General features: G+C 38.7%; 1 protein-coding gene across 1 annotated transcript; it reads left to right on the top strand.

Moving 5' to 3' along the window:
* Positions 1-69,902: 69,902 nt before the first annotated feature.
* On the top strand, positions 69,903-242,794 carry slco3a1.S (solute carrier organic anion transporter family member 3A1 S homeolog). The gene is made up of 10 exons (XM_018255309.2): positions 69,903-70,745; positions 100,461-100,926; positions 193,740-193,838; positions 194,135-194,398; positions 206,701-206,865; positions 209,080-209,278; positions 210,814-210,952; positions 218,766-218,941; positions 229,321-229,385; positions 237,147-242,794. Exons 1-10 carry the CDS (start codon positions 70,575-70,577, stop codon positions 237,524-237,526), a joined length of 2,124 nt encoding a protein of 707 aa, XP_018110798.1. The 5' UTR covers positions 69,903-70,574; the 3' UTR covers positions 237,527-242,794.
* The last annotated feature ends 45,564 nt before the right edge of the window (positions 242,795-288,358 follow it).

Genomic DNA, 288,358 nt, shown 5'->3' with positions numbered 1-288,358 from the left:
CAGAGTCTTCCCTCTAATAGTGCTTAAGAGGGGAATATCCATCTACCCAAAGTTTCTCCTATTTCCTCTGGGGACACTTCTTATGGGATACCCAGGGGGAATCTATCTAAGTCCCTATTGCCCTGTCTCTATTTCCTGACCAAGCTAAAATGCCTTGGGATCTAATACCTTCTATCATTCTATGCATTTTTTTCTGTTTAAAAAAATTATTACATTTTCTCAATACTTTTGTTATTGTCTATGCTGAAAAGACAATCAACAAACTTCTGTGTTATCACAGACTCTACTCTGCTTCTTTATGCTAAATACATCCCCCCATATAGTGTACTCTGCAGCCCTGCATTGATACTATATGAGAATAAAGATTTATTATCAGCTAGACAATTTTGCTTATTTGAGACTTTAATTCCCTGCAGGGATAATGCTGTCTCAGTGTGATTTGATAAATAATCGTTCTTGGTGCTCAATGGCCCTTTTTGTTGTTCTAATGTAAATGATTTGTGACAAAGCTTATCGTTTTATTGGCATTCGGCCATTGAATATTACATTAATTCAGTGGAAGTTTCTCAGTTTACTACCAAATAAGGTTTCGATGGAAAGAACCTCCTTAATTTCTGGATATTTAGTTTTATCTGTTGTATTTGGAAAGCACACGAAAAGATTTGAACAGAAAATAAAGACCCTTCATAATCAGCCACACAAACAGCATTACATCCTTTTATCGAGATATGTAGCTGGTCAAGAACTTTTATGATTAGGAGGTCCTGCTTGTCCCAACTTCAGAAAGGATAAATTCATACTATAAGGGACACAACATAATTTACTTATTTATTTCTTGGTACTGTATTTATATAACCCTGACACATTTCCACAGCACTTAACAGAGATTATACATTATTCACATGAGTCCCTGCCTCAATGGAGTTTACAGTCAGCAGGTGACATTTAATGGTCATCTGTTTAAAGCACACATTGTATTGGTTACTATGGGTAATGGGCAAACTTAGTGACTTTTATTACATATGAGCCTATGGTCCCTGTCACATTCATACACTATGGTCTATTTAGTTATGAAGCCAGTTAATATGTCTGTACGATTATGGAGCCAGAGGAAACCCCAGAATACATGGAGAGAACATACACACCCCTTGTAGATACTACCCAAGCCAGAATCATATTCAGGACCCCAGCGCTGCAAGGCAGAAGTGCCATCCACTGAGATGAAAACTCTTTTTTGCATGTGACTCTGCCATTCACCCTAGTGAGTTCCATTGCTTTTGCCATATCAAGAATTGTTTTAACTAGATAAATAACGGTATATGCTCTCTGACTGGCCTTTGCATAGCTGGAGGAGCAAACAGGATCATTACTACACAACTAGTTGCACATAAAACATAAAAAATAGTGACTTTCTATATTATATTATTTAAATAATGGTGGTGTTGAAAAATGTCTATATTATTTTTATTGCACTATAATGGTACTATAATATTATTAAAGGAGAAATAAGTTTAGCCAAAGAAATAGCTAGAAATGTTGTACATTATAAAATATAAAAAATAGTGACTTTCTATATTATATTATTTAAATAATGGTGGTGTTGAAAAATTTCTATATTATTTTTATTGCACTATAATGGTACTATAATATTATTAAAGGACAAATAAGTTTAGCCAAAGAAATAGCTAGAAATGTTATACATTACAATTTGGACTTCTGTACCAGCCCAAGGCAACCACAGCCCTTTAGCAGTAAAGATCTGTGTCTCCAAAGATGCCCCAGTAGCTCCCCATATTCTTTTTCTGCTGATTCACTGCTCATGCTCTGTGCTGCTGTCATTTACTGAGCTTAGGGACCAACTCCCACTACACTATATACACAGAATATAAATGTCACAATATAAGGCTGATAATAATTAAATGCACTACAAACTTATAATCATATAGTCCAAAAGTACCCGCACACCCTGGCCTTCACCGGAAACGATCCCCTGGTGCACAGCAAATGAAGGAAACGGCAACCTCTCTTTCCAATGGCAACACAAAATCACCGGCACACATGTAATGCTAGCAGGTTATACCTTGCTTAAGGTTTATTGCAGCATGCAACGTTTCGGGGTTACCCCCTTTATCAAGCATACAGTAACAAAATGCACAAAGCAATTTATAGCTTAAGCAGGTCACATGGTATGATGTGTAGGCGTGATAGTAGTCAATTGAATAATTGACAATTAATTAGGAAAATGTTAACATGGGCATTAGCCGATAAAGAAGAAAAAAGAAAAGAGCAAAATCCAACTTAAGTGTAAAAAAAAAGTGCTTGACGTGAATAAATAGAAAAAATGAAAAACAATGTCCATAGGGATCAATGTGCATTCACAGATAATCTGTCCTGTAAAAGACAATTGACCCGCCCTAGTGCCATCCATATATATTTCTTTGGAGCGTGGGTTTAATTCAGGCTTTACATACAAACACAATTCTCCACCTTTTTTAATCCCTCTGTCCCTCCTAAAAAGGGTGTAACCGTTTAAATTCACATCCAGGTCACATGTTTTATCCCACCAGGTCTCAGTGATACTAATTAGATCATAATTTTAAGAGCATGCAATTAACTCTCTCTCTCCCATTTTACCTGAAAAATTAATTTGCCAGCATACAGCAGAGGTTACTACTTTTTGTCTTTTGAAACTTACATTTCTTAATGGAGAATTAGATCTTAAGTTAGTATCAACATGCTGTCCTTGTAACATTGGGATTTCCTTAGGTGGTAAACACACTCACTCCTCCACCATGACCCCAAACTAATTCCACTCCCCAGTCTACACTAGCTTCCCCATAATTCTTTAGCTCACCCCCAACCTTGCCTAGTTTAAACACTCCTCCAACCTCTTAGCCATTCTTTCCTCTAGCAGAATGGCCCCCCTTCCATTGAGGTGCAATCCATCATGAATATATTGGTTGTACCCCAAAGAAAAATCATCCCAGATTTCTAGGAACCCAAGCCCTTCTTTCCTACGCCAAGACTTTACCCATGCATTTAGCTACCTAAGCTCTCGCTGTCTTCCAAAAAATGGATAGGAATACCTTTACTAAATCTTAGAGCCTAGCTCCCTGAACTCACTCTTTAAGGTCCTCCATCTACCATTAATTTTGTATTTGTACCAATATGTACTAAGACAGCTGGGTTATCCCAGTTACTGATCAAAATAAAAAACAGGAACAGTAATATATATCGTAAAGTTTTTATTGTGTTTGAACCTCTTTTAATTTGAATCTCCTGTGTTTGTAACTCCACTTACAGAGCACTCACTAACACCTGTGTTTTTAACTCGACTTACAGAGCACTCACTTAAAGAGCAATCACTTAAAGAGCATCTAACCACTAGAGCAGTGGTCCCCAACCAGTAGCTCGCGAGCAACATGTTGCTCACCAACCCCTTGGATGTTGCTCCCAGTGGCCTCAAAGCAGGTGCTTATTTTTGAATTCCAGGCTTGGAGGCAAGTTTTGGTTGTATAAAAACCAGGTGCACTGCCAAACAGAGCCTCCTGTAGGCTACCAGTGCATATAGGGGCTACCAAACAGCCAATCAAAGCTCTTATTTGACATCCTCATGGATTTTTTCATGCTTGTGTTGCTCTCCAACTCTTTTTACATTTAAATGTGGCTCACGAGTAAAAAAGGTTGGGGACCCTGCACTAGAGCAAGCTCCACTGGAGTCCCAGGGGTTCTAATTATACAGTCTGTTCAGATGTACTAATAAAACCCTGCTCACCTCAAAATGAGGGAAATTTAACTGCAAAGTAAAGCAGCTTCTGGCAAACTTACTGCAAACACAATAGCACACCTTTCTTATTTATCACCTAAGACTGAAACGCGTTTAAGAAAATAAAACACAGTAGTTAAACCTTTATCCAAAATAGTTATCCTTTTTTTATGTCGATTTGATTGCTCAGTTATTTTTACCAGTCACTAGCCTGTTAGTAAGCAGTGTAACTTTCTTTATTTGTGAATGTGTGTTTGTTCATGGCTTGGAGCAGAAGCAGGACAGTAAATGCAACGGGAAATTTTAGCAAGTTGCGTGCAGAGGTCACATTTTTCATATAATAATTATATTTCAATAATTGATAATGAACAGGGGTCTTACAATAATGTAACAAAACATCCAGGCTATAATTCTGTTATGCATGGCACTGGTAAGAATCAGGGAAGTCCTTGACTCTTGGCAGTGTAATGCATAACATAATTGTAGCCCAGATGCTTTGTTACATTATTGTACGACCCCTGTTCATTATCAATTATTGCAAAGTGCCGTGTAACTTCATAAATGAATGATTATGAGGGTGGCATACTAATAAGTAACAGGCATACAATTACAGCTCAGATTCACTGAAATAAAAAGCACACAGGGCAGCAGACGCCAAGACAGGAAGACTATGGAAAAAAATCATAAGCATAATTGCTTTGGTTTATCCCTGGAGACATGTTGCTTTCACAGATATATATACGCACATTTCAATGTTTTGCTTTTTACCAGTTATATCACTGATTGTCGTCATACAATTTGCTTACAATTTACTTTATTAAGGACCATTTTACTGGGATTCTTTGATTGAGGACCAGTTGTGCCAAGGGAGTCTTTAACTGGGCTAAGAGTTTAACAATTTCTATCCTGTGATTGCCAGTGTTAGGTCCAGTGGAAACATCAGTCTAAATATGTCAGAATAGTCTATACAGTGTGCTTCTGGATTTCCTTATAAAGCAAGTTTGGTGAATTCTAGTAAGGATATAGTTGTTTCCATAGAAGTATTTCTTTGTTTTTAAATACAACTATTGTCAGAAATTATTATGTACGCAAAGCAAATCTTTCAATTTAACACCTAATTTTTATGACTTTGCTTGAAACGTATCAGCACAAGATAATATAAAAATTACAGGTACATTTTACACTACCATTAATACATATAGAATCTATGATATCATAGTAACAGCTTATATGAGTGTATATAAGTATGCTACCAAAATTGGGCAGGTAATAAGTTTGGATAACTGACACTCACAAGCTCAAAGTCTAAATTGATTAAGAAATGTTTTTGCAAAATTGAGTTAGGAAAGCCCCTCAGGGCTCTCTCAGTTCCGCTACACATTGGACCACTTTAAGTGAATTATTCTGTTTATACAATAGAGGAAATTCATTAAAACATAACTTTTATTCAAGAGTTACATTTAAAACAAAATTAGCTCAATTTAAAACACCATTCAGACCACAAGTCTGGATCAGGGACACCCCCTGTATGCCACTGCTTGCCAGTGATGCTGCTGCCATGAGGTGAGTTGAGAAACTCGACCTCAGTCAGCAGTAGGCCGCAAGTTATCAGGGACGGCAAAAAAAATGCTACTGGTAACTTTAAGAGACAAAATTTTTAAAATTGGAGTTTCCGCTCTGCTAGTGCAGAGAGCACGATTGCTCTCTCCACACTAGAGAAGCGCACCCCCTAGACCAATTCTGGTGATTGGAAATGCAAGCACTGGGGTCGAGCGTCATCAGAAAGGCTGCCTCAGGGTGGCAAGGACCCTCAAAATGCTGCTGTTGCTTGCTCATACATTTAACCAACCATTCATTAGCAGTTCTTATTAAAGGAAAACTATACCCCCGAAATTAATACTTAAGCAACAGATAGTTTATATCAATTTAAGTGGTATAGTAAAGAATCTTACCAAACTGAAATATATATTTAAGTAAATATTGGCCTTTTACATCTCTTGCCTTGAACCGCCATTTTGTGTTGGTCTCTGTGCTGTCTCAGAGATCACCTGACCAGAAATACTTCAACTCTAACTGTAACAGGAAGTATGGAAGCAAAAGACAACTCTGTCTGTTAATTGGCTCATGTGACCTAACAAGTATGGTTTGTTTGGTTTGTTTGTGAGTACAGTGAATCATATGATCCCAGGGGGCGGCCCTTATTTTTTAAAACAGCAATTTTCTATTTATGATTACCCAATGGCAAATACTACTAAAAAAGTATATTATTATGAAAAAGGTTTATTTACATGATGCAGGGTTTTACATATGTATGTTTTATGAAATATATTTTTATAGAGACCTACATTGTTTGGGGGGTATAGTTTTCCTTTAATAGCCTATTTTAGCTCCTGATTCCCATTATTTCAAAACTATGGCAAACCTTCTTACCTTCAAACCCACAAGCTACAGTCCACCATGTCCCCTTTTATTTCCATTAATTTCACCAGAGGCCCCAAGAAAGGAATTCATGGAATAAAGTACTTAAAGGGGTGGTTCACCTTTGAGGTAAACTTTAGTATGTTATAGAATGCCCAATTTCTAGCAACCTTGCAATGGGTCTTCATTATTTACCTTTTTCTTCTGACCCTTTCAAATGGGGGTCACTGACCACATCTAGAAAAACACTCTGTAAGGCTACAAATGTATCGTTATTGCTACTTTTTATTACTCATCTTTCTATTCAAACTCTCTCCTATTAACATTCCAGTCTCTTATTCAAATCAATGCATGGTTGCTAGTGTAATTTGGACCCTAGCAACCAGATTGCTGACATTGCAAACTGGAGATCTGCCGTACAAAAAGCTTAAAAACCATACATAATGAAAAATGAAAACCAATTGCAAATTATCTTAGAATATCACTCTCTATATCATACTAACAGTTAATTTAAAGGTGACCAACCCTTTTAAGAACATAGATATTAAAGTGCAGACCACATTTATTGAATACTTTTTATTTCTTGGCACCCACCTTTCAGGGAGAGCAAATTTCAAATTATTTTATATAGAAATATATACATACATTTATATTCATATAAGTACTGCAGGATACACAAGAAACTGCATAGCCTGTATCACCTTTTACCCTATAAGATAAGGGCTGTATATTTGTCCCTTTTCCATGGCCTTGTAACTGGACCAAGCCTTTTTAGTTTTATTATTACTGACCTGCTGCACATCAAACATTTTCAGTATTATTTAATTACTTGCTAATCAGCCAGGGAATACATTCACTCACAAACTCTAATATGTATTAAATAATATGTTCAGAGTAATTTAATAATGATGATTACTGCTCTGTGCTTTATTACTGTATCTGTCCTTGTTTCTATTAAAACACAATGTTGGCAGAAAGACACAGATAAACATTATGTTAATTTCAAAAGTTTTTAATGCGTGATGGTTATATATCCTGCATGAAAGAGCATTCAGCATGTTTCAGTAATTTAACAAACTCTTATCATTGCATTTCATGTGCACTTTAAATGCCTTTTAGAGCCAAATTGTTACTGTAAAACTACCAAAGCCATATGCAGTCCATTAAGTGAATGTTATGCACACAGAGATGTAGCCTTGATTAAAGCATCACCGACGATGTGTTTCAGCGGCAGAACCAAAAGAGAATGTTCACAAACACCAGTATCATCACCGATAGAGTATATCCTTCTGGGTTATTCTTATGGCCAGATCAAGTTCAAAAGGGTTAACTCTTCAGCTGAATTTAATGTCACATCAAATAAGTTACCTTCAAGACCCCAGTCTTAGCTCTTCCAACAGAAGGTAATAATTCTTGGTGTCAGCTAAAAACTACATTTCATTTTAGGTTGCATTGCTTTTAGTTTGTGGGGGCATTGTTTATTCCAGAAAAGGACAACATCTATGTCTGCATCAAATAAATAATACCTATGTAATATTTTTGCCTTGGTGATTGACATTATATTATAACCAGATTTATTGATCCATTATATTTAGTATTCCTACCCATGTAAAGCTTCAGTACATGATCTTTGACAAAGAAGAAGACCTTTTGGGATTAAAAGCAAACTGCCGTTTCACTTATCCGGAAATCCTCATCCATGTAGATGAAGATTTCCCAATAAATATGGAGAATTAAAAAAAAAAAAAAAAGTTATAAGCAGAGAAAAAGTTAACAAAACTGTTAGACAGCCAATAGGGGGAGTTCCCCTTTTGTGAGCTTGTTGTTTGACAATAAATATATTTGCAGCTGAATGTGAAGTTGCTGTTTGCTATGTTATTAAACAATATACCCAGCTATTTGTTAAAGGAGGTCAAAGAATGATGGAAGTCAAAGTTCAGAAAGAGATCAATGGTCTATTTATCACCCAGAGAAACCCCATAAAGGTACCACTGCCACCAGCATAAAAGAAAAAGAGCATAACATTATTCCAAGCAAGGAAGAGCTCCCCTCTTCTTCTGTAGTCTTCTTAGCATTATAAAAATAACAGCCTACTAGGTTGTTCTTTTGGAAATGTTCATGTGATTTGATAAAAGGTTAACATCAATCTTCTTATTCAATAGATTGTATTGACTAATGATGGGCGGATTTATTCGCCAGGTGCGAATTCGTGGCAAATTTGTGTGATTCGCCACCAGCAAATCAATTCGCAAAACGGCCACGAAAATTCGCCGGCGTCAAAAAACCGGGCTCCGGCATCAAAAACGGATGCCGGCGTAAAAAAAAAACGGATGCCGGCGTAAAAAAAAAAACGGATAAAAAAAAAAACTAGTGTTTTGTAAGATGAGTGATTTTCCCCTCTCAAACCCTTTTCTCTTTATAAGAAAGCTCCTAGAATCACACATTATTTTGTTTCACTAAAAGACAAACTAGAGCAGATACAAAACAAAGGCATTGCAGCATTTGTAACCATAATTGCGTACAATATTTACACATTATCAGTCTGCCTGGCATTACATGTAGTCCTTATAGTATTGGCAATATGGAACTTTTTTATTCAAGTAATCTACAGAAACAGTTGTTTAATGGCAAGTGGCACGTGTGGTTGGAATATAAAAGACACAGAGATACAAACAATGAATACACTCACTATATAACCATTATCTTAACAAATATCAGTTCTATTTTGGCCCATTATCTCTTTTAGGGTATGGTCACACTGAGCGTTTCGGGGAGATTTAGTCACCTGGCGAATAATCGCCTCGTCTTTGGGGCGACCAATCTCCCCAAATGGCTTCCCTCACTCTGTGCTGGCTAAAATGAAAAATCGCCGGCGCTAATCACACGAGGTGATTCGTTTTCCGAACCCGCCCGTAGTTGCCTCACGAGGAAACCCAGGCGACTAAATATCCCCAAAACGCTCAGGGGTAGATTTATCAAAGAGTGAAGTTCCGCCACTAGAGTGAAATTCCGCAGCTCTCAATTCATTTCTATGGGATTTTGAAAGGCTTATTTATCAATGGGTGAAAGTGAAAGTTCACCCTTTGATAAATACGCCTATAAAAATCCCATATAAATGAATGGAGAGTGGCGGAGTTTCATTCTAGTGGCGGAACTTCACTATTTACTTCACTCTTTGATAAATATACCCCTTGGTGTGACCTTACCCTAAAGCTACCCATCTGTATAAAGCTACTTTTTAATGAGCTTTTGCAGCAATATAAATAAATAGAAGCAAATAGGTCTTCATTCTAAAAACATCCACTGTAATAGTTCCTTCAGTTATAAATCTGAACTGCCTGTTGTACTCACTAAAACTAAACATGAGATATTTGCATTTTAGCAGCTTTCCCATCAAACACTATCAATAAAATCACATTGAGAGGTAAATGAAGTTCATGCATTTGAAATTTTCTAAAGTACTTTGCATCTCTGTTTCAAATAATTCCCCATCAAGGACGTATGTTGTCTGCCCATCATGGTGTGACAAACTGCTGTAATTAGAACCCTATTATTATTAATTTAATGTGACCTAATAATGTCATTATCCAGGCATGCCACATTAATCACTGAGCCTGGCCATCCCAGGGTTGCTGAAGAACAAACCTGCAATCCTGAAGATTGTACTTGCAACTTGCTGAAGGCATCTGGCACTAGTCTGAGGGAGACTATTCATCATTCTGTGTTTTACTGCTTTTTATTGGGAGAATTCTGAATATCTAAAAGTTCTTCTTTATATATCCCTACTGCTAGAATTGATTTTAGGATTTATAGTAGTTAAAAAAAAATACTGTCACCAGAATAAATTGTTTTACCTGAAAACAATGCATAATATGTAATGGATGGGGGCATTATACTCTTGCATGGGGACTTCATTTGCGGGGTTTCCTTTGACTATTTCTATTTCCTTTCTGTGACACAGTAGCCCTGTCATATGTTATAGCCGGAATTTGGCATATACTCATTTATCAGAATCACTATCCCACAATGAAAGCAGGATCAATTATACTGGCTAACATGGTACACAATCCTATTTTTGAACTTTACACTTTATCTGAATGCTCGTTAACCTTTACTAAATCGCTGGTTAGAGAAATAAGAAATCTTAGTGGCGAGTACAGTAAACTCACTAATCATATAATGTATGGATGCCAAAAAATCCAAAGTTATTAAAGGAACAGTAACACCAAAAAATGTAAGTGTTTTAAAGTAATGAAAATATCATGTAGTGTTGCCCTGCACTGGTAAAACTGATCTGTTTGCTTCAGAAACACTTCTATAGTTCATATTAACAAGCTGCTGTGGAGCAATGGCGGAAATTGAAAAACGGCTATATGGCACAGGTTAACTAATGGATAACTGATAACACCATTAGACAGACAGAGCTTATTTGCTATATGCTGTGTAACCTGAGCCTTTTCTCCTTTGAATGGCTGCCCCCATTGCTACACAGCAGCTTATTTATATAAACAATAGTAGTGTTTCTGAAGCAAACACAGCAGTTTTACCAGTCCAGGACAACACTTCATTATATTTTCATTACTTTAAAACACTTTTATTTTTTGACGTTAAGGTTCCTTTAACTCAGAATATAACAAAATGAAATATCCTAAATGGGAGTATTTTTATGACAGTATCTGACAAATTTGTCTAGTGTGGCTTGCATTACCTTACACTCCATGTTTATTACTAGTTGGCTTTTTGAAATGTAATATTTGCCCAAATTGATAAAATATGATGGGGAACTTATCAAAGCATGTACAGACATTTCACTACAGTTGATTACAGTTTTCCAAATATACCCCATTGTGTATTACATATGCTTCTTTGCCTATGACTGCTGCAGACCCTGTTCTTTATCATAGATCCAATCACTTCACTAAAACTAAGATATTTGGAACTCAACTGGAGGAAGGGATAGGGCAGTGAAGGTACAGGTACTCACTGCTTGCATTTCCATCTTAATTACTTATCTCTTTTACTTGGTATAGGCTAGATCAGCAGTCGCCTTGACTTGATGGACCTCTAAACAGCAGCAGGAGATAAAAGAACATAAGAATGATTGGCTCGACTACAAGATTACACTTTACTAATGAAACTGGTGACACAAAAATACATTCACATTCACTGCATTGCTCATTTCTCTGAAATTGGAAGAAACCTCAGATTAGTTTCTTTGTCTTCACATAATCTATAAAGAGAGTGCTTTAAAAAATCTTCCGTTTACAAACATTGATTCCCCAAGTAACATTTCTTTGTTGTTCCATAATCCTCAATTTGGCTACCACACTATCCAGGCTTCCATTCCTAAACCTTAATTCATTTTTAATACCACAGCAGTTGCCATGGAAATGATCTAATAATAATATAATAATAATAATAATAATATAGACCTCTAGGCAGGTGAGTATATTGAGGATCTTGGCCTATATAAATCAGCGAATATTTTTAATTTTACTTTTCAAAATATGGAACACAACTACAAACGGAGAGATTAAAAAATAATGCAGTTTAAATACACAGAAGTGAAAATGTTTCTACTTTTCGCCGGTGTGAAAACAAAGTTCACAATGTATTATTATTAATATTATTATTATATTATTACTGTTGCTAACAGAATCAAAACTGACCCCTAAGGCTACTTGTTGCTGTTTTATGAACAAGTTGCTCTACATTACTATCCTTCTGCCTCAGTCTAGTGTTTCATATGTATTTGCCATTGATGTTACAGTTTCAAATTATAAGCTACTAAATCAACTATTAAAAAAATAGCATAAATAAGGATAGAAATTCACAATTCTCAAGTTAATATTATTCATTAGACAATTAAAGCATTGATTAATTCATTAAACACAAGTATAATTGCACATAGCACATTTTAAAAGACCTGAGTAAAGTAATTAAAGCTTCAGGATGACTTATCTATAAAAGCAAATGCAAGTACAAAATGGACCCAAAACTTTACATGCGTTGACACTATGCACACACTAGGGGGCTTATTTACTAAACCTCGAATTTATCTGGTTGGACTGTTTGGAGCAAAAACTTTAGATTTTGATTTATTATTCCCCAATGCTGCAAAAAGCCAGAATCTGAAAATCCACCATCTCCGACCTGTCAAGGTCCTGCATAAGTCAATGGCAGAGGCACCTCAATTTGAAGATATGGTTTGCGCTGAGTTTAGCCTGAAAATCCAAAAAAAAAATCTGGATTTTCAGGCAAAAGCCTGAAAAAAATTAAGAAATTCGAGGAAAATGTCAGAAAAAATCCTAAAATTCGGGTTTTCGCTGAGTTTTGTTGTGTTTTTTCCCGAACTGATTGATTCAATTTTTTTTTATCAGTAAATAAGGTCAAATCGGGCATGGGAGTTTAGTTGTGTTTTTTTTTTTTTTTTTATAAAAAAGCTTGGTAAATAACCCCTAGTACTTGCTCCGATATACGTTCCAGATACTGACACCTAAAAATTCTCTCCCAAGTATTTATGTACATTCAAAGTTATCTTTGAATCCTGTTTTTCGCTGACAGGTCTGCTTTTGAAAATAATGTGTTACTTGAAGTTCCTAAACCTGATCGTTTTGCCAACCTGGCTGTCCCTGATCCTAACAGATTAAAAATATGGCAGCCCCATCATAGAGGAAGTTGGAGGATCAGATAGGTAATGTAAAAGTATCAGACAATTATAAATAGCATACAAAGACAATGTTATGATGAATGTAAAAAAAGATAACTTTTCTGGCAGTGTCTCTTTTACATCTTGCAGCAAGACCCAAACAAACCCAAACCCCAGGAGGAGTGACTAGAGTCTTGACCTGGGCAGCCCAGTTTTTGAGGAAACCCGGACAGGACCATTTCCCATTGATTGACGTGGTGATTGGCCAATTGCTGATTGACACATTGTAGCCCTGCTCCTGGTGTCACTAGCCCCACCTCTGACATCTGTGTCCACACCCCCGACGTCAGCATTCCTGTCCCATGATGTCACCGCACTGCTCCCCTGGCCCAGAGTGCTCCAAAAAGAAAGGTGGGAACCCTACATAGAACTATGTGACAAGCTAAAATCAGGAAAAAAAAATTTTTTTTATACCAGACCAGAATAACTTCATATACAGAATTTGTACCATGAGTTCTGCAAGGTCACATAAAGTAATGGAGAATAGTAATAACCAGCTAAAAACCAAGGTTTACGATGCAAGGAATAGTGAATTTGCGATGAATTTCCGTGTTTTTCCTGAAGCTAATACATTTGTTAAAATTCAGTGACGAAAAATTTGGGTGTTCGTCAGAAAAGTCACGCACATAAACATTACCACATGTCAAAAGTATTCGGACGTCTATTGACTTTAATGCATTTGGCCAAAATAGGCACACGTCATGGGCGGCAAAATTTACGCACGTTAAAATAATTTTGACGCCATTTGACTTCAAAGCGTTTCGTCCCCAACACTAGCAAGGAAGTAGAGACAGAGGTATCAGAGGCAATTGGCTCAGGCATTAAAAGATACAACACATTCCGGCATAGGAGACATGGGCATTAACCTTTGGCTCAGGATTCAGTGGAATGGCATCTGAGCATCTGGTATAAGATTCAGGCCAAATACCAAGGGTTCTGGTATAAGAGCCAATGCATCAAACTGAGCAGATGTTATTTTCTGCATTAGTTTGACATTCATTCATTTCTGTGTAATTTATATGACAACCTTTCTTACACCTTTTTTTATGCTTATACACATTTATAAATATGCTAAAGTCTTGCACACACACACACAGAGGAAAACACAAGCAAAAGAAGCTCCAGTATACAATGTTTTTCCAGTTATCAATAAATTAGAGAGTTTGCCTCTATTTCGTTTTGAAAGTTTTATGCTTCGCTTTGCTACTTGATGTATTCTCTACATTTGCTGCTCCACTGCATTCTACACATTTATCATCTTTTACTAATGCTCTTTCAAAAAAAGTTTAACAGGGGATAACTTTAAAAAAAGAAAGTCTGTGAGTTATATTTTCTTTTTTTTTTTTCAGACTATGCTGCACTGATATTGGTGCTGAAGTACAAAAAAAAGAACATGTTCAGCAGTACTTAATGGCCACTGTGTCTAGTAGATAAACAATCTCATGCCAAGAATGGGGATTATAAAGGGGCATATCTTTCTGTATCCCTGGTTCTGATTATTATACAGCTGCACTGCATTACCAAGTAGGTACATTATACAACCCAACAAAAGCTGCCTACATGATGTAAATCTCAGGTCTGAATTTCCCTTGTCCATTACATATATATATTTATTAGCTGCTGACTGCATTAATTGTTGCTAAATTATTGTTCCAGATCCACTGAAACTCTGGCCTCTTATACCGTGGTCCAGGCTCCCAGGCTTGTGATCCATGTTGCTTTGCCAGAATGCTAGTCTGTTATTATGGTATCCCTGATGGTGGCTCTACTAGAATCCTAGTCTCTTTTTTTTAGGTATCCACAAAACCAAGCTCTGCCAGCACTGTTCTAGAGCCCTTTGATCCTTTTTGGGATTCAGTGTTTTGGTAATTTGTGGTGCAGTTTTCACAGATTGGGGAACGAAAGACTGCAGTTTAGCCCAATTTGTACTGTACTTTCTGTGTTCTACCTGCAGCCTGGTCCACTTTGTCTTCCCCACACTTTTGTTTCACCTTTTTCACATCAAGGGTCGAATTGAAAAAACTGACATTCGAATTCAAAAAGACCAACCGAAATTAAGGGGCAGATTTATCAAAGGTCGAGGTAAATTTTCAAATAAAAAAAATTAGAATTTCAAGTTATTTTTGTGTAAATCGACTAGAGAATAGTCCAAATTCGATTTAATTTTGCAAAAAAATCAAAAATTCAAATTTTGAAATTTATCATGTACTGTCTCTTTAAAAATTCAAATTTGACCATTCGCCATCTAAAACCTGTTTTATCCTATGGGGGACCTCCTAGAACCTACTTGGAGTCAATTGGTGGAAAAATAGAAGTTTTTTTGGGGAATAACTTTGAATCGAATTTGATCAAATGCGATATTAAATTAATTCGATTTGTATGATTCGAATTCGGCCGAATACGGACCTATTCGATCAAAAACGGAAAAAAGTCCACCAATTAACTCCAAATAGGTTCTAGGAGGTCCCCCATAGGCTAAAACAGCAATTCGCAGGTTTTAGATGGTGAATGGTCGAAGTCAAATTTTTAAAGAGACAGTATATGATAAATTTCGATATTTGAATTTTTAAATTTTTTTCAAATTCAAATCGAATTTGGACTATTCCCTAGTCGAAGTACACAAAAAATTGCTTGAAATTCAATTTTTTTTTCATTTGGAAATTCACCTTGACCTTTCATAAATCTGTCCCATAATGTTGTGATACCAAGATCTACAAACCTTTTAGCCAAAACTATCAAAAAAAACACCAGTGGAAAAGTTCTCATGGATGAAAGAACAATTTGTGTCAACTTATCCAACAGATACAACCGTTAAAACAACATTCTGTGTATTTTCTTCCTAATTGAGATATAGAATACTCTTTGCACAGGATTAATGTATGAGTTAGAATGTAGATCTCATCCACAATTCTATAGCTCATGAGGAGTATTTGTCTGACCTCCTGTTCTGCTGTCACTGGGCATTGGCACTGAGTATTCCTGATAAATAACTACCTATAGCTGACCATACTACAGTGAACATGTGCCACTGACACCAGACTGAGAATACATTTAGAGAAATATGATACTATGGAGGACAAATGTTGAAAAATGTTCACAGTGATAGAGCTGCCATTTTATACATTGTAAAGGTATGGGATCTCTCATCTAAAAAAAAAACAATATCCAGAAAGCTCTGAATTTTCAGAGTCCATTTAGCACAAATAATTTAAAACAGTGCTTTATATGTGGTCCTTATTAAACTAGTATAAATCCATAGTGGTGGTAAAACAATTCAGTTGGGTTGTTTTTTAGTAGACTTAAAGGGGATTGTTCACCTTCCAAACACTTTTTTCAGTTCAGTTGTTTTCAGATTGTTCACCATAAACAAAGACTTTTTTCAATTGCTTTCCACATTTTCATTTTACCATTTTACCCAAATTGAAGATTAAAGTCGAATTTTCCTGTCTCTGGTGTTTCAGTCTGGCAGCTCAGTGATCCAGAAGCATCAGAACTGTTACAATTTGCTACAATTAGTTGATACATTTCTCAGCAGTATCTGTGGAATATCAGCAACTATTGTATCAATTCTAACAGCTGCCTTTTAGTGATATGCGAGTTGGTACCCGACCTGAACCCGCCCTCCCTCCACCCGCACCAAAGTCTGGGTTCCTTTTATAGACTTGTACCACTCCGCCAATGATGTCACAAAAGGGGCGGGGTGAGCAGGGGCGCAGCTATAAAACTAGAAACTGGAAGACGGCAGTGTAAGGTGCCCGTCCGACACCCGCAAATATGTGTGCGAATTCAGCCACAACCCTACCGACCCGAGGGCATCGGGCCGGCCCGCACATCACTACTGCCTTTAATGGAACTCCGAGATTCTGCTCTGCAGGGCTAAAAATAACAAAGGTATCGACTGAATGTATACATTTAAACAACTAAAGAGTCCATGGCCCCCCTCCCAGAGCTGGTTAAGAAGGTGAAAAATGAAACTTTACACTTCAATATTAGAAAGACAGTCACAAATAGAAAATAGAAAGTAATTGGAAAAAGTCTTTATTTCTGGTGATCTATCTGAAGCAAACTTAAGTGAAAAAAGTGTGAAGGTGAACAACCCCATTAACAAATGGTAATTCAAATTACAGAGTAACCCCTTATCCGGCAAACCCCAGGTCCCCCAAATCCTTTTTTAAAGAAGTACAGTAGTCACTCAGATCACTGCATTTTGTGAATCTGTAATATATTCATTCAAAATATTCTTGGCATAAAAAGTTTTTTTCATAGGTAAGTGCTGAATAAATGGCCTTATCTTCAAGTGGTTGATATATGCAACAAGAAATAAAGAAAATTTGCATAGAAATTACTTGTGCATAGACCTTTACGCCCAACTGCATATTCATTAGCTGATTAGGTATTATTTTATACTCCTCGGTGAGACTGCAAATGGCTTATTAAAGTCTCATAGTGCTGTTGAATCAACCTTTAGTGCCTAGACTTAGAATTCAGCTATTGCATCACCATATTATTGATTTTTACTGATCTTGGAGAATTCTTACTGTCAATATTACCATTATTAAGGTTATAATATTGTGACAGTTTACTGAGAAAATGTGCTTATTACAAGTTTATGCCTAGGATAGCATATAGTTATGGTATTTGTTTACACAGGTTATGAGAAAACCTAAAGTGTTGTCTCGGAGGTCAAGACCCCTTTCTGGCTTCTAGTAATGAGGGGTTTCCAGGCCATGTAAAAAATCCAGGACACTTTTTTTCAAATTCAGTCAGGGCTGCATGAATTTATCATATGTATTCAACTAGCGTTTATTAGAAGTGACTTCATTAGAAGTCATTTCAGATGTTCTGGTAACTTTATTCTAAAGCGTATTCACACAATGTGAGATGATATGGAATCATGTTAATACTTACATTTACAGCTTTACAGTAGCTTGGCGGAAAAATGAATCTAATGAATAATACACATTCATCACTTAATATTTCCATTGTATTGAACAAAAATAATGGACCTGAAGTGGTTTATATTTGAATGACTTTTCTACAGACAGCACTGAACAACTGTCTGCAACTGCAACTCACCATTTACCACTTTTCTGCAAATGCAAATTAACTTTGCATATAGACCCTGTATACTTAAAGTATATGATCTTTATAAATGAGGAGCAGAAATTAGTTGATTGGGTGCTCAAGGCAACATTCTAATTTGTGCATTATGGATTCAAACGTTATGTTCCAATGAGCCTTTTTTCCCCAAGGGACACATTTCTCTACCTCCTCATGTGAGGTTTGGTGATGGAGTAATGAAGGCTATATATTGCAAAGCTCTAGGGAACCCAAACATTGATGCTTGCCTGGCATCAAGGTCAGTTAGACAGAAATATAAGTTGAACAGTTGCTAGATATTCACTGAACTTTGAAATTTTCATATATCTGAAGCCTTGTTATAAGTTAAGGTGTGCCCAAGCAAATGATGGACACTGAACAGAGCAAATAGTCTAGCCAGGGACATCTCTATTCACTAGTGGTCTCAGGTGGGTTCCTGCTTATAAAAAGGAGGGGATTCTAGTTCCACTTTAAACCTCCCTAACTGTAGGAGAAAGGATAGTGTAAGGAGGTGAATAGTCTGCAGTAAAGAAGTGGCCTGATAAAAACACCTTGGAAAGGATGCAGTAACTAAGGAATTGCTAGTATGAAGGCTCACTCTGGTAGTCAGGTTTAAGGTAGCTAGTAAGGTAGCCAAAGGCTCCAATGAAAAGAGCAGAAACTTCAGCATCTCCCCCCCTGTAAGAAAATAGACCCTGAGAGAGACAGGTCCACATGGAACTTCTTGTGAGGGCCTTGTACTCCTGAGGCTTGAAATTGCTGACTGAGTGTACCACGTGAGTCGGCTGAACTGATGACCTGAGAAACAAAGTGGTGTCCAGTCCAGGTCAACAGACTATGGCAGTGTTATGCAGGAGACTAATTGCTAATCTGTGTGCTTATACAGTGTGGGAATTCACACAAATGGCAGAATACTTTATCTTTTTCAGAGGTGACGTTAGTGGTGCCTAAGGTAACTTAAAACTAAAATTTGTCTGTTTTATTCATCGCTGTGTCTTTTTGCAGAATAGATTTGTACACCACATAACATTTGCAACAAAAAATTCATATTTCATTCCCGAACCGACAGATTCACTGGCAGTCTGCCCATAGAGGACTTGCTCTTCAATGGGGTTTCAGGCACTATTAGGGCAATTGACTCCATGCAAATGATGGATATTGTATTCACACTTTCAGCTCTCTCTATGAGCAACAACACTTCCTGCTTCCAACTTCCAACTTCCTAGCAGGGACTCAACCTCAAAGCCACTCCCCTTTTCCCCATATTGCCATGGTTACTGGCAAACAAATTCTTTTTCAGATTAATCACTTTAGCCATTCTGAGCGAATTAAAGAATTTAAACAGTACAAACCAGCTTTTGTTGTGTTCCTGTGTAATAAGTTAAATATTTCAAATCCTATGTTTTCACATTAGTCAAGCAAAATGAACTTTATTTACACTATATAAATTATTTGAATCTTGTTTCCTTAAGTCTGGGAATTCATAATTAAAGCAAGCAGGCAGGAGCCATTTTGAGGACACTGTTATTAAGACAAGCCTTATATCATCTCAGAATCTTGTTTGTGCACCAGAATGGGGGACCTGATGTCCATCCCCATGCCCTGGCTACACAATTAAATGGTGAAGATAGAGGGGGATTGTGTGGAGAGCAGTGACATCTAGGAAGTGCTGAATGGAAAATGAAAGTAATTGTCCTTTCAGCAGCTCCTGATTTTGTATTTAAAAACTACTGATGAAAGCTGAACCTTTAAAGGGGACCCGTCACCCAAGAAAAATATTTCAAATCCTATGTTTTCACATTAGTCAAGCAAAACGAACTTTATTTACACTATATAAATTATTTGAATCTTGTTTCCTTAAGTCTGGGAATTCATAATTAAAGCAAGCAGGCAGGAGCCATTTTGAGGACACTGTTATTAAGACAAGCCTTATATCATCTCAGAATCTTGTTTGTGCACCAGAATGGGGGACCTGATGTCCATCCCCATGCCCTGGCTACACAATTAAATGGTGAAGATAGAGGGGGATTGTGTGGAGAGCAGTGACATCTGCCCCGCCTCTATGCCTAAGGCATAGAGGAGGGGCAGCCAATATTTGATTGACAGCTGAGATTTTTAAATGAGCATAAACAGCTATGAATGCTTTAATAAAAAATAGAAATTGAATTTCATGTTTAATTATTAATTATTACAGCTTTTTGTGTCTAGGTGACAGGGTCACTTTAAACATGTAGGAACTTCTTTACTTCAATATCTAACTCTTGATGGAGGAGCTGGCTGTCATTGATATCTAACCAAACCTTTCATCTTTGTCACTGTGCACAGCATTTTATTTAAAATGCAATTATTTATTCGGTCTTGGAATCCTGTCAGCTATAAATGAGTTTAAATGCCTGAGCTGTCTCTGAAATTAAACTCTCCATACAGTTGCAGGGGAGAATATAATTAACCTCCCCCCATAGTTGCCAGTGGCCTTAAACAGAGGGCAATTCTGTGTTCACCTTTGAGTTAACTTTTATTATGATGTAGAGGGTGATATTCTGAGACAATTTGCAATTGGTTTTCATTTTTTATTATTTAAGGTTTTTGAGTTATTTAGCTTTGTATTCAGCAGCTCTTCAATTTGCATTATAAAAAAATCTGGTAGCTAGGGTCCTAGTTAATCTAACAACCATGCATTGATTTGAATAAGAGACTGGAATATGAATAGGAGAGGACCTTACTAGAAAGTTGAGCAATATAAAGTAGCAGTAATAATAAGTGTGTAGACAGAGCATTTAGTTTTAAATGGGGTCAGCATGAGTGAGAAGGAGGTTTAGCCCTGTCCAGGTATAGGGATGTCCTATAGATACTTAAACTGGCTAGAGGGATGGAAGACAAATTATGAGGGTAGACTGTCAAGGTTGGGGTTGTTTTCTCTGAAAAGAAGATGCTTACAAGAGGACATGATTACTCTTTACAAGTATGTTAAAGGACATTATAGACAAATAGCAGGGGACATTTTTACCAATAAAGAGAATTAACCCACCAGAGGCCACCCCTTCAGACTAGAGGAAAAGAACTTTCATTTGAAGCAACGTAGGGGGTTCTTCACAGTGAGGACAGTGAGGTTGTGGAATGTACTGCCGGGTGATGTTGTGATGGCTAATTCAGTTAATGCCTTTAAGAATGGCTTGGATGATTTCTTGGACAGACATAATATCAAAGGCTATTGTGATACTAAACTCTATAGTTAGTATAGATATGGGTATATAGAATTTATGTGAAAGTAGGGAGGGTTGTGTGTATGGATGCTGGGTTTTCATTTGGAGGGGTTGAACTTGATGAACTTTGGTCTTTTTTCAATCCGATCTAACTATGTAATTATGTAACTATGTAAATTTTATTATTATTATTATTAACATGTATTTATATAGCTTTGGGAAAACAGATCTTTGCCCAGTACCCACCGTAACCTTCCTAAGTCTGAACAATTGGCGCTAACAGCCTTGGGAAAGGACCAAAATGTGGTCATAAAAAGGGCAGACAAGGGAGGTGCTACGGTGGTTATGGACAAAGAAATGTATGTGCAAGAAGCAATTAATCAGCTTAATAATGAAGAACACTACCTATTATTAACAGAAGACCCTACTAGTAAATTTAAGATAGAAATTGATAGTCTCCTATATGAGGCAGAACTAGAAGGGATAATAACACCTGAAATTAAAATAGCATTGACAGTAACACATCCAAGAGTTCCCATTTTTTATTTGCTGCCCAAAATCCACAAACATCCACCAAAGCCCCCAGGGAGACCAATAGTCTCAGGGAATGATTCACTGTTGCAACCGCTAGCAGTCTTTATAGACAGCTACTTGAACTCCATTGTGCAGAAATTACCCACGTGTCTTAGAGACACAACAGATTTTCTAAACAAAATTGCTCACATTAAGTTACGTGAAGATGAGCGGGTATTTTTATGCACAATGGACGTATCAAGTTTATATACCTGTATTCCACACATTGAAGGGGTAGAAGCGGTAAGAAAACATTTACACAGAGAATATGTCCAGGATTCGCCCTTAGTACAATTGATATGCTCCTTGTTAGAGATCGTCCTCACAAGGAATTATTTTCGGTTTGGCACACAATATTACTTACAAAAACAAGGTACCAGTATGGGTGCTAATATGGCACCGAATTACGCCAAAATATTTATGTATGATCTAGAGGAGCCAATCATCCTACAGAACACATTGTTCTCTGAATCCATATTTTGGTACAGCCGTTTTGTGGACGACATTTTCTTTGTGTGGAAAGGCTCAAGAGATAAATTGTTACAATTTGGAGAATATATTAATCGGACGCATAATACTATTAAATTTGTACTACATTTTGATGAGACACAGATTGAGTTCCTGGATGTTCAGGTTAGGAAGGTGAAAGATAAACTGTCTACTAACTTATATAGAAAGTCAGTTGACAAAAATAGTATGTTAAGATTTGACAGCTTTCACCCTCCTAACACGATGTCAGGTCTCCCGAAGAGCCAATTGATGCGATGTAAGCGTATCACCTCAACCACTGAAAATTATCAGGAAAGTAAAGAAAAAATGTTAACTGTGTTCAGAAAAAAGGGATACCCCAAGTCAATCTTACCGAAGGCAGAAATTGAGGTAGATAAGCTTACAAGAGAAACACTGCTAGACACAAAGAAAAAAGAGGAAAGGGCCCAAAGGATACCTTTTGTGTCCACTTATGACACACACTCAAAACGAGTTAAAAAAGTGGTCAGAAAATACTGGCCCATTTTGATGAATGACCCTACAACCTCAAGGTCTTTCAGTGAATTACCCTTGTTTGCTTACAAAAGAGGAAAAAATGTGGGTGACTATGTGGTACATACGGATATGCAACCCCCAGTAACAGCTAAGCAGAGATTTCTGGGTAAACCAGTAATTGGAACGTTTCCTTGTCTCTCATGCCAGAACTGTAATAGCATTATAAAGGGGGATACTGTTTCACATCCCACACAAGGAACATCAATTAAATTACGGGGGTACCACAAATAGTCACAATGCTTTAGGTGATATCCTTGCAGCGTTTGTATCAATTCGTATCAGCTCTCAGACAGGGTGCCTGACTCCGCCAAGTCAGGAAATCTCATAGATCAATGAATAAAGCTTACCCTGGAGAACCTTCAAACAATAGTATTGTTTATTTCGATATACACAACATGTTTCGAGTCCAAGGACTCTTCATCAGGTGCTTATTACACAGTGAAAAAGAACAAGAGAATAAATACACCCCCAAACCCCATCATGTGATGTCAGCTCCACCCTCTGGCCAGACCATAATAATATCAAATACATCTTAAAGAGTACTGCCATCTTGTGGCCTACTCCAAAATACACCTTTTTACCATATTCGTGTAAAATTATACATAGTAGTAATAGTCTTGATACAGTATATACATTGTTTCAAAAGGAAGTAGTGGTTTCCTACCCTTTGTAGATATTTAGTATCTTTAACTGTCGTAAATACAATGTTGCAGTTCAATTCTGCAGAAAAAGGACAAGTTTATATTAGTGACATATTCATATTACAAAAAACATTTAATACTGAAGGCATCGTTCAATCCCCATGGTTCCATTGCATTAAGAGTATCTATCCACTTGGCTTCAGTTTGTAACAATAACATTTTTCTATCACCACCCCGTTTCGGTATTTTCACCTCCTCAAGTACTTGCCACCTTAGGCTGGCACTGTTATGTCTATAGTCATGGAAATGTTTACCCACTGGGGTGTGAGTTTTAACATCAGTGGGGTTGTAATTCGTAATGGAGCGTTTATGTTCTCCAATTCTAACTCGCACTTTCCTCTTAGTCTGACCAACATACATTTTGCCACAGGGGCATTTAAGTCCATATACTACAGACTCTGTATTGCATGTGCTGTAATGTTTAATAGCAATTTTATTACCTTTTAAGGGATGTGTTACAAAAGGACCCTTTATGATTGAATTGCAGTTACTGCAGTTAAGGCAAGGGAATGTCCCATACTTTGGTGGACCAAGGAACCTTGTGTCTGATTTAGATTTTAATATATCGGATTTCACTAATTTGTCTGCAATGTTTATACCTCTTTTATACGAAAAAATAGGTTGATCCTTACAAATTTCATGTAATGTTCGATCTCTCCGTAATATCTGTTAGAAATTGAGAGAGAGACACTACTGAGACCTAAACAAACTACTTCTACTAAACAACAAAAAAATGAGCGGATACCACTAGTATCGACTTATGGCCCAACAAGCAAAAGTATACAACGTGTGGTAAATAAATATTGGCCTATATTACGGAGAGATCGAACATTACATGAAATTTGTAAGGATCAACCTATTTTTTCGTATAAAAGAGGTATAAACATTGCAGACAAATTAGTGAAATCCGATATATTAAAATCTAAATCAGACACAAGGTTCCTTGGTCCATCAAAGTATGGGACATTCCCTTGCCTTAACTGCAGTAACTGCAATTCAATCATAAAGGGTCCTTTTGTAACACATCCCTTAAAAGGTAATAAAATTGCTATTAAACATTACAGCACATGCAATACAGAGTCTGTAGTATATGGACTTAAATGCCCCTGTGGCAAAATGTATGTTGGTCAGACTAAGAGGAAAGTGCGAGTTAGAATTGGAGAACATAAACGCTCCATTACGAATTACAACCCCACTGATGTTAAAACTCACACCCCAGTGGGTAAACATTTCCATGACTATAGACATAACAGTGCCAGCCTAAGGTGGCAAGTACTTGAGGAGGTGAAAATACCGAAACGGGGTGGTGATAGAAAAATGTTATTGTTACAAACTGAAGCCAAGTGGATAGATACTCTTAATGCAATGGAACCATGGGGATTGAACGATGCCTTCAGTATTAAATGTTTTTTGTAATATGAATATGTCACTAATATAAACTTGTCCTTTTTCTGCAGAATTGAACTGCAACATTGTATTTACGACAGTTAAAGATACTAAATATCTACAAAGGGTAGGAAACCACTACTTCCTTTTGAAACAATGTATATACTGTATCAAGACTATTACTACTATGTATAATTTTACACGAATATGGTAAAAAGGTGTATTTTGGAGTAGGCCACAAGATGGCAGTACTCTTTAAGATGTATTTGATATTATTATGGTCTGGCCAGAGGGTGGAGCTGACATCACATGATGGGGTTTGGGGGTGTATTTATTCTCTTGTTCTTTTTCACTGTGTAATAAGCACCTGATGAAGAGTCCTTGGACTCGAAACATGTTGTGTATATCGAAATAAACAATACTATTGTTTGAAGGTTCTCCAGGGTAAGCTTTATTCATTGATCTACGGGGGTACCACACCTGTTTATCCAAAAATGTAATCTACTACTTAAAATGCCCTTGTGGAATGGGGTATGTAGGGAAGACAAATAGACCAGTGAGACTACGCCTAAATGAACACCGAAGTTCCATTCGAAATGCACACACAAAAGCCACCTCGGTTGGGCAACATTGGTCAGATCACAGACACGGTGTTGCGCAATTGAGATGGCAAGTGCTAGAAGAAGTCAGTCCCAGGCAAACTAATTCTGATAAAAAACTATTGCAGCGGGAATGTTTTTGGATATGGAAGCTGGGAACCCTAGCCCCTAAGGGGCTGAACGAGAGTAGGGGACTTAATTGTTTTCTTTAAGCCTACACCAAAGCGTTATTGAAGTTAATGTGTCTGTGCCATTATTAATTTGTACATATTTTCTTACAGCATTAAAATAAGGAACATCTTCAATAAGAAGTGAGATGTATGCATCTTCCAGCTAATTGTACTATAGTCAGTGAGTAACAAATATCAGTATGTTTATCAAACTATGTTGTGTAAAGTGTAAATAGTGTTTTTTGTAAGCATGGAGTATATCACTCAGGTTGAGTAATAATGGGTTAATGTTACCAATCGTTAAATAGAGAATAATAATTCATGATTCACATGATAAAGGAGTGTTTTAGTAATTTTAATACATTCATATGTATTTATAATGATAGTCACATTGTGAAACAGGTTGTGAAAGTGAAATGGATACACTGTGATGCTTTTAACATTGTTGCACTGTTATTTAATTATTTTAAAGTATTTTGTATCGACCACCATAAGAGGTCGCTGTTGAAATGTCTATAAATATGTACACGCTCTATGGTTGGGTATCACTGAGGAAGGGCCATGCGGTCCCGAAACGTTTGATCCATTGTAAAGTGTCTGGAAGCACCTTGAATAAAAGTGGGAGCACCCCGTTGAAAGCAAACACAGGTATTGGCAATACTTTCATTCATGTATTTATATAGCCAACATATTGCGTAGCACTGTAAAGTAAATGTGATTATACAACTACATCACATGAATTACATATATAGAATATATGGAGTAACAAACATCACAATCAATACAGGTACAAAAAGGTGAGGAAGGCCCTATGCATAGGCATACAGTCTAAAGGGAAGGGAGTAATACACAAGGTGTGGGAGTGGGCAAGATCGAAGTAAGTGGGTGAGAAATGTGGTGTTGTATGTGGTGTTGGGTTTGGTAGTTAAGCAGAGTGAGAGTAGGCTTCTCGAAAGAAGTGCGTTTTCAGAGATTTTTTGAAAGCAGAAAGGTTGGGAGAAAGTCGGACAGACTGTGGGAGAGCGTTCCAGAGGAGGGGTGCAGCCCTTCCAAAGTCTTGAATGCGAGCATGTGAGGAGGTAATGAGAGAAGAGTTGAGTAGCAGGTCAGTAGAGGAGTGTAGTAGGCGAGTGGGTGAGTATATAGAGATGAGTTCAGAGATGTAGGGTGGAGCAGAGTTGTGAAGTGCTTTGAAAGTCAGTGTCATTAATTTGAATTTGATTCTGAAAGGTAACGGAAGCCAGTGCAGGGATTGACAGAATGGCGAGGCAGAGGAGGAGCGGTTGCTGAGGTGTACGAGCCCCGCAGCAGTGTTCATTATGGACTGGAGAGGTGACAGTCTCTGGAGGGGGAGGCCAGTTAAAAGAGAGTTACAGTAGTCTAGACGCGATATGATGAGCGAGTGAATAAGAATTTTGGCAGCGTCTTGGGTGATAAATGATCGTATTTTGGATATGTTCCTTAGGTGGAAGTGACATGATTTAATAAGTGACTGGATATGAGGAGTGAATGACAGGGCAGAATCTAGGATAACCCCAAGGCACCGGGCCTGGGGAGAGGGGGTGATAGTGGAATTGTTAACTATGATGGATACTTCGGGGATGCTACTGGTGTTACTTGGAGGAAAGAGAACCATTTCAGTTTTAGAGAGGTTTAATTTAAGGTAGCGTTGCGACATCCAGGTAGAGATAGCGGACAGGCAGGAGGAGACGCGAGTTAGGAGTTCTGGGTTGAGATCAGGAGATGAGAGATAGATCTGAGTGTCGTCAGCATAGAGGTGGTAGTGGAAACCATATGAATTTATTAATTTGCCAAGGGAGGAAGTATAGAGGGAGAATAGTAATGGTCCCAGGACAGAGCCTTGAGGAACTCCAACAGAAAGAGGTAGGGGAGAAGATGATACTCCATGGTAGGAGACACTGAAGGAACGATTGGTGATGTAAGAAGAGAACCAGGACAGGGCTGTGTCACGAAGGCCAAGCGACTAGAGGAGGAGAGGGTGATCTACAGTGTCAAATGCGGCTGAGAGGTCAAGCAGTATTAGTAGTGAGAAATGATTGTTGGCTTTAGCGGTTAAAAGGTCATTAGTTATTCGAGTCAGGGCAGTTTCCGTGGAGTGTTGTGGCTTAAAACCAGATTGTTGGGGGTCCAGCAGGTTATTGTCAGAGAGGAATGAGGTAAGTCGGTTGTAGACTAGGCGCTCAAGTAGTTTAGAGATGAAAGGTAGCAGAGAGATAGGTCAGAGGTTGTTAAGATTGGAGGGATCAAGAGAGGGTTTTTCCAGAATGGGTGTGACAAGAGCATGTTTTAGTTGAGAAGGAAACAGTCCAGTTGAGAGCGAAAGATTAAATAGGTGAGTTAAGGCTTTGATTAGACAAGGATTGGTATTACGGAGAAGTTTTGAGGGAATTGGATCAAGTGGGCAGGTGGTAAGGTGAGAAGAGGCCAGAAGCTTTGAGACTTCCTCATCAGTGACAGGGGTGAAGGAGCACAGGAGAGATTGGGCAGTGTGGAGGGAGGGTGGTGGAAGTCTAGGGGGATTGAGTAGTGTAATGTCCCTTCTGATAGTGTCAATTTTGTTTTTGAAGTGCTCAGCAATATCTTGAGCAGAGACAGATGTGCATGGAGGGGGTGGAGAAGGGGAAAGGAGAGTGTTAAAGGTGGAGAAAAGTTGTGCTGGTTTTTTAGAAAGGGAGTTAATGAGTGAAGTCAAGTATGTTTGTTTGGCTTGGAAGAGGCTGGTGTTAAAGGAGCAGATTTGTAGCTCCAAAAGTCTGATTCTGAACGGGATTTGCGCCAGCGACGCTCAAGTGCACGTGAGTGTCTTTGGAGCGCTTTTGTATGAGCAGTATGCCAAGGTTGAAAAAAATTGATTGTGTGCCAGGTTATAATAAACAAGCCTTAACATTCACATGTTTCACTGTGCAGAACATGGTGGTTTATAGAGGAAAACATGCACTGCTTCCAATGCAGTAATTCTTAGAAACCAATGAGATTGAGTTAATTAGTAAAGTTTGAGTAGTTTCCAACCAAATATCTGGTTTCTTAATTGTTACAGTACTTGAGCAAACGTTTCTGTTTTACTACATACACATGTACAAATGGTTTGCACTATATATATTTTAATTATTGTTGTGTAGTGGAAGGAACAGATACCAGAGTATTTGGGGAATGTCCAAGTAGAAGTGACTTCCCTGGGCCCTGCACATAGTGGGGTTGCACAGAGGATTACTTGTATACTGTATATAACATAGATGTAAGGAAGCCACTTGTATGCAGTGTCTCTAGTAGAAGGGAGGAGACATGCTTCTCAGAAATTACTACTACTGTCGATTAGTGAGTATATTATGGCAATTTTGCATCTTTAAAGCAATGCAGGAACAGTGATGCCATACACATTTGTTGTCCAACCTACAGCCTTTTAGATTAGTGCTGATGTAACTTCTCCTAAAAGTTGGAGTCTATAATTCTACAGCTACAAAATGGCATTGGATGTTGACTGCTCTACTTAAAGCAAAAGGCTCTCACACAATCCACTTTACAAGGGGAGTAACTACAGAGGAAGCAGATCCTGAAGCTGCAGGGGGGTCCAAGAGGTATAGGGGGCCCCACGAGGCCCTAATTAATGAGCAATATCAATATTATATATATATATATATATATATATATATATATATATATATATATATATATATATATATATATAAATAAATATAAAAGGACAATATTTGTAAAAAAAAAAAAAAAAAAGGACAACCTCTGGAGTAAACTCGAGTTCTGCCATTGTGCTTTACCCTGGTCCTGCTACAATTAAAGTGAGCCTAACCTTTACAGCACTCAACTTCTTCTGCTAAAGTTAATTTCCAGAAAGGTTTATCTGTAGAACCAATAAGAAGAAATGATGTGGAATCTGCCTGAAACTATTAATGATGAAGTTAATTAGCTGCAAATATAAAATGCTTCAATCGTGCCTTGAGCTCATCATACTGTATTTCCCAGTAGCATTACAAGGAGCTAAAAATTAATTACTGGATAGTTTGGGTTATACAGAGAAAAGTATTCACTTCCTTTTTTGCTGCAACAAAATTGTTCATAAATAAATATTAATGAATGTGTTAGATCTAACATTGCAGGTTGTGTAAGGATAACTAAATTTCATTATGTAGATCATTTAAAATTTCTAGCTTCTGGAGTTGGAACTTTCAAATAATCAGATAGACTATACTGGTGTCTTTTAAACAGAAGTTGCTTAAGAAAAGAAGAAAAATCCATGTAGCCATGTATTAATTAGCAACTTGAAAGGATCTGTAGAACTGTTCTTAGCAGGGCTGGAACTAGGGAGAAGAGGCACATGCCTAGGCCACAACAATAGGGGGATGCTGGGCAGGTACCTATTAAAGTGTCTTCTGTTTACCTCTAGTCCGAGTTTTTTGCTCTCTGTCGCTCTCCCCTCCCTGTTACTCTCCTATCCCTCCCCTCAGCTACTGTGCATGCGAGCAAATGTTGCAACGGGGGGGGGAATTATTTATAAATGTATGTTAATGGTCATTGGATTTATTTTATTAAAATTTAAATGATTTTCTAGTAGAAGACACTTAGGGGCAGATTTACTAAGTTCGAGTGAATTTTTCAATGCAAAAAAGATCGAATTTCGAAGTAAATTTTTGGATACTTCGACCATCGAATAGGATACTACACCTTCGAATTTACTTCGCCTTCAATTCGAAGTAAAAATCGTTTGAATATTCGACCATTCGATAATCGAAGTACTGTCTCTTTAAAAAAAAAACAAAAAAACTTCGACTTCAATACTTCGCCAAATTAAACCTGCCGAATTGCTATGTTAGCCTATGGGGACCATCTACAAAATTTTTCGAAGTCTTTACACATCGAATAAAAATCGTTCGATCGAACGATTAAATCGTTCGAAATGTTCAATCGACTTATTTTTATTCGATTGTAGGATTGCCAAATTTGGCGAATTTTTTTTCTCAAAATCAAAGTTTTTCTATTTGATGGTCGAATTTCGAAGTTTTTGTACTTCGAAATTCAACCCATGATAAATCTGCCCCTTAAAGTGTGGAGAGCCAAATTACAGAAATATCAATTATCTGGAAAACCCCAGGTCCCCAGCATTCTGGATAACAAGTCCCATACCTGTACAGTTTTTGGTATATGTATGTTTGGTGGGCAATCTTGATTTTTCCATGGATTTTGGTTGAATAGTACATCTTTGAAAATGTCATCCACCATGGATCATCTTGGCCAGTGCATGATCTTAATGTTTGGCCCACAATCTGATCAGTCTCTAAACAATAAGGGCTAGTCCACACGAGGAGATTCAGGGAGATTTTGTCGCCTGGTGACTAATCGCCTCGTCTTTTGAGCAACTATCTCCCTGAACTGTCTCAGCGTTTTTCCCCATAGGCTACAAAGAAAAGTCGCCTGCGCTAATGCACACGCAGCGATGCGTTTTCAATAGTTGCCCAAAGTTGCCTCAGTGAGGCAATTTCAGGCAACTATTGAAAACGCATCACCGTGTGCATTGACGCAGGCAACTTTTCTTTGTAGCCTATGGGGAAAAACGCTGAGGCAGTTCAGGGAGATAGTTGCTCAAAAGACGAGGCGATTAGTCACCAGGCGACAAAATCTCCCTGAATCTACTCGTGTGGCCTTACCCTAAGAATGGGCTGGTGTGTAACCACATTTAGGCTATTAAAACCCAGAAGGAAGGTGTAATGGAATCCGAGAACAGTTCCCAAAATGGTGGCCAAGATGGCGTCCAAGATGGTGGCTCCCTGGTTCCTCACGGACGCAGCCGGATGATGCCTGCCTCTTCCCGCACTCTGATTGGTCGCCGGCGACGGAACGGACGTCGGCGTCAATAATGTGCGCCGGCGTCGGTCGCTGACGCCAGCGCGTCGGTCGCTGACGTCAGCGCGTCCGCGCACACCTCATGACGCCGATGCATCCAAAATTGGCGCCAAATCTAGGCCTATATTAAGGAGCTCTGGAAATTCATCAGTGCCCAATTATAGGTTTTAGCTTGCTACTCCTGGGTGTGATCTTGTGAAACTTTGCTATTGTGTACCGACCTTTTGCCTGAATTCCTCGACCTTGAACCTCTTCTGCCTGGACTGATCTTGTTGCCTGTTTGACCATTCTCTCATCTCATCCTAATCTGTACTGCGAACTTGGACATTGCTACCTCCTCCTCTGGTCCTCACTACTCCTGAAGCCTTCAGGCCTTACAGAAGGCCAGCATAGGTGATAAGGAAGGCAGAAGCCAGTTGACAATAACATTTTAAGTAAGAATACGTGGGTGGTTTTGATTTGTTAGTAGCTGAAGTAGCTAAATATTTTCATTTATTCACTTCTTAACATAGTAGGTAAGGTTGAAATAAAGACTCACATTCTTCAAGTTCAAACTTTGTTTTGTAAAAGAGCTTGTCTAGTTGATCCAGAGAAAGGTGAAAAAACCTAATTTGAAGCCTCTCCATTTTGCCTCAGAGGTAGAAAAAACCCTCTGAGAAAAAAATCCTCCAATCCCTGGATTGCTAAACAGGTATCCAGTCCTAGATTTAATGAATCTGCTAGTCAGTAGAGTTTCTGGGGCTGCTGCTGCTGCCCCAATGTTGGCTCAGTGCTTACCTCTTTGTTGTTAGGGTTGGTCAAGTAGGATAGTATTGCTAGTATTATAGTAGTATTGTGCTTTTTGCACTAGAAGAGCTGCTTTTCATCTTGCTTCAAGGAGTGGACCTGCTGCTAGTATAACAACTTCAGGAAGAGAATCCAAAAACTTCAGTCTCACTCTGAAAAAAAGTTCTCTTCTCAAATAAATCACCTTTTGAATTCATAATGCCCATGAATATGATTTTCTACCATGATGTTCATTAATATTAAAAAATGTGTGTGTGTATATATATATATATATATATATATATATATATATATATATATATATCTATATATATATATATATATATATATATATCTATATATATATATCTATATTATATATATATATATATATATATATATATATATATATATCTATATATATATATATGTCTATATATATATCTATATATAGAGTATATACTTTCTCTATATATAAAATAATTTTATGTATGTGAAATTGACTTTTTGATATATTTTTAGAGAGATCTGCAGGGGCATTATCCAACTCTTAGTAAACCATGTGATATTATTCCATGTTAAAAAGAGAATCCACAAGACAGAATCCTTTTGTATCAAAGATGAGAGCCAGATGAGAAAATAATTGATAACTTAATTTCACTGATGTATAAATCCATGCATTTCAGATACAAATAGTGGCCTAAACAAAAAATATGTTTGGTATACTGTAATTTTTCCATTACTGTATATTCTCGCTCTTATGTTTATTATAGCATATTGTTAAAAGATCATGTTGTTTAACTTCAGCCACCTTTAGATTATAGCTTGCCTTATTTAATTGATATTTTTGTTACTGTAGCATATAATATGTAATAGACAGTACAATTTAATAACTAGTTAAAACGGAATATCAGTGTAATGAATGCTTTTAGATTGTGACTGTTTCCATGACTGCAATGAAAATATCCATCTGCCATTTTCAGCCTTTTAATTCTTGTTTGTATGGAATGTATGGATGGATAAATAGTTTATATATGCAGTATAAAAAATCATTAATAGCACAGGATTATAGTGGAGCAAAGTATCCATATCCAGTTTTGACTCACTGCTGACTCAACTTTTGTCTTAACTGCTCCTTATCATCAAAAGCCATGCCTCCTTCCTGACCATGTGGTAATTCCTAATATTTTGACATATTTTACACTGTAGTGATGGCAGAAGTCTTGTAAATAACATTATTTATAATTCATGTAATTTATAATTAATGTGTATTAAATATAAATTACATTGTATGAATTAATATAATTAAATGTTAATTACCGGTATAAATGTACAATTTATAATAGAGTTATTTATTGGAGCAACTATTTGGTGGTTGATCTTTTAATTTTTCATATAATGATACAATGATTTCTGTGTTACCAATTAGATAATATCTTTGCTACACTGACACCAGTCTGGCAAGGTTTTATGTGGAGGTGACATCATTCAAAATATCTAAATACTTGAAAGATCACAATTAGTGATGAGGTTTTCAACACAAAAAAAGCCAGTGGACTATAAAATATTGGGGGCTGAAAAAGTCACTGCAAAAAATAGCTGCGAAAAAAACTGATCTCAATGTAGGACAGTAACTAATCACATTTCTTCACCTGATCATCAGAGGTAATCATATCTTAAACTTTTTGAGCAAATTCTGTTAATCAATGTGGCATAATGAGTAAAAGGCAAATGAGGAGATGATGCAATGGGCAGAATAACACAACATACCAATCTGCTAGAAAAAGTGAATCATATTGTAGCTTTGTCTGCTGACAAATGACTCTTGAAATATAAAAATATAATTACGAAAATGTATTTCAATTTTCATTAGTTTATGAATAGGAACTTAATTACCGCTGACATATTAAGGGTTGGAGTCAATGGAATGCCACAATGGAAGAGTAAAGGAAAAGGATGATGAGAGTGGCCTAAGGGCCAAAAATAGAAAACCTGCTTGTGAGTTCAGCAGAATAAAATGATTTCAGACATGACAAAACAATTATGATGAGGTGCTAAGGAGGCAGGCCTTGGCTAAGCTTACATGACATGCCGGCATGTAGAGGTAAATTACATTTTCAATGAAGATTGAGTAAAGTAAATGAAAGGGAAATCATTTTGAGTTGTGAGTGAAGTGTAATTGGATGTGGGGCAGGAAATAGGATCCAGGGATGAGACATCAAATGAGAAGATGGTAATATGGCAACTTTGTATAAACAGAAGTGTAGAAAACTGTGTTATAGGGAATCCCAATAGATTGCAATGGATATAAGAGGAGCAGATAAGGGTACACTGGCATTGCACATAAATTACTATTACTATTATGAAAGCAAAATAATATGTATTGCCCTTAACCTGAATATTTTCAGAATATGCATTATTTGCCTAACAAGAGCAAATACACAGATGAATAGCTTTTCTTAGGCTATGTGTTTTTTTGTGAAAATCAAACTAAGTCAATCTTAAGTGTTTTTTGCTTTTCATTTGTTTAGGCAGAAATGATATGTCTATGTAGTTTATCCATTCGGTATAGGAGATCTCTTTAAACAGTCTGTATCCCTTTTGGCTTTCTACTTTTAGTAACTGCACTTGACATTAGAGTGTGTGCTTGGTCACTAGATTGAGCACTGAAATCTGGTTGATTATAACGTATGGCTTAGACTGACATGAAGGGGTTTTTTTTATCAAAGTCCAAATTTATCTCAATATTTTCTGCTACAAACTCCAATCAAATCCGCTAGAGGTTTTTTACGCTTATTTATTATTATATTTTCCCGAAAATCTGCTTTGTGGGAAATATTCGATTTTCATGATTTTTTGGCTTTTTCCATCTGATTTCTTTTTTTGGAAAACTCGGAAAACTTCAGCATATTATACGAAACCCAGCGCACATCAAAAAATCATTGGGACTTCTCCCATTGACTTATATGCAACCTCGACAGCTCTGAGATGCCGGATTTTCAAATTTTGACTTTTCCATCTACGGGACTTAATAAACGCCAAAAAATTTGTGTTTGTTTAAAAGTCTGATTTTATAAAGAAAAAATCAAAAATTTTTCGTGATTTTTGCATTCAGAGCTTAGTAAATAACCCCTGAAGGCTTTGGGAGATCATAAAAGAAAAGGTAAAACAGATATGGGACAAAGATAGAAACCCTGGGTCTCTAAGAACAACTGTTATCTTTTGTAACAGTACGGGGCATATTTACTTAGCTGAGTGAATGAATAGGAGAAAAAATACTTCGAATTTTGAACGTTTTTTTTAGCTACTTCGACCATCGAATTGGCTACTTCGACCTTTGACTTCAAATCAAACTAAAAAAACGTTCAACTATTCGACCATTCGATAGTCGAAGTACTGTCTCTTTAAAAAAAACTTCGACCCCCTACTTTGCCAAGTAACACCTACCAAACATCAATGTTGGCCTATGGGGAAGGTCCCCATAGGCTTTCTAACAAATTTCTGATCGAAGGAAAATCGTTCGATCGATGGATTAAAATCCTTCGAATCGTTCGATTCGAAGGATTTAATCGTTCGATCAAACGACTTTTCCTTCAATCGTTCGAACGAATTGCGGTAAATCCTTCGAATTCGATATTCGAAGTCAAAGGATTTAACTTTGACAGTCGAATATCGAGGGTTAAAACAATGGATAGTAGAAGGCACCAAGAAAGCATTGCCCCCAATCAGCCTCATTTTGTAATATGGTAGAATGCTTGCATGATGTTAATGTAACATAGTAGTATGCTTTAGTTCTAATTTACAAAGAACATACAGTATTACAGGTATGGGACCTGTTATCCATAATTTGGCTCACCATACCTTAAATTTACTTAAAAATAATTTAAACATTAATGGAACCCATCAGGCTGATTTTGCTTCTAATAAGGATTAATTATATCTTAGTTGGGATCAAGTACAAGATACAGTTTAATTACAATACAAGGTTCATAGTGATGTAGACACTTTGCCCAACCAATTTCCTTAACCACATTGTATTCCCTTGCTGTTTTGGAATCTCTCTGTGACACTCTTAGGGGGTTATTTCTCTCTACATATTTCATACTTTTTTTTTCTGTTCACATGGGGGTAGACTTATTAAAAAGCAATGTGGCCGAAATCCAATCCACAGGGAGATCTGCAATTTACTAACAGGCATAGAGGACAATTCGCTTGCGTTAGAGTACAATGCTAACAAAGTTTTGTGCAATTTCCTATTTGGAAACAGTTTTTTTATGCTTAAGGGGATTCGGGATGTACCGTACATTACAATTTGTTGGTGGAAACATTCAATCATTAGTTGTAAAAAAGTTTACTTCTATTGAAGCTTGCAGGTTTTAGCTGCCAAAGTTTTACATTTTTAGATTTATTTTTTTTACATGAAAGCTGAAGTTTGAAAAAAATCAAAGCCCAAAATATTTTTTTTTTTTTTTTTAATTTTGAATTCAACTTTTCATAAATTTGCAGTTATTCGAAATAATATTTCGTTTTATTTCATAATGAAAACTGCAAAGCTTATGACAAGGATTATTACCTTCCTGCCTGGCTCTTTAAAGGAACAGTTCAGTGTGAAAATAAAAACTGGGTAAAAAAAACCAGGAAGTAGTGTTCTGGCTATTATGTTAGACATCCAGTCACGCCAGCCTTTATACATTACATTTTTGGCTAACTAACTATAGAAGAAACATTTTTTATATTGCACAGTCTATCTATTTACCCAGTTTTTATTTTTACACTGACAAATTCCTTTAAATACATCTGAATACATTTTCAAAATTTTTAAACTATATTACTATAAATATTACTGAGATTATGTTAGCTGACCATGAAAATGTAGTCTGATAAAATTGTAAGGTGTTTATTTACTAAAATCCAAACATTTCTCACTATTTTCTTAAAACCACTTCAACCAAACTCCCATCCACAAAAACATTTTGATGTGCTACAAGTGGCTGATGGTTTTGTCCCTCTTTACATGTTTCAGATGTTGGGAGGTATGGCTAAATACACATGGGTGTGGTATAAGCCATTGTTGGTGCAATCAGCAATGTCTTGCCTCCAAATGGAGTCTTCCTGGACCTTTATTGGATGATTGTATAAAAGTACTTCACTCCACTAATCTATATACTGAGATCAATGCCTAAAGTAAGTAACACAATTGTTCTCTCAGTAAAACCCTGAAAATAGGATTGCATGCATATTTGTTAACTATATAAATACAATTAAATGATGACCTAACATGTCTTCCTATGAAAATTCTTCTTTCTAGTTTCCTAACATAGCACTTTGAAAACCTGCAAGATAGCAATGATCTTATCACCAAACCCATGTCTTTATTATTATCAGTATAGGAAGGGAAGTATATGATCGCTAGATACTATTATTATTATGATTTACTCCATTTCTTTTAGCAAAGTAAATACAAACTAGAACAGCATGCGACTAAAAGCCAGATCAATCTAAGTTTCAATATTCAGCGCTGTTTTTCCTTATACTGAATTTCTATTGCTTATGTTTTTGCTCCATAGGCTACTAAAATCTTACAGTCACTGATTTTACAGTTTCTTCCAAAAGTTATATAATTAAAGTCAGATAATTCATTATTTATTGTACATTTCTTGTGCTGCATAATACATGCACATATGTACTGGTGATTTACAGTAAATTAATATACCTTACACTCTTGTTTGCTTTTCCCCTTACATATTGGTTAATCAGTTATCTATGTTCCACAATTACTTTATAATAGTGAACTTTTTTTTACTTTGAATTTAGCCTTTTTTTACCATCTTTCTGCAATTGTAGCCTAAGCACATGTGCCACAAATCACCAGTCTATAGTTTGGCATCAATGTGTTTTTTCCTTTAGTGGATTTCAGATATTAATCTGATTTCAGATTAAACAGTATATTAATTGTAACACAAAGAATCTATTTAATAACTTGTTCTAAATGTCACAAAGTGTCGGACTGGCACACCAGGGGCCCACCCAAAAACATTTGACTAGGGGCCCAAAAATTTAATCTTAGACCAGGGGCCCACTCTAAGTAGTATTATTCCTCTCCTCACTCAACCTCTATTCTCCTAGTCTCTTTTCTTTACATACTATAAGGGTAAGGCCACACTAAGCGATAGCGCGGCGATTTGACTCGCCGCGACTATTCGCCGCGACTTTTAATCCTCAATCGCTGGCGAAACTTTGGCGCTGGCGTCTATGGGAAATCGCGCAAAATCGCCAGCGTAAAAACACACGCGGCGATCTTTTTTCTATTGTCGCTCGAAATCGCCTAGCGAGGCGATTTCGAGCGACAATAGAAAAAAGATCGCCGCGTGTGTTTTTACGCAGCGATTCCCCATAGACGCCAGCGCCAAAGTTTCGCCAGCGATTGAGGATTAAAAGTCGCGGCGAATAGTCGCGGCGAGTCAAATCGCCGCGCTATCGCTTAGTGTGGCCTTACCCTAATACCATAATTCCATCTCTTTAGCCACTTTGTTCTCATAGAAATAGGGAATGGCCATTAAATAGGCCACATGTCTAGCAGCATAAGGGCCCACTGACACCTTGGCCCATCTGGACTTTTCCAGGTATTCCGTTGGGCCAGTCCAACACTGATGTCACATACAATATGTGGGACAAATGCCACGTCAACTGAAGGAACACATACAGTAACGCCTGTCGGACATCAATGCATGATAAAGGACCAATGTCTCAAGACACTTCCTTACATGCGTGTCAGGGGATCGGAGTTATTTAAAGGTCCAAGGGATAGAAAGAGTTGTTTTGGATATCAGGGGTTATTTATGTAAGCATAAGTGTTCTGCATTTTTACTATATACAAGAATACCTACAGGAATGAATTCAGAATTTGACTTTCTTGTTTGTACTGATTTTGTAGGACCATTTTACCGTCGATATTTCACTCCCTTTTGAACTGTAAAATTCTGATAATCATTTATAGACAAATCACATGCCAGTTTCTCTTTATAGTATGTTTGTATGAATTTGTTATGATTTTGTGAACCCTTGTGTTACATTTCCATGTTTTTATATCTTTATGTGAATGGTTCTTTAAGACAAGTTTTTTGGGGGTTTTTTCATGTCTTTTTCTATTGGTTGTAAGATCTTTAAATACCCTCCTCCTCCTGCATAGTGTCCATAGGACACAAAACACAGAGTGGAAGGAGAAGATGCTTTTTTAATGCAACTTTGAATAAAATACTTTGTTTACTTTTTGTGACCGTATGTGGAATCCTTTGGAGTGCCCATCTGCCCATTTTGCTGTAGACTATGGTAAACCAATACACAGCACTATTTAGAAACTGTTATTTTACGCTTAAGGGGATTTGGGATGTACTGTACATTCCAATTTCTTGGTGGAAACATTAAATCATTCCCATGTTTCCTAGTTATAGTTTGATGTTTTACAGCTCTGGGACTGCAAAAGACCGCTAGAAGCAAATACATGAAGGCAAAAGAACGACAGAATTCATTCCTTTTAGAGCAGAGCTAAGAAATACTCCAGTGTGCATGATTTGTTAGGGACGTGTCTTTTGCTTTCTACATCTCTGCTCAACTTCCATTTTTAGCAACATATTGTCAAAAGGCTTGTTGTGGGGTTGTCTACAAAGATGTCTCTGTCTAGAGAGCTCAGAGATGGTAGGTAAACAGCATTTCAACTTGTTCAGTACAAGGAAGTGAGATGAGTCAGCGGTCGGTGAGTGTAAAAGATTTGCATTTTTACATTTTCATTTGTAAGGTTTTTCCCCTTAGACAGTAAAGCAGCCTTTTATGTATAAAGTCAAGTGCAGATAAATACTGCATCACAAATTATATTTATTTAAGCATACTGTACCTTTTCTTTTCTGCTTCAAGAGGTGCCTTTTGCTCCAGCATACTGTACATGCAATTGTATTTGTTGTGATGCACCAGGCACAGTTAGGCGCATACAACTCATTATAACCATAAATACACTGGAATTAATAGAAAAAAACATGGCAATTTGCATATGAAACTGAAATTTGCACACTGATCTTGCTTAAATGAGCCCTCTTATCTGATAGGACTGGCACCTGACAAATATTTTACTTTATGACAATGTTATTAGTAGGTAGGAAAGATTAACAATGGTAGAAAGGTCAGTAGTAGAATCCTACATTTACAGGCTAAAAAACAACTACATTTTCTAAAAAGTAAACTAAAAAGAAGGGTGAGCTGCCCTAATGTAGTATGCTTTAAAAGATTTGTTATGTAAGTAAAATTGTTTTTACCAGATAAAAGTCATTATTTCACTTATCGGTCAATAAGCCCAACACATTTCATTGATTCATAAGCGACATAATGACTTTTTATTTATGTAGTAAAAACTATGGGAGTGCACCCTTGTTTTTGATTTATTTTTTAAATAATGTACAGGTATGGGACCTGTTATCCAGAATGCTCGGACCTGGGTTTTCCGGATAACGGATCTTTCCGTAATTTGGGTCTTCATGCCTTAAGTCTACTAGAAATTAATTTAAACATTAAATAAACCCAATAGACTGGTTTTGCTTCCAATAAGGATTAATTATATCTTAGTTGGGATCAAGTACAAGCTACTGTTTAATTATTACAGAGAAAAAGGAATTCATTTTTTAAAATTTGTATTATTTGGATAAAATGGAGTCTATGGGAGACAGCCATTCCGTGTATCGGGTTTCCGGATAAGGGATCCTCTACCTGTAGATGTTTTTTAACCTGTAAAATTAGGACTTAATTGAGAAAATACTTCTTTTTGATTTACTTTTTAGACATAATAATATAATAATATAATCTGGCTTGACCAACCATTCGAAGTGGCAATGCTCAATGAAAAACAAGGACCTACAATACAGTTGGGATATTGTTTTGATTGAATTTGTGATCATCTGTTTCTTTAGATTATATTTAGAGATGAGTGAATTTTTTCACAGAGTTTCGATGCGGAAATGACACCCATAGATTCCAATAAGAAAAAAAACGCATGTCAAAAAAGATTTGGCGCGCATCAATAAAAAATTGACGCCCATAGACTTTAATGCATTTAGGTTGAATTTTTGGCAGTGGCAAATTTTTGAGAAAGCTAAATAGGCCGAATTCACAAACGGGCGCCGGCGTCAAAAACGGGCGCCGGCGTCAAAAACGGGCGCCGGCGTCACAAACGGGCGCCGGCGTCAAAAACGAGACGCCGGCGTCAAAAACGAGACGCCGGCGTCAAAAACGAGACGCCGGCGCCGTTTCGCGAATTTTTCGCCGTTTCGCGAATTTCGCGCGAAAATCGCGAATTTTTCGGCGAAGCGAAACGGCGCAAATTCGCCCATCACTAATCCCTAATTATATTTCAACTGCTTAATGCGCAATCACCCCCATACTACTGTTAGAAACTACATTTTCTAGCTTGGCCCTAAAAGCAGATTTATTACTGGTAATTTTCTATTATGGTAACATCAGATTCTGCTTGTAAAAATATAATGATGGGCTCTGATATACTAATCACTTTCCAAAGTACTACTAGTTCATAGTAAGGGTGAGATAAACATTACATTAAAATTAATAAAAATATTTAAAGCAGTCGAAACTGTTTATAAAAAACAAAATGGATTTGATTAATTTGCCAATTAGTTAAAAACTTCTTTTAGTTTAAATTTTATTCTGTCCCACAGTTTCCTCATATACATGTACGCTTGATTTTGGCATTTTTAGCATGAACTAGCGACTACAACATATGTGCTGATTTGTATGAACTCTTTTTATAACCATCAAAATGGGCCGCTTTGGGGGATTGCAGTGGTGTCTTGGCAGGGGCTCATACTGAATGGCTATTTACTCTCCTAGAGGCCGGTTAAGGTGAGAATTGAGGAGAAAAGCTACAGTATTTGTACTAGATAGACCCGAAAATATAACTTTAAGATCAATTAGTATGATATTTGGGATGACTATGTATTTGCTGTCCTAGATGTCTTGAAACTGTTACTGGATACACAAACTTTTCCCTGTATCATGTGCTAAAGGGGGGCCTGACCAAAGGTTTAACCTTCAAAATGGGCCTGGACACTGTATGACAGCTCATCACACCAGTATACACTTAGGTTGAGGTCAGGGATCTGTAAAGTTCAAGTTCTCCAATACTACTTCAGAAAACCAATTTTGGACTTCACTTTGTACAAGGAGGCATTTTCATGCTGAAACAGGAAGGAGCCAAACTGTTGCCACAAAGTACCATGTAGATGTTAGCCATGTGGGCAGTTGCTGATCCATTTAAGTTTCTAATAAATAGCAATTGATCTCACATTTCCAGAGACTGTTTATTTAGTGATAGGCATGCAACTTTTTTCTCTCACTTCAAATGCATTGAATTCAATGGTTTTTTTTTCTTGCAGCGACTTTCTCATCTTGGCAAATCCATGCCTGGCGAAAAAATTTGCTCATCACCTCAGCGATGGGTTTTTCAACTAATAACTTTCAATTTGTATGCACTGCACACTTTAGTATTCACTAATCACTTTCTGTGAGTTTTAGGTTAATTGAAATAGTTTTGCTTCACAGTCACTTCACTTACAGTTGACTTGGGCGGTTCTAGCAGGGAGGACAACTGCCAAATTTTCTTTGGAAAAGTGGTATCCTAAGATAGTAGCATGTTGAACTTTGCTGAGCTCTTCAGTGCAACCCATTCTCCTGCCAACATTGGTTGCTGTGTGTTTAATTATAAACATGTGTCAGTAGTGTGGCTTAAACAACCAATTCCACTAAGTTAATTAGAAGAGACGACTGAATACTTTTTTACCATATAGGAATGCAATTATGTTACCTTAGTTTTAGAGGACACAAAATCCGATTATTTTATTAAAAAAAAGTCTGACCAAACTAGAAACCATGATTTGACCTTATTTATTATTAAAAAAGCACGATTGAATTGGATCGGGGATAAAATCAAGCGAAAATCCAAATTGTACAATGTTTTCTGATTTTTTTCCCTAATTACTCTATTTTTTCAGGGTTTTCCCTGAAAAGTCAGAATTTTTCAGATTTTTGCCAGAAAAGCCAGAAATAGTTTGATTTTCGGGCTAATTCCAGACCACAGCAACTTTAAATAGGATATAGAACTCTCCCGTTGATTTATATACAACCTCAGCAGGTCTGAGATGCCGGATTTTTGGATTCAGACGTTTTACAACATTGGGCTTTAATAAATCCCGAAAAATTCACATTCCATTATGGGTATTTATACCTTGCAGGTATCAAAATGCAAATGTAAATGCTTGCTTTTACATATACTTGTTTTCATTGGAAGTTAAATGTCCAATGTGCCACAGCTTGCAAGCATTGTATTAATTAACAAGTTAATTTAAATGAATTAAGTTTAGCAATATCATTTCTACATCAAGAAAAGCAGATTAAGTCACCAGAAGCAACTTGCCAAGTAAAAGCTGGTTTTACAGAAGTCAGAGGAAATATTCTCTAGTAACTATTTATTTTCAGCAACATTTTAAAAATGAAGGGGACAATGAGATTCTCTCAAGCGTCATTTTCCATAAAAAAAATGTGCAGGTGAATATTTTTCTGGCTTAAATAATCTAGCATTTGAGAAAACAGTTGCAGAAGTTTTGGCATTTTTTTCTCGTATTTTGATATATGTGTCCCTAAATGAATAAGAGGATACACATCAGAGGATTCAGGATTGATGACTTTTTTATCTAAACTATTCTCAAGACATTTCTCTGTGTAAGGCTATACATAATTCAACAAATATAATGAGACACTAGAATGTAGCTTCCAGCTATTCCACTCCAAATTACCCATGGATTGAAGAAACAAAGGCATTTATCCTGATGAAAGGGTCCTCTTAAATGTTTACAAGGAACCAGAATATTTCCTTGCTCTGTACAATATACTGTATGCATTAGCAGATGATGTCATTGTTTCTCCTGGGCCAGATATTCAGCACTTGACTTATAACTACCTTGGGAGCTCTTTACTTACTGCAGAATGAGACTGGCACTCTACTAGCTCTACATAAATCATCTTCACTGCCAACCTGTAGTATTTTCTTTCCTCTGCATCATTCCATTTCATAGAACAGTTGTTAACACAGAAGAAGATGGGTTTATTAATAGTATAATATTTCTGGAATCACTGCATTGTTTGAGATTCCCAAAATCTGCAATGTGATGGTAAAGGTCGTATTGTAGTATTGAAGAAGGCAGCCTGTCCAAACTGAAATGACTTTATCAATACAGACACTTCACACCAGAAGAAGCTTTTCCTGCTATTTTACTGGTTTATTTGCCTGGATGGGCCAATTGCATATCTTGATGATGAGCACATTTGATACTGTGATTGGAAATCTCTTATGGACTACAGGAAGAGAAAATGACTGCCATTAAGACCTAAGAGTAACTGATGGCCAATAAATGTGTCCCAAACCCCCGAACTAACTCCAAGGTCCAAGTCTCGGCTCACTCTTCTGCCTATAGCAGCCACCTTTGGCTTCAGGAGGAGCCCTCGGCTACAGAACTTAACGTGACAGAACCAGGGAGAGAATTCTGGGCAAGCAAGGGAACCGAACATATAAGGAAGGCACGGGGGAGCAGACAGTGTAGTCATGGAACAAGTCGGCTCAAACCAACAGACATTGCAGTTCAAAACAAAAGGCAGGAGTGTAGTCAAGGTCACAGCCAAGACAGGTATGACTTGAGCAAAATGTATCGTTGAATTGTTTTTAATGACGATAAAAAATCTTTTTAAGATGTATTTTATTGAAGGGGTAATTATTATGTATCCTTTTACAGCAAAACTTTTGCACATCTAAAATATTGGACACTTTAAGGAACACTGGACTATATGCACGAAGGTATAGAGATACACGTTTTTTGGTTTTATGTAAACTGATACAATTGTGGCGATTTGCAAATGTGAAACATTGGAATTATGGAAAAATGTCACTAGGGGTCACTGTGACACATTGTATAAGTAACAGAGCACAGGTGCTGTCTGAGTGGCTTGAGGAAAAGACCGAGAATGGTCTGAAACGTTGCCGGATGTTTGGGGTCAGAGCCTATGTCCCAATAAAGGCATTTTAAGAAAATAAATCACTGACTTGTGCCGCCAATTACTAAATGAGGTCACAGCCAAGGTCAAACAGCAAACAGTAGCGCTGTACAAAATCAGGATCCGAAGAATGGTCATTAACAGGCAGTAGTCAGTACAGGCAGCAGATAATGAATTTAGGGACAGGCAAGGGTCAAGAACAAGGATCAGGCAATCTAGAATGCACCCAGGAACTATGGAAAAGAATCTTCACGTTGGGCAATTGGAATAGGTCATTTGCAACTTTAATTATTTGAATTTCGCACAAAAAAAGTATGTGTTTTACAGCAATGACAATATAATGTAATGTTGCCATGCACTGGTAAAACTGGAAAACTGGTGTATTTGCTTTAGAAGCACAACTATAGTTTATATAAACAAGCTGCTGTGTAGCCATGTGGGCAGCCATTCAAGGTAAGTAATTCCACCAGCACACAGGTCTTAGTTGTAAGCAGGGACAACCCTTGCTGTATTTTATTTGCGTGATGACCTGTGTGCCGGTGGAATTACTTACTCTGAAGTTTGTGGGTTTCCGAAGCCTTCTCGGCCGGGCACCGGGCAATATACGATTTGGAGAGCCAGAGAGTGCAAGCTGGTAACTATACCTGTTTCTATAACTTTTTTTGGCAGCCATTCAAGCACACGATTCACAGTAGATAACTACATTATATTGTCATTCCTTTAAAACAATTTCATTTTATGCTATTACTGTTCCTTTAAGGTGGGAGAATTCGGGTTTTTTGATGCAAGCAGTTTCCCTCTCTTCCCCTTGTAACAGGCATGGACTGTAATGTGAACCCCTATGGAACTTGTTTCTATGTAACACATTCAGAAATCACTACTGATCTATGCTACTTAATCACCAAATCTTTAAAAGAGGTCCCTCTCCTATAATGCGACTGCAGTAAAACCAATACAAGCCCCCTGTACTTTACTGCCCACAAGCAGCCACTGGTTCTGCTATTTAATTATTATACATTCAATGTTTCTCTGCAGCATATTCCTTGGAAGCTGTGCCCAATTGCAGCTGCCAACCCCTTTTATTGTCTGTCCTTTCCTTTTGTGTCTGCAGAGAAAGATAATCAGGACCTTTAATAATGAGAAGATTATGCCTACCCTGAGATTGAGTACACAATATTAAGAGTATGAATAGAATTAAACTCAAAATGGGTTGTGGTGAAAAGTGTCAGGAATGAAAAATAAGTAGTTTAGCTATAAACTGTAATCAGTGAGATGTTAATTACATTGCTTAAGACTTCTGTGTCTGAACCTGACAGCAAGAATTATTATGGTGTTTCAGGAGGTAATAGAAAACAATACTCAGCTTTTATTTTACCCCGCAAAGTCTATTTACAAAATGGGAACCTGACAAAGCCAAAGCCTTCTAAAATACAGTGCCGTCTCAGCGGATTCTGTGCAGATTTTACTGCTTCATTATTCATGGTCACAGTGGATTTCCCGTTGTCCTGTTGTACTATTCCACTGAGTTTATCATCTGTTGAATAGAAAGGCAGAAATCATGGGCTTAGCGTATCCGGCTCGTTTCCTTAGATATTTTTCCTAGACATTTGCCTCTTTAATAAAAAGATATTTATACATACTTTTATACCGAGTACTGTATGTTTTTCTGAATGGTACAATGGGATTGGTTATACAGAGGGTACTGTTTAGCAGCCATAAGTCCTGCCAATGCCTCTTCAAGAATGCATCAAAACTTCCCATCACACACTGCACAAATGCAGAGCTTATCTGTCATTTTCAAGACTTGGCTGCCCTCACTACAGAGTATATCATCTATTAGGGTGGCACAATGCCAGGCTCTCTGCTACCGCTGCACTTGATTTTTTGCTCACTATATTTTATGATTTGTTAATTTCCACATTTAGATCAGTTGCCAATTTTTAGCCAGCGCAAATGCATCTATGTTTCTCCTGCTACATTTCCCCTAAATGTACATCAATTAAACCAACTAATGCCCATTTTTATTTCAGTTTTCAATTAAATAACGCACCCGGTGCAATTATAGGACATTAAATTAGGTGCACGGGTTACACATAGAAGACACTGGAGGCTCACGTGAAGTCATTGCTCTCAAGTGCCAAAGTGTTATATTTATGCGAAGAATGTATCTACTAAATTAAGAAAAAATGCATATACCTTTTTTATACACTAGTTGGAAGTATTGGAAGTACTGGGGCTGACAGTTTTTGATTTGACTACTCTGAGGTGGTTATTCGGGCTAATTCCAGCACAAACCACAGAAACTTCCAAATAGGATTGGTACCTCTGCTATTGATTTATATAAAACCTCAGCAGGTCTGAGATGTTGTATTTTCAGATTCAGAGTTTTTGCCACATCAGACTTAATAATAATTAATAAATCCCACCTAAAATACAGAATTTTCTGAGTTTTTTCTATTCAGACTTTAATAAATATCAGTTTGTGGGCCATTTATGGGACCAAAGCAAAGGCCTCTCCCACTGATATTACCAAGATATCTATTGCACAGTTTTTAAAAAAAAATAAATTCTGATGAGGAACCTATGTAGGCACTGGTGGGTCCTCTGATGTGGGTTTGCATAGGCCCTTATTATGAACTGACCATTCACTCTCTCACTTACGTGGCCAAACCAGCTAGCTTAAAACTGGCCATAGTTAATGGATGTTCATGTTACATGAAAACTGCAAGTGCCCTACAGAAAATGGCCCCTATATATTAGGTATAGGGATGGGTGAATTTTTTCGCCTTGTTTCGCCGCAAAAATGACGCCCATATACTTGTATGGCATTGTGCGTCAAAAAAAAAAAAAGACGTGCATCAAAAAAATTTTGGGCGTAAGCAAACATCTAACACAAGGACAGTACCTCATCACTTCTGCCTTTGAATGGCCATCGTGTGGAAGAGAAACTATTTTGACAACCTAATATCAAGAGACATTATGATCATGTTGATTCTTCCTCTACAATTTGCAAGAAAAGGGTCTTTACTCACAGTTTATAATGTGCCGGCGTGTGCTACAGCCAGAAGTCTTAACATTACATTAACATCACATTTTAAACAAGGCTGCTGAGTGTTATTTTCCATGTCCATTTCCATGTTGAGTAGAGTATAGTTTTAGTTTGGGTTATAAAATCGTACATGACAACATTTTATATAAATATAAGAGCTCTCTGGAACTTCAGGGCATTCCAGTAAGATTTTAATAGCTTTGAATCCATAGAAACCCCTTAAAATCATAATCCACCAGGTAGATATTTTTTTGAAACTGGCTCTATTTCATACCATCTGAAAAAAAAATGAGTCCAGAGATTTGGGTTTTGAGGTCTACCAAGTAAAATCCTTCAATTATTTTCTATTAGCAGGCATAAAACTGATTTGTTTTACAATAGCTTGCAAACCAACTATAATCTTGCAGTCTTAGGGTCTAAGTGTATAAGAAGTCCAGAGAAGCACATATTTTGTGTTAAAGACAAAATGAGATTCATTTTCTGTATTATTCAGTACTGCCTTAGCTTTTCTTTGTGTTTGATTGACTATATTCAATTAATTCCTTATGTTGCTTCTACTTAATAGGTCCACTATCTTCTTGAATGCTCTACTAAATTTGATAATTGAATTTATGAAAGTAGAGAATTCTCAGACTTTTATAAGCAATGTCTGTCATGTCTATTGAGTAAGCCAAGGTATTAGCATAGGCTTTTTCTAAACACATACAGACAGGGCCGGACTGGGAGTAAAAAGCAGCCCGGGCAAACAAATCAAAGCAGCCCACATGTAAACACTCAATGGACTTTTTATTCAGCAGTTCTCCATTTGCAGTTTTAGCAATCTGGTTGCTATGGTCTACATTACCCTAGCAACCATACACTGTTTTGAATAAGAGTCTGGAATATGAATAGGAGAGGAGCAGAATAGAACAATATAAGGCATAGGCAAGACAACAAATAGCCAGAATAAAAAACATAAGGCATAAAACAAAAAATTTTATAAAATAAAAACTGTAACTAATTATTGTGCAATAACAGGTGGAGGTGTGAGGGAAGTACCAGACCAGAAAATATCATCAGACAATTAACATGCTATGCTGTATATTATCCATGAATTATGAATGATTCATGGATATTACAGCAGTAGAAAGTCATGTTACAGGGGGTGAGGTAAGGAGAGGAGTCTCTGACTGAGTCTTTGACCCTAACTTACTACTGGAAGATATTATGGAGGCCCAGAGCTGGAAGGAGGCTTGGGTGCAGCAGGTGCTGACTGGAGAAAAAGAGGAGTCGACCGAATGCCGAATAGCCTATCCAAAGACATGGTGGTGGATGCTGCAGCCAGGCAGGCTAGGATGAGACAGTGGCAGTTCGACCGGCGAGCAGCTGGTGCCTGATGGTGCGGTACACTTTCTTTGACCGGTCCTTCCTGACTGAGCGCGCCTGGGGGAGGCTGGTACTGGTAACGCATGGGGCCTGCGTCGCATCATCACGGGTCAAATCCTGCGCACGTGTGCGCAGCACAAGCACGTATATATGAGAATGGACTGTTCCATGTGAAAAATTAAAGAGGGGGACACTGCTTCGAGCAAGTAGGTGGAGGATTATTATTGCAGGGCAGCGCTGCAGTCTGGTGCGGGGCCCCCAGTGGCATGAGTTTCTTATGATCAGGAGCGGCCCACATGAACACAATATAGATGCGGCCCCTCGGGCATTTGCCCGAACGGACAGGTTACCAGTCCGGGCCTGCATACAGAGAATGAGATAAAATATTGATATAAATAAAGAAGCCATAAAACAGTGCTTTTCAGCAATTTTTGGGTTATGTCTGCCTATTCCGGTTTCAAACATAGCAACTAATTATTGAAACCCTTGCCAGTATAACTTTTAGACATTATTAGACATTAATCAATCTATTGGCTGATGTTAAAAAAGCATCTTACATCTGATCAACCCCCAGGCCTCCAGCATTATTTCAACCATTCAAAGCAATTCCACTCTGTTCTTTTTATCTTGCAGTTTCAACAAACTTTTTTTTTATGTGGAAATTGATTTTTTTTCTACTGGCTATTGTCCACTGAAAAACTCAATTTCCCTGGCCACTGAGAAATCTGAAGATACTAGAATGGTCCATAAGGACAATGTTAGTATGGCCACATGAAATATTTAATCATCTTTCTGTACTATCTTATAACATTATACAGTAATTCAGTTGCAGCTATTGTATATTATGAATTCTTTAAGAAATGACAGAGAACCTATTCATGAAAAGGTGGAACAGTCAAAAAAATACTGTACATGCGGTCTCTGCTTCTTCACTTACTGAATTTATTGTGGACTGTTGTATATCACTAGTATAACCCTATTTTGGCTTAAAAAGGCAAATACCAACTAGTGAGGTAGAGCATGGACTACAATGGACCCTCTTTCAACAGGATGGGCTAAGTGGAAAGAGCACGTGAGGATGTTATTGAACTACACTTATATACTGCCAAAAGTTTTAAATAATAGAAAAGCAGACGCCAGGAGTTCTTTGAAAACAAAACAACAACAGGCTTTAGGGCTGCAATAGTCAAAGCACATGAGGTAGATCAATTAATGGCAGGTACAATCACAGGTGTAGCAGATAAAGACAATGGCAGGAAGGAATTGCAGGAGAAGTTTATGTATTCACCTTCCAAGTTGTCAGTACCTCATGTGGTTCAGATCCCTACTGTAGATGTCCTCTTCTCTTCAGGCAAGCAGAGCCTGGGGGGGGGGGGAGCTACTCCCATCTATCCTCCTTGGTGGAGCTCAAAGATGCTCTTGATCACTAACTCATTCTACCTAGAGAGTACTATAACAGTGACCTGACCATCCTGCACACTAGCTAACCTTGTTCATAGGGTCCCTGCTCCACAACTTCTCTAAAGGGGTTTTCCCATTAAGGTCTAATACTTGTGGGGCCTTGTTGACTCCAAGCTCAATGGACATCCCCCAGATCACCTGCTTCAGGCCAAAGAGGAAGGGCCACCCCTTGCAAAGCACTATGTAACAGTTAATCAGGAAATGGTTATCAAACTACTGGCAAATGAACTGGGTATACAAAATAAGTAGAAATGGTTACATGGGCAACAAGGAAATGAGGCACTAGTAGGGGGCTGAAGCCATAGGGGCCATTGGTCCTATGGGTCCCTACACTAGTATCATCATAGCACCATTATCCTAGTGAAAAGTAATCTATTACAAAATCAGTTATGTAACCGTACAGGTTATAAAGTTCTGTCAATGCAGGCTATCAAATGTTACGTGATGACAGCAGACATGCATTTTATATTCTATGTGATGTAATAATTTGTCATGTTATTTTAAGAACAAAGTGCTTAGAAAAGCCCCTTGGGGTAGTTAAGACATGTTTCTAGGCAGCTCTTAGTTTAACAAAGCTTACTGTATATTAAGGATAACCGATTTCTCAGCAGTTATACTGAAATCTATTATCTACAGTATTAGCCTATTTATATGCTGAAAGTTCAACCAGCACATTTCCCTTATCTTTTTTTCCTGTATACAGTTGTCCCTAAGAAATGGTGTTTACTATAAATTTTCTGTATAAATAATCCGACCAAGGTACTTCTGTTTCTATGAGATTATGGTCACTTTTCTAGAGAAGGAATAATTAACTGTACGCAATTGATCTTTCCGCAAAATCTTTACTAGAGATTAATATGACTATGCTATCAAAATAGCAAACAATCAAATTACCGGCATTTTAATGTAACCTGTTAATTAACACACTCGAGTCAACAAGCAGGTTCGTGTGTGTGTGTTCGTGTGTGTGTTCGTGTGTGTGTGTGTTCGTGTGTATATATATTCCAACAAAAAGATCCATATGCCTAGGTACAGAACCAATGAATTAGTCCACTTCAATCACAAAAAGATGCGCACTCACAGGTCTTAAAAATGATGACAAATTTATTGTTGAGTCCTCAACTCAACAATAAATATTTCATAATTTTTAAGACCTGTGAGTGCGGATCTCTTTGTGATATATATTATATATTAGTTAAAGCAAAGTGGAGGATTATTGTGTCCTTTGGGGAAATATCGATTAGCAGATATCAGCCACTGAAGCCTGTTTAAATTATTGTGTCCTACATTTCAGTTCCACACAGGAACCTTCATCAGGGAAAGTGTTCCAGATTACAGAGGAACGCGTAAGTGTGCAATTTGGATGTGGTCTATCTAGCTTGGTGCCCGTGTGGTCTGGCTTACGTGGGAAAGACATCCACTACATACAGGGAAAGGATGAATAATCATAGGTGTGCCATCAGGGCAGCATTAGCCACAAGAAAAGCCGACCAACCGGTAGCCAAACACTGGCTCAAACATGGACACTCGCTGCCCCAATTCAGGCACATGATTATTGATCACGTACCCATCCAGAGAAGAGGGGGGGATAGGGACCTCGTATTGACTCAAAAAGAATCTATGTGGATTTATAAGCTTGAGGTCCTAGCCCCCAATGGGCTGAATGAGACTCTTCCTATGTCTCCTTTCATTTGAACAGTCTTCGGAATTCAGATGTAAAATACTACAGACTGAGAGACAACAATGACAATGAAACAATTTGTTTATTTGTGTATTTACTTTCAAATATTCTGTCATTTGGTTTTCAACTACCCTGGGACTATTGATTGTATAGAACACACAGTGGATAGAGTCAATGTGTCAAATAAGTATCAAAAGGTTGCAACAAGTGCTGTGTAAGCCTGGGAAGGTGTTACATAACACTAACCTTCCCTTTGATTATATATAGAGTTGTGCAGCGTTATAGTTACATACAATAACATGGTATTTTTTCCCCAAAAAATGCCATTTTTAAACCATTCTTCAGTTTTTTTCGTTCTGTGCTCTAGGTGACGATGGGAATCCTCCTCACAGTGGGACTTAGGCCCCTGGTAGGGTTCGGATGGTGTGCGATACGACCTGTCAGAAAATGTGAATGCAAAGTTTTGAATCAATGGATATGCCTGTTTCGGGTTAATCATTTGAAGCACCAGCAGACCAGCAACTTACAATCGTATGGGGACTCCAGAGAAGGGGCAGTGTATACTTCACCCCAGGAGTGATGACCCCGATCGCCATGTGGAAAGATGGCCCCTACTGCTATGTAAGGAGATACAGAAGCGCTATAGGCGCGCAGGAATCACCCAGGAAGGGTTAATGTACGGCTGTGTGGGACCGACTGAGGAGGGGCTTGCCCGACGGTGGATTTCTCCAGTATTGGATCCAGTAAGGGTCAGCAAGGGAGGCTGTGTGACATGGAAAAGATGAATGGGCGCTAAGACCAGTACGAGGTCGCAGGGGCGCATGGGACCCACCGGAGGACGGAAAGATCAAGGATTACTGACAGGTCGGCTCGCGATCATACACCGTACCGTACTTACTGGCGGGGCGACAGCGGAACAGGTAAATGGGTGGGGTTCCCCTTGCCACATAGAGTTCAGTCCGTGATGGCTGCACACACCGACGATCGGTGCGAGTGGCGTCCACGGAGTGCTTTTGATAAGCTAGTAGAGCAAAGTCCGTGACAGCTACGATCACCCAAGGAGAGGGTGAGTAGCGTACACGGATATATTTAAACAGATGTACACATGGCAGGTGGCACTACACTAGGGTGGGTTTGTCACTGAGATCCACATTATTGGTTTAACATGTTAATTTTAATTTTATGAAGTGAGCTATACACTAATTATGAGACAAAGGAAGTGGAATGATGTCATCAGAGGGGGTCACGCAAGTTGTTACACGTCACGGATCATTTGGCGGGTGTTTAGGGTATTTTATCACTGTATGTTTGTATGCACAATTTATCCTGAAGACGGCTCGAGACACAGAGCCGAAACGTTGATAATAAATTTTTCTCTTTATTGAACATTGGAAGTCCTGGATGGTGCGGTTCTTTGAGTTGAAGTTATATATATATATATCTCTCTATCAAGGGAAAGTTGTGTTCACCTCTAATTTTTAAAACCATTAGGCGGGGGTGCAAAGAGGCTGTAATCACAAAATACATATAGACAAATACAAGAGTCCTCTGCACTCAACCCATTATCAATATACTTAAGACAGAGACATTTTGTGCATACTGCTACTGAAAATGCCTTTAAACAAAACAGGGATTGTTTGTCCATATATTGTAATATATTTAAGCTGGCTAACTACGTCAAAGTCATCCCATATCTGGCCAGTCCTATGCTCAATTTTCATCTGATTCATTAAGAATTCTATTGCTTCATTATACATTTTACAAAGGGACTAAGTTTTACCTGCAACTTACTAGCTGCTTTCAAGTACTTTGAAAGCAGCTGGTAAGTTGCAGGAAAAACTTAGTCCCTTTGTAAAATGTATAATGAACCCTTTTACAAGGGTTCCTTTCATATATGTCAGAGTAATATTTATGCATTAATTCATAAATAGTGATGTTAGATACATTTTTTTCATAGGCTATAAGTTCTGTGGGGGCAGGGATCTCCTTGCCACTGTCTATTTTACTCCTGTGTGTATTGATATTTATATTTATTATGTTACTTGTCCTCCCTGTGTGTCCTTGTATATATTGTACGATTGTGCTGTGTTTCTTTCCAGTGCTTTATAAATAAAGTTTGTACCTATATATATATATATATATATACATACATAAATACACACTAGAATGCTTGTTTTGATGGCATAAAGGCCATTGTGTGTTCCTATATTAGCAATGCACACAGAAACCATATGGGTATCACTCATTTTAAACCCATTGTGCCCCTGGCATCTCTTTACCCCAATTCCTGTGTCCCCTGCTGGAATCACTACTACCTTGGTCTCTGCTCATTGAAGCCTGTTGGGTTTTTTTATCTGGATCACAGATCAAGATTTTACTTTGGGAATGGAGTTCTTCTTATTATATATTAATATAGAGTTCATTTGGAAGAGGCTAAACATCACTAAATCTACATTATTGTCTGCCTATATTTTAAGCTAAATTCATTAGAAACACATGCATCTGTTCTGCTCTTTCTTCAGTTTTTTTTTTAACAATCATGTCAACAGGCAACTCCACATACCGCTGATCCCCACACGTAACCCTGTGACCCAATTCATTATTAACTTTTAAAAATCACATGTATTTTTAAATCATCCAATAATTTATCATTACACAATTCTCATTTGTTCCTTCAACACATAAATAATAGATGAAGCATAAAACTCCCTGGTATAAATGCCAAAAAAAAGGTACTCATCATAAGGACGCCAATTAAACCACACCTGCTCTTAAATCATGCAAAGGTTAATAAATCTAGGTCTAGATTTAACTCTTCTGGTTCATAATTCCAAAAATAGGCACTGAAAATGTTTAGTGTTTTTGGCAATGTTTTATTCAACTTTTTCTCAAGGTGTGAAACCAATATAAAAGGCTCACTAAACGGAGAACTAAACCCTAAAAATTATTATGGCTTAAAATGCCATATTTTATATATTGAAATTATTGCACCGGCCTAAAGTTTCAGATACTCAATAGCAGCAATGATCCAGGACTTCAAACTTGTCACAGGGGGTCACCATCTTGGAAAGTGTCTGTGACACGCACATGCTCAGTGGGCTCTAAGCAGCTGTTGAGAAGCTAAATTTAGGGGTCCACAACTTACTACAAATGAGGTTTGTAAAATAATCTGATGCTACAGGGCTGGTTATTAAATTCTGTTGCTAGTTGCACTGGTTTCTGTGTGGCCATGTGTATTATATCCATAAACTCAGTAAGTGACAGCAGCACAGAGCATGTGCAGTGAATCAGCAGAAAAGAAGATGGGGAGCTACTGGGACATCCACGAAAAGTTACTGTGCACCAGCACATCATTAGTGATATGCGAATTTATTCGCCAGGCGCAAATTCGCAGCGAATAAAATTCGCGAAACGCCAGCGAAAATTTGCCCGAAAAAATTCGCCGCCATCAAAAAAATTTTTCACCGGCGTCGAAAAAAAAACGGACGCCAGCGTCAAAAACTGGTACCGGCGTCAAAAAACGGGCGCCGGCGTCAAAAACGAAATTCGAGAATTTTTCGGCAAAGCGAAACGGCGCAAATTCGCCCATCACTACACATCATTAAAACAGACACTTAAGGTATGCAAATCCGAGGTTTCATAAAGAATATCATTACAGCAATGTATAATTACAAAGTTATTAAAACATATCATTTAGTACTAGTGATGGGCTAATTTGTCCCATTTCGCTTCGCAGTGAATTTCGCGAATTTCCTGTGAAAACATTTGCAAACCTCAGATTTTGACGCTAGCGACAATTCACCTGCGTCAAAATTGGTGCCAGCGTCGGAAACCTTCGCCAGTGACGAAAAAACGCGCAAGTTAGCTGTGAATTCGCACCTGGCGAATAAATTCGCCCATCACTATTTAGTACGTATCAGTGTCCCACAGTGTCCCAAAAAACAGCAGTATTCAGGCTTGCAAGGCAGTTAACTTGGTGTGTGGGAGAATACCCCAACATTGGGGATACCAAGTCCTTTGTCAAGGGGATTTTACAAAGCTACTGGGGCATCTTTAGAGGCACAGATCTAAAGGGCTAAAGGGCTGTGATTCCCTTGGGCTGGTACAGAAGCCCAAAACATAATGTACAACATTTCTAGCTACTTCTTTGGTTAAGCTTTAGTTCTCCTTTAAAAATATAGTGAGACCTAAGTGAATTCCTTCCTACTGTACCCATACATGTTAGAAATTGCTGCTATAATTAAAAATAATAGAATAATTTTAAAAAATATTTCATCCTTGCATTTGTTACTAATGAAAAACTGTATATAGCAGTAATGTGTTTTCAGAGACCTCTAGATTCGTAATTTTGGACATGAAGTTTCATGTCAAAAATGTCCTATTATGAATGATGAGCATGGGAGGCCAGGTGGACAAAACACTGAGAAATAAAAACCACGGTTGTTAGCAACCAGCCTCTGTTCTAATTAGAAATACATTCTTTATTCTAAATTAGTGATAGGCCATTAAGGTCCTGATTATGCTTCTTTTTACAGTTTCTTCTGGTACAGCGTGTACAGTGGGGGGGGGGGGGTTAAGATGTTATAACTTCTGCAGTAACTTACTATTGGAAACTTGTAATCTCCCCAATATTCATAGAAGTGGCCAAGAGAATCAACAGCAACAAGGAATTTGCTTCCAGAATAGCACAATTACAAGACAAGACCCCCCAATTTATAGGACTATGAGCCATGTGGGAACTCAAGGGCTTACAATTATCCACATGAAGCCCTCTATACCACCTGTCCACGAAACAGTTTACCCAATCAATTTAGTCCCCTCTCCCTTCAGCATGACCCACACCCACTCACAGGGCCCTCCACCCAAATGATTGTCCTGACACTAAACCCATGCATAGTTGTGTCTGGTACCCTATGGCCCATGCTTTGGGACCTTTGGGGCCCACTATATATCATTATGTGAACCCACTAATGACACAGAATTTGAATACTTCAAATTTTTACTCTATTTCAAATTTGAAAAACTTGCATTGAAAAAACACATTAAATATACAGCTCCCATTGACGTCTTTGTGAACCCACCAGCTTTTAGATGCCAACGTTTTATATTTGAGTTTTCCAAATGGTTTGTGCTTAATCAATATTGATTCATGAAAGCTGTAGGATATATATAAGGAACATAGAAAACATTTGGATGTGAATCGTTAATTACATGCAGCCATCGTAATAACAATTAGTTACAAAATATTGAGGTTATTTAGATTTAGATTATATATTTTATATAATATTTTATATAATATATATATTAATTATTATTATTAATTATATATATATATATATATATATATATACACTGTATATAATATTATATATAATATATATATATATATATATATATATATATAATATATAATATATAATATATAATATATAATATTATATATTTTAGATATTTAGATTAGTATGTGACCGAGATTCTGGGTTAGGGCCCTGATAGGAAAGTATTACAAAGACAGGAGTAGGAAATCAAGGTTTTGTGATGCATTGTTATCCTTCATTTCAAACAGAATTGCCTAGACAGGTTCAGTTGGATGCGAGAAGTTGCAGTTCAGCTTCAACTGGAAATCGCTGCCACAGTTCTAGACATTATTCTAAATTTAGTAAAACTCAGCTTGAAAAATGTATTACCCATGTAAAAGGCACAATAGCACTTTAATACGCCTTCTATGAAAGGTTATGTTATGACATTCAGATATACACAGTATGTTCTGCATTCGTTTCCCTTAAATTGCCTAATCCTAATGACTTCCTTTTCCCTTCTTCTGGTGATCTTTCCAAACTCAGTGATATATTTCAGAGAAGCAGAGGACACATATTTCATCTTTACTCTGGCCTTCCTAAATCTTCGCATGGCTGTTGTAGTATCAGGCCAAGATTGGCTGATTTAGATTCCTGTTGTTTTGAGTCGATTTCTTCACATAAATCTTAACTGATGCCTCTCAGTAGAACCTAAGTACACCTACAGGGACAAATACAAACATTAGGACTGACAGTCAGCTGTTTATCTTCATTTTTGTCCCTGTCAAACAGCTAAAAGGGCATCTCAGCAATTATAAGAGCCACAGAAAATCCCTTAAAGTAACAAGGATGAAGCTTTCCATTTCAACACAACTCTTTTAGATTACATTCAAGATTATCTTGTTATTAGATTTTTTCTTATCATTTCAGTAATAATAACATATGTGAGTCAGGTGGCACAGTACATATAAACCTGATTTCAGTTTGTGTAGGGAAAAATCAGGGCACACTCCAATTATAACAAGCAAGTCCATCTTGCTGTCTGTTTGGATTACCCATTGAGACACATTTTTTTGCAAGCCTGCATTCTCCAGCACAGCAATGTAACCTTTATCTGACTTCTACAACAGCTTTCCATATTCTGCAGCCTTCGTGTTTGTATTTATAAAAGCTGCAAAACAAATCAGTATTACCTATACTGCCCTATGCTCCCCCAAAAGACTAAAGGGTAAACGTTAAAAAAGTCATAGAAACTAATTGCATACATTTCACAACATTTTGTATTGTATTTAATATAGTAATAATATAGTAATTAATATGACATTTAGAGGCCTGTTTATCAATATTCTTAAGTCATAGAAACTAATTGCATACATTTCACAAAATGTTGTATTGTATTTAATATAGTAATTAATATGACATTTCGAGGCCTGTTTATCAATATTATTAAAATGGTTTTTGAAACTACAAAAAAAAAAAAATGAATTTTCTCTCTAAAAAAATTTCCTTGAATTGTTTGTGCAATTGCTAGAGATAGCCCCCCCCCCAAAAAAAACAAAAAACCACTAGGGGGCAGATTTATCAGGTGTCGAAATTCGAATAAAAAAAGACCAACCGAAATTTATTAAAAAATTCAAAGTTATTTTTCAGGGGAATAGGCCGTTTTTGTTCAATTTGAAAAAAAAAAAAAAACTTTGATTCTTCAAAGTCTAGCAATTGACTCCAAATAGGTTCTAGGAGGTCCCCCGTAGGCTAAAACAGCAATTCGGCAGGTTTGAGATGGCGAATGGTCGAAGTTGAATTTTTAAAGAGACACTACATGATCAATTTTGATTTTCGAATTTTGGATTTTTTTTCAAATTCGAATCGAATTTGGACTATTACCTAGTTGAAGTACACATAAAATAGCTCGAAATTCGAATTTTGTTCATTTGAATTTTTACTTCGACCCTTGATTAATCTGCCCCCTTAAAGTCTGAAAGAAAAATGCACCGCTCCCATTGTATTTACAGCTTTTAGATGGCAAACTTTTGTATTTTTTCATGATTTTTTGTTATTTTAATGCGTAACAAATCAGTTTTTGTGGTTTATATTTATGATTTAAAACCTAAAATGGTAAAAAAAAAATACAATTCAGTAAAGTGAAAAAAAATATATGAACATGAGTAAATGGTCCCCTTAGTGCAAGTTTTTATTGTTATATTTATTATATTTATTTTCAGTAAAGTGTATTATTACACACACTGTGGTACAAACTCTCAAATTCTCAGTCTTTCTGCCATAGATGTGTTACGACAAAATGGGTAAAAATTGTTCGGCTAAAGCACTCATTTTTCATATTGAGCTGATTTGGCTGATTATTGACTTATTACGTTTGATTTGTAGAACAGTTTAATCATCATTCCTTCTCAATGAATCAAATGAATCATAATTCTTCTACAGTTATTTGTAGTCTATGTTGGGAACATTTTTGGATTGTTTATCAGCATGGATTTTGCCTGTGGGACACAACATATTTTAAAAAATGAGTTAAAAAATTACATTTTACGCCCACAATGAAAGAAAAACATCCCTTATTTCATTTTTTCCCAAATCTATGGCTTATAGCATTTTAATAATTGTTCTCCCATTTAGCAATTAAAGAAAGCCAAACTCTTCATTCTAAAAATTGTTAGCAAGCATCCGGTTTTTCTGTTGCTAAGGCAACTACCACTTTAATGTATCATTTTCATTAAATATCTACTATTCTGTAATGATAATTGCTTCTCATAAAACTAAGTTATGGTTCATTCTTTTGTTTTATTTGCATTAGTAAAGATGTTTATACTAAAAGCAGAGGTGTGTAAAATCTAATCTACTGTATCTATCGTCATATACAAAAAATAAGTAAAATGAGTCAAAACAGCATTTACTGCCTTCTTTTCAATGTTACCTCCAGGGGGATTAATGTGGATACATTATTTGCAGATGGTGGGTGTATGCAATAATAGATGAAATAACGATCCCACTAAGAAGTAATTCTTTGGAGCAAGGGTATATTATGCAATGACTTGCAAGATCTTTCCACCTCTAAAAAAGAATTAAGTGGCAGATACGTAGAGAAAATTACATTTTAGGATTCCAAACAAAAGCAAAAGTGGAATGTTTCAAAAGGATTATTTGTGTAAAATTAATTTTCAATATATTTCATATGAAGGAAAAAAACACCCCTTAAAAAAACCATTGGGTGGGGTAATTTAAAAGGGAATTGTGCATTTTGTGTGACTCTTTTACATTTTTTAGATTTTTTTTCTCACCAGTGAATGAATTAGGTCTTTGCCCCACAGGCCTAGACGAGGGCCATGTGGCAATTAGGCTCAGGCACTACTTGAAAATGTCTCTAGTGAAATCCAGAGGGAAGTTTCAACCAAACCCAGGGAAAAAAACCCTCACTAGCTGTGAGGAGCAGGAAGGTCTAAAGATCCCTGGGCCTTTGTGTCTTTTAGTTGGAAGGGTCAAGGATAAAAGGTCCCTCCCTAGTTTTGGTGAAGAAGGATCCATTTTGAAGATATTATAGAGCCATCTGGCCATAGGACTTGGAAGTGAGATGGAGAGTTCTTTTTGATTAAATTCCTGTCACTTTTAAACTTTTGAAAATAAGATTTAGCAAATTAATAGCAGGGGTTGTCAGCAAGCTCCAGCTTGCCTCTATTGCATGAGCTTATGTTAACCTAAAAACTTTGTCCATCCCCCACTGCCGCCTGGTTTTCTATGCTGGACTCACAGTCCTTAATTAGCTTTAAGGTGGCCATAGACGCACAGATAATCATCATTTTCGTATGATATTCGATTCGTGTATGGTGGGAAAAGAGCCGACCAATATTGGCAGAAGACTTGGACATCGGTCGGCTCGTCGATTGAGCTGGACGGAAAATTTTGAAGGCACCAGAACATTGGCCATTGTTAAGTGCTGAATCATCAGAAACAAGTAGAATTCTATTGTTTCTACCTGTATATCTGATGATTCAGCTCTACACATGTAAAGAAAGATCGTATTCGCCAAGTCTATGGCCACCATTAGAGTCAAGTTTATACCCAATGTCTTAGTCTCCTTAACCTGTTTATGAAATAAACATTCTAGTGGCAGGGCAGTTGACTGGGAGAATTTCTATGATTCACAATCATTTGGGATCAGACATAATTGCTTAGCACATCATATAAACATCGTTTTATTGCTTAAGACTTGAGAAAAAAATGTAAATCTTGAGAGCTTGTCTATTGAAATTGATTGTTAGTGCAATAAAAAATGGAATCATCACATACTGCAATACAAATTGACTCCACGTCAATAAACTTCTTTAATATTTATGTCTTAACACTTCTTCAGTTAGACCTTATTTTGCATTTCAATCTAATTGCAGCTCTAGGACTTTACCTTCAAGGAGATGTCTTGGAATTAAACACTTTATTTTGGCTTAGAACATTCGCTAATGAAATCCTAAACTATTACTGGTGGTATCTCTTCTTTACACACTATGACAGATTATTTATTAAATATAATTTTAAAAACTAGGGATGAGTGATGAAGCTGTGCCGTTTCACTTTGCTGAAAAATTTACAAAACTGACATTTTGGAAAAATGCACTGGCATTAGTGATGGGCGAATTTGCGTAGTTTCGCCGAAAAATTCACGAATTGTATATATGAATGTGTATATACACAGTCGTGAGTATTATTTGAGTGGTATTATAATTAGTGATGGGCGAATTTGTCCCGTTTCGCCTCGACGAAAAATTTATCGAAAACCGTGAAAGATTTGCAATACACATTGAAGTCAATGGGCATCAACATTATTTTGACGCGCTACAATTTTTATATGCTCAGCTATTTTGTCCAAAAAGTCAATGGGTATCCGAATAATTTTGACGTGCGTCAGACGCATGCGCAAATATTTTTGACGTGCCAGATTTTTTAATAGTCATGAGCCCATGACTAAGTGCGAAATGCGTAGGGCGGATGGAGATTCAGATATAAATTTTTTAAATTTGTATAAATAAAAATATTCTTTTAACTTCTTCTCTCTGGTCCTGTGGATCCGTTTAAGTGCCGGTCGCCCTGCTTTTTCTTTACCATGGCAGATTTTTCTCCACGAATTTATTCGCTGGCGGAGAAACCTGGAAATTTGCCATGAATTCGCGCCTGGCGAATTTATTCGGCCATCACTAATTATAATTTTATAATATCTTGTATTTTCCCACTTTTCTCCCTTTACTAAAGCCTCAATATATTCCAATGGTACCCCAGAGCAGCAATGCTAGCAATGGGCTACTAGACAGGGAGTAAACTATGCATCTTACTACATTGCTCAAAAATATGTTGCTTACACTGTATGCATGTACACTACACAAAGATAATTTAGAGTCCATACTGTGTATTCATATAGTGTAGTGATCCCCAACCAGTAGCTCGTGAGCAACATGTTGCTCTCCAACCCCTTCGATGTTGCTCTCAGGGTCCTCAAAGCAGGGGCTTATTTTTGAATTCCAAGCATAAAAGCAAGTTTTAATTGCATAAAAACTAAGTAAAGTGTCAAATAGAGCCTACTGTAGGCTGCCAGTCCACATGGGGCTACCAAATAGCCAATCACAGCCAATAGTTTGCATCCCAAGGGACATTTTCATGTTTGTGTTGCTTCCCACATCTTTTTACATTTGGATGTGGCTCACTGGTAAAAAAGGTTGGGGACCCCTGTGTATAGACAACGTTCACTTTGTGTAATTTTGGGGACCTGGGCCCCCACCTGTGATTTTGCATAGAAAGGAAGCAAACCCCAGCATGGGGCTTGGCAGGGCCGGATTTACATAGCGTACACCCCTAGGCCCACTGCCATTCGTCACCCCTGTACCCTCGACTTCATTTGCACACATGCGCAAATTCTCATCATTGAGTCCGAAGCACTGGGTATTGGAGCATGGGAAATGTATAAATCTATAGTATAGTATCCAGTGCTTTCCAAACAACGTGGATGTGGCTGGGCAGCATGCCGTCCCCTAAAATCCTGCCGCCCTAGTCCAGGGCCTTTGTGGCCTTTCCACAAATCTGAGCCTGGGGCTTGGGGTCTGCTTCCTCTATAGTTATGCCACAGCAATGTGTGTATACGGTATGGTCTTGACATTTAAAACAACTCAGCATTATTTAAGTCTTTGGCTTATTTGAAAAATAATATTATATAAATAAACAAGAATAAAGTAAATTATCATATTAAGAAATAGGATGTGAAGCTGCAATAAAATCTAAGCTTGTACTCCTCCAGCCTTTTTATATGAATCTCAGTTACATAACTATTGGCTTCCCAAATGTGGTTCCCGCATAGCTTTATGGCTAAGAATTACCTGCAAGTCTGTCAATTGTAATAAATCTTCTGGATTCCTCTTCCTTGGAGCAATGACAATTACTGCTCCAAACAATTTATAGACATTGCTTTAATTGGAGCGTCTGTCAATATATTACTTGAAGGACTTCTTTGCTCAACTTCACATGGGGAAAAAAAGAAAAAGTGCAGACTGCAAAGCCCCTCCTCTTATAATTACTTTTATTATTACTCACTCTGCACACACACAAGTGTATCTACATTTGAAGCTGGAGAGGTATTACAGCATTACACTAGCTGCAAGTCTCACCTTCCATATATATGCCTACAATTTTAAAATTGAAATGAAAATGGACATATCCATACATAAAACAGCACATATTGACTGAACCATTAAAACATTAGATGAACTTTTTGCAAGTAGAAAAATATTGTGCAAAAGTCAGTCTTATGCAATTCATTTTTAAAAGCATTGCTGTATATTGAAGGTATAGGTATGGGATCAGTTATCCGAACACGGCCGGATTTTTATAGTGGGCTCCCCTAGGCCCACAACCGTTTGTTGCCCCTGTCCCCTCCAGGTGGACAGGAGCAATGGGGATTGGTGCATGGGAAATGAAAAAAAAAATATTGTATCTCCAGCACATCCCCAGTGTTTTTGAACAAATGTGGGTGTGGTTGGGAAGCATGCCGCCCCCTTAAAATCCTGCCGCCCTAGGCCCGGGCCTAGGTGGCCTTTCCACAAATCCGGGCCTGTATCCGAATTACGGAAAGGCCTTCTATAACTGCAAAAGAACTATGATGCTTGCTGCACTAGAAAGGCAAACTTTAAGTCAGTTGCAGATGTGTAGGCACAGCATTTAAACTGAACCACACAGGCCTAACAATCTTACCATACACTGTGTGTCTTCTTTCCACCACAGGTCTCACCTATTTGTTTAAGCTGCTTCTGAATCTGATTCAGAACTGACTTTAAAGGGGTCAGTTAAATTTATAAGATAAATCTGTCATGGGCCTCCTACAGCAGAGCCCAAAAAAGACCAGCTGTAGGCAGGAATACAAAGGGCAGCAAGGGAATATGAAAATAGTACTGCTTCATGTCCAGGTAGAAATGCAACTCCCAGAACTCACTAACTGCTGAAAACATGTATAGTTCAACAGCAGAATGGCCATAGAATGGACTTTGCTACTGTGTATAAATAAAGTTAAGAAATTGAGCCCTCAAATCGGTTTTAGTTTAGTCTCCACCACCAATATAAATGGCCTTGGTCTGATTATTCTGAGAGGGGCCGTGAAAGTTAGATTCATTGGTTGGCACTAGGGATGGGCGAATTTTTTTTGCCTTGTTTCACCGCAAAAATGACGCCCATAGACTTGTATGGCTTTGTGCGTCAAAAAAAAAATACGCCCCCTAGTTGGCACTGGATTCCTATTCTGATACTGTACTTTACAATATTGTGGTGTTTATAAAAATGGCCTGTGAGTGCCACTGTGCATACACAGGACTTTCTGTACAGCGTGAAAGTTACTGTTGTATAATGCCCGCATGACTCTGCTAATAAAGCACTGTTATACTCTACTCATCCTCAGCTACCCAAAACATAAAAAATGGCGACATTTTGACAACAGGGCAGCCATTGGAGGACAAGCAGGATTCAGGGGCCCAGTCTATGCAGGCGACCTCTGCAGCAGCCTGCAGCTTTTCTTCCAACCCCTGGTTAAGTCTACCATACCTGGGATTTGTATGTTTGAAAATTACATTATTGCTCCTGAAACCGGAAATTCGTCTCTTCTAGTTCAGAGATCACAAATATGCTCTCTGCACTAGTGTCCTGACCCTCTCTGCTTCCCTCGTGGACCCCGACCCCCTCTAGCGCAAAAAGGTAAATACACAGGGGGGGGTGGCAGCAACTGCAAGCTGCCTCAGGTGACGGAGGGGCCAGGATCACCCCTGCCAGGCTCCCCTGCATAGACTGGGCCCCTGAATCCTGCTTGTCCTCCAATGGCTGCCCTGTTGTCATGTGCGTTAAGCTGGTCATAGACGAAAAGATAAATTTGTATGAATTGAAGATTTTTTGTACCATGTGGGGATTGTCCAGACATTTTTCAGACCATGGCGATTGGTCATTTAGTTGATCTGCATAGAAAATAACCACACTAGCACGCGAGACTTGTGCACTTGTGCACCACCGCAGTAAAACTCTTGCAAGGGCTTGCCCTGCAGACACAAGTCTCGCTTGCTAGTGTAGTTATTTTCTATGCAGTTCACTGGGAGGTTGCCGTATCCTCCAATCACTGTGCACCGAGTGAACCCTAATATTTACACAACGGGTGTGCGAGTGTCCTCTTTAATTGAAGCATTTAGTTGATCTGACAGGTTAAGAGATTGATGTCGGCTAATAATAATACTGAATCTCTGCCTGTATTGCCTATCTGACAATATCAATGGGTGACTATTTATCAGACATGACTGTCATACGATTGCTGTCACGGCCAGAACATCATCTGATTTGTTCTTTAACTACTTTATTAAATCTGAATAGTTAGTGGCAGGTCAGTAGATTGCGTCGTTAATCGGATTCAAGGCTAAAATATGCATATCTATGGCCAGCTTTACAGCTGGTAGTAATCCATCTGTTTAAACCACATCAGCAGATACCATTTACTGTTCACCTTTTTCCAAGCAAACTTGCCAACTATTTGATATCCGATAGATAGGTGTAATGGATAAGATTTATATGAAATTTCCTTTGATTTATCCAGTGCCTCTCAAACATGAAAGCAAATAATGTGACTGTTACAGGTACCTGATATTAAACAAAGTATAACAATGTAACGACATAGGCTAGGAAGTGATATATCAGGGTTAGAAGGATAACAGAGATACAGTAATTGTAGAAAAAGCCTTTTCTTAGCCTAATGTTACAAATGATTGCCTGATACAGTTATATAATCAGTTCCTATTTCACTTCAAAAGAAGCTAACTGTGCATAACATTTTAAAACATACCCTTTAAAATGCCCACCAGCCACTGCAGATTGCTTGCCATTGACATAAAGTGAAAGCATTTTCAGGGGATCATCGACTTTGCAGTGGAGCATTAGCTTTTCTTATCAGTGAGGTACCCACTGCAGCAAGTAGCAGACATAACAGAAGCAATGCATTTTTTTCAATTGAAGCCCAAGCTGTACTTCATACCCAGTGCAAAAAAAAAAAAAAATCAAAAACAAAGCGCAACACAAAGGATGCAATGGATTTGTTTCAAATATGTGTGCCCAAATCGGGGGAGAGGTTTAAGGGAAGAATGGTCACACATTTCCCAAATAGATTCTAAAAAGTGCTAAAAAAAGGAATTGAAAGTGCCAAGATGAACCCCATAGAATGAATAAAGAAATAAAATCCTATTAAAAGATGCTGTGTGCAGTCCCAGGCTATCAGAGGGAATATAAAAAGTTGTCTTACCACTGTTACCAAAAAGCTGGGGTAAAAGAGCTTAGTGTTGCCAGCAATGGTGCAATCCTGTCAACTCACCCCAGTGGTGCAAAGCCTCAGCTCAGGCTTCAATGCAAAGCAACTCAACCCCTGACATGATCAAGTGATGCTCTGTTCCATCAGTGGGGTTGGCCCCTTCCTCGATAATAAACGGATAAGAACATGTACTGCACTTGATCTTAGCTAAAAGATCAAGAAGCAATGTGCCATAGCCATAAATGAAGCAAAAGAAACCAACACACTGAACTTTTCAAATAGATAAATATATGAAATCTGGAGAAAAAAAAACCCCACATTGTTGCAAATTACTGTAAAAAAAATGATAATTTTAAAATGCCTATTGTCTAATGTCAGCATCCCTTTTTGCTTTAAATGCAATACCATAGAGGTAAATAGGAATGTGACTGCCCACAAAACTGCAATTTGAAACAATTAAGGTAAAGTGCAACTCACTTGTGGAGCACAGACTCATAGGACAGTCGTAGAGAAAGATATACAGAGCTGGCATCAAAATCTGTACTGTTAAAGTGCAAGTTACCACTCACAGTGCACTAGAGTCAGGCCAAAGAACCTTGCCTCAGGCAGCAGCGAGCGGCCAGTTACAAGGGGTGGCAAAAAGCTGCGTCTTGTAACTTTAAGAGACGAATTTCAATTTTTTAAAGCTCCACTAGTGGAAAGAGCGCGATTGCGCTCAATGCGCTAGCGATGCTGCCCCCCTTTTGACCCGCTCCAACACTGATTTTTAAGCGTGGAGCGGGGGAGGGGGGCGGCTTCTGGGCTGCCTCCTCAGGCGGTAGCAGCCCCAGAATTGGCGCTGCCCTTGCCATTTGAAAGTATGATCAGTTTCCCTGCAGAGCAGTTAGGGACCGTCTGAAGTTTCCTATGCGCAGCAGTCATACAATCAGGGTTTTTATAAAAACTGTACACATTTTTTAATTGAAGTATATTGGAGATAGATAGGATTTTATTTTTTTGCCTTTACAGCCCCTTTAAAGGAGAACTAAACCCTAAAAATGATTATGGTTAAACATGCCATATATTATATATGAACTAATTGCACCAGCCTACATTTTCAGCTTCTCAATAGCAGCAATGATCCAGGACTTCAAACTTGTCACAGGGGGTCACCATTTTGGAAAGTGTCTGTGACACTCACATGCTCAGTGGGCTCTGAGCAGCTGTTGAGAAGCTAAGCTTAGGGGTCGTCACAAATTATCCATCAGAAAATGAGGTTGGTCTGTAATATAAGCTGATGCTACAAGGCTGATTATTAAATTCTGATGTTAGTTGCACTGGTTTCTTTGCTGCCGTGTAGTAATTATCTGTATTAATTACTAATCAGCCTTGTATTGTGACATTTATATTCAATGTGTACTGTATATTGTGAGTGGGTCCCTAAGCTCAGTAAGTAGGGTTGCCACCTATTTTAAAAAAAATTACCGGCCAGTGATGGGAGGCGGTAACGCCGTGATGAAAAAAAGGGGTGGGTCATGGGTAAATGGGCGGGGTGTGACGTAAAAAGGGGTGGAGCCACATGCAGCGTGACGCGAAAGGGGACGGGCCCCATCGCAGAAGACGAAGGAGGGGTAAATTTCTGCCTGAGGGCCAAGGGCTTTTGTTATAGGTATTACAAATTACCGGCAGCTAGGCTAGGCCGGTAAAATACCGGCCGGGTGGCAACCCTATCAGTAAGTGACAGCAGCACAGAGCATGTGCAGGGAATCATCAGAAAAGAAGATGGGGAGCTACTGGGGCATCTTTGGAGACACAGATCTTTACTGCTAAAGGGCTGTGGTTGCCTTGGGCTGGAACAGAAGCACAAAACATCACCTGCAACATTTCTAGCTACTTAGTTTTCCTTTAACTTCCTTCAACAGCAATTACTGCACATAGAAACAATGCATATTGTAAATTTGCTTAGGAAGATATTTTCTTTCATTAAGCACATTAGTAGTAGTAGTAGTAGTAGTAGTAGTAGTAGTAGTAGTAGTAGTAGTAGTAGTAGTAGTAGTAGTAGTAGTAGTAGTAGTGTTTATATTTCCTTTAACCTGGCTTGGTATGCCCAGAATAAGAGGGAAATTATTGTCTGGCCATAGAGGAATTCTGCTTCTAACCTGAGAAACTCCTTCTATGCACTAGAGGGCAGCAGTGAGAGCGCTCTGTTAATGGGAACAAGCTAGTGTGGCCTGCAGCCATTTGCCCAGTAATAGTGTGTGTCAGTTGTGTGAAAACTGACAGTTTGTTCTTTCCCTTCCCCTCGCCGGTCGCGTTGTGAGAAGGCGGCAGTTGCAGCAGTGGCAGCCGGCGCCGGGGATTGGATCAGTTGATTGCAGAGAGAGCAGCAGCAGCAGCCGCACAGGGAGGAGGAGGAGCAGCAACAGCAGCAGCTTTAGCTCATTCAATTGTGGAGACAGTAGAGGGGGCTTGTGGCAGCCTGGACTCTGCTTCTTCATCTCATCCAGGGACGGAGGATGTCGGGTAAAAGCAACCAGAGCTCCAGTGAAATGAGCGGAGACCCCCAAGAGGATGAAGCGCAGAGGAAAAAGAAGAAAAAGAAGGCATCGTGCTTCCTCAATATCAAGATCTTCCTGGTGTCCGAGTGCGCGCTGATGTTAGCGCAGGGCACGGTAGGAGCGTATCTGGTGAGTGGAACTTCTATGTGGCACATCTGCAGGGGAGGGCTCAGCTCCTTGGCTTCACTGCTAGGAGACACTCTGTATACTCAATACTTCTGCTCGGGTTACGATCATTCCCAAGGAGACAGGGGACTTTCCCAGCATGAAACTGTCACTTCCATACTCTGTGCCAGCCTGCACTTGCATGTATGTGTGGAAGCTCTGCAGAGAAGAAACCTATGGTGTATAGATTTATTTATAAGCCTTTTTTTTTTCTTTTGGTTGTCACTATCTGCATGTCAATTCTGCTGGGGGGAGAATGAGAGGATGATGGAGTGTTGCTTTATATAGTATTAATAGTAATGTATGGTTATGCACAGCATGGCACTGGCTCATTTATTTCTACTTACAGCATGTTACAACAGCAGGGCTAAATGCTTTCACATTGTTCTGCGCAGTTCTAAGTGAAACCATGCCGCATTATTCATTTACATAATATTACTGTGGTTCCTTCTCATCCCCAGCCTGGTGCTTTAACCCTTTTGGGCTCCTTGCAGAGTGTTGCTGTCCTGGTTGAGCAGTCTAACTGCAGGAGAGGCAGCAATGTGTCACTCAGTAGTGCAGTGTTTGTCCTTTAAGGGAAAAAAAGGGGTCACACTGTCATAGTACTATGCTCATGTTTAGTTTCCATGCTCTTGCTCGAGCCGGCAGTTTACAGTACAAGACTTGCAATGCCACAGTCCACACAAAGTTATGTCTAACATCCAAGCGCTCTCACTTGCTGCATTCGGCCTTTCTTGGGAGCAAATGACTAAGCTGCGGCAGCCGCCAACGTACCTGAGGGCTAAACATTTCCACTGCTACAAAGGGAAGGCAGCGCAGTATAGGAAGTGTTGGGGGGCGTCTGGAATGCCTCTCTGATGCAAAACAGGCTTCGGATTTGTATTGCATCAGGTTCAGCAGCTGACAAGGACTGTATCATGGGGGGGGAAAAAAAAAAGATGAAAAGAGTGCAGTGCTCTTGGAGATGAAAGGTGCTGCAGAATAATTCCAGCATTCCCTTAGCTCAGGTTTAATCACTAGGAGGAACATATTCCTTTTTTTTTTTTTAGTTCTTCTGTTCTCACTCTTTCATCCTAATCTAGACGTACTGGACTTTAGGGGTGTTTGTGTAACACAGCCACCCTTACTACCTAGTATAGAAGCAATGGTTTAACTGTTACCTGACATACTTGCAGTGGCAGCAGATATCCAGGTGGACCGGATATTTTATCCTTATTGCTGCCCATGGTGGACTCTCACAGAGATCCAGGGGGATAACCCACCTCTTGGGACCCTCTGTAGTTACACTGATATCACTTATTGACAAATATTTATTCTGTCCTTGAGACTCTGAGCTATAGCTGGAAAGACATACTGCCAAAGATAACAGCTTGTGGGACAGACATACTAGTGGAGGCAGTAATACACTAAATAGGGAAATGACAGACTACTGTTAACTATAAAACGCCACTTATGGGACAGATAAACCACTGAAGGCAATTGATTTCTGTTTGTGGAACCAACTTACTGCAGGAGGTTATGCCTCCCTTTCTGTACAGCTGACATAGTACTGGAGGTCCTGGCTGAGTCCTGGTGCTTGTAGGCTGGCACACTACTGGAGCCATTAACCCATTGTTTAGGGGAGGCAATTTACATACTGCTCGTGGGGCAGATAGAGTACTGGCTGCTGGAGGGAATAAGCACGTGTAAGCTGGCATATTGCTGCAGAAAGTAATGTACAGAAGTTGACATTGCTGGAGGTTATTAATCACTTCTTGTCTGGATGACACACTGCTGTCAATTTCCGCTTTGTTTGTGGGTTAGATAAGCTGCGGTGGCCCAAGACATAGTGCATGTGGAACTCACATATTTCTACACCCAATAAACCACTTCTCGTTTTCCACAATAGCATTTTCTGTTTAATGGTAGTAAGTTGAAGCGGGTAAAAATGCAGGTTGTTGATCCGGGTCGGGTCCGACGTTCAAAAATCGGTTCCTATAACAACCCCATAATATCACTCCTGTACCTGTCATGTCCTAATAAATGCTTTTGGAGTTTTAACTGCTTTTTGGGTAATTTGTTTTTTTGGAGAATACTCACAATTTCTGTTGTCATCTCATGATCACTAGCCTACTCCCAGCATAAAATGGCAGTGTGAGCCCCAGCCCATTATTGATCATCCAACCATGGAACATCCCATCCTAGCATAGATATGGACTGTGGCAGGGCTGGTCCTATCACATGTGGGGCCCAATTGGGACCATGTTGGCGGGGCCCCTAGACAAAGTGTTGCTGGCTACTGACACACCAAGTATTTAGGAAAATAAGGGCATACAGGCACAAAATAGAAAGGAAAGGGGCAGACAAGGTAACATAATAGGGGCACACAGGGTAAGAGAGAGAGGGAGGAAATAGGAGAGTGGGCTGGGCCAATTAGTTTGGGGCTGGGCCGATTCAGCTTGGGAGCAGGCTTGGTTGGATTGGGGGCAGGCAGGGCCTATCAAGGTTGGAGGAAAGCTGGGCCTATGAGAGTTGGGGGCAGGCTAGACCTATGGATTTGGGGATGGGCTGGACTCTCAAAGTTGGGGGCAGGCCAGGCAGCATCATGTGCTGAGGGAAATATTATCTGTGCTGCCCTGTGGTGCGGGGCCCCCCAGAGGTGCGGGGCCCAATTGGGCCCAATTGGTCCAATTGGCCTAAGGCCGGCCCTGGACTGTGGCCTCCAGCACCTAACAGTATGACATTACACTGTTATTCCCAGCACTCCAAATGTAGAAAAGCGCTGTGACTTCCATCACAATGTAACTACATGGAACCCCCAGAGCAGGAAAGAGTGTGACTCTCACACATACCATTGATCTCCTCCACAGAGAGATGAAGTCAAACTAAAATTTAGAACATAAAACAAGATGGCATCCCTCACTATTCCATCTAGAAGGATGGTCTTCTCCAAAAAAATTAAATAAAATAAGTAGCAAGAGCTATAGTATAGACTATAGACAGTAGTATCAGACTACAGGACATTTAGGGCTTAAGACCATCAGTCATATCATTGCTGCTCTCTTTCAGACTTGTGTTTACATTTTACTTAATTAAAAAAGAAAAAAAAAAAAACAAAACTGTTTCTCAAACAAAACTCTAGGCACTTTACAACAAATCAGCCTTCTTTCCTCATTATTTTGTCTCTGCTGTTTGCTAGGCATAATGAATGTACTTTACAAATCAAAGAAGTATAAATATTTACTGCTACTCTCTTTTACTCCCACGGGCTATAAATCTAATTTTAAAACATGCGGCACATAGATCCTTAAATATATAAATATTTAACCATAGCCTATAAATATGTAATGTAACGTTTGTTTTTCATTTACCTATCGGTTATGGGATAGCATTTAATTTGACGTGCCACATAGTGTGTTATAAGTGGGCAAAGATGCCTATGGCAGCAGCTATATACAGTATATCTCACTCAGCATTTATTGCCTGGATTTTTAATGGCTGATATAGTGCTACTGGCGTTTAGAAGAGGGGCTCATTTAAGGGAATGTCCACCAAAATAATTAAAACATTTTTATTGCAGATTATAGTACAGGTTTAGGGCATGTTATCCAGAATGCTCAGGAACTGGTATTTTCTGAAAAAGGGATATTTCTGTAATTTGGGTCTCCATACCTTAATGATAGCATTATCATTTGTACATTAATTAAAGCCCATACCTGTATACATTATAAAAAATTGTTTATTGATTGTAAAGTTCTTTGTAAATGAAGTTGCACTTCTAAACAGTCGCAGTATAATGTAGTTGGTGATATTCTGAGACAATTTGCAATTGGTTTTTATTTTTTATTATTTGTAATTTTTGAGTTATTTAGAAAGATGGGTTATAAAAAGTATCAATAACAATAACTGGGTAACTTTATAGAGCATTTGCTTTTTAGGTGGGGTCAGTGACCCCTTCTTGAAAGCCTTAAATGCAGTAATGAAAAAATGGCTTTTTAAAGGAGAACTAAACCCTAAAAATTAATATTGCCAGAAATCCCATATTTTATACATTATACAGATATTACTCCAACAGCTTGACGTTTTAGCGTCTCTATAACAGTTATGATTTGGGTATTCAAAGTTGTGCACAGAAGTACACAATTTTGGATTTTGTTAGGAGTGTCAGTGACACACACATGCTCAGTGTACGTTAAGAAGCTCATTTTAGGAGTCATTGTTAATTATTTGGCAGAAAATGAGGGGTGTCATATAAGCTGATGCTACAATGCCAGATATTATATTCTGGTACTCATTGCACTGGAGCTACCATGTAATGAATGTTATGTGACATTTATATTCTATATATACAGTATATTGTGAGTCGGTCCCTAGGCTCAGGTAACTGATAGCAGTACAGAGCATGTGCAATGAATCAGCAAAGAAGATAGGGAGTCATTGGGGCATCTTCAGAGATACAGCTCTTCACTACTAAAGGGCTTTGGTTCTCATGGGCTGGTACAGAAGCCTTAAACATAATTAACGGGAAGGCTTAGGGGGTCCCAGTGACTACCTGGAGGGCCCTTGATGTGGCAGTCCCATTGCTCTAGTTCGACCCTGCCCATGGCCACAAGCAGTTCCGGGGGCTGGGCAGCCAGTTGCACCGTGAAACAAACCAAATAGAATATTATTTTTGTGTCATATACAGCTGGCTGCATTCACCCCACCTATTTGTGTTACATAGTTCATTGCAGTCACATCATTTGGAAAGAGAATCGCTGCTGAACTTTTTTTTTTTATTACTGGCTTCTAACATATAACCAACAGAATGTTTATGGAAGATTGCCACCCAGTATGCCAGCAGATCCTGTGCAATGCTGCCGGCCCAGATTTTGGAGATGCCAGAGACTGACTCATTGAATAGCAAAAGCATACCTCCCAACTGTTACTTTTTTCGCGGGTCAGTCCTGATTTTGACATCTCAACCCATAGTCCCGGATTGTTACGGAAATGTTTCTTTTTGATCTCCTGCAACAGCCAGAAAAAGATACAAAATTTCTAAAACGGAGGCTTTTAGCAGAGAGGCCAGAATGGCAGGTGCACTTAGATACATTTGTAACAATTTAAGATAAGCTAAGAAACAATTGTAACTATTTAAAATAAGCAGGTCTCTTGGGGAAAACTGTGATTTGCAGCTTAAAGGGCAATTCACCTTCATTAGCAAAATTGTAATAGCACATAAAACCTGAACCCTAAAACCACCAGAAATGTGTTCAAAGTTTTTATAACCTGCCAAATTTTGTAACAAGGATGTAGTATTTAGAGGGTGTGGCCATAAAAGGGCATGTCATAAAACATTTTTGCCGCACTACCCACAGTATATGTTTTTGTCCCTCTTTCTATTTTCCAAATGTTGGGAGGTATGCAGAAGCCCATGCTATGGGGAAATGTTGTTAAAGGCAATAAGGAAATATTTCATACTTTAAAATTATTAGTGTAGTTGCTAGGCAGATCCTAACTTTTTCTCTCCTTCCAGAAGAATTTTTGTCCCATCTGGCACAGCATGTATGTTTAAGATAGCACTTGCCAGCTCTTCAGACTCCAGTGATTCTAATGTGTTATGCAGGCCAGGGCTAAAGGGTCCCTGGACATTATCTTGAAATTTTGGCAACTATAGATACAGGTATGGGATCCATTATCCAGAAATCCATTATCCAGAAAGCTCTGAATTATAGGAAAGCCATGTCCCATAGACCCTGTTTTACCAAAATAATCCAATTTATTTAAATGATTTCCTTTTTTCTGTAATAATAAAACAGTAACTTGTACTTGATCCAAACTAAGATATAATTAATCCTTATTGGAAGCAAAACCAGCCTTTTTTGGATTATTTAATGTTTACATGATTTTCTAGGAGACTTCAGGTATGAAGATCTAAATTATGGAAGGATCGGTTATCCAGAAAACCCCAGGTCCTGTGAATTTTAAATAACAGGTCCCATACCTATATCTATATATACATATATAAATTCCCATGCCAACTGCATTTATCAGGGAAAAATCAGCTGCAGGGGTACTTAGGATATGCTCAGTTTATATCAATGTATCTACTGCAATGGGGTTTTAGCAGCATTTGCACTTTATCCAAACTGCAATGCAACTCTGCCTTTATTATTTTGGCACCATCAGCTTCAGGTGAGAGCAAATGTAATTCAAAGTGCCAGATGAAAGCTGTTCCTGCACACAAGGATATCCATTATTTATTCATGGAGAGCAAGAAGTCCAAACATTAAATAATGAAAATGTTTCGGCATATTGTGTTCTTAATATGGTCATTTTATAGCTCAATCCCATTCAGCCAGGGCTCGTAAATAAATACTGTGCCCCAATGATATGTTAATACTCTCTTTACAGCGTCAAAATACACATGAAAAACAAACCGAAAAGGAATTTGAACACATTTAAAGCAGTCGCCAATCAAAAACTGCTTTCTGCATGATGAAATTGTAATTCTAAGCAGTTTTTCATCGAACATTTACAGTGGTTTTTAAAGAATTCAAATTTTGCACTCTGTTCTCCTTACCGACTGGTGCGCTTCTTTGCAGCACTGGCAACATCCCAGCATGCACCGCAAGGGTTGGCCAATGGTACATTCCCTTTCCCTGCCCCTACATAGTTCCTCCATTATCTGTTTGGCTGCTAATATTTTATGCACTAATGGTTCTGACTCCTGAAACAGCAGAAGGAAGCTGATTAACATAACTGGAGGATAATTGGCTTCTGCTATGTTGTTTCAAGAGTGAAAAAGTGAGAAAGGCATAAATAAACCCTGCTTTCAGTTGCAATTACATTTACAAAGAACCATTGAAATTGTATAATGGAAAGTTGCATAGAATTACATTAGGGGGGCACATTTACTATGGGTCGAATATCGAGGGTTAGTTAACCCTCGATATTCAACCATCGAAGTAAAATCCTTCGACTTCAAATATTGAAGTCGAAGGATTTACCGCATTTAGTTTGATCGAACGATCGAAGGAAAAATCCATCGATCGAATGATTTTCCTTCGATCAGAAATTACTTCGAAAGCCTATGGGGAAGGTCCCCATAGGCTAACAATGTTGCTCGGTAGGTTTTAGGTGGCAAAGGAGCTAGTCCAAGTTTTTCTTTAAAGAGACAATACTTCGACTATCGAATGGTCGAATAGTCGAACGATTTTTAGTTTGAATCATTCAGTTCGAAGTTGTAGTCGAAGGTCGAAGTAGCCAATTCGATGGTCGAAGTAGCCAAAAAAACCTTTGAAATTCAAAGTTTTTTTTCATTCTAATCCTTCACTCGAGCTAAGTAAATGTGCAAAAAATATTTTTGGATGGAAATATTTATTGACAAAATACCTTTATATATTACAATGCGGTGAAGGTGGGGGTGGTAAGTAAAACCATAAATATGCTATAAACAATTATAAATTAGTAAACTCGTTCTTCTTGTGTTTTATAGCTTAATTTTTTTTGGATAAGTAGAAAAAAAACTCCACACCCCTAAACTGGTAAAATCCAATGATAAAGCTTTTCTCTGGTTTATACCAATATGAACATCGACCTAAATGATGTGTCTAAATATAATCTTCTAATATCAGAAACATTGGACACGGGCCCTTTATGGAAGCATGCAAACACTGGGGGTCATTTATGGTTGAACAATGATGAATATTATTTGTAAGTAGAAAGGTTAACATGCTGCAGAGCTTCTAAAAAGGTCGGAAATATGTTTTGAATGTTCCATCACTCTTAGTTTCCTTTGTTTGTCTGAATGAAATTGATGCCGTGAAAAGGCACATTTGCTCCGTCTGGTCTGGAGTCGTACAAGGTTGCCGAAGGGATGGCAAAAACAAACGGCCCTTGTTCAAGGCCAAACAGAGCAGCCTCAAGCCTTAAATGGTGTCAAAATGCCATGGACTTCTGCTATCCTTTTAATTTAATGTTAAGGGAGCATTAACCCACACTGTATCATCTACTGCTTTATCTACTATTATAATCAAAGCAAACCATTTCCATTTATTGCAGTGGGTAAATGAAGAAGACTCAAGTTTTGCAACAGCAGCTGTAGTTAGCAACCATGGCATATGCATTTTAACATTCAGTTAAGGATTTGGGTTTGGTTTGCAGAATATCAAGCGAGCCTTTTTTTTGTGGCAATTCCGAGTGAATCACTAATTTCTGTTGCTCCCCAGGTGATACATTAGGGACTTAGAGACATCTGCACTTTTACAGGACAAATTAAATGAAAGCTCGGCCTTCAAGAGTGAGATGGCTTTGTAAAAATCTATATGCCGTGTTTAAGTCAATGCTTCTCTAAAACTGCCTTTGCTGACCCAGTAAAATGTTCAGTGCAACTCTAATACTGTAAATGTTTATGTTTATGTGCTGAAGAGTTAGACAGGAGCTGTGGCAACATACTAATCCTTAATAAATCACTGCTGCTGATCTTTTGGGGTTGCCTTTTACCGATTTCATGTCATTTTCACTTGTAGCTTACTAAAATCATATATATATATATATATATATATATATATATATATATATATATATATATATATATATAGCTAGCATCCCTTTGTAGCCATATTGAAACAATATTCAACTCTGTACACATTTCACAGTTCATTGTTTATCATGATTTTCCATGTCAAATACAAAGAACAATGTACTAGGGCATGCCGGGGGGGGGGGGGGGGGGTTATGTATTCGTTGGTCACTTCTGGCCAAAGGTCCCCCAGCTGGACAGCTTCATTTTAGACTTCTGCTTTATTCATTTGATGGCTTGGGACAGGCATGTACAGGCCTGGCTTAGGTTGTTTCCTAAAACTGGCCACTGTCATATATGTATGTTCATGACTACTCGTTCGTGCTCATCTCAGTTCATTTATTGAGAATTACTAGGGTTTCTCTTATATTTGACACACTAAAAGGCTGTGCAAGAGTTACTGTAGGTCCATAAATATTTGGATAGAGACTTTTTTTTTCTAATTTTGGTTCTGTACATTGCCACAATAAATTTTAGATGAAATAACTCAGATGCAGTTGAACTGCAGACTTTCAGATGTAATTCAGTGGGATTAACAAAAGGATTGCATAAAAACGTGAGGAACTAAAGGCCTTTTTTAACACAATCGCTTCATTTCAGGGGCTCAAAAGTAATTGGACAAATTAAAAAAAATTGATTATAAAATGTTAATTTCTAATACTTGGTTGAAACCCCTTTGCTGGTAATGACAGACTGAAGTCTTGAACTCATGGACATCACCAGATTCTGGGTTTCCTCCTTTTTAATGCTCTGCCAGGCCTTTACTGCAGCGGCTTTCAGTTGCTGTTTGTTTGTGGGACTTTCTATCCAAAGTTTAATCTTCAACAAGTGAAATGCAGCTCAATTGGGTTCAGATCAGATGACTGACTTGGCCATTCCAGAATATTCCACTTCTTTGCTTTAATAAACTCCTGGGTTGCTTTGGCTGTGTGTTTTGGGTCATTAAGAAACGCCTCCCAATCAGTTTGACTGCATTTAGCTGGATTTGAGCAGACAGTATGTCTCTGAACACCTCAGAATTCATTCGGCTGCTTCTGTCCTGTGTCACATCATGGATAAACACTAGTGTCCCAGTGCCACTGGCAGCCATGCACACCCAAGCAACCACACTGCCTCCGCCATGTTTTATAGATAATGTGGTATGGATTTGGATCATGTGCTGTTCCACGCCTTCTCCATACTTTTTTCTTGCCATGATTCTGGTAGAGGTTGACCTTGGTTTCATCTGTCCAAAGAATGTTTTTCCAGATTTTTTTTTTTTTAGCAAAGTCCAATCTAGCCTTTCTATTCTTGATGCTTATGAGTGACTTGCACCTTGCAGTGCACTCTCTGTATTTACTTTCATGCAGTCTTCTCTCTTTATGGTAGACTTGGATATCGATTCACTTGTTTGGCTGTTGTAAAGGGGTTTCTCTTCACCATGGAAATTACTCTGCGATTATACACCACTGTTGTCTTCTGTGGACGTCCAGGTCTTTTTACGTTGCTGAGTTCACCAGTGCTTTCTTTCTTTCTCAGGATGTACCAAACTGTGGATTTTGCCACTCCTAATATTGTAGCAATTTCTCGGATGTTTTTTTTTCTGTTTTTGTAGCTTAAGGATGACTTGTTTCACCTGTATGGAGAGCTCCTTTGACCGCATGTTGTCTGTTCACAGCAATCTCTTCCACATACAAGACCCCCCCTCAAATCAACTCCTGTCCATGAAAAAGCCTTTTGAGTCAATGGTCAATTGTTAGTCGATTACTTTTGAGCCCCTGAAATGAAGTGATTGTGTTAAAAAAGTCTTTAGTTCCTCACATTTTTATGCAATCTTTTTGTTCAACCCACTAAATTAAAGCTGAAGGTCTGCTGGTCAACTGCATCTGAGTTGTTTCATTTAAAATTAATTGTGGTAATGTACAGAACCTAAATTAGAAAAAAGTTGTCTCTGTCCAAATATTTATGGGCCTAACTGTATAGGACTCGGCTGCTCGTGTTAGCTTTCCAGCTGACACAAGGTCAACCATTCCGATTAGAAGAAAAGAGGTTCCGCCTAAACATTCGGAAGGGTTTTTTTTACAGTGAGAGCTGTGAAGATGTGGAATTCTCTCCCTGAATCAGTTGTACAGGCTGATACATTAGATAGCTTTAAGAAGGGGTTGGATAGCTTTTTAGCAAGTGAGGGAATACAGGGTTATGGAAGATAGCTCATAGTCCAAGTTGATCCAGGGACTAGTCCGATTTCCATTTTGGAGTCAGGAAGGAATTTTTCCCCCTGAGGCAAATTGGAGAGGCTTCAGATGGGGTTTTTTTGCCTTCCTCTGGATCAACTGGCAGATAGGTAGTTAATAAAAAAAATAAATTAAACGGTTGAACTCGATGGACGAGTCTTTTTTCAACCTTACTTACTATGATACTATGTTACATTGTAGGTAAAGCTGCCACCCAACAGCCTTCCAGTTACTTCCCATTTTATTCATCTTCACCATGTAAAAGGGCCATCGTGATGGTGCTTCGTTCGACACTGTTGCCATGCAGTAATGATATCACTTATTTATATAGTGCTAGTAAATTATGCTGGACTTACATTAATATTGTAGGAAATCAAGGACTTTGCATTAAAAAAGGTTTAAGAATGACACCGATAATTTAGAGGGACCTGCTCTCCTACAGGTAGCAGCACAAAAAGCAATGCTAATGTGAAGTGGCCTAAACATTATCATCTAGATCCTTTCCACTGTGGTTGTACCTGTGCTGGCTTGTACACTGGTTACACCATTTTTTGTATCTTTTGGTTGGAGGGCATTGGATTTATACGGTATTCATGGAGGAAGAATATGTGTCTGGCTGTGGGAAGCCTAAAGTTGCACTGGGGTTACAATGTTTGAATGACTCAGGTCATTTTTATGTTCCAATATTTTAAGGTCTTCAGGGTTTTCTTATCCAATATATACCATTAATGAGGTTGTGGGTGGTAGAATTATAGTCATTCTAAAGTTACAACTACAGTCCGTGTGAGATCTGAATAGGAAAATATCTTCTATGGCTGCGCAAATGCATTGAAGAGAATACAACGTATTTCAACGTGGCTGCCCAAGGAATGTTTGGTAACTGCTCCGCAAATGTCTGCTGATTCATTGATTAAATCTGGGGCTTAGCCACATTGTCATAACATAACACAGATGGTGTCTCTTTGCAGGAAACTCATTATTAATATTACTGGAACCCACTCAAGACTACACTAGATTAAATAGAGGAAGACCAGGAAGATCAAACCTGACAATGATAAAAACTGCAATAGCAACCAGAACCATATACAGTAAATATGTCTAGTTATATCACCTTATCTATGTTCAGTTGGGGGTGACTAAACTGTGATTGTACTTCTAGCAGCAACCCTTTAATGGTTTTGCTTTGCTTACAGTAATTGCCAAGTCCCATGGATCTGTATGCAAAATATTCTAATAGCGTAGAACACAGTTGCACTCATATACTATCAGAATGTTCAGGAGAATACATTAGTATTAATTAAACAGAATGGGTTTTCATACCACTTTATATGTAAGGCATGTGTTTCTGAAAACTGCATACCTGCCAACATTTTGGAAGTAAAAAGAGGGACAAAATGTTTTTCCGCATGTAGAACAGCATTTTTGACCACGCCCATTTATGTGGCCACACCCCCTAATTACCATGTTCATTTTACAAAATTTTGCAGGTTATGAAAATTTAAAAATATTTCTTCTTATCTAAACAGTTTTTTTGTGTCTCAAAATTGTTACAAAGTATCTTATTTGCACCTGTTAGCTGTTCTGGCCTCTCAGCTAAAAGCTAATTAAGTGAGAAACTTTGTTTCTTTTTCTGGCTGTTCAGTGCAGAGAAAATAGGGACTTTCCAGTACAAATGAGGGACTGCAGGTTGAGCTGTCAAAAGAGGGACTGTCCCTCCGAATAAGGGACAGTTGGGAGGTATGAAACTTAACTGTCGTTTGTAAGTGTCTTTATGGTGTTTAGGTAATTTTGTACCTAGGTATTTGATGTGGTGTTTAGCTTTTTTTGAAGGTGATGTCTGCGTGCCAATCTTGTGGTGAGGTGTCTTGAAGTAGAAGTGCCATTGATTTTTCAACATTGATATGAAAATGATCTATTTGTATTGTTGACAATATAGTTGGGATTTCTAATTGGGGATTTTGTATAAAAGTAGTTCCCTTCCTCTTTTTGCCTCCCCACTGCCGTTTTCCACCCATCTCTTTATTTCTTAACCCATTGATTTCTCCTTTTCGGTTGTTGTCTTTCTTCCTGGCACTAGCACCCACTAAACAGGGCTCATTTAACACTGCGGAATACCCACAAGGCGGTCTGGTTTTGGGAAGAAAGTTCTGATTACCTGACTGTGCAGGTAGTCAGTGAGTAACACGTTGCAGGACTGGCCCCCCCCAGGTTGTGCCAAAATTTCTCTATTTCTCTCCCTAGCCATCGGAATAGGCTCTGGCATGCCATCACTTCTGGTTTCATGGATCCTGGGTGGGGATGGTAAGTGAACTACTTGCAGGCTCAGTTTGGTAGCGGGTCTAGGTAGGGGAGAATACTGTGTGGCATGTGTGGGTTGGGTTGCAAGTCAGAGGGTTAAGGTCTTCTAATAAGAAGAGTAACATTGCAAAAAAAAAAAAAATATATGAGCAATTAGCTGACATCTTTTATTTCCTTATAAGATGGTAATGAAAGAGTAAAGTTAGTGAGTACATCCCTTTTCTTTGGACATCTTTAGATAGCACAGAATGTGAGTGGTACTTCAATCCTGCTTGCTGCACATATGTCACTGTCCAAACAGTCTGTCAGAGACCAGTCGTGTAATCACATCACACTTGTTATATTGCAAGGTTTTGGAAGTGCCAATCCATCATTACAACCTATTTTGTAAGCTCCTACCATCGGCAGGTTTCTAGGACTCTCTAGACAGATGGCCGCCTCTTCCCCCCCCCCCTCCAGCATAAATGATTTTACATGAGCAAAGAATGAAAATAACTGCAACAATGGCTGCTTTGTTTCTGCTGGTCAGGGGACATGGCAGTAGGAACAATGTATTTAAATAACACAATGCTCTTATGAGGATCTATTTGTCATTATTGAAACAACACAATTCCAAGCTAATCGGATACAAACTGTAATGCAAAAAAAAAAAAAAAAACATTGTAGGGCAGAACTGTGAGCAACTTATACAGAACAGCTGTTTCATTGTGAATTATTGCAGGGAGCATGTCTTCCATTAACCCTTCTTGATCACAGGGACTCCTAATACAGAGGCAGCTTTTTCAAGGTTAATGGAGAACCAAACCCTTAATTATAAAAAAATTCTACCCTATATAGACCCCTCCTCCCCCCCAGACTAGGTGTTACCCCCGGTAAATGCCCATACCTCTTTACTTACCCCTCTGTGCAGATTGTGTGCAACAGAGTTCATGGGCGCCATCTTCTTCTCTTCTGTAATCTTTGGGTCTTCTTCTGGCGCTTCAGCAATTTCCGACACTTTCAGCGCATGTGTGAACTGGAAAATTGCTTCAACTGTGCATGTGCCGAACATTACGAAGAGAAGAAGATGGCGCCCATGAACTCCGCTGCACAGAATCTGCACCCAGGGGTTTAGTAGAGAGGTTGGGGCATTTAATCTCCCCGAACTGCCTCCTTCATTTTCCAAAGTCACCCAAGGTTTCCTCATGAGGCAACTTCGGGAGACTTTGGAAAATGAATTGCTCCGAGTGCTATCCTGCCGGCAATTTACATTTTAGCAGGGAAGAAGGCAGGGGAGGCAGTTTGGGGAGATTAGTCACCCCGAAGAAGAGGAGATTTGTCACCGGGCGTCTAATGTCCCCGAATCTGCCTGTGTGCCCTGACCCGAAGGGTTGAGCAGAATTCACTTGGTTGAATAATGCTAATAGAAAAGACTGGTAATACAGAATCAATAGTGTGGGGGGAAATGGGTGTATGATGTATGACATTCCTCAGACCTAAAGCATCTGCAGCATTTTGTTGCTCTATTGATGGTGTTATGATATAGTGTTGATTGAATTCTTTATTCATGAAGGCAAAATGTTAGATCCCAGAATCCAGATAACCCAATAAGCCTTCAAACAGATTCCTTTTGTTTTCCAGTTTAAGAAAAAAAACACGAATTATATAAGAAATGATGTACCATGTATTGTAAAATATAAGGATATTAGAAATCTTGCAGATTCCACTCCCATATGATGGCACAAGACACTTCAGTGGGTCATTTGTCTTAAGGGACATCAGTGAGCAGTTGTATTTAAAAAAAAAAAAAAAAAGGCACCTATCTCTAAAGATGTGTTTGCCCTCTGACAAAGAATACACTCTGGATAGTGGGGAGCCCAGGGCCCACTGGACCAGTACAAGGAGGTATGGGATTTGTTATCTGGAAATCTTTGAATTATGGAAATGCCATTTCCATTGAATACATATTAATCAAATAATTCAATTTTTAAAAATTGATTTCCTTTTTTCTCTGTAATAAGGCAGTACTTGATCCCAACAACTAAGATACAATTAATCCTTATTGGATGGAAAACATGTTAACTGGGTTTATTTAAAATTTAAATGATTTTAAGCAAAAAAATTATAGAGATCCAAATAATGGAAAGCTCCCTCCAGTGGGGGAAGAGTGGGGCTCTGTCAGCCAAAATTTGGAGTGGGGGAAAGATATTTTTTGATATATATAGGCACCTATACATATATATTTTACAGTTTATGCATGGCTCTTGTGTATTATAAACAAAAAAGATAGGTGGTAGTGATAGAAATTGCAGGCAGAGTATTTATTATTAATGTTAGGTTACATGATCTGTTGAGCCATGGCCTCAGGCCTTATGATACAGGTCACAGGTTTTGTAGGTGAATCATAGTATATGGAATTACAGCCTGTTGCCTTGATCCACGCACCTCAACCTTTATATGCAGGTCATGGTTAAATGAATTCCATGTTACTTGTTATCATAATAGACAATAGTAATAATAGTAGTGTCTGAATAAAGTGATGAAAGGAAAAATATTTGGAATGGAGAGGTGTAATGTATGTCGTTCAAGCCTATCCACTCCCTTTATGCCTTTCCTAATTATTACACTTTCTCCTTGGTTTTTGTCCCTGCCTGATAATACAATGCTCTCCTGTATCCCCATAGGACTCCAGGCTGGATATTATCTGTTCCCATCGTCCTCCAGCATCCGAAGTCTGCCAGTTGTGTTTATGTGTGTTGGAGATCAATAGTAGCTGAGCTGGAATATTAGGCACAATAAGACACCCCCACTAAGCAGTTCTAGTGTCTCCAAAAAAGCATATCTTTTATTTGCCATTTGTGGTGTTGAGAATAAATAGTCTTTGGCTCTAAAAATGAATTCCCAATTTCCTATTGTTATGGAGAAATCTCTTTTCTGGGGTGGCTCTTGTTTATTTTTGGTCTTTTTCTGGATTTGTCTCAAACCCCAGGACAGAAAGTTCCCAGTTCACCCTCATTTGCGTTTCAGTTTATAACTTACTGCAGAACTGCACAATCCATAAATGAGCCTCATCGATAGAGATGTGCCTGAATAGTTTAGTATGTGTAACACTAAAGTGTTGTGGCTACTATGAGCATTAAAACTCTGTATTAAAATGATGTTGTCTTAAGCGAGGGCAAAACTGTGGAGGTGGTGGTCGTGGGGGTGGGGGATGGCAAGAGGGGTCATATTAAGACATTGACCCAGTATAATTTAATTCTTAATATCATTATTTTACATTGATAATCTCTTGCATTCATCATGTCCAGAATAAAGAATCCATCTAGTTGGTGGGGCCTTATAATTGTGCTAGGAGACTGCAAGAAGAGATCCTTAAAGGGATACTTTTTAAAAATAACACAAATCAGTTAATATTGCTGCTCCAGCAGAATTCTGAAATCCGTTTCTCAAAAGAGCAAACAGATTTTTTTTTATATTTAATTTTGAAATCTGACATGGGACTAGACATATTATCAGATTCCCAGCTGTCCCAGTCATGTTACTTGTGCTCTGATAAACTTCAGTCACTCTTTACTGTTGTACTGCAAGTTGGTGTTATATCACCCCCTTCCTCCACCCCCCCCCCCAGCAGCCTAACAACAGAACAATGGAAAGGTAACCAGATAGCTCCCTAACACAAGGTAACTGCTCCCTGGTAGATATAAGCATATAACAACACTCAATAGTAAAATCCAGGTCCTACTGCAACATTCAGTTACATTGAATAGGAGAATCAACAGCCTGCCAGAAAGCAGTTCCATCCTAAAGTGCAGGCTCTTTCTGAAAGCACATGACCAGGCAAAATGACCTGAAAAACCTAAAAAAAAATACACTTGCTGGTTCAGGAATTAAATGTTATATTGTAGAGTAGATTATTTGAAATGTAAACAGTGTAATTTATAAATAAAAACGACACCATAAAAATCATGACTGAATCCCTTTAAAATTTCAAATGCTTTTACTGTTTGCCTACCCAATGGCTAATTCACATAGGGGCCAGGGCTGCTCGATCATAGATCATGTACATCTGAGCTATAACATTAGGTAAAACAGTAGACTAGTTTCTATTATGGCTTTATTTACCCTGACATTAATCAGCAGTTTGGGTAATCAAATTGGAGTCACGTATCTACTTCTTTCACCTGTAAAAACATTGCAGAGGAGAATAGTCATGTAAATGTTACATTTCCTGAGATGAATATAGAATCAGATAACAATCACAAATTTATGACATGACTCACTATGGTAACCTGCCAAGCAGAAGGCAACATTCTAATATTTTCCAGTTGGCTAAAACAAACAGCACATGTTCTGTATCAGGGGGGGGGGGGGGGGTGTGCGTGTGGTGTGTGTGTGTGTATATTCCTTACTTAATTGTGCAGTAATACTAAATATGAATTTATTTAAAATTGTTACCGCTTTAAAAGTTATTTGTAAATGCAATTGCTGTTGGAAGCAGCATTTGCTTGACTGCTGGTTGTTCCTTTTTGAACAATGCTGCAAAAGTCTGAGATCCCCAGCACAGACAAGCTGCCTTGCCTTAAGGTGGCCATAGACGACATCGCCAAACGAGTCGATCTTTCCCCGATATGCCACTAACGGGCATGGCTATATCGGGGGTAAACTGAACTATGGCTCCGGCGGGATCAGTCGGGACAAAATCAAACCTGTCCGATCGACCAATCTCTGCAGGATGAAAAATGTCGGGACTCTCCACACACGATCCTCAATTCGTACGAGAGTATCTTTGCGTATATGGCCAACTTAACACTGTATCAACAGCCTGAGCCATCGGGGCGGAGAATAGAAAAGCAATACATATACAAATAACTTAAAAGTATGTTCATCTTCCAAACACTTTTTTTCAGTTCAGTTGTTTTCAGATTGTTCACCATAAACAAAGATATTTGCTTTCCTTTATTTTTTTACCATTCTCCCAAAATTTAAGTTTAAAGTTTTATGTTTGTGTCTTAGTCTGGCATCTCAGTGATCCAGGAGCATCTGAACTTTTACAGTTTGCTATATTTGGTTGATACTGTATATTTAGTTGATACATTTCTCAAGAGTATATGTGGAATATTAGCAACTATTGTATCAATGATAACAGCTGCCTTTAAATGGGTTGTTCACCTTCAAACAACTAGTTTTCAAATCACCAGAAATACCAACTTTTTCCAATGACTTTCTATTTTCTATTTGTCACGGTTTTTCTAATATTGAAGTGTAAAGTATCATTTTTCACCTTCTAAAGCAGCTCTGGGAGGGGGGGGGTTGCCGACCCTATAAACTGTTCTAAATTGATACATTTCTTATCTTTGTCCCTGCTGAGCAGAATCCTAGTGCTTCACTACAGGCAGCTGTTAAAATTGATACAAGAGTTACCAATATTCCAGAGATGCTGCTGAGGAATGTATCAACTAAATGCTGCAAAATTGTAGCAGAGTCTGCACCTGAATTACTGAGCTGCCAGACTCAAACACCAGAGACAGGAACATTCAATTTTAAACTTAGATTTTGGAAAAACAGTAGAAAATAAATAATGGAAAGTCATTGAATAAAGGCTTCATTTCTGGGGAACAATCTGAAAACAACTGAACTGAAAAAAGTATAAGGGAAGTAGAGCCAGGCACTTGCAAAAAGTTTTATTTCACGACATGTTTCCGGCAAAGCCCTTTATCTGTTCACTTCACTTATACTGATATATTTGCCTTTTATGGACAAAGGCAGGGCAGAAGGCACCTAAAATGCAACACCTGGAACCAGTTATTTATACAGAACTGAAAAAAAGTTTTGGAAGGTGCAGGCCCAGATTTGTGGAAAGGCCACCAAGGATTTTAGGGTGAAGCATGCTGCCCAACCAAACCCACATTGGTTCAAAACCACTGGGAATGCGCTGGAGATACAATAATTTTTTTAAATTTCCCATTGCTCTGGTCCCGATGATGAAAAGTTGTTCAAATAAAGGGGATGGGCCAGGGGTGACAAATAGCAGTGGGCCTAGGGGTGCCTGCTATGTAAATTTGGCCCTGGGAAGGTGAACAACGCCTTTAATGAAAATCAGGGACTCTGATCAGCAAGGACAAAGATAAATTTATCAACTAAATTTATCAATTTAGAACAGTTAGAGAGTCGGTGACTCCCCCCCCCCCTCCAGAGCTGCTTTAGCAGGGGAAAAATTTAACTTTACACTTCAATATTATAAAAACGATCACAAATAGAAAATAGAAAGTAATTGGAAAGAATTATTTATTGCTGGCTTTATAGCTGAAACCAACTGAACTGGAAAAAAAGTGTTTAAAGGTGAACAAACCCTGCTTAAAAATTTTGTTTTCTTTTATTAGGCAAACATTATTTTTTTGGGTTGATGTGTACTTTAACTTTGTGTTACTGGCACTGTTCCTTTTATTACATTCTTTACCTGTGATTATTCTGGGTGTGCACCTGTTGGCACATCTCTAGCACAGGGTAGGGTTCTTCTGAACTTTATCAGCAATAAACACTTTCTATTCTATTGTAAAATGAATTTAGTAATCTTTTCCAAACCAAGAGTGCCCAGGTCTCAGATTATCACCAGATTCCATCTGTTTGTCCATTGTGCATAAATATAGATCAAAAATGGCAGAAGGGCCACAATTGTATGTCTTTGGTCTCAATTCTGCTTCAGCAAGACTTCCTATGACTTGTTGCACATTAAAGGGATACGGTCATGGGAAAAAAAAAATAAATGAATCAGTTAATAGTGCTGCTCCAGCAGAATTCTGCACTGAAATCCATTTCTCAAAAGGGCAAACAGATATTTTTATATTCAATTTTGAAATCTGACATTGACATATTGTCAATTTCCCAGCTGCCCCAAGTCATGTGACTTGTGCTCTGATAAACTTCAATCACTCTTTACTGCTGTACTGCAAGTTGGAGTGATATCACCCCCTCCCTTCTCCCCCCCAGCAGCCTAACAACAGAACAATGGGAAGGTAACCAGATAACAGCTCCCTAACACAAGATAACAGCTGCCTGGTAGATCTAAGAACAGCACTCAATAGTAAAAACCCATGTCTCACTGAGACACATTCAGTTACATTGAGAAGGAAAAACAGCAGCCTGCCAGAAAGCATTTCTCTCCTAAAGTGCAGGCACAAGTCACATGACCAGGGCAGCTGGGAAATTGACAAAATGTCTAGCCCCATGTCAGATTTCAAAATTGAATATAAAAAAAATCTGTTTTCTCTTTTGAGAAATGGATTTCAGTGCAGAATTCTGCTGGAGTAGCACTATTAACTGATGTGTTTTGAAAAAAACATGTTTTCCGATGACAGGATCCCTTTAAGGATGCACCAAATTTAAGATTTGGTTTGGGATTTGGGCAGGAATCAGAATCTTCCAGCAGGATTGGATTCGGCTGAAGCCAATTGCTCGGCTGAACCAAATCCAAAAAAAATCACATGATGCTAAAATGTCTAACCACACATTGTTACACCACTGCATATTAATATTTGAGAAAAAAAAAAAAAACTTTCATCTGAAAAGAAAATAAACAGGGAGACATCTAATAAATGTGGTTTGCTGCATTATCAGTTTGGATGGTTGTGTTCCCTGAACTACTGGTTATAAATATTAAAACAATGTAGCAGAAGCCAACTGACTCATCTAAAGGAGAAGCATCATATCCAGGAATAAAAAGAGAGAATCAGGTAACCGAAAATAAATAAATACAGGAATGGGATCTGTTATCCGGAAACCTGTTATCTAGAAAGTTCTGAATTATGGAATGGCTGTCTCCCATAAACTACGTCCACACTATGCTTGACAAAGGGGCGTGCCACGAAATGTTGCACTGCATTAATAAAATTGCAAGGGCTTGCCCTGCTAACTGAACTCCTGTGTGCCGGTGATTCTTCTACGTGTCACCCATGGACTCCATTATAATCAAAGAATTCAAATGTTTAAAAATGATTTCCTTTTTCTCTGTAATGCTAAAACAGTACCTTGTACTTGATCCCAACTAAGATATAATTAATCTTTATTGAAGGCAAAACAAGGCTATTGGGTTTATTTCATGTTTATTGTTTTTTTAGTAGACGTAAGGTAGTGAGATCCAAATTACAGAAAGATCTCTTACCCGGAAAACCTTGGGTCCCAAGCATTCTGCATAACAGGTCCCATACCTGTACAGCCTTCAGGTTCAATTACATCTACAATAAAAACTGTAAAGCAATTGCAAATAATGTATTCTTGAAAGTTGCTTCAATTTATATTTTATTTTATTATGCAAACACACTTTTTAGGTGGTGTTCTGCTTCCTTTAATTCACTGTAATTATTGCAGTCCTGCTTGCTGGATTTCTTAGAAAAGCCCCTAATTCTTCACATGATCTGGGAACGTTACACTGGGATTTAGCCCATACGGAATCCTGGCTTCATGTTAATCCCCAACTGTAAGTAATGATTGCCTGCCTGTTCTGACTGTACTATAAATTGTTGTCACGAAAGGAAAAATGCAGCTTTGCTTCTCAAATATTACTCATCATAAAACTTGGGCGTCAGCAGCCTTATGTTAGATATTCCAGGCTTGAAAGAACACTTACAGCATTGCGGTAAACAATTGTAAAGCCACAATACCTGAGCCTGGCGCCTGCAGCATTGTACCTACTTTGGCTGATTATGCGTCCGTGTTAGGAAAGCGGTTGTTTTGTTATGTAGTGTTGACGTATAGAGATATACTCAGCATTAGACACCAGGTGCAGAATGTTATTTTTCACCCCCTCCTCCCTCTGTTTAGCCTTTTGTAAAGCTAATTTACGGAGGCACACTGTCCTTTGTAGGTCTCTGTCACTACAGTTCCTGGGTGGGACTTCCCTGTTGTTCCAGTTTTGATCCTCGGGGGCTTCTTTCATCTGTGCCGCTTGCCACCTGCCTTTACTGTTTGCAATCCCTTTGACTTCTAGTTTGCCTTACATTTTGGACTGTTTGCCTTATCTGTTGCTGACGCTGCATGCTCAACATTGCTTACTTTGTTATGCCTTAGCTCTAAAACTGGCCATAGATGTGCAGATTTTATTCTTTGTAAGACTAAAGGCCCCCATACACAGGCCGATAAAAGCTACCGACAGGCCGAGTCGGCAGCTTATTGGCCCGTGTGTGTGGGCCATCCGAAGGACTTCCCCGATCGGATTGGATCGGACCGCCCATATCGGATGGGTTCGGATTCGGTTCGGAATTCGGCTGAATCTTTAACTAAGGATTCGGCCGAATCCAAAATAGTGGATACGGTGCATCCCTAGTTTGAATCTACTGTCAAATCAGTCTCCAATGGAAGTTATCACATTGGAACAGTGGTGGCAATAGGAACTAGCAGGTGGATGAAAGGGAGTGGGGGTGCGAGCAGTGGGGGTTGCAAGTGGTGTGAGCAACAAAAATGTCCCTTTTTCAACATGAGTACAGTGAATAGGGCTTGTGCTGAACATACTTTTTGTCTATTTTTAGAATGATCAAATCCATATTCTGTTTCTTGCCTCTTACAAGCTCAATCAAAACACATCAGTGACCCAATGAGAAACCCTCTGTATAAACAAACCCCTCACACTCCCCAGTTGCAGCTGATTTGGCAGTGGGATAATGAACAGGTCAATATAAGGAGGTCTCTGAGGAAGTGTTGTATCACGAAATGCGTCAGACCTCAGGTGCTAAGTTTGTTTGATTGGATTGATTGATACTATGTCTTAATAAAGAATTTACCTTTTAACTATCTGGAGAAGAGCGATTTGTGTTTGATGCCCAGGAGTGCGCGGCCTCCAAATATTCTACAGGTCAATATATGTCACCACTTTTTTAGTGGGCTTAAATATAAAGTGTGTATTTATATGGAAGAGTGTGCAGACTGCCTTAGCAATCTGAGGTAACTGATAAGGACATTGCCTTAGGAATGAATTTCCTTCTCTACCATTAGAATGAGAAATCTTGCTAAATAATTAAGAATTGATTTTATATAAGACATAGGGCATCTGCCTAAATAATTAATGTGAATATCCAGGTGGGTCTTGTACATGAACAGCTGAACTTAGTCTTGGTTACTGTGCCAATCATGTGTCCTATATAAAAAAGATCTGAAGTAAAAGAGCTCTAATCCGTAATTATCAGTAACAGTCTAAAACTAGCCAATAGAATCACTGTATCATAGTCTTTGTGGCAGAATCTTGATTGGTACACTAAGCCCCAAAACTATCTATTGGCTTATTGGGCAAAACAAATATTGCAGCCTTTTCAGTGATTTTCAGTATATATGAGGACTAATACAATTTATGATACATATATTTTAGGCCATGCGTCTACCAATTACTTTTCTGACGTAAAAGTCCTGTGGAACATGTTGGCACCATATAAATAAAGGATGATCATTTGTCCTTTTAAAAAATATGCTTAAATAAAACAATTTTAATTGCAAGTCAGTAATACATGTTTTATCTTAGTGAACATGTTTTAGTAGAAATGAAATGAGATTCACAAGCATCATCATTACTGCAGAGGTCAACAGATCCTGATATTTATTTACCTCCAATGATGACAGACAAAGCATCATGAGGAGCAACTTCAGATCCACTCGACTGTAAATAATAAGCCTGATCTGATCTTATTAGAAGTATCATCAGCACTGCGATGTGTTCCAATAATAAATACTTCTAATTGCTCAAACTCTGACATTGTAAACACAAAACCAGGTTCACTAAGCAGAACATGGCATCTAGTGATGGGCGAATAAATTCACCAGGTACAAATTTGCTGGGAATTTCCACGTTTCAGCAGCGGCAAATACATTTCTGAAACTGCCGTAAAAATTTGGCGGCGTCAAAAAATATTGGACGCTCGTCAGAAAAGTCGCTCATGTCAAAACCGTTGTGCATCAACATTATTCGGATACCCGTTAACTTTAACGTCGGCATCAAAATTGACACGAGCGTCAACGTTCGCTTTTCGCAAATGTTTCGCCGCTGAAACTGGACAAATTGGCCCATCACTGATGCCATCTAAATGCCTTAATATCACTCGTTTTAAGTTTATTAATTCACTTTATCCCCAAATGTCCCTTTGTTTAATACATACTGTATAATGTATTTGTTTGCTGTCTACAATTCTAATTAATGCTGCTCAGTGTTTGTTACTAGATGTATTCAGTTTTCATAAAAGTACATATTTTATACTTTGCCTTCTTACCTTTTCTGCTAACCTTGTTAGGCAAGTGTCAATACAACAATGGTTAAAACAAAGTAGTGACTCAACATTCTGCAATGTGAGCAGTTAGTTACAGACAGGCTCTTTAAAGGCATAGTTCATCTTTAAGTTAATATTTTAGTATGTTCTAGATTGACTAATTCTAAACAACTTTTCAATTGGACCTTTTTTTTGTTTTTTTCTTCCTTTTTATAGTATTTCAGTAAACTCCTAACTTTTTTTTTTAAATGGAGTCACTGACTTCATTAAAAAAAAAAATCTGTAAGGCAACAAATTTCTTGTTATTGTAAATTTTTATTACTCATCATTCTATTCCAGAGGGTAATTTAGATTCTAGCGAATTAGAGAACTTCTGAATAAAAAGCTAAATAACTGAAAAAAACCTTAGTTAATAAAAAATGAAAAACTGCAAATTATCTCAAAATATCACTCTAAAATTAGCTAAGGGGTGAATTTGTCCTGTTTCGATTCGTCAAAAAATTGGCAAATTTCCCTCGAACCGGCAAAAAAATTCACGTAACACGAATGTTGACGCGCACGTAAATTTTGACGCTGACTTTAAAGTCAATGGGCGTCCTAATTATGTTAACGTGCAGCAGTTTTGATGCGAGCGACTTTTCCATCGCACGTCCAAAATTTTTTTACGCTGACAAATTTTAATAAAATGTATTCCCTGGCGGCGAAGCACAGAAATTCTTAACTACTACTAAAAGTGTATTACGGGTCATTTAAAGGTGATTTGGGCCCACAGCGTAACTGTGCCCAAATTCCAAATTATGTGCTGTCTATTTATAGACTTGTGTCGGCACAAACCCCTCTGTGACATCAGAGATGGGGGAGGGATGTATATATATAAAAATACACTGAGCAGTGGGCTTGGTCAGGAGCGGGTAGTACAACCCTGGGTTTGGGTCGAAAATCACTCTCACATCACTAGTCTGAATACTTGGTTATAAAGATAGCTATAACCATAAGGCATGATGGAATTGCTGTTGGAAAGAGATGTAATTGTTTTGTGACCATGAACAGTATCTGGAAGGAGCTGGCCTTTGATATAATTCTACAGAGGACTGCATTCAGAGCTGTTAAATCGGATCTATGTAGAAGGAGTTCTGTTTTTAGTGTAGGGCAGAGCCTTTGTCCAGAGCTGCAGCACGCAGTAGACAATGCACATTGAGAACTATTTACATGACGGCTGGAAGAGATTTTGGGGTCTGCAGAGGGCACTAATGGGACACTGGAGTGTAAAACAGAGCCAAGAGTACAGTGAATTCAAACCATAGTTTTGTTATTGTTCAAAAATGAAGAATTAACCTCATCCAAATTAGGGTGCTCTGAGATGATGGGAACCCCCATAGCAATACTAGTAGACCTAGTGAAAGAACGCCTGATATTAGACTGGTGCATTGAGAGTTTTTATTCTTACAAAGTATATCAGTTTTTTTAGTCTTTTTTTTTTCATATCTAGATGTCACATTTACTAGCCCCCTTCACCATTTATCATTTTCTGCTTAAGGTTATGGTTATTCTTGATCATCTGGCAGTTCTGGAACTCCCTTTGACTGAAATTTAATATGACATTAGATGGAATTGGTACCAGAGAAAAAAGACTGAATGAACCATCCCTGCACTGAGAGTTCTTCCCTAAAGCTACTGAACTGCAGGTCCTTGCTGTAACAGTGCTACTCATTCTAACCCTTTAATTAATATATTATACCATTGTAATATTTATAGAACATATATTTCTAAGAATGTATTCCTAAAAGACAGAGATTTGCATGATGTAGAAGGAGAGAGAATTCAAAATTAGAAACACACACACAAAATAGGCATAATGTCAACAATTATTTCTTAGCATGAACAAAATTTCCTTTTTGCAAACTTAATATAGATTTTTCAGTCTCAGAAAGTATTTAGGAATAAAAGATTGTGAGTGTTATTGCTTGTACTAGTGCCCAGTGTAAGTCACAACATTCTTATCGAAAAAGTTATGTTAGCTTCAAAACACTACCTTTAAGCAGGCCTTAAAAATGCTCAAATGTAATTAACGGTCTAATGAACATAACATTGTGAAATGCAATTTCTGTTCCTGTTTATGCCTTTTTAAAAAAAAAATTCTTGCCTTTTATTTCAATTGTACGGATAGTGAAGCCAACATAAACACACAGTATGCTATCGCCATCCAAGTCATTAGGCCTCAATGCAAAGCATTCTAATGTGATATCCACGAGTTGAGAAAGTGGTTTTGTAGTTGGGAGAAAAGGTGGAAATATCATTAACAAATAAATCCATTGAACCCAACTTGCATTTGATTAATTTAACACAGGAAGAAAATATATACGGCCTTGGGTCTGAGTCTATGTCATGACTTGGGTATATATAGAAATGGCAGTGTAATAATTACTACTGATTGGCTGGTAGCCAGTAACGTTTTTTGGGTTAGGCTTCTAAATTAAAGGAAAACTTTACCCCCAAAATGAATATTCAATATTCAAGCAACAGATAGTTTATATCATACTAATTGGCATATTTAAGAATCTTACCAAACTGGTATATATCTATATATATATAAATATCTATCTATCTATCTATCTATATATATTTAAGCAAATACTGCCCTTTTCCATCTCATGCCCTGAACCGGCATTTCGTGATGGTCTGTGTGCTGCCTCAGAGATATCACCTGACCATGAATACTACTACTGTAACAGGAAGAAGTGTGAAAGCAAAAGACAGAACTCTGTCTTTTAATTGGCTTATGTGACCTAGCATGTATGGTTTGTTTGGTTTGTTTGTGTGCACTGTGAATCCTACGATCCCAGGGGGCGGCCCTTATGTTTTAAAATGGCAGTTTTCTATTTATGATTACCCAATGGCACATACTACTAAAAAAGTATATTATTATGAAAATGATTTGTTTACATGAAGCAGGGTTTTACATATGAGCTGTTTTATGCAATATCTTATTGTTCAGGGAGTATAGTTTTCCATTAAGTATTAGCCAGATAACGGTCAACTGCAATATCCAAACAGATTCTCCCGGATGTTTCTGACTTTATGTTCACTAAAGGTAATCATAGAAGGATAGAGTTGTAAAACCAGGAACTTTACTAGTGCACTGGCGTATCTAAAGAAGAGGAGAAAGCAGCAGCAGAGTTAATTTCAATGTAACCTATGTGGTAGAGTGACCACATAAATCAGGAAAAATGTGTCTGGCCTTTGATTTTAACCCATTGATTGAGATACTGTATGCTCCAGGAATGGAGTTAGTTAACATTGAGTGCTTTCATTGTTTAATGATGGTAGGTGCCAGACACTCCATTCCCCAAATCCAGTATGGTTATTGGAGCTTACCTTCCACAGGACGGCTGTCCTGTGAAAGTATATTTAAGGGTAATTCGAGTGTCTCTTAGCAGGACACATCAGGTAGAAGACCTGGCTGTGTTGGGAAATCCCAGAGAAGCTGGGGGTGCTGCCTGCGTCTGCACAAAGCAGGAGTTGAGCGGGACTGTGAGCTGGTTGAGGTTCTGGATTGAGAGTCTGGGTAAGACTGTGAGCACAGCCAGGAGGCTGAACTAACAGGAAAGAGTCCTACAGGGATGAGCCCAAACCTGCATTTTGTTTTGCTTGGAAGTCCCCCTGTCTAGTTAGGGACTTCAATTGTGTGAAGGTAGTGCTCTATGGGCAGGTTTTTATTTTATGGTTTCTGTTTGTATGCTGTAATGCTCACTCCTGTGTATAATTAAGTGACCGTGTCATTTAAAAGCTGAACAATAAACGGGTGTGTTTCTCTGAAGAAGCTTGTGTCTTTATGCCCTCTGCATCCTCTACTTACTTGCCTACCTTTTGCTAAATCCCCCCATAAAATTGTATGTTCAAGCAGCCAGCTTCTAACACCTACAAGACAACATTCATTGTAAATTTAAGGAACGTCAAAAAAGGAAAGTTTTAAAGTAATAAAATTATAATGCAGTGTTGCCCTGCACTGGTAAAACGGTCTCAGAAACACTACTATTGTTTATATAAGTAAGCTTCTGTGTAGCCATGGGGGCAGCCATTCAAAGGAGAAACGGCTTAGGTTACACAACAGATAAGCTCTGTAGAACAAAATGGTGTTATCGGTTATCCACTATTTAGCCTTTTTTCAATTTCCACCATTGCTACACAGCAGCTTGTTTATATGAACTATAGTAGTGTTTCTGAAGCAATCACATCAGTTTTACCAGTGCAGGGCAACACTACATGATATTTTCATTACTTTAAAACACTTTAATTTTTTGGTGTTACTGTTCCCTTAAGTGTCTGTCATTAATGTGATATTCAAAAGGAAACCTTGGTTGGAAGAAAAAAAGTGCAAAACAAATCTATAACTATAACTCCTATCTCAACAAAAAGAGAACAGAAGGCTTGAAATGTGCTTTGCCAAAGATATGGCAGGTTAATGCCTGACAGGTGCCATGTTTAGCACCTTATAGCTGTAAAGTTGTGGCTGGTTTGGGAACGGTGACTAACTGAAAGGGAATGCCTCCTGTGTACTGTAAGCATGCAGATAGAAGCAGGTGCACCCTAAATCTCAAGGAACCAGCAGCTTTGATCCTAATGTGCAACTAAAATGCTCAGTAGGGAAAGAACAAAGAGTGACATGCATGCACTATTAGTCTATACCTATACTTGGCTCACAAACAGTGGAGGAAATGGTGTGTTATAATATTAAGATAACATTCATACTAGGGATAATAACTGTTAATGTTAATGTTAGTTCTGCAGCCTCTTATTACTGGATAGTCTAGAAAGTAAATTATTTCTCTTTACTGGAAAAGTAAGAAATGGTCATTTTCAGCTTCTCTTATTGGAAAATGCCCTAGTGTCACAGGGAAATACATTTGCACATTTTACAGAACGTTGGAATGTGCAATAAAATACATTAATAGAAATATCTGCTGGGAATAATAAGTATATGTCTTCTTAATAGTATATGACTAGTGACGAGCGAATCGCCGCACATCAACACTATTCGGGCACCCATTGACTTTTAACGCCTGCGGCGAAATTGACCCGAGCGACTTGTGGATTTGCATTGTGAATTTTAAGTGTCGTAATCTTTTGGAGCAAACATAACTTTACAGGAAGAAGTTGTATTACATTTACTGCGCATTGGCGCAAGCTATAAAATTTGCAAACAGTCTTCCACTGTTGGAAGTGGTGGCTAAACAGTTTCTAGGTTTGTAAAAGCTATATTAAATTCGCATTGTGAATAGTTTTTTCCGTTACTGACTTTTATTACATTCCCCTGGTAAGACTTTTTGCAATTGGTCTTTTTTCATTTAAAGGTATAACATGTACAGTATTCAATTTCAATTAAAATGCTTCTGTTTTGCTGCAGGTCAGTATGTTAACAACACTGGAACGAAGATTTAACCTACAGAGCGCAGACGTTGGGGTTATCGCCAGCAGCTTTGAGATTGGAAATTTAGCGCTGATACTGTTTGTTAGTTACTTTGGTGCCAGAGGACACAGACCACGGTTGATAGGATGTGGAGGAATTGTTATGGCCCTTGGAGCTCTTCTTTCAGCCCTGCCTGAATTTCTGACCCACCAATACAAATATGAACCTGGCGAGATCCGATGGGGTGCAGAAGGAAGAGACGTTTGTGCCATCAATGGTTCAGCGAGTGATGAAATTCCAGACCCGGATATAATCTGCAGCAATACAGCTACCACCAACATGATGTACTTGCTTCTGATTGGTGCCCAGGTTCTACTTGGGATTGGAGCTACACCCGTGCAGCCCCTTGGAGTTTCCTATATTGATGACCACGTGAGAAGGAAAGACTCTTCCCTATACATAGGTATGGTAAGACCTGGAAAACACACACTATTCTATATTTAATATTTTATAAATGCAGGACATTGCAGATTGGAATGTGATATTATATGTACCATAATACTGTAATGATATCCTTTGGAAAGACTACATGCCACCAAGTTGTTATGTAGCTGGACTGTTCCAGTGCTATGATTAGAAAGAAATATCTGTAATGGGATAAAGGGATTCTTGTGGTTACAATCAGGAGTGTAACCACAGAGGAAGCAGACTCTGTGTTTGCAGGGGGGGGCAGGCATGTAGAGGGCCCAATAAGGCTCTAAGTCAGAGCAATTTCAATATATCTTGGTTGCAATTCCCTGTGGCAACTCCTTGTGACCCTGGACAAGTCACTTAAACTCCAAGTGTCACTACTTAGGGGGTTATTTACTAAACTCGGAATGCAAAAATCACAAAAGATAGTGATTTTTATATATATATATATATATATATATATATATATATATATATATATATATATATATATATATATATATATATATATATATATACCTTGACGTGGTATGGTGGCTTATCAATTTTATGATCATAACTTTGTAACAAAATAACCCCTGTTTTGGGTACATATGCAATAGCATTTATTATACTTATATATACTTTAAAGCCTTTAGAGTGCTCCCACAACCCCCCTGTTTTGATATTGTGTATATATATATATATATATATATATATATATATATATATATATATATATATATATATATATATATATATATATATATATAATCAAACTTAAAAAAATCACAAATTTTTCGGACTTTATTAAACCCTGAGGATGGAAAAGTCAGAATCTGAGAATCCGACATCTAAGACCTGTCAAAGTTGCATATAAGACAATGGGTGAAGTCCCAATGATCTTTGATGTGCACTGGGTTTCATGCAATACCCCGAAGTTTTCTGAGTTTTCGGGTGAAAATTCAGAAAAAGAAATTTGAAAATCAGTTTTTTTTACCGCAAAGCTAATCTTCGGGAAAATGCAATAATAAATAAGCATAAAAACCCTGATCGGATTTGATCGGAGTTTGTAGTAGAAAATATTGAGATAAATTCGGACTTTGATAAATAACCCCCTTAGTGTGATTATGGGGACCTTCCCCATAGGCTTACATTGATGCTCGGTAGGTTTTAGGTGGCGAAGTAGGTGGTCAAAAGTTTTTTTAAAGAGACAGTACTTCGACTATCGAATGGTCGAATAGTCGAACAATTTTTAGTTAGGACCTCGGACGCTAGATGTTTGATCAGATGAGAAAATAAAGTTATACCTTTTTAACCATAACCTCGTGTGGGCGATTCCTTCGGGTGCCGGTGTGCGCTGCTACAAAACCTGTTGTGATTTGGCAGACATTAGTCAACAAAATCTATTGAGCAGGTTAGAATATTTACGTTGTTCACATTTAAATCTATCCATTGTCCCATTGTTTGTAGGGCCAAGCAGGCCACTACCCCCAGTTTTCCTAGCTTCAACTAGAAGATATCGCTTGAAATGGTAATTTTAGTTGATACACAAACTGCACATTTAAATGATAGTTTCAAGATAAGCTTGTTCTTACGATAGATCTTTTAAAAATCTTAACATCTATGGCCACCATTACAATGCAGTAAATTGCAGTCTATAGAAGAACAGTTGTTTTTATCCTAATAAACGGTGCTTAGTGATGTCATCGATTATAATCGGAGCTTGTGCATTATAATAAATAAAGTACCCCCTGTTGCAACATATGAGGTGTTTTTCACCTCGTGTTTTTATATATTCATGGAACTCCGTGGTAACTTATAATATTCTTATATTTTACAATAGGGGGTTCTTTATTTACTATATACAGTATTAAGGAAAACTATCTTCCATCCATACTCCACTGACTACTTTGATTCTGTAAGTTGTATTTCAAAAAGAGCTGAGTTTGCAAGCCAGCTATTTCCAATTTATTCAGCTGCCTTCTCTTCATTGCTTGTGGCTTGTTCATCTGCCTCTAGCCCACTCTATATCGGTCTCAGGTTTTCTTTACATTATATAGTAAATGTTGTTGTTAATGTTGCATTCGTCAGGTCAGGACTACAGACCTCAGCACATGCAACAGCTGTAATATTTATTTATGCAGATCAGCATCACTCTAGCTGATCATTATAAGATTTGAAGTACGGTTTCCAGGCACTTTTAAGCATTCTGAAGTGTATGCATGTATGATGAATAGGTTCTAAAGTAGCTCACAGTTGCTAAATGATATAATAGGTGCAGTGATGGTTGCTGAATTGCCATATACAGGTATGGGATCCATTAGCCCGTCTACCATGGACTCCATTATAATCAAATAATCCAAATTATTCAAAACAAATTCCTTTTTCTCTGTAATAATAAAACAGTAACTTGTACTTGATCCAAACTAAGATAATCAATCCTTACTGGAAGCAAAACCAGCCTGTTGGGTTTATTTAATGTTTACATGGTTTTCTAGTAGACTTTAGGTATGAAGATCCATATTAAGGAAAGATCCCTTATCCAGAAAACCCCAGGTCCTAAACATTCTGGAAAACAGGTCCTATACCTGTACTACAACATATAACACTTATCCCTGGTACTGGAGGGCACTGTGCTGATGTGCCAGTTGCCCCCATGTCATACGTAATGGGGATAGCCCCCACCCCAGTGCTCCCGTCAGAAGGACCCTCCCCAAAGCTTTAAAAGCCCAACCCAAATCTGGTGTCTTGTAATAAGCTGCTGAAACTACTGAAAAAGGGATGGGAACTACAACATGGAGTTGTCCATGAAAGGAAAATCACGGTAAGTATGATATAATTTTCCTTTTTCATTGGACAACTCCATGTCATATGTAATGGGACGTAGCAAGCCAATATCCCCAATGGGAGGGTAATTGTTCCACATAAAGACACCCGGCCAAGTGTAATCTATTCCAGATAAAACTTAGAAGAATGAAACCTCTACAGGTGAACAGAGAACCCCTTGTAGAAAACCTGTGAACTCCATTTCTTCAGAGGAAAATGACTGCCAGAGAAAAAGAAGAAACAGGACTCTTTAGAGGAAGAACCAACACCAAAGTAATGATAAGGAGTGTTAATCCAGCCAGATAATTCCACCTGAAAGGAGAGAACCAACTCCGCTGAAAGAAGTTGAAAGAGAAGTGGCTAGAAACCCAGAGTAACTTCTCCAGAGTCTCGCTCACACTACATACCAGCGCAGCTGTGACAACCAAGAGTGCCCAGAAGCTCAAATACCTCAAAAGATGAAAACGATGACTTAGTAGGGGAAAGAAACATTCAATCACTCGTATTCTACATGCCCCAGATATGTAGAACACTACAGATACATGGCATCACCTAGTGGAGCTCCCCGTCTCCTCGATACTAAAATCTACAGGGCACATAAGGAACCTGTATTTGTCCTGAACCATAACCCGTGCATTCTATCCATGAAAAGTCCATAGAGCGACTCATGAAGACTGACAGCCGCCACTACGGGCATACCTTACCTGCCGTGTGAGGTATCTAGGAGCATACAGTTGACTCCTGCATTTAAGCCAGTCTTAGTGCTACATTAAGCCTATGATACCCAAGTTGCTTGTTTGCAAGAGTAGTCCATGCTTTTAACTTAACTCAAAAGTTATATAAAACAAACATGACACGGGGCCACTAGAACATTGACTGATGTTACCATGCTTACATACCAACCAGATGGCTGCATAGGCACCATCTGGAAAATGCTTTAAACCTTCCCACACCAATCACTGACCATACCTTCAGTTTGGTTGTTATATTAATTGGTGTCCAAACCAGAGAAAAGTATACAATGTACCTTTATATCTGGTTATTGCCTTAGTTGGCCCCAAAGCCACTGGAAGCATACACAATGAGTTTGGTTGTAATATTAAAAACCGTGGCAGAACCAAAGAAATGTACACCCTGTGCCTTCATATATGGTTATTACTGCCAGCCCCAGAACTACTGAAATGTTTCCCCCTACATTTAGTTTGGTTGTAAAATTAAGAAGTGCCCGGGACCAAGGAAATGTATAACATATACCTTTATATTTGGATATTAAGCCAGCTCCAGAACTGCTGAAATGTTTCCACATATACATACAGTTTAGTTGTAGTATTGAACAGTAGCAGGACCACAGAAATATATAACCTGTGCATTCATATCTGGTTATTACAGCCAGCCCCAGAACCACTGAATTGTCTCTCCCTAAATTCAGTTTGGTTGTAATATTCAGCAATGCCCAAACCAAAAAATGTCTAACATATACATTTATATTTGGTTATTAAAGCAGCTCCAGACCACTGAAGTATTTCTACATATGTTTATATTGGTTGTAATATTAAGCAGTGCCCGGGCCATGAAATGTATAACATATACATTTATATTTGGTTATTAAAGCAGCTCCAGAACCATTGAAATGTTTCTACATATACATTCAATTTGGTTGTGATCTTAAGCAGTGTCGGACCAAAAAAAGTGTAACGTACAATTATATTTGGTTATTAAGCCAGTTCCGGAACCACTGAAATGTTTCCACATATACATTCAGTTTGGTTGTAATATTAAACAGTAGCAGGACCAAAGAAATGTATAACCTGTTCCATCATATATGGTTATTACAGTATGCAGACTGAGAGCACTCTGCCAAAGCCAAGAGTCATGAGGCCAGTCTCTGTCAATTCCCCACTAGCCCGTGTCCACACACACACACATGCATATACTGGCTGGACCGTGTTCTACTCCCCTATAGCATTGCCTTAGCTTCTAAGCTAGCTAGACTCAGAAAGCAGAATAAAAGTAGTACATGTTAATAGAACTAACAAAACTTTATGACAATAGAACAGAGTTCTAACAAAGAATCTTACCTGATGCTTCTGAGAATCACTCTGATCTGCTAAGGGAGGGAGTGAGAGGGGAATACCTGTTCATTAACTGCACCTGACACTGACCTCCAAAGTAATTACCTAATTATCTGCAGCTGCTGCTCCCAGAACCTGCAGATCCACATTACCATACGGATCAGTATAGGACATGCAAATTAGCATTGCATTAAAATTGCTCATAGAACATACAAATCAGCCACCATTTCCACAATGGCCAATCTAGTCCATCCATTCTTAAGAGTTAAGAGACTCCAGCATCAGGATGGCATTACCAGCTAAGCCTAAATGTTTAACTGCTAGTAGATCAAAGACCCCTTTTTATTTTTTATATGTAAACTACCTCAACCTTGGGAAAGACAGGCAGCTGTCTCTGAAACTAAATTCCTCCAGAAAAAAGAAAAAGAAAATAATACCCCAGTATGGGGAAAAAAAGAAGGAGAACATAAGGTTTAGGCCGCTAACTAAACATTCTGTTAACCCTACTCTCCAAGGCAAACCTGGGATTTCAACAGATTAACCTTAACTTACTGCCACCTCCCTCTCCCATCTGTAAAAATCATAAGGGGGTGTAGGGACCATATACCCCAATGCTGCTAGACACATTTTAGACATGCCCAGGTAGGCGCACGGATGGGGGGACATTAGCACTTGCCATCGGACAGATTATAATCAGGCCGTGAAGGCACGTGGATCAAGGACAAACCAGTGAAAAAAGCCACAGTAACACTGTGCCTACCTGATCCAGATGATGAAACATTGAAGACTTCATATCTGAGGTCACAAGGATCAAAACCCCAGTCCCTAGGACGCTTTCCAGCAAGCCCCAATGCTTCCGCAAGGTTAAAAAGGAAACTGCTTCTAACAGGAGCAAAAATAAAATGAAGCAGAAGAAAAAAAAGAAACCGGATTTGGGCGTGGGGTTGGGCTTTTAAAGCTTTGGGGAGGGTGGTTCTAACGGGAGCACTGGGGCGGGGGCTATCCCCATTATGTATGACATGGAGTTGTCCAGTGAAAGACCTTCCTAACACTCTCATTAGAAGGACTGCCTTCCTGTGAAAAGTAAGCTCCGATATGCAAACTGGACCACTAGAATGGAGTGTCTGACTTGCTTGTTCCTTCCAGAATCCTATAGGTTCCAGGATCTGGCAACGAAAGCCTTTGAACAGAGAACCCCTTTTCCTGTTTAGTAACACTCTTCCTGGAGCTTACCTCTCCTACTGGGGACAAATTAAAGGAAAAACGCACCTTTTCCCCATCTCTGTGGTCACTCTACCACAATATATATATATATTTTTTTCTTGTGGGTGTCATTTTGGGGGGCTGGAAGATTATAATGGAAGGCATTTTTCCTCCTTAGAGGAGAACTAAAGCTTAATTAAAGAAACAGGCTAGAAATGTTGTACATTATGTTTTTTGACTTCTGTACCAGCCCAAGGCAACCACAGCCCTTTAGCAGTAAAGATCTGGGTCTCCAAAGATGCCCCAGTAGCTCCCCATCTTCTTTTCTGCTGATTCACTGCACATGCTTTGTGCTCTTGTCACTTACTGAGCTTAGGGACCGATTTACAATATAATTATTTACAATGATTAGTAAATAATTCAGATAGTTACTATATGACAGCACAAAAACAAGTGCAATTAGCACTTATAATTTGCGACAACCCCTAAGCTTAGCTTCTCAACAGCTGCTCAGAGCCCACTGAGCATGTGAGTGTTGCAGACACTTTCCAAGATGGTGACCCCTTGTGACAAGTTTGAAGTCCTGGATCATTGCTGCTATTCACAAGCTGAACTTTAGGCTTGTGCAATAAATTTAGTATATAAAATGTGGCATTTTTAGCCATATTCATTTTTAGGGTTTAGTTCTCCTTTAAGGTAGAATAAATTTATGGTAACAGGGAATACTTTGCTTTTCAAATATAGGGTCAAATTTTTGAAGAGTGCCAGATACCTGAACACTGAACTGTGCTTGTTTGTTGCATAGCAGAATTGAAATCTTGGAAAGATAGATTGTTTTAATTTTTTGTCAAGGCAGAAAAACACTTGGCAGTTCTAAAAATGAAGGGCAGGCTTTGCAACATTAAGCAAAGCTCTAACAATATATCAGCTTTACAGTGGTTTCTCGCCTAGGAAATTATTGTAATTATGAGCTTGTTAGTGGCTGTTTTCTCTGTACGTAGCATCACTGTGCTGCCAATTACATTTACAGCTGGGGAAGGGGGATACATTTTCTCAGTGATGTTACAGCATTCAATAGCGAAATGTGCCTGACTGTTATCAAATGGAGCTGTGTATTTTACATGCAGACATGATGTTTCATAAGCTGCTGTGTAGGATTCACATGTTTATACACGGGTTGTAAGGAGCTCCCCATGCACTTATGCTTCATAAACACGAGTGATCAGTTGCACAATTTTATTATGGGATAAAGTTCTGCCTTTTCATCACTACAGCCTGGGCATAATTACATGCCATCAGATGCTGCTGCTTTCCATAAAATGATTATCCTGTAACTTTGAGTGTATATAATTGTGGAGAGTTGGAAGCAATTACAGATAGAAAATTGCAGGAGTAGTCCGTTTCCTGTTGTCAGTCAATGCCTATATCACAAGTAATATGGACTGCAGCTTTGAAAGATGTCACACTTGAAATGTTGTGCTATTACAAGCACAAGGTTATAAAAGATTGACTATTTGCACTTTTCATATAAAGAAAAAATCCAGTAGCAAGTTTTAATAACTAGAATAATCAGGCTACAACAGATAGTACATGCAGAGTACATGCATGTTGCGTTCACTGTGATCTACTATCGACGCACAATGTTCCAGTGCTTCACAGGCCTCACAGGCTGTTCAACTCGAGGGCAAGGAGACTCAGTGACTGACAATAGCCCCAAAATTAAGTGCTAAAATGGATGTAGAATGTTGTGAATTTACACTACTTTCTCCTAGCATGCTTTCCTTTAGCCTGTACATTTAAATGTAATTCATGAGAGCAGACTGAATGAAGGAGAGTTGGCTTAAGCAAGGCAGGCTAAGGGAAAGCTGGCTGGAGAAGACCACGACTGAAGGCGAATGGCTGGAGGGGAGTATGGATGTAGGAGAGCATACTAAGGGAGAGCAGGCTGGATAAGAGCATGGCTGGAGGAGAGTGTGGCTGAAGAAGAGCAGGCTAAGAGTGAGCAGTCTGGAGGAAGGAAAGCAGACTAAATGAAGCATGGCTGAAGGTGAGCATGGTTGAAGGAGAGCAGACTAAAAGAGAGCATGGCTGGAGATGAGAATGGCTGAAGGAGAAGATGGCTGAGGGAGAGAAGGTTGAGGGAGAGCAGGCTGTAGGAAAACATGGCTAAAGGAGAGCAGGCTGAAGGAGAACTTAGCCAAAGGAGAGCAGGCTGAAGGAGAATATAGCCAAGGGAGAGAAGGCTGAAGGAGAACATGGCTGAAGGAGAAGATGGCTGAGGGAGAGCAGGCTGTGGGAGAGCATGGCTGAAGGGGAACATGGCTGAAGGAGAAGATGGCTGAGGGAGAGAAGGTTGAGGGAGAGCAGGCTGTAGGAAAACATGGCTAAAGGAGAGCAGGCTGAAGGAGAACTTAGCCAAAGGAGAGCAGGCTGAAGGAGAATATAGCCAAGGGAGAGAAGGCCGAAGGAGAACATGGCTGAAGGAGAAGATGGCTGAGGGAGAGAAGGTTGAGGGAGAGCAGACTGTAGGAAAACATGGCTAAAGGAGAGCAGGCTGAAGGAGAACTTGGCCAAAGGAGAGCAGGCTGAAGGAGAATATAGCCAAGGGAGAGAAGGCTGAAGGAGAACATGGCTGAAGACGAGCATTCTGAAGGAGAAAAGGCTGAAGGAGAGCATTTTGAAGGAGAACATGTCTGAGGGAGAGCAGGCTGAAGGAGAATATGACTGAGGGAGAGTAAAAAAGTTAGACTTTGAAAATCAAAATACTGTCTCTTTAAAAAAGTTTGACTTTGACACTTCGCCACCTTAAACCTGCCGAATTGCTATGTTAGCCTGTGGGGACCTCCTAGAACTTATAGCCAACATTTGGCTAAGTTTTTATAAGTCGTACGATCGAACGATTTTACTTCGACCGAATATGGCCAAATTCGATAAAAAAAAAACTTTGACTTCGAATATCGAAGTAATGCAATTCGGTGGTCGAATTTCGAAGTTTTTTTACACTTCAAAATTTGACTCTTGATAAATCTGCCCCTTAATGTCCTGTGACATTTTTAAATACAAATCATGGGAGAATGAGTGCTACAACCTATATACAAATTAGTGCACAGACATTAATTTGTGTCCATATTGGTGCATTGTGCACAAGTTGTGGTGAGAGCAAATTAGCACGTGCTACAACTGCGGTGGAATTCTGGCAAACAATCAACAATCAACTATATCCCTGATCTGTAATGACCAGTTACAGTATCTAGATCATAATGCAATGTTTAAATCATCTTCTAGTTTAAATGTGGTTCCTTGTCAAAATTTTCATAAAAACTTGAATAAATATGCGTAACACTGTATTCGAAAGGACTGTATAAATAATTAAGACTGATATCAAATTTATTTTACAATAACTAGTAAAATGGATGCATAGTCCCTCAAAAAAAGATATTCAGATTCTGCACATAAAAATATGATTTATATTATTTGTATTGTTATGTATTATAATAATAATAATAGTAATATAATTTATATTTTAATGTGCAAAATCAAAATAAGTTTTTTTTTCTGTCTCTTTGCCTTTAGTTGATGCAATCACGCCCTTCTCCATCTGTAATATCTAAAGGTGGCCATACACGGATAGATCCGCTCGTTTGGCGATGTCGCCAAACGAGCGGATCTCCCTCCAATATGCCCACCTTGAGGTGAGCAATATCGGGCTGATCCGATCGTGGGCCCTAGGGCCCAACGATCGGATCCTAGCGTTCGCCAAACGGGCGGTCGGATCGCGGGACCGCATCAACGAACAGATGCGGCCGCGATCCGACGGGATTTTTAATCCCATCCGATCGAGATCTGGCCGACTTTCGGCCAGATCTCGATCGGGGAAGCCCGTCGGGGGCCCCCATACACGGGCCAATAAGCTGCCGACTCGGTCTGTCGGCAGCTTTTATCGGCCCGTGTATGGCCACCTTAAGCCAGTGACAGCAAATTGTACGGGGCCTGATTGTAAGGGTTGTTAATTGGCTGCAGACAGACAGTGAAGAATGAGTAGAAGGGATAGACCAGCCTGTCTGTCACTTTACTACTGGTTTATGTTCAAGTGCCGTCGATCAGCTGAGGTTTGCCATTAATTTCATGGAAATAGATAACCTTGCACTTCTTTTTATTCTGTTCTCTTGTTATTGGGTATTGCAGTTTTTTTTATAGAAATAATTCTTGTGGCAACTGCTGTGGCACCTTTTAGTGGCCTTTGACAAATCAATTGTTCTACACGTGGGCCTAATTCACTGAAAATTCTGTGTGCAGTGCTCAACATAATAATTATTATTCTTTATTATAGAACCCGACATATTATGCATTGCATTACCAAGATTGATCATTCATTGACCCATGCCCCAGAGTATCACACAATCTAATTTCCCTGTCACAGTTACAAATATACACACACACACTGTCAGTTCCAATATAATGAATTAGCTTACCTGCATGTACTGTAGTTGGCAGCTGGATTACTCAAAACACATGTAATGGTTTTGGGAAAGCAAGACATATCTGGCCCATCTGTGTTTCTCTATCAGTGCAGAATGAATGTTTATATGCACTTGCATGGAAGGTGTGAGATTTGTTAGGGTTACACTGGAACATGACAATGTCTTGACTTAGATCACAGTCCCATCATCTGTCTTAGTGGTAGTCAAAATAAAGATGATCCGTTGATCTGGTGCTTAAATTCATCCAGTCCTCATGGGAAATTATGAGTGAGTTGATTTGACTGATCAGACTGACCTAATGTACTTCAAGTCCCACTTTATACCGCCTGGACATTACAGGGAATTGAGATGAAACTAGGGCATTGTGACAGGGCCACTGCTGGGATTTATGGAGCATACTGTGACACTATGGTGCATGTATTGTAAAACAACACAACATGTAATAGTGTTCATTTCATTGATAAAAGAAGTAGTAATGACCTAATTAAGTTGATGTGGGGGGGACATGATAAGCCATATGAGCACCTAGGGGGCCCATTTACTTAGCTCGAGTGAAGGAATAGAATAAAAAAAAACTTCGATTTTCTAATGTTTTTTTTGGCTACTTCGACCTTCGACTACGACTTTGACTTCGAATTGAACGTTTCGAACTAAAAATCGTTCGACTATTCGACCATTCGATAGTCGAAGTACTGTCTCTTTAAAAAAAAAACTTATGTTAGCCTATGGGGAAGGTCCCCATAGGCTTTGCAATCTTTTTTTGTTCGAAGAAAAATCGTTCGATCGATGGATTAAAATCCTTCTAATCGAATTGCGGTAAATCCTTCGACTTCGATATTCGAAGTCGAAGGATTTAACTTCGACAGTCGAATATCGAGGGTTAATTAAGCCTCGATATTCGGCCATAAGTAAATCTGCTCGCTAGTGTGCTCTTTGTAAAACACCAAAAAATAGAAGAGGGAGCATTTAAAGCCCTTCCAGCATTCCACAACACATTTAGCCCCAAGAGACAGGCACAGACTTAGCGGTGACTGCCTCTAAAATGAATACTAATATTTTTTTCAGCTTCCAGTTTGTTGTTTACTTCACTGCCCAATTGACTCTTGTCAGTGGTTGAGACCCTCAGTTATCCCTTGCACTCTATAGGGGTAATTTACCAATTTACCTGTAAAGCTGGCCATACACGGGCCGATAAAAGCTGCCTACAGACTGAGTCGCAGCTTATTGGCCCATGTGTGGGGCCCTCTGATGGGAATTTGGGCAGATATCAATCGGGCAGTTCTAAAAATCCAGTCGGATCGTGGTGGCATCTGTTCGTTGATGCGGTCCCGCGATCCGACTGCCCGTATGCCATACATTATGATCCTAAGGCCCACCATCGGATCAGCTTGATATATCGGGGAGAAATCTGCTCGTTTGGTGAAATCAACAAACAAGAGGATCTTTGTGTATTGGCACCTTTAGAGCGCTAACTGGCACAAAATTACCTCCTTGTACTCTATTGCTTTGCCCCTGCCCACACATTCTAAATGAGACCTAATATGTTGCCCCCTGTTTGCTGCCATTACAAATCTACTAAACCTCTTTAGCATTCAGCAGTCTGTATCCTTGTCATGCTGTATATAAAACCACCGCACATACAATGTTTTCATTTTTAATTCTGCATGGTGGTTCTGTACTCATGGGAGTGGGCACCTCCAGTACAGAATGTTATTATTAATACATGCATTGCTGTACAGTGGAATATATATAAGTACAATTTGCATAGCAATTGTACATTTGCACAGCAGAATTAAATCAGTTAACACGTGTGCTGCTGTATGGTGAAATGAATAAGCATACAGTATACTGCATGGCAAGCCTACGAACCTACAGGGCACAAGGAAATCAGTTAAGTCATGCATTGCTGTGCAGAGAAGCGCATGAAAGCGCACTACGTGGCAAGCCTGTGGGTAGGTACCCCTAGGTCATAACATGCAAGGAGACTTCTCGTATTTATTCTTAGCAGCTTTTCCCAGGAAGAGACAGGAACTATCTTGGAGTCTGAGTACAGTAGAACCACAATTTTACATTTTTCCGGGGGCAGGAAAAAATGATGTAAAATCCAGGAAAATCCAAATCAGGGAAATGTATTATGCATTATATATTGATCGGACCACAAAAAAAGTGTAAAATGAGGGACGAAAAAAAAAAATCAGGATTTGTAAAATTGAGGATACATTGTGGGTTGATTATCAGGTTTTGAGATGATTTTCTCTGTGTGCCTTGGTACTTCCCGTTGTCCCATGTGTTCTAGGCTCACTAAGGAGATTGTGTACTGTCGTCAGAAGCCAGCTTGATTCTGTCTGATTATTTCTGAACAACACTGCAGTATTTCAACTGAGATCAGTCTGCACACAGTAGAAACATATGAACATTTAAATAGAAACATATGAACACTTAGGTGAATTGTTTGGAGGCAGCAATTTTGGAGGTGCTCCATGAATTAACCTCCCCCAGGAGGCTCAGACCAATTGCCTGTATTTGTATTTTCAGTTGCTTATTAGTGATGGGCGAATTTATTCGCAGCGAATTTGCGGGATTCGCTGCCAGCGAATAAATTCGAGAAACGCCCGCGAAAATTCGTAAAAAAAACAGGCGCAGGCGTCAAAAACGAGACACCGGCGCCGTTTCGCGAATTTTTCGGCGAGACGGCGCAAATTCGTCCATCACTATTGCTTATGTGCCCATTTGGCCCTTTCACAAGGAACAGGACTGTTGGCATGACCCAAGTATTACTGGCGCTGCTTGCAGTATTCCCCTGGGAGTATCTCTGGTATAACTACAGGCCAGCACTAGTTTAAAGGGGTTCTGAGCATCATTTTCAATTATATTTCCATTGTTAAAACCCTGTGAGAAAGTAGATTGTCAGACTCCAGGATTAAAGAGAGGGACACGTGATATATAAACCCAGAGATTTCAGCGCACCCTTGAAAGCAAGCAATATGCATAGACTCTACACACGCCTCAATGGGGATTATGGGAAATATAATTTACAGCGCCAATGGTTAGATGAGAAACAAAAAGGCATAAAAATATTTTAGAATAGTGTTTTAGAATAGTATCATGTTCAGTTAGAAGCAATTAAAAGAGGAAAATGTTCCAGACGGATGAAAAGAACGGTGTATATGACTCAAAGGGATTTCTTGGAAATGATTGGAATGAAGAATGTTTACAGTATCTTATTTCATCATCGAAATTGTCTAAGACATATTATGAGCATGATATCTTCACGTGTGTATTAGTAGAAACATGGCCACTAGGGATTGTGTCTCATCAGTGGTGTCTGCAGACAGACAGTGATAAGATTAAATTGCTTTGCTCTGCAAGGATCTTGTGATAATAGTCACTCTGGTATGACCTGCTAAAATGATGATAGCACAGCAATTCAGCTGCTACGTTTCTAGTGGCTTCCTCCTGAAATTCATTTGTCCATGCTTACAAGAGCCAGTGGCATAAAGGACACTTCACAGATTCACAAGCCATCATTTTCTGACCTTCCTAATATAGAAGGAAAGGCAACCGTTGTAGAACTACAACTACCAGCTTCCCCCAACACGAAACTAGCGTAGGCATGCTAGGAATGGTGATGTACTAGTTGATGGTGATTTTACCCTTTAGAGGTACAAATATTATAATAGAATGCAACAGGTCAAAATCATGATGCAGGTATGAGATCTACTGGGGCACGTTGTTTCAGTTCAGTTAGTTATAGTTTTTGCAATCACTTTTCTGTTTGTGACAGTTTTTCTAATATTGAAGTGTAACGTTTCATTTTTCACCTTCTAAAGCAGCTCTGAGGGGCTCTTTAACTGTTTTAAATTGACATGTTTAGTTGAAATACTTGTTATCTTTGACCCTGCTGAGCAGAATCCCTGAGTTTCATTAAAGGGGTGGTTCACCTTTAAGATAACTTTTATTATGTTATAGAACAGCCAATTCTAAGCAACTTTTCAATTGGTTTTCATTATTTATTTTTTATAGTTATTTGCCTTTTTCTTTGCAGCTTTGAAATGGGTGTCGCTGACTCCCTTCTAAAAATCAAATGCTCTATAAGGCTACAAATGTATTATTGTTACTTTTTATTTCTCATCTTTATATTCAGGCTTCTCCTATTCATATTCCAGTCTCTTATTCAAATCAATGCATGGTTGCTAGGGTAATTTGGACCTTAGCAACCAGATAGCCGATACTGCAAACTGGAGAGCTGCTGAATACAAAGGGGCACATTTACTTATCTCCAAAGTTGCGCCATTGTTGGCTTCGCCGTACTTCGCCTAGGAAAAGTTTCGCCAGGGTGCAGCTAATTCACTAAAATCCAAAATTGTGCTCATGGAGGCAAATGGTAGCGAAGTTGCACTACCGTTAATTCGTCAAGCAAAGCAAAGTTACGCTAGCGATGCCTAATTTGCATATGGCGCAAGTTAAAGTACAATGGACGTATATGTAGCAGCAAATACATTACACTAGTTAAGTCTGGGAAAGCTTCATAAAATAAAATAGAGTTGATATTTTGCCCTATACATGTGCCCACTGTATAGTTTAGGTGCCATATGTAGGGGAAAGGGGGGGTACCCCCAAAAAAATGTACAATCTTTTTCAGCCCATCACCCTTAAAAAAGTTAAAGACCCCAGCGTTTTTTGGGACAAGCCCTATCTACTCTATTGCACGTAGCCTGGTCTGAGGTGGCAAAGGTAAGTCTGGAGCAAGAGGTAACGTTCAGTAAAATCAGCAAATTAGTGAATTAGCGTAGTTACGTCCCTTCGCCATATCGTAACTTCGCCTGCCGTAAGTGTGCAAAGTAGCACTGGAGTAGGTCCAGTTCGCTAGCAAGTTTACACCAGCACCCATTAGTAAATCGGCGAAGTAACGAAATGAGGTTACGCTGGCGAATTTTCATTAGCATTAGCCACTTCGCCCATTAGTAAATTTGCCCCAAAGTGAGAGAACTCAAAAAACACAAAAAATAAAAAATGAAAAAGAATTGCAAATTGTCTCAGAATATCACTCTCTACATCATACTAAGGGGGTTATTAATCAAAGTCCGAATTTTTCTCAATATTTCTGAAAAAACTCCAACCAAATCCGCACGGGTTTTTTGGGCTTATTTATTAATGCACTTTCCCGAAAATTTTGTTTGCGGGGAAAAAATCTTGAAAAATCAAATTCTTACGGTTTTTTTCCTGATTTTTCATCCGATTTTTTAGATTTTTTTCAAATTTTTCACCCGAGAACTTCAGGCTATTACCAAAAACCCAGTGCACATCAAAAAATCATTGAGACTTCTGCTATTGACTTGTATGCAACCTCGACAGGTCTGAGATGCCGGATTCTCCGTTTATGACTTTTCCATCCTTGGGGTTTATTAAATTCCCAAAAATTTGTGTGTTTTTTTTTTTTAAAAAAAGTCCGGTTTTATAAAAAAAAAATCACGAATTTTTCGTGATTTTTGCATTCAGAGTTTACTAAATAACCCCCTAAAAGTTATCTCAAAGGGGAACAACCCCTTTAAAGGCAGCTGTTAGAATTGATACAATAGTTGCTGATATTCCACAGATACTGCTGAGAAATGTAGCAAATAAATGTAGCAAATTGTAACAGTTCAAAATGATCCTGCATCACTGAGCTGCCAGATTGAAACAATGTCAGGAACATTAAACTTTAAACTTACATTTTGGGGAAATGGAAAGTAATTGAAAAAAGTCTTCGTTTATGGTGAACAATCTGAAAACAACTGAACTGAAAAATGTGTTTGGAAGGTGAACAGCTCTTTAACAGTTTTATAAGGGGAGTGAAATAAATGACAAACTTGCATCTCCAATGTTTCAAGGGAAGGTTAGTGCATCTTGTTCTACTTGGCATCCATTCCAGCAGAGATTACATGGATCATAGAGGAGACGGCACTCCATGGTGGGGATGAAATTGATAAAATAGGACTTGTTTATTATCCCATGTCATGCTATTGTATCCTGTAGTGTGTAATTTGTATTTTAGTTCAACCTGCAAAGAGGACACAGCTGGAATACAAGTTGTCTGGGAAAAAGGTCAGATATTAACATTGATTTTGCGAAGGGCAGTGGCAGGTGGCAAATTTCATACAGATGCAGTAGGCACACTTACATGTCGGTTATGTGTCTAGAGGTGAATTCGGTACAAACAAACACTACTAAGTAACAGATGGTTGATATCAGAGCTGCAGATTTTTACTTGTTACTAAGCCTTTAATAATATACAGCAGCGGTCACACTCACCAGGGTGGGAGCTTTGTCTTACCAGAGCAGGCTGGTAGTACAATCGTACAAAGCTGTGTAAAAGGCATTTTTATGTTTACATAGGTTTTCTAAAATATGATATTAAAGCCAGTGCACACACCATATTCCTAGGCGTGAGGGTTAAATACCCCCAACAAATCATAAGCCTTATAAATTAAGTGCAAAATTCACAAATAATTGTAATTCTGCCTTATGGTGCACTTCTGCTTTTGCTGCTGGATGTGCAGATCCACAGATAAATTGCCTAGGGTTGAATGTTTCTTCTTTGTTATTATGATGTGCGTGGCGTTGCCCTGAAAACCATGTTTGTTGATGCAAATGACCTTTAAACAGCATCAGTGCTCTGTTATATGTTGGAGACGACTTTCATTAATATAAATAATAAAAAACGCTCTTTATGGAATTTGTAGTGGGAGTTTGGAGACTGTTGACAGACAAAAGAGGAGACTTACAGCTTGTACATGAGATTAGCAAGGCATTCCTAGTTGCTTTATTTACCATCATCTACTGGTTGCCATTTATGCACTTGTGCTTATTTATCATAGAGATTGTAAACATCAAGGAGTGTATCGTTATACCCAGAATGTTCAAATGTTTGAAGATATTTGCAAGAAGGTTGTCATAAAATACCCCATCCCCAAAAACATGGCACATGACAGAATAAGAAAGGCATTTATATAGAACTTGCACTTTGTACTAGTATTGCAACTACACTGCTCTTATATCTTCTAATTATTCTTTGTGTTTATTGCACTACCGTTTGTGTATTCTCATGTGCAACAGCTGCTTCTAGGAAGTAGCAGGAAATAAATGGACTGGTGGCTTTCAGTTTTGGCTATTTTTGGCTATTTTTGCAATTTTTCTGTAATTTTGAGTAGGGAACTAAGTTTTAGGTGGATTAGCTCTCACAAATATTAGATATTTTACCTTAGTGCACGAAACTGCCTCTCTGGCGAACAACAAAGCATCCAACAGTGCCTTCATATCAGTATGCCTTAAAGATATATATATATATATATATATATATACACAAACTATATATATATATATATATAGAGAGAGAGAGAGAGAGGGGCAAATTCACTAAGCGCCGAAGTGCCGAACGCTAGCGTTAATTCGCTAGCGTTTGGCATTTTCGTTACTGCGCAAATTCACTAATGAACGCTGGCGTAGTTTCGCTAGTGTTACTTCGGACCCTGACGCCAGACGAATTTTCGCTAGCGACGTAACTACGCAAATTCACTAACGCGCGCAGTGTACTGAACGCTACCTTTTATGCTAGACTTCCTTCGCCACCTCAGACCTGGCAAAGCGCAATAGAGTAGATAGGGATTGTTTAAAAAAAAATCTATTTTTTTTCTAAGTCCCAAAAAACGCTGGCGTGTTTTCTACATGATGGGTGATAGGCTGAAAAAGATCGAAATTTTTTTTGGGGCTCCCCTCCTTCCCCCCTACATTTCCTCACTCATGGCAACTTACCTAGACAGTGGGCACATGTGTAGGGCAAAATAAAAATTTTATTTGCTGATTTGAAGGTTTTCTAGGCATTTGTAGTGCTGATACGTATTCCTCCATTGAAATTTGAATTTCGCGCCGTATGCAAATTAGCCTTCGCTAGCGTAACTTCGCTTTACATAGCGAATCAACGCTAGCGCAACTTCGCAACCTTATGCTACCCCTGTGCGCAACTTCGGATTTTAGTGAATTTGCGGAGCGCTGACGAAACTACGCCTGACGAAGTGTGGCGAAGTGCGGCGAAGTTGCGCCTGGCGCAACTTCGCATCTTAGTGACTTTGCCCCAGAGAGAGAGAGACATATATATATATAGATAGATATAGATCGATAGATAGATGGGTGCATATTTTAGAGGAGGGAGAAGAAACCCCACTGTTTTTACAGTCTTTTACAGAGTGGTGTTTACCAAGTAACAGGATTAATCACATTTTAATATGAGTTGGTGAGCAAAGAGAGGAACGGTGAGACATTACACAGCAAGGTACTGATGTATTTTTAAAAGGGCTTTCTAATGGCAAAAGCTTAAATGAGCACTTTCCTTGTCCTTTAACACAATTGCATCAGGATTTCACCTATACAGTATTGGAATGCACACTAACAACAAGGGATTTTCCATTGCTATGTTACTTGCAGGAGAGGCAGTGCCAGTGGGCAAAGCAGGTCATTTACCTTAGTCTAATTTTTACTAGCGTTGTTTGCATCAAGTACAGGAATATGTCTTTGTAAACAAAAGGAGCGATTTACTGATAAATAAGGGCAATGGCTCATCTGGAGAATAATCGCCAGTGATAAATCTCTGCTTCTTCAGGTGACTCCTGTAAAAGCTCCCATAAGCAATAAATCACTGGTGGTAAAACCCATGTGTCTTTTTATTCTCCCAAAATTGCATGAAGTTGAGGAGGCAATAAGAATTATGCACATCTGCAGGGCTCTCCAGCACACCTGGATTATAGTTAAGTGGTATATGTTAAGTGTATTGTAGCTGAAAGGGCAGACAGTAAATGATTTGTATACTGAAGGGAAAACTGTTGCATGTTTATTAATAGGACCTAAAATAACATGTCAGACTCATCTTAAAAGCAAACAAACGGCAGAGGGACAGAGAAACAACAACCAGAGGGAGCCCTGGACATAGCACATTCTCTTGCCCATATGTCCTCTACTTTGCACCTTAAAGTGGAACCAATCAGTTTTGGCAGAAGTTTTAAATAAAGAAGAGCATGCAAAGGTGCAAGTACAGGTATGGGATCTGTTATCCAGAATGCTTGGGACCTAGGGTTTTCTAGTCTACTAGAAAATCATGTAAACATTAAATAAACCCAATAGACTGTTTTTGCTTCCAATAAGGACTAATTTTATATTAGTTTGGATCAAGTACAAGGTGCCACAGAGAAAAAGGAAATCATTCCTTAAAATCTGGATTATTTGATTATAATGGAGTCTATGGGAGACAGCCTTTCTGTAATTTGAAGCTTTCTGGTTAACGGGTTTTCTGGATAATGGATCCCATACCTGTACTAAAATAGTACAGTTTTGCCCTAATGTTCAAAAATGAGCTGCAGCATTTTCAATGGAAACCAAAACCCAAACTATGCTGTCTTTACTATGGTAAACTTTCCTTGGTACAACAGCCCTATACAATAGAAGTTCTATTTGTGGCCCTTCAGCTCTGGATGTGCTTCATCCTTAGCCAACAACCTCTTGATGATGCCTAAATCGACACTTACTTGTGATCTAAGCGCTATGATCCTGCCAGTGCCTCTGAGCTTTGTGGAAATAGATGTAGTCAGGAACATGGAGCTCACTAGAAATGTTGGGGGTTAGGGTAAGGCCACACTGGGTGTTTTGGGGAGATTTGGTCACCTGGCGACTAATTGCCTCGTCTTTGTGGCGACCAATCTCCCCAACGCCTTCCCTCACTCTGTGCCGGCTAAAATGAAAAAACGCCGGCGCTAATCACACACAGCAATTCGTTTTCCGAATTCGGTGACTTCAGAAAAGGAACCGCCGCGTGTGATTAGCGCCAGCATTTTTTTCATTTGACTGAACGCCCAGTGTGGCCTAACCCTTAAAGAATGCTAGAATTTGATCACATTAGTATGGGATCTGTTATCTGGAACAAACAAAATCTGTGAGAGCGGACGCACACTCTCACAGATTTGGAAACCTGTTATCCAGCAAGCTTCAAATTACGAGAAGGCCAACCCCTGTAGACTTCATTTTAATCAAATAATTCAAGTTATTTATTTCAATTATTTTCCTTTTCTCTGTTAAAGTCAACTAAGAAATAATAAATGTCCACCTTATTGGTTGCAAAACAAACCTATTGGGTTTATTTAATGTTTAAAAGATTTTGTAGCAGACTTAAGATATGGATGTCCAAATCATGAAAAGACCTCTTATCCAGAAAAACCCAGGTCCCGAGCATCCTGGACAGCAAGTTCCATACCTGTATTCAATTTTCTGCTTGTATATTTGTCAGTTCAGTCAAATGATTAATTCTCTATCCTTTCACAAAGAAGTGGCTCTGTCACTCCTTATGGCTGTGATTGTATCTGTATTTGCAGAAGGGCATTTAGACAACAGTGGTTAGAGGTCCTGTCGGCAAGATTATCAGCCCTTTACAAAATTAACCCATTAAATCAGCAGATAAACATTCAATTCCACATATATTTTAATATAAGTAATCTAGGAAAACTGGAAATTGCCTGCACTAATTAGAAAAGCATAATGAAAATGAACAGCATCTGGGATGATAGTATCCCTTTGAGTAAAACTAAAGGCAAATCCTTGATTTTATAGTAACTGTATGTTTTAAACATATGCAGAATGGCACATATCCTTTATTTGAGGCAAAACTTCACAACGAGTGTTATCTTCCATGCGATATCTGTCAATCACGATCCAAGAACAGGAAATTTTTACCAAGGAAATTCCGAATGTTCCCAAATGCAGTAATTTATATAGAAACATGTTCAAGGTCACTATGAATTTTCACTGTGTAAATAATTTACACCGTGTTGCAAGGTGACAATTTTCCTGCGTGTAAATAATTGCTTTAACAAATAGTAGCAATAAGGCAATGCTGATTTAAAAAATAATCTCACATGCACTTGTGGCTTCCCTGTTAACTATAACACTCTGAGGTGATATGGTAACCCTTCTAGCAGATGCTATATACAGTATATATATATATATATATATATATATATATATATATATATATATATATATATATATATATATATATATATATATATATATTGTAAGCTGCAGGATCCACGACAGACACTTTTCTTCCTTAAGGCAGTTTATTTACACACAGGAGTGACCATTTCAGGATACAAAACAAACCATAAAAATAAATCCTGCCCACTGGGCGCTACCTTCACACATAAAGCGTTCCCTTACTAAACTGGGCCCCTTGTGGACTACTAGTAAGCAAACACATAAGAGAGTTTCACTACCAAAAAGTGTTTTTTCTTGTGTGGGAAAAAAACGTGAAAAAAAAAGTCCATTGACGCCAATGCATATGGTGCAAAAAAAAGAAAACACCTATTGACGCCAACACAGTTGGTGCATGAAATAATACCCTTTCCCCCATATGTAATAAAAGGCACTAAGTTTTCCCAGGAGCAGTAACCCATTGCGACCAATAAAATGTTTGCTTTTAAACAGGTGATCAGTAAATGCTACTTGCTGATTGGTTGCTATGGGTCACTGCTCTTGGGCAAACTTAGTGCCTTTAATTACGTAACCCTATTTGACTCCAGTGCATTTGGTATAAGGAAAAAAAACACGAGAAAACATGGCCATTTACTCCAATGCATTTTCCAAATTTTGCCAAAGTTTCATGAATTTCTCAGCAGACCAAAACAGGGTAGTTATGCTCATCACTACTATATATAAATGTTTTTTTTAGTGTGATTCTACAACCAGCAGTGTAATTATAGTCCAACTTCCACCCCTGTCCAAGACAGGCTCCCCTACTTGCAGTTGCACTCTCCGCACTAGTGATCCTGCCCCCTATAGTGCCCCTGGTATAACAATTTCCCCTGTGGTTCCCATGGGGGGCTGCCTAGGTGCAGTCACACCCCCCTATGGTAGTTTATCCACTGCTGTCAATCAAACCTTCAGCTAAACCACTGTGTTAGCCAGTAGAGTATTTTAATAATTGCTGACTCTTGCTGAAATTAGCCACTTAGAGTACAGGAGATCCGTCAGCGACAAGATGAGAGTGTTGTTTGGAGCTGGAAAAAGGTTTGGTTAAGAAACTCACAAATAAATTAATATTGGACTGTAATAAAAAAGTAAGACTATTTGTGAAACAGATTTGTTAATCATGCACTATCATTTTAATTGTTTTATAACATTAAAAGTTTATCTCTCTTGAGCCATAATCTGCAACAGTGTTTCAATCAATCATTAGAACTATATGACTAACATGATATGCTTGTTAAAATGAACTAGGGGTCCAGGATTTGGCTGAATCCATACCCAATCTGAATCCTTAAAGGAGAAGAAAACCCATGCTAACAGGGCCATATTTATATAGCGGGCGCCCCTAGGCCAGCTGTCATTCATCACCCCCTCCCATCACTTTTATTCATTCAAATTTTCATCATCCAGACCAGAGCAATGGGGATTGGGGCACAGAAAATTTAAAAAAAACTATTGTATCTCCTGCGTATTCTCAGTGTTTCTGAACCAATGTGGGTGTAGTTGGGCAACAAGCAGCCCCCTAAAATCCTGCCACCCTAGGCCTAGGTGGCCTCTCCACAAATCCGGGCCTGCATGCTAATAAAAACCCTTACCCCTACCCTACATAGACTCCACTCCCTGCTCTCCCCCAGCCTAGGTGGTACTTCTAGTAAATGACCCTAACTCTTTCCTTACCCCTCGGTGCAGATTCTGGGCATCAGAGTTCACAGGCGCCATCTTCTTCTCTCTGGTAAGTTTCGGGAATAGAGCGGCGCATGTGCAGTTGGAGCAATCTTCTGTTCCGCATGCGACGAAAGTCATGGAAATTGCCTAAGCCCCGGAAGAAGATCCAAAGCTTACCAAAGAGAAGAAGATGGTGCCTGTGAACTCCGATGCCCTGAATCTGCACCAAGAGATAAGTAAAGAGTTAGGGGCAGTTACCAAAGGTACCACCTAGGCTGGGGGGGGGGGTCTATGTAGGGTAGTGTGTCTGGGTTTTTATTAGCAAGGGTTTACTTTACTTTAAAGGAGAATTCAACCCCCATCTAATAAAAACCCCTACCCCCTACCTTACATAGTCCCCTCTCCCTGCTCCCCTCCGCACAGGTGTAAACACCTGTAAATGCCCCTAATCCAGTAATTACCCCCCGTTGCAGAGTCAGTGCAGAGGAGCTCACGGGCGCCATCTTCAGCAATTTAGATTCTAGCCAGCAGGAAGGCAGTTCGGGGAGATTTAGATTCTAGCCAGCAAGGAGGCAGTTCAGGGAGATTAGTCACCCGAAGAAGAGGTGATTTGTCGCCGGGCGACTAATCTCCCTGAATCTTCTCATCTGTCTCTGCCCTAAAGCGAGTGTCCTTTTTTACTGTGGATTTAATAAGCATGTGTCCCACTCCCATACTACAAGAAATCTGCTAATCCATTACTTAAATTAACAAATGAATATGTTTGACATCTATTTATCTATCTAATTGATACAAGACGTTGCTGCCCAATCAGTTAAGGGTTGTGCAGGGAAGTTGTTAAATTCCAACTGCAACCTTATACATAACTTCCATTGAATCTCCAAAGGATAGTCAATTATTGGATTGCGCTGGGCAGTTAAAGCTTAGTCAATACTCAAATAAGAGGGTTTCCATTATTTTGTTTAGGCAAATGTTTCAAAGGAAACACTAACAATAGGAAAAATGTAATTGGTAAAGCCGTCCAAGCTGCCAGCAGAGCAGAAACCCTGTGTTAATGGTTAAGCTAATATAACATGTCCTATATCCATTTTCAGGAACAGAACCTTTGGTGTTCATTCCAAATTATACTTCTACATTTACTGAAAATATTTGCCAGCACATCAGTTTGTGACTAGAGCTATCAGAGCCAGAAAATGAAATACAAATCAGTTCTAACCTTTCTCTAATAAACTGTGAGTTAGATGGAAGAGACAAATGTAAAACGAAAAGCCAGGCAGAATATTTGACTTCAGTTTCTTTAAAGGAGAACTAACCACCACCGTAACAAAAGCCTCCCTTAACGGGCCAAGCCGACGGGCACCCTAGAACATGTCACCCTTCTTTCCTTTATTTCCAAGCTTAGAACCTATACCGTTTGTAGCTTGTTATAGATAAGACATAAAAAGAGAAAGGTCACCATCACACATTCATCACTTACTACATTGATGCATTATTAATCGAACAAAGATTCCAGTGTATCTTGGCCATACCTGCCATGCCCCTGATCCACCCTGCCCTATTCTACCCTGTCCCTGTTTAACTGCTTCAGATGTCATAGGGTTTTAGGTGACAATTCTATGCAATTCAGTGGAGCAGTTAGAATTTAGTTAGGTCTCAGGAGCAAATTCCTGGCAACAGATGATGGACCAATTACTGCAGGTAACTGAGAGAGGGGGGCTTAAATCAGAGTGAAGCCTGAAAAGTACAGATAAGTTGACACTTGGCAACATGAAGACCCACGAAGCAGTATGATGATGTCAAGATTTGCAGCCTGGGGTAGGAAAACTATGATACAGATTCAGATTAATTTGATTATATCACATCACTCTCTGAGTCTTAAAACTTTTAAATTTGTAGTTGTAGAGTAGAGTAGAGTTGTAGGTAGACAGACACAGTAATGTATATAATCAATAAGAGACAGACAGTAACAGGCCCCTGCTATTGCCTCTTGCAGGCAGTGCAGAGAGATTGAGGTAGACAGGGAAGTAAACTGAAGGAGACATTAGAAAGGCTGAGGGTGTGACAGAGGAAAAGCACAAGTGTTGGAGAATTACAGGAAGGAAATTGTGGTGTGGCAGATTTTTAGCACCAGTGTTTGTTCTGCACTTGCACTTCCTGTACAATAAATATTTTCTTGAAAATCAATGAAGTTAGCATGTTAAGCCTTCAAAAAATGCATGCTAGTAATTATTGTTCAGCAGAGCACAGAGAATTACAGTTGTCATTTATTGATTTGGGGTTTTTTGCCTGCAAAACTATGTGATATTTATGCCTTCTGGACTTAACCAGCTGACATTAAAAAATACACAGGAATTGTGTGTGATTAATACTTGAAACCTATATAAGGGCAATATATACTGTACATATATATATATATATATATATATATATATATATATATATATATATATATATATATATATATATATATATATTAGGAATGCTCCGGATCCATGATTGATTCGGTTCGGGATTTGGCCAGTATTTAGCCTTTTTCATCAGGATTCGGTTTCAGCTGAATACTTCTGCCATGCCGAACCAAATACAAACCCTAATTTGCATATGTAAATTAGGGTCGGGGAGGGAAATTGCTTGACTTTTTGTCACAAAACAAGGAAGTATATGCAAATTAGGATCCAGATTTGGTTCGGTATTCAGCCAAATCTTTCATGAAGGATTCAGGGGTTCGGCTGAATCCAAAATAGTAGATTCGGTGGATCCCTAATATATATATCTACATAGTAATATATAGAAAACAGTGCCATGACACATGTGAGCATAAGATATTATGTTTAAAATATTGTACATTTATACTTTTGTGATATGAATCAACTACTCCTCTATGTATAAATTATTTAGAGATGCAATCCAAAATATTCCATCTTGTAGAATTTTGACATGCGTTCCCATGGTATTTGACCTACAGTAACGTTCATCCATGAGACACATACAAATAATACAAATAAGTCTGTGGGGTAGTGATGTGCTAAAACCCGACCCACATCTGAACCCGCCCTTTGACTTGCAAGGGTTACACCAGGTATGAAGTCTTGTTAAGTAGTAGAGTAAACCACAACATTTGGATGTCTTCAATACAATGACTAGTTCTTTTTAATGGCTATCAAAACCGCCTGTAATTAGAAATACACTGCATTATAAATATGCTATATATTTTAAACAGTTTTTGTACACAATTTTTATAGTGCAATTCACTTTAAGCAGCTTTATAAATAGGCCCTAAAATAACAATAAACACTGGAGCTTATGTATAAAGCCGGGATTTTGATTGCACCATAAACGTAGCTGCTGCTTTACACATTAGAATTTTAAACTGGACTTCGTAGCAGCGTTCCAGTATAACATTTTATTTTCTCAAATTGTTGATTGTTAATGTAGTGACTGGTCCCAACATTTTCAGGTAGCGTATGGGACCTTTTATCCAGAATGCTTGGGACCTGGGGCTTTCCAGATAATGGATCTTTTCGTAGTTTGGATCTTCATACCTTACTGTCATGGGGAAAAAATTATTTTTTTTTCAAAATGCATCAGTTAATAGTTCTGCTCCAGCAGAATTCTGCACTGAATCCATTGCTCAAAAGATAAGACAGATTTGTTTATATTTAATTTTGAAATCTGACATGGGGCTAGACATATTCAGTGGCGGGACTACCGGGGGAGCAGGGGGTGCGAGCGGGCCAGGGCCCGCACCCCCTCAGGGCCCCCCGGCAGCCTGCACGCTACTGAAATGCGGGCCGTATGGAGGGGGCAGGGGCCTGGCTGTGCGTCACAAACCAGGCCCCGCCCCCCTCTAGTTTCCCAACTGCCCCCAGTCATGTGACTTGTGCTCTGCTAAACTTCAGTCACTCATATTTTTAAAACTGATTTCCTTTTTCTCTGTAATAATAAAACTAAGATATAGTTAATCCTTAAGGGATGTAATACAATCCTATTGGGCTTATTTAAAAATGCTTTTTAGTAGATTTAAGTCATGACAAACCAAATTACGGAACGATTGGTTATCAGGAAAACCCCAGATCCCAAGAATACTGGATAACAGGTCCCATACCTTTATTTGGATAAAATGGAGTCTGTGGGAGATGGCCTTTCTGTAATTTGGAGCTTTCTGGACAACAGGTTTCTGGATAACAGATCCCATACCTGTAGATCCATTTCCAATATTAGTAGCGAAGATGCACCCTGCCTTGACCAAATTCCAAGTGAGAAATGATAGCATTTGAGAACATAAAAATAATGGTTGTCTTAGGAAATGGACAGGGAACTTGAACGAATGAATGAATCAAACCTCCCACACATATCAAGAACCATTTAGGGCTTGCTTTATTGGAGCATGCTTTATTACATTAAAATCAGCAGAGGCGCCAAGATGAATTTTGCTGTATGACAAGAAGAGATTACTTAAGTCCAGTAAGTTAGTTGAAGAGACTACACAAGGATGAGACTACACCGGGCCTTACATTGCAGGTGGACTGGTTCATGTGCAGGATGCTAGAGGTTTAGTGATTAGTATAAATGTAGGATCTCTTATCCAGACTACTCTCTGTAGGGAACACATTTACCATAGGGAGAAAACACATTTTCCCTGATTTTATGCATTTCAATATTGTCTCTTTCACAAATGTATTGCAAAAAACTGCCTATAGCATTTCTCTCCAGTTTTTCACTCAACCGCAGTCCTGGATTGTTAGTCAACCCACAGTCCCGGATTGTTACTGAAATGTCCCGACTTTATCTTTGATCTCCTACGCGGAACAGCCAGAAAAATATACAAAGTTTGTAAAACTTAATTGGCTTTTGGCATAGAGCCCAGAAAATGTGTCAGGTGCACTTCGATACTTTTGTAACAATTTAAGATAAGCGTAGAAACAATTTAAGATAAGCAGGTCCCTTGGGGAAACTGTGACTTGCAGCTTAAAGGGCAATTCACTTTCACTAGCAAAGCTGTAATAACACATAAAAACCACAGAAATGTGTTCAAACTTTCATTACCTGCCAAATTTTGTAAAATGAACATGGTAATTAGGGGGTGTGGCCACAAAAGGGCGTGGTCAAAATTGTATGGCAAATCTTATTGTCCCTTTTTCTATTTCCAAAATGTTGGGGGGGGGGTGTTATAGGAGTGCTGTATCTAAGCCATTATTGTGTACATATTATTTAATTTATTCTCTTTGCTTTAAACAAATGTGATGTTCCTTTACAATCTTCCATGGCGTTGCGATGCCTTCCTGTGTTTCAGACATTAACACAAGCCACTTCACTAGCATTTAACTATTGATAAACCCAATGAAAAATGTAAGATTGCGCTGGGTGCACAGAACATTATTGAAAAGTGAATGCATATTACTCAAATACATTTACCCAATTTGCCCATTGACAAATGTTTTCCAGGATCTATATCCAACATACCCCTAAAGAATAATGCTGCAGCGCATATCAAATAAACTGCTGTGGTTTTTGTCCATTAGTGTAGTGAATTACAGCGTTCCTATTAATCATGTGGATGAAGAGTACTTTTGCTTGTCAATAAATGAGATTCCTCTTTCTGTGTTGGCCTCAGATTAAGGATATTACAGAGCCGAAGGTTGAATCCTCAGAATACCCACGTCTGAATCACTGAACCCTGTCACTATTGTTTTATAGAAATAACTGAAGTTGCATTTCTTAGAGTCTTTCTAGGATAGTCTTTCACTTTCCCCCTCTAACCTTGAATCTCCTCCACAGGAACATGCACAAATAGACAGAGGGACTGCAATTAGCTTTTTAGCACTGGGAAAAAAACATATCACATAGAAAATTTTGTAGACTGTAGGCTAATGTGTTTTTTTTTTGTGAAGGTCATATGGAAAAGAGATAGCAGAATTCAGGCTGGGGATTTGGCATGAAAAATTGCTAACCAATAGGGCTGATTCACAGAACTAACTTTGAACTTGCTGATAAAGGAGAAGGGAAGGTTAAAACTAAGTAAGCTTTATCAGAAAGGTCTGTATAAATACTCTAGTAAACCCTCAAAGTAATGCTGCTCTGAGTCCTCTGTCAAAAGAAACACACGTCTTTCCTTCTTTTGTGTACACATGGGCTTCTGTATCAGACTTCCTGTTTTTATCTTAAACCTCCAGGGCTTGGGCTTGAGCATGCTCAGTTTGCTCCTCTCCCTCCTCCCCTCCCTGCTGTAATCTGAGCTCAGAGCTATGAGTGAACAGAAAGAGACTCAGGCAGGAAGTGATGTCACAACAAGCTAATATGGCAGCTGCTATCCTAAATAAACAGAGACTGTCTAGAGCTGTTTACTAAGATATGGAAAAGCATTATGGTCAAACACTTTTGAAAATTTGTGAGTTTAGCCATGAAGGTGACTTTCAACTGCCCCATCAACTGTGTTGATTGGCCAGCTAAACCAACGAGAAGCCCTTCAAGTAGCATAATAGCCACCAAAAAGACATTCGCCATTGTGGTCCTCATTTCTTCAGGGAATAGTAGGGTTCTTTTACAGGCTAGTCTTTAATACTGTCTGGGACTGGGAATTTGCAAGATAATTAGGGATGGGCGAAATTTTTCGCCGTTTTCGCCTCAAAAATGACGCCATAGACTTGCGTCCAGACTTTAATGGGCGTCGGCGTTATTTCACCGGCGGCAAATTTTTGCCGAAATGGGTCAAATTCGCCCATCCCTTAGTACAACAATGTTGTGATCAGTCGTAAGCAAACAATTTTACAGCCTGTTTGTGGATTGCAGTAGCAGTCTGGGCTATTTAAAGGAGACATAGCGCAGAACTGAAAATACCCCCAGTCTTGTAGGCAATAATGGTTAATATATGGTTCTGATTTCACTTTGGGTTAAAAATAAAGATTGTCTTTAAAACTGGCCCAGTAATTGGCGCTCCCTATGGATCTGCTACAGTCCCTGTTTGTTTCAAATGAGGGGTGTCGCTGCTGCTGGTTATTATCTTACAGTGCAGTGTGTGGAGTGCCACTGGCTCCCTTGCACAGCCTGGGAAAGGAGGCAGCAGGAAGTAGAAAAGATTGGCGCGACTAGTAGGGTTTTTGAAAAAATTTTCAACTAATTAACCCAAAAACACAACTTTTCAAAGGACATGGAAAGTTAAAATAAAGAAGTAGGCTGGAAATGCTGTACATTATTTTTTTGAGTTTTTGTACCAGCCCCAGGCAATGAAAGCCCTTTAGCAGGGAAGATTTGTGTCTCCAAAGATGCCCCAGTAGCTCCCTATCTTCTTTTCTGCTGATTCACTGCATATGCTCCATGGTGCTGTCAGTTACTGAGCTTAGGGACCGACTCAAAATATACAGTACACATAGAATATAAATGTCACAGTATAAGGCTGATTAGTAATTAATATGGATAATTACTACATGGCAGGGCCGGAATTAGGGGTAGGCAGAGTAGGCACGAATGCCAACCTCATTTTCTGATTGATAATTTGTGATGACCCCTAAGCTTAGCTTCTCAACAGCTGCTCTTAGCCCACTGATCATGTGAGTGTCGTAGACACTTTCCAAGATGGTGACCCCCTGTGACAAGTCTGAAGTCCTGAATCATTTCTGCTATTGAGAAGGTGAAATTTTAGGCTGGTGCAATATGTGCAGTGTTTAAAACATGGCATTTCTAGCCCTATTCATTTTTAGGGTTTAGTTCTCCTTTAAAACACATTCCTTCAGTATTCAAAAGGACACTGGCACATTTTTGTTTTCAGCACAATATGTCCCCTTTCATTATAATATTAGGAAACTAATGTGACAAATCACTTTATTTTAATTTCAAAATTCTTAAACTGGCTATACAAAGTGCAATGTGGCTAGTAAATCTACCAGTTTCCTTCCATTAAAGAGGTAGTTCACTTTTAATTTACCATTCTGTATCGTTTCTTTCTTTTTTTTTAATTTTTACATCTCTTATTTTCCGCATCTGCGATCACGTTTCTAAAGAAAATAAAAATCTCCGCAGTGGGTATCTTGAAAATAAAAAAATGTAGGCAAATCACATCAAAACTCGAATGCGTAAAAAAATAAATCTGCCCCTTAGAGTGATGTTGATTTTTGTGGTAACGAGTTTAACCCACGTGAAGCCCTGTAGATGTAGTTTGATGCTGTTTAGGGTTTAAGCACACGGGGAGATTTAGTCGCCTGGCGACTAATTGCCTCTTCTTCGGGCGACAATTTCCCCGAACTACCTTCCCCTTGCTAAAATGGAAAAAACACCTGCGGCAATGCACTTGCGGCGCTTTGATTTTTGAAGTCGTCCGAAGTTTCCTTGTGAGGCAACTTCGGCGACTTCGGAAATCGAAGCGTCGCGAGTGCATTGGCGCAGGTGTTTTTTCATTGAAGCAGGCAGAAGAAAGGGGGAAGCAGTTCGGAGAGTTTAGTCGCCCCAAAGAAGAGGCGATTAGTCGCCGGGCGACTAAATCTCCACGAACCTCCAGGTATGCCCTTACCCTTATACTTGATAACAAAACATAAAGGTTACCGAGAATACAATAATTAAAACAGTTAATTGATATAGTTTGCAAAAGGAAATGACCATTGAACCCAAAACATCAAGAACCACACGGCCCACAGTTGTGTAATTTATGATGCTCGATTTTTATAAGAATACACCTAAGTTGTACATTGATTTTTGTCATTGCAGCTACCGTGTTGCTATAGGGCATTATGCAAGAAATATCCGTGCAATCGATATGCAAAGTCTGCAATGTACAGGAACCCTATAGCCTTAGGAATCGTATGTCCTGCCATGAATACTGAAATGATCTTGTATTTGAAATGAATTGGATCGAAAGCCTTGGCATAGGAGTACATTTAAAATGATCTTTCTACTGCAATTTACAACCACATAGGAAAATGTTTAGGCTTCACTGAAAATCAATGTCATTTCAATACAGCAGCCTCATATGTGCGATAGAACAAACAAGCCTGATACAGGACATAAGAGCACCCTGCTCAATAAAGCTTACAATCTAAAAGCGACTTCATATAATAACGCTAGGCTTCACTAGCTAAACCAGAGGGCGGCCTTTCTATTGATATCCTAGTGTTATTTACCAGTGTACACTTGTGTAATCTGTCTGCTTTGCAGGAAGCCAGGTCAAGGATAATAATCCTTGCCTAATCCACTGTCTAATTTCAGCCTCTTGTTGCTTTGCTATTCCTGTCCCTATGCCCAGTACAGATACCCATGTAGAGCATGCTGTGTCATACTATAAATGATAGATGTTATAGTTACAGTAGTCGTTGACAGTGTCAGAAAGGGTATGTGCAAATCCAGTAGTAGCCGTGTATAGCTGTTAATGACTTTTATATCAGAATATTTAATAGAAAAAATAATATAAAATTATAATATTTTAATGGTACACCCTTCAGTACTGAAAATTAAAAATAATAATAATAAGTGACAACTGTGTCCCTGCACGACTTGTAGCAACTGCACAGTGGAACCCTAGAACTACATTGTGCAGCATAATAAAGTATGCAGTACAAACAAAAATACAGGTGTGGGATCTGTTATCCAGAAACCTGTTATCCAGAATGCTCTGGAAGGCCCTCTCCCAGAGACCCCATTTTAGTTTTTACAAAGGATTTCCTTTTTCTTTGTATTAATAAATGAGTACCTTATGCTTGATCCCAAATAAGATCTAATTAATACTAATTGAAGGCAAAACATGTTGGGTTTATTTAATGTTGCAAGCATTCATAGTAGATGTAAGGTATGAAGATCCAAATTACAGAAAGATCCCTTATCTGGAAAACCCCATTTCCCAAGCATTCTGGAGAATAGTTCTCATACTAGTAGTTCACGTTGATGGTTTCCTGCCTTATCTTTGTACATACATTTATTTGGTGGTGGGACACATAGGGGGTTATTTACTAAACTCCGAATGCAAAAATCACCAAAAATTCGTGATTTTTTTTTTTATAAGATCAGACATTTTTAAAAAGTAACAAATTTTTCAGAATTTATTAAACCCCGAGGATGGAACAGTCCAAATCTGAAAATCCGGCATCTCAGACTTGTTGAGGTTGCATATAAGTCAATGGGAGAAGTCCCAATGATTTTTTGATGTGCGCTGGGTTTCGTGCAATACGTTTTTTGGGCAAAAATACGAAAACATTTCGAAAATCGGATGAAAAATCTGAAAAGTTTGTGAAAATAGGATAAAAAAAACAGAAAAAAATCGTGAAAATCTGATTTTTTTTTTCTGCAAGGCAAATTTTCGGGAAAACGTAATCATAAATAAGCGCAAAAAAATTTGCTGATTTGATCGGAGTTTGTAGCAGAAAATATTGAGATAAAAGCAGACTTTGATAAATAACCCCCAAAGACTGAAAATGAAGCAGACCCCTGACAACTCTTGAGTCCATGGGGCAAATTCACTAAGATGCGAAGTTGCGCCAGGCGAAACTTCGCCGCACTTCGCCGCACTTCGCCAGGCGTAGTTTCGCCAGGGCTCCGCAAATTCACTAAAATCCGAAGTTGCGCACAGGGGTAGCGTAAGGTTGCGAAGTTGCGCTAGCGTTGATTCGCTATATAAAGCGAAGTTACGCTAGCGAAGGCTAATTTGCATACGGCGCGAAATTCAAATTTCAATGGAGGAACACGTATCTGCACTACAAATGCCTAGAAAACCTTCAAATCTGCAAATAAAATTTTTATTTTGCCCTACACATGTGCCCACTGTCTAGGTAAGTTGCCATGAGTCAGGAAATGTAGGGGGGAGGAAGGGGAGCCCCAAAAATTTTTCGATCTTTTTCAGCCTATCAGCCATCATGTAGAAAACACGCCAGCGTTTTTTTGGGACTTAGAAAAAAAATTTACTTTTTTTTAAACAATCCCTATCTACTCTATTGCGCTTCGCCAGGTCTGAGGTGGCGAAGGAAGTCTAGCGTAAAAGGTAGCGTTCAGTACACTGCGCAAGTTAGTTAATTTGCGTAGTTTCGTCGCTAGCGAACATTCGTCTGGCGTAAGGTTGCGAAGTAACACTAGCGAAACTACGCCAGCGGTCGTTAGTGAATTTGCGCAGTAGCGAAAATGCCAAAACGCTAGCGAATTAACGCTAGCGTTTGGCGCTTCGCGGCTTAGTGAATTTGCCCCCATGAGAGTAATGGGGAGCATAACATTAGTGGAAATTATAGGGGGATACTTATTTATTGCCCTGTATACTGCTGTCACTATAACTATGTATATTTTATGTTTATGTCTCTGTAACCTTATTATGAAAAAAAGCATCAGTCTTATAGGGTGAAATCAGTGGCCTTCTGTGTATAGCACATGGACAGGCTTCTAGGAAGCACATTCTGGTTTTATCATCTTAAGCCATAACTATGAATACCTTAATTAAAAATTGATACGCTTTACAATGCTGCTGTTGAAGAGTTCCTTGGAAAAGATATCACGTAGATAGAAATGCAGAAACTGTGTCATCGTGTATGGGGGGGGGAAAGAGATTTACTGAGGCTGTTAGACATTATTGTCATTTAATGTGTGTCCCTGAACAGTATTTGATCAGTGTGAAGTGTATGTTCTACTTTTCTTTACATTTTTACATTAAGTGAATAAAGACGAGCATATTTTCAGTGGAAATTTTTGGAATCAGGAACTTTAACACGGTACATGTTACGATGCAAATACAGGTATGGGATCTGTTATCCAGACTGCTCGGGATCTGGGGGTTTCCAGATCCTTCTGTAATTTGGATCTCCGTAGTTTAATTCTACTTAATATAATTTAAACATTAAATAAACCTAAACAGGATTGTTTGACTCCAATAAAGATTAAATATATCTTAGTTCAGATCAAGTATTAGTTAGGATCAAGTATTAGGATCAAACTTTATTATTACAGAGAAAAGGGAAATAATTGATTCAAATGGAGCCATTGGGAGACAGTCTTCCTGTAATTAGGAGCTTTCTGGATAATGGGTTTCCGGATAAAGGATCCCATACATGTACCTTGTTCTGGAAATACAGTGATTTCCCTTTAGACCCCGAGCCTACTGATACCATAATGATTGGTATGTAGAATGTTTTTAGTTTAGTGATTTATTGCATTTCAGCCTCATGGTGCTCTATCAGGCAACATCTGTAATATGGCGGATGCCTTATTGCAGTCCTTGTCCAACGAGTCAATGCTTGTCTGGCAAGAAGAGAGGGGACAAAAGGTGTTTACCGTTGATTGAAAGCTTCTATAGAAGTCTCAGAGGGGCCTTTCTCAAAGAGTAAAATGGAATCTTTAATTTTGGTTGCTTCATGGAACTTTGCTGTTTTGCAGGAAACAATAACACATTTAAAGCATTTGCTGTATACAGACATAAATCACTTGCTATTGCTTAAAGCGAAGAGCAGAACGTCAGCAATAAAATCCAGTATGCCATTTATATTGCACAAGGGTCCGGAATGAGGGTCCGGAATGGCAGCAAAGTGCTCAAACAGGAACCCTTTTGTCAGAAATGGAAAATAAAAAGTAAAAGACTGAGTAACGGCTTGTGTTCCCATGCATTCCTATTGTAGCTTATTGGAAACCATGTTTATATTTCGATTCCATACTTATTACAGCAGAGAAAAATAACCTCATAGAGAACAGTGTACCTAGTGACCCATAAAAGGCAACCAGGAAAAAAAAAAAAAAAAAGGAACCGTTCTCTTACAAAGGCATTGTGGAAGAAATTAACTGCATATTTTGCTGCTCCTGAGTAATATGCATTTTTCTGTGTTTTACAGCAAACCAGAGGCATTTTATAAGGCCCGGGGCTATTTCTAATAGTGGAGCTAAGCGCAGCATTCATTGATTGAACATTGCTACTATAGTGAAGGGAAATGTGTGCAATGAGCCATACTCTCACACTGGGGAAGTATTTGTCATTTAAAGCCGTAATGCCCACCTTCATCAAGCTCACATATCTACATACTGAGAGCACATTTCACATACGTAGCTACGTTTTCTAATTTAGATTCCTAGGGGTTAATGTGATAATCTGCATATGTGATAATAATCTGCATATTCAGGCAATAGAATTAGTTCAGAATCATATCCAATGCCTCATATCACAGTTTGTATCTCCAAAGCAAAAAGCTGAATTGTTGAATGGCATTTACATGTGTTTGTAACCCGGTTGTCAGCTAAGGGGAACCTCTTCCAAATGTTACGCCTCAAAAGGAGCTTGACCCCAAAAATTTTAAAACACTTTCTCAACAGCTTTGTTTATTTTTCCACAGATATTGATTTTTCCTAAATAGGTGTAAAATAGGAGGATTATACCAAGAGAATATAGGTATTGGATCTAGGGATGGGCGAATTTAACCAGTTTTCGCTTCGCCGAAATGCAATAAACTCTATGGGCGACAAGTTTTTTTTAACGTGCGACACATTTCTCACATTGAAGTCTATGGGCGTCATTTCCGCGGCCAAACATGGTGAAAACATTCGCTCATCCCTAAGTTGGATCCATTATCTGGACACCTGTTATCCAGAAAGCTCAGAATTATGGGAAGGCCATCTCCCACAGACTCTATTTTAAAGGGATACTGTCATCAGAAAACATGTTTTTTTCAAAACGCATCAGTTAATAGTGCTACTCCAGCAGAATTATGCACTGAAATCCATTTCTCAAAAGAGCAAACAGATTTTTTTATATTCAATTTTGAAATCTGACATGGGGCTAGACATTTTGTCAATTTCCCAGCTGCCCCTGGTCATGTGACTTGTGCCTGCACTTTAGGAGAGAAATGCTTTCTGGCAGGCTGCTGTTTTTCCTTCTCAATGTAACTGAATGTGTCTCAGTGGGACATGGGTTTTTACTATTGAGTGCTGTTCTTAGATCTACCAGGCAGCTGTTATCTTGTGTTAGGGAGCTGCTATCTGGTTACTTTCCCATTGTTCTTTTGTTTGGCTGCTGGGGGGGAGGGAGGGAGGAGGGTGATATCACTCCAAGTTGCAGTACAGCAGTAAAGAGTGATTGCAGTTTATCAGAGCACAAGTCACATGACTTGGGGCAGCTTAGAAATTGACAATATGTCTAGCCCCATGTCAGATTTCAAAATTGAATATAAAAAAATCTGTCTGCTCTTTTGAGAAATGGATTTCAGTGCAGAATTCTGCTGGAGCAGCACTATTAACTGATTCATTTTGAAAAAAAAAAAAATATTTTTCCCATGACAGTATCCCTTTAATAACATTTAAATAAAATTAAATATTTCAACATTTTCTGTAGTAATAAAACAGTACCTTGTACATGATCTCAACTCATCCTTATTGGAGCCAAAACAATCCTGTTGGGTTTAATTAATGGTTACATGATTTTTTTCCAGTATACTTAAGTGGTGGACATGTATTGTGCTGACACGCAGGGGCAGATTAATGAACCCTCATAGTTTGGGTTCGTAGAAATGGATTGCAGAAATGGCAAGAGAAGTGATTCTATAGTACTGTTACTAAATAAGGATGATACTGGACTGTAGGTTAGCACTCTCACAACACATAATCTCTTAGTTAGATTTTGGTCAGGATACTCTCTACGACTAGATGTTTTTCCTGTGTAACTGTATGTGTGCTAGATTGCATTTCAAATTAATTGACCTAATTGTGTGACAGGCTTTTTGTTAACACCCAGTAACAGTATGCATAACATTTTCAGTGAATTCAGTTAATACTTTTAGGTTTATAAGCTGCAGATTAATGACATATTACTATCTAGTCAAAGAATGGAAAATGATTTATTTATAGGTATTGATGTATATTTTTTTATATACGTGAGCGGATAGGTATGTATATACTTTATATATGCAGACTTTTGTCTTTTTTTAACCCATTTTAACTGTTTTAGTAAGATTAAGGGACAGATTTACTAAAGGGCGAAGTGACTAATGCTGGCGAAGATTCTACAGCGTTACCGCTTTACCGTTACTCGCTAGTGAAGGAGATAGACACTAGCACTGATTCGCACTCTATCGTCAGGCGAATTTTCACTCTGGCGAATGGACGTTACTCCGCAAAATCACTAAGATGTGGATTTTAATGAACGTTTACTCTTTCGCCAGACTTGCCTTCGGCAGCTCAGACCAGGCGAAGTGCAATGGAGTGGCGTCTTTTCCTTTTTTTTTCAGGGTGATAGGCTGCAAAAGTCTTACATTTTTTTGTTTTTGAGTAACCTGTTTCCTCCATATATTTTCTAACATATGGAACATTATTTTACAGTGGGCTCATGTGTAGGGCATTATAACAACTCTATTGACTATTAAGGTTCCCTGGGCTTGTGTAGTTATCAGTGTAAATGTAATGTATTAGATGCACCATGTAACATAAAGAAATGCCTACAACTTTAAATTTCCCTCCGTATGCAAATTAGCCTGAGCTGACCTCTAACGAAGTTGCACTCGGCAGAATTGAACACTAGCGCATCTTTGATTTGATTTCCTCACACTGCCGAAGTAACGTTATCGAAAATTTGCCAGCGTTCGTCGGCCGAGGCAAAACTTTGCATCTTAGTAAATTTGCGTTGTCTGAGCAAATTTTTGCCTGGAGAAATGTTGCGATGGCAAAATTTTCGCCGCTTAGTAAATTTACCCCCAAGGGTCTTAGGGACACGAGACGCAGAAGGCTCGAGATTTTTTCTACTTTTTAACCAACTTATTTTTGGTCTGATCTATGCATGGCTTCCTAGAGTGCCCTAAACCTTTCATTTTTAGCCATTAATGAGATTTTATTGCACTCTATATATATTGCAGACTATACTTATTCACTTGAGGCCCTTTTTTTTTTGCTTAGAAGGAGCGCTAGCTAACCCTCCTAATATCCACAAGTAGTAGTCAGATGATTCCTGCTCAAATTGGATTACACCAATATCTTTGTGAATACCTTGACTTTTTTAGATTTAAAACACAGGCTAGAGACATCATTGATGATGGGTCGGTGTATGTAATGGGAGTTCCTGTCAAGTGAAAGGGGAACAGACATGCCAAGAGGGTAGTTACACTTAGTTTGTAATATGTATGATGTGTTTTGGTAAATGTAGACCTTACAACAGTTTAGTAGAAGGAAATTTCACAGCTCTGTACTGACTTGGCTAGGATATTTAAGAGTATATTTATCAAATGTTGATATATAGAAAGATAGAATAAATATGTCCTTAAAGGGGACCAGTCACCCTAATAAATAATTCCAAATCCTATTTCTAAAAGCTAATCAGGCAAAATAAACTTCACTTTTACCATCTAAATCACTTAAAGCGGACCTGCCACACAGATAGAAAAATCTGTATAATAAAAGTCCTTTTCAACATGAAATCCAATTTCTATTTTTTATTAAAGCATTCATAGCTGTTGTAAGCTCATTTAAACATCTCAGCTGTCAATCAAATATTGTCTGTCCCTCTATGCCTTAGGCATCCATTCAGCACGATGCCATTGCTTTCCACTAATTCACCCGTTCTCTTCACTGTTTAATTGTGTAGCGAGGGCATGGGGATGCACATCAGGTCCCCCATTCTGGTGCACAAACAAGATTCTGAGATGATACAAGACTTGTCTTAATAACAGTGTCCACAAAATGGCTCCTGCCTGTTTCCTATAATTATGAATTCCCAGACTGAAGGAAACAGGATTCAAATAATTTATATATCGTAATTAAAGTTGATTTTGCTTGACTTATGTGATAAAATAGGATTTCGAATTTATTTTTTGGATAGTGGGTCCCTTTTAAGTCATGTTTCTTTTAGGCTTGGAATTTACAATCACATCAAGCAGGTAGGCACCATTTTCTGGACACTAATATTAAGGTTTGCGTCATGCCAAATTCTTGTTCATGCACCAGAATGGGGCACCTGATAAAAATGCCCATGCACTGGCTACACAATGTTGAGGAAGGAGGGGGGAATGTGAGAAGCGCAGAGACATTGAGGAAGCGCAGAATGCAAAGTGAAAGTAATACCTGCTTGCCTTTATGCGTAAGATGCGTAAGGGATAGAGGAGGTGCAGACAATATATGATTGACAGCTGAGCTTTTTAAAAGAGTTTATAATCCATAAACTATGTTTTATTAAAAAAAATAATTTGGGTACAGGTATGTTATCCAGAAAGCATGAATTAAGGAAAGGCCATCTCCCATAGACTCCATTTTATCCAAATAATCCATATTTTTTGAGAATGATTTCCTTTTTCTCTGTAATAATAAAACAGTACTTTGTACTTGATCCAGACATCATTATTGTGAGCAAAACCAGCCTACTGGGTTTATTTAATGTTTAAATAATTTTCTAGTAGACTTAATGTATGAAAATCCAAATTACAGAAAGATCCATTATCCGGAAAACCATAGGTCCCGAGCATTCTGTATAACAGGTCCCATACCTGTACCATGTTTAATTTGACTTCTGTTTTACAGCTTTTTTTCTGTCTGGGTGACAGGTCCCATTTAAATATCTCGTACAAGGGAACTGAACCTTCTGCAAAAATTCTGTGAATAGTGATGGGCGAATTTGCATCTCGTTTTTGACGCCGCCGTCCGTTTTTGACGCCGGCGCACATTCGATGGCGAAAATTTTCCTGGTGCAGGGTTCTTGAAATAACGCCGATGAATTTTCGTGGCCGTTTCACAAATTTATTCACCAGCGGTGAATCGCGCAAATTCCCAGAGAATTCGCGCCTGCCGAATAAATTCGCCCATCACTATCTGTGAACTCTTATTCCACACATATGCATCATAGAATTAAATTAATGTTGTACTGTTCACTTCCATCATCATTTCCTACTGAATTTGAACAACGAAGTCTCTGCTAGTAAACCTAAATCTGACCCTAAAAGAGGTAGAGTCCTGGTCCTCACCTTGCCCTCAATGTAAAAAGTACCATCACTTTGATCAGACAACAAAAAGACTCATTTTCTGCTCCTTATTAGCAGATACTTTCTACCATCACTGGTCTGAACATAATAGATGCACGACTTACACTGAGGACTACGCACCTGAATATAGCAAAAGCCTTTTTCCTTTGAAGTTTTTGAACTAGAATCCATGTGATAGAAGCAATTAGTGTCATATTATACAACGGTCACGGCTTTTATTTAATGACTATAGACATTTTTCTGTATAGTTATATTGCTGATGACATGGGTCACTGCACATTCTTCCACTGAAACTGTATCTTGAAGGCTGAAGTAATTGTCATAGGTTTCTGCAGCCAGGCCAATTTGCCAGGGATGATTCTTCACTGAAGGAGGTGTAGGTCTATTATTGAAGAGAATAGTTAAGGCCAAAATATTACACAGCAGAGAAGCAAGAAAAAACACTAAATAGTCAAATTCGACTATTCGACATCTAAAACCTGCCAAATTGGTGTTTTAACCTATGGGGAAGTCCTACAATCAATTTGGAGTCGTTTGGTGGACTTTTGAGATTCAATTTTTTTTTGGGAGAAAAAACACAAATCAAATTTGATCGAATTCGATTCAAATTCGAGTTTGCCGGTCTATCCTATTCACCCAAATGTAAAAAAATTATATATATATATTTTTATAAATTTCGATTGGTCGTTTTTTTCGAATTTCAAGTTTATGGGAGTTTTTAGAAACTCCCCTAAACTTGAAAATCGACCTTTGATAAATCTTCCCCTAAGTGTAGTGAAAAGATAAAGTGTAGTAGAAAGTGTAGCACACCTCCCAACTGTCCAGTTTTCTGTGGGACAGTTCTGATTTTGACAGCCAAGTTTTGGGTTTCTTATTGCAATGTCCAGAGTTTTTTTTTTTGACCTAATGCACTGACACCAGAAAAAGATATAAAGTTTCAGAAACTTAATTAAAATAAGAGACTTTTTGGCAGAGAGCCCAGAACAGCTGCACATTACATTTGTAACAATTTAAGATAAGCAAAGATATAATTGTAACTATTTAAGATAAACAGGTCTCTTGGGAGAACTAAATCTAACATCTTAAGGGCAGAGACACACGGTCAGATTCGGTGAGATTAGTCGCCCGTGCGACAAATCTCTTCTTCGTGTCGACTAATCTCCCCGAACATCCTTCCCGCCGGCTAGAATGTAAATAGTCGGCGAGGTGGCACTCGGAGTGCTTAGTTTTCTGAAGTCATCCGAAGTTGCCTCACGAGGAAACTTTGGGCGACTTCGGAAAATGAAGCACTCCTAGTGCCATCCCGCTGGTGATTTACATTCTAGCCGGCAGGAACGCAGTTCGGGGAGATTAGTCGACACGAAGAAGAGATTTGTCGCCGGGCGACTAATCTCCCTGAATCATACTGTGTGTCTCTGCCCTTAAGGGAAATTTTTAGTTTCATTAGCAAAACTGTTATACATAAAACATCGCCCTTAAATTCCCAGAAATGTGTTCAAACTTTCATAACCTGCCAAATTTTGTAAAATAGGTTGTTAGGGAGTGTGGCTATAAAATGGGCATGGTCAAAAAATGTAGCCACATTACATGCACCTAATGTTTCTGTCCCTCTTTAGATTTTTCAAATGTTGGGATCTATGAGAGAAAAACATCAATAACTAAAAAACGTATGTTTCATGACTGATAGGGCCACTAAATGTTGTCAGCCTTCTAACTGCTGGGTGCTACTGGCTAGATCTAAGTAGTTTGTTACGGCAACAACAATTACGACATGTCTGTGGTACTATGAAACTTATTTCTTCTTTAGTTGTGTTTTTGTGTTATTGTTCAACCTTTTAGGTGACTTAAAGGAAGAAACAGTAAGCAGCCAAGGTTTTATATTTAGTACGGCAGAAAGCGCTGTGCATGAAGTCAGTCATTAGTGCTGCCCTGCGGAGCAAAGCAATGTCCCAAGAGGTGCTTGAATTATAATTATGCTCACAGGGCATCACTCCAGCATGAGAGGTCCCTCTTGTTTGTTGAACAACGGTTATTTCAAGAACCCTGCACCAGGTAAATGTAAGTGCCCTTAAATGTCTAAAATATAACGTAGTGTTTGCTTACTTTTGTTCCTCTAACTGTGTCTTGACTAGAATTGAAACAAAGCCAGACTCTGCAGCCTATATCTCTCTCTCCTGTAGTTTTTAACAATATCATGCCCTAAATATGCCACTCTCACAAGAGAGGACTTGCATTTTGTGTCATTTAGCCAATATCATTTTCAATCTGTTGGAGAAATAGTTACCCCCATAGTTCAGTACAATATGCAGTTTTATATTATACAGTTCCTCAATGCATTGGCAGTAGTGATGGGCGAATCTGTGGCGTTTCGTTTCGCTGAATAATTTGCGAATTTCCTGTGAAATTCGTGAAACGGCAAAAAATTTGTGAAACGTTGATTTTTGATGCCGGTGCACATTCACCGGTTTCGCAAATTTTTGCGCCGGTATCGCAAATGTATTCGCCGGCGGTGAATCGCGGGAATTCGCCGTGAAATTGTGCCTACCGAATAAATTCGCCCATCACTAATTGACAGTTTAGACAGTGGAATCTCTGAGATCTTATTCATGGACTGCGCTTTAAGGTAGTTCTGCCTTTAAAATAACATCAACCAGTCTGGGGTTTCTGGAAAACGAACAGATACATCCAGATAGAATCCATTTTAATCAAATAATTAAACATTTTAAAAATGATTTATTTTTTTCCCTTTAATAACAATAAGGAAGTACTTTATACCTGAGATATAGTTAGTCCTTTTTAAAAGGCAGAACAATCCTATTGGTTTTAATTAATGTTTAAATCATTTTAGGTGCCTTAGGGAGACTAGAAGACTTTAGGGGGTTATTTATTAAAAGCCAAAATTTTCTCACTACTTTATGAAAACCACTCTGACCAAATCCGCACAGACTTCCCTCCTATTTATCAATACATTCTGGATAACAGGTTTCATACCTGTATTTCATTTACTTGATGTGTAGATTTTTGGCAGCCGTGTAGGGACTGATGTGAACGATGAACAGTCTCTGCTTACTATTGCTTTAACATGTTGGTTTATAAATGAAGAATAATATCAGTGCAGCTGTCGGTCACTGACAATTTTAGGAGTACTGTACTATTACGTCCACCATCCTTCATAATTGTTCTAAGATGGGAGTTGTTGCAAAACTTGCAACAGTTGCATGTCACCTTGGTTTCCAGATGAACCAGGTTAAGTTTTTATGTAGCCATAGTTTCCAGATTGTGAGCTATGGACCCCTGCTGGTCTGTAAGGATACTGCAAGCAGCCTTTAGCCTATTAAATGTTTTTTACCCATGTATTCTATAAATACTACTATTTATAATACATATTGTATATGTTGTCTGTTTCATGTTTTCCTTTAAGTTCTTTACACTAATTGGTCAGCCAAATATTCGATCATTTAAAAGGTGTAGTTCACTGCATGGCTTATTATAAGCAACCTTTTCAATTGGCCTTCATTTTTATATATAGTTTTATATATATAAAAAAAGAGAAAAAGAAACCCCACCAATAGTTGTGGTTATAAAGTTGACGAGGAAAATTCTAATAGGTAATGCATCTTACTTATTTAAGGACAATAATTAATTAGATAATGTACTCCAAAATTAATTAAAGTGCTAGTGCCGTTATAATAGCATTAACTTATCCTAGATACTTTAAAGTGAGAAAAATTGATATAGCGAATCAATTCAATTCCTCTGTGAATTAATATTAATTTCTAAATTCATCCATAGATAGACAAAAAATTCATTGTTTAAATAAAGTGCGGTGCAATAATTTAAAAAAATCTGTAGTCACAATCCATAAAAATAGGTAATAGAAATAGGAAAAAATAGATGGTGGAGTTGTCCCGTAAACTAGCTACCTGATTTTTTTCTAGAACCTGAGACACCACAAAGGTAAGGCAGGACAGGGTAACCGGGGCTGTGGCCTTGGTATTTAACTTGCCCTGGATGTTTAGCGAGGCTAAGTAACCCTAAAAAGCCACAAACTCTCAGCCCCTTAGAATGGAAAGAAGATTTTAAGAGGTTGTATAGAATAGTAAAGGATTTGACCCAATAATTCTAGTTTTATATAGTTCTTTTTATAACGTTTTTGAATTATTTGCCTTCTTCCTCTCCCTCTTTCCAGCTTTCAAATCGGGGTCACTGACCCCCATCTAAAAAACAAAACGAATGCTTTGTAAGGCCACAAATGTATTGTTATTGCTACTTTTTATGACTCATCTTTCTGTTTAGGTCCTCTGCTATATATATATATATATATATATATATATATATATATATATATATATATATATATATATATTCAATTTTCTTTAAATCAATGCATGGTTGCTAGGGTAATTTGGAGCCTCGAAACCAGATTGCTGAAATTGCAAAATGAAGAGCTGCTGGATAAAAAAAAGCCAAATAACGCAAAAAAACCCACTAATAATTAAAAATAAACCATAGTTGCAAATAGTCTCAGAATATCACTCTCTACATCATACTCAAAGTTAACGTAAAGGTGAATAGCCCCTTTTAAGAGCCGGAAGAAAAAAAATATTGCTCGGCTACAATGCTTTAGGAGGTTGTTTCAGTGTATTGCTAGTGAGACTGAGAAACAGTGTAAATCCATCACGTTGATCCATTAACAGATTGAACAGATCCCTTTGATTGAAGAGGACGGCTAGTTTAGAGTAAGGAGTGGTTAGCTGGAGTGCTGGTTTGTCAGGCTAAACAGACGTGCTAGTGATTTATTGATAAATATCTGCATCGTAATCGCAGTGCGTAGGCTTTGCTCTGGCAGCACTGAATCATTTATATTGACAGGGAAATGATACAACGCTGGCAAAGCTGGACGGCAATAATTAATGTTGCTAATTTTATCCTTTCCTGCTTCCGTCAAAGAGGTTTTGTTAATTGATTTTTTTTTTTTCATTTCAAAAACTCTGGCTATGTGGAGCAATCCATGGGGCACTGCAAGTGCATCATTATTGTAGGGAAAAACAAGAGTCCCAGATTAAAAAGGAATGTGTATGAAAAGCTCGTCTGCGCTGTTTTTTAGGAATCGTTATAGAATATTAAAGAGAATATTAAAGCAGAGAATTACAACAAGGCTACCATGTAAAATGAAGTAATAAACTAGACACAGTGACAAGTACTGCAGTGCTCTTAATGGGAAGCATTAGCCGGGCACATAGCCACCTTCAGTGGGAATAAAGTGGTTTCAGTGCTATCATCTATTGTTTCTCATAATTTCTCAAAATTTAGGATAATTAGGAATTTTATTACATTGATTTTATTATGCCAGGGCTAATGTGACCCTTCAAATATTTTTTAATTGCCCTTTATTTGCCTCAGGGTCCATATACTGCTTTGCATAATGCCATTCTTTGAATCTAGTCTTGCCTATTAAAATGTATGTGAGTCCAATAATCATCTACCTACATGGGAAACGCTGTACAGCTCTGCATTATGCTATAGCAAAACTACAAGCAAACCACCTGCATTGAACTCTGCTGACCTATGAAGTTAGATTGGGTTCTTTGAGCATATACAAACAAACAAGCATTCTAGGGGATGATTGTAGAGATTGTTGTATCAGTAGAATACGAGGGCTTTATTCACTATGTACTATAGGTTTGGGATCCATTATCCAGAAACCCGGAAAGGCTGTCTCCCATAGACTCCATTTGATCCAAATCATCCACATTTTTAAAAAGTATTTCCTTTTTCTCTGTAAGAATAAAACAGTACCTTGTACATGATCCAAACCAAGAAATATGATTAATGCTTATTGGAAGCAGAACCAGTCAATTGGGTTTATTTAAAATCCAAAAATGTCTCATTATTTATGTAAAACCACTTTGATCAAACTCCCATCCATATTTTTACCCCATTTATCAATAAAAGAACTCGAAAAGATCTGGTGCAGGAAAAGACTTGATAAAATTGTGAAAAAAATCCGAATCGGACGATCCGAATCGGCTTCTCAAACGAAAACCCAGCGCAGATTAGGATATCTTCCAATTGTAAAAGGGACATCTGCAATTGACTTCTACATGACCTCAGCAAGTTTGAGATGGAGTATTTTTTTATTTGTACTTTTAGCTGCATCAGGGTTTTTAAAAATCACAAAAAAATAGTTTTTCCCTTTAAAACTCCGGAAAAAATTTAATTTTGTATGAAACCTATTACTGAAAAACGTATGTTTGCTCCAAAAGAGTATGACACTTTCAAGCACTTCTTAAAGGTGGGCAATGAGCGATTAAAATTCGGAAGACTATTACATTACGAAATGCAAATTTTTATTCTTATTTGTGCAATTTGTTTTCCTTTTAGAGACCTTTATTACATTTCCCCATAAGACTTTTACAACATTGTTCAAAAAATAACATGCAGGAGTTAAGGAGATACGGCTTTCAGTAGCAATTGTTTTTACAAATAACGTTAAAAGAACTAAAACATTTTAATAAATATATATTGGAAAGTTGCTTAGAATCATGTTTTCTCTAATTATGCACAAGTTTATTTTCAGGTTAACTTGTCCAAGTCCAATTGCTGATCGCCACATCATCAGTCCTGCCCCTGATGTCATCTGCCCCGCCCCCTTACATCACTGATCCACCCTCGACATCATCCGCCTGCCCCTTTCCCCCGATCGAAAAAGGTGGCAACCCTATAAGGCAGGATCAGTCAACCTTTACCTGTTAGCTAGTAAATATTTACTACACTGCTGCTTGGAGATGTCTATGAATTAGCAGAAAATGATTTATATAATTTATGCAAAGCCATCTGGAGGCCATAGGCAGCCCGACCAACCACCTCATTTCCCCTGTGCGCACACATGCGCAATAGCGTCGTGCAGGGGGCGTGTTAAAAAGTGAAAGTCGAGAAGAGGGAGCAAGCGAACCTGGACTAGGGGTAGGCAGAAAACGCTTCTAAATGGTACCTGCACCCTAGGCAAGTGCCTTTTCTGTGTATCCTTAGTTGTGGCCCTGTCTCTACAATTTATTATTGAGAGAGATACAATTCTTAGAGTAAACATAAGCTTGATATTTTTGGCTATAGCACGCATGGAGTTTACATTTCTGCTACACACCCAGGATCATTTCCCAGTCACTTGTAGATCCAATCACAATGCGGCGTGTGCCATAACCTTATAACTCTAAAAAATCCATTTGTTAAATGTCACAGTAAATAAGCCAGCAGTGCCAATGTTTGTTAAAGACATGAAATGGTATTATAATAAATCGGTTTGATGGTGTTATCACATCAGGAGGTTTTTAGTTATAGGGATGTAGCGAACGTCGGAAAAAAAGTTCGCGAACATATTCGCGAACTTGCGCAAAAATGCGAGCGGTTCGCGAACCCCATAGACTTCAATGGGAAGGCGAACTTTAACATCTAGAAAAGACATTTCTGGCCAGAAAAATGATTTTAAAGTTGTTTAAAGGGTGCAACGACCTGGACAGTGGCATGCCAGAGGGGGATCAAGGGCAAAAATGTATCTGAAAAATCTGCCTGTGTGTGCTTGGAAGAGATAGTGTAGGGGGAGAGCTGTTAGTGATTTCAGGGACAGATGATAGTAAGCTTGCTGGCTAGTAATCTGCTTGATACTGCTCTGTATTGGAGGGACAGAAGTCTGCAGGGATTTGAGGGACATTTTAGCTTAGGTAGCTTTGCTGGCTAGTAATCTACTGTTCTCTTTAAACAACTGCCATACGTTGACCTTGTAGGCATTGTTTGCCCAGTTTTTTTGGCCGCAGCCACTGAAGCACAGAGGCCAGAAAAAATATGCCATATAAATGCTGAAAATAGTAATTTTTTTGGTCGCAGCCACTGAAGCACAGTTGCCAGAAAAATTATGCCATATAAATGCTGAAAATATAAATTTTTTTGGTTGCAGCCACTGAAGCACAGAGGCCAGAAAAATTATGCCATATAAATGCTGAAAATATAAATTTTTTTGGTTGCAGCCACTGAAGCACAGAGGCCAGAAAAATTATGCCATATAAATGCAGAAAATATGCATTTTTTTGGTCGCAGCCACTGAAGCACAGTTGCCAGAAAAATTATGCCATATAAATGCAGAAAATATGCATTTTTTTGGACGCAGCCACTGAAGCACAGTTGCCAGAAAAAATATGCCATATAAATGCTGAAAATAGTCATTTTTTGCCATACGTTGACCTTGTAGACATTGTTTGCCCAGTTTTTTTGGTTGCAGCCACTGAAGCACAGAGGCCAGAAAAAATTAAACCAGTAGGGTTTGCACCCTAGTTTGTAACGGTGGCAGAGGGAGGAGGAGGACGCTAAAGGACAGCTGTGTGTGGAGTCATGAGGCTTGAAGAGAAGGACAGCTGCATAGAAGTCAGAACAAGTCTTCCGGCGTGCAGTAACCCTCCGAGATCCACCCCTCATTCATTTTAATAAAGGTCAGGTAATCGACACTTTTGTGACCTAGGCGAGTTCTCTTCTCAGTTACAATCCCTCCTGCTGCACTGAAGGTCCTTTCTGAGAGCACACTTGAGGCTGGGCAAGACAAGAGGTTCATGGCAAATTGTGACAGCTCTGGCCACAGATCAAGCCTGCGCACCCAGTAGTCCAGGGGTTCATCGCTCCTCAGAGTGTCGATATCTGCAGTTAATGCCAGGTAGTCCGCTACCTGCCGGTCGAGGCGTTCTTTGAGGGTGGATCCAGAAGGGTTGTGGCGCTGCCTTGGACAGAAAAACATTTGCATGTCTGACGTTACAGACTGGCCAAAGGGCTTTGTCCTTGCAGGTGTGCTCGTGGCAGGATTACTGGCACCTCTGCCCCTGGAATGTTGATGAGTTCCTGAAGTGACATCACCCTTAAAAGCATTGTACAACATGTTTTGCAGGCTGGTTTGTAAATGCCGCATCTTTTCGGACTTGTGGTATGTTGGTAACATTTCTGACACTTTATGCTTGTACCGAGGGTCTAGTAGCGTTGCGACCCAGTACAGGTCCTTCTCCTTAAGCCTCTTGATACGGGGGTCCTTCAACAGGCATGACAGCATGAAAGACCCCATTCTCACAAGGTTGGATGCAGAGCTATCCATCTCCGCTTCCTCATTATCAAGGACTGCATCATCCACGGTCTCCTCCCCCCAGCCACGTACAAGACCAGGGGTCCCCAAAAGGTCACCACTAGCCCCCTGGGAAGCCTGCTCCTGTTGGTCCTCCTCCTCCTCCTCCACAAAGCCACCTTCCTCCTCTGACTCCACTTCTGGCACCTCTCCCTGCGTTGCAGCAGGTGCCTGGGTTCGTTCTGGTGATTCCGACCAGAAATCGTGCGCTTCCAGCTCCTCGTCACGCTGGTCTACAGCCTCATCTGTCACTCGTCGCACGGCACGCTCCAGGAAGAAAGCGAAGGGTATTAGGTCGCTGATGGTGCCTTCGGTGCGACTGACCATATTTGTCACCTCTTCAAAAGGTCGCATGAGCCTGCAGGCATCGCGCATAAGCACCCAGTAACGGGGGAAAAAAATCCCCAGCTCTGCAGATCCAGTCCTACCACCCAGTTCAAAAAGGTACTCGTTGACGGCCCTTTGTTGTTGCAGCAGACGTTCCAACATAAGGAGCGTTGAATTCCAGCGAGTCTGGCTGTCAGAAATCAAACGCCTGACTGGCATGTTGTAGCGCTGCTGAATGTCAGCAAGGCGTGCCATGGCTGTGTAGGAACGTCTGAAATGGGCCGACACCTTTCTGGACTGGGTGAGAACGTCCTGGAATCCTGGGTACTTGGAGACAAAACGTTGGACTATTAAATTTAACACATGTGCCATGCAGGGCACATGTGTTAAATTGCCTAGTCTCAACGCTGCCAACAGATTGCTTCCATTGTCACACACCACTTTTCCGATCTGCAGTTGGTGTGGGGTCAGCCACCGATCGGCCTGTGACTGCAGAGATGACAGGAGTACAGATCCGGTATGGTTTTTGCTTTCCAGGCACGTCATCCCCAAGACAGCGTGACAACGGCGTACCTGGCACGTCGAATAGCCTAGGGGGAGCTGGGGGTGCACAGGTGTGGAGGAGGAGAAGGAGGACCCAGCAGCAGAGTAAGAAGAAGAAGAAGACGAGGTAGAGAGCGATGGAGGAGTAGAGGTGGTGGCAGAACCGCGTGCAATCTGTGGTGGTGACACCAACTCCACTGTTGTTGTTGAGCTACCCATTCCCTGCTTCCCAGCCATTACCAAGTTCACCCAGTGGGCAGTGTAGGTGACATACCTGCCCTGACCATGCTTGGAGGACCATGCGTCAGTAGTCATATGGACCTTTGGCCCAACACTAAGTGACAGAGATGCGGTAACTTGGCTCTGCACATGTTGGTACAGGTGTGGTATTCCCTTTTTAGAAAAAAAATTGCGGCTGGGTACCTTCCACTGCGGTGTCCCAATTGCTACAAATTTGCGGAAGGCCTCAGAGTCCACCAGCTGGTATGGTAAAAGCTGGCGGGCTAAGAGTGCAGACAAGCCAGCTGTCAGACGCCGGGCAAGGGGGTGACAGTCAGACATTGGCTTCTTACGCTCAAACATGGCCTTCACAGAAACTTGGCTGGTGGCAGATGACTGGGAATGGGAACAGGTGGTCAAGGTGGAAGGCGGAGTGGAGGGTGGTTCAGACGGGTCAAGGAGAGCAGAGGTAGAGCAGTAAGATGCTGGACCAGAAGGAGTGTGGCTTTTAGTTTGCCTGTTGCCTTTGAGGTGTTGCTCCCAAAGTGCTTTGTGCTTGCCGCTCATGTGCCTTCGCATAGAAGTTGTACCTATGTGGCTGTTGGGCTTACCAAGGCTCAGTTTCTGACTGCACTCATTGCAAATTACAATGCTTTTGTCAGAGGCACACACATTAAAAAAATCCCACACTGCTGACTTTTTGGAAGTGTGCGATCTGGCGGTAACAGTAGAAGTTGGCGGAGTTGGCGGTATTGGCGGCAATGGCGGGTGCGTTGGCCGGCTGAACACAGGTGCCGATACATGTTGTTGCCCTACTGATCCCTGCGGGCTGTCCTCCCTGCTTCTTCTAAGTCTTATTCTCCTACTGCCTCTCTGACTCTCCGTCTCTCCATCTGAACTACCCTCCTCTTGCTCTCTTCTACTAGGCACCCACAAAACATCAATCTCCTCATCATCATTCTCCTCAGATGCATCAATTTCTTCTGACACATCACAGAAGGAAGCAGCAGCGGGGACCTCCTCCTCATCACTCATTATGTCCATCTCTATCGTGTTCTCTGCCAGAATTAAATCTGGTGTAAGGTCCTCATCTCCTTCATCTTCTTCTGGCAATAATGGTTGCGCATTACTCAGTTCAAGAAACTCATGGGAAAATAACTCCTCTGACCCCAGTGAAGAAGGGGCACCGGTGGTGGAGGAAGTGTTACGTGGGGTGGCCATAGCAGTGGAGGATGAGGAGGATGTTGTGGTAAAGTTAGAAACGGTAGAGGATGGGGTGTGCTGTGTAAGCCAGTCAACTACCTCTTCAGCATTTTGGGAGTTCAGGGTCATTGGCTTTTTAAAACTGGGCAATTTGCTAGGGCCACAGGATTGCATAGCAGCACGGCCCCTAGCACGGCCTCTGCGTGGCGGCCTGCCTTTGCCTGGCATTATTTTTAAAAAAACAACAACAACAACAAAAACTCAGTTGGTTTTTCTGGAAACGATAATACACACAGCTAGATGGCGGGTTGAAGAAAACAGTGTGCAAATAATGCCTACAAGGTCAACGTATACACTACTACAGCGGTGGATACGGATTACGTAAAATATATTATGGCTGCTTGAAAAAAGTCACTCCGGTGTTTTTTCTGGAGACGGTAATATTATGGATATTTAGACAGAATGTGAACAAGGTCACACAGCTAGATGGCGGGTTGAAGAAAACAGTGTGCAAATAATGCCTACAAGGTCAACGTATACACTACTACAGCGGTGGATACGGATTACGTAAAATATATGAATGCTGCTTGAAAAAAAGTAACTCAAGTGGTTTTTCTAGAGACGGTAATATTATGGATATTTAGACAGAATGTGAACAATGTCACACAGCTAGATGGCGGGTTGAAGAAAACAGTGTGCAAATAATGCCTACAAGGTCAACGTATACACTACTACAGCGGTGGATACGGATTACGTAAAATATATGAATGCTGCTTGAAAAAAGTCACTCCGGTGTTTTTTCTGGAGATGGTAATATTATGGATATTTAGACAGAATGTGAACAATGTCACACAGCTAGATGGCGGGTTGAAGAAAACAGTGTGCAAATAATGCCTACAAGGTCAACGTATACACTACTACAGCGGTGGATACGGATTACGTAAAATATATGAATGCTGCTTGAAAAAAAGTAACTCAAGTGGTTTTTCTAGAGACGATAATATTATGGATATTTAGACAGAATGTGAACAAGGTCACACAGCTAGATGGCGGGTTGAAGAAAACAGTGTGCAAATAATGCCTACAAGGTCAACGTATACACTACTACAGTGGTGGATACGGATTACGTAAAATATATGAATGCTGCTTGAAAAAAGTAACTCAAGTGGTTTTTCTAGAGACGGTAATATTATGGATATTTAGACAGAATGTGAACAATGTCACACAGCTAGATGGCGGGTTGAAGAAAACAGTGTGCAAATAATGCCTACAAGGTCAACGTATATACTACTACAGCGGTGGATACGGATTACGTAAAATATATTATGGCTGCTTGAAAAAAGTCACTCCGGTGTTTTTTCTGGAGACGGTAATATTATGGATATTTAGACAGAATGTGAACAAGGTCACACAGCTAGATGGCGGGTTGAAGAAAACAGTGTGCAAATAATGCCTACAAGGTCAACGTATACACTACTACAGCGGTGGATACGGATTACGTAAAATATATTATGGCTGCTTGAAAAAAGTCACTCCGGTGTTTTTTCTGGAGACGGTAATATTATGGATATTTAGACAGAATGTGAACAAGGTCACACAGCTAGATGGCGGGTTGAAGAAAACAGTGTGCAAATAATGCCTACAAGGTCAACGTATACACTACTACAGCGGTGGATACGGATTACGTAAAATATATTATGGCTGCTTGAAAAAAGTCACTCCGGTGTTTTTTCTGGAGACGGTAATATTATGGATATTTAGACAGAATGTGAACAAGGTCACACAGCTAGATGGCGGGTTGAAGAAAACAGTGTGCAAATAATGCCTACAAGGTCAACGTATACACTACTACAGCGGTGGATACGGATTACGTAAAATATATTATGGCTGCTTGAAAAAAGTCACTCCGGTGTTTTTTCTGGAGACGGTAATATTATGGATATTTAGACAGAATGTGAACAAGGTCACACAGCTAGATGGCGGGTTGAAGAAAACAGTGTGCAAATAATGCCTACAAGGTCAACGTATACACTACTACAGCGGTGGATACGGATTACGTAAAATATATTATGGCTGCTTGAAAAAAGTCACTCCGGTGTTTTTTCTGGAGACGGTAATATTATGGATATTTAGACAGAATGTGAACAAGGTCACACAGCTAGATGGCGGGTTGAAGAAAACAGTGTGCAAATAATGCCTACAAGGTCAACGTATACACTACTACAGCGGTGGATACGGATTACGTAAAATATATTATGGCTGCTTGAAAAAAGTCACTCCGGTGTTTTTTCTGGAGACGGTAATATTATGGATATTTAGACAGAATGTGAACAAGGTCACACAGCTAGATGGCGGGTTGAAGAAAACAGTGTGCAAATAATGCCTACAAGGTCAACGTATACACTACTACAGCGGTGGATACGGATTACGTAAAATATATTATGGCTGCTTGAAAAAAGTCACTCCGGTGTTTTTTCTGGAGACGGTAATATTATGGATATTTAGACAGAATGTGAACAAGGTCACACAGCTAGATGGCGGGTTGAAGAAAACAGTGTGCAAATAATGCCTACAGGGCAAATAATGCCTAAAAGGTCAACTTATACACTACTACAGCGGTAGTAAAATAAAAAAAAGTAAAATAAAAAAAAATGAATATTAAAAAAAAAAATTAAAGTTGGTGCTGCTGAACTACTAGGAGCAGCAGATTAGCACACCAGTCCCACTCCCCAACACTGCTAGACTAATAGCACTGGGCTCTTATAGTAGTAGTAGTAGTAGTAGTAAAACAACAAAAAAATAAATAAAAGCAGTCCTTACAAGGACTACTGTTATTGCAGCAGTCAGCAGATGAGATCAGAAGCAGGACAGCTGCCCACTGCAGCTACATACAGAGCACTGCAGTAGAAGGTAGATTACTAGCCAGCAAAGCTACCTAAGCTTAAATGTCCCTCAAACCCCTGCAGACTTCTGTCCCTCCAATAACAGAGCAGTATCAAAACGATTACTAGCCAGCAAACTTTCAACTGTCCCTGAAATCACTAACAGGCAGCAGCTCTCTCCCTACACTATCTCTTCAGCACACACAGGCAGAGTGAAAAAACGCTGCAGGGCTTCGGTTTTTATAGGGAAGGGGAGTGGTCCAGGGGAGAGCTTCCTGATTGGCTGCCATGTACCTGCTGGTCTGGGGTGAGAGGGCAAAAAAAAGCGCCAACAATGGCGAACCCAAAATGGCGAACGTCGCGCGACGTTCGCGAACTTCCGGCGAGCGCGAACACCCGATGTTCGCGCGAACAAGTTCGCCGGCGAACAGTTCGCGACATCTCTATTTAGTTATATGTGTGCTACACAATATTCAATCTTTAAGATGTAAGTCATGTTTTTACCTTGACACTTTGTCTTGTTAAAATACATTATGAAAAGTATAACAATAATAATGGTAGCTACTATGAAGCTCAGTCATCTGATCTCTTCTATCAAAACTGATCATTAATAAACAACTTAATATTATGCCAATTGTTGAATTAGATCTAGTATTTCTCACATACTTTTCTTCTTAAAGGAGAAGGAAAGGCTTTCAGCACTTGGGGGTGCCAAATGTTAGGCACCACAAGTGATTGTAGTTACTTACCTGAAACCCCAGGCCGGTGCTCCTATCAGCAGGAAACTGCACTGGACTGGACCAGTGAGCACCACGGAGCTATATTTTTTCTGTTTTCCTCCTTCTTCATGCAGCTGTGCATGCGCAGTAGAATGAAAAGCTGAACTTTAACTAAAAAGTCAGCTATTTTGTTTAACTGTGCATGCGTTTGCCCCGGGAAATTTTAAGACAGAAGAAGTGTATCGCTCCATGGTGCTCACTGTTATAACCCCGGGCCGGTGCAGTTTTCAGCTGAAAGGAGCACCGACCCAGTGTTTTAGGTAAGTAAATACAATCACTTGCGGGTGCCTAAAATTTGGCAACCCCAAGTGCTGCAAGCCTTGCCCTCTCCTTTAAGGTACTTTAAAATGATTCAGTACATATTTTAGGGTTGCCCCCATTGCCAGCAGCAAAAGCCGAAAATATAATAAAGAGGTACAGGCTGGTAATGTCAGGGGCCAGCCATTGATGATTGGGGACCTTGTTGGTGGTGGGGCAATGACATCACATGCCATGTGTGTTATATTTTGGGTAGCCGAGGATGAGTAGAGAATAACAGTGCTTTATTAGCAGGCTCATGCAGGCATTACACAACAGTAACTTTCACTTTTTAAACTGTCCAGGAAGTATGCTCAGTATGTCTGAACACAGTGACATCTACAGGCCATTTGTATAAACACCGCAATGTGGTTTAGATAAGGAGGGTATTTTGTACTGGACAGTCCTCGAAAAGCCAGTATTAGCACCAGAGCTCTCAACCCCCCTTATATTTTGGGGAGTTTCCAAATTTTGGTCTATGTCCCCTAGTCTCCCATCACTTTTAATCATTCCCCGGTCTTCTGCTTATGTTAATTCTGGGAATGTTAATTCTGAAGCATACCACATATGCCCCAGTAAATCCTCTTAAAAAGTTGACAACTCTGTAGAACACTCCAAGGTGATACAAATTAGGCAGATTAGCTAGATAGTGAAGTCTGTGCTCCACTGATGAGATCTATTGTGGGGTATTTCCCCAGATGATACTCACCAGGCATATCTACTCAAATGAGTGAGACTTAGGGAAGTCTGTTTTTAATCTCCTGGAGCACTCCTGGTCTGCGTCATTGGGAAAAAGTACCTGTAGTATGTGAGTAATACCCCTATGTGAACCCAGAGTATGTTTTTCCACTGTTTCATATTACACAAACTCTTGTTCAATAAAGCATTCCTTTGTTTAAAAACCAGTTTGCTTTCCTCCACCTATTGCAAGGACTCAGCTGAGACAGAGGGTTGCACATGTAACGGTGGTCTGCCTTAGAGTTAATACAGGCATGAAAGGGTTGCATTTACAAAAAAAAAAAAGAGAGCATTGAAGTGTATGAATATAAAGTATGTAGAAAGAGAACAGCTGCCACTACACTATCTGGGGGTTTTATGACCTTGTGAAGTGTAAAGTGATTTCAGCAGATCATAAGCTGAGTCATCTACAAAAATAAAGAGAATATTGATCTGGAGACTGACAGATCGGTGGCCCAATTTAGCTTTATACTCGGCAACCCTCAAATATCAGGGATGAGCCGATTAAAGTGTCAAGACCTTCTCTAGTGAGCCAGCGGTTTAGTGAATTGCTGCGCAGATCTACTGTACTGTGTGGAGAAATCAAAACACACTAGAAAAAAAAACAAAAGCTGAATTCTTCTTTGATTTATTAGTAAGTTGGGGAGGGGGGAAGCACCTCAAAAGTGAATTAGAGCCGATAATCTCATAGTTGAAATACCTGGACCTGATCTGAGCATTAGAACTGGAAGCTTTATTTTATTTTGTAACTCATTTTTTTTTTTAAATGCTTGACACATGTATACAATACATGACTATAACTAGAAAAAATGAGGAGAGCAATCCAGGGCAGAAGATCTGCAACAATGTAGTTTATTAGCAGCTACAAAACACACAACATGTTTCGGGCCTCAAACGCCCTTTATCAAGTGTCTTGATAAAGGGCGTTTGAGGCCCGAAACATGTTGCGTGTTTTGTAGCTGCTAATAAACTACATTGTTGCAGATCTTCTGCCCTGGATTGCTCTCCTCACTTTTCTAGTTATAGTCATGTATGCTGAAGACTTGCGGTGAAGTCTATGAGGAAAGAAGCACCACTGCATAAAAAACTGGGCTGTGCGCTGAAGTAATTCTGTTGAGTGATGTATACATGACTGTTGTGATGTTATTATCAGCTAATCAAGCTTAAGTTGGCCATAACAACTTAGGGGCAAATTTACTAAAGGGCGAAGTGGCTAACGCTGGCGAAAATTTGTCAGCGTGACGTCATTTCGGCACTTCACCCATTTACTAACGGCCGCTGATGTAATTTCGCTAGCGAAGGAGATAGACTCTGGCGCAACTTCACACTCGAACGCCAGGCAAATTTTCGTCTGGCGAAAGAGTGTTACTACGCAAATTCATCAAGTTTTTGATTTTACTGGCTGTTACCTCTATGGCCAGACTTGCCTTCGCCACCTCAGACCAGGCGAAGTGCAATGGAGTAGATAGGACTTACTTGAAATTTTGTTGAAAAAGTCCCAAAAAACGCTGGCGTCTTTTTCTTTTTTCAGGGTGATAGGCTGCAAAAGTGCGTACATTTTTTTTTAGGGTACCCGGCTTCCCCCCTACATTTCCTAACGTATGGCACATAAACTATACACTGGGCTCATGTGTAGGGCAATATAACAACTCTATTTTATTTTATTAAGGTTCCCTGGGCTTGTGTAGTGTAATGTATTTGCTGCATATACGTCCATTAAACTTTAACTGCACGCTGTATGCAAATTAGCTAGCGCAATTTCGAAATGCTAATCGTATTATCGCTAGCGCAACTTTGCTAGCGTTCAGAACCCTTTATGCAACTTCGTATCTTCGTGCATTAGAGTTGTCCAGGCATATTTACTCCTGGCAAAGTGTTGTAATGTGCGCAAAGCCATCACCATTTTCGTAAGTAAGTAAATTTACCCCAAAGATACAGTCATGTGAAACAAAGATTCCTACGATTTTCGGATCATGTGGTTCCCATTCCAGTCCAATGGGTGCCACCTGTCCATTTTATTCTATAGACTGCCTTTGTTTTTGAATCTCTGCCACGGATTGTCTCTCCCCCTCGACCAACTGTACACACTGTATTTCAAAGACACTATGAATAGACGGCAATTAGAAATGTCTTCTCTATTTCAGTAATTTACAGTTATTGAATGGGGTATGCGGTTGGAGCAATTATACCGATTAGTTATGTACGTGTGGTGTGGTAGCAACGACAGGCAGGACAGAGTTGATGAATTGACACAGTTATCTAAACAGATTGATGTGTCAGTTTGTCCAAATGATTTGATTTAAGCAGATGAACACCCATCCAATGCAAATCACAAATGGGAACACAATTTGCACAATGAAGTTATAAATGCAATGAATTGTTACATAGGGGAAACTTCTTTTCCATTCATTAGTTTAGTCCCATAAGGCCTGCATATTTTTAAATCCCAAGTGCAAAACCTAACATTTATGCACAATGACTCTCATCTGCCACTAGAATGTCAAGATCCTCCTGCTACAGAGACACATCCTGGATGTATTCGATTTTCGTACAATGCCCTGCTCTAAATCATTAAGAAATGGACCCGATACAGATCCATGTAACATAACAGTAAGAACAATAGTACAATATATAGAGTATACGATTAACAACTAATATTTGTTCTCTATCCTTCAGTAAGTTATATGTCAATGTTGACATAGCACGCCAAAGAGCTACAGACATAGTAAAAGCAAGTGAATTTGTTTGGTATGATCTGTCCTTTATAAACCTTGCTGGTTACAACTTACAACTGATAGTACCATGCCCTGTGGCAGTCATTGGCAATTTCCATGAGCTAAGCTTTCTGTGGGCATTGTAAAACCAGCTCATCTAATGTTTATACTGAACAAATGTGATCATTAAGCACATATGCTTTTTTAGAGTCAACTGTAAACAATATATATTCTTTTTACCGTCAGCTCAAATTCTAAGCTCCAACATATCTATCTCCTTGTGATATACTTACAGTAACGTCTTGAAGGGGAGCAGTCAGTCCTTTATTTGCTATTTTAGGCTTCTTAATGTTGCTTATCAACACTTGTTATATTTATAGGTCCTAAAAGATAAATCTGTCCCTTCTGACTTGTAGATTTTAAATACTCTCTTCTGGTCCTATTGGAGAACAGAAGTGGTTTAACATACTGTAGCATTTTCGTTCTGTATTGTCTATATCTATTAAATAAAATCATTATCTTATAGGGGTTTTGTTTGTTGTTGACCCAGTATATGTTTGTTTTACACATTGGAGCAAATTCACTAAATAGAAATTTTCTCCAGCCACTATTTTGCCACACTCCGCCAGGTGCAAATTCATTACCACTACGCTAATTCACTAAAATGCGAAGTTGAGTCTCAGCAGCCGAACGCTGGCGAATTTTCACTTGCGTTACTTTGGCTGGGCGAGCATTTGATAGCGAATTTTCGCTAGCGTTCATTTCAGCCTAGCGAGACTTTGCTAGCACTCTTGCGCTTAGGTTCATTTGAATAGGGCCGGTACCTAAAAGTCGTATGGGCGTCTTTATTAGTAATATTGGTGCAAATCCTTGAAGTGGCCACTTTTTCAAATACATGTCCAATGAGCCATAATAAAAACAGAAGAGATCCTCTAATGCCCTAGACATGAGCCCACCCTTAAACAAATGCGGCATGCCCCTCAAATTAGTTTTAAAAAATTCCTCACAAATAAATCTTTAATAGTTCGGACTTTCGAAGGCAATCCCGCTTTAAAAAAAGAAAAGTCGCCAGCTTTTTTTTACAACTTTAATGCATTTCCAGCATACAGGATATGATGTCACTGACACGAGATTGAGGAAGATTTAGCTTTATCTTATCAGTTCAGCTGGTCTGAGGCTGTTAGTGAATTAGCGAATGAGATTTCTGGCGAATTGTCGATAGCAACGGCCACTTCGTCCTTTCGTGAATCTGCCCCATTGATACAATGAGGCAACATGGAAACCATTCCAGAGAGTACTAGGCAAGTAATCCTGTATCTGGATAATTATAGGGTTATAAAACTTCATGCTACCTGTAATGGAGTTTGATAGCACCATGTATCAGCATTAGCATGTGTTCACAATTTTATGCATTTGTCTGCTTCATTTAAGTGACAGGTCTGATTAGTCATACATCCGGCCTGTCCAACCTATATCTCGCTATTGTCCTTCTCTGTTATCTGCTGAAAGACAGGATAGTAATTCTCAGATACATCTTGCCTGGTGTTAATTCTTCATGCCTTGTTCTTTTAATTTCCAGCATTCATAGAGAAAACCTAGGACTTTATTCTGTTCTCAATGTACCGAACCGCTGTCATTACTTGAATTGATGAATTTTTTTTGCATTTTTAACTCATGCTCAGTATTTCCAGCACAATGGAAAAATGTCAGTTTATATAATGAAAAAGAGCATCTTATTGATTGCAAGGTCATGGGAAAATTATTTAATGTATACTGGGCCCTTTTTCTAAAATATACAGTAGTTTCCTTTATTTCTTTTAAATATACTGTATTTAGTAAGCTTGAGGACATAGTATTTCTTTAGTCCATATTTGCTGTTAATGCCATAATGTAGAGTGGTATTTCTCCATCGTATGCATAAATGAATATTATTATCCATTATTTATGTAAATGATGTAGCGCCTTACGATCTCAGGTCTAGTGATGGGTGAATCTGAACCGTTTCGCTTCACTGAAAATTCGTAAAACTGCGAAAAATTCACCAAATGCATTGACGTCTATGAGTGACTCATTTTTAAGCTTCCTATTTGTGTTTTGGATGGTGGTATCAAACGGGAGTGCCTGGAGAACAACCTAGCTAGTATCCTCTTAGAATTATCTATTGCACAAATATAGGGCTAATCGAGCTTGCTCTCTTTTAGGGAGAAACAGTTGTTCCTCCCCCCCCCAAGCACAAAGTCACCCTTACTGAGAGGGAGCTCCTGGTGTGGGCAGCCATAACAATTTTGGGTTGATAGGTGTCATTTAAAAAAAAGACATTGAAATCCTAATAAATTTAGGCAACATACCAGTCCATATGTGTTTCCTTTCTGCAGTCATGTGGAAAATGGCTGAAGATCTATAAAAGAAATGACCCAGAATATGAATGTGCATCATGAATATAATGAGTATAATAAGCAGCAGCAGGATGCAAGTAAGTAGGAAAGCACCCAAACCTGCTAAATGCATATTTGAGGTAAGCAGTACAGTATGTCATCACTTTCTCATTTAATTAAATGCTGTTTAACTCACAGGCTGTTGGAGCAAATGTATATTTTGTTGAACACTTGCCTGAAAGCTTCTTTGGCAACAGTAGGGCTCATAAAAATCTATCCAATTCTGTTCTATCTTGGAAACATAACCAGCACTGTAATCAGCCGTATTGATCTATTGAATCTCTACAGTGATTGTTATTTAAAGATTAGATAAATATGAGCCCACAAGACAAAACTGTACTCAGCGTTTACCCAGCTCCCGTTCAAAAGTTTGGTGAATTTCTAGTAGAAGCAAAAAGGCCAACGCACGAAGGCCATGAATTCTATACACGAAGCATTTTTATTATACCAAATATCTGACATTTTTATTGCACAGTTTATTGTAAAGCAATGCTTCAACCCTGTATACAGCTTTTACCCTCTGCAAAAATGATGAGCTTTCTATAAGCCAGGCCAGTAAAATCTGAAAGAAATACGTGTTCCCTTTCATTTGCAGCATTTTATCCCCGTAACAATATTCAGGGCAGTCCTTTCCCCATTAACCAATTTTAGAATATAATGAACCTCTTTGCACTTTGTGCTTTTTTTTCCTGTGACTGAATCCCCTCATGAATTCTACTTGAAAATTGTTTCTAGCGAGGGTGCCCAGTCAGCACTGATTTCGAATGGAATTCAGCCAGAAGAAACATGCAGGTGGTGCTCCCTCGGCAGACTACAGTTACCCTTTTAACATGCCCGTCCTAGATTACCGCTTTTGCTTTTCATAGCTCATTAGAAAGGTGGCACATTTGGAATAACCCCAATTTCAAACGTGCGCGTTTATTATAATGCAGTCTGTCTTAAAAGAGATAGTGTTCCTCTAACGTTACTGATGGAGAGAGTATTGTAGAGAAACTGCAGAACAAAATATTATGCAAAACCCTCAAATTCTTTTGGATACTATTTCCTACTGAAAGTTAATTTCATGAATGTAGAATGTGAGAATCAGCACTGGTTTTTTTTTCTTTTTTTGATTCCCATCCAGTCAATTTAAACTCATCACCTGGGTCTCTTTGTAAAGATTACGCACTGCAGAAGGTAATACGGAATGCTCACTATTCATATATTATGGCTTACTAGATCTGGTGGAAACCTTGCATCTAATATTATTGCATATAAGTATGAAATTGTTACCTCTGAACCTCAAAGTGCCACCTCTATGCTGTCTCTATGGTTATACCACTGCCAAAGTCAATTTGTCTCTTTAAATTAGTATGTAGTGTTATGCAGTACTTTTCTAATGCACAGTAACTTACCTTCCCACCCGGGACCTGCGAAATTGGAAGTGCCATCATCGTAGATCAAAAGTGATGCTCCTCTTGCGCCAATTCAGCAGGACGGAAATTTGCCTGAACCTGCGGACTGCCCACATGGTCAGTAAATTGGGGGTTTCTGCCCAAACTCCGACGGCTTTGTGGGTATTCCTTGGGTTCCTGTGGGTACCCAACATGGTGCAGCACTCCACTGCATGGCTTATTATGCATAAGCTGAAACAGCTTATAAATGATATCTGTACCTCTGCTGACTGTTTATAAGCCATGCAACACATTGTTTTCATATATGGCCATTTTAATGTGAGCTAAAAAATGGGTTTATTGATATAGAATTCCTAAAACCCTCAATGCAGGAGGTGAGCCATGTAATGGAAACCCACAAGGTAAATAGTGTAGGTTAAACAGGGGGGGAGGGGGCTGTTACTTAGGGCAAGGCCAGATATGGCGTTTTTACGTTGCGTTTTTAAATAAATACGCCACTGAAACAACACGCGACCTTCAACATGCGTTTTTCATGTGTTTTTCAGCACGTAGGTTTCTTTTCCCACCATGCACTTCTCATTGTTCTCGTTCCCCATAATTCCGCTGGCTGGAAATAGAAAATAGAAAAGCTATTTAGAAAAAGAAAAGCTATTTACATGCAAAATGGAGAAGGAATGTAATACGCAACGTAATTACGTCACCGGCCGTAAAAACATATATGCGTCATTTATATAGTGAGAATTCGGACGCCACATTTAAATTACGCTGCATATTTACGCAAAGTGTGGTTTACAACTTGCAGATCTCATAGAGTCTATAGTTTTGGTAGTTTCTTGACGTATTGGCGTTTCGGCTAAAAAAACGCCAATACTGGCCTCCCGTGGCGAATTTCAGCTGTGAGAACTAGCAAATTGCCATAGTGTGTTTTCCATTAGTTTCAGTGGTAGTGCAGTTTATGCCCGACAGAGCTTTATTAAAAGCGCAACGTAAGAACGCCACGTCTGGCCTTGCCCTTAAGAGTAGTGAACAGAGGCATGGATCAAAGAGAAACCCAGAAATGTAGAATCTACAGCATCAGCTCAGTGTAACTTTTATACCAGTGCTGTCGATTCAATGGCAGGTGCCACATAAAGGGTTAAACTGACACTTGATCAATGAATTATTTACTTGCCACTTGACATAAACGGTTTTCATGTTGAAGTGTTTAAATCAGTCACACGGCTGCCTTGTGTCTGGATGTGCTATGGGGAGCAGATGTCATCAGAGGAGGTTCATGATGTGACAGCAGTCTACTGAATAGATATATGGCCCGAATGTTCTCCTTTACGAGCAGCATGTTGCACCAGCCATATCTGATGTGTCACGCAGTTACTTACCTTAGGCTTCTGGCAGCATGCCTAGATCTGACATTTATCCCATTAACTTAACAGTTTTCATTTGCTGCATATTATATTATACATAGCTTCTACTTGCAACAGGTTTAGTCCTGCTCAGTCTTAGACTAAGGGGCAAATTCACTAAGATTCATAGTTGCGGCAGGCGTAACTTCGCCGCACTTCGCCAGGCGTAGTTTCGCCAGCGCTCCGCAAATTCACTAAAATCCAAAGTTGCGCTCAGGGGTAGCGTAAGGTTGCGAAGTTGCGCTAGCGTTGATTTGCTAAGCGAAGCGAAGTTACGCTAGCAATGGTTAATTAGCATACGGCGCCAAATTTCAATGGAGGAATACGTACAATCACTACAAATGCCTGGGAAACCTTCAAAACATCAAATAAAATGTTTATTTTGCCCTACACATGTGCCCACTGTATAGTTAAGTTGCCATGAGTCAGGAAATGTAGGGGGGAAGGAGGGGAGCCCCAAAAAAAATTTCGATCTTTTTCAGCCTATTACCCATAATATAGAAAAAACGCCAGCGTTTTTTGGGACTTAGAAAAAATTTGAACTTTTTTTGAAGCAATCCCTATCTACTCTATTGCGCTTTGCCTGGTCTGAGGTGGCGAAGGAAGTCTAGCGTAAAAGGTAGCGTTCAGTACAATGCGCATGTTAGTGGATTGTGCGTAGTTACGTCCGTTGTGCAAATTCGCCAGGCGTAAGGGTGCGAAGTAACACTAGCGAAGTTACGCCAGCGCTCGTTAGTGAATTTGCGAAGTAACGAAAATGCCCAACGCTAGCAAATTGACGCTAGCGTTAGGCGCTTCGGCGCTTAGTGAATTTGCCCCTAGGACTTGCAAGTTGCACTTAAAGGGATACTGTCATGGGAGTTAATAGTGCTGCTCCAGCAGAATTCTGCACTGAAATCCATTTCTCAAAAGAGCAAACAGATTTTTTTATATTCAATTTTGAAATCTGACATGGGGCTAGACATATTGTCAATTTCCCAGCTGCCCCAAGTCATGTGACTTGTGCTCTGATAAACTTCAATCACTCTTTACTGCTGTACTGCAAGTTGGAGTGATATCGGCCCCTCCCTTTTTCCCCCCCAGCAGCCAAACAAAAGAACAATGGGAAGGTAACCAGATAACAGCTCCCTAACATAAGATAACAGCTGCCTGGTAGATCCAAGAACAACACTCAATAGTAAAAACCCATGTCTCACTGAGACACATTCAGTTACATTGAGAAGGAAAAACAGCAGCCTGCCAGAAAGCATTTCTCTCCTAAAGTGCAGGCACATGACCAGGGGCAGCTGGGAAATTGACAAAATGTCTAGCCCCATGTCAGATTTCAAAATTGAATATAAAAAAATCTGTTTGCTCTTTTGAGAAATGGATTTCAATGCAGAATTCTGCTGGAGCAGTGCTATTATATGCTATATGGATTCATTTTGAATTTTTTTTTTCCCATGACAGTATCCCTTTAACAAGGCAGTTCCCTTTGAAGCTAGAAGGGCCCTGATAGGCATAGGTGTATCAAATTGTGAGAAACTGGTGCATGCGTGACAAAGTTAAAGAGGCTAAAATTAAAAATAGAGGTTTTTCTTTAAAAAATAAAATATTTTATAATGAGCCCTCTTATTAAATGACTAGATAACGTTATACCCGGTTATTGCTTACAATCCATGTATACAGTGTGTGCTAGAGAACCATATTCAAACAGGCTTAGGTATAAAGTCCACCCATCAGGGATCACTGTACAAAGCTTTAGCCTACTAATCAAATGTTACAATGGATAAAAGCCATAGCAATCACCAGGAAGTCATCTATTTTCTATTAACTGTTCAACAAGATAAAACCTTCAGTTTTATGGAAACCTGTCTCTTTTGTCAGCTGGAAATCAGCCAAGGATTTTTTTTTTTGGTTCATCTTTCAAGGCCCAGATATATTTAATCAAAACACTGTGAGCAGTGTATGAATTGTCATACTTCTAAGAATATTTTTATCACAATGACTTTGATGTAATGGCTTGCTCTTACTATAGTTATTATTATTATTATTAGTATTATTATTACTATTATTATTAGTATTATTATCATAATCAGTATTGTTATTATTATTGTTGTTGTTGTTATTATTATAATTATTATTAGCATTATTAATAATAACATGTATTTATAAAACCCCAAAATATTCCTTAGCATTGGGGTTATTATTCTTGATTGCTGCATTACAACACTTCACAGGTCCTAAAAGAAGCACCTGTCCCCTGTGAATTTAGATTATATCACAGTATGTACTTCTACCTTCAGTCAACACATAGCCACATAGGGGCAAGTTTACTAAAGGGCAAAGTGACTAACGCGGGTGAAAATTCGCCAGCGTTATGTCAATTTGGAGCTTTGTCGATTTACTAAAGGTTGCTGGTATAACTTGTAACATGCTAGTGAAGGAGATAGACTCTAGCGGTACTTCGCTCCCTACTGCCTGGCGAATTTGCGCTCTGGCGAATGGACGTAACTATGCAAATTCACTAAGATGCGGATTTTACTGAACGTTACCTCTTGCGCCAGAATTGCCTTCGCCACCTTAGTCCTGGCGAAGTGTAACAGAGTAGATAGGAGTTCCTAAAAAAAATAGTTGAACATTTTTCTAAGTCAAAAAAAAGCTAGCGTCTTTTCCTTTTTCAGGGTGATAGGCTGAAAAAGAACGTAAAATTATTTTGGGGTAACCGGCTTCCCCCCTACATTTCCTAAAATATGGCATATAAACTATACACTGGGCTCATGTTTAGGGCAATATAACAACCTTATTTTATTTTATTAAGGTTTCCTGGGCTTGTGTAGTGTAATGTATTTGCTGCAACATATACGTCCATTGAAATTTAACTTCCCGCAGTATGCAAATTAGGCAACGCTATTGCAACTTGCTCCGCTTGGTGCAATAACGCTAGCGCAACTTCGCCAGCATTCGGTGCCCTGGACGCTATATCGGATTTTAGTGAATTAATGTTGTCCTGGCGAATCAACACCCGGCAAAGTGTTGCGCTGTGAGCGAAGCCGTCGCTGGCGAATTTTCCCAGGCAAATGGCCATCTGCTTGTAAATATTTCAATGTTCCTATAGCTAGAAAATAATTCTCAGCATCTTTCAGTGTCTTTTTTTCATTATGTCTGGTTAGAGTTATAAAATACAGTAGGTATGTCATCATCTTAACATGCACATTAGCCTCGGTCCAATACAATCACATTAAGAGCAAATTTTATCTGGTGCATCGATAAAGAATCCCTGGAAATACTTTTCAAATGTTGGTAAGATGCTTTCACCACATTGCATATTTGCATCACATTGACCTTTTTAAATTCTCCCATATGGCTTTTAAATATAATTTTTATCCACTCCGTTAGATTGCAAGCTCGAGCAAGTGGGGGCCTGAGGGACCAATTTTTTCTGTAAATATGTTAACACATCTCATTTTTTTTATAAAGTTTTAGTAAAGCTCTTTGTAACACAGTGACTGGAAAATCCTTAGAGGGTGGATATGTCTCTCCCAGAATCAAAGATGAGACAAAGCAAACGTGGAGAATAACAAAGGCTATTTTCACTCTGGTGGAAAAAGCCAGTACAGGTATCACCTGGATATAGGGGTTGCCTATGAGTAAATGAACCAAGAGGCACAGAATGTGTTAGGCACACTCTTTATGTCCTAATAAATGATTTTAGCATTTTCAATTTACTTTTGATTTTTTATTGAAGACTTTTATGGTAATTTTTAATTTGCCTTTATCAAGTTGTATTGTGCAGTTTGAAAGGTACCTGAGAAATAATATTTACTAACAGAACATTTGCATCTGATTGAAAGCTATTTTATTATACCCTACCAAAGTAGGGGGAAGTGGAATCATATGTATGTACATATGATTATATCATTACATTTTTATTTCTAGTGTTAAATTATAATTACAGTATTAAATGATAATATAATAATATAGTATGGAAATATTTTAGAACATATACATACCTTTTACATTTTTGCTGATATACTAATAAATCTTCTGCAGAGTTGCAGAGAAAAATATTATTTACATTAAAGCAGAAGGAAAGGCCTTTTTACTTGGGGGTGCCAAGAATTAGGCACCCCCAATCGATCGTATGTACTTACCTGAAACTCCAGGCCGGTACTCCTATTAGGAGAAAACTGCACTGGCCCAGGATTATACCAGCGAGCACCACGGAGTGATCGTTTTTTGGCTTCTTATTTTTTCTTGCGGCTGCAGTAGAGCGAAAAGCTGAACTTTAATGAAAAAGATCGCTATTTTCTTCTATTGCGCATGTGTCTGCCCTGGGAAATTTGAAGAAAGAAGAAGCCGGATGACGATCACTCCGTGGTGCTTGCTGGAATAACCCCCGGGCCGGTGCTGTTTTCTCCTGGGGTTTCAGGAAAGTACATGCGATCACTTGGGGGTGCCTTACTTTTGGCACCCCAAGTAAAAAGACCTTTCTTTCTCCTTTAAGACCATTTTTGCAGCATTTTTCATGTTGAAACCTGGTGACATGCACAGAGACTGTTTCATGCAAATCCATTAAAAATTATTCAGCAAAATATCCATAGAATGTGGCAGGTTCAATTTATCATTTTACCCTGGCGCTCAAGTGAAAACCCTTGTCATGACAGTCCATGATGACTATTTATTAAAAATGCCATAGACCGTGGTTTGGTTTAGCATAAAAATCTGGAATCTGAGAATTTTGTCGGCTGCATGGACATAGTGAACCGTTATCTGTCAAAAGGCAATATTTATTTCATATTGGTGGGAATTTAATGTATCAGCTATTATCCTACTGTATTTTAAGCAATGATGCTTTCATGAATTTCCTATACCCAGTTGTAGAGGTACTAGAAAATGTTGCCTTGGTCTGTATATTAATACTGTATACACAGTTAGAGAGTCAAACAATAAGGGCAAAAGCACACTGTGGACTGACTACTGATAATATAATTTGTTCAGCATGGGACTGGATTATCTGGGTAACCAGAAAGACTGTCAGTGGGTTCTCATGCTGACCCAACCATATTGCCTTGTATGTCAAATATATGGCCATTACCAATTTATGTATGAAACAGAACAGTACAAATGGGGGCAGGGACATATGTTATATGATAGGAAATAAAGTCTAGAGTGGGGGCTGGTGGTCTAAAGTTTTCTGATGGGCCCCTGGCATCCTTATCAAAGATATTGCAAATATTTAGTACCCTTTAACTGACAAAGGAAACCCATTGAGTAGTGATGGGCGAATTTATTCGCCAGGCGCGAATTCGCGGCGAATTTGCGCGTTTCGCCGTCAGCGAATAAATTCGCGAAACGGCCGCGAAAATTCGCGGCAAAAATTCGCCGGCGTCAAAAAAAAATTTTTCCGAAAAAATGGACGCCGGCGTCGAAAAACGGGCGCCGGCGTCAAAAACGGGCGCCGGCGTCATAAACGAGACGCCGGCGCCGTTTTGCGAATTTCGCGAATTTTTCCGGCGAAGCGAAACGGCGCAAATTCGCCCATCACTACCATTGAGGTATACATACTCTGCCTGTACTGTGGTACACAAAGGACATTATTTAGCATGTCCCTCCTATTGTAGATGTCATAGGAATGTTAATTGATAGGTTGCAAGACCAAGTGTCATAGTGAAGCTTCCTGTGTTTTATGATTAGCCATAGATATGAGCACATTCATGGGTGATTACTGAAGTCCCATGTATACTAAATTCTGCATCTCTGGATAAGGGAACCCGTAAGAATTTAACTCCAAATATTGAGCACTTTAGGCATTTAACATTTTATTGGGAAGCAATTGTGTCAATATTGGGTGCTTCTCAGCTGGCTGGAAATACACTGGTAAGAATTTACCTCCTGATCTGCAAAAGAGGATAATTTTCAATTATATGTTTGGCAGTGTTTGAGGGGTTTGATAGGTACTCCTACTTTGTAGAGAGGAATGAGGAATGATAACTGGCTCATTAGTGAAGTACCCTGAAAGTGGCCATACATTAAAAAAGATCCACCTTGTAGTGGTTGATATGAGGTTGATTGAGGTTGAATTATCGGATACCAACAGCGGTTGTACAGGCTTTCCATAGAGATTTTTAAAACCCTCCTATCAATATTTTGGTCAGAGTGGCCCATACACAGAAAGGGGCCTTGGACCCTAGTGAAAATGCTGGTTACCTTCATACACCCTTAAACCCAAGCCAGCATTTTACTGAAACAGCTCCTATTCCTTATACTGTAAGAACCCTTATAAAGTGTTGTTTTTCCTTTGTGGCCATTGGTTCCTATCAGTTTGGGCCCTCTTAAGTGCAAAATATAGTACAATGTTGAGTTCATACTACAGTGTTTATCCATGCATTACGGATATAACATTTCGCTGTGCTTAGAACTAGCACAATATGCAGAATAGCAACATTTTAGTTACCCATAAAGGAGCAATTATCTGTTGTAGTCCAAACTCCCTAGAGGGCACCTAGACTAAATCAAGAACAAGTGTTTTTCAATATCTAATCATTAAAACTCCGTCTTACGACTTACTTTTTATGGCACCTATACAACATTCATTTGTATATCCCTTCATACAGTTTAAGCATGCTTTTTTTTCCTATGCAAAAAAAAAAACTAAAACAAAATTCCTTTTTTTGAACATTGGCATATTCATCGGTGAAAAGAAAAAAGGACTCTGTTGTGTCCAAACACTTGCCTGGCCCACGGCATTGTTCTCCTAGAGAACAGTGGGCTAAAGAAAAAGATATGGTTCATTACTCTGTAGTAAGCAATTTTATACAAACTGACGTGATCTGTTAAAAAACTAAATGCGTTTGTGCTTTAACAAAATCTCCCAAATTTTCTCCCAGGAATTCTGAATGTCCATAATTTGAGACAATCTGTTGCAATTCCCTGTGTTTTGCCACCACAACATTTCTTCATCTCGATTTGACATTTATCTGGCTTAGATGCATAACAAGAGCTCCACGATAGAGTCCTGCAGTGGGTCGGGTATCCACGGGTTACCTGCATAAAAAAGTGGGTTCCCTGCGGAATGAAGGTAGGCTTTTCAGGTGCGAGTATAGATGTGGGTCGTGGGTCTGTGGGTGTGCGAGACGTGGGTCAGGCTGCAGCTCTCTCCCTGCTGCTTTCCCTCCACTCATCTCTCATCTCCAGATGTCACGTCTGGTTTGCAGCAACACCACTTCCGGTTTGATGGTGGTCGGCAGGTTACGGGTCAGATTGCGGATAAGGCAGTTGCGGGTCCGGGTCGGGTAGCAGTTTAAAGTGGGTAAATATGCAGGTCGCGGTTCAGGTTGCGGGCTGTGGGTTGCGGGTTCAGGTCTTAAAAAATTGGTTCTGTGCAGGACTCTACTCCATGAGACTGGTATATCTTGTATGCCTGCTCTCCTGTGTCTTAGTCCCACCTCATTATGCCAGTTGACTGCCATTTTTATAAATTAGTCGTCATTTCTGTTATTCTACTGAGAAATATATCAGCCTGTGTTTCAAATTATTCCTGTATAAAAAGGGTGCCAGACACACAAATTCAGGAAGGTAGGTCATAACTGAACTTTGTTAACAGCCTTCGAGCTGCCACAGTGTAGAGTTGCACTCCTTTCCGACACTTGGAAGATCAAATATAGGTCCAGTTAATAGCACTCCATCTTAGGAGCAAGGGCTAAACTCCATAGGATATTTTGTAGGATGGTGTCGGATAGATAAAATGCATTTGACTACTCTGATGTATTTGCATGGATCAAAATATAATGGGGCTGATACGAAAATCTGATGCGTAAACTGCATGTAAAATATTTGATCCGACACAACATGCCCGTTTGATGCAAATGCCTCATACCTTTTCTTTTAAATGTTTACTGCAAAAATAAGTGAACTAGTCGTTAGATTAGTCCAAAGAATGATATCTACATCAGTTCTGGTGCATAATACAGGTATAGGACCTGTTATCCAGAATGCTTGGGACCTGTGGTTTCGGGGTAATGGATCTCTCCGTAATTGGGATCTTCATACCTTAAGTCTACTAGAAAATCATGTAAACGTTAAATAAACCCTATAGGCTGGTTTTGCTTCCAATAAGGATTAATTATATCTTAGTTGGGAACAAGTACAAGCTACTGTTTTATTACTACAGGTATGGGATCCGTTATCCGGAAACCCGTTATACAGAAAGTTTCCGAATTATGGAAAGGCCGTCTCCCATAGACTCCATTATAATTAAATAATCCACCTTTTTAAAAATAATTTAATTTTTCTTTGTAATAATAAAACAGTGCCTTCTACTTGATCCCAACTAAGATATAATTATTCCTTATTGGAGGCACAACCGGTCTATTGGGTTTATTTAATATTTTCATGATTTTCTAGTAGACTTAAGGTAGGAAGATCCAAATTACAGAAAGACCCATTATCCGGAAAGCCCCAGGTCCCGAGCATTCTGGAAAATAGGTCCCATACCTGTACAGAGAAAAAGGAAATCATTTTTAAAAATGTGGTTTATTCAAATTTTAATAATATTTTGATTATATTGGATTCTATGGGAGAAGACCTTCTCGTAATTCAGAGCTTTCTGGATAACAGGTTTCCGGATAACTGATCCCATTTCTGTACTAAAAAGCACCATTATTGTAGAAGATGTAAAAGATCAAAGCAAAAGGAATCTTTTGCTTTGATAAGTTACCCCTAGGTTACTGCAGGATATTCCTTGTCATTTACAATGAATTTACTGAGCTTCCAATTCTCTACTGTAGTCGTATTTCTCAGAACATTCCCATTCGTCAGATGGTGCTTTCGAGGTCATGGAAGAGAATAGTGCAGATAATGTCTCTCTAAACACGGGCCATATTTAAGCAATAAATAACTCATTACCTCAGGCAGTCAGTTAAAATTTATTTTAATTCAAATGTGAAAAAAAAAAAAAAAAAAAGAAATATATAAATAAAAAAAAAAAAATATTTTAATTGTTCCGAGGGTTTAATGCTTTAATGATCTGTTCTGATCTGCTTGTTAATGTTCTGGAATATAATCTACACACACTTGTACCATCAGTCTTTCTCCCACCGGAATTTGCATTCCCAGAGTCCATCTAATTAGGACACTTGCAAAAATATCTTAGTTATTTTATTATTATTTCTAGCATATATATTTATAGACATCAACATTGTAAGAGGAATTTTCAGAGGAATTTTTAGCTAGGCTGCTACTATGGCTGTGTGTCTGTTAACCTGTTATGCCCCAAACATGTCCCAGAGTACAGATTGATAGCTTGACCTTAAAGGGTGGTTCACCTTTAAGTTAACTTTTAGTGTGTTATAGAATGGCTTTTTTCTTTTTTTATATATTTTTTTAATTATTTGCCTTCTCCTTCTTCTTTCAATAGGGTGTCACTGACCCCCATCTACAAAAGTATTGCTACATTTTATTACACATTTTTCTATTCAGGCCCTCTCCTATTCATAATCCAGTCTCTTATTCAAATCAATGCATGGTTGCTAGGGTCATTTGGATCCTTTGCAAATAAATTGCCAAATGAAGAGCTGCTGAGTGAAAAGCTAAATAACTCAAAAACCACAAACAATTACAACCAATTGCAAATTGTCTCAGAATATCACTCTCTACGTCATACTAGGGGGTAGATTTATTAAGGGTTGAATTGAAAATTCGAATTCTCCGTTTTTTTTTTATGGTCAAAACTCTCAAATTCAAATTGTTAATAATCCAAACTTCATTCGAATTTTAATTTCAAGACTTATCAAACCTGGTCCCTTTTAAAAATTTGCATTAGACTATTCGCCACCTAAAACCTGCCGAGTTCATGTATAAAGCTGGCCATAGATGTTGAGATTTTTAAAAGATCAGATCCTGAGACCACGATCTTCTCGGAAGGATCGTACGAACGTACGAATTTACCATCAACTAAAAAGACCAATTTGCCAAGAAAACGGGGAGCTGCCTGCTTGGCCCTGCAAACATAGATAGATTGCACTGGGACCGACAAAGATTTTTTGACCTGGCCGATCAATTTCCTGACAGATGTCGGCCGAAAAATCGTAAGATGTACGATCGTTTGAATGCCACTAACCGCACGTTAATTTCGAAGGATTGTCGGACTTCCCTAAAATAGGTCGTACGGCAAGAAGAATCGCCGCGTCTATGGGGAGCTTCAGTCAATGGTAGTGGTCCAGTGACCAATTTGAAAATGTTACTAGCCTTCCTGACATTCAAGTTTTTGGGTTGGTAATATTCGTTCAAATTTTAGATATTAGATTTTTTTTATTAAACAACCCCCAATGAATTTAGAGTATATTAGAATTTATTAGAGTTAAAAAAAATTCACATGAATTCGAAAACGGACCTTTGATAAATGTGCAAAATGTGAAAAAAATTGTTGCACAATTTGTTTTGCATCAAAAAAAATGTATTTCGGCTAATTTTCTCCATTTTGCGAATTTCGGTGAAGTGAAACAGGTGGTTTCGCCCATCTCTATTAAAAGGTAAACAATCCTTTTAAAACATAATGCTGTAGATACTTAGGACAGGAAAACATAGACTTGGCTCCCAGATCATTGACAAAAAATAATTCTAATAAATGGATATTGCTGAGCTCAGCTGCAATGATTACAATGTGATTGCACTTTAATTAAATGCAATCAGAGCAGCCATTGTGGCTGGAGTTTTATGTGATCAGGTAACCTTAACTGAAGGACCTGCCATTTGTGTTCCTTGTGTAAGAGCCACTATATCCAAAAGTTGCTGCTTATACAGAAAAGGCACTTTAATATATTATGCAGAAATACTGTATCCCTGCTGCAGTGCATCACGGAGCCCCTTGTAAGTAGAGCCCTTCTGTTACATCAGCACTAAAAAGAGCAATATTGTAAAATCACAGTAATCAATTTAATGACTAAACTGGAACAAATCATGGCTGAATTTCCTATCTTCCTTGAGTGATCTATTTTCAAATGACTCAACACAGCAGATAACTGTGCCATTGTCACTTGCGCATTAATACAGCAGTGCTCGCTCATAGCAAAGATTAATCTCCATTTCCAAAACATTAAAACAAGCAGCCAATAAATTACTGCTGCGATTGATGCAGTGCCAGCACTCGCATATGTTGTCCCCAAATGGCTGCAGAACTTATTATCACCCAGCCGGGCACAGGCCACACAGCGGGAAAGAGCAGTTCTGTGGGTGAGCAGATGACAATTGCGCAGTCAAACATTAACATTGCCCACTGTGGTGTAAGGGTGCGCCCAGGTTTTTGGGAGGGGGGTTTTACATTTTTATTCCCCATTTCACTGCAGGTACATGGCTGCAGCCTTCTTCCTCTAAATGCAGATATAGTGTTTTTTTTCTTTTTGGCAGGATTAGAGGCATTGGAATGAGTTACACTGCAGGCATAGCTTGGAATAAGGTGTTCATATATTCTTTTTTTTAATAGTTATAATTTAGATTAGGGATGCACCGAATCCAGGATTCAGTTCAGCATTCGGGCAAGATTCAGCTTTTTTCAGCAGGATTCGGTTTTGGCCAAATCCATCTGCCCAGCAGAAGCGGATCCGAATCGGCAGGTAGTGATGGGTGAATTTATTTGCCAGGTGCGAATTCACAGCGAATTTGTATGTTTCGCCACCAGCGAATAAATTCGTGAATTTGCAGCGTAAATTCACTGGTGAAAATTCATCGCATCCAACGTCCGTGCCAATTTTGACGCTGGCAAAGATTAATGGACGCCCATTGACTTAAATGGGCGATGGCGAATTGTTGCCGGCGTCAAAATCAGCGTTTCGAAAATTTTTCACCAGTTTCTCAAATTTCTCGGGAAATTCTCGAAATTCGTGGTGCATCGAAACGGGACAAATGTACCCATCACTAGCAGGGAGGGAAATTATGTGGCTTTTTGTCACAAAGGAAGTAAAAAAAATGTTTCCCTTATATGCATATGCAAATTAGGATTCAGATTCGATTCAGGATTCAGGGGTTTGCAGAATCCAAAATAGTGGATTCAGTGCATCCCTAATTTAGATCATGTATATCATATTCAGGGCTATCCTTAGTGGTGGTGGGTTGGCAGGAAAGATACCTCACAGCTGTTAAGGAATTTTGACTTCCAGCATAAACAACGGATGGAGAAAAGCAAGCTGAGTTGAAAATCTGCATGTACTGAATAGAGAATCTTTACTTTTGCACTGCTTCCATAGCAATTGCTGTTGTCTGATTGGCTGTGTAATTGGTTGCAGTGGTGGCAATTGTTCATAGTTCTTTATCTGATACTTTAAACCCCACTTATATTTAAATCGAACTATACGGTCAATAGTGGAATTTTAAACAAAGAAAAATTAAAATAAAAATGCTTTTCACCTTCTACTTGAGACATCTGGATGCCAGGAATAATTGTGATGCCATCAGAAACGATATTGTACATTAAAAATTGTGCAAATAGAGGATAGGAAGTCTATAATCAGTTGATAATAAACTAGAAGAGAGTCTATATCTAGTATAAGTAATTCTAAAACAACTGGACTTGCTGAGTAATCATTAAAGGGATCCTGTCATCGTAAAACATGTTTTTGTCAAAACGCATCAGTTAATAGTGCTACTCCATCAGAATTCTGCACTGAAATCCATTTCTCAAAAGAGCAAACAGATTTTTTCCCCTCCCTTTTCCCCTGGCGGGGAAAAGGGAGGGTGGTGAAATCACTCCAACTTGCAGTACAGCAGTAAAGAGTGATTGAAGTTTATCAGAGCACAAGTCACATGACATGGGGAAGCTGGGAAATTGACAATATGTCTAGCCCCATGTCAGATTTCGCAATTGAATGTAAAAGAATCTGTTTGCTCTTTTGAGAAATGGATTTCAGTGCAGAATTCTGCTGGAGCAGCACTATTACCAGATTAATTTTGAAAAAAATTGTTTTTCCCATGACAGTATCCCTTTAAAGATGTATCACTACTCATCTGAGCAGCTTCTTTAGTTGAACTGAAGAAGCTGCTCGGATGAGTAAGGAAACGTCTTCAATGATTTCTCAGCAAGTCCAGTAGTTTTAGAATTACTTATACTAGATATAATATGTCCTGGATGAATGAAAATCTTCATAGTCATAGAAGAGAGGCTAATATCACACATTAAGGCTCATTTACCACTTCAGTCTTCAAAGTTCTCGTTTGTGTATTTGCTACTACCACCATACTTTTCAGTGCACCTTGTTGTGGTTCATTTGCACCCACCACTGTCAGTTTCAAATCTTTAGGCCTCTGGTCTGGTGTGTAAAGATTTGCACCTGCCTGCTAATGACATGGCACATGGTCAGCACAATGGCATCCCATTGCTGAGATATATTAGGAGCAATAACGACCATTACTTGGTCAAGTTGATGGAAATGTTTCAGAGTTGATGGATGCTTTTTCAAAGTTATTTACTCTTACAGTGTAACACACATTAAGGCTCATGTATGGTGGTAGAGTTATTCTAACTAAAAGGAACGAAATGGTCCTGCTAAAAGGAAAATACTAAATACTGAATAATAACCATGATTTCAGTGAGAGTTGAATGGGGCACCCTTGTGAGGGTTAGTTCTTCTAGATACAATAGGGTACCACATTAAGAAAGCAATTCATTTATCTGAGCTATTTAAACAGCTTTATTGTGCAAAAGTCACCCATAAGTAGGTAGAGTACAAACGGTATTGCAGTCAAGATTGGCCCCAGGGTGACCAAGTGGCCCTTCTACAAATAAGAAATTATTATTTTAAAATATAGAAACAAGCTTGTATAATATATTTTCTCTTTTAGAGTGTACCAACACTGATACAGTAATTGGTTTCGTTCTATGTCCAAGTATCCTTTGCTGGGCAGATGGCTCTTGGAAGGTTTCAGGTTGGACATTGTTGGTTTATACAAAAAGATAAATTTGTCTGTAAAGTCAAATACCCCCTTGCTTGTAGAATTTTGTTTGCCATTTATAGATAGTTCCCTTTGTGTGTAGCAGTGATATTATAGTTAACTGAATGAAGCTGAGCACCATGTTTTCTATTTTTGGCACCAACAAATGCCATTCTTTATTGGTGACATAACATAGTCTCTCTCTCCGGCTCCCTCCTTTCTCTGTTTGCTTTCAATCATACAATCTGTCACTTCATGCTGGGCTGGAACATTGCTTCCTCTATAAATGGTTCCAGTACTGGTGGTTACCTGGAAGCGTTCCTCTTGGTCACTATAAATTGTTCATATTTGACAAAGTCTTTTTCCATTCTCATGACTGAAACCAGAAGGGAATCAGCGTATAAAATAAACACAAAGATTTTTCCTGTATGAGGCAATGTGATGTGGGAGATACAGTAATTTTAGTACAGTGTATTGTTATTATATTATGGAAATAATTCCAAATCAAAGAAAATAGATGACAGTCATACCAGCTGTCAGTTTGTGGATCCAAAAGGAACGGAACTGGGTTGGGTGTAGCTCAGAGCTGGGGGTGTCTGGGGAAGAATTTGGCATTGTTTATATTGATGAGCTCAGTAAACTTGATTCTGAGTTGCTTCTGAATCAGTGTTGCTTGTTTGTTGAGGTTTGCATCTTATGGCAGTGGCAAACATGACACCCTAATACACAGGGAGGTCTGCCTGGGTTACCCATGGGTCAGATGCAAAAGTATGGGTATTTTACCTGTTGTGGGTAGGATTCTTGGTTGTGGGTATGGGTTAAAAGGATCCTGTCATCGAAAAACATTTTTTTTTTCAAAATGAATCAGTTAATAGTGCTACTCCAGCAGAATTCTGCACTGAAATCCATTTCTCAAAAGAGCAAACAGATTTTTTTTATATTCAATTTTGAAATCTGACATGGGGCTAGACATTTTGTCAATTTCCCAGCTGCCCCTGGTCATGTGACTTGTGCCTGCACTTTAGGAGAGAAATGCTTTCTGGCAGGCTGCTGTTTTTCCTTCTCAATGCAACTGAAGGAGTCTCAGTGGGACATGGGTTTTTACTATTGAGTGCTGTTCTTAGATGACAGTATCCCTTTAAAGGGTTAGTTCCCATTGAAATTAAATTAACATTAGTATAAGGTAGAGAGTGCTTTTCTGTGGTAATTTGCAATTGGTTTAGTGCAATCGCTCTTCAGTTTTCAATTTCAGCAATCTGGTTGCTAGGGCATACCTCCCAACATTTTGGAAATAAAAAGAGGGACTAAAAAATTACAGCGCATAGCGTGGCAAAAAAAAATGTTTTGCCCACTGCCATTTTTGTGGCCACACCCCTAAATTTTTTTTAAAATTTCACAGGTTATAAAAATTTGAACATATTTCTGTGTTTTTTTTATCCCAGTTATTACTGTTTTGCTAATGAAGGTGAATTGCCCTTAAAGCGGTGAGTCTAACCTCTCCCAAGGGACCTGTTATCTGATATTGTTACAATTACTTATTTGCTTATCTAGAAATTGTTACAAAAGTATCTTATCTGCAGCTGTGGCTGTAGAAACTTTGTTTCTTTTTCTGGCTGTTCAGTGCAAAGCGGTGAGTCTAACCTCTCCCAAGGGACCTGTTATCTTATATTGTTACAATTACTTATTTGCTTATCTAGAAATTGTTACAAAAGTATCTTATCTGCAGCTGTGGCTGTAGAAACTTTGTTTCTTTTTCTGGCTGTTCAGTGCAGAGAAAAATGAGACTTTCCAGTACAAATGAGGGACTGCAGGTTGAGCTGTCAAAAGAGGGGAAGTCCCTCTAAAAACGGGACAGTTGGGAAGTATGTTAGGGTACAGATTACCCTAGCAACCATGCACTGATGATTGGAATAGACTAGAATATGAGGTGAAGAGGGCCTGAATAGCAAATGATGAATACAAAGTAGTGATAACAATACATTTGTAGCCTTACAGGGAATTTTGTTTTTTAGATGGGATGAGAGACCCCCAAGAGTTAGAAAAATAAAGCAAATAAATAAAAAAACTATAAAAAAAGAAAAAACAAAGGCCATTTGAAAGGTTGTTTAGAAATAGCCATTACTGTGCTGCGAAATATGTTTACGCTATATAAATACATGATAATAATAATATTATATGCTAAAAGTTAATATAATGTTGAACCACCCCTTTAAGTCACAGGATAAGTTTAGTTTACTACTTTTTCCTCTTTCTGCACCAGGTCATCTCAAATGCTGTTTACTGTATAATACTTTAATACTGCAGTTCTACTTTACTCCACTGCTGTAAATAAGCCCCCAGCAACGTCAGACTGGGTTTGCTAGAGCACACCTGAAAACCTGACATCCTGGACCCACTCTCACAGCAGATAGTGCCAAACAGCATGACAAACTTTGGAGATTTCTCAAGTGATGTCAGAGGAAGTGACTTCAGAGGAACAGCCCATTCTGAAGCCACAAATTCCATGCATACGTCGCTCTGCTGAGGTCACTGTACATGCGCACATTGGATCTTTACCTAAAAATCGCATTTCAGGGAAATGCTTAGGAGAGACGGGAAACCAGGGGATAGAGGCCAAAATCTAGTAACTACCAATAACTAGAGAGGGTTCGCAGGTCCTTTACGTTTGCCATCTGGCTTGTATATCAAAGTGGCCAGAATATTTCAAGAAAAAAGTGGCAACAATGTAGCAAACAGTAGAAATGAGAATTGGCTATGGGAATTCCCCTAGGTTGGAGCCCACTAGGATATGTTAGAGCCAATCCAACCCTGTTCTCCAGCATGTTAAAGACACTTCTATAATTATTCAGAAAACCTTCTGCAGCCGTAGTAACACAAAATGTGGGGCAAGCAGCTTTATTATTATCCGCACTAGACCTGCCAGCTTTTCTTTTGTATCCCCATAGAAACTTGAGCTTTGATTTTGAACACAGGAGAAAAAAAACCCCCAGAGTGTAAATGACATCTGATATTCTCATTCTCTTCAGATGGTTTATTTGCCCCAAGGTTGCTCAGGCTACAGGTATGGGACCTGTTACCCACAGGGCCGGAACTAGGGGTAGGCAGAAGATGCAGCTGCCTAGGGCGCAACAATTAGGGGGCGCTGGGCAGCTATCTCTTCTGCCTACCCCTAGACCAGACTCACCTGGAATTCAGTGTACAATATGCGCCCCGAACACTATTGCGCATGCACGTGAGCAGTGTTACTGCGCATGTGCGAGCGTCGTTAATGTGCACACCAACATCGTTACTGCGCATGCGCACCAGCATCGTTATTGCGCATGCGCATGTGACGGGGGAAGGGAGGGGGCGAGCTGGCAGCTGAGCTGCATTGGGCGCCTGGCTTGCCTGGCCCGCCTCTGGTTACCCAGAATACTCGGGACCTGGGGCTAACCGATGCTTCTGTAATAGGATCTTCACACCTTATACACTGGCATTTTTTGCTGCGCTCATCTGCCTTATGTTTTCTTCTGTTCATCTGCAGGGGAGCGCAGGAGTAGACGCACTCAATTATTGTAAAGGGGGCTGCACTCACACAGACGCATGTAAGCACCACACGCAGGTGAAATGCAACATGCTGCGCTTCCCTGTGGCTGAACGGAAGAAACCGCAACGCAGGGGAGCGTAGAAAATCATTTAAAACATTAAATAAACCCAATAGGCTTCCAATAAGGTTTACTTATATCTTAGTTGGGATCAAGTACAAGGTACTGTTTTATTACTACAGAGAAAAAGAAAATAATTGTTTAAAATTTTTTAATTATTTGGATCAAATAGAGTCTATGGGAGAAGGCCTTTCTTTAACTTTGAGCTTTCTGGATAACTGATCCCATAGCTGTACTAGGAATGGTTGCCTTTGCACTGTTCCCGTATGTGAAAAAATGATGGTCCCTGCGACACCATAGTGCCAGTCTTATTTTGTGTGTCCCTGGGAGTTACTTTACAATGAAAATGCACTTAGACTAAAGAGGTCACCATTTAAACATACTTCCACCTTGAAGCACCATCAGTGCTTTAAAGGTCAAGTCAATTTCAGGTCCAGACTGAGAATTAAAATAGGCCCTGGCATTTCAGGTACACAGAGGCCCAATCAGCCCACACAGAGGCCCAAACAGCCCCACCAGCCCACTAAATACTGACTTTCTATGGCACCTTATAGCAGCCCGACTTTCTATGGCACCTTATAGCAGCCCCTCTGGCATTTGCCAGAACCTACAGATTGCCAGTGCGGCCTGGTCAAAGCCAAAATAAAAAAAATGGCTAATAGAAGAAACCATAATTCTAAGCAAGTTTCCAATATACATTTATAACAACTTCTTTCTATAGTTTTTAAGTTATTTGAATATGTTTTGTCAGCGTCGGACTGGCCCACCGGGATACTAGAAAAACTCCTGGTAGGCTCAGATGTCTGTACTGGGGAACTAAGACTTTTGCAACATTGTTTAAAAAGAAACAACCAGGACTTAAGCAAATGCTGCTTTTAATAGCAATTGGTTTTGAAAATTATTTGAAGAGCACTGAAAGTTTTTAATAATTGTATATTGGAAAGTTGCTTAGAATTATGTTTTCTTTTATTAGGCAAATTTTTATTTTAGGCTTGACTTGCCCTTTAAAATTACCATGGCCTCAATTTACTAACCACAGTAATTACATGTTTGGTCAGAGAACTAATCCAGATGCCTGCTTGCGTTACTCCATACCTCCCAACATTTTGGAAATAAAAAGAGGGACAAAAATATTTGTAAAATAGAAATTCGTTGTTTGCAGTCTAGAATAATCTGCATCTATACAAAGAGCCTTCAATGTGACACAGGCTGTTTTATCAAAATGTGTAGCCTAGTGTCTATTTTGCCAAAATCATATCATTGGTAATGATTTAAAAAAAAAAAAAAAACGAAAACCAACTGCAGAACTGCTTTTATTATAATTCATTTGGAACGCTCCAACATCTTAGATTGTTTTTTTAATGTTAGAGTGTCCTCTGGTGGCAAAAGCGTATTATTGCATTAGCTTATCATTTACCATTATTGCTGATATCAGTTTGGAGTGTGGCATGAATTAAATGAGCCCCCGATACATTATATATTTATCGTGCTAGATTAAATCCAGTTAATATCCACTGAAGGATTAACACATCTTCGATTGGTGCAAATAATATTTATTTTTAATCTCTCTTCATTTCGGTGCCTTTATCTTTGTAAGTGAACAACACACACTAACTCAGGTCAAAAAAGCACCAAAATGTCATATTATTAGCATATATTGAGTGCATTATGATTATTGCTATATTTATTACTATTACACCCTCACCACTAGGTGTCACCCTGTGTATCACAGTATTTAAAATAAATATAAAATTTACCCTTTAGCTTGTGCTGACAGTAATCCCCTGCTGTCAATCGAGGGACAGTTTTGGACCAAGCAGCTTAAACTTTTTATAATGTTTATTATGAAACAGACCGAGTCAGTGAGCTTCATGTAGAGCTTGTGCTCCCTCTGCTGGGCAAACTGAGAAACATTGCAGCAGCAAAGTAAATTGAATGGGCCTAGCCCAGAAATCATATGCTATTAAACTAGTACATGCTAAGTCCCATTGTTTCATCACACAGTGCTAATGTCTCTCTTTAATCACTTGCAGCAATTCTCAGTGCAGTTCCTTTAGACAGATCAGGGCTGTTAGGTGACACACAGAGATTCTCTCTGCCAATTCAGGTTATTGTCTCTGAAATCTTCCCAACTGCTTGTTTCAGAGTCAGATGAATATCATAGACGAGATGCAAATGATTAGCCTCACTGGCATGCATCACCTGAAACTCCATGTTAATCTCCTAGGCAAGGATTTTAATTGGCGCTGCTAAATTGCTTCTGCAGTCAGTACAGACAAATCAACATGCCTCATGCTGAGAGAGCGCTATATTAATTAAAATCAAAAGGGCTGTCATTTTGTACTAACAGCAGCCTGTTAACAGAAAGTTTATTTGAACCTACTGGAAACCAGTCAGTGATTGGTCTCGGGGTTCCTTCACTCCAACAAACCAATTATTACCCTTGTGTCATAACTGTCAATTTTTTATTACTGGTTTATAGCGAACAAATCTTAAAAAGACACTACGCACTAAACATGCCATTCTTAAATTATACCAATTAAGGGCTATCGTTTTTGTTATCTCTCTGAGCAAACTAAAGGGTTTCTCTCGATAGGGCAGTGGTTTTTCTGTTTAAGACCCCTTTGGAGGTCCAGTCTTTGCTTGGGTGCCAAAAATGAGAAGGATTGGTGCACAGTGCCAATAAGAGTACCATTATTAGTCAAAAACAAATATCCAATATAAATGATGTAGGGGAAAGAATATACTCACAGCTCACCCCAGTGCATAAAGTCCAAAACAAGTAAAGGCCAAAAATATAATTAAAAATATCAAATCATTTATTAGGACCTACTAGTGACAGGCTGACACGTTTCGTGCCTACTGGGGCACTTACTCATAGGCTTAAACCTATGAGTAAGTGCCCCAATAGGCATGAAATGCGTTGGCCTGTACTTTTGGAGAAAACTCACAATTTTTGCTGTTTTGGACTTTGCTTGGGTGCCCCCAGATATTGTATCAGTCATTTAGACATAGCCCCAAGAATATCTTTAAAACAGATGAGCAGAAATGTGTTTAACCCAAATCTTACCCCAAGTGCCTTTCACCCTTGGATTTTAGGTGTATGTGATGGCATCTAGTAGTTTTTCTCTCTAATAATAACCCCCATTGCCACTGCTTCAATGTCCTAGTCTGGGAACCAGTGCCTTATGATTATCAGATAAAGACACCTTGGTGACTTGGCTATTCCGCTACATTGTAGGTGCATATATTAGATGCCAGTTGGCTTCTTGAGGGATAAGGAAGAAAGAAAAAAAATACAGTGGGTCAAAACAAGAGACAGACAGAAAAACACAGGCAAATGATCTTTCCTCCTTTACTGCACCCAAGGCTCATGCCTTTGCTGCCCATCCCTGGTAAGATCTACATAAAAGCAGGGAGGGAAGTATTAGAATAACACATATTATACAATCCTGGACCTGGAAACATAGAATCGGTTGCGCTCGCACAAGGTCACTTTCATGTAGGTGCCAGTTACTCCACTTATTAAATGCACCTAAAGGGTTCAGTGACCATAAAATAATGCCAATTGTATCATTGCTCTGGTAGAGGGAATAGAATTCCTATACACAGATCAGCAACTGCCTTCAGATGGCAGTAACATATGTTTGTCATTTATGCAGGTGCCTGTTGCTGCTGACTGTTATGAGCCCTGGCAGTGTGATCTTGATAGAGAGTGACAGGACACAGGACAGCAGCTAATTGTTGTAGGATAGGTGATAATATGAGAGGAATTGTGCTATATATTATTACCCAGGCGCAGAGCTGCATCTGTAATCATCACTGTCCTTTATATAAGAGGAAGCTTTCAGCAAGTGCAGTGTTGACACAGCCTATTTCAGTTATGAATATGGATGGATCTAAATCAAAAGAGCTTCGTTCATATGATATTCTAATGATGCCCAGGAAAAGCTGGGGCTCACAAAGAAACCTGAATTTTAAGCAGCTCATTTGATGAGTTTGCTTCTCAGCCCTTCACTCGCAAGGCTCAGTAGAACTGAAAGCCAGGGTCCAGATTGCATCTCCGCACAGTATTAGATTAACGGAGTCTTCACTTCTATTGATGTTACCTTGTGCAAAATGGGAAACAGCTCACATATTATTACCTGCCATTTAGTAAAGACATACATTTAAACATATTTAAGAAAGAAAAAAGGAAAGGACCTTATGGACAACCATAACGTCAGGCATTTACTACCCTGACTTTTCACTCCACTGTATAGTTGCACAGTAGATAAGGCTGGAGTAGGCAGGGGAGCCATGTGTTTCGGGCACAGCTGGTGGGATGGTACGATTGGATAGGAGTGAGCAGCAAGCATGCAGAGGGCAATTTGGGTTGCCGTCTGTACTGTATTTAACAGCTTAGCTGGTAAAAATGATACTGACTAGGGAAAAAATATAAATAAGCCAATATTTTTTTCCATAAAAGGTGGCAACCCTAGAGGCCATGTACAGTGGAGGTATGGAGGGGGGGGTTGTTGTGCAGGCTGAGCGTAGAGGGATGTGAGGTGGCAGGGAGAGAGCCAGGCCAAGTAGTATTTGTCTTGGGCACCAATACTATTGGCCTGACTGCAGGGGACCAAGGAGGTATAGGGCCCCATGAGGCCCTAATATACAATTTCAATAAATATTGAAAAAAAACAGGCCAACCTCATTTTGGGGGCCTTTAAAAATAATTTGCTGTGGGCCCAGTAATATCTAGTCTCGCTGTGCTTGAAGGAGGTAGACCTGCCCCACTGATGATATGGTCCTTGACATCACCACTGCCCCCCCCCCCCCCTGTTGGGCTTTCAGACACCAAAATGATGGAAGATAATTTATAAATCATATTGAAAGTATTAACTTTAAAACTTTTGAAAATGAAAATAAATCTTAATTTTATAATTTGGTCAGTAGATGGCAGCATGTCCTAAGGCTGGTCCTTGGTTAGGACTTCCCTAAAAGGTGTCCTGATAATGGGAAATCCAAAAGCCTATTTAAGGGAATTTGAGGGATTTAAGGTACAGCCTCTTTGACCTAAATAATATAATGTAATACACCCTTTACTGTACAGCACAGCGGCATAGGGTTGGTGCTTAAAAATAAGAGTGTTAATAATAAAAATAATAATAATCATCATAGATGTGCCTCTCAAGTATTCTAAGAAATGTCTCAGATGTAATTAACAATTCCTGTTTTATGTATGTATGAAATCGAAATCTGAAAGCTGAAGAGAGGGTGTCCCTTTAAATAGACTAGCACATCCTCAGGTGGCTTGTAACCTCATACCCCGGAAGAAATATGTAATAACATAAGCCCTTGCTGTCGCTAATTGTTATGTGCTACCAGCCTCACACTGTCTGCTTGTGAGTAAATAAGCTTTGCTCATTTCACGGATGATAGACACCTTTCAGATAATAAAGCTCCTCCAATACAATTTAGCAAAAAGCAGCACATTGGTGAGTAAAGTGTGCAAATCATCCAGATTAGAAATGCAGGCACGGTGCAAAGCTATATAGCTTTATCCTTAAAGGAACAGTTCAGTGTAAAAATAAAAACTGGGAAAATAGATAGGCTGTGCAAAATAAAAAAAATTCTAATATAGTTAGGCAAAAATGTAATGTATAAAGGCTGGACTGACTGGTGTGTAACATAACAGAACAGAACACTGCTTCCTGCTTTTCAGCTCTATAACTCTGAGTTATTCAGCGACTTGAAGGGGGGCCATATGGGACATAACTGTTCAGTGAATTTGCAATTGATCCTCAGCATTCAGCTCAGATTCCAAAGCAACAGTTATGACTCATGTGCCCCCCTCAAGTCTCTAATTGGTTACTGTCTGGTAACCAATCATTGGAAACCAAGAGAGCTGAAAAAGTAGTATTCTGGCTATTATGTTAGACATCCAGTCACTCCAGCCTTTATACATTACATTTTTGGCTAACTTACAATATTGGAAACATGTTTTATTTGCACAACCTATCTATTTGCCCAGTTTTTATTTTTGTACTGAACAATTCCTTTAACCCCATCCATAGGGCTGGCAATAAGTACTGGGGTTCCTATGCACCTTGAACCCACCAGATGGTCCTAACTTGTGTGTCTTATTGATGTGCAAGGTATAAGATGTAGGAGATGGGTCTATGTGCACCGACCTATCTCTCTTCAGTACAGTGCTGCAGGACATCCATTTAAGAATGGAGTTCAGGGAGCCCTCAACAATATAATATGTAACTCGGGCACTGGTGTAACTATGACTGGCCGGGCCCCCACAAAAAAAAAAAAATCTTATGGGGAGTTAGAGTGCCCATAGACGCACAGATAATATCATACAAAACAAATTTTCGCATGATATTCGGTGCGTGTATGGTGGGAAAAGAGCCGACCGATATCGGCAGAATAGTTGGATGTTGGTTGGCTCGTTGATCGGGCTGAATGGAAAATTCCGATCGGGTGCCTTTGAAGGGACCCAAACATCAGCCATTGTTAGTGCTGAATCGTCAGATACAGGTAGAATTCTATTGTTTCTACCTGTATATCTGACGATTCAGCTCTACACGTGTGTATTGAAACAAACAATCTTTCTTGGAAAGAACTTTTCCAAGAAAGATCTTTATTATAACGTCTATGGCCACCTTAAGGGTTGCACCTGTATGGATTTGACCCAGACAACCCAGAAAGTCTGAGTAGGTTAAAACGGCATGCCTGGTTTCCAAATTAGGAAAATTGGGCAGGAATCTCCTTGACTGATGTGGCAATTGGTCAACCGAAATCGCTACTCCCCCCTGGGATATCCCTGCCCCATGACATCAGCTCCTGCACCCCCTGCCCTGATTTCTCCATGAAGACTGGTGGCAACTCTACAGGGAGCCTACCTCACCTACTTCAGACAGGCAGCGAATTGTACGTCACGTTTGAGGGGGTTTTCAATAGAACGCAGACAACGACACAGTCACCTCCATAACCAGGGACATTATAAGAACTCTAATCTGTTTCTTATATCCCAAGGAGGGTCCCCTGACACCGTAGGGGCCTGGGGCAAATGCTGGACATATGCTGATGACTTTTCTGCTACAAATCATCTAATATATAGATATATTATAGTATAGCACCGGAGGGTTCTGGAGGAACGTCATTTCGTTTCTACTATGTACTTTATTTACTGTATATGGCTGAAATGACAATAAAATCCATTTGACTTGACTTGACTAATATTGGGAATGGGTACAGGTTATTATATCACATCACAGACTAGCCCCCGATAAAATGTCCTTCTTAATAAGTAACCATGACTTTTTGTTTGGATCACGTCAGCCTGTTTACTGCTGCTCTTTCCAAGGGCAACGGGACTAAGCAGAATGTTAGCAGCAGAAATTGCTCCTTTCCCCCCTCCTCACATTATGATAATGACAATCTATTCCTGAGAGCTCGCGACTGATCATTTCAAGGCTGGGAAATGGAATCCTGTCCCTGATTATCACTATACTTCAAGCTCATTCAAATCAATTTACTTTAAATTGCACGAGAAATCAATGCATTCTGTTAGTTAACAATAGCATTCTTATGCCGGTCAGGTAGGACTTAATAATGAGAGAAAAGGGGAATTAAAGGCAGCGGCACTGTTACAATAAACAAGGCAAGTAGCAAATTGTATTTACAGGTTTCTAGGGATGTTTCAGGCATGGAATGCAATATGCTTTGTGTGAATGTATCATATGCAAGCCAGGACCATGCTGAAATATTACTTTTGTCTTTGTAATTATAGTACAGGTATGGGACCTGTTATCCAGAATGCTCGGACCAGGGGGTTTCCGGATAACGGATCTTTCTGTAATTTGGATCTTCATACCTTAAAGTGATACTGACACTAAAAATTTTCTTTTCAAAATATTACTCTACATTAAGGGGTACATTTACTAAGGGTTGAAGTGAATTTTCAAATTCAAACTAATTTTTGGGTACTTCGACTATAGAATAGGCCTAAATTCGACTTAGACTCGAAGTTAAAAAGCTCGACTTCGAAAATCGAAGTACTGTCTCTTTAAAAAAGTTCGATTTCGACACTTCGCCACCTGAAAACCTGCCGAATTGCTATGTTAGCCTATGGGGACCTCCTAGAACCTATAGCCAACATTTGGCTAAGTTTTTAGAAGTCGAAGTAAAATCGTTCGATTGATCGATTAAAACGTTCGATTCGAAGGATTTCATCGTACGATCGAACGATTTGACTTCAACCGAATATGGCCAAATTCGATTAAAAATAACTTCGACTTCGAATATCTAAGTAATGCAATACGATGGTTGAATTTCGAAGTTTTTTGCACTTTGAAATTCGACCCTAGATAAATCTGCCCCTAAAAGTTATATATGTGTCACATTGATAGTTTTTTGCTGATTGTTCTGCTTGTGTAAGTAATTATTACTTGAAATTCCTAAACCTGACTGTTTTGCCAACCTGACTGTCCCATCTCAGTCTGTTTCTAATGTTTCTAATGCTAACGGACTCCTGCTGCACAAAAATGGCAGCCCCCTCATAGAGGAACATGGGGGTAAGAAAGGTCATGTAAAAGCATCAGGCAAATACTTTTATGTCAAAATTATAAATAGCATTCAAAGATAATGTTATGATGGATGTAAAAAAGGTTATTTTCTGGTGTCAGTATCTCTTTAAGTCTACTAGAAAATCATGTAAACATTAAATTAACCCAATAGGCTGGTTTTGCTTCCAATAAGGATTAATTATATCTTAGTTGGGATCAAGTACAAGCTACTGTTTTATTATTACAGAGAAAAAGGAAATCATTTTTAAAAATTTGGATTATAAAAATGGAGTCTATGGGAGATGGACATTCCGTAATTCTGAGCTTTCTGGATAAGGGTTTTCCGGATAATAGATCCCAGACCTGTTGTCAGAATCCAAATTTGTTTTATTGTCCCATACCGGAGGTCATTTCTTGTGCCAGTCCCATGAGTTATATGGCATAGTGCCTAGTTACCAGCCTGGCTGATGTTAGATATTAGTCTGTATTAACTGGTCCTGCATCAAGCTAACTGTATGAAAGATATTATATGAGAAATATCACATTGGACATATATAGGATATACACAAGGCGTGTTGAAACTGTGACCCTCCAGGTTGAACACCCCTGATTTAAGTGTATAGAAAAAGTTGAGAGAAAAGACTGTGTATGAAAAGAACTGCAACTGTATGCATGAGTGAACACAAGGTGGCAGCATAGATGCCTGTTTGAATGTTGAGTTAAATATATTGATTCTATGGGTTCTATTGCTTCTATATAACAGGTTAATTGTATATTTATGGGAACCAGTGACATAACTAAAACGTACTTAACTTCACCGTAAAATGTTTGCTGCTACATAAGCATCCTGAAGAAGGTGATTCCTGAACAATCTTCGAGATCTGTTCCCCCATCCAATTCCCCCATTTATTCCATCCTGCAGCAACCAGGTTTTCGAGCCCCGCTACATTATGCTGAATCTGCTGCATATGGGATATATAAAGAAAAGAAAAAAATAAATAAAAATAAAATATATATATATATAAAAAAAAAATATATATATATATATATATATATATATATATATATATATATATATATATATATGTGACATATATAGGGAAATAATTTGGCCACATTAATTACAGGCCAATGAGTTGTAAATCAATCAATCTGCTCAAGGGAAAATTGCCTGTAGCATTTAGTACACAGGGCTAGGTTTGCAGATGAGCACTTTTCAGATTGACTAGCAATTTAGGGAGACCGATGCCATTCAGAGTGTGTCGTGAATCATTTGAATATTTTAAAAAATCAACAATATGATTGATCCAAAAATGCTAAATTTTCTTAACTCAATATCTTTGCTGTCAGACCTGTTAGACTGCATTAAGATTAAAGAATTTTGCCAGCATCTGGATTTAGCAAGCATCCTAATAAAACTCTATTTTATCATTCTTTTATTCAGGAATACTCTTCACCATGTTAGTCTTTGGACCAGCGTGTGGTTTTATCTTGGGCTCCTTCTGTACGAAGATTTACGTGGATGCCTTTCTTACTGACACAAGTAAGTTTCGTGTGACTGGAGCATGCATTTTGTATTGTGATTGAAGGATCTTGTATTCTAAGAACTGTAAACTCCACTTGATGTCTGCAAAGACTAAACCCCAATAATGTTAGCAAATATAGAAAATGACCATAGGATCTGGTTGTAGATTTGTTTTCTATGCTACACAGCACCAGCATGAGAAGTGTGAAGTTCATGGTGAAGTGTGTGGGCCCTGTTTGGCATTACACTGATATTCTTCTGCTTCTTCAGTATATCTCACCACCTTATTGTCTTGTGCTCCTGTTGTGCTGTAGGTAAGCTGGACATCACACCAGATGACCCACGCTGGATTGGAGCCTGGTGGGCTGGTTTTCTTCTCTGTGGCATCTTGCTCTTCTTTTCATCGCTCCTGATGTTTGGCTTCCCGCAGTCCCTGTCCCCATGCATTGACCGTTCAGAGGAGAGTGAGCAAACCATGTTGCCTGACGCGGAATATGAGAGACCCAAGCCTAGTAATGGGGTGCTGGGACATTCCTCTGAAACAGATGACAACACTACCTGTTTTCAGCAACTTAGAGGTATTTAACAACAAAGGTGGGATCTGTTATCCAGAAACCTGTTATCCAGAAAGCTCTGAAATTACCTGAAGGCGGCCTCCCATAGACTCCATTATAATGAAATATTTCACTTTTTAAAAAAGTTATTTGCTTTTTCTCTGTAGTAATAAAACAGTACCTTGTTCTTGCATCCAGCTAAGGTATAAAGAATCCTTATTGGAGGTAAAACATGAACAAATCTGATTTGGTTTATTTAATATTTACAGTAAATTACAGACAAATTACGAAAAATGTCCCGGACATTCTGGATAACATGTACTTGCAAATCTGCCATATTCTTCTAGAGCAGTGATCCCCAAACAGTAGCTCGTGAGCAACATGTTGCCCTCCAACCCCTTGGATGTTGCTCTTGGGGTCCTCAAAGCAACTTATTTTTGAATTCCAAGCTTGAAAGCAAGTATAGTGCCTAATATAGAGCCTCTTGTAGGCTGCCAGTCCACATAGGGGCTACAAAATAACCAATTACAGCCCTTATTTGGCATCCCCAGGGACTTTTTCATGCTTGTGTTGCTCCCCAACTCTTTTTACATTTGAATGTGGCTTACAGGTAAAATAGGTTGGGGATGCCGGTTCTAGAAGCTCAGGTTTAATTACTTGAGTATACCAATGGCCTTTTTCTGTAATTGCCATGTGATATAGAGCAAATCAATTTGCCTCAATCAAGATTCTCTATGAATCAGTGAAACTCTGCCCCGTAAAAGACAGCTCTGAACCAAATCTATGTGATAGATGACGATTTGTGCTTAATTTAGTTTGGAAATGTGCAGACTTGGCAATTCATGTCCCATTGATTCCCATGTGCCTAATTAGATTTGGCACGGACCCAGGAGGGATTCAGAAATCATGTTCAGTTTTTAAATTTGTTTTTCAACTTAAATTCTAAACCACTTGCTTGGGCCACCCATTCAATTTGTCTGTCTGATAAACACTGCATATCCACTTCTACTCTGGCTGAATTATGCTAGTGGTACAAATGAAAATCAATGTCAGTGCAAAATCAAATCCACATAAACAGAACATGAAAGCAAACAGAGAACATCCACAGGTAAGGGATGAATGTTGCTTTCCCAAGGATTTTATAGACCTCCGTCACAGACAGCAGATGCCTGATACATGCTAATATAATGGCTCTTGGTGCTGTTGTAAGGTGAGCCATGTTTAGCTAATTTTTTAGTTTTCACCTTGAGTAATTCCAGGCAGATTATATGTTTCAAACCAATAAATGAAATTGATTCAAAGCTCTCTCTAAAGGTTCAGTGCCACTTTGATGTGCCCTGGTATTTCTTTTTGTTGATTTCATACATTTTCCAAACGGTCGGCCGTGTTGAAAGGAAAGTACCCAGCATGGGAGAACAATACAAACACAGTTTGTTAATGAACGGCCCTGACTAAATAAGGAAACCAATGCTAGTGCAATTTAACAAAACAGCCAAAATTTACTGTAACCTTGCATTTAGCACCGCCAAGCACACAACTAGATAGTATATGTTAGAAAAAGTGCTAAAAGGCAGCTAAACATAATAGAAATGAAATAATGTAGTGAGTGATCCTCTGAGCACTTTAACAATTCAAATGAATGTACTGTTTTAGTGGTTTCCAAAATATTACCCATTTGAGTCATTTTTAGGCTACTGACAACTCTCTTTATAGGTCAAAGCGTCAGCGACTGTAAATAATAAATATTAATAGTTTATAAATAACAGTCACATTTTTGCACAGAAATGTAAAATGGAAATGATACCACCTAAAACTTGTCAACATACCATAAAGGTCAGTGGGAGGTGTATCTTCTCCATTCAAGCAATGGATTGATCAATATGGTGGTGTCGCAGTGGCAAATCATGGAAAAAGCTGCAAATCTCATTTTGCCATCCATTTTCAAGTTGATAAATTTGTGAATTTTGCAAAACTCTGTAAAAAAAACCCCTGATATTTGGTAAATCTGTCCATAATTTTCTATGTACTTTGATCGTTCATTTTACCCTAGGGTTTCTGAGAGCCGCTCAGCTGCATACCTGGTATTATCAGTGGCATAACTACTGAGTAGGATCCCCTTGCAAACCATTTCTGAGGGGCCCATTGCATATCTACTTCTACCCCAATCCCACTTCCCACTTGCAGGTAGGAAAGTAGCTGGGGAGGGTTTTTTCTTTTCAACTATAGAGGAAGCATGTTGCTCTCCAACTCCTTGGATGTTGCTCCCAGTGGCTTCAAAGCAGGTGTTTCTTTTTGAATTCCAGGCTTGGAGGCAAGTTTTGGTTGTATAAAAACCAGGTGTACTGCCAAACAGAGGTTGTCAATCCACACAGGGGCTACCAAATGGGCAATCACAGCACTTATTTGGAACCCCAAGAACATTTTTCATGCTTGTGTTGCTCCCCAATTCCTTTTTCTTCTGAATGTTGCTCAACGGTTCAAAAGGTTGGGGATCCCTGGTCTAGAGTGACCCTCCATGACCACAGGGTCTGCATTCTCTATAGTTATGTCAGCAACATAAATCCTAATATCTCAGAAACAGCTACAAATAATATATCAATGCATATTATAAAAGTGCTAAGCCAAGTCAGCATGCGCATCAGGGATGCATGTTCGCATGTGCGCATAAACGCACACACTGTCCATACAGCAATTGCTGCCACACAGGTGGGGGACAGAAGGGTCCAAACTAGAAGAGGTACGTGCCTGGCGCCCCTCTACCTTTGCGCCCTAGTAGAACTAAACCCTAAAATTGAATATGTTTAAAAATGCCATATTTTATATACTGAATTTTTTGTTCTAGTTTAAATTTTCTGCTTCTAAATAGCAGCAATGATCCAGGACTTCAAACTTGTCACAGGGGGTCACCATCTTGGAAAGTGTCTGTGACACTCACATGCTCAGTGGGCTCTGAGCAGCTGTTGGGAAGCTAAGCTTAGGGGTGGTCGCAAATTATGAAGCAGAGAATGAGGTTGGCCTATAATATAAGATGATGCTACAGGGCTGATTATAAATTTCTGATACAAATTGCAATGGTTTCTGTGCTGTCATGTAGTAATTATCTGTATTAATTATTAATCAGCTTGATATTGTGACATTTATATTCTATGGGGCCCATTTACTTAGCTCGAGTGAAGGAATAGAAGAAAAAAAACTTTGAATTTCGAATGATTTTTTTGGCTACTTCGACCTTCGACTACGACTTCGATTCGAACTAAAAATCGTTTGACTATTCGACCATTCAATAGTCGAAGTACTGTCTCTTTAAAAAAAACCCTATTCGACCCTATGTAAATCTGCCCCCAAGTGTACTGTATATTGTGAGTGGGTCCCTTAGCTCAGTAAGTGACAGCAGCACAGAGCATGTGCAGTGAATCAGCAGAAAAGAAGATGGGGAGTTATTGGGGCATCTTCAGAGACACAGATCTTCCCTGCTAAAGGGCTGTGGTTGCCATGGGCTGGTACAGAAGCCCAAAATATAATGTACAACATTTGTAGCCTACTTATTTAGTTAGGCTTTAGTTCTCCTTTAAAACACAGCCCGGGCAGTTTTTGATCAGATCCTGGTTTTGCCCTTATTGCGGCTCATTAGTGTAGCCCCAGGTTTTCTAGTTTAGATCCAGGACATGGAACCATATAAAAAGTGACGAGGCCCACTCTAATATGATTGAAAAGAAACTTTGTTTTCCTCCTATAATCTCTAATTTCATGGAATATCCTATAGGGGTTTTCAAACATAGCCAGATACCTGTTTTGCCCCTATTGTGTCTCATTTGTGTAGTTCAAGTTCAGCATATCTAGATCCAGGGAAGTGAATGATACAAAATACTCTCTTCTCTGTATTTATCCTTCTTTTTCAAACTTGATTCCTTGTTACCTTCCCAATTTACGATTCTGGAAAAAGTGGCAAAAACCTCACCAAGGAGTTCAAAATAAACTGCAAAGAAATGCTGTAGCACACAAGTGAACAATCTCTTCTAAAAACCCATTTGGAGGATTCAAGTGTTGCAGAGTTGCTTGACAGAAAGGCAAATATTTGGCTAGATGTCTCCCCATGTTTTATTTATAATCTTATTTTAGCAATGTTTTCCCCTTGCTGTTGAAGACAGCTTCACAGTCTTGGAGGATGTTTAACTCCCACTGCGGTTTAAACTGCAGTGAGAATACACAATAGAGCCAGTAGTTTTCTAGTCTCGACCCTTAGAGAATTGTAAAGAATAAGAAAAGGAAGAGAGAAAGAACATGATTGTTACAGTGAAAATTCTCTTTGTGACCAATTTATTCTGTTCTACATTTTAAGTCCATAAAAGTTCACTGGTGGGCAAAGAGGGAACCTCTGGGATATGGACTTCCTAAAGCAATGTACAACTGTGCAAGTAGACTTTCTATGAAAGAGCAGTTGTGCATTTAAAGCATGTTCTTCTTTAATCTATTACTGTTCAGTGATGATTTGAACTAGATGTCAGGTTCTGTTTATAATTCATAACTCCTTTAGAAAGTACAATCACATGAGCCCCAGTTCTCCATATAAATACAAACAAGAGAATGTAACTTTGTACATCTAAATAAGAATTCTCTAAAACACCTCTGCTTTACATGATACATAACTTTTTACAGGAATAAAAACTTAACAGGTAATTTACAGAAACCTCAGACACAAGTACAAAGGGGGCAGTGTCGGACTGGCCCACCGGGATACCAGGAAAACTCCCGGTGGGCCCAGGTGTCTGCTTCTAATTATTTGGCCTATACACTTCAGGGCCGATTCACTAAGGGTCGAATATCGAGGGTTAATTAACCCTCGATATTCGACTAGGAATTGAAATCCTTCGACTTCGAATATCGAAGTCGAAGGATTTAGCGCAGATAGTTCGATTGAACGATTCGAAGGATTTAAATCCAACGATCGAAGGAATATCCTTCGATCAAAAAAAGTTAGCCAAGCCTATGAGGACCTTCCCCATAGGCTAACATTGACTTTGGTAGCTTTTAGATGGCAAACTAGGGGGTTGAAGTATTTTTTAAAGAGACAGTACTTCGACTATCGAATGGTCGAATATAGTTGAACGATTTTTACTTCGAATCCTTCGATTCTAAGTCGTAGTCGAAGGTCGAAGTAGCCCATTCGATGGTCGAAGTAGCCCATTCGATGGTCGAAGTAGCCCAAAAAAAACTTCGAAATTCGAAGTTTTTTAACTTCGAATCCTTCACTCGAAGTTAGTGAATCGGCCCCTTCATGTTTATTGCAGTATCCCGTTATGTTACTTCAAATAGAGGAAGTCTGTGTTTCCGTTTTTAAGAGAAATGTCTGTCTTTGTTGGAGAAAAGGGAATGCAAAAATATTCTGTAACCACCAGATTCTGGCTACAGGTTTTAGGATGTAGAAGAAGGGTTAAAACAATTATTCCTTGATGGAACAAAGAATTAACTGTACAGATATTTGTGATTATGACAAAATTCAACAAAGAACTGCCTGTGTTTGCAGAAGCAGTTGGTCACCTTTGCCAAGGATATGGTCTAAACTCTGAGCACAGCTTGTGCCAGTCCCACTCTGGACCAGTATTCGGCAGCACACATTTTCTTTCTATTCATTTTATCTTAAACATTCAGGGAAGATTTAGCTTGATATTGTTACACTGGATGCTTTTTTGAAGGTTAATCAGCAGGTAGCCTCTAAATGACACAGTCCCAGCAGGGTATCGCCGGACTAATGAGGGTCTGGCTCATATATTATTTTTATTCTATCTGGATGATGATAGTAGAAAAATGCTTGGATCCTCATTAATGTAGCACCCCAAGGATCTGAGAGAGTCTATTACTTGATATAGCTGTAGATTGTATCCAATAAGATGGGATGCTGAATCAGGAACTATTAGAAATTTGTTTTTCTGCTGGCTCCCGAGTTTGGTGTTGCCATGGAAGCCTGGCAATTGTTATTATTGTTATTATTATTTAATGTAATACTTATGTTATGAATTACATTTTGTACATTTACTGTTCGCTTTCTATGCCTTATGATTACTTTGAGGCATGTATGCCCTTTGCAACAATGCTTTATGTATTATTATTATTTTTATTATTATTATAAACCAGCATTTGTAAAGCACCAACATATGCCACACAGCTGTTCAATAGAAGGGCTTATATGTAAAACATCCAAATACCAAAAGACTAAAGAGTGCTTTGTTCGGTAAAGCTTACAATCTAGAACCATCACTGGATCTTATTTACTTTTAACAGTAACAGTAACTATTTAACATTAAGGAAATTTGCACCCCATGGAATCTAATGACATTTGTTGCTTTCATTATTCATACTGCAGCTGATTGCACAAAGCTAATTGCTGATTGGTTACTGTGCAAATTTACCCAGTTTTAGTACATGAGCCATAGTGGTTCTTATTTTTGAAAGCTGGGCAATTATGTAACTATGGTGTATTTTCCCATAGCATCCAATCAGGTATTCCCTCTGTTAATCTTTGATTGGTTGTTATTGGTTGTTGCAGAGATCCATATTTTCCCAGTGTCAGTAACTGAGTTGTGGCTCATATCTTGTGGACTGCACAACATTCTCCTTTTTAGCTTCATTTTGGAAATCTTCATTGACATCTGACCATTTTATATGCCTCAATCACCAATTCACCAGGAATATGTAGCATTTTTCTGAGGTCTGATAAGTTTTCTTTAAAATGCTGAACTTTACAATATGCAATGGATGGAAGCACTAGAAGCCCCAAAATGTGTTTCCGTTAATTAAAAACACCAGGGCACATGTACATTTGCAAGTGCAGTTTTAAGTGCAATCACCACGTTCTTTTCCCCACAATGCAACATTTTCCCCAATATTGCACCATCATTGCATTTGCAAAAGGGCAAAGCTTGTGATGCAGTTGCACTGGACAAACTGCAATTGTGTCCAGTTCACCAAACTTGATGCAACTGTGTGTGCACTTCATTGCATACCTGGCTCAGTTGTGTCAAATATTTCCAAAATTCTGTTGGCGTGTTCTGTGTGCAAATGAATGCTAGCGACGGTCCAGTTCACTAGCGAATTGTCTCCTACACTCGTAAATTGGCAATGTTCCTGCGGATGGGATTTCTGGTGTAATGTCGCTAGCGTTAGCCATTTCGCCCTTTAGTAAATATGCCCCATTGTTTCAGGTCAGAAGGCATATTATAATACACTTGGGGGTACTCTGTACCCCAAGTTTAGCTCAGATACAAATAGAATTAAAAAAATCTTCCTTAAACTAAGCAAATGTTGGATAGAATGGCAAACCTAGCTAGATAATATACCCTGTACAACCCCATTATGGTAATGTATCACTATTATTCTGGTGTATGTCGGATTACTGAGTTTAAGAACACTCATATCATTGTAAATATGTTCCAAGTGCTTTATTTACTGTATTTGAGGAGAATCAGAACACAGATGATTAACTAAGAAATACGTATTTTGGTAATAATTGCATTATATTGCATTGCCCTGAGTAATGAGTTTTGCTGTGCAAGAGGCACGTCAGAAGCACCATCAAGTATTCATCAAGCCCTGGAAAAATTGTTTTTGTTCTATTCTATAAATATTGTTGAATTTAAAGCATGTTGTTTCACCCACCATTAAAGTAACCTATTGCGTATGCAGCACAAAGTACCATGGCTGCAGATTACCATATGTTTGACAGTCCCCAGTTAGTTCATGCATGGAAATTTGTAGGCTTCTGTGTCTTCTGTGACTTTTTTCCACCCCAGAGAAAAATGGCAAGCAGAGAAATCACCAATACCTCCATGTGTCTTTAGGCAGTGGCAATAGTGGCACCCACTGGTCACTGCACATACGGGATGGATTTCGGCATTTCGTGTAGTTTTGGCACCAAAACGGTGCTAAGTGACAGGTGAATGCCATTGAGGTGACTGCCTACATAGACAAGGTGGTATCAGACATAGTTGGTGCCAGTAGAGAAAATACCAAGTGTGACATTAGCTGGCATATGGCATATGTTTTTAAAGTCAGTAATGGTTTATCATAATGCCAGAGAGCAAGAATCTATAATGCAGTGCTTTGGAACTATAGTGATCTGCAATGTTCTATCTCAAATAATCAAATCTATATCTGAAATAATGGCCTGGAAATGTGTCTGCAGGACATAATATATTTTATATGAAATATGATATCTTGCTTTATCTTTATTACTGCAAATACATTTGTGTTGTTACTACAGATGACAAGTGATGGATGTTGTATAAATTATATGATGATATAAATTCTCTTTCTGACCCTTAATGCGGTAGGTTAATTCAAAAAGAAAATATGAGATGTTTCAGATTTGAATAATATAACATCTCCATTGATGATATCCATAAAGCCCAAGTTCTTGATATTCAACTTAATGCCTCAAAGGCCTTGTCGACACTTTATTGAGATAAATGTTAAATAGAACAGATTATAAACATTCAATTCTGTGTGGAATTAGTCCCCACTTATTAAGACGGAGCAGATGAAGCATACAAGATGCCTCTCGTGTCAAGCTGTGTTATGATTAGAAAAATTAAGATGTTTACTGATGTAGAAAATTTGATATCCAAACCATTTAACCAGATTCCTTGTTTCTGAGTAATCACTTAAGAATTTATGTGCACGATTAGGCTCTTGAAGACCAGAGGGGTTAAAATATGCAGAAAGAAATTAGGTCACTTCAGCAGGTCTTGTATATTGGATTCATTCCAGAAGTAGAATATACCAATTCTTGGTAGAAGTACCAGCATGCCCTTGCAGCTGAGAGGATGCTGAGAGTTGTTGGTATGTGAAACCAGGAGAGCTAATGATTGTATATAGATTGTTTAGTCTATTGAAACAAATTACAGTAGACTGCTGAAGACATCTATAGATGTAGGACAAAGATGATAACAATTACCCTCTCCAAACTTACACCATGCTGCACAGATATAATGCTGGAAAACTCACTGCTTAAAATCTGCTCTGTTCTTCATTTTCCTCCAAAAAAGTTTGGGGTGGACAAACATTTTTCCTGGGGTTCCTTAGAGCTCATTTCTGGTGTAGAGCTAAGTAGTGGATGGCAGTCATACGTGATATGACTTGTCACTGAATGCCCAATAACATAGTAACATAGAAAGTTAGGTTGAAAAAAGACCATCAATTTCAACCTTTTACATATATATATATATATATATATATATATATATATATATATATATATATATATATATATATATATATATATATATATATATCCTGCCTAACTGCTAAACTGCTAGTTGATCCAGAGGAAGGCAAAAAAAAAACCCATTTGAAGCCTCTCCCTAAGATGGCAATCGGACAACTTGTACTATGGATCAACTTGTACTATGAGCTACCTTCCATTTCCCTCACTTGCTAAAAAACCATCCAACCCCTTCTTAAAGCTATCTAATGTATCAGCCTGTACCACTAATTCAGAGAATTCCACATCTTCACGGCTGTCACTGTAAAAAAAAAAACCCTTCCAAATATTTAGACAGAACCTCCTTTCTTCTAATTCTAATGGGTGCCCACGTGTCAGCTGGAAGGGAAAATAAAATAAAGCATTAGAGATAGTATTATATGATCCCCTTATATATTTATTCATTGTTATCATATCACTCCTCAAGGGCCTCTTCTCCAGCTTGAACAACCTCAACTTGGTCAGTCTTTTCTCATAGCTAAGATTTCCTCTATCTTTTACCAGCTTAATTGCCTTTTTCTGGACCCTCTCCAATTCAATAATAGCATATTCTAGATGGGGCATTACCATCGCTCTGAACAGTTAAAGAATAACCCCCCCTCCTCCCTCAAATGTATGACCCTTTTAATACAGCTCAAGACCTTATTTGCCATTGATGCCACTGATTGACATTGCTTGCTACAGCCAAGTTTATCAACTCCATTATGGATTTGAATAGTGCAGTCCCATTAAGGGTATAAGTGGCTTGGATATTTTTACATCCCAGGTGCATTACTTACAATAACCTCCACTAAGTCATTAAAAAACAAGTTAAATAAAAGTTGGGGCTATTCTTCCACTGTACAGAGCAATGGTAATGCCCCATCTAGAATATTCTGTACTGTTGTGGTCTCCAGCGCTCAAACTGGATAAACATGGACCCAATACAGAGCTATGAGGGACCCCACCAAGAACCTTACTCAAAGTAGAGAATGTAGCCAATTTCCTATCCATGTGCAGACTTTCTCATTAAGCCCAACAACCCGTAGTATAGAAAGCAGTTGTTTGTGGGGCACTGTATCAAACGCTATCCTTCATAAAGCTATGATTGCTGCTCATAATGCCATTCACCAGAAAATGTGTTACCAAGCCTTCAAATAATTTGCTCACCACAGATGTGATCGTAATTCCTTTTTAAATAGCTTTCCACCAGTCCATAGGTACCATACCAGATGAAAGCAAGTCTGAGAAAATCAGAAATATAGGCCCGTCTAAAAGAGAATTAAGCTCTCTTATTACCCAAGTGTGTACTCCATCTGGCCCTGGCACCTTGTTCACATTCATTTTTAGTAAAGCTTTAAGAACCATATCCTGAGTCAACCACTGATTAGATTGAGCTGAGCCAACAGTGCAGCTATAAGATGGGCCTGGGAACTCTGACTCATCAATTGCATATAATTAAGAAAATAACTGATTTCCATTATCTGGTAGAACCATACAGGTACCATTATTTAAAGGAGCCACACTCTCAAACCTCATCTTTCTACTATTAATATACTTAAAAAATACTTTATGGGCTCAGTCTTAGCCTCTGCTGAAATACACTCGTCACTTTTTATCTTTGCCTTTTGGATTGCTGTTCTACAACATTTATTATAGTATTAATATTAATTAAATGCAGCTTCTGTCCCCATAGACAGTAGTTTTTAAATACCTTTCTCTTATTTTCTATTAACTTATTTACTTCTGTATTAAACTTCATAGGTTGGTTCTTAGTGCTTAAGTTTATAAATTGAGAACATTAACAATTTTTACAATTTTAAATGACAACCGTTTGTGGTTTTTCAGCAGAAAACGAATGAAGAGCAGCCCTTAAGGAGCTAAAATGTGCTTTTCTGAAATTCATGGGTTTTTGTTGCCCCAGTGTATATTTGCTTTTTGCACCAAACATTCAATGAGATCATATTATGGTCACTATTACTCATTTGTTAAATTACTTGCAAATTTGCTATACGTTCTGGTTCATTAGAGATGACTAGATCCAGTATAGCATGGTTTCTGGTTAGCTCCTCAAGAACCTGTGCCATAAAATTGTCATGCAACAAGTTTATAAACTTGTTCCCATTAACTGTTATAAGAGTACTGTTGCTCCAGTCAATATCAGGGTAATTAATCACCCATTATTATTACTTTACCCAAACTATCAGATTTTTCTGTTTGCATCAGTAGCTTAGACTCCTCCTCACTTACATTAGGGAGTCTATAGCATACTCCTACAATTAATTTTCTGGACACTTTACAGTGAAGAACTTCACCCACAAGGTTCCCTCATTTTCTAACATCACCTCTTCCTTTGTATTAACTGTTAAATCCTGCCTAACAAACAGACACACCCAACTCCTTTTCTATTGCCTCTGTCCCTGTGAAGCAATGTATAGCCACTTATAGTAATAACTCCTCCTATATGTGAGCAAGCGTGGGTGTTTTCTCTGAACCATAGAGTAAGAGTGCATCAGGGGATTTCTGTGTGTAGATTCATATATGCAGAAGACATGTCTGAGCTGTTTCCAAGGTCTTATAAGTGTTTCTATACATGCATTTTCTATGGCCCCAATAGTACGTGACTTGTAAAGGCTACAGTATTCTGTGTACTTTTAGTTGTCATTAGGGCTGTGGCACATTTTCTCAGCTGGAGAAGCTGGAGAGCTGTTTTTCAGCTGGAGGAGAAGCAGTAGGAGGCAGATTTTGGTCATAATGCATTAAACTGAATAACAGGCTGAACAGCCCACAGAACACTCTCATCTGCATGTTCTCCAAAGTGCCAGGGTAGGGGTTTCTCAATCACATTGTTTTTTAACCTATTGGAGACATTGCAGTGTTCATATCTGCTATCTGTTATATCTGAAACCAACACTCACAAAAGTAACACCGATAGAGCAGCAGACATAGGTTATATGACTTGTGTAAAGTATTTTTAAACTGCACAGTTCAGGGGTAATTTCATGCGTGAAAACATTATGGATATGGATTTTAGTAATGAGCCAAAAACATGAGTTGCTTTACCCCTCAACCTCTCTGCCCTTTCTTTCAGTGATTCCAAAAGTGACAAAGCATTTGCTTTCGAATCCAGTCTTCACCTGCATCGTTCTTGCAGCTTGCATGGAAATTGCAGTGGTTGCAGGCTTTGCAGCGTTCCTGGGGAAATACCTGGAGCAGCAGTTTAACCTGACCACTTCTTCTGCCAATCAGTTGTTAGGTAAGAGCTCCTCACACTCTTATTCTGAACCTGTGATTATAATGGATTACATTATACTATTCTATTCCTAAAATCAATATCATTGTTTTAGTACCACTAGTAAAGTGAAAACACACTATTTAAATGAACCTTTTCGGCTACCTTGTTCTTACAGTTTCAACATTCTACCCAGGCATAACTTTATTTATCAGAACATGAAGAATTTGGCCCTGTAATTCAGGCTGTGCTGGGGCGGTGCCATCCTTCTGTAACCTAGAATGTTACTAATAGATATAAGCTAGCCTTTAGATTTATTGTATGCCCTTTGCATGCCCCCAGCATGAATGCCAGAACCTGCTCTCTAAACCCTGTAAGTTAAACCATGTGAGTTATTTATGTAAAGGCAAGATTTGGGGGAATTAAAAAAAACAAAAAAATATATGATGATATAGAATGTCCTATTCTTAGCAATTTTTCAATTGCCCTTCCTATTTTTTTTTTCAATTTATTTGCGGTTATTTGAATATTTCTATCTTTCAAATATGAGTCACTGCTAAACATGTTTTGCTCTGGGAGGCTACAATTCATTGCTAATGTTATTTTATTCTATTTGGACCCTCTCCTATTTAAACTCTAGTCTCTCCTTGGTAGCTATGGTAAATTGGACCCTAGCAACCAAATAGCTTCTGAAATTACAAATGGGTTACTGCGTTACTGAATGGGTTAAAGAGTTACTGAACAAAAAGCTAAATAAATCAAAAGATAAACAATGAAGATCAATTGGACATTGTTTCAGAATAGTCTTGCTAACATCAGAGAAGAAATTTGGTACCAGTACAGGGGCGTAACTACAGAGGAAGCAGACCCTGCGGCTGCAGGGGGGGCGCTGGAGGTATAATAACGAATAATGTCAGCATCTAGATATGTTGGGGGCCCTAATTTTAATTTGTTGTGGGGCCAGTAACATCTAGTTATGGCACTGTATCAGTAGTTAATTCTTTAAGCAACTTAATCCCAGAATTAACAGCAAGAGACCCCTGCAAAGTCTCCAGTATAAGATGTAATCTATTATATTTTAGCACACACAGTGTGTAGACACGCAACATGTTGCAATTAGAATGGCCATTAATCATTTACTTCAGAGCTGCCTTATGGCCCATAGTGTTACTTTAACCACAGTTCTAGTGCACAATCATTTAAAGTAAAATTGCAAGATTCAGTTTGCTCCTCAATGCGCACGAAGAGTTCTGTCCTTAGTTATAGTGCCCTTGTGAACTACCGTATATACTCGTGTATAAGCCGACCCGAGTATAAGCCGAGGTACCTAATTTACCTAAGAAAACTGGAAAAATTTATTGACTCGTGTATAAGCCTAGGGGTGAGAAATTATTTTAGGACATGGCCAATTTAAAGCTTTAACGTTGCTGCTTACTCACTGATCTGAAGCATGCACTGACTCCTCCATGCTGCTGCACATACTTCTCCCCCCTCCTCGCTTAATTCTGCTCCAGCCCCTCCCCTCTCAGCTCTTGTCAATCAGTCCTCCCTCTTCAGCCCTTCCCCTCCGTGCTCAAAGCTCAAATGACAATGGTAGCTCACAAACTTACACGGAGGGTTAAAGGAGAAGTAAACTGCCGCCTCCTTTACCCCTATTACGAGGCTGCAGCGTCCCAGGGCACGTCACAAATGGAGAAGACGCGCGTCTCCGCTCCCTGTACAGGTGCGTGCTCGTATCACAGAGTGAGCGCGCACCTCATCCACGTCTCGAGCGCTCCTCTTCTAAACTCTTGTGCGCTCCTACGCGCAATACGGTAATGCGCACACATTTTCCCACATCTCCTGCGCAAAAAGGGGAAGGGCTGAGGAGTACTGAGTGACGAGAGCTGAGAGGGGAGGGGCTGAGGGCTAAGGAAGCCACGAGCGGGGAGAAGTATGGGCAGCACGGAGGAGTCACTGCACACTTCAATCAGTGAGTAAGCGGCAACCTTTTTTAGCTGACCCGCGTATAAGCTGAGGTAGAGTTTTTCAGCACATTTTGGGTGCTGAAAAACTCGGCTTATACGCGAGTATATACGGTAATAAATACAAGGCTGCTTGGCACTTCATGATGGTGCATTAGCACAGTGTTAGTGTTTCAATAAATTAAGCCTTTACATTCTCACTGAATTATTATTATGCAAGTTGTGTACAGCCTTTGCATTTAGCATTAAATTATACTAATGTGTTTTTTTTTAGGAATGACAGCTATTCCCTGTGCCTGCTTAGGCATTTTCCTTGGTGGGCTTCTTGTGAAGAAGCTAAGCTTGTCTGCACTTGGGGCTATCAGGATGGCTATGCTGGTAAACCTTGTGTCCACGGCTTGTTATGTATCCTTTCTCTTCCTGGGATGTGACACAGGCCCTGTGGCTGGAGTGACTGTTCCCTATGGAAACATGTAGGTAGTTCTTTTGCCCTCATTTGTATATAAGGTAAACATTTTCTGTTAAATGTCAGAAAGAACCATCAACATTTCCATATAAAAAGTATTCTGCATTCTAGAAATGGGGCTAAAGTGCTGACTCGGTGGACATAACATATAAATTCTGTTTAAGTTATTTTATTTCCTGGTGTTATTGGCCCTTGAACTAATTTTAAGACTTCTACAGGCTCCAACAAAAAAAAAATCAGAGTTTCAATGCCTTTTGTTCCAGATATTTTTACAGCTTGTTGCCAGCTCCTTATTACAGGGCTGATGATTAAATGGGAGGACCTCTATAAAAACTCCAAAACATTAATACGCATTTATTTGAATTGATATTGAAAAAATCCAGTGCTTCCCTAGGCGAAGATGAATAATGAAACCCTAATTATTTAAAAGTGACCCTTAATTATATTATGCCTACATAGGGTGTGGACCCTTGGGCAATTAAAGCTGCATTTATGTGTTCCGCCACACTGCAACACAAGTGGTAATTCATTTCAGTCCTCCCTGCAGGTCTGTACCCATGGGAAAAGACAACAACGCTCAGTACTGAGAATATAAAACTTGTTTTCAATATCAATGTATTCTTTGGGCAGACAGAAATTAGTAGCCATGCTATGGAATGCCTCAATATGCACTTCAGGAGAAACTCAGCTTCCACCAAATGAGGGTACATGCCCCTAGTGGTTTCCTGATCTGTTTCATTGCGAGAAAATAATCAGTTCAGGGGCGTTGAGAACCAAGCAGTGTGGTGTGTAACTTAGTGGGATGGGGAAGAGTAATTGGGTGTGGGGAGGTCTGTCAGCGTTCCAGGTCAAATGGTATTGATACTTGGCCTGGTTCTGCTTATTAACAAAGCAGGGGGACTATCAGGCTTAACAGACAGCTACGTTTTGTAGGTGGGGGCTGCTCTGTCCCTCCACAGAAAGGACAGGGCAAGAATATATGGCAACATTTTAGGACTGAATATGGTTCTGCAGTAAGATTGCTCTGCAGAATTCCGAACAGACAATTTTAAGACAATCATTTGAGTTTTCGGGAAAGAAAACCTTATAATACACAAAAGCCATGAATATCTTGTAAATTATATCCTTATAAACGGTGAGTTCTGATGTCATCAGTTATAAACGGTGAGTTCTGATGTAATTTCTATCACATGACTCCCTTAAACTTGTGTATTATAATAAATAAAGTACCCCTTTTGCAATATATGAGGATATTAGAAGTTACCTTGGAGTTCCATGACCTGTATAAAAACACTCGGCCTTCGGCCTCGTGTTTTTATATGGTCATGAAACTCCTCGGTAATTTATAATATCCTTATATTTTACAAAAGGGGGTACTTTATTCACTATATTAATTCCCCTGAAGCCAAAATTGATACTTATACTTATTATAGAAGCCCCAAAGTTAAAAAAATAACTAATGAAAACATGTCAGTGCCTTGTTCTGTATAAAGTTTAACCATTACAAGACGAAAATTCATCATCTTTGTTCTTCGCATCTAGCTCCATTCCCGGTGCCTCTGTGGATCTCTATGCTTCCTGCAATACTGACTGCGAGTGCCAAACAGACTCCTTCGCTCCTGTGTGTGGTGCTGATGGAATCACATATCTGTCTGCTTGCTTTGCTGGCTGCAAGAAAATGGTGAGCCCACAACTATGAAGCTTGTAACTATCTTTCTACATACTATAGTTTATTCCATTTGTTGCTAAAGAGACACATTGGTAATTTGCATTGATGACATTTGGCGAGTGCAAGGTTTTTATGCAAACGGCATATGTATGTATGTATAACGTTATTTGTAAAGCGCTGTTAAGGATCCGCAGCACTTTGTAATGCATGAAATACAATAATTGTAATGTATAAAAATACACACAGGGAGGACAAGTCGCATAATAAATGCAATAAATATACACAGTACTCAGAGCTTATATAAGGACACAGAGTCCTAAGTGCTATGTAATAAGAGGTAGAAAGGTGTTCCCTACCCCGTAGAGCTTACAATCTCAGTGGGTGGGTGGCTAACCTACAGGCACAAATTGGAGGGGAACGTGCACAATGTAAAAGCATTGTCCAATAGACTAATGTTCTAGTGCCCAAAAGGTAGACTCTTGGGGGGTTATTTACTAAGCTCTGAATACCCGAAATTCACCGAAATCCGAAAAAGTTTTGATTTTTTTTTTATAAAATCGGACGAATCACGAAATTTTCGGGAAATTTATTAAACCCTGAGGGCTAAAAAGCCACAATATAAAAACATGGCATCTCGAGGTTGCATAAAAGTCAATGGGAACAGTCCCACTGCTTTTTGGTTGTGTCGGTGGTTTCAGGCAATTTCACAATGTTTTCGGAGATTTCGGGGAAAATGCACGAAAAAATCGTGAAAATCTGAGTTTTTCCCGCAAAGCAAATATTCAGGAAAATGTAATAATAAATAAGCGTTAAAAACCAGAGCAGGTTAAATCGGAGATTGTAGCAGCCGACATTGAGATGAATTTGGACCTTGATAAATAACCCCCTTGGTTTTTTCTCAAAGAGATTGAGAGAGCACTCCTTACGGAGGAATTCAAGGATGAAATTCCAGAGCTAAGGAGCAGCAAGATAGAAAAGTTTAAGACAAGAGTTGGCAGTGGATGTGAATGATGTGAAAAGAAGCTGGTATATATGAATTCCCAACAGATGTTCTTATATAATAATTTTTTTCTTTAATTTTTTTTTGTGAAGAAGATATGGATCTTGTGGCAACTATGCAGATAGATTTTCTGTGATCTAAATCTGGGCCACAAAATATCTAGAGCAGTGACCTGGACTTGCCACAGGGAGGACATATGTGTAAATGTTTAATTTATATTTATTTTGGCTCAGTGTTTTAGTGCATATTACTGCATTGCACACACTGTACCACCCTATTTACATTAATAGACAGAACCATTGTATTGCAACGGGGCAGCTTATTTGCAACTGCATTGTGTATGACATTTTAATACATGGAAACTTGGTTGCATTCACAGAAGTAAATTAGACATATTATTTGGACTAAATTTTAATTGGATTATAATGTATTTTTTTTACCATTCTTATCGCTTATAAAATTGCAGTTTTACTACCCACAGGCAAGCAGAATTGAAAAAAACATTACTATTGTGGTCCTTCCACAGTACAATCTTCGCTTTTTTTCATTAGAATTATGTTTCTTTCTAACATGTAAGTGCAGAAGTACAACTGGCTCATTTTAAGTACAGCATTAGCCTAAGGAAGCAATTTCCTTCTACCCATGTCCTATTATTACTGAGAGAATTACAGACCTGAGAATGAAAAGTACGCTGATTTACTGATAATTCTTTTATATCCTATTCATTAAAGAATCTGCATTCATCAACACACTGTATTCCATTAAGGCCTGGCATATATCTTATGTAGATAGTGTTTTTTTTTTATTAGTGAACTAAATGAAGAATTGAACTGTACACGAGTTTTGTCTATACTGGCACACATAAGACACAGACAATGCCTAGTTTTTCTGCTTTTGAAGAAGTCTGCAGTGCCTGGCATAGCCTAAAAGTGAGCCATTAAAGTTTAACTTCCATTAATATTTCCTTACAAAGAACGTAAAATAGCAGAGCACGCTTAGGGGCATATTCATTAAACTTTGCAAAAATGCTGCATAATCTAAGCAATAGGATTGCAAACCTTTTATAAAGTGTAACGCTACTCTGGGCTATCCAGACCACAGCTAATGGTAATGAGGATGGGTTACATTGGACTCACACATCAGGATCAGGGCCTTCGCTAAGTGGAAGTTTCCCATGAAGGTGTAGTGTGACTATAACACACAGGCTACTGTATACACAGCTTTACTCACGTATGAGGATGGTGTAACAATCACAAAGGAGGGTAGATAGAGGAGGATGATACAGCAATTACAGATGTCACTCCCATAAGTCAAATAGTCAAGCGTACGTCAATTCCCTCAGCAATACATCTTTAAGTGGTCCAGATCCCATCCAGTGGAGTGGTTAGGGAGAAGAAGTCCAACCTAACACCCTATCCGCTGTGGTCCCTTCACTAAAGGCATACAAGGAAGCCTTGTGGAAGCTACTCCCTGCTATTATCCTTGATGGAGCACACAACTGCTCTTTCTATATAATCTGACTATCTTACTCTCCTAGAGAGTCTATTAAATAAACTACTCTGTGCTTTTTAACCTCGTTCACGGGGTTTCCTGGTCCCTGACTTAATTTCTAAACGTGCTGTCCCTTTAGGGAGGTGGCTTTACTGGACCCTGGTATACCCAGGCTCAATGGGAACAACCAGTCGATCAGGACACCAGCAGCCAAAGAGGAAGATCCACCCCTTTCCAAACACTATATGGAAGTGTGGCAGGAAGTGGTCATTACACCCTTTGGACAATAACTACTGTTTATGCAAATAAAGGAGAAGGGTAGGGATTTAAAGCTATAGGAGCCTAGAAGAACCTATAGGTCCATGCAATAGTTTCTGTGAACAGGAAGGAGTTTTGATAACCCTATACATTTTTAAACCTTCTAAAAGTGAGATGCCCTTTTCTTCTGTAATGTTGCTTTTGCCAGCACGTCTCGTCTTAACTGAGAAACTGCTGATAATTCACTTTTTATTTGTGAATAAAACTTCTATAGGTAGGAGTTCTCCTTTTCAAACGCTTAGCTTCAAATGTTCCTATTTGCCATTTTATCTCATCTCTAAACAGTGGCATAACTAAAAGTTACCAGGTCCCATAACAAAATAAATGTAGGGTCCCCCAGTTGTTGGCAGTAAGAATGTCTACCATAAACAAATACTTAGCGGGCCCCTTATATCTCTCTCTCAGGCTGAACATTTATCTCCTGTCCTTTCCCTGCCAGTAATAAGTCTGCTGCATACTTTTAATACTGAATATATGGTTGCATGAGAATGACGACTGTAGTGCTACAAGAGGGAGAGTGCTGTGAGATTGAGTATAACTGCTGCAGAGCTATTCCTGAAGGCTGCTGAAGTTGGCAATTTCTTCCATCTCAAACAATAATTTGCCTTAATCTCTTGCATCTGATATCAGCAACAAAACTAATACTTAAGAGAGAGAAGCTAGAAAGTAATGTTTATAAAGTCGGATGTAAAACTCCATTTGTTGCCAGGAAAGCTAGCTAGATGTATAAATGAAATTGCTGTATTACAAATAATTCTTAAATCACACGCACCACTATAACGTCCAGACACTGGAGATTATTGTTGTGTCCCTGTAGAGGACTGGTTTTGATATTCATGTCATTAACAGTAATTTTAACTTGTTGAGCTTGAAATAAAGAGCACTCTACAGTGTGAGGTTTAATACCGTATATACTCGAGTATAAGCCAAGTTTTTCAGCACTAAAAATGTGCTGAAAAAGTCTACCTCGGCTTATACTCGGGTCAGTATAAATCAGGCATTGTCAAAGTATGGTCTGCGGCCAATTGCGGCCCGTGTTTAAACTTAAACCGGCCTGCAGTATGCCTAAAAAGATTAACATTAATGCGGCGTCCAGCCGACCACAGAACAGAGCAGCCGCATACTCACAGTAAATGCGAGCATGATCCGATGCCGCGAGCAGACCCAGTGACTACCCGCAGTGCATCCAGGGAAATAGACGGCAACGCATCGCCGCCGGAGCGCCAAACCAATTTGCAGCCTACCATAGATGCGGAACCCGGGGACTCGCGTAAATGCGAGCATGATCCGATGCCGCGAGCAGACCCAGTGACTACCCGCAGTGCATCCAGGGAAAGAGCCGGCAACGCATCGCCGCCGGAGCGCCAAACCAATTTGCAGCCTACCATAGATGCGGAACCCGGGGACTCGCGTAAATGCGAGCATGATCCGATGCCGCACCGGAACCACAAGGCACTCAATCACTAGGACCGCTGAGACTTCCCTGGAGGGTGCTACATAGGGTGAGTGAACCATGAACCCTGGGGATGCCCCGTTTCAGGCCCTGGGAATCTTGCAACCCACCCTGCAGCCCAATACCTGGTGCAAAAAGGCTATTGTGCACCCTCACACACATCACCCAGACCTCTGTTGTCCAGGTTGATCCAATGCAGTGACTTAAGGAGCAGCAGTAGGGGCCCCCAAGGAGGAAGGTCCCCTGCTGCTGAAACCCAGGGGGCACTCCTGCCAACTTACTCCCCTGCAGCCTCAGGCCCTCACACAAACAGGCTGAGAGGTATTTGAAGGCCCAAGGTGTGAACACAAATGAGGCCATCAGCCCTGGCAGCTTCTAACAGCCCTGCATAGATTCTAACACTGAAACACTGAACCATTTTATATGTGTTTTACAGCATGTTATTAGATACTTTCCTATGTGGGCAGTTTCTATTTTGGTTGCAATTTTGCATTGTACACCACAGTAGACTTAAGTTTCCAGTGGCTGCTGCATATCTCACCCTCGGCTTATACTCGAGTCAATAAGTTTTCCCACTTTTCATAGGTAAAATTAGGTACCTCGGCTTATACACGGGTCGGCTTATACTCGAGTATATACGGTAAGCGGTAGCAGCCTTGCGCAAAGTACTTGTTCTTCACACCCTACAGTGTGAGGTTCGATAAGAAGTAGTAGCCTAGTGTGAGGAACTTGTTCTTCCTTCCATAGTAGCCAATTTTAATCTACATATAATATTTATAGTATGTTAGGACTTCCTATGGTGTATCTGTATATATCAAAATGACAATAAAAGCCACAATGAACTCATCAAGTTGCAGAAAATCCACACGACGATTGATATTTCACCAACAAGGGTTTCTGGTCAGTGTAGGTGGTTACAGTTGTACCCACAAATGAAAAGATCCAGCTTGGGCTCCCAATGCTCCTGAACAAATACCTTCTTCTGGTGCATCCACACATTAAATGGATCAGCCCTGTGTTTATTGCAGCATCGTGTTCGGCACTACATATAAGGGAAATGTGCAGATTAATATGGTGGACAGAAAAGATCTTCTTGAATGCTTTTATTTTATAGAACTTAAAGTAATCATCCTTTTTTGCACTTTAGCAGACTTCTCTTTTTACTCTTGTTTTCTGGTGTGTAGATTTTAATCTGTTGTAAAAAAAAAAAAAAAAAACTGGAAATAAGAAGTAAGGAGGACAATTAGTTCCCTTGTTCTAAAGAAAAGCAAAATGGAGAATGCATCCATGATTCATGTAGCATTTTCCATTGTGTAGGTTTCAAAAAAATTCCAAACTGCCCAGCTGAATCTGGGCATTTATGGCTAATTTTAGATATTGGCAGTAAATAGATCTGGTTGGGGGAAGGCTAGAATTGTCTTTTAACAACCACTATAGGGCACCATGTTGGCGATTGTGAGTTTAAATATTCTCCTATTCTTACCTTAAAGGAAAACTATACCCTCAAACAATGTAGGTCTCTATAAAAAGATATTGCATAAAACAGCTCATGTGTAAAAACCCTGCTTCATGTAAATAAACCATTTTCATAATATATTTTCTTTTAGTTGTATGTGCCATTGGGTAATCATAAATAGAAAACTGCCATTTTAAAAAATAAGGGCAGCCCCTTGGGATTGTATGATTCACGGTGCACACAAACTTACCAAACAAACCATACATGTTAGGTCACATGAGCCAATTAACAGAGTTGTGTCTTTTGCTTCCACACTTCTTCCTGTTACAGTTAGAGTTGTAGTATTTCTGGTCAGGTGATCTCTGAGGCGCCACACAGACCATCACAAAATGGTGGTTCAAGTCAAGAGATGTAAAAGGGCAATATTTACTTAAATATATTTTCCAGTTTGATAAGATTCTTTAATATGCCACTTAATTTGATTTAAACTATCTGTTGCTCAAGTGTTCATTTTGAGGGTATAGTTTTCCTTTGAGGTCTATCAATAAACTAACTTGTTGAGTCGTTAAGCCCTGCATTTGCACTTTATTTATGGAATATGTAGCTGCATTAAGATTGTGATTATCAAGAATGTAAATATTAAACCACCCAACCCAATACACAATGGCACATTTCTAGGGGAAAGAAATGCCTTTTAGAACTTGCAGGGTAACAGCTTACTAGTTAGTACAAGAACTATAAAATGGTTTCTTTGTCCATATTATCTATAATAATGTGCTGCAGCAGTAAACGTGGAGGCTTATTTATCGTACGTCGAATTTTAGTGGTTTTAGAGATTTTGGAATCCACAATTAAACTCTAACAGGGGAATGTAATAAAAGTTGCAAAGAGCAAAACAATTCACACCAATAAGACTAAAAATCCACATCTCGCAATGTAATATTGTTCCTTAAACTGTTATTGCATTGCGAATTTTAATTGCGCATTGCGAATTTTAATTGCGCACTCATAAGAAGTGCTTGAAGGTGTCGTAATCTTTTGGAGCAAACATAACGACTTTTTCAGTAAGAAGTTTTATTACATTGACTGTGCATTGGCGCAAACTATAAAATTCGCAAACGGTCTTTCACTGTCGGAACTGGTCGCTAAACAGTTTCTGGGCTCGCAAAAGCTATATTGAATTCGCACAAAGCATAACTTTTCGCATTGTGAAAAGTTTTTCAATTAGCGATTTTTATTACATTCCCCCGAAAAACTCTACAACCACTATTGTCATTGAGATATAGAAAACCACACATTTTTCGAGATTAGCGGGAAAAAAAACCCAAAATTTGATTGTTAGTAAGTTGCTTGCTCATTGCAAGTATGTAATCTCGAGGGAGAAGAGGAAAGAATGTGCTATAGACATGCCTCTGTGGGGTAGAAAGCACAATTAAAGTTAATGCTTTTAAATGGACAGATTTAAAAACAGATGGGAAAAGGAAAGAAAAAAGAGAAAGGAGAAGAAGACTTTAGTGCTTACAGAAAGAACGAAAGTGCAAATTTCACTGCAAAATGAAAGGAAAACTAGCAAATAACTAAGGAACAGAATATAGAATGGCAGCACAGGCAAAATGTGAAGAGTGTTGAAAAATAGGTTAGGAGAATAAAAACTGAACAGGGAAGGAGAAGAATGAACGAACGAACGAACGTATGAAGGTAATCCATAAGGAGAAAATGTACGAGTGGTGGTAGCACCCCAGACTGCATAGCTCTTATAGTGAATGGATAAAATAAAAATATTTTAGGCTTAGTTTCCTTTTTCAGGTTTTTTGTTCAGTGTGCAACAAGATGGTTAAAGCTCTGCTGCTATTATTATAATGGGAAGAGTGTAAAGACAGTAAAGCAATACATTCATTCAACTACCGTTACCAAATTAGATGTGAGACTAGGATTAGAGGTGAGGCTATGAGGAACGGGTTATTTGGCTTTAGGTACGGGGCCAATTTACAGTTTTACTTGGTAAACTGCCTGCATGTGACAATAAATAGGACACATACATGCTCACGTTGCAAATGAGATAGAGGGAAATCAAGCGCATAACCTCTGTACAATGTGTTTTATTTAGAATCTGGCTGGCTGCTCCTGTCTCACTTCGGTCCCTGTGGAGAATACCACCGTCGTTCCTGGAAAATGTCCCAGCCCTGGTTGTCAAGAGGCCTTTCTCACATTCCTGTGTGTGATGTGTGTCTGCAGCATGATAGGAGCTATGGCCCAGACGCCGTCAGTTATCATTCTCATCAGGTGAGAAGCAAAAGCTGCTGAAGTGTCCGCTGGGTTTCAGCCTTGGAAAGGCACTGTGGAGCTTATTGAAATATTGGGAAGCTCCTCCTTAGCATTATCTGATTTAAACGCCTTTTTATTGCTCTACTAAATCAAGAATTCACAAAGGAGGCAAAAGATAAAACTGCTCCTCTGTGCCTCTGGATTTTATGCAAGGCATTTGCAGTTTTATTAATATACATGCTGTGTGGTTTGTTCAATTCCAGGGATCAGCTGGGTTTTACTAGTCGTGGGATGAAAGGTATTTTTATGGTCTGCAATGTATTTCATGTTCCTGTGCAGTGAATAAGGAATGATGCACAGCCTTTGGCCCACCTGGAATAGTACATTAGTATAATACAGTACAATAGTACAGTACCCTGCCAGAAGCTAATTCCAGGGGGCCCTACATTCACACCTGTCATATGCTATTGCTTTTCACTGAAGCATCCCCCAGAAATAACAGACCCTTCAATTTAATCAGCTGGGAGAACTCTACAACATAATCACTGTCATTTGTTTTCTTCTTTCTTTAATTTCTGTTGGGTCTGGACCTCGATGTGAGTGTCTTTTTTAATGATACAGCCAATGCACATACAAAGTTTCAATCAGAGAAGGAAATTTATTCAAGCACAGAATACAAAAGCATTCAGTAGCTCGGGAGAATTCTCTACCAAAACTCAGTGTTAAATATATCTTTATAATATTACATCAGCATAGAAAATATTAGCCATACATGATTGGTTACACTCAGCAAAATAATTTTAGTTTGTTAGTTTTTCTAAGTAACCTTAAAGCCCAAGGTTGTATCATAACACAATATATTGTTTATAGAACCATCTTCCACCTTATCTAGCCTTGAGACTCCGCATGTTCCTGTGCAATAATAATTTTCTGTCTGTCTACATAAGCAAAATATCCAATCTGAAATATATGCTTTAGAAATAGAAAATGGCATAGACATGAACCAGAGTTCAGAGGTTATATAGGCCTCAGAGACCTCAGACTAATTAGGATCCAACATTTCATTTTCTATTAGTACAAAAATACCTATGGGATCTTTCCAATAATAAGCAGTATTTGTGATTATGATTTATCTGCGCCCAAGGGGTAGGTTTAGGGCGGGGTTGTAAGGGGCCCGAAGGCTCAGCCAGGGGTATCGGACCAAGAAGGAAGCACAGTCCAACCAGATCGAGGTATCCAAGGGGTTAAGAGAAAGGCGAAGTCAGGTCCAGGCAAAGGTTCAATAAACGGTTTTACAGGCAAGGTCAAGATCAGGATCAATAGTAGAAGTAATATAGCGCACCCAGGAAGTTTTTTCTGCCCCCTGCCTGCTAACATAATATGAACCCTTTCATCCAGATCACTGTTGAAATTCCAAACTAGTATAATAAATAAAAAATAAAAACACAAATAATAAAAATGGAGGACCAATTGTAAAATGTCTTAGAATATTACGGTACTCTCTATGTGAGGCTACTGTTAACAGTTATTCATCTAGATAAATGAGAGGAAATATGGGAACGAGCATTAGAGAAGTAAATCATATTCTGCTATGGAGTTTATTGTTTTCATATAAAACGTGTAGTTATTCACTTGCCTATCGCTTGCTCAAATACAAATACAGTGAAGTTACATGGTAGTCATATGCTTTCATCCTCTAGTTTGATATGTAGTGGTCACAGTTGGAATATATATATATATGTATCTCCAAGGGGCCGATTCATCAAGGGTCGAATATCGAGGGTTAATTAACCCTCGATATTCGACTAGGAACTAAAATCCTTCGACTTCGAATATCGAAGTCGAAGGATTTAGCGCAAATGCTGCGATCGAACGATCGAAGGATTATTCCTTCGATCGAATGATTAAATCCTTCGATCGAATGATTAAATCCTTCGATCGAACGATTAAATCCTTCGAATCGAACGATTCGAAGGATTTTAATACAACGATCGAAGGAATATCCTTCGATCAAAAAAACTTAGGCAAGCCTATGGGGACCTTCCCCATAGGCTAACATTGACTTCGGTAGCTTTTAGCTGCCGAAGTAGGGGGTCGAAGTTTTTTTTAACGAGGCAGTACTTCGACTATCGAATGGTCGAATAGTCGAACGATTTTTAGTTCGAATCGTTCGATTCGTAGTCGTAGTCGAAGGTCGAAGTAGCCCATTCGATGGTCGAAGTAGCCCAAAAAACAAGTTTTTTTACTTCGAATCCTTCACTCGAGCTTCATGAATCGGCCCCCAAGTGTCAAATTTTAAGATTTAAAATCTCTAACACTTTATTTTTTAAAAAGATTCTGTATAAACTAGTATATAATATATTTTTTGGAAAAATTGCTGAATTCTTTCATTTCAGGAATTTCAAATTCAGACACCTGTAACTTGTAGACAAATGCCTTTTGCTGTGTCTCTGCCAATGTTCTTCCTGTGTGTCCTTGACCGTAGTGAGTGAGCTAGGTGACCATTATATTGCGGTCTCATTGTCTTCAGTGGAATCTTTCCCTCTCTAGGGCCAAAAAACACAGAGCCCAGAGGACTATGTTAAAATGCAAAGTGTGACCTTTCCTGTCTCTGCATTTGCCTGTCACCTATTGAACTAATAAAAAGGGACTGGAGAGAGCAGACGGGAGAAAGCTGTGCAAGCCGAGTCCTGCACAGCTGTGTATATTGCTAGAAGAAGATTGAAATGAATCACTGGCCCAGTGGGACGCGCTGAAAAAATAAACAAGCTCAGATTCAGCCCCGACAGATACAAAAAGGCACAGTATTTTAATTCTTACATGACTAGTGCAGACTATAGTTTGGCAGACTATAGTTCTGCTTTGGGGGTATAATCAGAAGATATAAACAGCAAAAAATCAGCCTTCCCCTGTGAAGGCACGTTAGAAATGTGACTAGATTCAGGCTCAAAACAAAATTGGAATTGGAAACAAAATTGGAATGTGTCGGGAGATATATATAGCTATTTAGCTAGCCCATGTAATATATGCTAAGGATACATTCAGTGTGACAAGCATGTCAGTGCAACCTCTTTCCTACCCTATATTCACCCCCACAATATCCAGCAGCAAACTTTATTTTTATTAAGTATTTATAAAGCACCAACATATTCTGCAGCACTGTACAATAAATAGCAAATGCAAGCAATGATTGCCTGACCCACAGGTATAGTGGAATAGACAGGGCTTTTACCATGTTCCCTGCCTGCTCACTGAGCTGGAAATCACTCAGGGGGCCTCGTGAGACATAACGTTTATACTGCCCTACCTACTGTGTAGCTGCCAAAATATAATTTATATACCATCCATATTGTTATGGTGAAATGGGTCTCTTCCGTAGCTATAGGCAGATCTTATACATAGACAGAAACACATAGAAACACTACTCCCTCAGGTCCTATAAAGTGTTTGTTACCCATTAAAATAATTTTTTCAGGCTTCAAGGTAGGTAAAAGTTACTTCTGAAAATGGATAACCTAGTTCTTCAGTTTAGTAAAACTGGCATAGAGTGGGGGAAATACAATAAATGGTCCGGCCTTATACAGGTATAGGATGTGTTATCCAGAATGTGGGGACCTGGGGTTTTCCAAATCCATAATCTGGATCACCATACTTCATGCATGCTAAACAATAATTTAAATAAACCCAATAATAATTAATTTTAGCTTATTTAGGATTAAGTTATAGAAGAGTAGGCTACATCTCATGCATTCAGTTTTGGGTCCTCACCTTATAACTGAAGTGCTGCTGCATATCATTTTCAAATGTTGGGCGCTATGCCATTGCATCTGCTAGCCATCCAAAGTAAATGGGCAAGTCTTAAGGACAAATTCAATAGGATCCTCCGGTCTAAGGGGCAGATTTATCAAGGGTCGAATTTCGAAGTGGAAAATACTTTGAAATTCAACCATCGAATTGAATACTACGAAATTTGAAGTCGAAATTTGTAGGATTTTTTGCATTGTACGATCGTATTCCGATCGTAGTATGATCGTACTCCGAGTGTACTTCGAAACGTACGATTCAAAGAATTTTATACGATTTTCCTTCGAATACAAAAAACTTAGAAATATGCTCTGGAAGGTCCCCATAGGCTGACATAGCACTTCGGCAGGTTTAAGTTGGCGAAGTATTGAAGTCTAAGTTTTTTTTTAAAGAGACAGTACTTAGATTATCGAATGGTTGAATAGTTGAACGATTTTACTTCGAATCGAAGATCGAAGTCGTAGTAGCCTATTAGATGGTAGAAGTTTTCAAAAATTACTTCGAATTTCTCATTTTTTAACTTCGAAAATTCCCTTGATTTCACTTCTACCCTTGATAAATCTGCCCCTAAGTATTGCCAACCGGCAATATGGCAGTTTATATACTGTTGCTAACATCAGAATGGCAGTTGTTCATATATAGATGAAATATGATTAATGCCTCTAATGATACCTGGATGAACACAGAACATTATGTTGTAAGAACAACAGTTGCGTTCCCTTTAACCGTATAAATAAAATAAAACAGAATATTAATCTGAAACATCCGTTATAAGGCTATGCTTCTAAAAGCCAGACAGATCCAAAACCTGCACAGCTTCCATTATTCTGGCAATGAAATAGTTAGCCCCAAAACCTAGCGACTTGCTGCATAATGGTAGCCCAGTGTCATTAACTAAAGTCTAGACTGATTTGTTTCCAAGTCCCAGGGGAAGAAGGATGATTACATGGGCGTTGAGGGTTGACATACTCTCCATTCATGCTGTAAGCTTCTGCAAATCTCCTCTTATGAAGGATGGTGTATACCTGCCCACACAATATTTCAAACCACATTAGCTGGGCTGATTCAATAGAGATTTGCAATGACAAAGCCTTGTCAGTGCTTCAGAGCTTTTCCATGCTGACATTTCACTCCGGATTTCAGTGGTTTCTATTTGATTCGCTGCAGGCCATGTAGTATTATATTGCTGCTGTTATTATTATTATTGCTGCACTTACCAAATTCACGATACTTTACAATTGTCAGATATACAAGGGTGATGGATCATGTACCTCGCTGGTGGAAATGTTTATCACCTATCCAAGAAAATTGGTTTTTAATTCCACATCTTGCCATTAGATAATCCCTGCTTTTGAATATATTTCAAATTGGCTTGAGGCTGCAGTAAGCATTACATTTAGGGGGTTATTTATTAAAGTCCGGATGCTCGAAACTCGAAATTTTGAGTTTTATCGACTATGAAATCCAAAATTGTAGTGAAAAAAAATATATTTTTATTATACCCCGTGGATGGAAAAAGTTTGAATCTGAAAATCCGGCATCTCAGACCTGCCGAGATTGTATATAAGTCATTGGAAGAAATCCTGAAGATATCCCGATCTGCACTCGGTTTTGTGTAAAAAAATCCATCGATTTCATGGTTTTTCGTACGTTTTAGTACGATTCAAATTTTCATATGATTTTCAAGTTTTTTTCCCGCAGTCAAATTTTTCGGGAAATAACCCATCTAAATTTGGTCAGAGTATATTTCTGAAAAATATGAGATAAATTCGGATTTCGATAAATAACCCCCTTGGTGTTCACATTTACAGTATATATGCTACATATATCTGTTTGACTGCCCCTTTAAAAATTGACAACTGTTGAGCCCCAGCCACTTCTGATACATGCAACTACAGTATATGTATTTCTTTGGACCACGTATATTACGTTACCATTTATTCTGTATTATTTATAAACATTGCCTTCGTTCATCTGCATGGGATGAAATATTTGAAAGATCTTAATTTAGAAGAATTCTGTTGATTTCGGTTTCCATTGATAATGTTTTGGATGTTTTAAGCCTTACAGTTGGAGGCCAGGAGCTGCAATGACAAAATTAACTTATGTTCTCACTCTCAGGTGCCAAAACTTATTGATTTTTTGGGTTTATATGCAGTCAACTTTAGAATATTTTCACTTTGTAAATGTTCCTTTAACTTATCAGTAGATGATTTGCCAGTGCCTGCAATTTAACATAGATACGTTTAACCGGTATGAATTGTGTGTGTGCATCACAATGAACGTGTAGAAAAGAGAAGAGAACTGTCTAAGTTGGTGTAATAAGTGAAGAGTCCCAGCAATGGCTGTCCACTGAAATGTAAACAAAGGATTTGCAAGGAAAAAGGATCAACTGTAATCGGAGGCAGGCAGAACTCAGGAGGCAGGCTGAGATCAAACGTAGTCGGGGACAGGCAGAGATCGGTAGGCAGGCTGAAGACGAAAACAAGAAACAATTCAAACAGTTCAGGATCAACAACAGCAAGGGAAATAACCAAGCGCTGTTTACTTGCTTTGATGTCTATTCAATGGGAAGGCTTTGGCGTCAAACGTATCGCGACCGCATGTGAAGCGACACGTGGGTGTACGAACAAACATGCGCGAGAAGACGCACACTGGCAGCAAGCGCAGAGGTCCATTGGCGCCTTACAGTGTAAGAAAGCTCGGGCAATCTTAAGGTGACAAGACTTCTGGGGGGGGTCTGCTCTATGCAATGTTACACTGCACCGGATGCGGACACACAAACAAAACAATTGTTCTAATGTTACATAGAAGATTGAATTGTGGTGAAAATTCAGCTGCCAGACAGATTCTAGCCGACCTTACGAAACAAGGTGCAAGGTTCAACTCACATCATCCATCATTTTGATTGAAAGAGTGCTCTGTGCTGTTACACCCAAGAAGACCCCACTTCTAACAGAGGAACATAAAAAACCTGACTAGAGTTAAAACACACCTGAACAAGCCAAGGTCCCTCTGGGTGAATGTCCTGGAGACAGATAAAGTGAAATTGGAGCTCTTTGGTAAAGCACAACATCTCCTTGCTTGCAGAAAAATGGAAGCCTACAAAGAAAAGAACACCATCTTTACAGTCAAGCATGAAGAAGATTCACTGATTTTTTGGGTTTGTTTTATGCCCCATAGCATACAATTGTGAAATCTGGAGAATACCAAGGAATTTTAGAGTGCAATATTAAACCCATTGTCAGAAAGTTGAGTCTTAATACTGAGGTGTTTGGAGGTGGGCAGCATCGAGTCCATATCTAAATTCCATTGAACACTCATGGAGGAGAAATTGCAGCTTAGAGAAGGCATCTGAGAGAACCGGAGCAGTTTGCATAAGGAGAGTGGTTCAAACTGTCCGCAGAGAGACGTAGAAAGCTCATTCATACTTTAGGAAGCACTTGGACTCCAGTTCTTCTTTCCAATGGATCCACTACTAAATATTAGGTTTGGATGTCAATAATTTTGTCTGTTATACTCTCTGAAAAAATATTTAGAGACATATTTATTATGCTGTGTAGAAGAAATTCACTGTGAAATTCACTGTGTAAAAATCTGTTCAAAATAAATGGTGAGTTTATCAATTGTGTGTGTAATTTTTACGCCATGCAGATTTGACGCTATTTTACATTGCTTCCGCATAAAAAATGTGCACTTTTTTTTTACACATCGAAGCCTGGCGATGTGTGGTGTATTATTCCGCTGTTTTTTACATAGCATAATAAATATGCCTCCCAAAGTTCTCTGAATGGCAGGGTCGGACTGAGCTGGGGGGACAACGGGAAAAAACTTGGTGGGCCCCCGGCTCATGTTGGCCCTCCCGGCCCAGATCTGCACCCAGATCTGCTGCTGAATGTCGCAACCTCCCTTGATCAGTAAAAATAATTGTGTGCATACTCGGTGCAGTGTGCATGCTCACAAACGCAGTGCGCTGGCATACCTCCCAACATTTTGGAAGTAAAAAGAGGGACACAATTTTTTTTTCCGCACATAGCGCACCAATTTTTTGCCCACACCCCTTTCTGTGGCCAAACCCCCTAATTACCATGTTCGTTTTACAAAATTTGGTAGGTTATGAAAGTTTGAAAATATTTCTCCTTATCTAAACTGTGTTTTTGTGTCTCAAAATTGTTACAAAGTATCTTATTTGCACCTGTTAGCTGTTCTGGGCTCTCTGCTAAAAGCCAATTAAGTGAGAAACTTTGTTTCTTTTTCTGGCTGTTCAGTGCAGAGAAAAGAGGGACTTTCCAGTACAAATGAGGGACTGCGGGTTGAGCTGTCAAAAGAGGGACTGTCCCTCCGAAAAAGGGACAGTTGGGAGGTATGCGCCGGCGCGGCTGGTGGGGCCGGAGGGGGCCCTGTGGCAGTAGTCCAGGTGGGCCCCGGGCCCCCCAGTCCGACCCTACTGAATGGTATAAGTTATGTACTCTTAATAATGTAAAAAGACATTTTTCAGATTTCAAACTTATTTTTAAGTTAATTCATTAATTGAAGGAATAAAATGCCAAGGTGGCAATATTTTTGATCACTATTGTAGCTGACATACCACTGATCAGTGGCTGCCCTCTGCCCACTCTGCTGTGATATTTTCTGCCAGCTTGTGTGACATAAGCCTTGTTTCTTCTATAAGCTCAGGGGCGCGCCACCAATGAGGCGAGCTGAGACGCTCGCCTCAGGCGGCAACGCCGGAGCGGTTTCCAGGGGCGGCAAAAAGCCGCTCCTGCACCTTTAAGAGCCGAATTTCCAGTTTTTAAACCGGAAATTCGGCTTTACGAATGCGAGAGAGCATAATTGCGCTCTCAGCGTTAGTAGTGTTCCTGCCTCCCCTCCCGACAGGTAAGTCGGCGAGGGGGGGCGGCATTGCAGGAGCCGCCTCAGGCGGCCCTAAGGTACGAATCGGCGCTGCATAAGCTATATACATAGTTTAAAAGGACAGTATAATGAGGTTTTCAAGGAAGCATTGTAGATGTCTTTTAAGAAAAGGGAAATATTTTGAATACATTCTGCTAGGTTTAAGCTTTCAGCAGTGTCACAAACAGCTGGTAGCAGACGCAGGGAATATTCACAGCAAGGAATTTGCGGTTTATAGCTGTGGAAAGAAATCACATTGCTTAGCTAAAAATAGAGGAGATTTGTAGCAGGACAAGGCACAATTGTTGCGGAAGAAACCAACAGAATGTAAAACCTTAGACACATGTCCTGTGTTTCCTCGTGCTGACATTCCCCCAAACCACATGCTGTGTTATATGATGGAATTGGTAGCACTGAAGGGAGTTTAATGCAGGATTTCAGGGGATTTAGAAGCATCATACTGCATAAGATGTTGTTTGTATATTTAAAATATGAAAGGAGATCTTTTACTTCCTTGTTTTGTGCCATAAAGTCACGCGATTTCCCTCCCCACCCCTAATTTGCATATGTAAATTAGAATTCACATTCGGTTCGGCCGGGAAGCATGATTCCCCCGAATTTGAATCCTGCTGAAAAGGGCCGAATCCTGGTTGATTCAGACGCCCATTGACTTTAATGCATTTGGACAAAATGACGCGTGTATAAAAATTTTGACGCCCATTGACTTAAATTAGTTTCGCCAATCACTAGCCTTGAACTCTATATATATTTATATATTAATATTATATTAGATATATCTCTTAACAGTATTTCCACCTCTTGCCATCGTATTTATGTTTACCATCAACTGTATCATTGTCAGTCACCGTTATTGTAAATCTATTAATCTCAGATTCCTTAGCGTGGCCTCTTCTGGTCAGGTTGTGGTTTCCATAATTAATGTGTAACCCAAGCATCCGATGTGAATCCTCCAACAGAAACTCATTCTAAGGACAAAGTATTAGGGCTAGGCATTTAGATTCAGTATGAGCTGGATAATTCCTTTCATTACTCTCAGGGCTCGGTGTGTCGATAAACAGTTTTATCACCAGTTTAGTATGAGAAAACCATGCAGAAGATGCACAACCGCCCCAAACGTAATGAAACGACTATTTATTTCCCAGTGACACCATTATCTGGTGTTAACAATGCTACTCAATTCCAGACATTATTATGCAGCTCCAGGCATCATTATTTCTCAGGCACGAGGCGGCCACAGCTAAAAACCCAGTAATGATTTCTGAAGAGATTACAGCCCCACCCTGGCTGAAGGGTTCAGTTAATTTTGGTTAAAAGACAACAGTTCAACCCCTCCAAATGATCCCAATTGCAAATACATTATTTATATATGTGCATAAACATATCTATCTATCTATCTATCTATCTATCTATCTATCTATCTATCTATCTATCTATCTATCTATCTACACACACACATACTGTACATACATATACGGTTGACCTTGAGATTACTGCTATTAGCCCTGCTTATTGTGCTTGGCTAAAAGTCACCAAAGCGCCTTCTAAACGTATTACAGTCTTTGCAACATTATAAGAGCATTTTGTCTCTTTGTGCCATATTTTTTCTTTATATTCCTCTCATCAAATGTCTCCCCCAAGCCCTTGGTGTTCAGCTCACCATCTCATTTTTCTTTTTACAGGGCAGTAAGTCCTGAACTGAAGTCATATGCCCTGGGGGTTCTATTTCTTCTTCTTCGTTTGATAGGTAAGTCTTCCACAGCTAGTAGTAAATGAATTAACTTGTGTAGCCTAGGGTGGACCCTAATTGGTTAAAAAAGCTTATCACAGAATAATTCACTGCAAAAAAAAAAAACAATATGTTATGGTAAGTTATAATATTTGTGGTGGAAAAATAATGTATATTATTTGCTATTATTTTATTATAATTACTATTTATTTTCTATTTCTATGAGAATATTTATTCTACCTCATTTCTGTCATAGTATTCTGATTATGTCTAGCACTGGGCACAATAAGTTGTAGAAGATGCATTGGTGCTATAACTCTGGAAAATAAAGCTGCATTGTAGGGAAAACATGTATATTCTTTGCTCTTAATAAATGAGAAACTACCCCCTACATGGAAGGCGTGAAGTATGTGCTGGTTCAGTATAACGACCAATAAGATGTTGCATTCTCAACAAGGAAATGCTACCTGCTGATTGGTTGCTAAACATTACCATACCTCCCAACATTTGAACAATGTAAAGAGGGACAAAAACATTGGCCGCGCTACACTTGGCAAATCTTTTTTGACCATGCCCATTTTATGGCCACACCCCCTAATTACCATGTCCATTTTACAAAATCTGGCAGGTTATGAAAGTTTTGCCCTTTAAGCTGTCGAGTCTAAATTCTCCCAAGCTTTATCTTAAATAGTTACAATTGTATCTTCGCTTATCTAAAATAGTTACAAATATATCGAAGTGCATCTGCTGAGTGTTGGCTCTCTGCCAAAAAGCTTCTTATTTTATTTAAGTTTCGGAAACTTTGTGTCAGTGTAGGAGATCAGAGAGAAGAAACCGAGGGCTGCTGGTTGAGCTGTCAAAATTAGGACTGTCCCGCAGAAAACAGGAAAGTTGGGAGGTATGCGTTACTAAAGCTGAACATTGGTGTCTGATTAAAGTGATACCGACACTAAAGGGCAGATTTATCAAGGGTCAAATTTCGAGTTTATGGGAGTTTCTAAAAAACCTCCATGAACTCCCAAAAACTCTAAATTCGAAAAAAATAATAACCAATTGAAATTTATTAAAAAATTCTAATTTCGGGTGAATATGATCGACCTGCAAACTTGAATCAAAAGCAAAATTTTGGCAGGTTTTAGATGGCGAATATTCGAATTTGAATTTTTAAAGGGAGAGAACACGATAAATTTAGAAATCATCATCACATGCATGTGCGTAATGAACAAGCTGGGGCACTCTTTCACTGTGCCTCAATATATGCTTGCCAGGGGGCTTTTCTTAAAAATATACTTTTGTTTTGAACATCTGGTTTGCAGGCTCTGTTAGTCATAGCCTTGTGTGGGGGAGGGGCAATATTTATGTGATAGGCGCCTTTTAAATATAAAGCAAATTCTAGAAGCAAAGCTTGAACTGTTTGCTTTTAGTGAGCCTGCTTTTTATTCATACAGATAATGTGTCTGAAATGGTTCTGCTCCTGTCGCATTTGATGTACTATTCTCTCCTTTTTATAACATTTTTTCATAGCACTAACACCATTTTCGATTCACAAAATAATTTGTTTTGCCTTTGTGTTTTGCAAGCGACATTTCTATAAGTGAATTAGAAGGTGGTACCATTAGCTTTGTTGTGGGATGTCACAGCCTTGGGAAGTTTAATGGCATGTATCCCTTCTCTCACACATCCATCTTCAATATCATTTGTTTATTCTCTTAATCTGCCATTTTTCTGTTCTCAAGGTCAAGGCAGGCATACTATAGAGACATTCAGCTAGAAAGAACTGTATACAATAAGCATTTTTTGGATGGCTCAGTGAGGAGGTTTATATCTATAGAACTGTTTAAAACTCATTGAAGTCAATAAATTTGACATGCAGCTATTTTTTTGACGCAACTATTTTTTATATTTTATCTATAGGTGAGCATTAAGCAAATAATCCACAACATCATTAAGCAAATAATCCACAAAAATGCACAGTAATTCACTATTTCTGCAAATTCACCACAACAAAAAATACAAAATAGTGAACATTCAATGTAGAAACATAACCTCATAACATACCACAAGGCATTGTTTTCCCCCTGTCCGCATACCTCATGTCACCCACCTCCCTCCAATCAAACTACTGGATAGTAATCTTATTTAGTCATGGACAAATTTGTCCCGCAAAAAATTAGCGAAATGCAGATTTTGACGCCGGTGACAATTTGCCAAAATGAGCACTGGCGTCAAAGTTGATGCCGGCGCCCATTTAAGTCAATGGACGTCCATTAATCGTCGCTGGTGTCTAAATTTTCGCCATCGTCAACTCCGGCGCCTGAGTCAAAAAAAAAACAAACTTTTACGCCGGCGAAAATTTTTCACGAATTTATTCGCCAGAGATGAAACGGAAATTTGCCACAAATTCGACTGGCGAATAAATTCACCCATCACTAATTTAATTTTTTTTGCTATATCCATTCTTAGTTCTAACATGTATGTCATCTATAATCTGATTTACTTTAGGGTCGCTAGTGATGAGCGATTTTTTTCTCCATGCATGAATTCACTGCAAAATACCGCATTTCACCATCTGCAATTTTTTTCACAAAACTGCATCAAAAATTCTCTGGGAACAAAGTCGCCGAGACAAAAAGGTCACCATAAAAAAAATGTCCATTGACTTTCATGCATTTGGACAAAAATGGTGCAGAGACAAAAAAAAAGTCGCCACAAGAATATGTACTTTAATGCATTTGGAGTTAGAAAAAAAAAATTGCCAGTGTAAAAAAATTTTCGTGCATAGAGAACTGTTGTTGCCTGTTGACTTCAACACGTTTTGCAAAATGTTCACCGTTTCAGAAGTTTTGCGATTTTTTTTCAGCTCATCATTTGCTCATCGCTACAGTTATATATATATATACAGGTATAGGATCCCATATCCGGAAACCCGATATCCAGAAAGCTCCGAATTATGGAATGGCTCCCATAGAGCCACTATTTTATCCAAATAATCAAAATTTTTAAAAATGATTTCCTTTTTCTCTGTAATAATGAAACAGTACCTTGTACTTGATCCCAACTAAGATATAATTAATCCTTATTGGAGGCAAAACCAGCCTATTGGGTTTATTTAATGTTTAAATTAATTTCTAGTAGACTTAGGGCATGAAGACCCAAATTACGGAAAGGTCCGTTATCCGGAAAACCCCAGGTCCCGAGCATTCTGGATAACAGGTCCCATACCTGTTAGAGAGATATATATATACCCTTTTCACCAGGGTTTCTTTGCTTTACTCACGGTTTTCTTCAAATGGAATGATCTTCTATCAAACAGATTAAAGTAAAAAAAGAAAGAGTCACTGAAGCTTAGCTGGAAGAATGCTTTATATTATTTTATTCCTTTTGGGGATATTTAGCTCTCAGGCTGAGAGAGGTAATGCAACTGTCAAGAAAGGAAGGTATACATTATTATACTCTTTAGTAGACCAATGTTTGCTTACGGCAGGAGAAAATTTATTGGCATTCTTTGTTAAAAAAGGTTTTTCACAAACGACTACAATGCAATAAGTTGGGGTCCTCCAGCACTTATCTTTCTCATGCACATGAAGCATAGAAACAACTCATCAATAGACTACTTACTTCCCCAAGCTCCCAATTCCCATAATGCCTTGCACATTTTTGTGATTCTGATTCTTTACCTCTGCTACTTATGGAGGACATTTTGGCAGTTAGACTCCTGGCTGGAGAGTTGACTAATGCTCCATATTTGTAATTAACATAAAGGTATTGTAAAATTTTATTTTTGAGTTTCCATTTCATTGTAATAACTGTCAAGCTAAACCTGACGTTTATATAAAGGGATGAATACAGACAACATTCATTAGCCTTTATGGTAACACATTCAGAAGTTTTATTTTAGCTGTGCAGATTTTTTTCCTCCTTTGTCAGTGATGTTCTCTCTAACAATAAAAGAGCAATAATGTTAAGATTTATTTCTTCAAGTATGATATGAAAATGTAATGGTAGAACACTTGCACAGACTTTATGCCCTTTTGTATTGCTTTTTACCAAAGGTGAAGTAAGTATCCATTTCAATAATAGTCGTTTACATGAAGCCATTAGTGTCATTGTTAAGTAAACATGAAATTATGAATGAACATCCTTATTTGCCAAACAAGGATTAAACTGAAATATTATTAGTGCTTGGGTTTATTAGCTATAAATCTTGACAAATACTTTCCCAAGGCTTTGCCGAGGAAGCAAGAAGCAAATGCATCTTTTTATGACATCCCAACCGATATGTTTCGAGGAAACAATTATTTTCCGGGAGAAGGCAAGTTAGAAGCAAGAGCAGGGTCTCTTTATACAAAGGCCTGATTTGCAATTTACTGAAAGGTCACTAAACATTGAATTACCTTTAAAATTATGTCATTGGTCTAATGGACTGTTATTTTAGATAATTAAATGGGTTGGCAATATTGAATAGCCCTGGAGATAATCCCACAGTGTGGATCACGTAAAGCTTTAATTTTACTGATCTTTAGTTAATGGTTTCCTTCAAATGGTATGTTTTTTCATAATAAGCACCAACTGATCATTTTTAAGGTAATTAAGTCAAAAGACACAAAAAGGGTGTTTTAAGAAATACAGACATAGAACGACAGAAACACCTCAATAAGCCCATCTGGTCATGCAGCTGAATGACTGCAGGGCTGCCAGGAGGGAGGAGGGATATATACAGTATAGAATCCTCATTGGAAGGTGATGATAAGTTAGACGATTCTTCCCTGGGGAAACTTGAAGAACAGGGAAAATGTATGGAAAGAAAAAAAAAGCTTATTTGTATTAATTTGCTATACAATTCACAAGTGGTAAAACTCTCCCAATTAACTTATATTCTTTTAAATACACAATATGGAAAATATCTGGACATGTTTTAGCCAAAAGTATCCGGACACTCAATCTCAAATGATATGTCCTCAAATATAACACAAGAGATGTTAAAGTCATCACCATAGGACTCAGGAGCTATGGAAGGTGAACTATGGAGGTATAAATGACATTTCATTATCTGGCAGCCTGATGGAAACGTTTGGGTTTGGCAGAATCCTGGACAACACTACCTGACTGAATACTTAATGCTGACAGTAAATTTGGAAAAATGAAGGGAAAATAGTGTTTCTTTTTTCTATGTTTTGAGATAAGACCCCCAGTTCTGCTGAAACATTAAGGCTTCAGCGTACAATCACATTGTTGACATTTCCAATTACTTTATGGCTAAAGATTTTGGGAAGTCCCTTTCCTATTTCAGGACAATAGTGTCTCCATGAACACTGAGGTCAATACAAAATGGTTTTGCTGAGATGGGAGTGGAAGAATATGACTGGCCTGGGCAAAGCTCTGACCTCAATCCAACGAAACATTTGATTGGATGAATTGGAATGCCGACTGTGAGCCAGATGTGGGAACCCAACATTGGTGCTTAAATTCACTAATGTTCTTGTGACACTCACAATGTTCAAACATCTAGTGGAAAGCCTTCCCGGAGCAGCAAAGATCAAAGGGAGGGCCAACAGCAATCAATAGCCTTTTGGGAATGAGATGTTGGCCTGGCAAGTGCCTGGATACTTTTTGGCCATGTAATGTACGTCTCTTTTAGGGCATTACACTAGTCTAGTATGTCTTTTTAAAGCAATAAAAATTGTATATAGCTGTTTTTCCTTAAGTAAAAATGGCCCTCTCTTGTCTGACTGAACCAGTTTTCAAGAGTGATTTTTTGGTATTGATCAATAAAGAAACAACCACTCGTTCTATCAATTTGGCAACTGCAAGACATTTTTTAGTAGTGTAAACTCATATAACATTAACTGGAAGCTTTATGTTTTCCTTGGCAGATCAATCTACTGTGTTATGCTTTACAAAAAGGTATCAAGTCTCTTTAATTATGTTAAAATCAAACTTGACTTTACAATTAATATAGTAGTGTTACTGGATTGTCTGTATTATGTTATTTGCAGTATGGAGTCATTAATTTACCACAATAGACTCTTGCTGGGAAGGCAGCTTTCTAATCATTCAGGTATCTGACATGCTGTTCTGTCTCACCAGCAATTTACAGCAAACTAACCAGAAAACAAGATTCACAGGAAGAAGTACATTAGATCTATACTATGATGAAAGACAGCACATGCAGTCTAAAAGCATTCTGTAAGCTAATGTTTTCCTTAATAAGAGGCACCCTCTTATTCCAAATCATGCTAATAAAAAGACTAACGGGTCTGACTGCATGATGCATAAAACTGTTTGGCAGTTACAACAACCAGGTTATATATAGCAGATTATGATCTGATTTGTCTTGTTTATTTAATTTATTGACAAGAATTGAACTTTTGCCTGCGGAGACCTTGTCTATTGTTATTTAGCCCGAGGCAAAACTGCGCTGCCTGTGTCTTTGAAAGAGTAACATTTTGAAAGGAAACCATTTTTTTTTTTTGCATTAATTAAGATCCTGAATTCTGAGATTTTGTATCTGATTTCTCTCTTTATATGAAGTTCAGAGTCCATATGGCTAAGAAACTCAATCACCAGCTGTCATTTGTTTTCCAGTGTTGAGCCACAGGCACAGCACATCTAATAAGATCTCCTGGAATTGACTTTCCAGCACAATAGCTGTACTACTGCAGGGTGTTAGGAAACGCAATCACTCCGCAGGATTCATCCTCTTTCCCTTGCCAGCCCCTCCAGCAGTGAATATGTTAAATGCAGGATTTCAATTGATTGAAAGATATGAGGCACCATGCCAAGCTGATGTTCACTTACTGGCAAAAAGTCTTGCTCATAGGTAAAGAATACAGTCCCAGGAGAGCCCCATACAATTTCATCTTTCCACTATCAATTAAGTTGCTGAGTTCTTGAAAGATTCTATCATTGCTGACAATAAAAATAATACTTAAAGAAGCCCAAACTCAATTATAGCCAGTGTAATAGCTAAAGCTGATCAGCTGATCACGTGCAACATGAAGAAAACAAGAAATATTCCAGCTATTATAATCTACAGCCATCGGCGCTGCCCTAATCTTCTTTTGTGGCAGATATAAGGAGCTTCAGTCCACAATAGTTGAAGGAAGTATAGTTTGATATCGTCCATGCAATTTTTAAGAAGTAATATCATAGCAGGTACCATTTTTTGCTTCTGTTCTAGTAACTCATACCAATCAGTTGGCAAGTAGCTGATCAGCTGTTGAAAGAAACATCTGATGGTTTTCTCTGGGTTATATTAAGGTGTTAAGACTTCCCTGGTAGAAGTGTGAGGTCCAGGCGCTCGTTCGCCAGACCAAAATCTTAAGGAGGTAATTCATACACCAACAAATGTATGGGAGGCACTTTACAAATCCCATGAACAGGCATATAAGAAAACAGAGTTTTATTGCAAATACATATAAGAAAATATATGCATTTCGTACTAGTGTCCTTCAAGTCTATAGAGCACAATGCCTAAGGCTATTTTTTTTGTACTTGAAATGTTTTTGCAATAGATGACTCTTATCTTTTACACCTGTTTGTGGGATCTGTGAATGCCTGCCATACATTTTTTGGAGAATGTTTTCTGTGTGTTACCAGACTTTTGGAAAAGATGTGCCTATATTTACATTGCTCTAAGGTTTATGTTTGGATGATTTATGCATTGCAATATTTTAAGTTATTCGTCAACGCAAAATAGGTGAGAAAATAGTTTTGTCCAAGTCAAGAGGGAATTTTGAAATAGTTTGTTAATACAAGTCATTGTTTTATATTTTTCAGGGTTTATTCCTCCACCACTGATCTTTGGAGCGGGAATTGATTCAACGTGCCTCTTCTGGAGCACATTTTGTGGAGAGCAAGGAGCATGTGCACTGTATGACAATGTGGCATACCGATACTTGTATGTTAGCATTGCTATAATTCTGAAATCATTAGCATTCATCCTGTATACCACAACATGGCAATGCTTAAGGAATAACTATAAAAGATACATAAAAAACCATCAAGGAGGACTCAGTCCAAGTGAGTTCTTTTCCTCTACATTGACCCTGGACAACCTGGGGAAAGACTCTGTGTCCCAAAAAAAAACTCATAGGACAAAATTCATATATAATCTTGAAGACCACGAATGGTGTGAAAATATGGAGTCTGTTTTATAGTAGCAGGTGACTGAACGAATTCTATAGTGTCATTTGAGAGTTCTCCTTTTTTAAAGGAAAAAAGACATTATATGCTTCTATCAGACTTACCCTGGGCAGCCCTTGATATTAGCTACAAAATGGCCTAGCAAAGCAATGAATATGTATTTATTGTAGCTAAGGCCTTCAACATTTGATTTTCCACCAGTAATGGTAATGCTTCAGATGACGAAGGCTGGTTCAGAACTCAGTAGGCTGAATAGGTTGGAGAGAAGTGGATACAAAGCCAAACAGCCAGTGGGATGCCAGTACAATATATAAATTTGTATCATTATGCAATAATGCATTCTGATTGTCACAAGCGCTAGCGGTTTTCCTGGAAAATGGCACACCAAGAATGCAATAGTCCAATACCAGCTCTCTCTTTGCTATGAATGACAACCCAGAATCGAATACATCATACTCAACTTTGTTGCTTTCTAAACATGAAACAACACAGTTAATTTTGTTGCGCGTTTGTGTGTGTGTGTGTGTGTGCGAGTCATGGATTTAAATGCAACCCTCTACAACCACAAAAACATGTTATATTCTTTTGTTGCCAGGAGTCCTTTCTCAATGATGTGTGCCACATTCTTGAAAAGTATTTATTTTTAACCATTGTTGACTTTAGTAAAGTAAGTAATGTTGTTATATAGTCACACAAGAAATCAGTTGATTGTGGCTACTTTTGCTAGCCTTGGTCAAGTATCAGCATTCATTTGTATGATAAGACATATTTATCAAAGACCCAGACATATTACAAAACTGCTTGTACTGAGAAATACCTAAAATTCCTAAGTTCATCCCATTTTAATGTCTTCATTTCTTCTTTCTTCTGTACCCTGATTGTGTCTTCAGTATAGCGTATCTGGAGTATAGAAATAAAACTTCTTTATTGTCCCTTACACAAAAACCCAAAGATAATAATTTACAAACCTTTAATTTAATTTCACAATCAAGAAAAAGTTCTGACAAATTGGAATTAACTGGCACAAAAACAGAAGACAGAATGGATTTTTCCTCTGCGCAGTGATTTATAGTTTCAACTCTCCTAATTCTTCCCAATAGGATTTGGCAGTGGTTCAGACATCACCAGCATGTTGGTTTGTACATTTACTGATACCATTTTAACAGAAATGAGCAGGAGTGAGACTGCTGAAGATAAACAGATGCATTTGAAATACATACCCCCATATGTAATAAAATGCATAAAGTTTGCCCAGGTGCAGAAACCCATAGCAACCAATAAGATGTTTGCTGTTAATCAGGTGACCAATAATTGCTACCTGCCATTGGTTACTGCTCCTGGCAAACTTAGTGCCTTTTAATACATAACCCCCATAAACAATTACAGACCCTAGACACATTATTGTCATGGCTTGCTTAGCAGTTTTAAGGGTCTACGTCATTCCATTCAACCTACCCCCTTTCCAGGTGATTTAAAACTAAAGACTTCAGTGCAGATACATTTGTTTCCACTGGTATCAGGTTATGTCACATCATAACAAATACAAAAAAGTAGGCAGTAAATGTTAGCCTGAAATATACTTTTAGTGGTAACTCTTGCTATTTATATCACCATTATCAGGGCATTTCAGTGGTAGGTGCCCCTCATACTTAGTGTTTATGCTTTCTGCACTAGCAAATGAGTTTTAATAATTTCTTATCTAAGATATGCCACATAGCAAACGTAAGTGTACACCTGCCAAACCAAGGGTATTACTATGAAGTTGTTCTTCATTTGTTGTAATTACAGTCTTGGCTCTTCTGGGAAGGCTTTCCACTAGATATTGGAACAGTGTAGGTGGTACTTAATTTCATTCAGCCACAAGAGCATTTGTGAGCTTGGCAATTAATGTTGGGGGTCAGGCCTGGCTCACAGTCAGAATTCCAGGTCATCTATCAAGTGTTCAGTTGGGTTGAGGTCAGGGCTCTGTTTAGGCCAGTCAACCTCTTCCACCTCCATCTCAGCAATCCAACTCTTTATGAACCTTACATTGTGCAGGGCCTTTCCAGAACTGTAGAAGCATATTATAGTCATTGGATAATGGCACATATGTCAGCAATTCTGGCTCTGGCATTAAAAATTAATTCTATTAATAAGAAGAGGTGTCCACCGACTTTTGACCAGAGTGTACAGGTGGTGCTTAACTGTATGAAAGAGAGCAACAATCCAGCCATTTGGGAACATTTGCAATGTTTTCAGTGCTTAGCATTAGTAAAGCTGCTTTTCTGCCACTGGAAAATACTGGGATATTAGATTGATAGGAAAAGTACATTTTATAGTATACATAACCAACGTGCCAAAATGGCCCAAAAGCTTTCATTTTGCATAGCTTGACGTTATTGGTCAAACAATATCTATGGCCAAATGTACTATAGAACAGAATTTTTATTATTCTTTTTTTTACCTTCTTTTCCACCATGTTTTCATTCTTCAAAAACAAAAGGATTGTAATTAAGAGTAAATATGTATAAGATTAATCTCTCTCTGGCTCTTCAATCTTGGTATTAGAGGGTCTATTAAAAATGTTATAACATGCTTAGATTAACCAGTAATGATCTTTGTACTTATTAATTTCCGATAATTATAGCTTGGTTTCATTTAGTATTTTGCAAACTGTACATTTTCAAAGATGATTTTTATTTACTTATGTGTCCGATAAGTACTCATATTTCTAATATGAAATCATATCATTTTTTAAAACAGATTTTTATGTTTTTATACATATGAAAACTATGTTATGGAAATGATATACTTACACCATACCTGTCAGTAGATCACACTGAAGACCATAGATGCATTTAAACGGAAATTAATATGGCTTCTTTCCATTATAAACAGGCATGATTTGAAATAGGGATTTGATGTGCAGGAAGTGATTTTAAAAAATGCTTCCTGAGACTTGGTTTAAACTCTTGATACTTTCATCTGGGATGAGATAAAACAGCCTCACTTGATCATCTCATAAACCAATCTTGATTTTTTTTTTTATTCAGGTAGGAAGAGATAAAAACATCCTCATTTGAACTCCTCACAAACTGAGACAGCTCTGCTAAGTTTAGAACCTCCAAGAAATCTGCCCTGTGCGCTCTGAATTGGCAGCGTAATCACCATTACAGATCTCAAACACATATTTCAGATTGGCGAAGTATAAATATATAAAATAAGCCTTCTGACAGATCAGAAGAACACATTTGTAAGAAAGTTTCTGTTCCTAAGTAAAACAACTTGTAGAAATTACATTGTGTATTCTAAAAAGGAAAAATAATACAGGGATTTTTAATCAAGAATTCAAGGGTTCCCATGATACCCGTAAATAAAGTAAATGTCATCCTACTGTAGAAAATACAGGTATGGCCTCTCTTATCCTGAACCCAATAACCAAAAAGCTCTGAATTACAGGAAGGCTATCTCCCATTATAGGAAATGATTTCATAGTTTAAAATGATTTCATTTTTTCTCTGTCTTAATAAAACAGTAGCTTGTATTTGATGGTAACTAAGCTGCATGAATCCATATTGGTGACAAAACAATCCTATTGGGTTTTGGTAATGCAAATTATTGAAATGCTCCTTATTTGGTGAACCCCAGTTCACAAATATTCCGGATAATAGATCCCATATCTGTAGCAATAATAAGGTCATGATTGTTTCTAAACCAGTACTTGAGTTGCAAAGCTAATTCATTGACCTACCCTGAAAAAGATACTAAATCTGTGATAATAAAAAATAAAGTGGTCACGCTCATAAAACTGCTTTTACCATGTTATTATATTTAATAATATTTAATAGTCAGGACTGTTCCATTTACAGGAGTTATATAAATAAAGTGATAGTTAAATGGCATTTATTGCAAGCCAAATACTGTAGATTTCATTCATTTTGCTTATAATGTGACCTTAAAGGCATGTCTCTTTTCTTTAAAAAGGTCTATTTATGGACACTGCATCTACCTCAGGGGTTAGTGGCTTTGTGCCTGCTGAATGCTTGAAAGTGCAATAAATAAATAAAAAATAAATACTAGTAATAAAGACTAGTTGTACATAGTGTGCCTGGTTGAATCTGTGATTGTTTGGTGCTGTAGTCTGCAATTGGCTGATACCTGCAGAATCGGACCGAGTGGCCCGGGGCCCACCAGGGCTGCTGTCTCGGGCCCCCCCCCGCGCTGCGCTTGTGCATGAAATGTGCTTTTGCTGCGATTGGCCCGAAGAAGGGAGGGAGTGATCCCATAAAGTATAATATTATATTTCCTAAAATAGCACTAAAATTGTTATTAAATATGTGTTACCAAAGAAGTAACAGAGTTTTAATATTGAGAATCCTATAAATACTATTTTAGTTAGATGATTAATATAATTATTGTAATGATATTGTTATAATTATAATGTAATGAGAATGAAGAATGAGAAGAGAAAATAATAATGTTTATCTTGTTCCGGTTATTGCTTACAGACAACTATTCTACACAATCCCAAGCAAAATTTGCCAACTGCTAACTTAGAGGCTGAGTTGGTACCTACAGAAAAAAACATGTTTCAAGAGCAAGTACAACCATAGTTTGTGCAATTTATACAAAGGTACCAGAGGGTCTGTGTCTAGGGTGTCAGCTTTAAGGCGGAGGCCCTCAGTTGCCTATATAATCAATATAATTTTTTTTAAGAAAAATAAAAATATTCACCAGTTGTCATCAGAGAGTACCTGCATAAATCTGGTAGCAGACCTAGGGGGTCTGGTTGTTGTGACGTCACTTGTACCAGTGACATCACATGCAGCCATGTGCATGACATCACTTCCACAAAGTAGGAAGTGCAGTGAGAACTGGGGCCTAAGGTGGCACTGGACCTAAATACAGCAATGATTATGTGTCCGTTTCAGTTCCTGTCCAATTTTTATAAAATGTGACGGCATTTAAGATTAATAATTTTGTTTTTTCATTCCTAGTAACACAAAAAAAGCAATGTTTTTACTTTTTGGGGCTTAATGAAATGGTAGGGTGCTGCTGTATATTCATTCCTGTGGTACTACAGCATTTTTGTTTGTGCCAATGCAATATAATGCTTGTCTTGACTCATATCCACAGTGCAACAGAATGGTGTTTGTACGTGACATTAATCTTAGTGATAACATGAATAATTTTAGATTGATATGACAGCATTGAGATAATTAAGGAGCTACAAAAATCATGTCAAAATGTTTATCGAAATAACGTCTGTCAGTTTTGCACTGATAGTAAAACTTTTAGCTCTGTTTTTCTTACTTTATTCACCGGTACCATGGTTTGCATAAACCTGCAGAACAGTGGTCATGGATTTGATTGAGCTTTTGCACTTGCACCACCATGGGTCATGAATGACCCCTTATATGTTTAGTTCTGGAGCAAATACTAAGTAGAATTCAGGAATTTACAGCAGAAAGTCTAGTTGACTGTTGATATGCAATTAGAGGCACATTTATCAAGGGTTGAATTTCGAATTCATGAGTTTTTATAAACTCCCATGACTTTGAAATTCGACCAATTGAAATTTATTATAAAAATAGGATCGACCCGAAAACTCGAATCGAATTGGAATCAAATTAGAATTTTTAAAACCCGATCAGAGTTTTTTTTCTACAAAAAAAACCTTGAATGTCAGGAAAGCTGCAAACAACTCCAAATTAATCCCTGGACATCTCCCAATGACTTAAACAGCAATTTAGTAGGTTACTCTTCTTCTACAGTATCTCTCCTAGGTGGCACCATTGACAGTTATCCTACAGTATATTATTTTATGAAGCTAAAGATGGCCATACAAAAGCCAACCAGGAACCTTTTTCACCCATTCATCCACTGGGCTGAACAGATGGAGAGTATATAAGGGGCCACATATGTTATGGCTGGCTTCATATTGTGCAGTTCCCATCTTCACTGGCCAACACTGAATATCAAATCAAGGAATCTATCACTTCAATGTGAAACATTATCAGGGAAGTTGGATCACTCTGTAAACCCAAGGGGCAGAGGATATGAACCATGTCAGTCATTGGCAGACTATGATGTTTTCCTCTCATTCTAAAGAGTCATTATAATTGGTGTCCTTTAGACATAGTACAAAGCAGAGCAATGTGAACTCCATTAACTTACAGTCATATGAAAAAGTTTGGGAACCCCTCTCAGCCTGCAAAATAATTTACTCCACTTTCAACAATAAAGATAACAGTGGTATGTCTTTCATTTCCCAGGAACATCTGAGTACTGAGGTATATTCTGAACAAAGATTTTTGAAGCAGCATTCAGTTGTATGAAATTAAATCAAATGTGAAAAACTGGCTGTGCAAAAATTCGGGTAACCTTGTAATTTTGAATTTGAATGCATGTAATTGCTCAATACAGATTACTGGCAACACCAAATTGGTTGGATTAGCTTGTTTAGCCTTGAACTTCATTGGCAGGTGTGTCCAATCATGAGAAAAGATATTTAATGTGGCCAATTGCAAATTGTGCTTCTGTTTGACTCTCCTCTGAAGAATAACATCATGGGATCCTCAAATTGTGAGAATGGTTACAGACAACCCAAAAATCACCTCCAAAGACCTGCAAAAGCTCATTTAGACAAGCCACAGTCATTTTGGAACAAAGTGCTTTGTCCTGATGAGACAAAAATTGAGTTATTTGGTCATAACAAAAAGCGATTTGCATGGCAGAAGAAGAACACTGCATTCCAAGAAAAACACCTGCTACCTACTGTCAAATTTGGTGGAGGTTCCATCATGCTGTGGGGCTGCGTGGCTAGTTCAGGGACTGGGGCCCTTGTTAAAGTTGAGGGTTGAATGAATTCAACCCAATATCAACAAATTCTTTAGGATAATGTTCAAGCATCATTCACAAAGTTGAAGTTACAAAGGGGTTGGATATTCCAACAAGACAATGACTCTAAACACACTTGGAAATCTAAGGCATTTATGCAGAGGGAGAAGTACAATATTCTGGAATGGCCATCACAGTCCCCCTACTTGAATATCATCGAAAATCTATGGGATGATTTGAAGCAGGATGTCCATGCTCGGAAGCCATCAAATTTAAGGGCAGAGACACACGTGGAGATCCGGGGAGATTTAGAATCTAAATCGCCGGCGGGATGGCACCCGGAACGCTTAGTTTTTCGAAGTTGCCTGAAGTTGCCTCACTAGGGCAACTTCAAAAAACAAAGCACTCCAAGTGCAATCCCATCGGCGAATTAGATTCCAGCTGGCAGGTAGGCAATTTGGAGAGATTAGTTGCCCAAAGAAGAGGCGATTTGTCACCACTTATCTCCCCGAATCTCCACATGTGTGTCTGCCCTAACTGGAGAGATTTTGTATGGATGAATGGTCAAAAATAACGCCATCCAGAATCCAGACACTCATCAAAGGCTATAGGAGGCGCCTAGAGGCTGTTACATTTGAAAAAGGAGGCTCAGCTAAGTATTGATGTAATCTGTTGGGGTGCCCAAATTTATGCACTTGTCTAAATTTGTAATGCATATTTCACATTTTCTGTTAATCCAATAAACTTTGTCACTGCTGAAAAACTACTGACATGATGTATATTAAAAGGAAGTTGCTACTTTGAAAGCTCAGCCAATGATAAAACTACAAAGAATTAAGAGGGGTTTCCAATCGTTTTCATATGACTGTAATTACAAGAAAATAATTTAACCCTTTAGATGCCACCCCGGTGAACATGGCAGGACTAGGCATACCTTGGTAACATGTTTTTTTTTCCATAGGCCACATTGTAACATAGAAGTATAGTATCTCCAGCATCGGCATTCTGGTACTTTCATGTTAACGCCATTGATTCTAAAAGCTACATACAGTATATGGGTAATTTAAAAAGGACATCTAATACAGGACTAAATAAAAAAACAGGGATAAGAAATAATGTTCACACCTACTGTAAATTATAAACCACTGAAAGCTATTTTTTTAAATCTCTTTGAATATGTGTTCACTCAAATATGTGTGCAGACTCTTAAATGTCTTGAGAACCGTTTACTGACTGCTCAAGATATGCAAGGTCATTTGATGCAGGTTTCCCTTTATACATATTTAAAAAAATGAAATTAATTGCAAGGTGGGTGACATTTCAATAACAGATCATAAACTGTGTACAGTAGTCACTGCTATAGATGCAATAATGGAATGTCAAAGGGGTAATGAACTGGTTTGTTTCAGTAACCAAATAGTAACCAAATATTTGTCAACATCAGATATATGGGAAACATCAGTGGCTTATATTGTAATTGTAGCCAAAATGTCCCAATCCAATCAAAATACAGTCTGCCGTGACAGTAAAACAGATACAATAATATGGTTCTAATTTAATGCAAAGTGCCAGTTTTACGGTGTATATAGAAATCAGTGTGCGTAATGCTTTTCATTTCTTTCACTGCTTATATTGGCCTTTTGGATCTTGGATTCTGCAGATCATGTTTGTTGCAAGGGTGATAGAAACAGACGGATAACAGTTGTATAAATGCTCAAAATTGATTTACATTCATATTACCTTTGTTTAGCTTTTTCGCCTAGAAAAATGCTACTATAGGATCCGTTATCCAGAAGCTTTGAGTTGCAGGAAGGCTGCGGATCTCCCATAGACTCCATATTAGACAAATAATTATTTCCCTTTTCTCCGTAATAGAACAGTACCTTGTACTTGATTCAAACTGAAATATAATTCAGCCTTATTGGAGACAATCTTATTGTTTATTTAATGGTTAAATAATTTTTTAGAAGACTTTTATATGGAGATACAACTTATCCTTATCAGTAATCCTCCGTGTCCAGAGCATTTTGGATAACAGGTCCAATACTTGTATTTAAAAAACTGTAGCAGTCCTTAAATCTGATGTTGAAGGTTATTATCTAAAGCCACAAATGACTGGCAAATAAGTTATGAAGCATAGTGCTATGTTTGTGCTCTACCACAATTTAGCATTTAATGATTAGTTATTTAAAGGCAAACATCTGATTTGTTTCTCTGGGGTATGATCTAACGTTGTGCCTGTTATTAGAATACCCCCATGTATGGTAAATATAATTCTCCCTTGCCATTCTAACATTACATTAAACCACTGAATGCTTCCAAAGTATTTTCTTGCAATAATAGTGTGGATTAGCCTGCACTCATTCTACTTAAATGGAAGGTGCAAATCAGAAAGGGAATCTCTGCCTTGTTGCCCCATATGTATATAGAATCCATTATCCGGAATCTTGTTATCCAGAAAGCTCCAAATTACGGGAAGGCCATATACTCCAATTTAATAATAAAAGAGACCTTGTACTATACCCCAGCTAATATCTCCGCTATAGTAGGGCTTCTGCATACAAAACATTAATATTGCCTCTCAGAGGCAATCTTGTTAGTTAGTGGCAAATTTGTAACACGTGCGTTTGAATGATTAATGTAACAAGACTACACCTTAATTAAAAGAAAGGGTACTGTAACGGGAGACACTGTAACAATGGAACAAATCTGCCCATTCATTCTCCTGGAAAGCAGTTTCTGCAATTTTGTGGTTCCTACAGCAAAATCATTACATTGCTGAGAGTGACCACTTGGGACTACGCAGTGTCAGAAAGGAATTGATCTCCTTCCATGTTTAGGTGCTGGATTTTAATTAAGATGTCTGTCCACTTGTTTTCTCCTTTGCACAAATTAAATGGAGCGTCTTGGCCTAATATGTACTTCATTTTTCAAATGCTTAATTTGTAAAGCAATAAACTCATTCTAAAAATGCTCCTGTTTGAGGTCCTGTGTTTTAATTGCTATGAATGTATTGCTATAAAATGATTTTTATGGTTCTTGCCTGCTTGCCATATGGATCTGAGCATTAGGCTGCTCTTTTTATTATCTCCTTACAACAGGTAAGCAAATGGCGAAGTGTACAATGCCAAGAAATGTGCTTATTAGCTACTGCACATCAAGCAAGCTTGTGATATTGTGGGATATGTATACAGACCTGTTTGTGTGTGCTAGCATATTGAAAACAAGCTTTTGCTTTTGATGATGGCAAATAAAAATGACAGCAGTTTTCTTCATTCATCCTCCTGCCAATGCAATATTTCCATATACTTGATATATACAGATAGAGCATGGGCTATCCAAAATAATGTCTTGAGATATCACAGTTAAAGGGATACTGTCATTTTCAAATCACATCAGTTAATAGTGCTGCTCCAGCAGAATTCTGCACTGAAATCCATTTCTCAAAAGAGCAAACAGATTTTTTTATATTCAATTTTGAAATCTGACATGGGGCTAGACATTTTGTCAATTTCCCAGCTGCCCCTGGTCATGTGACTTATGCTCTGCTAAACTTCAATCACTCTTTACTGCTTTACTGCAAGTTGGAGTGATATCACCCCCCTCTCCTTCCCCCCCCCCAACAGCCAAACAACAGAACAATGGGAAGGTAACCAGATAACAGCTCCCTTACACAAGATAACAGCTGCCTGGTAGATGTAAGAACAGCACTCAATAGTAAAACCCCATGTCCCACTGAGACACATTCAGTTACATTGAGAAGGAAAAACAGCAGCCTGCCAGAAAGCATTTCTCTCCTAAAGTGCAGGCACAAGTCAAATGACCAGGGGCAGCTGGGAAATTGACAAAATGTCTAGCCCCATGTCAGATTTCAAAATTGAATATAAAAAAAACAGTTTGCTCTTTTGAGAAATGGATTTCAGTGCAGAATTCTACTGGATCAGCACTATTAACTGATGTGTTTTTTAAAAAAAACATGTTTTTCCATGACAGTATCCCTTTAAGTTACATTTTCTATGCTGACTTTCTAAGGGTTACTATGATTAATGGCTCAGAATCCATAGAATTTCATATTATTATCAGCAATCTTAGTCAAATTTTTGTGGCAAAATTACTAAAGGGAGAAGTGACTAACGCTGGCGAAAATTCGTCATTTCGGTACTTCGCCGATTTACTAACAGGCACAGGCATAACTTCGCTAGCGAAAGAGACTGACGCTGGCACTCATTCACACTCAATCGCCAGTTGAAGTTGCGCTCTGGCGAAGGGACGTAACTGCGCAAATTCACTAAGATGCAGATTTTACTGAGCATTACCTCTTGCACCAGACTTGCCTTTGACACCTCAGACCAGGTGAAGTGCAATAGAGTAGATAGAACTTGCTCAAAATTTAGTTGAAAAGTCCCCGAAAACACCGGCGTCTTTTTGTTTTTTCAGGGTGATAGGCTGCAAAAGAGCGTACATTTTTTTGGGGTAACCCACTTCCCCCCTACATGTCCTAACATATGGCACATAAACTATACAGTGGGCTCATGTGTAGGGCATTATAATAACTCTATTTTCTTTTATTAGGCTTCCCTGGGCTTGTGTAGTGTAATGTATTTGCTGCAACACATACGTCCATTAAACTTTAACTTCCCGCCATATGCAAATTAGCCAACGCTAGCGCAACTTTGCAACTGTGCCCTGGACAACCTTGTCCTTACTGCTTGCCACAATGTCCTGGGGGTGCTCCATTGTGGACTTTAACCCCCCAGGGCTCCATAACTTGCAAATTAGGAGACAGTTATGGGTTGATGGAAGATATCTAGGTGCCTCCTCCTGCCCCCACCCCTCATTAATACAACACTGCCAAATGCAGGCTCTATTTAACAGGGACCAATAGGATCTGTTAGGCTCCTATAACTTTAAATCCCTACCCTTCTCCTTTATTTGCATAACCAGTAGTTATTGGCCAAAGGGTGTAATGACCGCTTCCTGCCACACTTCCATATAGTGTTTGAAAAGGTGTGAATCTTCATCTTGGCTCCTGGTGTCCTTCTAGCCAGGTGTTTCCCATTGAGCCTGGGTACACCAGGGTCCAGTAAAGCCACCGCTCAAAGGGACAGCACCTTTAGAGATTAAGTCGGGGACCAGGAAACCCTGTGAACGAGGTTAACAAGCACAGGATAGTTTATTTAATAGATAGACAGGTTATATAGAAAGAGCAGTTGTGTGCTCCATCAAGGATAATAGCAGGGAGTAGCTTCCCACAAGGCTTCCTTGTATGCCTTTAGTGAAGGGACCACAGTGGATAGGGTGTTAGGCTAGACTTCTACTCCCTAACCACTGCACTGGATGGAATCCGGACCACTTAAAGGGAATATATGTACGCTTGACTATTTGACTTATGGGAGTGACATCTGTAATTGCTGTATCATCCTCCTTTATCTACCCTCCTCTGTGATATGTTACACCATCCTAATACGTGAGTAAACCTATGGTCAATTGCATTTTGCTCTTTGTACAATAAACCATCCACTATGTTTTCACCATAAGAACCTCCTGGCATCCAATTTATCCTATTTTTGCTATACAGTAGCCTGTGTGTTATACTTACACTACACCTATTTGGAAGACTTCCACTTAGCGAAGGCCCTGATCCTAATGTGTGAGTCCAATATAACCCATGGTCATTACCATTAGCTGGACATTAACTATCTGTGCATTACAGCAGACACCTGTGGCAAATCCCCCTATCTGCAGTGCAGGCCAAGGAGCATTGTGTAAAATATATGGTGACTAGTAGATGGGGTCATTTATTAACTGCAGGGCAGGGTGCAAAGAGCAAAATACAGGCACAATTCCACTGTACCAGGTTCAGTTAGGTGACACAAATATGTCTGCTAATTTAATCCCAGATTTCCTCATAATTCAGTAGAGTTTCACGTGATAAATAATAAAATATTTTTTTTCACTGAATGCAGCCTGACCTTATATATTAAAATGGTTAATTTCTATAGATGTTATGTCATCTTGCTACTGTACAGTACTGTACAGTATAAGGGCTTTGCCATGTGTATTGCTCTCTATCATTTATTTTCCTTTATCAACAAAAGCATGCTATGTACTAGAGTTATCAAGCACCATTTGCTAACTCCAGTAGTCCATTGTGGACATTATTAAGAGCCCCCAATAAGCAATGTGCCCACACCCTGGGTAACTTGAAAAAAGCAAATAAAATACAATTCCATTATTTATTTCATTATTGTGCAGGCATATATACAATGTTATCTGTATTGTAACTCTCTGGAACTAATGTTGCATCCAGTTCCACACATGTCATGATATACCATCTGCTCTGTGTTGAACAGGATTGTCTGGGGTCTGCCAACTCAGGGGCTCCCCGGCCCAATCACACGCTCTGCCTGAACATTAAACCTGGTGCAACCACCCACATACCATGTACCTTTAACTTCATGCTTGTGGCCGCTATGGGGGGGGGGGAGTGGACCAGGGAAAAGGTCAAAGTTTCAGAACTGTTGAGCAGTTTCACCCCCCCCAAACAGCCCATTAGCAGAACAATAAGAAGGTAACCAGATAACAGCTCCCTGACACAAGATAGCTGCCTGGTGGATATAAAAACAGCAGCACTCAATGGTGAAATCCAGGCCCACTGCGACACATTCAGTGACATTGAATAAGAGAAACAACAGCCTGCCAGAAAGCAGTTCCATCCTAAAGTGCTGGCTCTTTCTGAAAGCACATGAGCAGGCAAAATGACCTGAGATGGCTGCCTACACACCAATATTACAACTAAAAAAATACACTTGCTAGCTCAGTAATAAAATGTTATATTGTAGAGTGAATTATCTGCAGTGTAAACAGTGTACTGTAATTTAGAATAAAAACGACATCATAAAAATCATGACAGAATCCCTTTAAGCATTCCATGTTCTGGAATTGTGCCTAATGCTGTATCTCTGCAAATTGACCCAGAGGGCTAATTACGACTCTTATCTTACAGTTCATGCATGTCCTGTGTGGAACTAGGATTATTAATGGCTCTATTGGAATTTACATGGCAGGATAGAAAATTATAAGGGAATGTAATTAAAATCGCAAGTGTTGTTTAAAATGGCGTTTTTGCGAATGTTTATTGCTGCTTGCAAAGATAAATCATTCGCTGTCAAATATTACATCACTCATTATAGCTAAGCAAAAGTTAGTGTTAACATTTGCTCTGGATTTTTGTTAACTATTTTGTCACAAATAACACTTTGCTATTGAGAAATGTTATTACATACACTGTACATGTTCACAGAAGGCATTAATTCACAAACTTTGTGAGGAAGTTGTTGAGGTCTCAAATCAGTCAAAAAGGATGCAACCAATAAAAATCTTGGTCACTAAATTTTTTTTTTGCCTTAACTAAACATATTACATTCCCCCAGAGGCTATGTTGTGGGCTAGTGATCTTGTGGCTCAGGGTAGAATAAAACACAATTAAAAAACTATATTAACACAAGATGCTAGGTTTGTACCAGATTGCACCACTTAACTTTTGCAACTCTTAAGTATGCCCTAAACACTCATGCCTCCCAACTGTTTCACTTCTGAAATTGATCTCTGATCTCCTGCAATGACGCCAGAAAAAGATACAAAGTTTCTGAAGACAATTAAAATAAGAGACTTTTTGGCAGAAAGCCCAGAACACTCAGTGCCTGTGCTTAGATAGATCTGTAACTATTTAAGATAAGCAAAGATGCAATTGTAACTATTTAAGATAAGTAAGTCTCCTGGGAGACCTGCCGCTTAAAGGGCAATTTCACCTAAATGAAACGCATAAAACATTGCCCTAAAACTCACAAAAATTTGTTCAAACTTTCATAACCTTCCAAATTTTGTAAAATGGACATGGTAATTTGGGGGTGTGGTCATAAAATGGGTGTGGCCAAAAAATTAAGGCAGACATCGCATTAGATCTTTTTGTCCCTCTTTCAATTTTTCAAATCTTGGGAGGTATGTTCAGGCACAAAGTTTGGTTATGAGCAATGCAAATAGTTAAAGAATCTAGCAGGTGTATGAGTCAAACAAGCAGTTTGACAAGTTTTCTTTAGGGAGAATTTGTAATGCAAAAAGCTTATTCAAGAGTCAAACAAGCAACTCCCGAGGAGAATGAAATATTGCTTATACTGTAAATAACATTTTTTATTTTGCACAGAATATCTATTTACCCAGTTTTTATTTTTACACTGAACTGTTCCTTTACTGAACTGCAGTAAGAGAGAAACTGTATTTGTTTACTCAGCTGGATAGCTTTGAGTTTTCAGTCTAAATTGAGAGAGTACCCTGCATCCAGTTCAGCTGCTGGATGTTTGTTGAAATCCTTGTGTATCCCCGGTGTGAGGACAGGTCTTGTTTGTGTACCTGCCACATGGAAGCAGCTACCAAATCCAAAGGGATAGGTACCTTGGAGCAGGTAGCGCTACCTGGGGACATAAGAACTCTTGGAAAAAGGAATTGAACCGTGTTAATCTGCACTTATTTACTCAGAGAGTGGAACTGTGTCATCGAAAGACTGTGCCAGGGGTTTGATAGTCCACACAGGTTCCCCAGGGCAGAGTTAATTGTGTGATTTGTATTTACAGTTATTGCATTCAATTTTTATAAAGTTAAATTGGTTTACTGCAACAGTGTGTTTTATTTTCCTAGTGGTATTCCCCTGAATGTGAGCCTCAGGGCACACTAGGTGGAGGCACTGCACTGTAAATCCCAGTATCTTTTATATGCAAAGAGAGACAACAACTTAATTAGGGTTATACTGTACATACAAAGATAATGATGCCATTTTATTCTTCATTATATTATACTGGAATCAGACATGAGCATAAGGGACATATTTGGGCAATTGGGGAAAAGTTTTAATGTGCTTTAAGAATACAACCTTGATGTTGTTGTACTCCAGCTCCCAGCATGCCTCAACCTTCATTATATGTTACATTATTCTGGAATTTGTAGTCCAGCAACAGTTTGTTGAGTTGTGTGGTGCAGCAGGGTTTGCTACCCCTTTACAATCAGGGTATGTAAAATTGAGGTTCACTGTACCTCAGCAGCTGCTATATGAGTAAACTAAACAGGTCAAAGAACAATTATGACAGCATAGAAAACTAGAATGTTTTCATTTATTTTTGACACATTTTTGCTATACTTTTATGTCAACATTTTGCCTTTATACTTTAATCCTACACTTTTGCTTTACAGTTCACGGAGAAGTCACGGAGTCATGTATCAAAGGGTAACTAATGAACATAGTCTGGACCAGATTCGATTGTTTAAACATAAAAAGAGGCATTATGGGGAAAATGTTCCGATTTGTATACTGTAAACATATCTGGAGTCCATAAAATAAGCTTTGTTAAAACTTTCTTTTAAATCTATTCAATGAACATGAAGGCATTCCTTGAGCTAAATAGAAAGGAAGTTTCATCTTGACAACTTTTTTTTTTAAAACTCTAAAAACAGTTGTGATTTTTGGAATTATCTTTCTAAACAGACTGTGCTGCAACACACAAAAGACAAACATAAGGCTAGCTGCTTTTTTAAAACAAAATGTTTTCCTTCCCATATATACTGTAGACAATTACATGCTTGTGTTTTGTTTTGTCTTTTGGGTAAACTAGAGGGCAAATGCTCAATAACACTAGTTTATTAATTGTTCCATTTGTGGACTTTCCCATGGGAACTTCAAGCCAAGTTCACAAAACAACTCCGGAAAACTGTTAGGCAACCTTTAGCTTGTTCGTTTTGAGGGTTTATTAATTGAAAATTAATCCATAAATAGTAAGTAAGTAAGTAAGTGTTTAGTCTTTACCTAGAAGGCCTAATAAAAAACAATGCATACTGTACCTATGCTTAAAAGAGCATCTGTGCTGGATCAAGTTTACATTGTGTAAGTTTGTGGGATCCACAACAGCATGTCATGTCAACTCACCTGGAGTTTTCAGGAGTCGTGTAGATTTAACCCCCCTGCCCCTGACCAGTAACCCATAATATTTTTTCTGCATAAGGACATTCCTAACATTCACAGGACATACTTCTAAGGAAAGTGTGCACCAATGTGTGAACTGGAACATAAGAATGAAGTGGCTGGCCTGTCTATTCTTTCCTAAACGCTCACACCTCCAGAATCTATTAGCAAGCTTTTCTAAACAAATAGAATATATTCCCTATTTAGCGCCATCACCTACTAGGAAGACATTAATTGCAAAACACACCTTTTTTGTTATTTTTTTGGCCAGTCACTTGCAACTCTTTTAAAGAATAACCAGTAAATGCTACCTTGTTTATATTTTGTGGTTTGCTAATTCTGGAAATTATTTTAAAAGATGACATCATTAACATGTGTTAAGAGGCAAAATGTTGTGTGTGTCACATTTGCATGAGCATTTTTATTTCAGATCAATTAAATATCAATATTGCCCACAGGTTTTCTGCAGGACCTGCATGATCAGTGAATAGTAATTGCAGGCACAGTTTAAAAATAAAAAAGCATAATTTTTCCTCTTCAAAGTCAAGAATCATATGGCAATGATTTCATTTAGATGGAAATGTAATAGAGTTTCATTACTAATAAAAGCCGGTGGCAGAGAAACATATTTTATATAATTACACAGAGATTCATTATAAATTATAGCTACAAGGTAATTAGTCCAGCTCATGTTACTTAGTGTGCACCCTGAAGTATTTATACGGTTTCCTTGAGTAAGGAAGAGAATTTTAAGTTCCGAGGATTTTCATAGCAATGTTTCATATGTGCCTCTAAGGCTTCCTGCTCCCAAACATTCTATTCATCGTGCAGAATTCAAATCAAAGATGAGTGCAAATCTGTAGAGTTTTTACTTATCTTTATGTAAACCGGTATGTTTGTACTGTATTTTTTTAGCAGCTGGATTCATATAGATACTATTAAGCCTATTACTGTTCCAAAGGGAGGCAAAAAGTTTAATGCCATTTTAAATTTCCCCTCAAATTAGGCCCTAGTTGTATTAATGCTATAAATCCTGTATTTTCTAATTGCTTCTTTTATTATCTTGCAGTCATGTAATAAAAAAGCTATAAAATCCTAACTGCATGCTTCTGATCATGTGCCAGACAAAAGTACAAATATAAAAAATGCAACTCAAAAGAGTTTCCTGTAGTGATGGGTGGATAAATTCGCTAGGCATGGATTTCCGAGTTTTGCCACCCACAAATTATTTGGACACCCTTTGACTTTAATGCATTTGGACAACATAGTCGCTGGTATAAAAATTGTAACTCGCGTCAAAATTGACGCTCACGTCTAAATTGTCTTGCGTCAAAATAATTTTGATGCCATTTGACTTCAATGTGCAACGTGAATTTTTGTACCGTTTCGCTAATTTTTTTGCAGTTTCACAATTTTTTTAGCGTAGAGGAACGGGACAGATTTGCCCATCACTAGTTTCCTACAATGAGAAAGAGAAAATGATCTGTTATATGTAAAGTACTAGCCCTAGCAGGGCTGCAAATACTGTAAATAGACCTATAATAAATACTGAAAGATTTGCCCCTTGGTCTAATAAAAGAGTCCCAATGATGTAATCAGCCTGATTCAACTCAGAGCTTTCATGTTTATGTCGGGGAGCTGTTAGGGTTGCCGCTTTTTCTGGAGCCAGAAAAAGGGCAAAGGGCAGGGCGGATGAGTCATAGGCGGGATGGGGGCAGGGTAAGTTACATCAGTGGCGGTACTGGTGGCATCGGGGGCAGGACTAATGATGCGACATACAGGGATTGGCTGATATCCATGTGATTATTTTCAATGTCCTGTTCGGATTTCCTAATTTAGAAATCCGGACAGGAAAGTTTCATCTGGACAGCCCTTCCAAATACAAGGCTGTCTGGACAGGTGGCAACCCTAGGAACTATGTACACTTGTATCGTCTGTGTTGTTCTGTGCAGGGAGGGGGAGGAGTCTCCACCCCTTTGAACCAACAGGAAGGAAGTGCTGCACAGGACGTGATGAGATAAGAGGAGCCAGCGCCGGATTTCACTTTTGGGTGCAGGAGCTGGTGCAGTTGAAGGCGGCTGGGCGGCATGCCGCCCCTATTTCTTTGCCGCCCTAGGCCTGGGCCTATGCGGCCTTGCCGCAAATCCAGGCCTGAGAGGAGCAGCAGAGTGAAAGCAAGGTGCCCAGTGGCAGAAAAGCACTCTATTTAGGGTGCGGAAGGAAAGTCCTTGTCAGGACTCTGATGAGCAAACCCTGCTCTTTTTTGGGCACAGAAGTGAGTTCTTCTCAGGACTGAAAAAACTGCCACATAAGTGGGGGGAGATTAAACCCATCTGCATTGTTCTATGAAGTTGCTCCTCAGTGATCATTGTCACCTAACATGACTTAACTATAACTGCTGATTTCAGGGTGTATCCTGGCAAGTTGTAAGTTTTTACCAACCCATTTGAGTCAACTTCATATTCTGCCATAAATCTGACAGATTTGTTTGTTGCGCTTTTGTAAAAGTCAAATCCTATTCCAATTTCATCAGGCGTTCCCATTATTGGACCCTATCCACCAATCTCCCGTTACCTTAATTAATTCCCCCAGAATTCCACTGGAATAAGTATTAATTGATGTCAGCAGGTTTCAGGAAAGGGTTTGTGCATGCTCCATGACATGACATCACTTCCAGAGGTCCAGTAGATTTCAGTGCAGCCACCCCATCCAGCTTTTGTAATAGAATACCTACAGACATTTGTAGCAAAAAAAAATACGCACTTGACTTGCATTGTCTTGTGTATATTTAGTAAAATAGCAGAGTGCAATTACCCACTTTCCCTCTGTCATTAATGAATGACCAAAAAGATAACATAGGTATGGCTATTTGGTACTGTTAAGGGGTTATTTATTAAAGTAAGGAGTATTGGGGAGCACCTCCCATCAAATAGAAAACAACCGATGGTGTGCAAGGTCAAATAATTAAACCAATATAGAAAAGAAAAAGAATTGACCTATTGCTTTGCACCTTCCCATCCCTCTTAGTCCAAAAACACAGTCATATGTCTACCCCACAACATGTGTGTTAAAACATAACTTTTAATAAATATCATTAAGAAAGAGAAAGAAGTCCAGATTAAAACCATTAAAAATACGTTAGGTACAGGGAGGCGAGATGCCACAGGATAGTGGGTTTAAAACAAATCTCTGCAGCAATATATATGCTGAACAATCCCACAAAATAATATGGTGGCATGTTGTTTTGTACTGGTATCAGCCTTTTATACATAGACAATGGTAATCCACCATGCATAGCATCTTATACATTTATCCCCATATGTAATTAAAGGCAAAGTTTGCCCAGGAGTAGTAACCCATAGCAACCAATAAAATGCTTGCTTTTAAACAGGTGACCAGTAAATGCTACCTGCTGATTGGTTGCTATGGGTTACTGCTCGTGGGCAAACTTAGTGCCTTTTATTACAGAACCCCATTAATTTGATATTACCGCAGCATATAACTTCTAAAATATTAATATCATAGCTTCATTTAGACCGAAAGAGGCACTATCTAGGTGTGACTCTTAGATTTATTGCGGCGGTAGTAGAAGTAGGTTCCATTTCCCAACCATTCCGAACCAACCCTTCACCCACAGTATAAACCCTCCCAGGTACTGAAAGAGGTAATAAGTAAGTGCAGCTCTAAGCTTGCTGCGGCGATGAACTTATGATTCCATTTACCCACTGTTGCCAAGCCAACCCCTTCTCCCGCAGTGAACACCCTCCCGGTCATTAAATAGGAGCAAAAAATGTTCTCGATGGTAAAAACATAAATTGTGTTGTAGGATATAAAAGAAGCCGGTCCCAGCACCACAGCCACACCAACCCCTTCACCCACAGCGAAACAACCTCCCAGTGGTGATAATTATCCCATTTCATTCAGTTATCTTGCGACGCCCTGCCTAACAAAATTAAAATTGTGAAAGAGTATGCGCCTGACGCGCGTTTCGTTCACAGCATGTGAACTTTGTCAAAGGCTACAAACAAAACAGTGCACATCTACTTATAGACACGGATCCAACAGTTTTGATTTGAATTCACCAATGACTCCATGCCACATCATAAGGGGCGGGGCCGGAGGCAAACAGAGCAGAATCCCTCTACCCTAAATATTGTATTAAAGTGGCCACATTCATGTATCCTGCATCGTATTTAGAGCGGAGTCCTTCTACCTTAAATATTGTATTAGAGTGGCCACATTTGTGCATCATGTTTCAGGGCAAGAGGATTATAAACACAAAGTTGCGGATTATTTGAAACAATTGCATAAAGTAAAATGCTAATGAGGCGCCATACAGTGAAAATCATGTTGTGGCCAGGATTATATCGTTTAGATCTTGATTGTAGTTATTATTATGTTTTCTCATTAACATTCTGTCATTATTATTAGGCTAACACGTTAACATCACGGGAATATACCACGTTCTCATTATGAGGAATTTGAGCCCATATAGCCTATTGTACCCCAGCTGGTATGTATGGGAATATAGTCAACTACAAGAGTCCTCTGCACTCAACCCATTATCAATATATTTAAGACAGAGACATTTTGTGCATACTGCTACTAAAAAATGCCTTACCCTTTAAACAACACAGGGATTGTTTGTCCATATATTGCAATATATTTAAGCTGGCCAACTACGTCATCCCATATCTGGCCAGTCCTACGCTTAATTTTCATCTGATTCATTAAGAATTCAATTGCTTAATTATACATTTTACAAAGGGACTAAGTTTTACCTGCAACTTACTAGCTGCTTTCAAAGTAAAACTCCCAAACTTGGCTGCCCTTTTATTAGACACCAGTGGGATCACCTGACTATAGCTGGGAGGGGTGGGAGCTACAACATGGAGCTGGTCACTGCTCCTGTATAACTATAACAAACAAGGGAAAGTTGTGCTCACCACTATTTTTTAAAAAACCATTAGGCGGGGGTGCAATGAGGGTGTGACCACAAAATACATATAGTCAACTACAAGAGGTCCTCTGCACTCAACCCATTATCAATATATTTAAGACAGAGACATTTTGTGCATACTGCTACTAAAAAATGCCTTACCCTTTAAACAACACAGGGATTGTTTGTCCATATATTGCAATATATTTAAGCTGGCCAACTACGTCAAAGTCATCCCATATCTGGCCAGTCCTACGCTTAATTTTCATCTGATTCATTAAGAATTCAATTGCTTAATTATACATTTTACAAAGGGACTAAGTTTTACCTGCAACTTACTAGCTGCTTTCAAAGTAAAACTCCCAAACTTGGCTGCCCTTTTATTAGACACCAGTGGGATCACCTGACTATAGCTGGGAGGGGTGGGAGCTACAACATGGAGCTGGTCACTGCTCCTGTAGAACTATAACAAACAAGGGAAAGTAGTCAGGGAAGGTGAATCATATGAATACATTCATAATTATACTTTCATTCAAACCAATAGGGTTGAGTGCATTCATAGTGAAAATCCATTCACTTTCTTTGGAAAGGAGTGCTTTCTCAAGATCAGTACCTGAGAGGGTTTATACTGTGGGTGAAGGGTTGGTTCGGAATGGTTGGGAAACGGAACCTACTTCTGCTACCGCCGCAATAAATCTAAGAGTCACACCTAGATAGTTCGGCATATATACTGCCGCAGAGATTTGTTTTAAACCCACTATCCTGTGGCATCTCACCTCCCTGTACGTAACGTATTTTTAATGGTGTTAATCTGGACTTCTTTCTCTTTCTTAATGATATTTATTAAAAGTTATGTTTTAACACATGTTGTGGGGTAGACATATGTTTTTGGACTAAGAGGGATGGGAAGGTGCAAAGCAATAGGTCAATTCTTTTTCTTTTCTATATTGGTTATTTATTAAAGTCCAATTTTTTCTCATTGGCTTTTTAAAGGGGAAAAACACAATTTTTTCAAGGAAAACAAAACTAGAATTTTTTTTGTTAATCCCCTGAAGGTGTTAAAAGTCCGAATAAAAAAGTACTCCAACTCAGACTTGCCGAATTCTTGTAGAAGTCAATGGGAGATGTCCCAAAGATATCCTGAAATTGCTGTATTCAGGTGTCGAAATGATAAAGTTTTCGGGAAAATATATTGATAAACAAAGCGAAAAAATCTGTGCGGATTTGGGCGGAGTAGTTTTCAAAAAATTCGGAGAAAATTTCGGATTTTGATAAATAACCCCCCTTATGTACAGTCCAGGCTCATTTATGCTAGGAATACACAATCAAACATACACAACTGAAGCTCATACATTTGTATGCCTATGCTACTCACATGCTGCCTGAAGACTAAAGACTAAAGTTGCTGCAATTTTGTGCAGTTCCCCTTTTGGCACAATTTTGCTATAATTTTGAGAAATAATGTTGCATTGTGGGTAAAAACATGGTGAAATGGGCCATTTGGAATGTTTTGTACCTTCGATTTTTTTTTTGTTGCACACATTTCTTTGTATGATTAATATTATTTTTAGATTATTGCTGAAACGATCAGGTTGTGATGCTGAGTTCTGCAGATGGTGTTGGGCTCAATTTCATTTTCACACAGCCAAGGCAGGCAACAGGAGAAACACAAGAATTCCCTAGACTACAAGACTCTCTGAACTCGTGGCATTGGTTTATGTTGCAGAATATGTTGGTCCTTTATAAATAAACTATAATTAAAATAACAACTGGTATAAATTTAATGAGTTAGAAGAACCAGCTTTTACAAAAGTTGAGAGATTCAGTTTGGATCTCACAAAGGAGAGAGCCAGAAGCAAAGGAAAATTCGCTATCTCTATTGCTATGGCAACAAATATAATTATCAAGGGAAAACAGAGAACGCTGCACAAAATACTCTGAAGCATCTTTCATAATCAAGTTCACCAATGAGCGTTATTTGTATAATTGTGTCTTTTTGCCCCTGGGTCTTCTAAATGTCATGATAAATAAATCCCTCCGGTTGATTAAAGGGCAACAATATTCTTCGGTTTCCCTTCTGCCAGAGGGAAAACCAATACTGTCCCACACAGAGATATAGTCCTTGTTCTGTCTTTACCAGCTATGTGCAAACTTTCATACTGCTGGTAGTATAGTTTTACTACCAGCTTGTTTGGCTGTCAATGCCCCATTTATGTTACAGTATATTTCTTACTTTACAGCCTAAGGAAATTATAAGGAAAACTGTTGCTAGAGCATCTGTCAGGTCATCACCTAATATCAAGTTAAAAGTAGATAAACTGCAAATGCACTGATGGCAGTGGCGTAACCTGACTCCGATCCCCATCCGCCTGCCTCCGCCCACTTCTCGCCCCATATCTGCCCTGCCCATGTCCCACCCTGACTCTCAGGGCCGGCCTTAGGCCTATTGGACCAATTGGGCCCAATAGGGCCCCGCACCTCTGGGGGGCCCCGCACCACAGGGCAGCACAGATAATATTTCCCTCAGCACATGATGCTGCCTGGCCTGCCCCCAACTTTGAGAGTCCAGCCCATCCCCAAATCCATAGGTCTAGCCTGCCCCCAAATCTCATAGGCCCAGCTTTCCTCCAACCTTGATAGGTCTTGCCTGCCCCCAATCCAACCAAGCCTGCTCCCAAGCTGAATCGGCCCAGCCCCAAACTAATTGGCCCAGTCCACTCTCCTATTTCCTCCCTCTCTCTCTTACCCTGTGTGCCCCTATTATGTGCCCCTATTTCATCCCTCTCACTCTCTTACCTTGTCTGCCCCTTTCCTTTCTATTTTGTGCCTGTATGCCCTTATTTTCCTAAATACTTGGTGTGTCAGTAGCCAGCAAGACTTTGTCTAGGGGCCCCGCCAACATGGTCCCAATTGGGCCCCACATTTGATAGGACCAGCCCTGCTGACTCTGACCATGTCCCACCCTGACTCTGCCCATGTCCTGCCCTGACTCCACCCACACCCTATCTCTAGTCCACCCATGTCCCACCAGACTTGTATCCCCCTTCCTCGCCAATAAGAGAGCGGCTGTGGAATAGGGGGTTTTCTTTTTAGCTATAGAGAAAGCAGACCCACAGTCCGGGCCCCTCCTGCGACTGCGGGGTCTACTTCCTCTATAGTTACGCCATTGACTGAAGATTTAAAATTGATGGATATTTTCTTTTTTAGTCAACTGGTTTGTTACTTGAAAGGATCTTTTTAGGAATGCTTGAGCCCTCGGGCCCGACTATTCGGCTACAAAAACCATGCTATAGTGCCTAAACTCTCTTGTAGATTCTTCATTCCAATACCTTGGCTTTCTTGTGATTGTTAGGTGCAAAAAACTTTGCACCTAAAACCCATCAAGTTTTTTACTTTTTTTGTTGGGGTAAAAAACAAACGATTGTCAGGAAGCTGAGACATTCGAGTAAAGAAACCACAAGAGAGTTTAGGAACTTTAGCGTGGTTGTAGTAGCAGAATGCTCAAGCCCAAAGACTCAAGCATTCCTAAAATGACCCCCAGTATTTTGTTACCTTAATTTATTGTAGCAAAGCTGCCGTAGGCTGAGGGTGATTTTTGTACTTCGGAAGGCTACTTAACCCACTCCTTGCTAGCATGTTTTGATGTTACCCCTTTGCTTACAGTATGTCCTGTAAACACAGTGCAATCATAGAAGAAAGTGTAATTACAGTGTGTTTTATGCTGTCCCATGTACCCTACTATTTATCCTTTTGTTCTCTTACTAGTTTATCATCTGCAGGTGCCACTACTGTATTCTTCTATCACTTCACAGGTCCCTTTGAGTTTTTTACTTGTAACCTTGCATTTTGGTCCCCCCTCCATATTTCTGTGCTCTGACTTCATGTTCCCATAACTTGATATGCATGCTCTACTTTTTTTTCCAGGCTGGTGGGGAAAGGGGCAGAAGGGAATTCAAGCAAAGGAATAAAAAAAAAAGGTACCTGGGTGCTGGCCCTGACACACAACCCAGGAACAGGAGCAGTTAATCATGGCAGCAGGCACAGACCAAACTTTAGCTTTTTTTCCCCTCAAAGTGCAAGTCCTGGTCCTACCACTAGGGGATTGGCTAGGCTGCAGGAAGCTTCAAATTTCTTCCACAAGCCGATCCTCTTGAGACTGTACCAGGACTTACATATTGGCTTATCGGGTATAAGCCATCCCGAGTATAAGCCGAGGTACCTAATTTTACCTCTAAAAACTGGAAAAGCTTATTGACTCGAGTATAAGCCGAGGGTGAGAAATGCAGCAGCTTCTGGTAAGTTTCAATCAAAAAATTGAGGGTTTCTGCTCCCATTGGAGACTATTCTTGGACGCCGGCGACTATTCTTAGACGCCGGTGACTATTCTTAGACGCCGGCGACCGTTTTTGCGCTTGACCCGAGTATAAGCCGAGGTAGAGTTTTCAGCATATTTTGGGGGCTGAAAAACTCGGCTTATACTCGAGTACATACGGTAAATGTAATTATTTCAGAAACGTTGCCGAATTTTTAATTGGTTGTATTTAGAAAGTTTCTTATTTCAGTATGCTGAAGCTTATATAAAATTTTCATTTTTGCGATAGTTCCCCTTTAAAATATATTCTTTACATAACATATCAAAGAGTAACTCCATGTATCCCTTACAGTTTAATCAACCAATGTCTAGTTTTTCAACATCATCTTGCACCTACAAATAAACTACTTCATGACAACAAATGTCCTATTTCATACAAGAAAGGTTTTCATTATACAGTTGTAAGGAGCAACAGATGGCATTCCCCCCCCCCCCGTTTATCCTGTGCAAGAAATAAAACCATTGTATTCTGCACAGTTTAGCAGTTCTCTGCTATGTAAACATGTGTATTGCCCAATTTCAATTTGAATGGCTGCCCTCTTGGCAAGATAGCACCTTATTTCTATAAATTATAGTGTTTCTCAAGAAAGCAAGTCTGTAACAAAATCTTCTATTTATATGCATGTAAAACATTTTAAATCATAACAGATGTATTTTTATCTTCTAAAATATACTCCAATGTTTAAAATATAGTAATATGCTTGAATAAATTATGTGGCATGGTGGTGTGGATTTCTACTGCAATTTTTATGTTTTGTTTGCCTAGTAATGAGCGAATCAGTGAAAAATGTGCGAAACACATTGAAGTCAATTGGCATCAAATTTTTTTAAGTGCAACAATGTTTTTTTCACGCACAACAATTTTTTCTCACTCCAAATGGATTAAAGTCAATGGCCGTTTTTCTTGTGGCAACTTTTATGTCTCTGCGACTTTTTTTTATCTTGGCGATTTTTTTCTCGCAGTGACTTATTTGTCCAAATGCATTAAAGTCAATGTGCGTTTTTTTCTTATGGCAACTTTTTTGTCTATGAAATTTTTCATGGCGGATTTCTGCTGCAGTTTTGTGAAAAAAATTGCAGACGGTGAAGTGCAGAATTTTGCAGCAAATTGATGTCTGGCAAAAAAATTCACTCAATTGGTGCTGTTTGGATCAGTAATTTAAGCATGCCAGTAACATTTTATTCAGCCCCAGGAGTGATCAAATTATTTTCAACTGTGTATAGTAAACATAAACAGCTGTAGCCTGACCTTCAGGGGTAGATTTATCAAGGGTCAAATTTCGAATTTGAAAAATTTCGAAATTCGAATTCAAATAGACCAACCAAACTTAAATCTAAGGTTTTTTTTGGCCAAATAGGTCCGTTTTCGATTGAAAGTCCACCAATATACTCCAAATCGGTTCTAGGAGGTCCCGCATTAGCTAAAATAGCAATTCGGCAGGCTTTAGATGGCGAATGGTTGAAGTCGAATTTTTAAAGAGACAGTACATTTACTGTCGTTTTTAACAAACTTATACACACCAATACCTTTGTAAATTTCTTCGACTGTGTTTGACTGTCAAGCAGTATTCTGCTATATTGGGTGGTACAGGTATGGGATTAGGAAACCTGTTATCCAGAAAACTCTGAATTGCTTTAAATCAATTTGGACTTCTAGAGGTTTGTGGATTTTTTTCTTTTCTTTTCTCGAATTTGTCTGCAAAATTAAATTCTGAGAGATTTTCGAGGTATCGTATTTTTTAGTGCTTTTTTCCGTTTCTACTTTTTATATTCAGGTCTTTTTATGAATTCAATGTCAATTGTGGTTTTAGAGTTTGTGAGTTTAGTTTCAAAAACCTCTAAAACCAACCTTTAATAAATAAGCCTTCACAAGTATAGATATTGAAATTATGGAAAGATTCATTATCTAGAAAACCTGTATTTCTCAGCACTGTTTACAGCAGCACCGAGCTCTAACGCCCATCAGACATTTATTTTCCAATTGTTCCAGCATGGAAAATAAATTGTTAACTTGAGGTCATGTTTTACAGAGTGATAACTATCATTACTGAGGGCTTATAAATCTGCCCAGATGTGTATTCTTTAGTTTGCAGTGGATGTGGATTTAATGCTAGCACTATTTCTAAAAGCTTTTGCCAGTCAAAGCAATACCAGACACATGCATTTCTCTTTTCACCTCTCATTAGATAAATAACTGACCTAATAAAGAGCTTTAAATACACTACCTGCAAATTGAAAGAGCAGTGTTTGATGTATGACTAGGATCTGTAAAGCAGATTATACAAAGGTGACAGATCATAAGTGGAAGGAACAGTCACAGTCTGTTAGCATAATGAGCTGAGAAGTGCAGTATGGCATAATAACAGCAATGAGTAGGTACACTACCTATTAATGAAGAGCACAGCGGTCTAGCCAACCTAAACACTTAGCTAATACCACTCCCACCTAATACCACTTCTCTCAGTGTGAAAAGCTTGCAAGGCTCTGACACTTGACAAGTGTAAGTAGAGCTATTACGGGAACAGAAGAATGTAAAAGTGGGAGACTGATGCAAATACTTTTCACTTTGGGGCGATAGAAGCAGCTCTATTACTTTTAACACATCCCATGCCCGAGAAAGCTCTGCCAGATCTTTATTGTAGCCTCTGTGTTTTTATGACAATTCCAAATCAGAGGAACAAATCCTCTCTCCTTTAGATTCAAAGAACCCCATTTACAGTAAAATAAAATAAACAATGGCATTTATGCTAAATAAATTCTCACATTTAGATCAAAAACAAAGAAAAAGCAAAACACAAGAGCAGCCCTTTGCAAAAAGGACATTTTGTAATATGTGCTTGTGTGCCACTTGCCTAGAAGACAATATAAAATGCAATGAGTTTTTTATCTGATCCAAAGTCCACTGCTCGGAATAGGCATTCTTGAAAATGATATTGTATAAAAAGTGGATTGCAAGCTGTAGAGTTTTTTTTGTACTGGACTTCACATTTATAACTGAGATTGGTTCCTTATATCAACTATAGTTCTGGCTATGGGCTTTGCTGAAATATTCTGTCCACTTATGTTTCCAATACACCATGGGAAGTGCAAATGATTTTGAAATAAGCTGCAAAAAAACCTCAAAACATTGCTCTACATACATTTGCATGGTTTGGTTAGAGCTGAAACAAAGTTTTATAAATTTGGCCAAGGTCACATTAATAAATGAGCAAAAGAGGTATTTCCCCAGAATCCACCCGGACAGGGTGCTTACTATCAGACATTTCACCTGCTTCAATTATTAACTGAAGCATTCTCTAGAAATGAGTCTCCTCATTTATATTAACTAGAAGAGCTCTGCTACCTACTGTAGCCATACCCTAACTTTCTATTCTGTTGGTCTAATTCCATTAATAGCAGTGAAGTTCATCTTCACAGAGGCAAAGGGAACGCATAGCACAAATGCAGGCACCGTATACTTAATTCATTCTTAGTTCCAAAAAATACACACACAAGGTTCTTCCATCTGATGGGGGCATCCACTCACAGGGTTGTTGGTCCAGGCTGGGACACCTTAACTCCTCAGGACTCCTTTACAATCACCACCACAGTTGTGGTTATGCAAAAATGGATGTTGACATGTGAATTGACACCTTTTATCCTAGTGTTGCGCTCAGCAGTCAGCACTAATACATTCATCCCACCTCCTGTTTGAATTACATGCAGTGTTCCTATTGGTCCTGGTGAATCCTGGAGTTACAGCACCATCAAGCTGTCAGTCATTTCAGGGGTTCTATGGGCCCAGCAAACTAGATCCTAACAATTCATCGGTAGAAATCATTTTGATGCCAAATGGGCTTGAAGTCTTTAACAATGTTATGTTTTGCATAAAAACAAATAGTTCCTGTTATGACACAGCCGCAAGTCACCCTTGTGCCTGCAATTACTCGGGAATTTTGGGAAAAACATATAATTTTAAGTAAAAAATTTAAAATTGGATGAAAAATCCAAAAATATCATGAAAATCGGGTGAAAAATCCAGAAAAATCGTGAAAATCTTTTTTTTTCCTGCAAAGCAAATTTTCGAGAAAATGTAATAATAAATAAGCGTAAAAAACCTGAGCAGATTTGATTGGAGTTTGTAGCAGAAAATATTGAGATAAATTCGGACTTTGTTAAATAACCCCCTCAATGTTTTGTATGGACCCCCCAGTTTGATGTGACCCCACAGGTTTAAATATTAATGAGTACTTGTTAATATAGTACATTTGCTATAATAACATAGTAAAATGAAATGAATGTGTAGTATTAAAAGGCTATTCAACTGAGCTTTATAGTTTCATGGCCTATTTTTAGGTATATTTTGGAACATTCTTTTGCTAAAACACAACCTTTTCAAATACTTCCATTACTTTGCTGACCATGGAAACATGAGTTTCAATACTTGGATCAACCCATGAATCCATCTCCTGCACCATGAAAATGAAAAAAGAAATTCCCTTGTTCAAGGTAGTGAAACGTCTTTTGCATGTTGTTTTCTACCAAGCTATAGAATGAAAACTTCTCTCATATTTATTGCCAAGTCCTGTTTATTTGTAGGAGTTAGAGGAACAGATACAAACTTTTCCCTTTATGGTACTTTAATGGCATCTTTGAAAATGTTTTATTGTGTCAGCCTTTCCTTGAAAATAATTGTTGTCGTAGCAATAATACATTGCTGTTGGGCTGTGGGTGTCTTCTGCAGTGGCAGCTAAATTTCATATGGTCATTAACAGTTGGTCCTGTGGTGCGGAACTGACCAGTTCTACCTAAGTTTTCTAGTGCTGCCTTTGTTCTGTGCTTTCATTCTTTTTTTAATTTTTTTTGTAAATTGAATTGCTAACATTCTTAGTCTTCAAGGCCATGGTTTACTAAACCTTGTTCAATAAAAAAAAAATGAGACAAAGCAACAATCCCATTCTGAGCATTTATAAGGTTTGGAATATTTCCTCAAAACTCAAGTAAACCTCCTTTTATGGACTTTAGTAAAAATGTTAAATATATAAAAAGTATTTGTGAAATAACTGAAAGGTTTGGCTTGCTATTCTTATCAGTAAGTGAAAGAAGGAAATAATAGTAATTCCACACTACAATTTACTTTGTTCATATTAGCGTCTGGAACCAAAGGATAGTTGTGCACTAGAAAAGAAATACCAGATTTTTGGTTGCTCAACATTTTGTAATTTTTCTTCTTTCATAGATTTATATCTAGGGGTTATAAACTAAAATCCAATTTTTTTTATTTAAAAAAGTCAGACCAAACTCCCATCCACGATTTTACTTTATTTTTCATTAAAAAAAACCAGTTGGGGAAAAAAAGTCGAAAAATGTCTAGTTTTTCAGAAAAAACACAAATTTTACAGGTTTTCGAATTTTCTGTCAAATTATTCAGATTTTTGAAAGAAACTCAGCGCAGACCATGATATCTTCAAATTTGAAATAGGACCTTTGCCACTGACTTTTATAGGTTGGAGATGAAGTATTTTCGGATTTGGACTTTAAACAGCCTTGGGGTATAATAAATGTCGAAACAATTTCAGCTTTTTTTTTCCACTAAAAATTCGAGCTTTTTAGTTAAAAAAAAATTCAAACTTTTCAATTTTTTTATATTGGACTTTAATGAATAACCCTCTTAATTAACACTAATGGAAAGAAAGCAAGTTTGTTCACCAAGCAGTAGAAAGAGGGGGTTGCTGTATTTACTGAAGCAGTGGCAGGCAAATACAATAATTTAGAGTGGTATTTCAACCGTCCTTCATTAATGCAAAGCATTGGAGTCTGCCATTAAACATAATGCCATAGTGGCTGCCATTGCTATACCGCTGACTCTCTACTTACTCTATACTCTATACTTTACTGCACAAGTTCCTGACACTATCTTTAAACACAAGATAAAATTATTCCAGGCAAGGAAGAAAGTTTATCTGGTTTAGCAGTATTCTTAGTTAAAGCACAAGTGATAGGCTTGATGAAAAGGTTTACAGCCTATGGAACCAGACTGTATTTACCAAGCATGAAAGGCAATACATATTAAACAATTATTACAATAAATGTTTGGGTATTAGGGTAGGACTCCACGAGCGATTTTGTCGCGATCCGACACGCTGCGACAAGATGTATGCGAATGAGCGCAGCGTCTGCATCTGACAGTCAGAACGCGTCGGATGAACGCTGTGACACCATGTGACAATTCTATCTCTTACCTTATTTTTGAGTTTTGTCGCAGCGTGTCGGATCGTGACAAAATCGCTCGTGGAGTCCTACCCTTAAAGTTAAAATGAGTTTCAGTGGATGCCACTTAGCCATGTTGGTTAAGTTAAACCTGTGCATGAAAATAATGTCTCTATTAGCAATGGATCACAATGCATGCTGAAAGTCAGGAGATTGTATAAATTGCTGGTTGTTAGGGTACTGCACCTTATCTGCTCAGTGACCAGTGTATTACCTCCAGTTACATATACAAGGCAGTTGCTCTATAGCTGTCTTCAGAAAACCTGTTGAACTTTAAATACATGATTGTGTGTACCCAATTTCATGGATTGGTGACGGGAAACTCACATATGTTGCCCAACGCTTTAACTTGTGCATTCTGTTTTTAAGGATGCTGAACACTTGCCTGGTTGCTCCTAAACATCCTGACTCCAGCTTCTGACCCGTCTTCTTTTCTTTGTCCCTTGTCTTGATTCCTGAATGTTTGCTACATGTCCCAACCTTATCGCAAATCAACTTTGCTGATTTGCGATTACTGACTTTTCTGATTGCTGCCTTTGCTGACACAGACTTTGCTGCTGTCCTCATACCAGCCTGGTATGGTTTTGTGGGAGGTGCTCAGCCAATCTCTGCTCTGTTAGCTGTCCATTTACATCTGGTCCTTCATTGAGGTACGTGATAAATCAATAAACAAAGAATTAAGTGTTTTAAAATACAACGCAGTTGCCAAAAAAATGTGTAAAAGTGCATGAGTGAGCATCAGCTTTTGTACAGGCATACAAGAACATTTGCAATAAGCCTGAATATATCTGCCACATTAACATACCACCAGTCATGGAACAGATGAGGTGCAGTACCTTGACACTGGAAAGCACAGCATCACATTGTTCAAATACCAAATGAATCAGCATTTAGCCAGTAGAAAAATGTTGAAGCAATGATTAAAAATGATTAGTGTCTGAATGACACTTCTATTTAAGTTCAAACTTGAACCACAGAAGGGAGTGAAAGAATATTCCATGATAAGTCCAGCAGGGCATCAATATGACACCAGATACAATACTGTATATCTGCACAGAGTAGAGCTCATAACTATTATGTTGCATGTAAACCAGCTCTTCAAGGACAGAACTGACAAAAGTAGTATGTCAGGTCAAATTAATCATTTAAGATTTTGGTTTTACTGATTCTTTAAGAGAAAGGGTTACATCGCAAGTAAGTCTGAAAATAACCTGATTTGTAAGCAGGTACCTAGATCCCTCTCCAGGGAACGGTGTGATGCGGTTTAATTCCAGTGAGCTCCTTGACATGTCGCTAGCTTGATTTGTGACCATGAGGCAATGTATCCAGCTTCCATTTACTTGCTTGCTGGAATGAGAAAGGACAAATATGCATCAAACACATTGCCTATACCAAAAAGTCATTCACTGTTCACATTTGAACCAAAGTACAACTCCTGCCTACCTCCTGATGTTGTTCTCATATTTTTATTACAAGGTGCTTTCACAGGTGCCATGTTCCAATGATTTCAGAAATGTACTAATAAACCTTATATTGTGAAATTTATAGTACATTTATATTCAGTACATTGTGAGTTGTTCCCTAAGCCCCGTAACTGATAGCAGCACAGAGCATTTGATGTGAATCAGCAGAAAAGAAGATGGGGAGCTACTGGAGATATCTTCGTTGTCACAGTTCTTCCCTGCTAAAGGGCTGTGGTTGCCTTGGACTGGTACAGAAGCCCAAAAAGTAATGTACAACAAGCTTTAGTTCTCCTTTAAGTGATGGATATTTATTATAATATGTATGTTGGGCGCCCCCTTGTGGTATTTATACAAATGGCCTGTAGATGTCACTGTGCCCAGACTTATACTGTGCATACTTCAAAAAGTGAAAGTGAAAGTGACTGTTGTGTAATGCCTGCATGACTCTGCTAATAAAGCTATACTCTACTCATCCTCGGCTACCCAAAACATAACACCCCTCAAGTTATTTTTTGAGAAACTTGACATGGAGAATGTAATTATTCGAATAAATTATTCTTGCAAGACTGAAAGGTCGTACAATATCATATTATATACCAAGCTTCAAGGTCACAGGGTCTGGCTAAGGTTTTTTTTTGGAAAATGCTAGCAGTATTCATGCAAACTAGGATGTAGCAATAGTCACAGAAATACATGTTCATGAGCGTAGACAATTCCTGATTTATAATATTACATGGACAGTTTTTAGAAAGCTCAATGGCAAATATCTCCATCTAAGAGCTTTGTTTCTTTGTAGGTTTTACCCAGTTTGAATACCAAGCTCAAATTTCTGAATTGCATATTTCCTTACATTAACCCAGTTTTCATCTTTTATTTGTAAGGTACAATGATAATGAGGGAGCAGAGCTACAGTAAGATGAGCAAAATATGTCCTCATTATAGACCTTCCAATATGAGCATCAGCGAGACAATGGAATCCACTTCATTAGTAGACTTGCAGAATCAGGTTTAATGAGGCAGTTGATTAGGTGCCGGGCCTTTGACGCCATGAATACTCTATGTCACTCTACTCTCCTCAAACATTTGATGTTTTCACTGATTATGATAAATATAATGTTTCTCCAAAAAAAAACAGAAATAAAGTTGTTTCACTTTCCAGATCTTTTATGTTGTTCTGCTTGAAAAGGAAGCTTTTGAAATTGTAATCAGATAGCTAATTAACCAAATACAGACAGATTTCATGCAGTTTGTGAGACGCTTGCTCTTTGGTGCATCTGTATTGTGCCAGCTTGCATTGTGCTGATATGGTTATCAATAAAAGGTTAATATTTCGGATTATAGTATCATCATTATAACACAGCTGATTTCAAAGGTGGGTAATCTTTTTTAAAGGACAGGTATCGTATCTGTTACCTGGAAACCTGATATCCGGAAAGCTCAGAATTACGGAAAGGCCATCTCCCATAGAATACATTTTATTCAAATAATCCAAATTTTTAAAAATGATTTCCTTTTTCTCTGTAATAATGAAACAGTTCCTTGTCCTTGATCCAAACTATGATTGGAAGCAACCCCCAGCCTATTGGGTTTATTTAATGTTTACATGATTTTCTAGAACCTAAGGTAAGAAGATATTCATGGAAATATCTGTTATCCGGAAAAACCCTAGGTCCAGAGCATTCTGGATAACAGGTCCCATACTTGTACTAAGATTTTTTTTTTGGCATATCCTTACAATTAACTGCAAACAATGAAGGTCAGCCTAGTAATTGAGTCAGCCTAGGATTTGAGTGGAATCCATAACAGTACCATGGTCCTTATATCTTAACACAACATTACTAAGACAGATTCCAGTTCAAAATAGTGTCCATATGCACTATAAATACTATTGGGCATATTGGGAAGTGGTCACAGAATATTGCATGCCATATTTATGCCTATAACTATTAAAAGTCGAGTAAAATGCTTCCAGAAAAATGTATGCCCGCTCACAGAGATTGCAGAAATATATGGCTAGATGAACTTCTTCATATGACCTCAACAAGGGCTTTTTCTGTTTTTCTGGGGGTGGGGGTTGTGAACAAAATATATTTACACACCCCATGCTAGAAATAAAAGTCATGCTTTTTAGCTATCATATCTGTTGCTCAGGGGCTGCCAGAAGTGATAGGCGAATTGGTATATTTTCTTCGCTGAAAATTTTGCGAATTCCCAGCGAAATTTGCAAAATGCCGAAAAATTCGCGAAACACATTGCAGTCAATGGGTGTCAAAATTATTTTGACGCGCGTCAATTTCGAGGCCCGCGACAATTGTAATACATGGACCTATTTTGGCCAACTGCATTAAAGTCAATGGGCGTCCGAATAATTTTTACGCTTGACAATGTTTATGTGCACCACTATTCTGATGCACTCCCAAATTTTTTTCGATGCGGCAGATTTTTCGTCAACAAATATTCACGTCAGTTTCGTGAATTTATTAGTCGGTGGTGAAACATGGAAATTCGCGCCTGCCAAATTTATTCGCTAATCACTAGCTGCCAGGTCTTTAAATGATTTGATTCTTAGTGCTTTAAATAAGACAAGAGCTCCAAATATACAGAGGACTGAATCTAGGATGGAGCAGAAGAGATGCAAGAATAGATATAGCCTGGTAACAAAATAACAAAACATCAGGCAAGGTCAGGGTCACTGATAAAAACACAAGGTAGGAAGAGATCATGTATGGATCATAATAAATGAGTAGGAAAATGGGTTGGAACAAGACTGCAAAAAAGGGGAGCTAAAATGATCTTGCTCCTTCATTTTTCCAGGCATTTTTATCAACCTGGTTGTATTAAAACTATTGCAGAAATGCCAATCTTCAGGGCTAGCTTATGACCAGCAATGCATAATGCATCTCCAAGCTCCACCACCAAGAGCCCAATGTTGATAAAGGCAATATAAAACTTGCAGCATTCTCTAGCCAGTGTCTGTTTGTTATCTTTGTTGGTTCTGTGCTGACAAATGCTGTTTTTAATAGTGGAAAGTGAATTCTTACTAGAATTGAATTTATAATACAGTATTTAGCAGGGCTGTTTTGCAGCTTTTTTTTCATTTCCACCATTAAACACCACTATTTCAGATTTCCCATTGACCCCATTTGAAATTAACTCCCCTGGCACCATACATTTATCTAACAGCTATATCTGCTTTGAAACTTACATCTGAGATTTCTTAGATGTCTTTAAACTGCTGTTCCTTCAAAAAAGCTGCTGAACGCATACATGTGTATTTAAAATGTAGACAGCGCTGAGCATGAATCCAGCAAGGCAACATTTACATCCTTAAGGCAGCAGCTGAAAATATGGATTTCCGTTCCCGGAAAGTAATGATTTGTAACCACGGAATGTCTTAATTGGCATCTACTAAAGCAAACAGATTACATTAAAAAAAAATATTGCCGGTAGATTCATTACTGGAAAAATTGTTGTGGACAAATTATTTATTGACTTGAGATTGAGAACAGCCATTTCAAGACAGAATTTCTTTAAACTGTGTATTGTGTGACAAACACAATTATATTTTGCATTTCAGTCTTGGCTTCTACAGATCGAGACCAGCAGAGAGAAGGTTCAGAGGAAGTGAGCACTTTTGTCTATTAGTCGTAATAGCAAGACACTGTTCTGCTCCAAGCACTTCGCATAAAAATGGTAGGCTTTGCTTTTTCTGTAGAATGCTACAAAGTAATACAAGAAGCTTTGGTTAATTTGTCTCAATAGTGTGAATTTTGCCACAGTCCTAAAACCCATTTTAATCTAAATCCTTCCAATAATATAATGCAATCAAGATCTGCAATAAAATGTATCTTTTCCAGTGAGCATAACCACTTCTGTTACTGCCTGTGCATTTAAACTATATCTACCCTTTGGTTCTTTGTAGACTCATTTCAAGCAGAGAATACTGATATGATATAATAAAAATAGGCAGATGCCTCAAGCAACAGACAGGAAGGAAGCTCATTTGACTTATCCCTTAAAGGAAAACGTATTTTTAATCTGTGTCCTATATAGGGACAAGCTGGTGTCCAGAGTTAAACCCAGAAAATACTTAGGAGCCAATGCACCATGATCTGCTCATAGTCATAATACTCATTCCAAGGATATTTACAAGATGCTGGGAGTTATTTATTAAAGTCCAATTTTTTTCTGGTTGGACTTTTAAAGGGGAAAAACAAATTTTATTATAGAAATACAAAACCCTCACATTTTTCGAGATTTATTAAACCCTGATGGTGTTAAAAGTCGCAATAAAAATGTTTGTTTTTTAAAAAAAAAAAAAAAAAAAACAAGCAGAGAGTGCAGAGAATAGAAAGCAATGGACAGCATTGACTTGCAATCACATTTTCAAACAACTTTTAGGGGCAGATTTACTAAGCTCGAGTGAATTTTCGAAGTTCAAAAAGTTTGAATTTTGAAGTAATTTTTTGGATACTTCGACCATTGAATAGGATGCTACGACTTCGAATTTACTTCGACTTCGATTCAAAATAAAAATCGTTCGAATATTCAACCATTATTCGATAGTCAAAGTACTGTCTCTTTAAAAATCCTTCGATATCAATACTTCGCCAAATTAAAGATGCCGAATTGCTGTATTAGCCTATGGGGACCTTCCAGTGTATTTTTTAAAGTTTTTTGCATCGAATAAAAATCGATCGATCGCTGAAAATCGTTCGAATCGTTTGATTCAAAGCATTTAATCGTTTTATTAGATCGATCGAATGCTATTTTAGAGCTAAATCCTTAGAATTCGATATTCGAATTTGAAGGATTTCAATTCGACCCTTGATTAATCTGCCCCTTAATGTATTTAAATTGGAAAGTTGCTTTGGATTAGATTTACTTTCATTATGCGAAAAAACACATTCAGGACATCTCTTTAATTGTAAGTGCATTTCTGTAAGTCATCAATCCAGTTAGGGGAGCCTATTTTATAGATCCAGTTGAGGAATAAAAGTAATAATGAAAGAGGCACCAGATATTGCTGTTTTGGCATATTTCTCTGCTTGTTTCTATTAACCCATCAGTGAATAATGGTATTATCATACTTTGTATGGCACTAAAGCATTAAATACATCATATAGAGATTATTTTATAATTTTCCTAATAACTAGCCGATGACAAAGTGCTGTAGAAATCATTTTGAAAAATTTGGATTATTAGGATAATCTGGAGTCTATGTGGGAGACAGCCTTTCCGTAATTCTGAGCATTCTGGATAATGGGTTTCTCCATAACGGATCCCATACCTGTACTCAGAGGAAGGTATAAAAAAAGATCTCTACATTATCAAACATTTGTTTTCATGCTATTTTCACTACTTTGTTTCTGATAAGTTAGAGCAGCATCCATTTTAAGAAAAAAATGTGTCAATTTCCATAATAGCACCATTTCATTATATGGCCTTCTTAATGTTTTGACAAATACATAATTCCCAGTGGTATTTCTCCTTTAACAAAACAACTCAATAGCTAATAATACATCGGCTTTCAGCAAAAATCTAAGTCAACAAGAGCGGAAACAAGAAAATGAAGCACTCCAGTAACCAATGTTATTTTTCAGGTCTTTAAATATTATAATGTGCCGTGCACCCACATACCATGAAGTAAAACAGTCTATTTATGGGGAAATAATCTAGAATCTTTGAGTCCTGTTTCTACTCACTTTGGACAAAATAGCAGCTAATTTAGCAACCTGGCTCTAATCTGTATCTTTATGCTATTATTACTGTTAATAATAATAATAATAATAATAATAATAATAATACAGCCCTCATACCAAACATACAAATTGCATAGATTGATGCATATAGGAGGTAAAGAGGGCCCTGCTCATTAACAAACATAGAGAATAATGATGATTTAGGGAGGCTAAGTCTCTCCAAAAAAAAAAAGACTATATTTTCCTATATATTTCTCCAAGGGAAATATGGTTCTCCAAGAAAATAATTCTGTTGGTAGCCTCCCCAAACACAAAGTTTTCCTACCTCCCCAGTATAGAGCTTGAAATACAAGGTGTGTAATAATACTAAAACATCAGTTGGGAGTTACTAGAAATATTTATTCCAGACATTTGGGGGCCGATTCACTATGGGTCAAATATCGAGGGTTAATTAACCCTCGATATTCGACTAGGAATTAAAATCCTTCGACTTCGAATATTGAAGTCGAAGGATTTAGCGCAGATAGTTCGATCGAACGATAAAATCCTTCATATCGAACGATTCGAAGGATTTTAATCCAACGATCCAGGGAATATCCTTCGATCAAAAAAAGTTAGCCAAGCCTATGGGGACCTTCCCCATAGGCTAACATTGACTTCGGTAGCTTTTAAATGGCGAACTAGGGGGTCAAAGTTTTTTTTAAAGAGACAGTACTTCGACTATCGAATGGTCGAATAGTCAAACGATTTTTAGTTAGAATAATTCGATTCTAAGTCGTAGTCGAAGGTCGAAGTAGCCCATTCGATGGTCGAAGTAGCCCAAAAAAAACTTCGAAATTCGACGTTTTTTACCTTCGAATCCTTCACTCGAAGTTAGTGAATCGGCCCCTTAGCTAACTAATGGGCAAAAGTGTATTTCTCTGCAAATAGATCAGCTATCCCTGCCAATTCCTCCATTCCTTTTACAATCAGTAATGCAGGCTTTGTACAGTTATAAGATCCCTCAAAGGCAAAAGCATTACCTATGTGCACTCAAGAATCTCAAGTACTAAACAAGACATCTGGACTTGCTTAGTCTTTCATTGTATCTCTCAATCAAGATTGTAGACCACTACTTTTATGAAATGGGAAGGGCAGGAATTACTTGCACTTCACAAAAGAAAGGATTAAGGTAGTGGTTTTGGGACTTTTTGGTTCAGGCACCTGTGGATAGTGTTTGGCTTCTAGGATTATCTAGAAGAACAAGAACTCTTGTCTTCAAGAAGACACAATTTATTTCTAAACTATTCAACAAACTCTGGGAAATTATTGCAGGCCAGGCTGTGTGGGCTTTTAATTGAGGCCATTTGTAAAAGTGCCATTCAAAGTAAATTTTCATAAGTTAAAAATGAAATATCAGGATGCATTTGTCTCCTGGGTTTGCCAAAAGCTCCCTGTCTATTGCACATTCCAAATTAACAATGATACTTGAAAAATGTGCCAAGCTCCATTAATAAAATATGGAAATATGTGTCGTTGTACACTGAGCAGGAGAGAAATCTCTGAAGACAAATACAACTGTAGCACTGAATGTTTGGTAGATTTATTCCATAAACATAGGGGGTTATTTATCTCAATATCACAATATTTTCTGCAACAAACTACTATCATATCCACTCGGGTTTTTACGCTTATTTATTATTACATTTTGACGAAAATTGGCTTTCTGATGGGAAACAAAATCCGATTTTTACGGGGGGTTTTTTTTCACCTGAAAACTTATTTTTGTTCGAAAACTCAGAAAACTTCAGAGTATTGCACAAAAAATCATTGGGATTCCATTTACTTATATGCCACCTTGACAGGTCTGAGATGCTGGATTTTCAGATTCTGACTTTTCCATCCTCTGGGTTTAATAAATTCCGAAACATTTGAGATTTTGTAAAAGTCCGATTTTATTAAAAAAAAAATCATAAATTCGTGATTTTTGCAGTTTATAAAAAAAATCATGAATTCGTGATTTTTGCATTCGAGTTTATTTAAAAAAAAATTGCAAATTGCAAATTTATTCTACAATTCTTTAACATTCATTTTGTAAAGAGAGTCAGCCCATATACCTGAACCACTTTCATATATTTACATGTGCTTTTAAAAAAAAAAAAAATGAATAAGTTAATAGTGCTGCTCCAGCAGAATTCTGCACTGAAATCCATTTCTCAAAACAGATGTTTTTATATTAAATTTTGAAATCTGACATGGGGCTAGACATTTTGTCAATTTCCCAGCTGCCCCAAGTCATGTGACTTGTGCTCTGATAAACTTCAATCACTCTTTACTGTTGTACTGCAAGTTGGAGTGATATCACCCCCCTCCCTTTCCTCCCCCAGCAGCCAAACAAAAGAACAATGGGAAGGTAACCAGATAACAGATCCTTAACACAAGATAACAACTGCCTGGTAGATCTAAGAACAGCACTCAATAGTAAAAACCCATGTCTCACTGAGACACATTGAGTTACATTGAGAGGGAAAGAAGCCTGTCAGAAAGCATTTCTCTCCTAAGGGCTATTCCACACGGGGAGATAGCCTTGCGTTTGCGGTCGCGGCGACAAAGCGCCGCGCCAGTCGCCGCGACCGGCGCAGGCGACAGTTTTGTATGGGCACCTATGTAAAAACGCCTGTGCTAACCACACGAGGCGATGCGCTTTTCAACAGTCGCCTGAAAATGCCTCGCCAGGCTTTTTCAGGCGACTGTTGAAAAGCGCATCGCCTCGTGTGGTTAGCACAGGCGTTTTTACATAGGCGCCCATGCAAAACTGTCGCCTGCGCCGGTCGCGGCGACTGGCGCGGCGCTTTGTCGCCGCGACCGCAAACGCAGGGCTATCTCCCCGTGTGGACTAGCCCTAAAGTGCAGGCACAAGTCACATGACTGGGGGCAGCTGGGAAATTGACAAAATGTCTAGCCCCATGTCAGATTTCAAAATTGAATATAAAAAAATCTGTTTGCTCTTTTGAGAAATGGATTTCAGTGCAGAATTCTGCTTTAGCAACACTATTAACTGATGCGTTTTGAAAAAAACGTCTTCCCATGACAGTATCCCTTTAATGTATTTATATGTGCTTTTTACAAAAAATATATTTGTTACACTTATTGATTGCAAGAGCATGTCAAGAGATAAGGTAATCAATTGCTATATAGAGACCTAATTACAGTTTTTCTTGTTCTATTGCCCCTGGCCTAATATGGTAACTCCACTCATAAAATATTGTCAAATGTACATCAGTGCTGTGCAGTCACATATCAGGCCATCATCACTATTATACCAATTATACCTTGTCTCCAAGATGGTTTTATAAAGAGTTGCAATGTGCAACAGTATATGTTAACACTGTTAGTGATAGACGAATTTGCGCCCTTTCGATTAGCCGAAAAATTCCCGAATTTCTCGTGAAATGGCGAAAAATTCGCAAAACTGCGCTGGCGTCTCATTTTTGACAACAAATTTGCCGTGAATTCGCACCTGGCGAATAAATTCGCCCATCACTAAACACTATTCATGTACACGGGTTGACATGCAATGTTGTTTCAAAGCAATACCAAACCTACTTGTTACTGAGTTTTTTCATGTTCTTCTTATTTGTCAATTATGATTTACACCATTCAGATCCAGAAGCAGCTGGTTACGCGAAGCTGACTCAGAGCAGCTGTCATGGAGAGACGAGTATTTGGTGCTCTTATTATAGTGGGTATTACGCAGTTCAGCTAAAATGTAAAACAAGTTTAAGAAACTTTAAGAGACTGAGTTGAATGATGTTAAGGGAGCGTTAGTACAGAAGCTCACAGTGCAGCTCGCCAGTGTGACAAATTAGTACTTTGGTGAAAAGTAGGTTTAGGGGCAGATTTATCAAGGGTCGAAGTGAAGATTTGGATTTCGAGCTATTTTTGGTGTACTTCGACTAGTGAATAGTCCAAATTCAAATCAAATTTGAAAAATAATTAGAAAATTCTAATATCGAAATTTATCATGTACTGTCTCTGTAAAACTTTGACTTCAACCAATAACCATCTGAAACCTGCCGAATTTCTGTTTTAGCTTATGGGGGACCTCCTAGAACCACCATTTGGTGGACTTTGAAAAATCAAAGTTTTTTGGGGCAAATACTTTGATTCGAATTCGATCAAACGTGCTAAAACTATGATTCGGACGATTCGAATACAGCCTATTCACCCAAAGTTAAAAACGTAGATTTTTTTTTAAATTAATAAATTTAAATTTAATAAAATTAAATAGTCTTTTTTTATTTTCGAAGTTATGAAAGTTAAAAGAAAACTCCAATTACTTTGAAATTCGACCCTTGATAAATCTGCCCCTTAGTGTGGCTTTGTACTGTTATTAATCATTACAATATTCAATACCAATATTAAGGTTTAAGAGGCATATTGAAATAGTACCACGTACAGCAGAATGGGGCCTTATTAGGACTAGCACAACAATCCTGTTAACTTTGTCTGTTATTTTTCTTGTGTAATTGTTTGCTACCCCCACAAATGTATTGCAGTGATAGATTATTCAATATATAATTCATTTTTCAATGCTTTCCAAGATAATCCTAGTGGTATGTGTACTGTTATGGGTGAAATGGCACCCCTGTTTGGTAACAGTGAAACAAAATGCTCTGGAAATGATGTGCTGGTGCCTCCTCTCAACATAGGATTGTGCAGAATAGTCATCCTTATTGACACATAAAGCATAGAGATGAATCTACAGCAGATCCAGTTAAACAACAGTTTATCCAGTGACTTAACCAGTGAATCACTGCAAACAAGAGATAAATGTTCAAAGGTTTTCCTACTTCCTCTCAACTACTCTGGGAGGAATCATTTTTCCTGGACCTGAATGAAAGCAGCACACTAATTACCTCACTGTGCCAGACAGTAACCAGCAGCCATCTTGGAGGAGGCACATTAACTGCTGCAGGAGAAATACAATTAGATCCCTACACGTCTATGAATTTCTAATGGAAATCTTTAAGTAAAAATAATTTGATATTGGTTTGCTAATCCATTGTATGAAATGTTGGGTTCATACAGTTGTGTTATACCTAGGTATTTTGAGGTCTCCAAGGCTAACTGTATTTGAAGTTCTGTTTGATCTGGTTGTTGCACTAAAAGATGCAGTTTTTGATATAAATATTTTACAGATTGGGATGAAATGTGGTGTGTGCCAGAGCAGATACTCTTTCTGTCCATCCATGATGTTGTGTTTATGGCTTCCCATAATAAGGGGCAAGCCAAAATAGAGTGTCCTGGAATTTTTCCATATATTGCTGTTATCTGAATAAAATACATACTTTTTTTTTTCTCTAAACAACATTAAGGTTTTTTTTTTTTATTAAAGTCCCAATGTTAAAAACTCAACAAATTCAAGTTTTTTTTATTATAGAATCTGAATTTTTAGTGAAAAAAAAAGCTCACATTTTTCGAGGTTTATTATACCCTGAAGGATGTGAAAAGTCTGAATCGGAGGTCCTGTATAAGTCAATGACAGAGGTCCTATTTGCAATTTGAAGATATTACAGTCTGAGCGTACGATAATCCGAACATATCAGGCTATTCTGACGATTCCTCAAACAAACAATTCGGACTGTTCTGGCTTCAAATTTTCAGGTGACAATCCAAAAAAAGTTTAAATTTTTTTCCCAATTCGATTTTTTCATTGTTTTTTTAATGATAAATAAGGGTCAATTGTGGATTCTAGTTTGGTCGGCCTTTTATCATATTTTTTGCTTTATGTCTTTTGGTGTGGCCTGGCCATTGCTCTCAGCGACTATTTTATTGTTATTATATCATTTTATTCTTAAGTAAAGGATCAAGAAATTTGCAACCAAAAATAAAGAGTAGCAATTATGAAACAACATCCCCTATGGTCAAGGCTGTAACAGACAAAACAGCTGCAGCTCCCCTTTTACATTAGAACTGGTTACAGTACACTAGCAGTGTATTCTCATTCAGGCGTTCCACTTCTGATTTACAGCTACAATATATCAACCGCAACTCAGAAATACAGATCTCCACCTAGGGATACTTAGGAGTATTTTGTCTCACTTGACATCAATAATTACTCAGCTACATCTCCCTGAAAGTCTTATAGGAATGAGCAATATGGGCCCTAAAGGTCTCTTTTAGTCAATCTTTTTGGAGAAATGGTGTCGCTGTGTTGCACAAATGACACTTTGCTGTGAAAAAATATAGTATCTGCTCTTTGTGGCTTTGGCATATCATATAATCTAGTTTGTGTAAAGAACAGTACACAGTACAATAATATAACAAGTTTTTAGTGATTTTCAAAATCTGCCTCAGGCCCTGCTGCGTTGTCTGCTTGTTCAGTATATCCAGTATATACTCAGAGGAGCACAGGTAGATCTGTTGGAAGGACCAATCCACATATTTATTTAATATCCTCCTCAGCAAGTTCTGAAAGCAGATGTAATGTATATGATAGGGAAGCAGTTATGTTAGAGAACTACTGCTATAGACCCTACATTCTTGAATGTAAATTATTAACTTGCTTCTACCTAGTTACTCATTAATTTGGGTTGAAAATAAACCCCTCCAAATGACCTCTAGTATATGGTACAGTATGTATATATATAAATATATATATATATATATATATATATATATATATATATATATATATATATATATATATATATATATATATATATATATATATATATATATATATATATATATATATATATATATATATATACAGTATATAGAACAAGGGAAATTTGTGCTCACCACTAATTTTTAAAACCATTAGGCGGGAGTGCAATGAGGCTGTGACCACAAAATACATATAGACAAATACAAGAGTCCTCTTCACTCAACCCATTATCAATATATTTAAGACAGAGACATTTTGTGCATACTGCTACTGAAAAATGCCTTACCCTTTAAACAAAACAGGGATTGTTTGTCCATATATTGCAATATATTTAAGCTGGCCAACTACGTCAAAGTCATCCCATATCTGGCCAGTCCTATGCTCAATTTTCATCTGATTCATTAAGAATTCTATTGCTTCATTATGCATTTTACAAAGGGACTAAATTTTACCTGCAACTTACTAGCTGCTTTCAAAGTAAAACTCCCAAACTTGGCTGCCCTTTTATTAGTCTCTACTGTTAACCATTCTGTTCTAATGCAAGTTCTCCATTCAATTGGTATCTGTGATCAAGCTGCTGACTGGTTCTATTCCTACCTTTTTGACCGCTCCTTCTCTGTTACAAACAAACAAATTTTCTCCCCTGTTCATCTTAATTTGGGGGTTCCTCAGGGTTCTGTACTGTTGTTTTCCTTGTACACTCTCTCTTTAGGAGACTGTATATCTTCATCTGGACTTAAATACACTTGTATACCGATGACATTCAGATATATTTAGACACCTCTTCGCTAACCGCTGATATTCAAACCCAGATTGCAGACTGCTTAATAGCTATCTCTTCCTGGATGAACCAATGCCACCTTAAGCTCAGCTTAAGCTTCAGCTTGGCCTAGACTGAGCTCATGGTCTTTCCACCCAAACCAAGCCCTTCTCTTCCTCTTACCATTACTATTGATGGAATGACCATTAACCCGGTTAGCTCAGCACACTACTTGGGGGTTATATTTGACCAGTCCCTCTCATTCTCTAATCATATTAATAATACAGCCAAAACCTGTTGCTTCTTCCTCCACAATATAGCCAAGATATGCCCATTTCTTTCACAAACAACAGCCAAAACACAAATTCATATCTTATCCCATTTAGACTTTTGCAATCTCCTCCTAACTGGTCTTCCTGACTCCCACCTCTCTCCTCTCCAATCAATCTTAAACTCTGCTACCAGAATCCTTCTGCTTTCTCCTAAAAGGGAACCTGCTCAACCCCAACTAAAATCCCTAGCATTGCTGCCTGTTAAGCAAAGGATAGTATATAAAACCCTTCTACTAACATTCAAAGCTCCTCACTCCTTTGCTCTTCACTACATCTCTTCTCTTGTCTCACTGCACGTTCCAGGTCGTATTCTCTGCTCCTCTCAGAACCACCTTCTCTTCACACCATCCACATCCACTGCCACCTCTCGTCTCAAACCCTTCTATCTTGCTGCTTCTTATCTCTGGAATTCCACCCCTGAATTCCTCCGTAAGGAATCCTCTCTCAATCACTTCAAGAAAAAAACTAAGAGCCTACCTTTTGGACCACTAGAACATTAGCCGAGTCCTGTCCCTATTGACTATGCCTTACTTTGTGCACTTTTTCATCTCCAATTTGTACCTGTATGTTAGCCTCCCATCCACTTAGACTGTAAGCTCTACAGGGTAGGGAACTCCTTCCCACTATGACTCTTACCACATAGCACTTAAGCTTTTTGTCTTGATATGATTTCTGTGTATATTTATTTTGTGATTTGTCTTCCCTGTCTATACTTTTATGTATATTGTACTTTTATGCACTGTACAGCACTGTGGCTCCTTAACAGCACTCAAATAAAGTTATACATACAGTACATCTATGTGCAATGGACAATATTAGATTAAAGGCACTTTGAAAAAGAAGGAAAAAAGAGAAGAGGAAACGGAAAGATAGGTAAAGAATAGACAGAAGAGAATCATTGGGTTAGTGTAACACTATATATTGAAATAGCGAAAGAGAGACAGCAGAATAATGAAGAAAAAATTCACAAGAAATAACTTAATGGTTTTGTCTATGTAAACATTCATTTATTGTATTATCCAGTTAAAGATGAGAATGAAGTAACAAGGTCTAATCAGCCATAGCAAATAATCAAATGTTTTCGAATAATCTTCATTCTGTATAATGGAAATAAATGCTGTTTATAGTAGCTATGGGTTGCTAGATTAACCCTTGCCCCCCCAAAAAACAAAGTATGTGTTTATTTAGCTTTTTACAGTTCATTAAGAAACCTCTTCTAAAACCATAATTTACAAAAATGGCAAAATATAAATAAATAGATATGTGTGTTTGTGAGGGCTACTCACCCTGGTGGCCTAGTGGGCCGACGGCGATGCCCACCGCGCTCTTGGTGGGGATGCACGCCACGCCGGTCTTCTTCCTCCTATGCACCGATTCTCTAGGGGGCGCCTCTGCTATTTTTATAGGCGCACTTGCGCTGCGTGTTTTCCTCAGCGAGCATTTGCGTTAAAACAGTACTTAAGGGACCTTTGTGTTGTAATCATTGCCCGTTATAGGTTTTCTTCTAGTGAGTTCCTGGTGGTTCTGTGCTGTTAAACTTCTGAATTCTGTGTTCTGATTACCTGTTGTGACCCCTGCCTGCTACTGACTATCCTGACTTCTGAAATCCTGACCCTGCCTGGTAACCGACTCTTCTGTATCCAAATCCCTTCTGATTGATCTCCTGGTTTGACCCTTGCCTGCCTGACTCCGCTTGTACTCTTTCTGCCCCGACCCGGGCCTGATCTGTCTACGATTTCTGTCTACGCCTTGTACTGTGACCTTCTGCCCAAAAGACTTTACTTTACCGTTGTGCCCCTTTGCTCGTTCAGAACCCTTCGCTTTGCACCTCTCTTATATAAGACCTGGCGGCATCTGATTAGCCGAGGGCTCCTCCCGAGGTGAAAGGCAGCTGTTAAAGGCTGAAGCAAGAGCTGAGAACAGGGTGCTTAGCATTGGTTCTGAATTTAGGGTGCCGACCATGACAGTGTTGTTGCAATACAATAGTATTCAAAAAAATAATATAGCAAATCCCTTCTTTATGAACAAACACATACTCTCTTCTCTATATAGTTTATTTACTTGTTTGGCTGGCATTGAATATGTATCCTAGTTAAAAATGTTTGGAACACAATCAACTTGAGGACAAGTTTCTTTACATTCATGCAATAAAGACTTCTGTTTCCCAGCATGAAATGTATCAAGTCATGTAGAAACCTCACCGGCAAACAGATGTTTAAGATGAGAATAGTAAATCACTCACACGGCATGATATTAATACAGTCAGCTTGATGCCTAGCCCCTACAAAGCTCCAATTCCAAACAGCTTCAACCAATTTGTGCATCAAAGTGAAATAGTCTGTTATCACAAAACCATAATCACTTGTGATGGCAGTAAATAAGCACAGTTTTTTCTATAAATCCTACCTACACATAAATTTGCTGTACCAGAACTGAAAATCAATCGTTAGCAGATGAATTCTTGTTGCAAGGGTTTCAGCTATTTATGAAGAGTCAAAAGCCAACCTTGCCGAGCGATTCTACGTTTGTATGCAAGATGTGGCCCCCCAGGTATAGAATTAAGCCAGCACAAGCCTTGATGTCTTTATCTCATCTTTTAATGTTATGTAGTGTGTGGGCAGCACACTGTTTTGGAATAATTTGCTAGAAACAAAAGATTCTTCTCTTTAAGGAGTTTCATCTGAGAATCCTGTGCTCTCCCAGGAGAAAGAGGCACATCTTTTCATTTATCCCATTAATGACACTAAGCACTGGATAGGAGTTCATTCCCATCAAGAAATAATTGAAGCCTCTGCTACATGCGTTGAGTTTTGAGTATTACTTAACATTAAAAGGTGGAAATCTCCTGACATTTTGGTGAAAAACACTGTTAGGGGCTGATTCACTAAATTCGAGTGAAGGATTCGAAGTAAAAAAACTTAGAATTTTGAAGGTTTTTTTGGGCTACTTCGACCATCGAATGGGCTACTTCGACCTTCGACTCTGTGCAACCTTCTTTGCTATGTGAACCCAGGGCCCTGCGCAACTGCCGCATGTGATTAGACTCAGCCTCCAGTGGCACTAGATTTCAACATAAGGAGGGAGCATATAGCAGTAGTTTGTATACTGGGAAACTATGAGAGATTTTCATTTGAGAATATAAATTATACTGCAGTTTCCCTCAATATAATTGTCCAACAGTAAATAGTTTTCATCTAAATTAAGCACTGAGTGGCCCTGGATATGTCAAACCTAGATTAAACATAATTATAGGCAAATGAAATAAACAAGACAGATTTAAAAAAAAAAAAAAAAAAAAAAAAAAAGTTCTGTAAGCATCATTATGCCTTTCATGAGCTTAGTTTCATGCTGCCTAGGAAGATACATTTTACAGATGTGGCATGTATTGTTATATTGCTGTCAATTTCTTGTATACATCACTGTGAAACTTCCTTCTGTCTGTGTTCCTGCAGTGTTGCTCAGAGGCAATCATGCTGCTGAGTTTTGATGGGAAATGCCAAAGTACTAAACAAAACATTTTTTGTTCAAGTTATTCAAACAGTTTGTGGA

The sequence above is a fragment of the Xenopus laevis genome, chromosome 3S, assembly GCF_017654675.1.
Source record: "Xenopus laevis strain J_2021 chromosome 3S, Xenopus_laevis_v10.1, whole genome shotgun sequence".
Taxonomy (NCBI): Eukaryota; Metazoa; Chordata; class Amphibia; order Anura; family Pipidae; genus Xenopus; species Xenopus laevis.
The sequence above is the reverse complement of the archived record's forward strand: the minus strand, read 5'-3'. Positions and strand labels throughout refer to the sequence as shown.

Bases quoted from the DNA above. Each gene is read 5' to 3' on its own strand.
- slco3a1.S (XM_018255309.2), top strand. From the start codon at position 70,575: ATGTCGGGTAAAAGCAACCAGAGCTCCAGTGAAATGAGCGGAGACCCC. The intron at 100,927-193,739 runs GTATGGTAAGAC...TCTTTTATTCAG, and splicing joins AGACTCTTCCCTATACATAG to GAATACTCTTCACCATGTTA. The intron at 210,953-218,765 runs GTGAGCCCACAA...TGTTTTATTTAG, and splicing joins TTGCTGGCTGCAAGAAAATG to AATCTGGCTGGCTGCTCCTG.